General features: G+C 34.9%; 1 protein-coding gene across 2 annotated transcripts; it reads left to right on the plus strand.

The window, feature by feature from the left end:
* The first annotated feature begins 51,225 nt into the window (after positions 1-51,225).
* Bmpr2 (bone morphogenetic protein receptor type 2) lies at positions 51,226-206,613 on the plus strand. 2 transcript variants are annotated; one of them, XM_047543183.1, is made up of 13 exons: positions 51,226-52,523; positions 138,211-138,381; positions 139,105-139,275; positions 173,881-173,991; positions 174,606-174,697; positions 176,082-176,312; positions 177,443-177,557; positions 181,739-181,899; positions 182,554-182,701; positions 188,492-188,628; positions 194,611-194,783; positions 196,548-197,827; positions 199,130-206,613. In XM_047543183.1, the coding sequence occupies exons 1-13, from the start codon at positions 52,448-52,450 to the stop codon at positions 199,375-199,377; spliced, it is 3,114 nt and encodes a 1,037-aa protein (XP_047399139.1). In that variant the 5' UTR covers positions 51,226-52,447; the 3' UTR covers positions 199,378-206,613. The 2 variants fall into 2 exon arrangements, with proteins under 2 accessions (XP_047399139.1, XP_047399138.1); XM_047543182.1 differs by having other exon boundaries at positions 51,228-52,523; positions 199,127-206,613.
* The last annotated feature ends 1,122 nt before the right edge of the window (positions 206,614-207,735 follow it).

Here is a 207,735-nt window from a genome sequence, read left to right on the forward strand (position 1 = left end):
TATTAATTTGTGTCCTTAGACAAGTCAACCTATGTCCTCTCTGAGTTTCAGTTTCCCTACCTATAAAAACGACATAAATTTCTGTTTATCTTGTAGGACTCTAGGAAACTCAGATAATTTATGCAAAAGTTCCTTGTAAACTGAAGTATTATTACCCAACCTCTGTTCTACTTAGAAAACAGGAAAATGCGAAAGTTAAGATTCCAGGGTAGAAGTCAATGGGAGGGTGTTTTAGTCAGTTTTTTATTTATTTTTTTTTTAACTACTGTGATCAAAAGACCTGACAAGAATAATTTTAGAGGAGGAAAATTGTATTTGGAGCTCATGGTTTCAGAGATCTCAGTGCATAAACTGTCAACTCCATTGCTCTGGGCCCAAGGGGAGGCCAAACACATGGTGGAAAGCAGCTCAGGACATGAAACCAGGAAGCAGAGAGAGAATCTTCTCTCCAGAGACAGAATGTATACATCAAAGGCACGTCCCCAAAGACCTCTCTCCTCTAGCCACACCCTACCTGCCTACAGTTACCACACTATTAATCCATTCAAGTGGATTAATGCACCAATTAGGTTAAGGGTCTCATAATCATTTCAATTCTTAACTTTCTTGCATTGTTTCACACATGAGCTTTTGGTGGATACCTAATATCTAAACCATAATAGGAATTAGGAAATTTTTTGCAAGTGTCTAGCAACCAGCTGTTTACTAGACCCATTTTCTCTGTTTCTGGACATACACCTACCCTATATTCCTCAGCCTCTCTTATAGTTAGGTGTGGCCATGCCACTAAATTCTATCCAATAGGATGGTAATGGGCAGCAGTGATATACATCACTTATGGTCTGTTTCATAAGAAAAACAAAACAAACAAAAAAAACACTACACTTCTTCAGCTCTATTCTCTCTTTTTTTTCTTTTTTTTGCGGTACTGGGGATCAAACTCAGGGCCTTGTGCTTGCAAGGCAAGCACTCTACCAGCTGAGCTATCTCCCCAGCCCACGTCTCTATTCTCATGCTGGCTCGTGCAGGCACAGTGACTCTGGGAATACCGTCGAAGATACAAGACAGGGGCTAGGGTTGTGACTCAGTGGTAGAACACTTGCCTAACTGTGTGAAGCACTGGGTTCAATTCTTAGCACCTCATATAAATAAGTAAAGGTTCCTTAACAACTAAAATATATTATTATATATATATATATATGAGATAGAAGCCTGGGATCCTGAATCACGAGTGGTGTGGAGGACAGTCACCCACAGATCAGGAGCATCCAAGTTAGTCTTTTGCCTTGTTTGGTCCATTTATGTTAGGTTGAACCTTGTGAAATTGTCAATATTTGACTATTTTTGACCTACAAAAATGGTAATCTGTATAATTCAACCTAACACATATTTTGGATTGTTTTAGGAGCTATTGTAACTGTAATACACTATCTTAAACTAAATTTTTTTAACACTCACATTTTCAAAGAAAAGAAGGAAAATTAGGGTTCTTGAATTCATGGATCAGACCTTGTAAACTGCCTAATTTGGGTCCAGATTCATGTACAAAAATATTTGATTTGCTCTACAGAATTTTGGCCCACATAGTTTTTAAAAAGACGAATTCATTGTTGAATCAAATATATTTTCCTATCATGCACTCAAAAAAAACTTTTCTTTGTCTTTTTTTGATTGTTTTACACTTAGAATTAATGTAGCAGGGTAGTGGTACAGTACTTGCCTAGCACGCCTGAAGCACTGGGTTCGATTCTTAGCACCACATATAAATAAATATGAATTATTGTAGCAAAGTGGGGTTGGGGTGTAGTTCAGTGATAGAGGGCTTGGCTAGCATGCACAAAGCCGTGGGTTCAATTCATCAGTGCCCCCAAAAGTGTAGCAAAGAAAAAAACTAAAACTAAACAAAGCCCAAGAACAAAGCTTTAATAAGCAAATAATTAAAATGTTATGGTCTTCAGAGAGAGGGAGAGAGAAATTTATAATTATGGGATGAGAAAGCATAACATGAAATTCAGAAAACAGGAAAACATTTGGAGCTGGGACATAATTCAGTGATAGAGTGCTTGCCTAGCATGAGTGAAGTCCTAGGTTTTGATTCCACAAAATAAATAACAAAGAAAGAAGGAAGAAAAAGATAGATACAATTGACTATGTTAAAACTCTGGGATAGCCAGGCATAGCAACACCTGCCACATGGCATATTCTGGCATATTCCACTGTCTAGAGAGGCTGAGACAAGAGAATTGCAAGTTCAAGGCCAACCTCAGCAATTTGGCAAGACCTTGTCTCAAAAAATAAAAGGGCAGGGGTCAGGTGTGGTGGCGCAGTCCTGTAATTCCAGTGGCTGAGGAAGGAGGATCTCAAGTTGAAAGCCAACCTAAGCAATTCAGTGAGGCCATCTCAAAAAAAAAAAAAAAAAAAAGGCTGGGGATGCAGCTCAGTGATAGAATGCTCCGGGTTCAGTCCTTAGTACCACAGACACAAAACAACAACGAAAATCTTGTATACCAAAAATACTTCTTGGTTAGCAAAAATACTGTAAAACAGTCAAAATATAACAAATATTTTCTTTAATATACAAAGAGATTAAGCAAATTAAGATAAAAAAAGTAACAGGCAGTTCTAGAGAAAGAGGTATATAGATGAATGATCAAAGAATGTAAGAAAAGTTATACTTTGTGAAATTGCCAAATAAATAATACACTTTGTTGTCCAGAGCACTGGGAGAATATTGCTTTCTTCCTTTTTTTTTTTTTTTTTTTAGCAATATTGGAACTTGAAGGGAGCATATTTTCCTAATAGCTATGAAAAGTAAAAATACCAACCAAGCAATGCTACTGCTAGTTTTGTATGTATATAATCACACAAGTCATGAAAGCACTTGTTTATAATAGCAAAACAAATGAGAAACAACCATAATATCCATAAATGGGGCTAGTAGGTCATCTGAGGACTAAAAAGTTTAGCATTAAAATACAAATAGATCTCCTAAATAAACTATTATAGTGGGAAAAGTAAAGTGTAGAGACCAATGTAAAACTAGTTTGTAAAATATTTTGAAAGATATATGTACTAATTTGTTTTCTATTACTGCAGCGAAATGCCAGAAGCTGGATACTTATAAAGAAAATAAGTTTATTTAACTCCCAGATCTGGAGACTGAAGTTAAAGTGGATGGTTCTACTTGTTTGGTTTATGATGAGAGCCTCATGGCAGATGGAATCATGGCAGGATACATAGAGAAACAGGAAGCCAGAGGGTGGGGAGGGTCTTACACTTTTACTACAACCCCTCTTGAAGGAACTAACCCAAGAGGACTGCCACAGCCACACTGACCACCAAACTTCCAACATATATGAATCTTCAGGCATACACTCAACCATACCCAAACCAGAGCAACATGTATATACCCCTATCACTGTGGCCCATATACAAGAAGCTATTAACAGTTGCCACCTTTGGAGAGAGGGATTCGAGTTTTGGAAATCAGAGGGTGGGAAAATTTTTGTTCTTTTTTGTTCTTCATTTCCTCTAGAGTTTCATTAAATTAAAAAAAAAAAAAAGTGCCTGCATCATTTTCATTTAAAAAAATATAAACTAGCCAGACACCATGGTATTACACCTATAATCCAAACAATTTGGGAGGCTAAGGCAGGAGGATTGCAGGTTAAAGGCCAGCTCAGGCAATTTAGCAAGATCCTGTCTCAAAACAAAAGTAAAAAAAAAATAAAAAAATTAAAAATATGGGAAGCTCAGTGGTAAAACATCCCTGGGTTCAATTCCCAGTAGCCAAAAAAAAAAAAAAAAAAAAAAAAAAAATCAAAATCAAACAAAGGTATAGGCAAAATATACTGTTTCATGTAAAACAATGATGTTGGCTGTTTGTCTTGTTATTGCTTGTTTGTTTTTTCCCTGCAGAGATCATGAGGGAATTTGTTGTTTTCTTTTTTGGAGAGATGGTACCAGGGATTGATCTCTCTGGTACATCTCCACATCTCCAGCCCATTTTTATTTTTTATTTTGAGACAGAATCTCTCTAAGTTGCACAGGGCCTCACTAAATTGCTGAGCCTGACTTTTAACTCCTGATCCTCCTGCCTCAGCATTCCAAGCTGCTGGGATTAAAGGCCTGTGCTACAGCACCTGATTTTTGTATTTTCAAGATGTGATCTCATGTTGAGTGCGGTGGTGCAAGCCTGTAATGCCAGAAGTTTGGGGGGCTGAGGCAGGAGGATGAAGAGTTCAAAGTCAACCTCAGCAATGGTGAGGCACTAAGCAACTCACTAAATAAAATACAAAAATAAGACTGGGATGTGGCTCAGTGGTTGAGTACCCCTGAGTTCAATCCCCCATAGCCCCCCCCCCAAAAAAAGGTGTGGTCTCACTGGCTGGCCTCAAATTCTTTGGCTCAAGCAATCCTCCTACCTCAGCCTCTTCAGGCTAGACTACAAGCATATGTCACTGAGCCCATCTAAGAAGTATGTGTTTTGTGGTTTCAACTGTGTTACTGTAATGAGACAAGGAAATAATAGAAATTGCTATAGTTGTGTGTTATGCAGTAATAATAAGCTGTATTTGGTATTTGCCTGAACTTTTAAAACTAAAATAAAGGCGCCTGTTGACAAACTTGCTGTGGGGCGGATGACACTCCTGAACAATGCCAATATGAACCTTTATCTACGATTTAGTGGTGCTCCTAGTATAGTCGTGTTCTGGTCTTTATCAATGAAGACCAGAGCATGACTGGGCTGAAAATCACTACTTAAACCCCTGGACTTTTGTAGTACAATGTCAGCAGCACCACAACCAGAGGACTCCACGTCGCTCTTTCTCTTGACTGCCCGGGCTGCTGTTCACTCCATCACTGATTGCTGATCTACCGTTGTCACGGCGACAACTGCCACCTAGCCTCTGGCTTATCCGACACCCAAGGACATCCAAAGACATCCGAGGAGCTGGGAGAGGCTACGGCTGAGAAGAATGCCCTTCATCTAGCTGACTGACTTCCTGGCTAAGAGACGTTGCATTTAGTAAGTCCATGGGATTGGACTCTAGGTGAACAAGGGAGTGAATCTTCAATGTATTTGTGACTTGCTATTATTAGGAATGTTAAGTTGAGTGTGCACTAGATGAATAAAATCCACTTGTTGGAACCAAACTTGATTCCTTTCTTACTCACTGCTCGCAACAGTTATCAGTAAGGTTTTTCCAGTAAGAAACGAAGTGGGAAGCGTGAAGTATAAATGGACAAATTCCTTGAGTTTCATCAGTTCTCTACACATAGTTCTTGAGCTTCCAATTATTATTCTTTATACTTCAGGCTAAAATATCACCCCATGGGTTTGAAGTTATTAATGCCTCATCTTCATTTTATAGCAGAACTATAATCACAGAAGAGTTACGGTGACAGAATTACAACCGCAGCTCCCACCTGCTTAACACATTGAAGAAACATTATGTTATGAAATGCTGATCAGAGTTAATGCAAGTGACCTGATTTGATCTTATGCGATCTGTAATGATTGAAAAGAAAGCACAAATAGATATTAATGACTTTGCTATTCATTCTCTACTTGCTCTAGATGTGCTTTTCTCTTTCTCATAGTGTTCCTCGGAGTTCCCTTCATTTCTCATCAATTCTTGGGATTGGTTTTCTTTCCTCTTTCCAAATCACAGATGTTTTCCCACCCTGTGAAAACCAGGGACTGGCTAGCCAGAGCATTACTGTAATTGTGTTCTGGAGGAAATCCTTTCTTTTACTGCCAGGAATTTCAGGCTCCAAAAAGGGGGAGGAGGGGGTGGGGGCTGGCACACTGCCAGGTAATTGCCTTCTTCTTCTTCTTCCCCTTAGCCATCTGCAGGAGACTGGCTGGAGCCCAAGGGTAAAACCACAGCCTCTGGGGCTGGAAGGGAGCGACTTTCAGGGATCCTGGGGGTTGAATTGATCCTGGGTCATTTCTCTACCACATAAGCAGGACCTCTATTAAATCACAACCTAGCAAATTTTAATGCCGTCTAAAAGTAGAAACCATATAAACTCTGTTGATCACAGATTACCAATGTTAAAAACTCCATCATGGAACCTTTTCATTCATCTAAACTGGATGTTGGGGTTAGGGTATAGCTTAATGGTAGACCACTTGTTTTGCATGTGTGAGGCCTTAGGCTCAATCCCCAGCTCTGCAAGAATAAAATAAAATAAACCAGAGGTTGGTTTTTGCAAAGAACCCGACATATTTTAGGCTTCACAGAACACATAATCTCTACAGGGACTACTTACTTAATTCCACCATTGTAGTGCCAAGGCAGCATTGTGATACCAAAACAAACCAGTGTGGCTATGTTCCAATAAAACTTTATTTATGGACACTGAAATGTAAATTGAATTTAATTTTCACATGCCATACAATATTATTCCTTTTTTTTATAGTCATTAAAAAATGGAACAGCCTTTCTTAGCTCATGGGCCATGTACACTGTGTATAGTTTGCTGATCCCTGATCTAAAAGCAGTGGTTTTCAAAGTGCTTTGGCAACCCAACTGAGGGAGAAAGACTGGCTTCCTTTTTAGATTTTTTTTTTTTTTTTTTTTTTTTTTTCTGTTTTGTAGATTGGCCTCCCAAGTTTTGCTGTATTTAAAGGGTTCCATAGCTAAAAGTTTGAAAATCCCTGATCTAACCAGAATCCCTCCCCTTTTTTTTTTTCAACTTCAGTCCATTTTCTCTTGGTATTCTCTCAGTGGAGATAGAGAATAGTTGGTTATCTAGTTCATTTTAAGGACCTCTTAAGGAAGTCATCATTAAGTAATTGAAAAATCAAGTTTTGTCCTTTCATATACTTTATAAATCTGTTAGATACCCCCCCCCAATCCTCTAATTAATATTGTTACCCTTCTCTCTGAAGTTCTCTCTGAAGTTCAGCTGGGTCTGGTGGCACAACCCTATAATCCCAACTACTTGGGAGGTGGAGGCAGGAAAATTGCAAGTTTCAGGCAGCCTGGGCAATTCAGTGAGATACCCTGTCTCAGAAAGACAGCAGCTTAGGAGGCTGAGGCAGGAGGATCTCGAGTTCAAAGTCAGTCTCAGCAGAAAGCTAGGTGCAAAGCAACTCAGTGAGATCCTGTCTCTCAATTAAGCTGGGGATGTGGCTCAGGGGTTGAGTGCCCCTGAGTTCAATACCCAGTACCACCCCCCACCAAAAAAAGAGTTTAAGTGAGAAAATTAAAATCCTGAGGTCAGAATCCAGGAAATCTCGGGCTGGGGAGATAGCTCAGTCGGTAGAGTGCTTGCCTTGCAAGCACAAGGCCCTGGGTTCAATCCCCAGCACCGCAAAAAAAAAAAAAAAAAAAAAAAAAGAATCCAGGAAATCTTGAATTGACGGGAAGAAAACTCTGGGAAGTAGGTGAAAGCAAGAGGTTTGAGATAGGAGCTCTGAGCAACCCAAGGGTGCCTCCTGATCATCCCCCATATCTCCTTTATGTACAAATAATGCATATGTGTTCATCATAGCAAATAGTTATAGTAAAATCACCCATAATACTCAGAGGTAATTACTGAAAAAAATCACTGGTGTATGTCATTCCAGAATTCCTTTTGTGTAAGCATACATGTGTAAAAAAATTACATACTCTGTATTGTCATCTGGATATCTCATGGGCAATTCAAATTCACCATGTACAAAACAAAACAAAAATTTTCATTTTATCTAAACCTGGTTCATTGAAACTCATTGTCCGCTTCAAAACCAAGTTGACCCTCCATCTCACTCACCAACATCCCAAGGATCACTAACTTTCCTTGTTAGTTCTTCACTTCCAAAAATTATACTAAGTCACGCTCTGACCCATTCCTTCTAAAACTGATCTGATTTTTTTTTTAAATATCAGTGCCAACCCAAGAGGCACTCAACCACTGAGCTAAGTCTCCAGTCCCTTTTTTTTTTTTTTTAGATGTTGATAGACCTTTATTTTATTAATTTATTTATATGTGGTGCTGAGAATCGAACCCAGTGCCTCACACATGCTAGGCAAGTGCTCTACCACTGAGCTACAACCCCAGCCCTTTTCATTTTTTATTTTGAGACAGGGTCTCAATGCTTAGGGCTTCACTAAGTTTCTGAGGCTGCCTTTAGCTTGTGATCCTCCTGCCTCAGCCTCCTGAGTGACTTGGGATTACAGACATGAGCCACTGTGCCCCACCAGTCCTTTTTATTTTATATTTTGAGACAGGGTCTCACTAAGTTTCCCAGGCTGGCCTCAAACTTGTGATCTTTCTGCTTCAGTTATCTATATATAATCCCAGTTGCTGGGATTTTAGGCATGTACCACCATGCCCCAGCAAAGTCTGATTCATAAGCAAATAAAAACCATGTTAATTTCAAAAGAGAATTTTTATATTTGCATAACTTAAAACTAGGTTTCCCAATGAAATGTGCCCAGTGTCCCTACCAGCTGCCTGTTGGACTTGAAAATTGTCATTTTTCAGGGAAATCTGAAAATATGGTATAAGGCCATCTTTAGTTCCTATGAAGTCAGATAAGTCAGATGTCCAGCTTGAAAGTTAATTCCAAAGGCTCCTGAGGCTACTTGAAACAGAAGGGGTGAAGTCTAGCTCTAAAATAAGTTGGATGCAGAGGTGTCAAAATAAAATGATGCTGAATAAGCCTGGTAATTCAGAATCTAAGGAAGGATGATTTCCAAGTGGACAGTTAGTCTCAACTAACACTGGCGCCACTTCCTTTTATAGGCTGAGGAACCTGGACGGAAGAGGTATGCCCAGACGACAGGAACATTCTCAGGCTCTGTTGCACTAGTAGCAGTAGCTTTTTCTGAGCATTTATTGTGAATTAAGCATAGTGCTAAAAGCTTCATTTTTGTTCTCTTGCTCACATACCACTGTCAATAAGGCATATATAAAGGAAGAAGACTTAGAGTAAGTAGTTCATCTAAGACAACATAGCTAGAAAGTGCAAAAGCTGGGATTGGAGACCTGGCCATGCAGTTTCAGAACCTTTTTATTGTTGTTGTAGATGGAAACAATAGCTTTATTTTATTAATTTTTTTTTTTTTTTTTTTTTTTTTTGCGGTACTGGGGATTGAATCCAGGGCCTTGTGCTTGACAGGCAAGCACTCTATGAACTGAGCTATATCCCCAGTCCAATAGCTTTATTTTTTTAAATTTATCTTTATGTGGTACTGAGGATCGAACCCAGTGCCTCACACATGCTAGCTAGGTAAGTGCTCTACCACCCAGTCACAACCCTAGCCCCAGAATCTTAATTCCTATGATGCTTGGTCCTTGCTGTCCATGATGACTAAGATTTCACAGTAAGGGCTACAGTCAGAGAGAAGAAGTGGTTACTTGTAAGGGCCACCCCCATAGACATGTAGGAACTAGGATTTGTACTCCAAAGGGAGCAAAACTCCGCAGGTCAAAGTGTGACCCCAAAGCTTCTGCATTTGAACTAAGACCTGAAATAGACATCCACAACTGTTTGGGCTGTTAAAAAGATTCTGGATAGGGAGTGAGCTATCCTGAAGAAAAAGAACTGAAATTTGTGAGTGACTCAATTTCTTTGTGTCCACGGATATCAGCACCAGGTTTTCACCTGCTGTTCATCTCCTAATTTAGGAATCTATATGTAGAAACCTTTGCTATTCCAAAAATATCAATTGTGTGCCACATATAACACTCTCTTTACATATAGCATTCACTCTGACAACCTCACAAGTTACCAAATGACTGAAGATCATATTCACTCAACAACTGTTTATGGAATACTAACTGTGTTCCAGGCACTGTGTCAGATGCTGGGGATACAATAGTGAGAGAAAAAAAAAAAAAGTCTTGGTTCTTATGAAGTATAAAGGAGAAAGTGACTGGCACTTGAGTAATTTAAAACAACATAGAGTAATGATGTGAGAGAGTTCAGGACTCTATGAAAACACAACAAAGACTTTTTCTGACTCAGAAGCCGGGGCATGTCTCCTTGAGGAAGGAAGTTTTTGTTTTCGTTTTTTCTTTTTATGATGATTGTACTTCATAGACTATTCACTTACAGAAAAAATTCTCCAAAAACTGGAAGTAATTTTAAAAGCAATTTTTCAAATTACAATGTTAAGTTGATCTCTGGTTCTATAAAATTATATGACACAGATCTTTAAAGTTTTACTGCATTTCAAGATTGTTGTTGAAGAGATATTCTGCCAGACATCAACAAGTTCATCCGGTTTAACCTTCCATACTCATTCAGACCATGAGTAAGAGTTGGCATAATGTAGGTCCTTAAGTCGTTTCTCAAGAGAATAACTGAGATTCCAGTAATTCTCTTTTCTTTTCACTTCCTCTAGTTGTTTATGAAGAAGTAAGCTTTAAGTTGAGACCTGAAGAAATAGGTATTAACCAAGCGAAGGGGGGGTAAGAGAAGATGAACAGTCTAGGTAGAGGGAAGGTAACCTCGCAGTAAGGAGGTAGAGAAACTTCCAGACAAGGAGACTGAGGTCAGCAGTTGGAAGGGAAAGTGGGGTCCAGACAAAGGTCTTTTTTATTATTGATGTTTTTATGAGATGTAAGAAGTATGTGTGTGTGCAAGAAGTATGTGTGTGCTCCTGTGCTAATGGGAAGGAGCCAGTTGAGAAGGGGAGAGTGGGAGATAACTTTGTCCATAGCATAAAGTCCAAAGAGGACATGAAAGAAAGGAAGAAGGAAAGAAGGAAATCCCCTTTAACAGTTTCAAAGAAAGGAGGAGTTATGGATTTGGGTGGGTTTGTCCCTTGTCAGTGGGAATTGAGTTGGATTCTGGTTTTGTTTTGTTTTTCTGGAAAGGAGAGAGATCATCTGTTGAAATCAAGTAGTGCGTAAGAAATTGGAGACATGGATGTTCATATATGAGTATACCACTAGAGTAACTCCATATCATGTACACAAGAATGGGAAGTTATGCCCCATGTATGTATAATATGTCAAAATACATCCTACTGTCATGTATAACAGAATGAAATTAAACCCCTATCTCTCACCCTGCACAAAAATCAACTCAAAATGGATCAAGGACCTCGGAGTCAGACCAGAGACCCTGCATCTTATAGAAGAAAAAGTAGGTCCAAATCTTCAACTTGTTGGCTTAGGATCAGACTTCCTTAACAGGACTCCCATAGCACAAGAAATGAAAGCAAGAATCAATAACTGGGATAGATTCAAACTAAAAAGCTTTCTCTCAGCAAAGGAAACTATCAGTAATGTGAAGAGAGAGCCTACAGAGTGGGAGAATATCTTTGCCACTCATACTTCAGATAGAGCGCTAATTTCCAGAATATATAAAGAACTCAAAAAACTCTACACCAAGAATACAAATAATCCAATCAACAAATGGGCTGAGGAAATGAACAGACACTTCACAGAAGAAGATCTACAAGCAATCAACAGATATATGAAAAAATGTTCAACATCTCTAGTAATAAGAGAAATGCAAATCAAAACTACCCTAAGATTCCATCTCACCCCAATTAGAATGGCGATTATCAAGAACACAAGCAACAATAGGTGTTGGCGAGGATGTGGGGAAAAAGGTACACTCATACGTTGTTGGTGGGGTTGCAAATTAGTGCAGCCAATCTGGAAAGCAGTATGGAGATTCCTCAGAAAGCTTGAGGAATGGAACCACCTTTTGACCCAGCTATCCCACTCCTTGGCCTATACCCAAAGGACCTAAAAATCAGCATACTATAGAGATACAGCCACATCAATGTTCATTGCTGCTCAATTCACCATAGCCAGATTGTGGAACCAAACTAGATGTCCTTCAATTGATGAATGGGTAAAAAAACTGTGGCATATATATACAATGGAATATTACTCCACCATGAAGAATGATAAAATTATGGCATTTGCAGGCAAATGGATAAAATTGGAGAATATCATGCTAAGTGAGATAAACCAATCTCAAAAAACCAAAAGACGAATGATCTCGCTGATAAGGGGATGAGGACATATAATGGGAGGTGGGAGGAGTTAGCCTTAGGGTTAGGGTTAGGTTTAGGGTTAGGGTTAAGGAGGGTGGTAAGAATGGAGGAAGGAAGGACTGTATAGAGGAAAAAGAGGGGTGGGAGGGGTGGGGGGAAGGAAAAAAATAACAGAATGAATCAAACAACATTACCCTATGTAAATTTATGATTACACAAATGGTATGCCTTGACTCCATGGACAAATAGAGAAACAACATATATCCCATTTGTTTACAAAAAAAAAAAAGAACTACTCTAAAAAAATTTAAAAAATAAATAAATAAATAAATAAACTGCACCTCTGATGAAAACGGGAAAGGTTGGAAATAGCCACTGTTGAGGGCTGTGTTCATGAATGTAGAAGGGTGCAGTCCTGCCTGGGTGTGCCACATATAACAGCCCAAGTGTGGGGACCTAGAAAGCAAAGTGGAGTCCTCCAGGCCAGGAGTGTTCCAGACAGGGGCACTGAAGAGACAAAGGGGCAGAGGAGTACAGGATTTTGGCGAGAGATGGGGGAAGTCAGAGCCTAAAGAATGTAAGTTGGGGTTGGGGACTAAAAACAAGAAAAGCAAAAGAGAAGAGATAGAGGGGTCCATGGGCCCCTAGGCGAACTAGGGGAGTACAGATAATTGAGCAATTCTGCTCTCAATATACACATATCTGTCCACCTTTAACCATTTCCATATTTAACCATTTCCATTACCTGTGGTAAACTACATTCATCTCTTTCTTGGTCCACTAAAATGACGTCTTCCTTCTTCATTTCTTATCACCCTGTAACCCACTCTCCATTCAAGTTCAAATTATCTTTTTAAGTGTAAATCCATGATACCCGTCAATATTAGGTACTTCCTGATGATTCACTGAGAAGAATCCATCACTTCTATAGATATGCTGATAAAAATGCATAATCTGAATAGAATCATGAGGAAACATCAGCCATACCCAAATGGAAGAACATTCTACAAAATGACTACATTCTTGAAAAATGTCAAGAAAAGACAAAGAAAGACAGGAGCTCTCTAAGTTAAGGTGATGAAAAAGACCTAACAACTAAATACAATGTCTTGTCCTGAATAGGATCTGGGACTAGGACACAAGTAGTCATAAGGAATGTTGATGAGAGTACTGAAATTTGAATATGACCTGCAGATTAGATAGTAGCACTGTTTCAATGTCAGATTTCCTGATTTTGAACTAGTTGTAGTGGTGCTTGCCTGTAACCAGTGACTGTCTCAAAATGAAAAATAAAAGGGCTGGGAATATTGCTCAGTGGTAAAGTGCTCCTGAGTTCAATCCTCAGAACAAAAGGAAAGAAAAGAAAAAAAAAAGAAAGAAAGAAAGAAAAGAAAATGAAAAGCAGGGGTGGTGCCTATAACCCTAGTTACTTGGGAGGCTGAGGCTGAGGCAGGAGGATGGCAAGTTCAAGGTTAGTGTGGGCAATTTAGAGAGAGCCTGTCTCAAAATAAAAAATAAGAAAGTGTGGGATGTAGCTCAGTAGCAGTGCATGCCTTGGATTCAATCCCCAGTAGTAAAATATTTATTCAATATATAAGAACAGAATGAAAGGAGATGAAGCCAGATGAAGCAGGGTCCATATCACAGGAACGCTTAGGTCTTCATGAGGAGTTTTCACTTAACCATCATGGGAAGCCATCACAGAGTTTTAAGTAGGGGACTATCACAGTCAATGACTTTTCTTTGGAAGAGGTAACTTTTTCCATATACGCTTTACTCAAATTCACTAATTGCTTACGCTTTATCCTTATTGATCGAGTTTTTGTGGGTTTCTTTTTTTTTTTTTTTTTTTTTGTCCTTTTCATTCTCTCTCTCTCTCTCTCTCACACAAACACACACACACACACACACACACACACACACACACATACACACACTCGATTTTGTATACAATTTTTTCTTCTCCATTTGAGAGTAAGTTGCAGACAATTATGTCCCTTTACTCCTAAATATGCTTCATGAATTTCCTAAAAACAAGGACATTTCCTCAGATTTAATTGTCAAATGTAATTAAATTACATTTTAATTGTCAAAAATTATAAAAATCTTTCTTTTTCTTCTGCTTCTTTTGCAGTACTAAGGATCAAACTCAGGGGTACTCTACTACTGAGCTATATCCCCAGCCCTTTTTATTTTTTATTTTGAGACAGAGTCTCACTAAATTGCCCAGGCTGGCTTTGAACTTGCCATCCTCCTGCCTCAGTCTCCCGAGTCACTGGGTTTAGAGGAGTGTGCCACACTGCACAGTGTCTGCCATACCTCTTCTATGCTTAGACATAGATACACAAATATTTGCCACAGTGTTAAAATTATCTATAGTCTTTGTTAAAGTAACCTGATGTACAGATTTGTAGTCTGGGAACAATAAGTTATATCATGTAGCCTAAGTCTATAGTATGCTATGCCAATCAGATTTGTGATATTTGTGCAGTGATAAAATTGCTGAATGACTCATTTATTTTATTTCATTTATTTATGCAGTACTGGGAATTGAACCCAGGGACGCTATACCACTGAGCTACAACTTTAGCCCTTTTACTATTTTTTTTTTTTTTTTTTTTTTTTACTCTGAAACAAGGTCTCCCTAAATTGCCAAGGTTGGCCTCAAACTTACAATCCTCCTGTTTCAACCTCCTGAGTAGCTGGGAATGATTAATTTCTCAGAACAGATCCTTATTGGTAATGGACCCATGACTACTCCTCCTCCGATTCATAAAGTTGATTCCTTGTCATTCAGTTTCATTTTCCTGTATCACCTCCTCAAAGGAGGTGATGTTAACTCAATCCCCAACCCCAAACTTTACATTATCCAGTTATTTATTCACTCATTCATTTCTATCTCCTCTAATAGACTGTAAGTCTCTGAAAGTGGGATCAGTTTCATCTTGGGCAACCCCCTATCTCTTGCACCTAATTGGGTATAAGAGGATGTGCTCAGGCTGGGTGCCCAGTTCTGTAATAGAGTACTTGCCTAACATGTGGGTTTGATTTCCAGTATTGTAAGCCCGCACACACCCACCCTCACAAGATGGACTCAATAGCTTTCCAATGAATAAATGAACAAAGGAGGAAGGAGGCTGTGACCAGAGAGCACATTAGCAAAGGAAGTGGACCAGTGATGATGAGGTCCAGCGGGTACAGGAGTGGGTGGGTCCCTGATGTGCAGTAGAGACAACATTCTGTTTCGTTTTTTTGTTATTTCCACAATCCCACAGTGCTGGGGATTCGAACCCGGGCCTCCAGCATGAGAGGCAGGCACTCTACGAGGCGTGCTACATGGCCTGCACTGAGACAACATTCTGAATGAGTGGAGAAAGTAAATACCTATGACATACAGGACAATGATGTGTAAGAAAAACAGATCATTTCTTTTGTTTCCCTATTTCCCTCCCTTCCATGGAAACTGGAAAAGAAGCTGCCAGAGTTCAAGACATTTGCCCCTACTCATCTTAGAAACAAAACTGCATCTGGTTTTTTGCTGCACTCTTAGATGCTGGAAAATTGCCCGAGTGTCAAAATCCTGATTTTGATTCATAAACATGTTTGAGAAAAAAAAAAAAATGAAGAAAGAAAGATTGACTGAATGAAAGAAAGAAAGAATGAATGGATGGATGGAAGAAAGAAAAAATGAATGAATGAATGAAAGAAAAACAGAAGTTGTAGTTATGACCTAACCATAGTAAAAAAATTCTCTGACTTCCATTGGTTTGGTATTAATGGAAGCCTTTATCTCTAAAACTTTGTGCTTGTGCTGCCAAGCGGAGGAAGGGAAAATCAGGCAGAAGGCTCTGTCTGCATAATCACACTCCCGCTGGCCCTCCCTGAACACAGAGCAGAGCTCCGCTGCAAGGCAACCTCCCTGATTCTGGGAGGCCCCAGGCTAGCATGAGAAATCAGTGGGAAAATGTTCTTTTAGATGTCAAATCCCAGCTTCTATCAGAAAACAAGGACAGATGAATAAAGCCGCAGGCAAGGACAGACAGGCCCTTATGTTGCTCATGTGAACATTTAAAAAAATTCTTCGTAATGCTTAGCCTGGAGTTCTTAGACCAAATGCTAATCTGTTCTGCTCTAAAATACAGGGATCCTTAACTTTAGGCCCTAAAGGGCACTGCAGCCTCGTGGTCTCTTTCTCTTTAAGGGAGGAAAAATTCATTTAAAAGTGCATTTTACCACCTGTGGCTCCCTCCAAAGAATTACCTTTTCTCTCATTTCCTTTAAGGATTTTTTTTTTTCCAGTACTGGGGTGCTCTGCCACTGGGATACATCCCCAGCCCTTTTTAATTTTTTATTTCAAGACAAGGTCTTGCTAAGTTGCTGAGGCTGGCCTTGAACTTGTGGTTCTCCACCATAGCCTCTGAAGTCACTGGAATTATAGGCATGTGCCACAGCACCCAGCTCTATGAGGAATTGGGGCTGGGGATAGAGCTCAGTGGAAGAGGGCTTGCTTTGCATGTGTGAGGTCCTGGGTTTGATCTCCGGTACTGGAAAAAAAAAATTAAATAAACTTTATTTTGCATTAATATTAAATTTATGAAAAAGCTGCAAAGATAACGGTTCATATATCCCTTGCCCAGTTTCCCTCATTTTTAACATATTTTGGTACTATGGCACATTTTCACAACTAAGAAGCTAACATTGGTCTGTTAACTATTAACTAAATGCTTTGTTTGAATTTTATTAGTTTTCCCCTAATATTCTTTTCTGTTCCAGATTCCATTCAGGGTACACTACATTTAGTCATTATGTCTGATCAGGTATTTTGTAGAATATCTCTCAATTCTCTAGTGTTTTTCTAACAGATTGTTTATTTTCCCTGATTATTTGCTCATTTCTATCTGTATGGACTCAGATATACTTATTTTACAATTTGGGTTATAGTCCAATACTATGTTATTTATTTTGTTACTCAAATTGTTCCAGCTTTGGTTTTCTAGAGCTCTGGTAGGTTGATCTTTGTGTCCCTTTGACATTCCCATTTTAATAAAAATTTAAAAACATACAAATGAAAGCTAATCACTTATCTTCTGAGGCAATTTATTCTTAGCATTATATACATGGACTTGACCATCCCCCAATGAGTCCAAAAGAGATGTCATTTTAGCTGGGTATGGTGGCACATGCCTGTAATCCCAGCAGCTCAGGAGGTGAAGGAGGAGGATCTTGAGTTCAAAGCCAGCCTTGGCAATTTAGCAAAGCCCTAAGCAACTCAGTGAGACCCTGACTCTAAATAAAATACAAAAAGGGCTGGGGATGTGGCTCAGTGGTAGAGTACCCCTGGGTTCTATCCACAACCCTGAGGGGATAGGGAGGCAATGTTTTCCTAATCTGATTGTGTTACTATTAGAATAGCTCATGGTTTACATTTAACTCCTTCTTCTATTTATTATTATTATTATTGTTGTTATTTAATTAATTTATTCTTTTGGTGGTACTGGGGATGGATCAAACCCATGGCTTCATGAATGCTAAGCAAGTGCTCTACCAAGTAATGTGGTTTTTGTTCTTATTTTTGCAGTGCTGGACATGGAACCCAGAGCCTCACATTTGCTAGGCAAATGCTCTATTATTGAGCCACACCCCCAACTCTACCTTTAACCACTCTGGTTCTTTCACTTGTCTTTTTTTTTTTTTTTTGTGGTGCTGGGGATTGAACTCAGGGCCTTGTGCTTGTGAGGCGAGCACTCTACCAACTGAGCTATTTCCCCAGCCCTCTTTCACTTGTTAAAAAATTTACAGTAGTAATCTGGATTCACTGTAGGAAAATTCAGGTAAGAAAAAGAAATACTCCATTATCTTATTATTATTAATACTTTGTTGTACACTTTTCTCATTTCTGGTGTGTGTGTGACTCACCAGTATATAGTTAGCATCTTTCCCAAGTCAATATACATGCTTAATGGATATTTAACTTGCTTTCTGCTTTTTTACTCTTAGAAACATCCTTCTATATATCTAAATCATTAATTTGTGCCATAGCAACAAAACCAAACAATTGTTTCTAGACTGTGAACGTTCACAAATTCTAGTCTCTTAGGTCTTTATTGAAATCATTTAACACGATTTTTAATTTTTAATTTTTTTAATTTTTAATTTTTTAATAGTGCCTCTATTATAGCCTGTACCATGGCAAATACCAAAGCAATTAAAGAGTGTGATTGCTGCTTATAATATAAAAATAGAATCAGAAGACAAAAATCTAAGACAATCAATAATCAAATATGATGCAACATGATATAGGGGCTATGTAAATACTGAAGGAATTCCAAAGAATTTGACTTAGCAGACATTTGTGTCGTATGTTTCCTTATATGTAGCAACAACTATTGGTGCTCACAGATGATTTTGTTCTTTTCTTCTGACCCAAGGTTAGAGCTCATTTTCCAGCCTCCAGTGCAGTTAGGCCTGGTCATGTGACTGCACTGGTCCATGGAATGTGAACAGGAGTGGTGGATACCACTTCTAGGTTCATTAAAAACCTCTCAAACATGATCCTCACTCCTCTGCCATCCTTCTCCTCTGAATAGAGAGGGTAAAGAGAAGGACACAGGAAAGGGTGGAGCCACAAGTTGGGAAAAGCCTGGGCCCCTGAATCACTATGTAGAGCAGAGACTCTTCTCCTCCTTATTCTGCCTCCTTCCACCCCTTTCCTCTGTCTCTCTTATCTTACCTCTTTCTTTCTCTCTTCATTTCTCTCCCCCTACCCTTCCACCAACCCATATTGGACTTTGAACAAGAGAAATAAACTTTCATTAAATTAAACTGCTAGAACTTCAGAGTTTATCTACTGTAGAAGCTGGGGTTCTTTACTTATATAACACACAAAGGAATATACATTTGAGGGTTTATTTCCTTCACTCAGATGTCCTACTCCCTTGAGAACATTTCCTCTTCTGTACAAATGGAAGTGGTTCTGTACAATGATGAACCTTACCCAAAGAGATGATTGACTTGTTTGCTGCTTGCTACATTTGCTGAGTCTCTGGCCCAGGAATTCTCTTTTATAATGCAACCCACTTCAGATACAAGAGTCATCTGGGTCCATTGCACTGCCCTGCTGGAACTTTGGGGCAAGAGGAACCAATAAACATATGCTGATGCTCATGCTATTTGCTGCGCCATGAGTGAGAAAGTGCTCTGCCTCTGACTCAGGAGTTTCATGTCTACTGCCAGCATCCATGAAATAGCAACAGGCTAGCTTATTAACTTGTAAATAGCCTTCATACTTCTTATGCCCTCTTCACTTGTTCCACTTTTGCCTACCCAATCTCTGCTGCTCTGGGGGATAGGGTTACTAGACTCTTGGCATATGTAGAGAAACGAGGAACTTCAAAGGTCTAGAGCTCTTCGCTCATGATTCATTCCACAAATATTTACCAAGGACCTATGCCAGCTCTATGCAACAATGAACAAAATAAACTAAGTGCCTTTACTCATGGGAGACTGCATTCTAGTGGGAGAGACAAACCCATAAATAAATATATAATGTTCTATAGCAATAAATGATTTGAACAAAACTAATTCAGAGTAAGAGAATGGAGCTCTGTGATGGGGTGGCCAGAGAAGGACCTCCAGGGGGATGTCATTTGAGCAGAGGTTGAAGAAAGTGAGGGGGTGAGACATGGGAAAATTAAAAAGTAGAGAAAGCATTCCAGGCAGAGAGAAGAACAATTGTAAAGGTTCAGAGGTGAGAACATGTTTTGTATAAAGCAAGATGGGAAAGGTTAGGTTGGTGGGTCAGAGTGGAGAAGAAGCTATGGATTTTTCTTTCCTCCCAGTGGTACTAGAGACTAGGGGCTCTCTACCACTGAAACACATCCCTAGCCCTTTTTATATTTTATTTTTGATACTAAGTTTCTGAGACTGATCTTGAACTTGCAATCCTCCTGCTTAAGCCTCCTGAGTCATTAGAATTATAGACATTGCACCTGGCCTAGCTTTGGAATTGATATGAAGGCCTTGTAGGCCTTTTCATTGAACTTGGCACTGAACATTACAAGGAATTAGTATCATAGCAACTGCTTCCCAAAAGACCTCCTTCCTCTCTGATTTTGGCTTCTTGACCATGAACTTCCCTGATCCATTGTCCACATCATATTTCTTCTCTCCTTACTCTGGCTGCAAACTCACTTGTTTACATATTCTTCCTCACTAAACTAACCAAGTTGTGTGTTCAGTGTAATCACAGCAGAATAAGAACTATGCAGTGTGACCAGTAACTACGAGACATACTGCAAGGTAGGAATGACTTGGGAAATAGGGTAAATGATGCAGGGGCTGATGGTAGTAGAACTGTGGATAGTAGAGATGACCCTCATCAGTACCTCTTTATAATGAGGGATGCAAGGTCAAGAGATTAAGCAGTGTCCAAGGTTACAAAGCACAGTGGTAACAGAGATGAATAAGAGACCGATACTAGGGTCTATGTCCCCCCAAATTCATAAGCTGAAACTTAATTGCTAAGATGATAGTATAAAGAGGTGGGACCTTGCGGCTGGGGTTGTAGCCCAGTGAGAATGCCTGCCTCGCATTTGCGAGGCACTGGGTTTGATACTCAGCACCACATAAAAATAAATAAATAAAATAAAGGTATGCAAAATACCCCTTAAAAAAAAAGAGGTGGGGTCTTGAGGCAGTTGTTAGAACGAGGCACAGTGGTATCCCTCTAGTCCCTGATACTTGGGAGGCTGAAACAAGAGGATTATTGGAGCCCAGGAGTTCAAGGTCAACCTGAACAACAGAGCAGTAACCTTTCTCTTTAAAAGAAGAAGAAGAAGGACTGGGGATATAGCTCAGTTGGTTAAAGTGCTTGCCTCACATGCACAAGGCCCTGGGTTCTAATCCCCAGCACCACCAAAAAAAAAAAAAAAGAAAAAGAAGTGTTCCTCCTAGCACATGAAATGAAGGCCTTTATAAACGAGACTTCACATGTCTATCAGACCTGATACCTTTACATCCTTTCCACCATGTGAGGACACGGTATTTGATCCCTGGGGAGGATGCAGCTTCAAGGTGCCATCTTGGAAGTAAAGAGCATGCTTATGTCTGGTAACTCAGACACCAAACAGCCAGCTCCTTGATCTTGGGCCTCCAAGACTGTGGGGAATAATTTCTATTGTTTATAAATTACCCTGTCTCAGGAATTTTTAATAGAGGCACGAATTTTTAATAGAGGCACAAATCAACTAAGATACCTGGTTTTCTCCTGAGTCCCAGGCTGTACCTATGTATGGGGAAGCTTCATGATGGAATTAAGATATAGTAGAACAAGCAGAGGGACTCTGGATTTAACACCAGCTCTGGTCACTTCAATGGTTTACTCATTGAGTGTCATTTTTCTTTTTCCTGTAAATCTCATGCATAGCCATTTGATGGTTTAGCAGGTCCCTCTGTTCACTTGGTTAAAGTGGGAACAATCATGTTTATGTATTATGACTAACCTCATGTATTCACACAAATCTCCACCTAATTAATGAGTTCCAGCAGAGGACAAAATCACTTCCTTGAGGGTTATTCAAATTTCAATTCCAGCATATTCCTGAGATGCATATCATGATACTCAACTAATTATAGTTATTGCTATTATTATCTCTGGGGCTGGGATTTGGGGGAGCTTTACTTTTCCATATTATTTATTTCTTTAGTGTTTGGTTTTCCTTAAAAATGAACACATACTACTTTTTAATTAAAAACATACTTAAGGTGATACAAAAATATAAATGTTGTGTGATGAAATTACATTGCTTTTTAATAAAAAAGAGGAATATCTAGATTTTAATCTAGTCTTTGGTCCTAAACATCCTAATTTTTCTCATGGAGAAGTCAGAGGATCCCAGGCACAGGTGGCATTATATAGGGAAAGTACTCAGCAATGTGGCTTAAAGGACACATTGTTTCTTATCTAAAAATATCTCTTTTACCTGCCTTGTTTCTCTGGCATTAACTTTACCATAAACTCCTATCCTTGTTTTGGTGTAACAGATCTGTCTGGACCCAGTCCCCTCAGGTTCTTGCCTTACAATCCCTCTGCCTTCTTCACCTGCCTTAACAGTTATCATACATGCTACAATGGGAAACATTACATATGGAACAGCTGCCCGAGTACTCCTAGGAGTGACTGGGATTTGAAGGATGGATACATTTTTGCCAGATAAATATAGAGAAGTTTTTTCTAGGTGAAAGGAAAGCATGAACTTCAATTATAAGATACTTCTTTTGAAATAGAAATACTTCACTTAAGGATAACACATAACTAATATCTTAGTATAAATTAGTCTATGGATTCACTTTACACATTGGTTGAAGGCTGTGGGCTAGCACAAGAAATCAGGGTTCCTGGAAAGAGATTAAAGGAAGGTACAAGTGGAAGGGCCAAAGGTAACTCTCCTTATCTTGGGGTAGCTATGGCTTATAGCTCAGAAATTTTCTGGTACTCCTTCAATACGTGATGACAGTGAAACTTAGATTGATATTAATCATAAGGGTAAATAAAGGGTGCTAAGCTATCAAGACTGATTTAATAATGGTGATTCTGGATTAAAAGAATAATAATAGTATTTTACCTTTATATAACATCTTAGAATGTTCAGTGCATTTCTGCAACCACTAATTTGATCCTGACTGAAGCAGTGAGGAATAAAGGACATTAACACTCAGAAAAAATATTTTGATCACTAGTTCAAGGATCACTCTCCTAACTAGCAGAGCTGGACTAGATTGTAGTAGGCATTTTGATGATGTCTGGTATTCTTTTCATTGCACTTCTGGAACAAATCTGACCCTACGAGGACATGATGAGAGACTTTCAAAAGAATCCACAGGAAGGGATATATCTAATAACAGAAAGTTCAAGGCAAAGATTATGAAAATTACAGTGTTCTGAAAAACAAGGGCCCAAACCATGTAATGCTGGATGATTGTTTTTGAATTCCCTTGATTTCCTATCAAGTTGAGTCCTGCTCAGACATTGAGACTCGCCCTTTGTTTATTACTTGGCTTGAGTCACTATAGGCAGTTGATCACACAGCTGTAGTGTGCAGCCCAAACACCTCCGGGCTGATTTCTTCCCACCTCTGCTTTATGAAGAAATTTTCTCAAGTGAGTAGGTGTTATTTGCCAAGAGAGAGCCTCACTTAAAAAGACCGAACTGGGAGTTGAAGAGTCCTTGTTGTCTTTTATTAAGAAAAAAAAAATTTTTTTTAAAGTCAGGGTCTCACTACTTTGCCTACACTGGTCTCAAACTACTGTGCTCAAGACATCCACTTCAACCTCCCCAGCAGCGGAGAAAACAGGCATGCACCACTGTAACCTGCTCACTGAAGAAGCTTTTAATAAATAATTAAGAAATTTAAGTGATTTTTTTCCTTTTTCTTCCTTTCTTATTTATTTATTTATTTATTATGGTACTGGAGATTAAACACAGGGTTGCTCTACCCCTGAGCTACATCCCCAGCCCATTTTATTTTTTATTTTGAAACAAGGTCTACCTAAGTTGGCAAGGCTGCTTTTGAATTTGTGATCCTTCTGCCTCAGCCTCCCAAGTAGCTGAGATTACAGGGGTGCACCACCACTTTGGGCTACTTAGTTGAAATTTTTTATTATAACTCATATAAGTTCTATATTACATCATTGTTCATATCCTTCTATTTTATTACAGCTTTTGTTATTCAAGGGTCTTTGATCATTTTTAGGTCGGCTAGAATACTTCTCAGTGACATCTTTCTGCAAAGTGTACAAAGTATCTTTTGTGGGCCCTTGAATAAATGAAGACTGTATGAGAACATTTCGGGTGCACTGCTTAGGAAAACCAGCCTCTCTTGGTAAAGGATTCTTGGATGGCAATCATTTCCCTCAAAATCTGCAGTATTACTTTCATCATGTTCTGGCACTTGGTAAAACATGGGGAAAGGTGATGATACTGATTTGTTTTCTATGAAGTAGGCTTTGAAATAAACTGTCACCAGACACAGTGGCACATGCCTGTAATCCCAGTGGTTTGGGAGGCTAAGGCAGGAGGATTGCAAGTTCAAAGCCAGCCTTGGCAATTTAGTGAGGCCCTGTCTCAGGATAAAAAACACAAAAAGGGCTGGGGGTGTGACTCATTTAAGGGTAAAGTGTCCCTGGATTCAGTCCCTGGTACCAAACAGACAAACAAACAAAAAAAGATAAATTAAAATGCCTCAATATTTCTTTTGGGTGTCTTTTTTTCTATCTTTAAACTTTTAAAAATGTTGATTACAAAAGTAAGATTGGAGGGTTAGTAGTATAGTAAAATGCTTGCCTAAGGCCCTGGGTTCGATCCTCAGCACCACCAAAAATAAAAATAAATAATAATTATAATATATATAATTATAATTATACAGAGAATAGACAAAATTTTCAAGTTATGTAAATTTGTAAACAATTCTAAGATTTTTTTTGAAAGACAATGGCCCTTGGATTCTTGCAGCTGTGGAAACTCATTGACAATGTGATAAAATATGAACATTCCAGCAAGTATATTATATTCTTATCTCCAAATTCTGCAAACATTTTCAAAGAAAATGAACATATAAAGCTCCTCTGTATATTCCAAACCAAGAAAACTTGATAATAATGAGTAACATTGTTTGGTATGGATATGGAATGTCCCCCAAAGTCTCATGTGTCAAAGTCTTGGTCCCCAATGCAGCAATGTTCCGAGGGGGAGATTTTAGGAAATGATTAGTTAAAAGATTCTAACCCCATAAGTCTAAGTGGCTAATTCGTTTGATGGATTGATAATTTGAAATAATTTGAGTGGATTTGGGAGATGCAGTGGAAACTGTAGGAGATGAGGTCTGGTTGGAGGAAGTAGTTTCTGGGAACATGCCTTGGGAACTATATTTTATTTCTGGCACCTTCCCCCCGCCCCTTCTCTCTCTCTCTCTCTTTCTCTGGCTCTCCTTGGCTGCCATGAACTGAGCATCTTTTTTCTGCCACGCCCTTCTGATAGGATGTTCTTCACCTCAGGCGCAGTCACAAAGTAAAGGAACTGTCCAACCATGGACTGAAAACTGTGGAACCAAGAGCCAAAAGAAATCTTTCTCCCTTTTAAGTTGTTTTTGTCAGGTATTTTAATCGTAGTGATGAAAAACTGACTAAAACATCTATCAAGTTATTTCTGTATGCTATGTGCTCATCTATATGTTTTATATGTATTAACTAATCTAAGATTTATCATCATCCTATGAGGAAGGTAATATTATCTCCAGTTTTCATATCAGGAACTTAAAGCATTGATGGGTATATAAGTCGGCTTTCTATCACTATATCAAAATGTCTATCACTATCAAAATGTTTTATATGTATTAACTAATCTAAGAGTTATCATCATCCTATGAGGAAGGTAATATTATCTCCAGTCTTCATATCAGGAACTTAAAGCACTGATGGGTGTATTAGTCAGCTTTCTATCACTATATCAAAATGTCTGAGATAATTAATATAAAGATAAAAGGTTCATTTTGACTCACATTTTGGAGGTTCCAGTTCATGATCAGTTGGTTTCAGTGCTTTGGGCTTATGTTGAGGCAGTTCACCATGGTGGAGGCACACGGCAGAACAAAACTGCTGACTTAATGACCAGGAAGCAAAAGAAAACAACTAGATAGATCAGAGACCCCCCCAGGCCTCTTCAAGGACATGTGCCTCAATGACCACAGACTCCACTTCCTCAAAGTCCTAAAAACGCCTTCCAATAGCACTGCCATGGGACCAAGTCTTTAACACCAGGACCTTTGGGTGACATTTCACATCTAAAACATAGCAACAGGTTAGTTAATTTACTCAAGGTCACACAATTGAGAAAATGGCAGAACAGGAATTTTATTCCAGGTGATCTAACTTCAAAGCCACTCTTAACCATCAATCTATCTACCTCAACTGAGTTTTTGTGAAAGCTCAGTAGAAACAATTTTTAAACTCAACTGAGAAAGTTCAACAGCATGCTATATCTAGACTGGCCAGGAAACTTAATGTGATTCCCATAGTTTAGAGGTCATTCTTTCGTATAGAGGTCATAAAGGAGCTTTGCTGCTATGTGTATAGCCACCAATTGTTAGTATTCTTAAACATGTTTCTGAATTTTTAAAAACTCCTCCCACCAAGTGACGTCTCTGTCTCCCCTCCTTGAATTTGGAAGGGTCTTTGTGACTTCACTGTGACTATGTGTACAGAGTTGCTAGGCTAGATGATAAAAATGCCATGCTGTTTGCCATGCTTGGCTTTTTGGCATGCTCAGTTATAGAATCTAGTCTTCATAATGTGAGGAAGTCCAAAGAGCCACAAAGAGAAGCCACATGACAACCCCAACTGAGGTCCTATCTGACAGAGTCAACAACCCAGACATTTGAGTGAGGGAGCCTTCAGAAAAGTCTGGTCTCAGCTGCCACGTCAGCCTTTAAGACCCATCAGCTCAGTCTCCACACATCCTGCAGCACGATGAGATGAGCCATGAATCCCTCCCCTAATTACAGATTTGTGAACAAAATGAATTTATTTATTATTTATTTATCTATTTATTTATTTATTTATTTATTTATTTATTTATCTTGCAGTGCTAGGAATCAAACATCCTCAGCCTGTTTTTTTCTTTCTTCTTCTTCTTCTTTTTTTTTTTTTTTTTTGTTATTGTTGTTGTTTGGTACAAGGATTGAACCCAAGGGAGCTCAACCACTGAGCCACATCCCCAGCCTTTTTTATTTTTTATTTTGAGACAGGGTCTTGCTTGCTTATAGCCTGGGTAAATTGCTGAGCCTGGCTTCAAACTTGTGATTCTCCTGCCTCAGCCTTGCGAGTTGCTGGGATCACAGGCATGCTCCACCACACCTGGCTCTCAGCCTGTTGTTATTAAGATACAAAGATTTGGGATTGTTTGTTAAGTAGCAGTGGTAACCAGAAAACCAAGTAGGCACAATCCATGCCTATTTACTTACACACACACACACACACACACACACACACACACACACACACACGGCTCATGGATTCTGTCTGTTGCAGAGTCAGTTGTTTACACAACATGCTTGACCTTTTCTCCCTCAAATTGCTTTCCAACAAACTTCAGGTTAATTTCCAAAGTAAAGACTAAGGCATATAGCAAATTCAAGGCTGCTGGAATGCAGCCTGTTGTCTAAATATCTGTTCTTCAGGGTTCAAACCTTCTCTGGCCATAGAAACCCCATGTGATTTATTTTAGGCCAATGGAATGGATTGAAAAGTTGCCATGAGGATGATTTATATTTGCAAACTTGAAACATAAAAATTCCTCAGTGTGTATGAGGGAGCTGCTTTGGACCTGAGGACATTGCTGATTGGGCAAATTTGACTCAAAAGTTTTGTTGTTTTTTTTTTAGTCGTAGATGCACATATCTTTATTTATTTATTTTTTAATGTGGTGCTGATTGAACCCAGTGCCTCACACGTGCTAGGCAAGCACTCTACCACTGAGCCACAACCCCAGCCCCTCAAAAGGTTTTTTGTTGTTGTCGTTTGTTTTTTTATTGAGGATTGAACCCTGGGCTGCTTTACCATTGAACTACATATATCCCCAGGGTCCCTCTTTTTTTAAAAATATTTTTTGTTTGTAGATGGACACAATACCTTTATATTATTTATTTATTTTATTTTTATATGGTACTGAGAATCGACCCTAGGGCCTCACACATGCTAGGCAAGCACTGTACCACTAAGCCACAACCCCATCCCCATCCCCATCCCCATCCCCATCCCCATCCCCATCCCCATCCCCATCCCCATCCCCAGTCTTTTTAATTTTTTAATTTTGAGACAGGGTCTTGCTAAGTTCCTGAGACTGGCCTCAAACTTGTGATCCTCCTGCCTCAGCTTCTCAAGTCACTGAGATTATAGGCATGCACCACTGTACTCAACTCTAAAAGTTTTAATGATGAATGAGAATAAGAAATCAAAGCCCTGGCCTACCTACTATGAGGAAACTAATAACAGACCTGCTGTACCTGCATAGTGCTATCCTATCAGACTTAGGGTGAACTAGAAGTTGACTGGCTCTGGGGGGATTGGCACATCACCTGGAAGACCGAATTGTGCATTTATTGTAATATAGTCCAGGATGGGTGATGTTCCTTAGTTCTGCATACTCTGGAAGGAAAGATATCTTCATCCTGAACCTTCAATTATTCTTACAAATAACATTTCAAAAAGAATGGAAATAAAGATGAGATGCAGTGTCCATGCCTGTAATTCCAGCAACTCAGAGGGGGAGAGAAGGGGGAGAGGGAGAGATTCTACTCTCTCCAGATAGAAAATACATACCCAAAGCCCCACCCCAATTCCCATGTCCTCCAGTCACACCCTCCCTGCCTCCAGTTACTACTCAGTTAATCCCATCAGGGATTAATTCACTGATTAGGTCGAGACTCTCAAAACCCAATCATTTCTCCTCTGAACCTTCTTATATTGTCTCATGTGAGTTTTGGGGGGACACCTCACATCTTAACCATAACATTTTTTTTTTTTGTAAACAGCTGCCAAAAAATAATCTTTCTGCCTTCACTCTTGGTGCTTTCAATCATTCCTTTTTTCATTAAGCAAGTATTTGAGTGCCCACTATGTTCAGTATTACACTGTTCTAGAGATTCCAATGTCACACAAGTTGAGCAGGGTCCTTGTACTTAGGTAACTTCCAAGTGCATTAGGAATTAGACATTTCACAGATATTTTCCCAATTATATAATTACAATAATTTTTTTTTGGTCCTGGGATTGAACCCTGGGATACTCTATCACTGAGCTACATCCCTCAGTCCTTTTATTTTTATTCTGAGACAGGGTCTTGCTAAGTTGCTGAGGCTGGACTCAAACTTGTGGTCCTTCTGCCTCAGCCTCCTGAGTCATTGGGATGGCAGGTGTGTGCTACCGCACTTGGCTAACAGTGGTGAATTATTAGGCAGTCTAAGGAACTATGGTAGAGTAAGATGGCATTGCAAAGGAAGGGACTTCATCAGATGGGAGGGCTTCCTAATAAAGATGTATGTGAGCTAGTTTTCAAGAATGAGTAGAAATCAACTCATTGAGGGGGAATAGTGTGAGGATAAGGTAGGGAAAACAACCAAAAAAAAAAAAAAAAAAACCCAAAAAAGTCTTCAGTGAATATATGCTATTTTTTCCATTATAAGCTACAAGGAAAGAAGATGCTCTGAAGGAGAAAGTAGATGATTTATGCCTGGAATTAGCTGGGCCACAGGTGAAGAGAGCCTCCTTAAGCATACAGTCAACAGAGTAAAGTGTAGATGTGAGATGGTGTAAAGAGACTTGACTCTAGTGACATCATTTGTGCTTCTGGATCCTACTAAGCCTGAACTCTTTCAGGTTTGCTACTTTGACCTGTTAGCTATTGACAGTTTTATTTAGTTTTTCTTAAGTAAGTTTAATATGGATTTCTATCACTTGCATATGAGAGTCCTGACTTACAAAAAAGGGGAGGGGTGGGACAGAGGTACAGGAAAGAGGCAACTAACAGAACATGAAAACTGTAGGCAACTAAGTACCAACCCTCATACTCCTGGGTTGGTACAGATTTGCCCTGTTTAATCATGTGACAACTTTTGCCTGACAATTAATCGTTGGCCTTGTTTATAAAGTTTATTAGAGATGTTCATTCATGTTGAGTTTCTGACTGGTAAAGAAGCTTATGGCTTGGAAGACAATTTGTATTAAAATATAAGATTGGTTTAGTTTTTAAAATTATTGCTTAGAAAGATACATCACCAATGGTAATAGAAGACTTGCCACTAATGGAGCAGGTAAACATACATGGTAGGATGGTTTACAAAGAAAGGGAAATGATTGTCACAATAAGGTATGGTCATCTCAGCAAATGAAATGAGTATCCAAATATGGATTGACTAGGATCCTAAAGTACTACTTCTATGATGTATTTCAAAGTGTTAATCAAACATTCTAAATATATCCTACATGCATGCATTAAGTATTAATGTATTAGGTGACATAAGGGAGAGTAATTTCAGAATCATAATTTTAGCAAGAACAGTTTAGCATCAAACTAACCAAATCAAATTAAACCAATTAAATCAAATCATAAATTCATTTTATATTATGTTGAGAAATGTTTTATGAAATAATAAGTAGAATTTGCTTGATAACTGAAATGACTTTATTTCTGATTTTACCAAACTATTAGGATCCCATTAGGCAAAAAGAGTATACCACTATGTAAGAATTTAAATCTCAGTCATTTGACAAATGAACTAAATGAGAGGAAAGTTTTCAAGGTAAGAAAAATAAACCAAATAGCATAACATCTGATTCACAATCTGGTTTCTGGATATGGGAATGTGGCTAAGTTACATTTACATTTGATGCTAATGGCTCAGTATAGATAGTAATCAAGTATTGTGATGTTTGGCATCTTTAGACCAACTTGGATAGAGAAGACAAGTATTTAGAAAGCCCCAAAATTCTGTGTCTTTTTTAATTTGTTCTTATTGGTTATATAAATTCTGTATCTTTTAACAGCCTGTTACTAGAACATAAAGTCAGTAAGTAGGTTTGAAAGAGATTTGTTGATAATACTGGCATAGAAATAGTCCTAAAATAAATGAGAAATAAATATATTAATGAAATTTAAGTGGGAGCAATCATAGCTACTTTTTTTGCAGAAATTGATGTTAACCTTAAATTTGATATGAAAATGAAAGAGACCTATTGTAGTCAAAATGACCTTAAGAAAAAATGAAGTAATATGATTCACACTTCTTGATTTCAAAACTTAACTATGGGGCTGGGAGATGTAGCTTACTGGTATGTTTGGCATGTGCAAGGCCCTGAGACTGATACCCAGTACCACAAAAAAACAAAAACTTGACTACAGGTGACAATAATCAAGACAGTGCAATATGGGTCTAATCATGTATATAAAAATCAATGAATAGAATCAAAAGCAGAAGTAAGTACATATATTTAGGGTCAATTAATTTTTAAATTTAACTTAAATTTACTTAAACTGATATAAAAACAAAAAAATTATACATACTAAGGGGGTAACTTCATTAGTCAATGATTTCTGATGTTCATGACAAGATAATTCGGCAAAAGATAGTCTTTTCAACTAATGATGTTACGACACATAGATATCCACATGCAAGAAATAAATTAAAAAATAAGTTTGGGCTCTAGCTCACAGTATATACAAAAACAACTCAAAATGGATGTAAGGTCTAAAAGTAAAAACTAAAACTACAAAACTCTTAGGAGGAAACATAGAAATTATTGTACATGACCTCAGAATGGGGAATAATTTCTTTGATATGACACCAAAAGTATAACAAAATAAAACACAGATAAATGAGACTTCACTAAATTTAAAATTTTTGTGTTTCAAAGAACAACATTAATGAAGAGAAAGGACAATCCACTGAATGAGAAAAAAAATTTGCAAACCATATATCCAATAAAACTTTATATCCCAAATGTCCAAAGAATTCAACAACAGTAACAAAAATAAGCTAGGGATCTGAATAAACATTTTTTCCAAAGAAAATATACAAATGGACATCTAGTACATGAAAAGATGTTCAACATCCTTACCATTAGGGAAATGTAAATAGAAACCACAATGAGAAACCACTTATGTACACACTAGGATGGCTAAAATATAAATGACAAAAATATTTAGATAAATGAATAATATATGTAATTGTGTAAACTGGTACAAACTTTTTAAAAAAACATATATATATATATATATATTAAGATAGTTTCAAAATACACTTATAAAAAAGGGGGTGTTGTGGGTACGTAGCTGAGTAGTAGAGCCTTTGCCTAGCATATGTGAGGCTGTAAGTTTAATCTCCAGTACAGCAAAAAAGTATAAAAATAAATAAATACATAAATAAATAAAAGGAGTTTGATGTGCTATACGTGTTTGAATATTGAATCGAGGGCTTTGTGTGTGGGTGGTTGGTACTACATAGATACTGTGAAGGATGAAATAATGAAAAAAAAGAATATTATATGCTTTTGAAACATGTATTTAAAAAATTGTATAACATCATTCCCTCTGCAAAATTACATTCTTGCCAAGTAGTAAATCAAGTTACACAAGCAAGCGTCAATTTTTAGCTTCTTCTATAGATGCCTTATCTATCGCTCCTAGATAAAGATCAGAGTGTCTTTCATATAGGAATTTCAAAGCAGTTTGAAGACTTTAATTAGTTCTCATAACAACAACTCTGTGAAGCGAGTGTGTTTTATTATGTCTATTATCCACATGAGAAGACTGACAGGCTGAAAGATTTCCCAGTATCCCTTGCTTCCTTATTGTTAGTGAAACTAATAATGTTATTACTTCATTAGCAATTTTTTTTGTGTGGTGTGTGTGTGATAAAGCAACTGTTTGGTGAATAAACCAAACTAAAATAACTGTTCACATGTCAAATATTTAAAAAATACAACTATTTTTAATTTTTGTACTACTAAACAATCTGGAGTTTTTTAAATTATTTTATACCCCAAAGGTTGACTGGAACAATGTTTTCTAAACTGAATTCTATTTGAAAATACATAAATAAATCATCAGAGGTGGAGTTTGATTGTAGTGTCATTTAAAATCTGCTTTGGGTATTTCTTCAATTACAAGAAATATAGCAACTGGTGGGGAGTAACTCTGTGGTGGAGCACTTGTCTCCCATGTCTCTGAGACCCCAGGTTCAATCCCTGGCACACAAAATAAATAACGAAGCACAATAAACAAAACAAGAAATGTACTTACAAATGAAGTAACATGGCTTAATGGGTAGGAGATCACATTGTAGGATAAACGTCGTGGCACATCTTGAGGCTAAGACACAGTGTATGTGTGTGTACATGGTGTTTGTGTGTTACTGGGGTCATTCTAACAGTAGGCAACATCCCAAACCCCCCTTTTTTTTTTTTTTTTTGGGTGCTGGGGATCGAACCCAGGGCCTGGCAAGCACTCTACCGACTGAGCTATTTCCCCAGCCCCCCAAACCCCTTTTTAAAATTTTGTTTTGAGTCAAGGTCTTACCAAGTCACCAAGGCTGACCTCAAGCTTGTGACCCTCCTGCTTTAGCCTTCTAAGCAGCTGGGATTAACATATATTCTTGAAAAAAGGCAGGGTTAAAATGCCTTTCATGGGCTGGGGTTGCAACTCAGTGGTAGAATGCTTGCCTAGCAAGTGTGAGGCACTGGGTTCAAGTCTCAGCACCGCATATAAATAAATAAATAAAATTGTCGGGGTTTCCGGGACCCCCAGCCTTGGGCACGGTCAAGAGGCGCATGGCGCTGAGCCAAAAGCGGCCAGCTATACCGTAAACAACCAGCGAATTCCATGATTGGCTAGTTAACGATGTGGTTAGAGCATGCCCCCCTCGTGTACCTATTCCCTATGCCTGCAGCTGTCGGCGCATTTACCTCGTGTGCTCTCCCCTGATTGGTTGAAGTGTATATAAGCTTGATGGGTGGGGGAGTAGAGCGAGAAGCTGAGAGTAGGAGAAGCTGAGAGTAGGAGAAGCTGAGAGTAGGAGTAGAAGCGGGAAGAAGACGTGCGAGCGAGGGCGAGAGCGAGTGGGAGAAGCGGAGCGGCCGAAGCAGGCGTGAAGCCGAGCGGGAGCCAGAAGCAGGCGTGAGCCGAGCGGGAGGAGACGCGAGCGGCCGAAGCAGGCGAGAGTTAAGCAGAGGGAAAGAGAGCGAGAGAAGAAAAGAGAGAAGGGGATAGAAAAGAGGGAAAGAAAGGAAGACTGTGCACAATAAACATCCAAAGCTTCAGACGTTTGTCGTGTCTCTCTCTGCGGGCAGAGGGAACGCGATATAAAATAAAGGTTCATCAACAACTAAAAAATACTTTAAAAAAAGCCTTTACTTATGCCAGGTATTTTAACGTACAGGATGATGAGGTAGTTCTAACCATTACATTTCTCATTTCACAGATAAAAAGAGAAACTGATAGAATTATTTAACATTACATAGAAGGCTATAAAAGGCAGGATTCTAACTATCAAATCAGTAATGCCATTTGTGGGTGTGTGTGTGTTAGTTACTGAGGATTGAACCCACAAGTGTTCCACCTCTGAGCCAAATCTCCAGTTCTTTTTATTTTTATTTTGAGACAGAGTCTCACTAAATTGCTGAGGCTGGCCTCAAATTTGTGATCCTCCTGACTCAGTCTCTTGAGTAGCTGGGATTACAGGCATTCCTTCTGCCCTTGAGCCTACCTATAATGCCATTTACTTTTTTTATTTTTTATTTTTATTTTTTTGGTACTGGGGATTGAACTCACCACTGAGTCACATCCCCAGCCCTTTTTATTTTTTATTTTGAGACAGATCTCGCTAAGTTGTTTAGGGCCTTGCTAAATTGCTGAGGCTGGCTTTGAACTTGGGGTCCTCATTCCTCAGTCTCCCAAGTTGCTGGAATTACAGGTGTGAGCCACTGCATCTGGCACAATAATGCCATTTAATTTAATTTTTTAAAAGTAGATATATAGTTTTTAAATATATATTTTTAAATATATAGTTTTAGTTGATGGACTTTTATTTTATTCATTTATTTTTATGAGGTGTTGAGAATTGAACCCAGTGCCTCACACGTGCTAGGGAAGTGCTCTACCACTGAACCCAACACCTGCCCACAATAATGCCATTTAATGCTATACTATTTTCCTTTCCTCATGTCCTTCCCTGCACTGGAACACTTGAATCAGTTGTGTGATTTTAATCTGTCATGTTTGTTTGTTTGCTTGTTGGCTTTGCAGTGCTTGGAATAGAACCCAGGGCCTCAGGGCTTCGTGCATGCCAGGCAAGTGCTACCACTTAGCTACATTCCCAGCCTCCTGCTTTTTGAACTCTATATTTATAAATGTATCAATTTAAACTATTGTTATAACCAATTTAATTTTTGATAAAATTTGTATGCATCACTGTGAAACTTTTTTTTCTATCCTTGTTTTTACTTTATTGAAATGTTTATGCTTAAGATTACATTTTTTTATGTACATTTTAAAACGAAATTCATTTCAGGGGCTGAGGTTGTAGCTCAGTGGTAGAGGACTTGCCTAGCACGTGCGAGGCACTGGGTTCCATCCTCAGCACCACATAAAAATAAAATAAAGGTATTATATCTATCTACAACTTAAAAAAAAATTTCATTTCAGTCATTGGGTATTTGTTTGTGTTTGTTCTGTCGTGGTGGGGATGAACGCAGGTCCTTCACATGCTAGGCAAACATTCTAACACTAAGATATGTCCCCATCCCCAGTCATCAGGTTTTTATCTTCATCAAACTATCAATTTTAACAACCGCTATTGTGAGCTTTCTTTTATAGCTATGATTTCCATGAAGCTCGATTTTTCTCTCTGTCAAAACATTCATCGGGTTAAAATGCTAGAGTCCACATATTTTCTTTTTGCCTGGGATTTAAGAACTCTGCAAGGGTCATTTCTTATGATAGAGATGATGAGACAAGTAATACCTGTTCCAGTCCATTCGTGGAGGCGCCAATGCGAATAGATGTGAAAGCGCTTTGTAATCTGCCAAGTTAAATACAGTGCACTTCACTGACTGTTAAAACAAGTCACAGAAACCCATCTTCCTGGAACTGCTCTGGGAGGCAAGCACCTTCTTATTTCTACTCATTAAAAATGCCTGCAGATTTCTGTTGATTTCCTAAGTATGGCCTAGGAAGGCAGTGGCTTTACTCACAGATTGCTTGTCATTTGTTTTCCATTCTGATCTTAATTTTTCTTTCTCTAGCCCTTGTACTGCAATGTGTTGTGAAGTAGAGACCAGCTTTTGCACCGTGATGGATTCCTACCATTAGTTACCAGTTGCATCATCTCTGTTGCTGTAATTGTTGCATGGGATTGAGTGCTCGCATTACTGGCTGGCAGTTCTTTGAGAAAAATTAAAACAAACCTGTCACCGAAAAGATGATATCTCAGAAGGGGTGCAGACACACTAACTATTATTATGAGATAGTCTCCTCTTATCACAGGTCTGTCTCTTGCCTAATACACCACTGAAAGAGTTTGAAGTGGAATAGAAAAGCCACTGGTTATCTAGGCAAAGTTTACAAATTCCAGGATCTATTTTGAGATCTAAAATTTACAGGTTAAGGTTTTTGTTTCTTTGTTGTTGTTTCTCTGTCATACATCTTAAAACAGCGTAAGATCTCAGGTATTATTTTCAACAAGCCAAATTGTTTATAATATAATGATAATATCAGGTAAAGGCCCATGGGAAAGGAGTGATCTAATTTCATCATCTTGATTTTTCTCCTGCTTCTAAGATTAATATAAGGACTCAAAGTCTTTGTGTGTGTGTGTGTGTGTGTGTGTGATGTTTTTATTCCCCATGCTGGGGATCAAATCCAGGCCTTTATGCGTACTAGGTAAATCTTCTTCCACTGAGCTATATCCCTAGTCTGGTTCTTAATAGTTTAATAGTGCTACAAAATGTCTTCCAGTTGTTTGTTTGTTTGTTTGTTTTTGTCTTTTTTTTTTTTTTTTTTTGGTACCAGGGATTGAACCCAGGGTACTTAACCACTGAGTCACATCCCCAGCCCTATTTGTATTTTATTTAGAGACAGGGTTTCGCTGATTTGCTTAGGGCCTTGCTAAGTTGCTGAGACTGGCTTTGAACTTCCTGCCTCACCCACTGGAGCTGCTGGGATTACAGGTGTGAGTCACCACACCTGACTTCCAGTTTTTTTTTTTTTTAATAATTTCCTAAATTTGTTCTTTTTAGATATACATGACAGTAGAGTTCTGCCTTTTAAAACAATTTTGTCAGTGGGGTACAGTGGAGCAAGCCTGTAATCCCTGAGGCAAGAGGATCACAAGTTCAAAGCCAGAATGAGCAAAAGTGAGGCGCCAAGCAATTCAGTGAGACCCTGTCTGTAAATAAGATACAAATAGGGCTGGGATCGTGACTCAGTGGAAGAGCACTTACCTAGCATGTGTGAGGTACTGAGTTTGATTCTCAGCACCATATACAAATAAATAAATAAAGATTCATCAACAACTAATAAAAATCTTTAAAAAAAAAAAAAGATACAAAATAGGACTGGGAATGTAGCTCAGTGGTCAAGTGCCCCTGAGTTTAATCCCCAGTACAAAAAAACAAACAAACAAACAAACAAAAAACACAAAACAATAGATAGATTCACAGGAGAAAAGCATACAAAATTTATTACATGCATAGTGGCATCATAAGAAAGTGCCCAATAACTAATGCGATATAGAAGCTTATATACCTTCTTCCTAAGTGAGAGGGAAGTCCTCAGGAGGATGTTGACAGTTTTAAAAGAGTGAGTAAGTTTTAGAAGAAATAAATGGGACTTACGAAAAGACAATAGCCTGGAATAAAGTTTGGGCTCTGGTGTGTCAACTCTAGTTTTCCTTCCCATGTTATGCATTAGTCTCCCCTGTTGATGAGATATCTGGGGAAGGGAGTCACAAAAAATGACTATATTTTGGAGGAACCAGTCTTTAAATGAGGAAGGGGAACTTCAGAGAAAACCCTCCTCTACATTTGCTGCTTTCCAGGTGCTCGCAATTAAAAGTCCAAAGTAGCATATTTTGGCATGTCATATTCTGAGCCCCAACAACTTTCTATCTCTACATTTGCCTATTCTGGTCTTTTCATATGAAAAGAACCATATACAGAGGGTCCCTGAACTATGAAGTTTTGACTTACCAACTTCATGATGGTGCCAGAGCATATCTGTATAATCATTCTGTTTTTTGCTTTCACTGCAGTATTCAATAAATTACATGAGTTATTCACCACTCTATTATAAAACGGGCTTTGTGTTAGATGATTTTCCCCAGCTGTAGGCTACTGTAAAGTGTTTTCAGCATGTAAAGTAAGCTAGGTTAAGCTTTGATGTCCCGTTGGTTAGGTGTATGAAATGCATTTTTTGACTTACAACATTTTTAGCCTACAATGGATTTGTTAGAATGTTCCCCCCTAGTAAGTTGAGGAGCATCTGTAATTTGTAGTCGTTTGTAACTGGTTTTTTTCGCTTAGCATGTCTTTTTCACTTTGGGGGTGCGGTAACAGGGATTGAACTCAGGCGCACTCAACCACTGAGTCACATTCCCAGTCCTATTTTGTATTTTAGACAGGGTCGCCCTGAGTTACTTAGTGCCTTGCTGTTGCTGAGACTGGCTTTGAACTGGCAATCCTCCTGCCTCAGCTTCCAGAGCCACTGGGATTACAGGCGTGTGCCATGGAGCCTGGTTTGTCTTGTTTTTGAGGTAAGGTCTTGCCATATTACCAGCTGGCCTTGAATGCATGATCCATTTTGCCTCAGCCTCTCACATAGCTGAGATTACAGGCATGTACTACTGTGCCTGGCTAGCATATTTTTAAGTTTCACCCATGTTGTGATGTGTAGCTTATAATTCCCTTCTATAGCTAAATAATCTTTATTGCATGACTGTACCATTTTTATTTATCCATTTATCACTTGATAGATATTTGGGTTGTTTCGACTTTGTAGTTGTCATAAATACCATACAGTTTTCATAGTACTACCATGAACATTTGTGTACAAGTTTTTATGTAGTCATCTATTTTTGGTTTTGTTTTTTGCTTGCAGTCTGGGGATTGAATCCAGGGCCTCATATATACTAGTCAAGTGCTCTACCTCTGAGCTACATCCCCAGCCTTGGGCACCTGATTTCATCTCTTTTGGTTACGTACGTAGAATTGCATCTTTTGAAGAACTGTCAAACTGCTTTCCAAAGATGCTGAATCATTTTGCATTCCTATCAGCAATGTATCAAGTTCCTAATTGATCAACATTATTGTTCTCTTGATTCTGTTGTTTTATGTGTGTGTGTGTGCGCGCGTGTGTTTATTTTAGCCATTTTTGTATATATGAAGTGGTATTCCATTGTAGTTTTAATTCCCCTAATAGCTCATGATGTTGAGCATCAATTTTTTTTTTTTTGGAGGGGTAAGGGAGATTGAACCCAGGGGTGCTTAACCACTGAGCCACATCCCAACCCTTTTATTTATTTATTTTATTTTGAGACAGGGTCTTCCTAAGTTGCTTAGGGCCTTGCTAAATTGCTGAGGCTGGCTTTGAACTTATGATCCTCCTGCCTCAGCCACTTGAGCCACTGGAATTACAGACATGTGCCACAGTGCCTGACGCTGTGTTAAATATCTTTTCATGTGCTTCTTGGGCATTTGTACATTTTCTTCTCCTCCCCCTCCTCCTACCCCCCTCCTCCTCCTCCTCCTTTTAGTACCAGGGATTGAACCTAAGGGCGCTTAACCACTAAGCCACATCCCCAGCCCTTTTTTATATTTTATCTAAAGACAGGGTCTCGCTAAATTGCTAAGTGCCTTGCCAATCTGCTGAGGTTGGCTTTGAACTCTCAATCCTCCTGCCTCAGCCTCCTGAGTTATGGGATTATAGGCATACACCACTGCATCTAGCCATTTGTACATTTTCTTTGGAGAAATGTCTATACAGATGCTTTGCCCCAGTTTTAAATTGGGTTTTCATTTTTGCTTCAGGAAATTGTTCATATCTTCAATTCATTTGAGAATTTTTCCTGATATGTTTTTCTGCTCCCTAGAAAAAGTATGCTTTTCTTGAATCTTTTGGCATCTCTTCCATTAAATTGGAATTGCTTTCTCATAAAAAAAAAAAAAGAAAAAGTATGGTTTATATTCACTTATTTATTCATTCATTCAAACAAGTACTGTTTTAATTTAAGACCCAATATCTGTCAGATTATGCTAAATCTTGGTGTTAACGTCCCAGACCTTAAGGAACCCATAATCTCTATTCCTAAGGAGATAATTTGCAACACAATGCTGTAAATACTATTGTGGATCTTGCAGTATGAGATTAAAACTGCTCAACAGCAACCCACCCCATCCCTCTTCCCCGTAGGGATACAGACAAGGTTTTAACTAATGTTGCAGTAAGTACAATGGAGTTTTTATGTTAAGTGGAAAAAGTCATAGTATACAAAGTATGTCTCTCATCAGTCAAATAGCACAGAAATGCTGATCACATTAAACATGAAGGCAGCTGAGTGAGAGATGCCGGCATCACAGCAGAGTTTGCAGGGTACAACAGAAGAAAGGCCACTTCCTAGGACTAAAAAAAACAGGAATCTTTTGCAAAGCATTGGCCAACCACCTCAAAAATACAACTACAGAATCTTTACTTGATGTCATCATTCAGAAATTATAGGATTAGAAAATATCACTGTCCTTTTCCTCCCCACTCCCCTACCATGCTGGGGATAGAGCCCAGAGCCTCAAACACGTTAGGCAAGGGCTCCAACACGGAGCCACATCCCCTCACTGCTTTCGCAGATAATAAAGGCGTTATCTCGGAAACCACCTTGCATCTTAGTCAGACCTGCATGTGTAAAACTAGGACGCATGAATGAAAATCAGCACTGGACAACACAGAGGATAAATTAATATAGAAAACAGAACTTAGCCATGTCTGCCTAAGGATTTTCACTATTCTATAATTTCGAGGAAATGGAAATAAATATTAGAACCTTCTACCTAACATTTAGAGTTTGTTGCATATAGACATGTTTATGTTGACTACGCAAAAGTTCTTTTATATGGTGAAGTTTAGCCACGTGATTAGTCATTTTTACTATTTTCATAAGGTCTTATTCTAAGGAAGCATTCTTTTTCCAGCTAAATATGGGGTTTATTGGAACCCATCAGAAACAATGAGAATTCTGGTACCTGGAACAACTTAGTCATACCCTTTCTAGTCCACCAAGGGCTTGAGGAGGCTTACTAGAATCATACAATATGAAAAAGTAATCATAATTTTTTTTAAAAAAGAATAAAGTTGTAAACCAGAGTGCTACACAGAATGCTAACATATCCAGAAGGCTTCAATAACTATTAGGATATGGAGCTTATAATAAAGAGTCATCCATGAAGTAATTTAGTTTTGATAATAAACAGAAAATTTATATATATATATGTATATATATATATATATATATTTTTTTTTTTTTTTTTGCACTTCCTTACCTTGAGTATGAATTTTATTCTGGACACCAAAGTCTATTTTGAAATATTTTTAAAAATAAATTGTAGGAAGTTAATACATATAGAAAAACATACAGAAATAAAAAGCCAGGCACTGTGGCACATGCCTGTAATCCCAGCTCCTCAGGAGGCAGAAGCAGGAGGAACATAAATTCAAGACCAGCCTGAGCAATTTAGCAAGACCCTACTGCAAAATGAAAATTAAAAAGGGCTGGGGTGTATATATATATATATATATATATATATATATATATATATACACACACACACACACACACACATACATTCAAGTGCAAGAAATCTACATTTTAAAGCATGGTTAGTTTTGTGTTTGAAAAACAAAGACATCATATTCAGATTGAAATATCTAATCAATTTTAACTATGATAATTCTAGATTAAGAAAAAAAAGTAAGTTTTGATATGGGTATTTCTGTGTTTTAGGAGTCTTTAAAAAAAAGGATGAATATGTACTTATCTTCTCTGGGGTGAAGGTTATGAGTGTGTGTATTACAGTAGCTTCATTATTACACAAATACTGCTCTTGAAATCATTTGTGTAATTTCTGTAAGCAGATAGTCCAGTGTAGTTATTTGGAGGTCATTAGGAAGGGCCAGATAAATATTTATCAAAAGTCAGAAAAACTAGAATGCAAGGTCATAAGACGGTCTTGTTTTTTAATTTCAGAACATTTCAAATGCATGTAGAACAGTCTTAGTCTCTAAGTGAGAAAAATGCAGACATGCTTAATAACTGAAGAAAGTACTGGAAAAGTATTAAACATTTGTAGAATGTGCAATAAATAAAATATTCATTATGATTTTTTCCCTAAGCTTCAAGATACAAATAACCCTTACAGGATCAAATATTTGATTTGGTTTATGTCCTCAATTGGCCAGGTTTTCACTTCAGTGACTATTTATCCAACATTTTCTGGGTATGTAGCAGTGTGTGATTTAGTCATTACTCTGATAAATCTTTCTAGGAAATAAGATTTTCACACATTAAATAATTATATATGAAAAAAATTAGAGAAAATACACTTCTATCAATTCTTGACAACATGACTATTATGCTCATCATACTGAAATAATGAGATTTCAAAGATTAATATTGAACTGGGCATGGTGGCACATACCTGTTACTCTAGTGACTTAGAAGGCTGAGGCAGGAGGATCTTAAGTTCCAGGTCAGTCTCAGCAATTGGAAGGCCTTAAGCAACATAGTGAGACTCTGTCTCAAAATACAAATAAAAAAGGACTGGGGATGTGGCCCAGGGTTAAGTGTCTCTGGGTTCTATCCCTGGTACTAAAACAAACAACAAAAACAACACCCAAGAAAAACCCCAGCAAACCATGCTACTTACTCCTAAGACAAGGGATTAATATCCAGAATATATAAAGAACTAAAAACACTTCACATAAAAAAATTTTAAAAATTAAAAAAAAAACAAAACTAACAACCTGATTAATAAATGGACAAAAGAAATGTACGACATTTCTAGCAAGGAAATGCAAATTAAAAGTACATTGAGATTTCATCACATTCCAGTCAAAAGGCAATTATCATGAATACAAATAATAATAAACACTGGCAAGGATGTGGGGGAAAAGGTACACTCATACATTGTTGATGGGACTGCAAATTAGAACAACCACTCTGGAAAGCAGTATGGAGATTACTCAAAAAACTAGAAGTAGAACAATACCCCCACTCCTCAGTATTTATTCAAAAGAATTAAAATCAGCATACTGTAGTGATACAGTCACATCAATGTTTATAGCAGCACAATTCACAATAACCAAGTTATGGAACCAGCACAGACGCCTTTCAACAAATGAATGGATAAAGAAAATGTGGTATATATTCATAGTGGAAGTTTTACTCAACCATTAAGAAGAATGAAATTATGGCATTGACTGGGTAAATGGGTGGAACTGGAGAATATCATGCTAAGTGAAGTAAGCCAGACTCAGGAAGTCAAGGGTCAAATGTTTTCTCTTCATTGCAGAAACTAGACTCACATAAGGAAAAAAAAAAAAAAAAAAAAGGTGGTGGTGGGAGAGGTCCTGTGAAAATAAGAGAGATCAGTAGAGTGGAGGAATGGATTGAGAGGGAGGGAGAAGGAATGAAGGAATGGGAGTTTCACCTTTATATCTATAAAGCACTAATTAAAAAAAAAACTATAAATAAATAGAAGAAAGCACTAGAGTAGTGGGAAAGTTATGAAGAAGGAAAGAGGGAGGAAAAAGGAAGTACTGAGGAGTGAATTGGAGCAAATTATATTCCATGCTTCTATAATTATGTTGAAAGGAACCCCGATATTACATATAACTATAATGCACTCATAAAAAGCAAATTAAAAATTAAGAAATGGGCTGGGGATATAGTTCAGTTGGTAGAGTGCTTGCCTTGCAGGCACAAGGCCCTAGGTTCAATTCTCAGCACCACAAAAAAAAAAAAAAGAAAAAAAATAGCAAAACACTTTTCTTGTGATTACAAAGCTCTTGTATAAAAGAGAATATCAAAGAGTATAAAAAATAAAAATTATTCATAATTCTACTACACAGCAACAACTGTGTATTGATAGATATTCTTCCAGAATTTTTCTATATATATATTTTGGAAATGTATGTTTCTTTTTTCTTTTTCTTTTTCATGTTGTCTTTTTGTAAGTACTCTACCACTGAACTATGTCCCTAACCCTCTAAGTACATATTTATACACATAATTTAGTATACATACAGTGAGATAATTATTCCCACTTAATCTTCAGATTTTCCAGTTTAACACTCTGTTATTTTTTATAAGTGCCATTTTAATAGTTCTATAATATTCCATTCTATTTATATTTCTAATTGTACATTTAAAAAATTTCTAGACATTTAAATTACCTCAAACTTTTTGAACTATAAGTAATGTTGTGATAGTCATCTTTGTCTACCTTTCTGAATATTTCTTTAGGATCGAATCCCAGAATTTCATAGTTATGCTTAGAGTTATATTTGTCAAGAATGTGAACTCATTTATCCTATAAAAATATAAATCTTTTCTTTAAAATATAAATCTTTATGCCAATTATTTCAGGTTCTAATTATGTAAAATATAAGTGTAAAATACGTACAAATGTATCCAGGGACTGAGTCAGAGTTATCTCTAAAACAATTTTCTTTAGCATTGCAAGTTCTTCAAAAGCATAAATAAAATTACAAGAAGCATTTTTCTTTGAAGTGGATCAATATTTCACTTACATTTATAGACCCATTATTATGTTTACCTCATTATTTTGATGCACTGTTTCTTTAGATCAAATATTTATGTCCTACAGGTTAGGCCTCATTTATTCATTGACTCCCGTGCCCTTTTCCGTGACTTAATCAATGGTAGTGAATGTTTACATATTACCTCCTGCATTTAAGAATTTAAAACCATAGAACTAATATTGTCTGACTAATAGTATAAGTCTTAGTAAGATTCAACATTAGGGATCATAATTTGAAAAAGACTATTTCAGTGTGGAATAAATATCAAAATATCCTTAAAATGTATAGCCAGAGGCAAAAGGACTGTGGTCATGAACATCAATTATTTTACAAACTGTTCACCTCTGAGGTTAAATACCATATTCACAGATTCCAGGAACTCCAGGATCTCAGCATCAATCCTGTTTACGTATCAAAACATCAGTTCTGGAGGGGTGGGGGGCTGAGGTTGTGGCTCAGTGGTAGCACGCTCACCTAGCATGAGGTCCTCAGTTCAATCCTCAGCACCACATTAAAATAATAATAATAATAATAATAATAATAATAATAATAATAATAAAGGTATTGTGTCCACCTACAACCAAAAAAAAAAAAAAAATCAGTCCTAAACAATCCAGTGCAATTCAACTCCACAGTCTTCAAGGATCCATTATGTGTTAGCTACTGAGCTTATTGCTAGTAGTAGAGAGATAAATAAGACATAGTCCCTCTTTTTAAGTTGCTTATAATCTTGTAGGGACAAAATGAAAGCAAGCAATCAAAATACAAGTGACAAGTGCAACATTAGAAGCTTTCAAAGAAGTAATGTAAAAAGAGAATAATTAATTCTTTTGGGAGTTGGGGCTAGTGGAATCTTCTCACAGGTAATACTGACTAAGCTGATTAAATAATGATCAGCAAGAATTCATCAGATAATCAGAGGGGTAAAAACATTCTCCGCAGACAAAATAGCAAGTGAAAGGCACAAAGTCATGTAGGTTTGAGAAACTAAGTTCTTTGGTATCACAGAGCTCCATGAGAGTAAATACTTCATTTTTTCCTTCATATTTAAGGTAGCCTAGTACAGAGCCTGGAACTCTGTACTATTTCTGAACAAAGTAATGAATGCGAGGAAATCTCTAAGGAGACTGAATTTAATCTTGTACCTCCAATTTGTTGAACCTAATTGTAAGCTAGTGGCAAAGGAGCCTTGGCATTTTACACAAAGAAGAAGTAGGACTGGATGTGGTGGCACACACCTGTAATCCCAGTGACTCAGGAAGCTGAGGCATGAGGATTGCAAGTTCAAGGCCAGTCTCAGTAATTTAGTGAGGCCCTATGCAGCGTAGTAAGACCCTGTCTCAAAATAAAAATAGATAAAGGGCGGGGGATATGACTCAATGGTTATGTGCCCCTGGATCTATCCCTGGTACCAAAACAAACAAACAAACAAACACACAAAAAAATACCAAAAGCCCCCCCGACCCAAAAAAAAAAAAAAAAAAAAAAAAGGAAAAAGAAGAAAGGAATGGAACTGAGAGCATATAGGAAACGACCGAGACACTTTTTACGGTCTACTAGCCTTATATGATTTGGCACATGTCTACCTCTCAAACTTCATCTCACACGCTCCAATAATCTGGCCTCCTTTTCATTCCTAAGACACACCAGCTTTGTTTTTACCAGCTCAAGACCTCTGCCTATTTTCCAAGCCAAAAAGACTCTTCTGTTAGATCTCTGCTTAGCCATTGGTTCTTCCCCTTCATTCATGTCTCAGGCCAAGACTCACTTGCTCAAACAAGCCTTCCCTGATGAGTCCTACTAAGGTAGGAAGCTGTCTTCTCAAAGTCTCTTCTTGCTGAAAGACAACATAGGCAACATTCGAATGTGATACTCCCCCTTACCAAGATATTCACATTCTTGTATAATTCTTTCCCCTTGAGTGCGGGTAGTGCCTTATGTCTAACTAGTAGACTATGGCAAAGGTGATGGGAAATCACTTCTACAATTACATTTATGTTGTGTAAGATTCTGTCCTTAGCAGAAGGGAACAAGAGAGACCCCATTTTGTTGACTTTGAAGAAATAAGCTATCATGTTGTGAGAATTCCTATGGAGAGGTCTACATAGCAAGGAACTGTGGGGGCCTCTAGAAGCTGAAAGGAGCGCCAATAAACAACCACCACCTAAATGATTATAGATTCTTCCCAGTTAAGCTTCCAGAAGAGAACACAGTCTGGATGACTATTGATTACAAACAACCTTGTGACCCTGGACAGGGAGCCCAGCTAAACTGTGGACTCCTGCCTCATGGAAACTGAGACAACAAAATATGTTGTTTTGAGCTGCTAAGTTTATGGTAATTTGTCACCCAGTGATAGAAAACGAGCACAAGTCAGCACCATGAGAGAATGAAAGGAACTTTTTTTCTTGTTCATAGCTTTATCTCTAGTACCGGCAACAAAGATTGGTTCACTGTTTAATATAGCCAGACTTTGTCTCAAAACACAAAAACTAAAAACAACAACAAAACAAATACAATAACAAAAATTGTTGGTTACATAAATTGATGGCTGGATGGGGAGGATGGGACTGGATCCTCAGAATGTGGTTGTTAGCTACAGGATAAGAAGGCAGGAAAATATGTGTAACTGAGGACTTCAGAGAGCATTTCTGTTTTAAAATGTCTCCTCCTCCTCCTCCTCTTCTCCTTCTTTTTTTTCTTCTTCTTTCTTCTTCTCCTTCTATAACCACCCTAAAACAAATTAGCCACCCAAAATTTTAACCACAGATGGTACCATGGAGTAGCTTGGATACTAAACGAAAGGCCCTGTATCTGCTCTTTCCAGGAATGTCTGACATCGGCAAGGAGAAACTCTTTCAATATGTCTGTAGAGAAGTCCAGAGCAAATCAAGTATAGGTGTGGTAAATATTAGTTCTGCTTGGGAATTTTTAAAAAATGCTTGGGGAGAAACTAGGGTTTTCTGCTGTCAGTCACTCAGAATGGGAGGCTCATATGAATTTGTTTTGAAGGAAAGGGTGATCCTAGGTTAGCTGGGCTAGTTAAAATTTCAAAAGACATGAAAAGGAAAAGGGAAAAGATAGGACTATAGATTTAGGTTTCAATAGCTCTTCTTATTTATTTTTCTTAAAGGTCTGAGAGAGATTTAAAGTTGTTTTCAGGTCCTGGGATGTCAGGGAGGTAAATCTCAATCTCATTTTCTTTGTATCTCACAACTGGGTTTTCCTATCTCCCCATAACTATACCTTAATCTTCCACAAAGAGACTATACAATGTCCCATTTCTCAGTTTAAGCCTAAAGATTAAATTCTAAAAGTTCAAGGCAGCTTTAAGTTGTCTTCTGTTATTCTCATCTGGAAAGATGTCCCAGTGCTAACCTCAGGCATCCATAGTGTTTTTCTAGTAGTGTTAAAATTTTTTCTTCTACTTTTCTTTGATACTACACCTTTACGATCATAAATTTATTCTTAGAAGTACTCAGTCTTCTGAGCCCAGGTAACTCCTGTGTGTCCTTATTCATTTAACAAGAATTCTACCTGAGTCCTTACTCCAATTTTTTTTTTTTTTTTGCGGTGCTGGGGATTGAACCCAGGGCCTTGTGCTTGCGGGGCAGGCACTCTACCAACTGAACTATATCCCCAGCCCCCAATTCTTATTTTAATAATCTGCTTAGCAACTCTGTCTTTTCCTAAAACTATGGCCATTTGCTTTTTCCAATCCTTCCAATTTAAAGGAAAGATATACTCCATGAAGGGTTACAATATATAGTGAGATTTATCAGTCTTATAGATGATGCTGTTGGTCTCTTTTTGCGAATTTCTGTGTTGCTCCCCTTCAACATCTGGTTGAGGAAAATACCATTCTACTTGTTGGACTTTTGGTGATTAGTGTACTAGGTATTATTTTATCCTTGGATATCATAGTAGTCATTAGAACTATTCACAAGTATCCAGGGTTCTACCTAGTATCATGGTAGAATTACATTTCCTGCTCCCTTAAAGTTAGGTTTGGCCATGGACCTTCAATGACTAATAAAATGTGAATGGAAGTAAAGCACATTGTTTTCTGGGTGAAAACTTTTTAATGGTTAGAGCAAGATGGTTCAGTCTGAGGACTTAAATTTTATGATTCTTACTGTGGCAATCCTAGAAAGCATATATTTCCAGTGAAGCCTCCATCAATCTGGGAATCTCAGTAACTAGAATGAGCAGAGAGAGTCCTTGCAGTGGCTATTATGCTGAACTCCCTAGATCTACCCTGTAGGTATGAAGCATCTTTTTTCTCTAAATACTGGAAATGTTGGTGGCTGAAAGCTGAGTCCTTCTCTGGAGATTGTTCTTGGCTAAGGTTAACTTCCTTCCCTGGGTGCAGCCCATATCCAATAACTGGCTATTGAGAGGGCATAAAGACCTAATCCCTGACTCAATGAAGGACAATGCTGAAATTGGGTGAAGGATCATTTGCAATTGCATTATAGTTCAACTTCTCCCTCTGTTCAATCTTTCCTGATCAGTCCCCATGGAGGTTGTTCTTGGGAGCATTATTCTCAATAACCTCCTGCCTACAAATTTCAGTTTTAGGGTCTGTTTCCTGGTGAACCCAATTCATGATAGGTTCCCTGATGACTTGTATCAAATACGTAATCTGCGAGAAATAAACCTTTGTTGCAATAAGCTGTTGAAATTTGGGGAATGTTATTACCATCTACTATCCTGATTAGTACAGATGCCAGACCTCACTGGTTATATAGGTCCTAAGTTTGACTTGCATTGTCTCTGTGTCTAGTGGTTAAGTTGATGCCAAGTTCTAATTCTTTGATATTCTTTCTCACTGTAGTGAACAACTATGTCCCAACTGAGATATTACAAAGATAACAAAAAGGAAAAGGTTTCATATCTAGCTGTTTACTAATTATTCCTGCAAAGTTGGTGTCATGTATTTTTTTATGTGAATTTTCTAAGACCCTTTTCCTCTTTTCTATACAATTTACCCTCTACATGGATAAGGGTATTTAATGTTGCTTAGGGAAATTTTGTGCAAACAAATATAGAATAGGGCTGGGATGTAGCTCAGGGTTAGAGTACTTCCTTAGCATGCATGAGGCCCTAGTTTGCCTGAAGCCCTGAGTTCCATTCCCAGCAAATAAATATTCAAGTTCTTGATCCCAATTTGAAGAAAAACAGTATACTACCAGTTAGTAAACCTTCTGCACTTCTAACATATGGAAATCCTGTTTCTCTTGAGTGTTAGATCTCATTTCTTGAAAGCCAAATGTTAAAGTAACATCAGTTTCTTATTTTAGACCTTTTAGGCAAAATAAAATATAGTAGGTAAAACTAATGAATCAAAGCATATGCTCCTCTCTTTTTAAAAAGGGATTTTACTATATAGAACAAATTCTCTTTGCCTGAAGGGTAAACAGTACAAAACTATTTCAACTAAAAAGAGTCTTAGAATCACGGGCAGGTATTACTACAACCCCTAATTATAGCTGATATTTATATGATAACAGAAACCAGTTTAAGGAATGTGAAGATTTATTTACATCAAGTTTAGATAAAGAGATAAAAGAAGACTTGAACGAGCAAGCAAAGAGTATGATTTTAGGAGTGCACTTATGAATACCTCTTTGGAACTGCCCCTAGCTACAATGAAAGACCAGCAAAACCAGCCTTCAGAATAACCCTTCTGCCTACTGAGAGAGGGATGGCTAGACTTCAACCCTTAAGATCGCCCTCCCACGCAATTTTTCCACCTTGCAGCTAAGAATTAAACCCAGACTTCCGATCATGGCGCCAGGCACAAACAGCATCTTCACCCCTCTCCTCCTCCCCGCAAATCCCACCCAAGTCGGCTGACACTGCAGGGTGTCGGATGGATCTCCCTCCTGGCTCCTGGTTGCTTGAGTCAAACTAAATTTGCAAATAGGGAAAAAAAAAAAAAAAAAAAAAAAAAAAAAAGGTCTAAACAGGTTCTACGGAACTGCGATTTCAACAGGACCTTCTCAGTTCCATGGGTGTGAAGGCTTGATCTCATTCTCTACCCCGAGGCATTAACTCTACTGCAATTTTCCTTCCATATGCCCTAAAAAGCCCCTAAAGACCTGCAGTCTTTGTGAATAAAAGCCCTCCCTCGGAGATGTGGAAACCGCGTTGCACAGACAGACATGCACGTACAGCAAGACGTTGTGTAGAATTTTCAGAGTTTTCTTTTGGGCTTCGCATCCTTGCAAATGCTCAATTTATTCCAGTCAGCTAAGAAGGACTAAGGGGAAAGGGTGCTTGAGGAAAGCAGGACTCCGATTAGAGCAAACACATCAGTTTAGGGGTGGTCTTTCCCATTCCGGCTTTTGTTTGAACAGTAAGAGGAACTCGAGGAGGCCAGGGTCTCCGGTTCTGGGAAAGGCAGGTCCGACCGGATTCTTTGGGTTACGGAGAAGGAGGCTCCGGCCGCAAGACACAACGGGGGCAGTTCTGCCCCCGAGGCTTTTCTCCAAGAGACTTTGGGCAATAGCGACGCCTCAGTCGGACTGAATCTAGGAGCTCGGAGGAGTTAGCCGAAAGCTGGACAAAAGATGTGGCCTCTCTCTCTTACGTGTACACACGAATGTCAAAGCACCCGCGTACGGAAGGCGTGTGTGTGTGAGGAAGAAGAGACACCGCTGCCCCAGCGGATTGCCAGCCCCACCCTGCTCTCCGCGACTCTGGCGAGAGACGCTGCGCGAGGCCTCGGATTCTCTGCCAGCCCGGGAGCCAGGGGCGGGGCCGGGCGGGGCCGGGCGGGGCCGCGAGCGCGCAGGCGCAGTGCGACTTCGTCGCGCCGCCGCCGCCGCCCGCGCTGCACCACAGGCCCGAGACAGACAGGGCCGGGAAGAGCCGGAGACTGAGAAGGAGGCGGCGGCGGAGGCGGGGCGACTCCGGTGACCCGGAGCGCCGCAGACTGGCAGCTGCGGCGACTCCCCCCTTTGTGTCTGGTCTGCTCCGAGCCACTGGAAGTGCTTCCCGGAGGGGCGCAGGTTGTCTCGCAGGCTTGCTGCCCACCCTCTTCCCCAGCCACCTACATCCGCCCTCCCGCCGCCCCCCGCCCTCGACCCGCGACGCCCGAGCTCCGCCCGGAGCCCAGAGCTTGCGGGGAACGAGGCGGCGGCGGCGGCGGCGGCGGCTTCTTCTTCCTCGGGGGTTTGTGATTCGTTCACAGGAGCCATTGACGGGCGAAGACGAAGCATTCATGGTGGAATTCACGTCAGGCCAGATCGAGCAGCAGGAATAGCCAAGAACGAGAGGGAAGGCGCGCGCTCGGCAGGGCGAGAAGGGGCAGCCCCCCACACTCCCCGCGGCGCGCCGGCTCGGGGCTCGGGCCCTGCCTACCGACCCCCTCCCCCGCCTCGCGCCGCCCGGCAGCCCGCGGCCGGGCCTGCGCGACCCTCCGCGATTGTTCCGCGGGGCGTGAAGGCTGGGGCTTGCCTATGGAGGCAGTCACCGTTTACGATCTCGTCGAAGGAGAGCATTTGTTGTTCTCGAAAACGGAGTGAAGGAAGCATCGAAGCGAAACTTTAGAAGGAATCCTGCTCTCCCCGAGCCGCGGGCGATGCGACTCGGGCCGCCGGGCGCCGCCGCCGCCCGCCGGGCTTCGCCCTTCGCGGCCGTCGGGAACTTGTTCTGATCCTCGGCCCCCATCGAATCCCCGCCCTCCACTCCTCTGCTCCCTGGATATGTTTTCTCGCAGACCTGGGTATTTTTTTGATATCGTGAAACTACGAGGAAAATAACTGCATGGTTTTCTTCTGCGCTCCCTGCTTCTCCCCGCGGACATGCCATCAGTTTGGGGGGCCGAGGCACCCGGTCCTAGGCGAATGAAGCCCCCCAGTCGCAAGGGAGCGAAATGAAGGGAATTTCTGCAGCGGAATGAAAGCTCTGCAGCTAGGTCCTCTCATCTGCCATTTGTCCTTTCAAACTGCATTGTAATACGGGCAGGATAAGTCAGACGAGCGAGAAGACCAGCCTCCCTGCCGGATTTCTCCGCCCGTATTTACTTTCCATATTTCTTTTCTCTGCCCTCCTGCTTCTTGGCTGGTCCAGGGATGACTTCCTCGCTGCAGCGGCCCTGGCGGGTGCCCTGGCTACTCTGGGCCATCCTGCTGGTCAGCACTGCGGCCGGTGAGTAGCCCCGGGTGGCGCGTCCCTGCCACTTACCCAGCGGTGGCGAGGGAGGGAGCCCGCGGAGGCCCAGGCCTGCGCTCGCCCTTCGCGACACGTCCCCTCGGGTCACTATGGAGGGGATCGCTGCCGGGTACCTGCCAGGGAAATCGCCTTTGGTGTTTTCGTATAGTTTCGTATCCTCATTCCCTGTTCCCAGCCCCATCCCCCTCCACGGGGGGGGGGGGGGAAGGACATGTTGGGTGTGGTATCTTGACATTTTTAGCTGTGAGGTAATGCAAGGAATAAAAATAATATTTTAATCACCAGTGAACAGTGTCTATTAGGAGATCTTTGGAGACAGAGCTGTAGTTTTTTTTTTTTTTTTTTCCAACAAAAAAAGAAGCGGATTTGGCTTATAGTAAAAAGAACATCAACTAAACACTTACTTGCATTTATTTTCAGATTTCCACCACTATTTGGGAATGCATGTTACTTTTCATTATTAAAAAAAATTTACGGAATGAATAGGATAAATGTTGAGAAAGCCAGACTGAGGTTCTTGATACACTGTATAATACTATTTATTAGTGTTACCACTAGTATTGTTTTGCTACTAAGTATTCTAGCAGTTACATCTCCATCATTTCTACTTGGACATACTCATTTAATGTACTTCTGGAATTACTGTTGAGCATCAAGTATTTTGATAACTTTTATTGGTCACCTGTCATCTGTTGACTTCCCTGTCATTGAGACAACTTTGACTTCACATCACACTTTACTTCTAGGCGATTTGACTCCTGAAAGTTCTTTGACATTTTATTGAAGTCTAAAAGGAAACCGTCGTCCTTTCCTTTGGCTATTTCCTTTTTAATTCTCAGCCGCCTTGGGAAAAAAGTCCTGTGTTCACATTGCAGTTGTTTTTCAAGCAGTCTTTCGGTGATTTGCTTTTAGAAATTTTCAGAAGTGAATTGGACATCTAATTCTTAAATTTGGCAAATAATAGCCACACGGATTATGCATTTAAAAACAAATGAAGGACGAGATGTTGGCTGTCCAGTTACTTTTTCCTTTTTATAAATGTGTAGTTTTCACATCAAATAAATTTCTTATTGCTTTGTTAGAGAGGTCATAAAAGTCTCCTCTGGGAAAATACTGAAATAAAATTTAAAGTTTTCTTCTGTGCTTTTGGTATTGTTGATTTGTGTCCATTGTTAATTATGGTAAGTGAATTAGGGTCTATATTTTATATTAAACTCATATGAGCTTCTGAATCAAATGTATTTTAACACTGATATTTTAATTTTTTAATCATTGCAATTATATTTCAAGTAAAGATGATCACTTTTTTTTCTCTAAATTTATTTGTGTTATTTTAGCTCTTTAAATTCTCTAGCCACAAGCCATGTGGTTCTTGTAAAATATGAAGAGAGTGAAAAAGGCCTTAAGCTAAGCAGTCATTCTTTGAGCAGAACTCTCAGAATATTTTTGTTCTTTTTTATTCTTGACCTTTTTGGAATGTATATTCTCCTTTATAGTGACATGCTTATCATTTTATGATCAGAACTGATGAAAGCAAGAGAAGAAAACTTTGATTTTAAAATAAACCGTTTCTATCTGGCAAAATAAATATTCTTAGAATAGTGTCCCTTAAAAGGGATAGATTAAAAGAATAACTGCTTAAAAGTAGTATTAGTCTTCTTTTTCTTAGTATTACATAGCAGCACCTGATGACAGTGCCTATGAAGCTGAATTTCAGAACTGTAACAATAATAATAGTAATTATTGAGTGCTTTCTATGCACCAGCATATATTCAAATAACTTTACATTGTTGGTGGTGGGTTTTTTTTTTTTTTTTTTTTATTCTCATGACAATTCTGTACTGCAGCTTATTATTATTCCCTTTTACAGAGAGGGAGAGAAAAGTACAGAGAATTTAAATAGCTCATCACACAGGAAATTATGGAGTCAGGATTATAGCCTGCACCCTTACCTACCACATAATGCTAACAACAGCAACAGAGGCAGCAACAATTTCTCAGTCTAATTGAAACATGAAGATACATTAATGTTTTTACCAGATCAACCTTTGAAAAGCAGTGGGAACACTTACAGAGAATAATGATATAGGCACTGGTTAGGCAGATGTCATGATTCTGAATGTATAAGATGTTGCCTAATATTGGAATGGCTAGTACAGTTTTATTGTTAAGTTCAAGGTGACCAGAATGGTTTGGGATACATGGATGTGATGTAACTGGACAGATGGAAATAGTTCAGCTGGATAGGAAAAAAAAAAAAAAAAAAAAAAGAATACAGAGCGTATTCTTCTTTGGGGTCATGGATATATCATTTCAGAATTCCTCTTTCCCACTTAGTCTGTCTTCTTCTTGGACTCCTTAATTCTTTTTTTTTTTTTTTTTTTTTTTTTTTTTGCAGTGCTGGGGATTGAACCCAGGGTCTTGTGCTTGTGAGGCAAGCACTCTACCAACTGAGCTATCTCCCCAGTCCCTCCTTAATTCTTAAAACAATTGATAAGCAGAAAATTAGAATTTATGAAAAAATAAGATGTATTTGGTTTATAAGTGAATTTTAACAAAATACAACTTCTGTAATGCATTTGAAATAATTCTCAACTAGATTTCAGTTACATACATCTCTTTGGGAGCACATACTGTTTCAAGTGAATCATCTATTTACTTAGTATTGTTGAGCAGTTATTGAATATTGTTGATTAACTGGCAGTTTAGTAATCTTAATCTCAATGTTTCTAGAAATGTGAGCACTTCAACAGAATCATTTGAGGTTTGATAAAGTGCATCATTTTAGTCCTGTCGTCTAGTTCTTCTGAATGAATCTCTGTGGGACATATATGTATATTTTAATTTAAGCCCCAGAGAGTATCAGGTAAATTTGAGAATCAGTGCTTTATATCCTCAGTCCTGATTAGATTTCTTAAACATGGTGATTCAGTCACCTTTTGCTGCATAATAATTTGCAATCACAAAATCTTAGTGGTGTACAACAATAAGCATTTCTTCTGCTCCACTTCTGTCATTATGGAGCCCAGGCTGGAGGGAGAGTAACATCTACCTGGAAAAAGCTTGTTATTAGTGCAGTGGCAGAAGTTCAAGAGGGCAAGCCCAACCCCACCAGCACTTTTACAGACTCTGCTTCTTTAATATGTCATTGGCTGACTAAGTATTACTGCCAAACCCAAAGACAAGGGAGGGTTAGGAGGTGTAGAAGTACATTTTGCCTCTAGTTCCATCGCAGAGGAATGAAGAATTGAAATCTTCAGTCTACCACATAAGATGAGGAAGATGATACAGGAAAGGGGTGTTCCTTACCATTTGAATGGGGCCAATCTCTTAAATAGGTTTTTGCATTAAAATGACACCAGCTTTGGTCTCTACAAAAGCTGTCCTGGAATGTGACCTGCGGTATGCAGCATTGATGTTGGTGTGTCTATGAAATGTGTGGGGAGAGATGTCTGTTCCACAGGAAGACAACACTTTTCTTTCATTGAAGGTGTGTGTGTGTGTGTGTGTGTGCGCGCCCACACACACACGTGTATTTTCTTTCCCACCCTCCCTGCTTGGGATACAACTCAGGGCTTTGCCCTAGCAAGCAATTACTCTACCACTGTGCTACACCCTCAGCCAAAGGCCAACTTTTTAATAGTGAAAGTGAAGAAAAACTGATCTCTGTTGGGTAAGTTCTAACTATTAAAGGTACCGAGTGAAGTCAGAATAAATAAGTTAATTTTATAATTTGCCATACCACTTATTTGGTACCTACTCTTAGATTCTTCATGTTGAGTATCAGTTTTATGTATTTACCTTGTCTTCCCAATTAGTAATTGTTTGTAGAGGACAGGTTTCATGGCATTTTGGGGAGGGAGTGCTGGGACTCAAACCCAGGGCTTCTGGTATGCTAGACAAGCATTCTATCACCGAACCATCCCCCAGTGCTCATATCTTAGCTTGTTTTGTGTCTTCCATATTACTGCACACATAAGAAATGTTTAAGAAATATTTGGTGAATGAATTGTAAAAAGCAATTGGAGCATATAGACTCAGAATATTAGTAACTTATTCTTTCTTTGACCTAGTTTCTTCAACTGTAAAAGAGTGGGAAGACTAGTGTCTTGAGATCTGGATTCTGAGCACACTTAACATAGTTCATGTAGTTCTAATTTTATGGGTTTGAACCAGAACATGTTTCAAAATACAGATTCCTGGACACCACTTTAAGTCTTATTGAATCCAAGTACCTGGACATTAAACCTGAGAATCTGTATTTATGTATTCTTGAGAACTGGATCTAAGATTCCTTCCAATTCTCAGCTTCTTCAACTTTATTAATAATTAATTCATTTTTGGTAGTGGGGATTTAACCCAGGGATACTTTACCACTGAGCTATATCCCCAGACCTTCTTGTTTTTTATTTTAAGACAGCGTCTCACTAAGTTGCTGAGACCGGCCTTGAACTTGAGATCCTCCTGTCTCAAACTCATGAGTTGCTGGGATTATAGGCCTGTGCCACTGTGCCGGCTATTTTTATTTTTACTTTTTGCACTAATTATATCTTATTCTAGAGCTTTGAGTCACCATTGGTACCAAACATTTCTTATTTGTACTTTAAGCAACTACACTGAACCTTTTTCTTTTTACCAATTGTAGTGTTTTTTCTTGCCTTTTCTTGGTCTTAGGGAGATATATTACTTAATGGAAAAGGCTTTGCTGACCCAGTATTATGTATGTTAATTTACCTGATGTTTTTATTTTGATCATTTTATTTTCCTCCTATGTCTGCCTAAAGGAAAAATTACTTATTAGTAGAAGAGTTTTACATTTAGTAAATTTGCATGAGAATTATTGATTAGTGCTAACCTTAATTAGACTAGATAATTTTGTTTTGGTTTTAGTTACAAATTAATATTCAGTTGAGCCCCCTCCAGGTGGATAAATGCCTAAAGTACATTTCTATTGACCAAATAAGAATTATATTCTGACTTGATTGATGTGTACTGGAAAAAAAAATGTGGGTGCTGTAATATCTAGGAATTAATGAATTTTGAGCATTTACATATAAAGAGACTCTCATATTACCAAACTCTTTTCCCTTTCTGGTTAAATGATCTAGTCTTGAGTCTTTTCCCGAAGCAGCAAAGAATACCTTGTTGGAGTTGTAAGTGCACTAGATTTGTTTAAATTTTTTTTCTTTCTTTTTTGTTGGTGAGATGGATATGATAAGAAAACATAATTTATGTATAGTCTGTGTGGAGTTAGAAATAAGCAGGTAAACCGAATGCAGTGGCACACCTGTAATCCTAGTGGTTCAGTAGGCTGAGGCAGGAGGATCAGAAGTTCAGTTTAGTCTCAGAAACTTACTGAGGTCCTAAGCAACTTAGTGAGACCTGTCTTAAAAAATAAGAGTGGGGGGTGTAGCTCAGTGGTAAAGTGTCCCTGGGTTTAATCTCTAGTACCAAAAAAGAAGCATGTAATAAATGATAGGGACATTTTGGAATGCATTGCTTTACCAAAAGTATTAGTACATAGCATTTACTGTTTGCTCCTAATTACATTAATTCATTAAGTGACCAGAAGTGTTTTATATTTTAGACTGTTTCTGTTCAAATATGCATCCACAGGAGTAGCCAGAAGGGCATGGGAGCACTAAGAGAATAGAGTACATGAAGGGAGAACTGAAGTATTCACACAACCAACATTTATTATGTTTTCTGTGTGGAAGATTCTTTTCTAAATGTTGTAGAGTGAAACAAAGAAAAGAAGAAAGTCTGCCTTCCTCCCTACCTTCTCACACCATAAGCATGACACAGAAGTTAAATATACCATTTGAAGCACGTGTGAGTACTTTGCAAACCTTTAGCATTATTTATTTCTTCCTTCTGCCTATCTTTCAGGGTACCCCTGTGTCTTGTTGATCATCTCCACCCTTTTTAAAACTGTTTCTTCTCAGCCATCCTTTTTGAAAGAGCACTGAAAACTTCTGAATTCATATCTTGAACTCCTTTGCTTCCCTCTCCCTACAACGTACATTAGGTCAGCAGTGACTTCTTAATTGCCAAATCTAGTTATTTTTCAATAACTTGTTCTCTAGGACTTTTCTACTGATTTTGACAATTTTGGTTATCCCTTCCTTGATGATTTTGCATTTCCCTAATTCTGCATCTTCTCCCCTTCTTTCTCCTAAATGTTTACAAAGTAAGACTTTGAATGATCTTCTTAAGTAGTTTTTTGTTTTTTTGCAAATGCTGGGGATTGAACCCAAGGCCACTGAGATATGCTTCCAGCCAGTTTAGTTTAGGTTGGGAGAAACTGCGCATTCTAAATTTATAAAAGCACTACTTAAAGAAAAAAAATTTTTTTGTAAATATATTTTATATCTTGATTGTATATGTTGAATTAGCACAACAAAAGTGTAAAGAAAGGCTCTTTAGGGATATGCTTTAATGATATGTAAGAATAGCCAGGTGTGGTAGCAACACATCTGTAATTCCGGGGTTTGGGAGACTGAGACAGGAGAATTGAGAGTTCAAAGCAAGTCTCAACAATTTAGTGAGACCCTGTTTCTAAATAAAATATAAAAGTGGGACTGGAGATGTGGCTCAGTGCTTAAGTGTTCCTGAGTTCAATCCCTTGTACCAAAAAAAAAAAAAAAGAAAAAGAAAAAAGAAAAGAAAAGAAGAAAGAAAATGTAAGAATAATGAATCAAATAATTACATTCTGCCAGGGACCATACCTGTAATCCCAGTGGCTCAGGAGGCAGGCAGCCTCAGCAATTTAGGCCCTAAGAAACTCAGTGAGACCTTGTCTCAAAATAAATTGTAAAAAACAATTGGGGATTGTGGTTTAGCGCCCCTGGGTTCAATCCCCAGTACCCAAAAAGAAAAACAAAAGGGGAGGGATTCCTAGAATTTTAGGGTTAGGAAAGGACCTTATAGTGAACTTTAAATAATTAGAAGTTCAGTTAAAAGGATTAGACTTCTCTACAATCTTGTCTCTCATTTTAATTTTAAAATAAATAATGCCAAGGTCAGTTTCAGCTTAGTATTTGACCCAGTTGTCATACATCTAAATCAGTGCTATCTAATTAATGACATTTAGACTGTAGGTTAAAGTTTTTTTAATTTTTAAGCAACTTTATTGAGATATAATTTACCAATACAATTCAACCATTTAAGGTGTGCAATTCGGTGATTTTTGGTATATTTTTAAATTGTTTTTAAAATATGTGTGTGTGTGTGTGTGTGTGTGTGTATGTAAATTTTTGTGTGTGTGTGATCTTCTTGCCTCAGCCTCCTCTGGGATTACAGGCATGTGCTACAATGCCCAGCAACATTTTAAAGTGTATAGTTCAGTGTCATTAATTATATTCACAACATCACCAAAACCTTTTCATCAAGTAGACATACCCAGAGATTAAACCCAGGGGCACTTTACCACTGAGCCACATCCCTATCCCTTTTTATTTTTTATTTTGAGAGAGGTTTTCACTAAGTTGCTTAGGGCCTTTCTGAGTTGCTGAGGCTGGTCTGGAACTCGTGATCCACCCACCTCAGCATCCTAAGTCCCATGTGCCACTGTGCCCTGATCTAAGTAGAAACTCTGAAATCATTAAACAATAACTTCTCACTGCCTCTTCCTCCTAGACGCTATTAAACTCTAATCTATTGGTCTCTATGAATTTGCCTACTCTAGATATTTCGTGTAAGGGGGATCGTGTATTTGTCTTTTTTGACTGGCTCTCATTACTTAGCATAATGTTTTCAAGGTTTATTTCATGTTGTAGTGTGTACCAGAATTTTATTTCTTCTTAAGGCCAAATACTATTCTATCAAATGTATATACCACATTTTGTTTATCCAGGCACCTGTTGTTAGCCACTTGTTTCTACCTTTTGACTATTGTGAATAATGCTGCAGTGAACATGGGTGTATAAATATCTGAGTCTCTACTTTCAATTCCTTTGGATACATACCTAGAAATGTAATTATTGGATCATATGGTAAGTCTGTGTTTAGAATTTTTAACGAACTTCCTGTTTTCCATAGTGGCTACCATTTTACTTACCCATTAACCATATATGAAGATTCCACTTTCTTCATATCATCACTAAAATTTGTTATGTCCCAATTTTTAAAAAGTTAGTATAGCCACCCTAATGGGTGTGAAGTTATTATTATTCTTTTCTTTTTTTTTTTTTCTCCTTCCTACTTACCCAGCCTGTCAAGTGATATCTCATTGTGAATTTTGATTTGCATTTCCCTAAGTGATAAATGATGTTGAACATCTTTTCCTGTGTTTTCTGGCCATTCACTTACCTTTTTTTTAGAAATATCAATTTAAGTCCTTTGTTCATTTTAAAATTGTGTGTGTGTGTGTGTGTGTGTGTGGTAGTGGTGGTGGGTTTTTTTGTTGTTTTTTGTTTTTGGTCAAGTTGTAGGACTTCTTATTCTAGATATTAACTGCCCAAATATTTTCTCACATTCTTTAGGTATTTTTTTGTTATTATTTTTCTTTCCTGATAATGTTTTTTGATATACTAGTTTTCAGTTTTGATCAAGTCTTAACTGCTCTGTTTTGTCACTTTTGTTGTTCATGTTTTTGGTGTTATATCCAAGAATCCATTGCCTAAACCAAGGCCATGATTTACTTAAGTGTTTTCTTCTAAGCAGTTTATGATTTTTAGCTCTTGTAATTCGGTCATTAATCCATTTTGAGTTAATTAAAAAAAATTTTGTTTTTAGTTGTAGATGGACACAATACCTTGATTTTATTTATTCATGTGGTGCAGAGGATCGAACCCTTTCCTCACGCATGCAAGGCAAGCGCTCTACCACTGAGCTACAACCCCAGTCTCATTTTGAGTTAATTTTTACGTATACCATATGATACAATATGTTAGTCTGTGTTTAACCTACTTGGTTAGATGTTTCCAGGTATTTTATTCTTTAGTTACTAAAGTATTTTTTCTATTTGGCAGATTCTCTTTCTTGTGTATATTGTTAGGGAAAATGATGGAAGAATTCACTTTTGAAATAATTAAGGTATCTTTTAATGTAATCTTTTTTTTCCACATGGAAATCCAGTTGTGTCAGCTCTATTTGTTTGAGACTGTTCTTCCTCCATTGGTGGAATTGGCAGTCTTGTCAAAAATCAACAGGCCAGGGCTGATTTAGTTCAGTGGTAGCATTTGCCTACCATGTATGAGTTCCTGGGCTCAATCCCCAGTACCACAGAAACAAAAACAAAAACAAAAATGACTAAAGTTGTATGAGTTTATTTCTGGACTCTCATTTCAACTCATCTATAGGTATGTCCTTTTGCCAATATTATTACTGTTTTGATTACTATGGATTTGTAGTAAGTTTGAAATTGGGATAGGTGAGTCTTGTGACTTTGTTCTTCTTTTTCAGGATTGTTTTGGCAAATCAGAACCTCTTGCATTTCTGTATAAATTTGAGAGTTGACTTTTATTTCTGCAAAAAAGGCTGTTGGAATTTTGATAGGCGTTTTTTGGGACTGTAGATCACTTTGGGATTGACATCTTAACATTGAGTCTTCCTATCCATAAATAAGGGATGTCTTTCCATTTATTTAGGTCCTCTTTAATTTTTGTCATAATGTTTTATAATTTTCAGTGTACAAGTGTTTAATCTCCTTGGTTAAATACATTCCTAGGTAGTTTATTCTTTGGTTCCTGAAGTATTTTTTTCAATTCGGTGAACTCTTTTTCTTGTGTTTATTTTCTTGATTGATTTATTTTTTTGGTACCAGGAATTGAACTCAGGGACTTAGCCTTTTTTATATTTTATTTAGAGACACAGTCTCACTGAGTTGCTTAGGACCTTGCTAAATTGCTGGATTTGGCTTTGAACTCATGGTCCTCCTGCCTTAGCTTCCTGAGTAGTTGGGATTATAACGTGCACCACTGCACTTGTATTTCTTCTTCTTCTTCTTCTTCTTTTTTTTTTTTTATACTTTTAGTTGTAGATGGATACAATACCTTTATTTTATTTATTTATTTTTATGTAGTGCTGAGAATTGAACCCACTTCTTTATACATGTGAGACAAGCACTTTACCACTGAGTCACAACCCCAGCCCTCTTGTGTTTGTTTGTTTATTTATTTATTTATTTATTTATTTATTGCGGTACCAGGGATTGAACTCAGGGCCTTGTGCTTGGGAGGCAAGCACTCTACCAGCTGAGCCATCTCCCCAGCCCTTTGTGTTTATTCTTAAGTAAATGATAGAATAATTTATTTTTAAATATATTTAGGCACTTAAATTTGTTACTAATGAGATAGTGATTTTTGTTGATTAACTATTTCCATTTTGAAAATCTGAGAGAATAACAGTAGCTAATTACTTAAATTTTCCTTTGTGTTGTTGAAGACGGTTTTGATTGTTGTTTTAGTTTATCATTAGACCTACAAGAATAGCTTGAAGTGTTTTATTACTTCTAATAGGTATTTTATTACTTCTTCATTGAGGTAAACTGAAATAACTTTTGTTAGACATGTGAAATAAAAATAATTTTTATCAATGTACTGTTCTTAAATAAACCACTAGGAATATTTTGGGAATTTCTGTTGTGTACTTATAGATAAGGTTTAGATGGAATTTGGCATGTGGTAATCCCTATTTAATAAATAATGAGTTTGTTTTCTGTGTTTTTATTTCCTGTTTCACAATTGTACTAGTTAATGGGATTAGGCAATCTTGATTTTTTTCTACTTTAATTAAAAAAAGATTTGAAGCATCTAAGAAATATTTGTTATTTACTCCTTGTTATAACATGCTGTTTTTTAAAAAAAGATTTTTTTTGTAGTTGTACATGGACAGCATGCCTTTATTTTATATGTTTATTTTTATGTGGTGCTAAGGATCGAACCCAGTGCCTCACACATGCTAGGCAAGCACTCTGCGTCTGAACTACAGTCCCAGCCCCATAACATGCTCTTTTGGACAGCTGTTTTGAATAAAGATCTGTTGCTGAAAATGAAGAGAATTTACTGCCCTTTAAACTTCGATAACTAAGTTAATTTCTCTTGTCTATTCTTGCTTTTGTAAAATTACTTTTTAGTTTACTGATAGTTTGTTTTCAGTGTTGCTCTTTTCTCTTATGTTTTCATAATTGGAGGTTTTATTATTTTATTACTTCCCTATACTTTTAGACATAGGTACCATAAATATAAATTTACATTAAAACAGAGGATTTTCTTTGAGCAGGACATGTAAGAAAGTATTTAATAACTAAAGAATTATAGGATGTTGCCAAGGGATTTCACAATCTTTATCAGTGAAGATAATATCATCTTGAAAGATATGAGGTAAACATGATTACTTAGCATCTTTCTTGTAAGATGTAATAATTTAGCATCCTTTCATATTCAGTACTGTAACAGGGACAATAAATTATACTTCTGATATTATGAAATGTGAAGCAGAAATGAGTTAAAGAATTCTATAGAATTATCTGAGAAAAATTTGAAACATAATTAAAGGAGTTGAAGAGTTCTGTAGAGTTATTTGAGAAAATTTCCTCTTTTGAGGTATCTATCAAAATGACTAGAGTCTTTGTAGATGACTGAAGCATTTTTCTTTATATGATTCCCTCTTTCTTTCCTTTCTTCATTTTGGCACTTCAAGGAGTCTGCATCATTAAGCTAGTCGTGGTGGCTCATCCCTGTAATCCCTGTAACCCCTGGGAGGCTGAGGCAGGAGGATCCTGAGTTCAAAGCCAGCCTCAGCAATTTAGCAAGGCTAAGCAACTCAGCAAGACCCCGACTCTAAATAAAATATTTAAAAAGAGGGCTGGGGATGTGATTCAGTACTTAAGTGCCCCTGGGATCAATCCCCAGTACCCGCCACCCCACCAAAAAAAAAATAAAATCACGGAGTCTGCATCAGGTAAGATGAACAACTGTGAGTCCCTGCTATATCAATGGTTTTCTATTTATTTATTTATTTATTTTTGGTACCATGGATTGAACACATAGGTACTTAACCACCACGCCACACCCCAGCCCTTTTTTTATGCTTCATTTGGAGACAGGGTCTCGCTAAGTTACTTAGAACCTCACTAAATTGCTGAGGCTGGCTTTGAACTCATGATCCTTCTGCCTTAGCCTCCTGAGCTTCTGGGATTAGAGGTACATGCCCCCGCGACTGACTGCTTTTCTATTTCTTGATTGTACATATTCAACACTTTTCTGAATCAGTAAGCCTTTTTTTTTTCCCCAAAGTACTAATGATAAGAATTGTCTTTGACATAATCTGCCATATTAATTTTTTACCATGCATTTTATTTTTATGTAAGTTATTTGAGGTGTTGAATATTTGGCAGATGAGTAGAGAAATATCCATAGAAGATATGAAAAGTAAGATGTTCAGTCAGCATGTGATTTTATGTGAAAAAACAGTAATGAATGAGATAAAATAAAAATGAAAGACATAGTAAAGATACAGAAAATATAGCAGATGAAATGCATAGTAACAACATAGTAAATTTTACATGTTTATATTGCTGGTCAAGCAAGTAAAAGCCCTATGGCAGCATTTTAAAATGTTTATTATGGGGCTGGGGATATAGCTCAGTTGATAGAGTGCTTGCCTTGCAAGCACAAGGCCCTGGGTTCAATCCCCAGCACCACAAAAAAAAAGTTTATTATGATGGTGTAAATGATAATCAAAAAGCCTTATTAATATTATAGAAATTTTATAATTTCTCACATGAAATCTAACTTTTTCATGTATGTAAAACTCAGACATTTTTTGTGGGATGAGTACTTGAATTGAACTCAGGGCACTCAACCACTGAGCCACATCCCCAGCCCTATTTTGTACTTTATTTAGAGACAGGGTCTCACTGAGTTGCTTAGCACCTCACTTTTGCTGAGGCTGGCTTTGAACTCGAGATTCTCCTGCCTCAGCCTCCTGAGCATCTGGGATTACAAGCATGTGCCACTACACCTGGTTTAGAATATTTTTTAGTTTGGGAATCTTAACCAGGTTATAATTTTTTTTTTTTTTAACATTTTTGATTGTAGTTTCCTTTAGTCTTTAACACTCATGTTTATACTGAATTTTGGAGCTATTTTAGACTATAAATTTAGATGCAAATGGAGATTGAGAAATTTCATATTGTTAAAGTCAGACTTCTTCTTTCTCTTTCTTTAAGGCAGTAGTTTTCCCCTTATAATCTGTGTCAGAAATACACATGATAATTTACTTTCATTCTTTCTCAATAAGTTAAATGCAAAATAGGAAGATTTAGAGCAAAATGTGACTTACGCTAATGATAGACATGTGAAAGGATATTTAAATGTTTGACTAATAATCCAAACTCTCCAATTGTTTCATTTAAATGAGGAAATAAATAGCTAAGACTTTTCTATTACTATTAATCTGTATTCAGTCTTTGCCTTTGTAGGCTTATCTATGAAAAAGCTATGTAACTGTAATATGTGCTCGGTTTTTGTTTTTTCTTTTTTTGCTGTGCTGAGGATGGAACCCAGGGCTTTGCATATACCAGGCAAGATCTCCACCACTGACCTACACAAAACCGCAGGCTAACCTTTAATAGAAAGTTCATTTATGTTTTATTTGAAAAATAGAAAAAAATACTCATAGTCCACAATTCATTATTTCCTTCTAAATAAAAACATGTGTAGTATGGTTGTGATTTTATAATATCTTTTTTTTTTTTTTTTTTTGTGGTGCTGGGGATTGAACTAGGGCCTTGTGCTTGTAAGGCAAGCACTCTACCAGCTGAGCTATCTCCCCAGCCCTTTATAATATCTTTTGATTATATCTTGGATTTTTTATATGCAGTAGTATGTCATAAGCATGTGTTTGAAATCTTAACTATCATTTTAATATTGTATACATTCCATAGAGTGTATTTATTATTTTCTATTGGGAGATGTTTAGGTATTTTCTGATTTTCTTCTCTAATAAATAGTACTTTATTGAATACTTCTGTGCCAACATCCTTTTTGTATTTTATTTCCAAGTTCTCATCTTGACCTATCAGCAGCATTTGATCATTTTTTCTTCCTGAAATATTTGGTTTTTTAGATACTATATTCTTGATTTAGTTATCTACTTTTTTTGATAGTTCGTTTTTATGTACCTGACACCTAAATGTTTTATTGTCACAAGATTCTCTATCTACACTAACTACACTAACTTTTCTCTATCTATATTAACTCTTTTGGTGATCTTATACAGTATCATGGCTTTAAATGGCATCCAGAGGATAAGTTTTAAATGTATTTCCATTCCATATCCCTTTCCTTCCTTGAAATCTAGTCGCAGGTAGCCGACTGTGTATCTACCATTTTCACTTGGGTATCTCCTTAAAGTGTCCAAAACTGAACTCCTGAGCTTCCTCTTCAGACGTGTTCTTCCCATAAATTTAATTCAATTCAGCAAATTCCAATTTTGTTTTTCCTGTTGTTTAGGCCCAGATAGGATATGTCTTTAGTCTCTCTTTTTCACATTCACCTTCAAGTTGATAACAAAATCTTTTGACTCTACCTTCAAAATAATAGAGTCTGATTACTTCTTACCCGCTCCACTGCATCTTACTCTAAAAGTCACTATCTTTTCTCAGTTGTAACTTTTCACTAGCCTGTTTCTCTGAAAATTTGCTTATTATAGTCTTTCAACATAGTAGTCTGGGCAACTGTTTTAAATATAAGTCAGATCATGACATTTCTTTAATTTCTTCAGCACCTCTCCATGTTATTTAGAATAAAAGTCACAATCATTTAAAATATTCTGGGGGCTGGAGAGATAGCTCAGTTGGTAGAGTGCTTGCCTTGCAAGCACAAGGCCCTGGGTTCAATCCCCAGCACCCAAAAAAAAAAAAAAATTCTTCATAATCTGATCTCTACTGTTTATGATCTTATGTGCTAATCTGTCTTATTCAACTTTAATTACGCTTTTCACTTTATATAGAACTAAATTCAGAAAATCAAATGTTTTAAAAGTGGTTAGATTTAAGATGGCTTATTTAAGTAATTTGACAATGACTACAATTAGTGAGTAAATATATATATATATGAGTGATAAGTCTCATGAACATTTCTTGAGCCTTTAGTATATTTACTAAGTTCTTTACACAGTACTATTTACTTTGTTATTACATTGCTCTTTAAGCTCATTTTGTCCCACTGTCCCAGATGTGGAACACCTATAAAAACTTAAATTGAGAAACAATATACCATTATGGTAACTTTGAAATAATTTAACTAAATTAATTGGAAATTTGGGACTTAATGGACTTTAAGGTATAAAATATTTGAAATATTTTATTCATCTACGAATCTTACAGAATTCAGATCATTCAGGAATATTCAGGCTCAACTATGTCTTGGTTTATAGTCTTTTATTTTGCTGTAAATGATAGCAGATGTTTTAGCTTTTAGTTTTGTGTGTAACATTCAAATGTTGGTGGATAATAAATCATTTCATTGAAGATTCAAAACTGCCATTTTGAAAAAGAGCACCACTTAGAGTAGAAAAGAGATGATGACGTATTTAGTGGAGGATAAGGTTTTCATATGTTATTAGTGATTAGAACCCCTAGGGGCCACTCTAGAGTGAAAGAGTAACTATATTTAACTACTACACAAAGGACTGTATTATGGTGATAAGAAAAGCAAGATTAAAAACAGTCAAATGATATCCAGAAATGGATTTATTCATATTAGTTTTTGAAACAAAATTTCACATATGATAAAACTAATTTTTTCCTTTGACTAAAATCCATGTATTAGCTTGATGTAATGTTATCAAGAATGGTAGTCTAGCCTTGGGGCTGGCATCGTGGCTTAGTGGTAGAGCACTTGCCTAGCACATGCGAGGCACTGAGTTCAATCCTCAGCACCACATAAAAATAAATAAAGGCCTTGTGTCCATATATGACTAAAAAAAAATGGTAGTCTATATATAGAGACTGGGGCTGCACTAGGTTCGATCCCTAGCACCACATTAAAATAAATAAATAAATAAATAAATAAATAAAGGCATGGTGTCCATCTACAACTACAAAAAAAAAGTATTATTCTATAAATTCACTTTAACTTTTAGCACCAACTTTTTCCATTTATACAACTCTTTTCTAGGAGCTATTGTTTTATCCACTTAGTCAGGTTTGTGAGAAATTCAGTTTGTTGATTACTTGCTGCTAAGCCCCTCTTTAATTAAAAAAAAAAAAAAAGCAAGATATTGTGCTGGGGCTGTAGCTCAGTAATAGAGTGCTTGCCTCTAATGCAAGACGCTCTGGGTTCAGTACCTAGCACAGGGGAAAAAGTCTTAGACTGGCACTAAGCTCTGCTCTAAGCACGTAATAAGTTATTTTATTTCATACCACCCTATTGATGAAAATAGATCCAATTCTACTGTATTAAGGCATGGTTTATGGAACTGTATCATATAGGCTAGGTTATTCTAAAACAATTTTTTCTGGGGGGGAGTACTGGGGATTGAACTCAGGTGTGCTCTACCACTGAGCTACATCTCCAGCCTTTTTTAAAATTAGAAACATTTTTTAAAATTGTGAGATGGGATCTTGCAAAGTTGCTGAAACTAGTCTCAAACTTGTAGTACTACTGCCTCAGCCTTCTAAATTGCTGGGAAAACAGGCCCACACCTGGCAACAATGGCTATTTTTTGCTTACATTATATATTCATTAAAGATTGCAGGGATATTCTATTTATCATTCAGGGATCTGGGTTGATGAAAACATCTTGAAAGTTGCCGATTGTGCCAGAAGTAAAAGATAATATCTGAGGGTGTTTCATTGGCAATTTTGTTCTGCCTAGAACACAATCACTTCCACCTAACAAATAAATTGATCAATTTCATGCCCTTCCCTAACCTCTAAGAAGTGTGATTTTCTACATGTCCAGAAAGGAAGTCTGAGAAATAGGAGCAATGATAACTGCAAGAAGTAATAAGATAAATTCGTGTTTGCTTTGTATTTTAAAACTTGTTTTTGCTTTCAGACTTTGACTTTAACTTTTTTAAATCCTTAAATTATAGGCTCATTATAAAAAAAAAAATTTTAATGATAATGTAGTATAGAAAATAAAAGCACAAGCCCAAGTCCCCAGCACCGCAAAAAAAAAAGAAAATAAAAGATCCCTTCTCTCTTTTCCTCTAATCCTATTCCCTAGATATAATTATTGTTAACAGTTTGTAGCATAATATTCCATACTTTTTTGTATGCACTATTAAAAAAAATCTGTGTATAATGAGTTTTTAAATAAAGTGGAATCACATTGTATATAAATTTTTTTATTATTTGTTTAGGACAGTTCTAGAAGTAAGATCATTTAGTCAAAATTTGTACGTCAAAAATTTTGGGGGGAGTACTGGAGATTGAACTCGGGGCACTCAACCACTGAGCCACATCCTCAGCCCCATTTTGTATTTTATTTAGAGACAGGGTCTCACTGAGTTGCTTAGCACCCTGAGTTGCTTTTGCTGAGGCTGGCTTTGAACTTGCAATCCTCCTGCCTTGGCCTCCCAAGCCACTGGGGTTATAGTCATGCGCCACCACACTCGGGTACATTTAAAATTTTGGTATGAAGTGCCAAAATTTTCCCAAAAAAGGTTGTACCAGTTTTTATTTCCTCCAGTAGTGTATGAGAATTTCCATTTTCTTACACTTTTTTCTAAGTATAGTATTTTCTCAATCTTCTCATTTTTTTTTTTCCCAAAGCAAAATAGTCATATTCTGACTATTTTTCAGGGCTTTAATTTATACTTTTTGGCTATTTGTATGTATCTGAATTTCCTGTTCATATATCATATTGATTTTTCTGATGATTAGTTTTTCCTAGTTGATGTTATATAAATGATTTTAGACAATTAAAATTGCATTTCTGTTCCTTTGTGACATCTAGTTCTGACTTATCTTAGAAGAACCTTTACCATATCCGTAGTTAACAAAAATTCTATCTTGTATGTGGTTCTATTATTATAAAAAAAGTTTAGATAATTTAATTAATATGAAGGTAATCTTAGTGTTGTACATATGTTAACTTCTAATAAAAGTATGAAGTAGATATTATGATTATTCTCATATACAGATAAAGGATTTGGGACAAAGAGAAAAAAAATGTTTCTTTCCCAGTGAGAGGGATTGAACCCAGGCCTATTCCCTAGCCTCATCTTTCATACTTTTAACTGACTGCCTCTTACTGTAGCAAAGTTGTCTTTGTTTGTTTTTTTTTTTTTTAATTGTAAACAAATGGGATACATGTTGTTTCTCTGTCTGTACATGACGTAAAGGTATACCATTTGTGTAATCATCAATTTACATAGGGTAATGTTGTTTGATTCATTCTGCCATTTTTTCCCTTCTGTTTGTTTGTTTTAATGTACTGGGAATTGAATGCAGGGGCGCTTTACCACTGAGCTACATCCCTGACCCTTTTTATTCTTTTAAAATTTGAGACAGGGTCTCGCTGAGTTGCTTAGGGCCTTGCTAAATTGCTGAGACTGGCCTCAAAACTTGCAATTCCTGCCAGAACCTCCTGGGTTGTTGGGATTATAGCCACTGTGCTGACCAGCCAAATTGTCTTTTCATCGTTGAATTCCGAGAAGAGAAAGTGTATCATTTGGGTTGAAAGCATCATTGAGGGACAATTAATTTGAAATGCATAAAATATACTTATGTCACAATAGATGTTATGTTTTTCATGGTAAACAGGTTAATAATATCAGTTTCTTAAAATGCCTAAGCATTGGAACCCAGACATTTGGCTCTCATTTACATCCTTAGTTTTCCTGATTGGGGATCAAACCCTGGGCCTCACACATGCTAAGCATGTGCTCTACCACTGAGCTAAAGCCCTAGCTCAAGAGCCTTACGTATTTTAATTTAAAAGTTTCTAAGAACCTTGGTTGTTTGGGTTTCTAGTTTATAAAAGTTGAGGGAAGTCAGATGTGGTGGCACAGGCCTATAATCCTAGCAGTTTGAGAGGTAGAGCCTGGAGGTAGTTGCCAGGCTAGCCTCAGCAACTTAGCAAAACTCTGTCTTGAAATAAAAAAATAAAAAGTACTGTGAATGTTAGCTCAGTGGTAGAATGCCGTTGGGCTCAATCCTAATACCAAAAAATAAAAAAAGGAGCATCAAATTAGTAAATATATGACTCATATTAATGATTCACAGCATGTATATTCATTTAATGTATTCAGAACAAATTTTAATTAGACCCTATTCTCTGCAGCTGATGTATGGAAATACATTTTAAATGTAGTTTTGATACTGGAAAGTCTTGGGTCTATTACTTGAAGCAAAGGATTATATTTGAAAAAAGAACTCTGAATAATGAAATAAATGACAATATTAAAAGGAAATTAACAGGTAGTCAGGAGTACTGAAATTACTAAGAGAATGTGCTCTGTGGGCTATATTTATCATTTGTAATTCATTCCTGGTATCTTTTCAGCCCATTTTACTTACTTCAACCACTAATTGTAGAATTTGTTGTTTAGAAGATGGCATTTACTAATGGTGTTGAGAGATTCCTGTGAGATTCATCTGAGTCATGTCCTCTATAATCCTCTTGAGAATTGTGTTGAAGAAGCAGTGAATTTCTGCAGCTAATAAATATTTCATTATTGCTTAAAGGAACCTGTTGTCTGAAAGATTTACCAAAAATGTGATATTTATAAAGTAATACTTGTATATGGAGAAATATATTAGATGCTATTGAGTGTAACAATGAAGAGAAATAGCTGTTGTTTAATAATAGTAATTTCTTTTAATAATAGTAATTTCATCATTTGTGAGTGCCTGCTGTGTCAAGGATAATGCAGAATATTTTTATGTACATTTTTTTTTTCTTTTTTCTTTTGGAGTGGGGTATTAGGGATTGACTCAGGGACACTTGACCACTGAGCCACATCTCCAGCCCTATTTTGTATTTTATTTAGAGACAGGGTCTCACTGAGTTGCTTAGTGCCTCCCTTGAACTGAGGCTGACTTTGAACTCGCGATCCTTCTGCCTCAGCCTCCCAAACTGCTGGGATTACAGGCATGGGCCACCTTACCTGGCTTTAAATACATTTTTTTCCAAATCCTCAGAATAGCTAAAAGGTAGGTGTTTTTCCTATTTTAGAGTTATGAAAGCAACTGACAGAATTAATACTTTGTTCAGTGGTGTATACTCCCCACCCTGCTCTGTGTTGGGGATTGAACCCAGGACCTCACACATTCTAGGCATTACACTCTAACTCAAGTATGGTTTATACTTTTAATAATACCTAATTATTTACCACATTACATATTGATTACCTCCTTGTGACAGGTAGTATGCTAAGTTCTTTACTTTTTTCTTGGTTCTTTCATCACAGTTATTGAAACAGATAGTAAGTAAATTTTTTCATCCATATGGATATACTAAACAGCCTAGAAAATGGCAGAACTGTATTTCAAGCCAAGAGCTTCTTTTTTTCTAAAAATCTCCTCCCTCCCTTCCTTTCTTCTTTTTCCTTTTTTCTTTTTTTCCAGTGGTACTGGAGAGATTGAACCCAGGGTTGGTATGGGCTATATCATCAGCCCTTTTTATTTTTTATTTTGAGACAGGGTCTTGCTAAGTTTCCCAGGATATCTTCAAACTTGCAGTCCTCCTGCCTCAGCTTTCCTTGTTACTGAATTACAGGTGTGCATCACCATACCTGGCTAAAAATCTCTATTCTTAATCACATTTCATGTTTTGAGGCACAGTAGATCACACTGAGGTGCTTTTCAACTTTGAGATTCTGTGAATTGTTCTCTCTGTAAAACAGGTTAGGATAAATTGAGTAATAGCTCCATACCAATTATGTAATATGAATATTTGATTCATTAGTAGAAAGACTACTATGGCTGATTAGTTTTTTCCGGGTTAGCATGTATTCATCAAATATCTACATGTACAGCTGCAGGGTACAGAAGTATGAATTATGGTTCCAGTATCTGAGAAATTTAAGAACATAAACATGATGGTATACTCCACTGCTTAATTGTGGATTAAAAAAAAAAATCCAAATTTGGTCGGGTATATGGTGGCATACGCCTATAGTTCTGGTTACTCCAGAAGCTGAAGTTTGAAGATCACTTGAGCTCTCACGTTTGAGACCAGGCTGGGCAATATAGTGAGACCGTGTCTCAGAAATGAGCAAAACAAAATACAGATGCAACAACAATATATTTCCTTGATTGTGAATGCTGTGTAGTTTTGAGTAAGAACTTTATCGATATCTTAAATCTTTAGTATAAATATATTTAGAGTATGGTCAGTAAATAACTTTTCCCTTATAAACTGTAAAAGTCACCATCAGAAAGAGTACACTACCAGTTAGATTATGAAATTGTAGTGATTATAAGACTAATCTCAGTTTCAGAGATGTTAAAATGTGAAACACATTATAACAGGTTAATTATTAACTGGTATTGAGCTTTTAGAACTTTTGATCTATACTCTTGTTTAGACAGATATCAGTATGAGAAAATAAAATGATTCCTTGGTTTCAATATTTTATGACTGGATTTCTGTAGAGAAAAGCATAGGTAATTTATTAAAATGTACCTTCACATTGCAATCTTCAGAGATGTTTCTTTTGATTTTGGGAAATTTCTTGGTCAGCTTTTTTAAAATTACATGTGGGGGAAAATACTGTAACTGTAAAAAAAGAAAAAAAGGTGGGGTATTTGAAACAAATCGAATGTTTGTAATGCACTCAATATTCCCAAGTACATGCACTTTGTGAAGGAAATGGAAAGCCATTTAGCCTTCAGGGAGGTAACTCAGCTGAGTGCCTCCCATGTAAGGGAAACCATTAAAATAAGTTAGAAGAAATTAGGTATTTAAGAAGGCAAGTGTGTAACACTTCTCAAATAAACTAAATAAAATACTTACCTGCAGCATTCTGAATATTCTTGTGGTTTTCCCATGTTTTCTGGCGTTTAAACATTGTTTAGTAGTATTGTAAAGAAATATAGAGTGTAGGTTGGAGCTATTACATTCTGTTGTATTTTTGAAGATTAGGTTAGGTCAAGAGAACACCATAGTATTGTGTAATCATGAACAAAGCATTTGGATCCCTGCCTTCGGTGGCACTTACATACTTGTTGAGAAGGCAGGTCATAAATAAGTAGATATAGGAATGAACAAGCTTATCAGAGATTAAGATAAATGCCACAGGGCCATATTAGAGGATAATTGGAGAATCCTGCTTTAGGTTAAGGTGGTCAATGAAACCCTCTTATGCGGGTAAGAACTGAAGAATTAAAATGAGCCATATATATATGAATAATTACAGGAAGAACATTCCAGGCAGAGAAACAAGATACATAAACTGGGAGGTAGGAAAAAGCTTAGTATTTTTCAGAATCAGAAAGGATACTGGTGGGACTAGAGCATAGTGAGCTAGGGAGAATTGCATGACAAGGTATGAGACAGGAAAGCAGGAGCCAAGTCATGTGGGGTCTTGTAAGCCATGATAAAGATGAAAAGTTTGAATTGCATTCTGAGAAAATGGGCAATGCTTTTGAAAGATTTTATGCAGGGTAATTTCATGATCTAATTTTCATTTTTCAAATATCACTCTGGCTTTTGGGTAGAGAAGGTTTGGAGAGGAGCTGTAGGAAAAACAGGAAGACTGGCTAGACAGATGTAGTAGTCAAGCTGGACAAGTGTAGCCATACTTGGTGTCCCATGCCTGTAAACACAGCTCCTTGGGAGGCTGAGGCAGAAGGATCACAAGTTTGAGGCCAGACTGAGCAACTTAGTAAGACCCTATCTTAGAATAAACTAAAAAGGACTGGAGTGTAACTCAGTGGTAGAAGGCTGACCAAGTATGCATGACATCGTGGGTGTTCAATCCCTAGTCCTTGGAAAAAAATAAAAGATGGATAGGATGGTGCCTTTTTCACCCTGGTATGACAAAGTGGCATTTTGTTATCTGCACATACCTGCTTCTGTCATACAGTGTCTGGAAGTAGCACAGACAATTTCATGGATTTAGAATATATAGTTAAGTTAGTTTAAAAGTCTTATTTCCCTCGAGTTTATTTTAGATGTTTGGATTATTCAAAGTTGTTATGCACTGCAAATATGTGTTAGTGTTATTTATGTATTAGAGAAAATATAAGCATGGAAAGTATTACCTTGAGTAATAATTCAAAGATTACAGACTATCGTTCTGACTCCCTTTAGTACACAGACACTAATTTCTACTTATATAGTCCTTTGTAGATGAGGACTTTCCTGTTTGTCCTGTTCTTGAAAGACTGTTATTGCTGTATTTGAAGATAGTTTCATATGTATTTTCCTTTTTTTTTTTTTTTTTGGGGTGCCGGGGATCAAACCCAGGGCCTGGCCTTGTGTTTGCAAGGCAAGCACTCTACCAACTGAGCTACATCCCCAGCCCCTCATTTGTATTTTCATTTAAAGAACATGTAATTCTTTTTTTTTTTTTTTAAACTCCAGTGTGGATATATGCTCATTGTATCATTTTGAGATTTTGTTGTTTTGTTGATAGTTTTCTCTTCCTTGCGGTATCATAAGGACATACTTATTCATATATCCCTTGTAGTTCTTTATCAGTTCAACTTTTCCTCATCCTTAATTATTTTCAGATAATATTGGAGTTATTTGGAGCTCTTAGTTTTCATAACTTAGACTCTCAATAGAATTATGACTGCAGAGTGTCTGTCTGTCTGTCTGTCTTTCTCTCTCTTTGAGCCCAGGGTCACTTAACCACTGAGCCACATCCCCAATCCTTTTTATTTTTTTATTTTGAGACAGTCTGGCTGAATTCCTGAGGCTGTCCTTGAACTTGATCCTCCTATCTCAGCCTCCTAAGCCACTGGGACTACAGGTATGCACCAGTGTGCCCTATGACTGCAAAATCTCTTATATCTCATCAAAAAAAAAAAAAAAATCTAACTAGAGCAGTAACAAAGTTTAATCAATGAAAATCTCTTATGATAGAATGGACGTGCCCCCTAAGACAGTGGAATAATGGGGGGGGGGAGGTGGAATTAGGGTACAATTTGAATGAAATACAGATTTTATTGCTAACTGCCAGGCGATCCAGCATAGCTGAAATTCTTGTTTTCCTATCTGATACCTCAGTACCTGCAGTTTACTAATCTTGTCTTGATATGTAGGTCTCTAAACATTCATTAAAATCTGTAACTTTAGTGGTTTTGCTTTTCCCTATCATTTAAAACCTAGTACATGTACATAGAGTACATTTAAAGAAAGGGTTCCCATCATTTTTCTTTTCAGAAGCTTCTCTGCCCTGAAATATCCCAATATATTAAAATTTTTGTTTTTATTTTTGGGGTGCTAGAGATTGAACCCAGGGCCTTGCACATGCTAGGCAAGTACTCTACTACTAAGCCACATCCTGGGCTCTTAAAGTTCTTCTCTTTATCAATTTCTATACAGGGAATTTTCATATATTTTTTTCCTTTTCTTTCTTTTGTGCTGCTGGGTCTTGAACCCAGGGCATGATGCACACTAGGCAAGGACTCTACCACTGAGGTACATTCCCAACTTCCTTTTATTTTTTTCTGCTTAATTATTATCTGAATTGAGGGCATTATTTCTGAATTAGTATTTTTTGGGGGAGAGGATAGCATTGTTTTTCATTTTTCAGAACTTTTATTTAGAAAAATAAGGGCTGTTCAATCTCCAGCACCACAAAAAAAAAAAAAAAAGTAAAAGAAAAATAAGGGCTATCCATATTATTAATTATAGACTCAAAAAGAAAAAAATAAGTCTAAATTGGAGATGAATATGTATGTATGTATGTATGTATTTATTATGGTAGTGGGAAGTGAACCCAGGGGTACTTTATCACTGAGCTATAACCCCAGCTCATTTATTTTATTTTGAGATAGGGCCTTGCTAAATTGTTGAGGCTGGTCTCGAACTTGCAATATTCCTACCTCAACCTCCTCAGTAGTGGGATTACAGGGGTGCGCCACCATGCCCCACTAAGATTAACTTTTTAAAAAAAATTTTTTTTAGTTGTTGATGGATGGTTATTTTATTTATTTTTATGTGGTGGTGAGGATCAAATCCAGTGCCTCACACGTGCTAGGCAAGCGCTCTACCATTCAGCCCCAGCCCCAGCCTGAGGTTAGCTTTTAAGAAACAGATTTTATTCATATTGACTTTTTAAGGTGAGTGCATAAATCCTAATGGCATAGCACAGTACATTTTCATCAGGTTTTATAAGTGAAAGCATTCATGTAACACCCAATCCACTAACAGAACACCAGAAGAAGCCCTATTGCATCTTTGTGTATGTGTGTGTCACCATCCTGACTTCTACTGGTGATTAGTATGGAATATATGAGGCTGACTATCTATTCTTAAATTGGTTTCATTATATTTGGACTTTCCTTATTGAAGTATCACTATGTAGGTTTTTCTCCTAATTTAGTCTAACAGTTAAAATTCTATGAGAATTTGCCTTAGTAGGGAGAAGCAATTACTCAACTCCTTTATTTAGCGTAACATTGACTAGCTATCCAACATATTTTCCTCATAACTCCCTTTCTTTATTTTTATATTAGTTCTACAATTACTGCAGTTATTATTATGCTTACCTAAAGGTTGAATATGTCATTTATCTCTTGGGAAAGATAGACAAATTATGATAGTACAGAAGTTTGAAAGAAAACTAAATGGGAAGAATTGACTATTTTGGTGTTTTTGAAGGTGTAAAGCAAAATATGGGGATCAGTAGGTAATAGAGAACAACTATAAGGGAAAAAAGCCTATTTCTTAAATTTTCCATGGCTTCAGTGTTCCTAGAGATCCATTCTTAGGGATACTTTAGAGGGAAATCAGAGTAAGAGCAAAGATGACACACAGGTAAGCAATTGTTATTGTAACAATAGCAGCTCTTTTACCAGCTATAAAATTTTTACTTTAATCAGATGACTTTTTGTTAATTCTCATTATTAAAAAGACCTCAAATTCCAAGGTAAAAATAATTATTTGCAATCTCAAAATGATTCATTATGGTTTATATAGCTTATTTACTCACCCCACAGTACATAGCCTGAACACCAAACAACCTTTGGATTTCATTCAAGAAGATTCACTGAAATGTGATTGCTGAAAAAGCTACACAAAGTTATTGATGGTTCGCTGGAGAAATGTGTGCAGTATATTTTATAAACAGATTGGTTTCTAATGTTTTCAAAAGCTTGAATTACTTTATAGAGAACTAAAATGTTTGTCAAGTAGAGAAGATTTGCTATAAAATACTATTTTTATCTGTCAACAAGAGGTCTGAAATTATTATCATAGTTTTATCAAACCATACATCTGCATAATATGCATGAAATCTTTGAAGAATGATTGGCACATCAAACTTATTTTCTGATCAACTTTCACTCTGATATATACTCTCTTTGATTGCTTATTGTTCTGTTGGTGATTTAAAAAAAATTTTTTTTTAGTTGTAGATGGACATAGTAACTTTATTTGTATGTGGTGCTGAGGATCGAACCCAGTGACCTCACACGTGCTAGGAGAGTTGCTGTACCACTGAGCCACAACCCCAGCCCATTGGTGATCTTGAATCAGCATATCCTTCTGTTTTTCCCTCCTCCCTATTGTCTTGCTTCCCAACAGCATCATTAACTGTCTTAAAAAAAGAAATCAAAATAGACCAAAATAAATAAATATACCTGTCTTTTTCACATGCACATAGACCTTGTATATAAGTGCGTGTGTATTATATTTCTTAATTTTGCAGTTTAGTGTTCACTCATACAGTTTTACTAAGATTGCGTTCCCAACATTACAAAATACAGTAACCGCTGGTGCTGAGTTGCTCTCAGTTAGTAAGTTAGACTTTTTGCTTGACTTTAAATTTGAAGATATTATAACCTGTGTTTTCTTATGCTCAAAACACAGACAAGAGATACCTATAGAGACTTATAAGGTATCAGATTCTTTGCAAAGTCAAACAAAATAGTTTTCACTTATAATCATTTACCTTATTTTTGTATCTTAATCTGTTCAGGCTGCTAGAATAGAGTGCCATAACTGGAGTGGCTTATAAACAACAGCAATTTATCACAGTTCTGGAGGCTGGGAAATCTAAGATCAAGGCACCTAGTGAGAGCTACCTAGTTCATAGATGACTGTTTTCTCACTGTCCTCATATGGCACAAGGAAAAAAAGGGAGTTCTCAGAAGTCTCTTTGATAAGGACACTAATCCCATTCATGAGGGCCCCACCCTGATGACCTCTTTATCTTTTAGAGGTTCCCTTCTAAAACTTTGACATTGCAGGATTTTTAACATATGAATCTTAGTGAAACATAAACAGTCTTGTTGAGTTGCTTAGGGCCTTGCTATGTTGTTGAGGATCACTTTGAACTTGGAATCCTCCTGCCTCAGCCTCCTGAGTCGCTGTACAGGTGGGGATTACAGGCATGCATCACCACACCCTGCTCCAACTAACTTCTTTGTTAGTAAAAGGTATTACATTTTCAGTTACCACCAAGGTGGTCCTTTTAATTTTGTTCATAGTTCCTATAATTCATAACTACTGCAGCATTTGAAAGTTGGTTGAAAGTATCTATAGGTGTCCTGCACCCTCAACGCTTAATTCTGTTAAGTTGTCATATGCTCTTATTTTTCTTTAGCATACCATGAATGAGTTTCTAGGACACTGCTGACATGACCAGTAGTGTCACTGCACTATTGGTGGAGTTAGCTGTGCTTTTAGACCTAGTGTTAGTGATGTTGGTGATAACCTTTTATTTTTTAGCTTTTTATTTTGAAATTCTTTCAGATTTTTAAAAAGTTGCAAGAATAATACAAAGAATTCTTGTATATCATCACTTAGCTTTCTCAAATGTCAATATTTTACATTTCCTTTATTCATTTTCTCTACATGTACACACTGTCTTTTTTGGGGGACCTTTCGAGAGTAAGTTACTAACATGGTAACTAACTTTCTTAGGAAGCAGAGAGACATTTTCTTAAATAACCACAGTGATTAAAATCAGGAAATCAATATTTTCTAATCTGCAGGCTGACAGACAACATTAATTGTTCTAATAATGTTCTTTATAGAAAAAGAAAAATTTTTTTTCTGGTCCAAGAGACCAATCCAGGATCATGTGTTGCATGTAGTTATGTCTCTCTTTTCCTTTAATCTTTGGCAGTTCCTCACATTTTCTTTGTCTTTCATGACCTTGACATTTTTGAAGAGTACAGATTAATAAGTAGAATGTCCCTCAGTTTGGGTTTATCTGATGTTTCCTCATGATCAGACTCAGGTTAATGTATTGAAATGCCACAGAAGTGATTTTGGGTTCTCAGTGCATCATATCAAGGGGCACATGATATCAGTTTTCCCCATCACTGGTTCCCCATTACTGATCACTTGGTTAAGATGATATTTGCCAGATTAAGCTGCTGTTTTTCCCTTTGTAATTAAAAAGGAACTTGTGAAGAAAGATGTGAATATCCTATTTCTCATCAGACTAGTTTTCAGTAGTCATTGATTGTTACCAAATGATAATTTTCCTAAATCTAATATTCTGTGATCATTGTCATTCAACTATAAGGAAAAACTTTTCCTTTTTCCACATTTATTTTGTTTATATCAGTCTAAATTTTTATTTTATTCATTTGTACGTTTCTTAAGTGAGGGAGACCTTTGTAGGTTCTTGTTAAATGTGTGTGATGCTCATTTAACTCTGTTAAGCACCTACTTCTCAAGGTGTTGCAATGATTAAATCAATTATATATGTGAAAATTATATAGTAGTCAAGTACTAGTTATTATAAGTTTTTAATCTCTTAGTGAATTTTTAAAATTTAAAACTGTGTATCAACAGTATTTTGTAAACTTGCAGCATCCTTATTGGGTGGCAAAAACAGGTCTGAACTGATAAGAACCTTTTTATAGTTTTTATCTAAGTGCAATTATTCATACCTTTTGCTGCAGAAATACTGATAAATTTAATTAGTTGATCCTTACTCAGATCCTTCTGGGAATGTTGTGTAATATTTGGCATGCATGTGGTTCTCTCCTAAAATCTGAAAAATTCGTAATTTGCAACACATTTGGTTATAAGAATCTCATGTGAAGTACTGAGGACCTAATATTTATATCACCTATATTTATATTATATTGAGGATATTTATATCACATCCTATATATTTGTAAGTATATTTTACTATGCATTTATCCGTAGTTGGTAAAATTGATGCTAATAATTACACTATTAACTATGACTGTTATACACTCAAAGAATAGTTTTGTCAGCATTTGTTTAAAGAGCAAAGAAAAGAAATCCAAACTCTATCTTTGCTATCAGGTAGACTTTCTTGTTCTATTTTAAATACAGTTATGGAGATCAAATTCCCTTGTGCTTTTCTAACTCATTTAGTTCTGATCCTGCTGTTCTTCTTTATGTATAGTATTTTTTCTACTTTCTGCTCACTTAACAGATTCAAAGTTTTACTTAATGCAGCACCATAATATAGAACATCCTGCCTTTCCTCAACTGCAGTGGAGTTGTTAATGTAGTATTCTTTATAGAATTAGATTCAAATGGAATGATACAAAGACAGATTTTAATTATGCCTTACTGAAAAGTAAATTCTTTTTAGAAGACTGACAGAGGAAGTGATCTAAGATTTTAGGAGATGATAATAGCACACATTGTTTTTCCATAGTTGATGAGTGTGGAGATTATATGCCAAGTAATAGAAATGTTTAAATTTGTTTTTATTCCTACGTGGTGATTTTCATAACAAATAATACTTAAGCTCAAACCTCAAAATAAGTGATCTAAATAGTGTATAGTTTTTTAAATCTTTAACTTGAGTACTAGTAATTCACTCAGTTTTTATTGATTGTGAAACTCCCCCCACCTCACCGCCTGCCTGGTACTAGGGGTTGAACCCCAGGTCACACGTGTACTAGGCAAGCTTTCTTCCATTGAGCTACAACCCCACCCCTTTTTATTTTCTGTTTTGAAACAGGGTCTTGCTAAGTGACCAGGCTGGCTTTGAACTTGTGATCCCCCTGTCATAGCCTCTTGAGGAGCTAGAATCATATAGGTCTGTACCACTGCATCCAGCATGAGACTTATTTTGGATCAGTATTTTGTGTTCTTTTATTCATGTAAATCAATTTGAACTTTTCTTAGGGAGGGGGGCAAGAATGGAGGAAGGAAGGAAGGACTGTATAGAGGGAAAAGAGGGGTGGGAGGGGTGGGGGGAAGGGAAAAAAATAACAGAATGAATCAAACAACCTCTATGTAATTTTATGATTACACAAATGGTATGCCTTTACTCCATGTACAAACAGAGAAACAACATGTATCCCATTTGTTTACAATAAAAAAAGGTAAAAAAAATTTGAACTTTTCTTATTTAAATTAATTCTACTTCTACAGTCTATTCTGATACTGAATTTTGAACTTCCCTAAATTATACATAAATTAGATAAAAATAATTTTAAGCAATTAAACTATAATTAGTTAAAAATAGTACACATACACGACAGAAAATTGCAAATTGTGTGAAAGGACAGACAAGGAAGTGAGCATTTTATAACATTCTTATCTAAGCCAAGCACAGGTTGGCAGATTTCTTTCCATTAGATGTCATTCACTGTATCCAGTATGCAAATGTCTTTTGTTTGCAGCTCAGTACTAATGAATGAAGGAGAACTGATGAAAATTGCCAATTGAACCTCACATCTCATTTCTCCACTTATTTATTTATTTAATGGCACTATTGGGATTGAACTCCAGGCCTTAGAAATGCTAGAAATTTCTCCCTTTATGATCATAAATTTGGATGGCATGTGGTGATAATACCTGAAAGGAACATAGTTCTAAGAGTAAATTAAAGTTATACATGTTGTACTATAGTGGCTGCAAATTTTTCTGATAGCAGATACAGTATACTAAGAATAGTGCTGAAGTATTTCAAGAGAAAAGTATTGTGAAATGAGGATAGATACAGATGGTTTGTTTTGTTAATGAACTTTGTGGATAATATTTAGCAAGGCCAAATTTACCAAGTTTTGAATGCCAACTAAAATGTCTTCATCTTATCCTTAATCTGTATTATATATTTAGTCTTTTCTTTGGTATAAGTCCATAGGATGATTTCTTCATTATATATTTTACATATGCAGTATTTTTAGATACTTATGTATGTATTTAGTACTAGCTATTTAACCCAGTGTCACTCTACCTCTGAGCTATATCCCCAGCCCTTTTATTTTTGAGACGACGTCTTGATAAATTGCCCATGCTGGCCTGGAATTTGTGATCTTCCTGCTTCAGTCTCCCAAATTGTTGGGATTACAGGTGTGTGCCCCCACACTTGGTTCAGAGTTTTATTTTTAAAGGAAAAGAGTGAACTAGAGTGTTAATCTTTAACAGATATGTGAACAAAAATTTATTTAGATATTCCAGATTAAGGAATCATATACCATCAAGCAACGAGTCTCAACATAATCCAGCTTTCTTAACAAATATATATATATAATTTAATTTTTTGTTATTGAATGAGTTTGGAACTACATTTTTGCGGGGAGGATTGTTCTATGATTGTGATGTGGTAAAATGTTGGAAATCACAGTGGTTGCTTAAAATTGAACATGCTGCAAAAAGAGTTCAAGAGTGCTTTTTGTGAAGAGTTCTATTGTTAGCACAAGTTTGCCTGTGGGTCTTCTTTCTTTGGGGGGAAGGTTGTAATTCCTAAAGGTTGCCAGAATTTCATTAAATCAAAGTTGGAGTGTAGCCAGACATTCAGTTAGTTAAGACCCCAGACTTCTCTGAAACACACCCAAGAGGAGCAGTTGAGAAAAGAAGTCAGGTGGAGTGGGAAAGCAAGGGAGGGGAGGTGGAACAGGCTTTTTTACTCAATAATTTATTTATTTATTGTATCAATGGGTTTAGCAGACTTTTAGAATTAATCTAGTTTTTAAGCTCTGTTTTTCTACAGTCACATTTCTACCATTCTGCTTAGTTTTTTTTAGAAACAATACTGATAGCAAGATTTGCATTGGATTTTCTTGCATAACATTAACAAAGTAATTCCTTTTTTAATTTAAATTAGAAATCAGATAAGAAATAATACCTCTAAAATTATGTTTGGTTCATTTTAAGAAAGCAAAATTAAAAACCAGTGGTGTAACTTAGTGATAGAGCTTTGCCTAGCATGCGTGGGGCCCTAGTTCAATCCCCAGTACCATGGGGGGATAAAGGGGGGGGGGGGAGAAAGTAAGTTTATAACAGAGTAATATTATTTGTTTAGATTCTTTAGATTTTATAATTTTGTTTTTTAAAAAGTTTTAAGCCTACTGCTTATTTTATAATTGTGTGGATGTATCCTCACTTAAGAGTGAGATATGAAGGGCTTTTACCTTTCATTTTTTATACTTCTGTGATAGTTAAATATCATTTCTCCACATCTGTACATCTTATAATTATGGTATTATAAATACAATTTTAAAACATAATAAAATGACTCATTGATAGTCATTTCAGAGTTAAATTTTTGTCTTATACCAGATATCTAGATTTATAGGTGAGGGTCCAGTAGCAATTCATTTTTCATTTAATAAGTGAATAGTTATCAGATATTTGTTATATAGTGATAAGCTAGAAAAATGTATTCCATTTTGGGGTTTATACTTCAGAGGATCAGGGATTCTAATATATAAATATATTTTAAAAGTTTGTACATCTTGGGATGGGAATATAGCTTAGAGTGCTTACCTAGTATATTTGAGAACCTGGGTTCTATCCTTAGCACTGGGGAAAAAAAGTTTGTGCAAGTGAAAATATTTCACTTAAATGCTCGAGTTAAAAAATGCACTTTAAAGAAATCTTTAAAAGTAGATAAAATAATTTGATTAAACACTGCCAAAAAGATGACTTTCCTCATTTGTTTTCTTCTTCCCTCCCTTCCTCCTTCCTTTCCTTCTGAGGTGCTTAGGATTGAATCCAGGACCCTTAAGGATGATACACAAGCATTCTATTACTGTCATATCCCCAGCCCAAATGGTGTTTTCATATACACAATAAATTTACCTCAAAAATGTTTTTACAGTGGACCAATGAGTGTGTGCATATATATGTGTGTGTGTGTATGTAGATGAGCACTTCAAAAAGAAACAGATTTCACATATACAATATCTGCACTGTTAGTACTGAGTAATACATTACAGTGTGCTTCATGGATTACTGAGGTGAACTGGGGTGTCCCTAGGACACTTTCACAGAATTTGAGAGGTTAAATATTTTCTTATTAATTCTTTTTTTTTATTGTAAACAAATGGGATACATGTTGTTTCTCTGTTTGTACATGGAGTAAAGGTGTTTTCTTATTAATTCTAAGATGTCATTTGCCTTTTTCATTATGCTGTTATTTGTACCCATTATGCAAAAGTAACAGCGGATAAAACTTCTGGCTCCTAGATTTTGGAACCAACCTAGATGTCCTTCAATTGATTAATGGATAAAGAAACTGTGGTATATATATATATATATATATATATATATATATATACACAATGGAATATTACTCAGCTATAAAGAATAATAAAATTATGGCATTTGCAGGCAAATGGATGAAATTGGAGAATATCATGCTAAGTGAGATAAGCCAATCTCAAAAAACCAAAGGACGAATGATATAAGCAGATGATGGCACATAATGGGGGGTGGTAAGGGGGCAAGAATGGAGGAAGGAGGGACTGTATGGAGGGAAAAGAGGGGTGGGGGGGTGGGGGGGAGGAAAAAATAACAGAATGAATCAAACATCATTACCCTATGTAAATGTATGATTATGCAAATGGTATGCTGTTACTCCATGTACAAACAGAAACAACATGTATCCCATTTGTTTACAATAAAAATAAATTTTAAAAAAAATCAGAAAGCCTGGGGGTGTGTCTCTGTGGCAGAGTGCTTCTCTAGGATGCACGAGGCCCTGGATTCAATGGAAAGTACCAAAAAAAAAAAAAAGCTTATAAAGCAGAGGGAGCCCTTACCAGAAAAAAAATCTAGCACTCTGACCTTGGATTTCCTAGCCTCTAGAATTGTGAGCAATAAATTCATATTGTTTATATATTTAAAAAAAAAAAAAAACTTCTGACTCCTTAGCACAAGTCAAGGCAGTGGCACCAAATGTAGAAATTTTCCCATTGTGTATTTTGTTGCTAAGAATTATAGTTAGAAAAAAAAAACAAACCAGTTTTACTTAAGAATATCCCTTAAGTGAAACAGTAAAAATCTTTAATTTTATTAAATGTAGTCCTGGTTATTATCTTTTTAATATTTCATGCAGCAAAATGGGAAGTATTTCTGCTGTATACCAAAGAATGATTGTTATGAGCCACAGAACTTGTGTGATTGAATTGAAGGCAGAATCAGTTTTTTCATGCAACATTGTCTTTATTTTAAAGAACAATTGGCAGACAGAATATGGTGATTGAGATTTTAACAGACTTTTTTTTTTTTTTTTTTGTAACACCTGGAATTGAACCCAGGGGCTCTTTTTCATTGAGCACATGCCACATCCTCAGCCCTTCTTATTTTGAGACAGGGTCTAAGTTGATGAGGCCTTGAATTTGAGATGCTCCTGCCCAATAGTTTGGATTATAGGTGTGCATCACCATGCCTGTCTTGACAGACTTTTTCTTCAGTGAGTGGTTTTTGTCATTTCAAGGAAATCAATTCATAGAATTTATTTCCAGTGATAAAAATTTGAACTTTCACATAAAATATTAGAATTCTGGGAAATTTTCGTTTTATAGCAAGAGGTCACTACTTAAAGAGTTTTCTCATGAGACTAGTGGTGTTATTAGCAAGTGTGATTTTTTTTTTATATAATGTATAATGAAATGCGCCCACATTTGGACTAACCGTGTAGCACAATGAACCAGTATTTTCTAAATTACCAATTTGTTATGTTATAAAATTCTGCATGAGTAAAAGATCCTTTAAAAGGGCAGTGGATTTTAGCTGGGGGTGGTGGTGCACACCTGTAATCTCCTGGCTTGGGAAGCTGAGGCAGGAGGATCACAAGTTCAGAGCCAGCCTCAGCAAGACCCTATATCAGAAAATGAAAAATAAAAAAGTCTGGGGGTATGGCTCAGTGGTTAAGCACTGCTGGTCTCAATCCCTGGTACTTAAAAAAGCAGTGGATCAATGGATTTTACAACAGTATGAAAAGTTCATCAGTATGTTTTCAGAATCAACTTTGTAACTGACTTTGAAGAAATCACTTCTTATATATAAAGTTTTGTTGCAGTATTTAAAAAAAAGAATTTTCACAAATATCTGAAAGGCTATTATAATATTCCTTCCTTTTCCAACCACATGTCTTCTGTATGAGACTGGATTTTCTTCTGATACTTCAACCATAATAACATCACAACAGATGGAATATAGAAACAGATATGACAATTCAACTTTTTTTTTACAATTCAGCTTTTTAAGCCAAATGTTAAAGAGATTTGTGAGAATGTTAAGCAGTGAAAATATAGTTTTGAAAATATATTTTTCATAAAATATGGTACTAACAGTTATTAGATATATTATTTTAAAGGAATTTGAACAATTATAAATATTAAAAAACAATCAATTTTAATTTCAATATTTAAAATTGATAAATATGGTCCATATTACAACTCCTTGAAGTTCTCAAAAATGTCCCGAGCAACTCAGGAGGCTGAGGCAGGAAGATCAAGAGTTCAAAGCCAGCCTCAGCAAAAGTGAGGCGCTAAGCAACTCAGCTAGACCCTGTCTCTAAATAAAATACAAAGTAGGACTGGGGATGTGGCTCAGTGGTTGAGTGCTCTGAATTCAATCCCAGGTACCTCCCACCCCCCAAAAAAAAGTCCCGAGACCCAAAAGTTGGAGAATCACTTTAAAGCTTTTATGTCTAGAGAAGATTAAGTCCTCTGCCTTCTCCTCTTGAACTCAAATGTAAAATCCTATATTGTAACTTTGAGTAGTTATGAACCGTGAATGTCCATGTGATTATAATTTGAAATGATTAGATTGAATGACCCAGAGAGTATTTTACTCAGCCTGGATTGATTTCCCTCTTTTTGTTGTACTTTTCTTAAAATAATAATGGTAATAAAACAATTCCTGGTTGTTTGAAAACTTAAAAATTTATAAATTCTTATTTTTCAGTTAAATTACTATGGTATATTGGACAAAAAGGACATTAGAACCCAAAGGTCTGCATTTACATTCTTACCTTGTCACCTTTCTGTATCTCAATCCTCGCCTTCCACCTTTTTTTTTTTTCCTTTTCCAAACCTCGAAGGCCTTGACGTTAAAAGATACTTATTCCTGTCTGACCTGATAAATTATTTGGGTAGTATTTAAAAAAATTTTTTTTTGGTAGTTGTATATGGACAGCATGCCTTTATTTTATTTACTTTTTATTTTTATGTGGTGCCAAGGATCAAATTCAGTGCCTCACACATGCTAGGCAGAGCTCTGCCACAGCTACAACCCCAACCTTTCTTTGGGCAGTATTTTAATTTAGGAATTAATTTGTTTCCAATATTTCTGCTAATGCATGGTTAGACGTTTATTTCTTAAAAAAATTTATTCTCCAGTCCTTTATATTTTTATTTTGAGACATGGTCTCACTAAGTTGCCAAGGTGACCTGAAACTTGTGATCTTCCTGCCTCATTCTCCTGAGTTGCTGGGTTTACAGGAATTTACCACTGTGTCTGGCTTAAAAAAAATTTTTTATTGGACATTGACAAATTATAATTGTATATCTTAATGAAGTACAAGGTAAATCTATGACCTATATGTGTATACATTGTGGAATAATTGAATCAAGCATAATTAACATAGTCATTACTTCAAGCATTTGTTATTTATTCCTCCTGTCTAACCAAAATGTTGTACCCTTTGACCAGCATCTCTCCATTCACTTTACTCCTCTGCCTCTGGTCTCTGTCCCTCTTGTTTCTATGTGTTCAAATATTTTAGATTCCATATGTAGGTGAGAATATGCAGAATTTGTCTTTCTGTGCCTGGCTTATTTCACTTAGCATAATTTTCTCCAGATTCATCCATATGGTCACAAAAGGCACAAGTTCCCTCTTTTTAAAGGCTAAATAGTATTCCTGTGTGTGTGTGTGTGAGACAGAGAGAGAGAGAGAGAAGAAAGAGAAAGTGTATATCACATTTTCTTTATTCATTAATTGATGTTCAGTTATGTTTGGTTCTATAACTTATCTATTAAAAATAATGTTACAGTCAACATGTGAGTGGAGAGATCTCTGATATACTGGTTTTAAATCTGATGGATGTATGCTCAGAAGTGTAACTCTGCTTTTAGTTTTTTGAGGAACTTGAATATTTTTCATAATGGATGTATAAATTAATAAGGCAGATATTTCACAGAACTGCTTGAATAAACTTTTGGTCAAGATTTTTACTGTAATAATTTTAATAAAGTAGAAAAAGACTGTTATGATTCAAGTTCTGTCAAAAGCAGTCTCTTTCCCTTCCTTGTTTTCTTTTACCATTCAAGATTATGTCGAGTCACTTTTTGAATTTTATTTAGAGCATTGGTCCCTAGCTTTTTCTTATTATTTGAACACTAATCAAATTTTGTGGTCCTGAAGCCTGAAAAGAAACTCAGTTAGTACTATATAACTTTTTGTCATTTTCTCTTCTTTCATGTTTTAATTCACTCATTAGAAGTCCAGACAAGGGAAGTTTGAGTGTTGGAGAGGGAAGGGACTTCATGATTTGTGGGGCCTGAGCAAAATGGAAATGCAGGGCCTCTTGTTCAAAAAGTAGGGAAAAAAGTGCCATTAAAGGTTCTAAAATGCACAGCTTTTCCTTTGTTGTCTTTCCTTTCACTTGTTTTTATATATATATATATATATATATATATATATATATATACACACATATATATACATATATATATATACACACACACACACACACATTTTAATTTTTGTTGTAGATGGAAAGAACACTTTTATTTATTTTTTTTATGTGGTGCTGCTGAGGCTCGAACCCAGTTCTCACATGTGCCAGGCAAATGCTATGCCACTGAGCCACAGTTCCAGCTCCTGACTTGTCATATTTTTAAAAATTTATCTTTTAATATCACTTGAAGAAAAATAAAAAATTTTTAGGCATTAGCATAAATTTTACCTTTCATCTTTATATTTATACAGTGCCCATTTAAAATACAAATATAAGAATAATTCGGGACTGGGGAGATAGCTCAGTCGGTAGAGTGCTTGCCTTGTAAGCACAAGGCCCTGGGTTCGATCCCCAGCACCCAAAAAAAAAAAAAAAATTCATTTTTGGAACCATAGGAATTGCACTTTGTAGCTTTGTACTTGCCTGTGTGGTTTGTTCTTACTAGAATAGTGAAAACTGCACAAAACGCTTTTTAAAATATTTTTAATGTGTACATATTCTTCCAACATTCTGCCTTCAGTTTACTGATGAGTAAGGGAGGACTGAGAGGAAGAGGAATTATTGGTTGTCCTTTATCTTTCGTTTTATGTCATCATATTCAGCAAAATTGGTTGGCTAATATAAGCAAGAAAGTACAATAGGATTCCTTGATTGTTGATGTTTCACAGAATACTATTGGCTTGTTTCTCTGTTCTAAGCAAGTTTGGCCTCTCAGGGCTGTGAACAACTCCTTACAATAATATTTGATAAAACTTTCTTTGTACTCTGAGGAAGAGACTGTTATTCTCCTGAGAACCCTTGCTGAACTTTTTGTAGATCCTTGTCAGGAGTCCACATTGTAACCTGGGTTTAAGGAAATTGATTATATGCTGTTAACTATTTGCACAGCAATAAACTGTTTAATAGAAATTTAAGAACCAGGCCAGAACAGAAGTTCCACTGTTCTGTTTTCTGGAAAGTGAACATAGTTTCATGAGTGTGGAATATTTTTAGCAAATTAAAATTGCTCTCTAGGTACAGTTAATTTATCCATTATTGTTTTACCCTCTTTTAAGGGACAAACTTCTTGTGTCATGGTATCCTTCCAAGTTAGGGTTAAGTATTAGCTGGAGGTTGTGACTTAGTAATTCAAGTGTTTCACTTTATCACTGCTGTGTCCTGGCTGCTCTGCAGGAATAGCAAGAATGGCCTAATAAAGCTGTGGTAATGCTGTAATTGTCTGATATCAGTAGTGGTTGAGACCTGGGTTAGTATAACTGAACACTCCTATTCACCCTATTCTACATGCTTATATTTGTTGTATCCAATTGAATTACCTTGTTGGTTACTGTAAATGTTGGTGGGATCCATCTAGTTCAGGTACTTCTCCTCTGTAATACTGTGTTCACATTTTTTTCTACATAAAAATTTTAAACTTAGTATTTTATGAAGAAAACAGATTGAAAAAAAATGTCTATTTACTGTTTGAAACCAATGTATAGTGCTGACTGTAATCTTGTCTGGGGTGATAAGTGAAATACTAAAAAACATGCTTTCTTTTTTTTTTTGGGGGGGGGCGCTGGGGATAAAACCCAGGGCCTTGTGCTTGCAAGGCAAGCACTCTACCAACTGAGCTATCTCCCCAGTCCCAAAACATGCTTTCTATGGAGTGATTTTTACCTTTGCACTTTCAAGTGGCAAAATAATTTCATATTCTCATTTCTTCACAGAAACCGTGCATCTCTTGTTGCTTCTAAGCTCTATTAAGTAGGTTAAATTGTTTCTCTTAAAAGTTTGGCATTGACAAATTTTTGTTGTTTAGCTTTTCATTATCATCAGATGTTGACAATACTGGCACAATGGTGTATAAAGTCTAGGGAGGAAACAAATCAGTGTGAATCATAGCGGAGTCAATGTGTCTTTCCCAAAGTCTTCATTTAGTTGGATAAATATATATAAAGTACTTAGCATTGTGCCTGGTACAAAGGATGCATGCAACAAGTGTTTTTAAAATAAATAAAAATTCAGATTTTTTGTAAGAATTAGTACTAAATATATGAAGACTTTCCAGGCACTGTAATCAGTCTTCTATCTTTGAGATTTGAAAGAAGCAGGAAACAGGGCGTAGGACCTACAAGGGAACAGGAAGATTACCCATGTTTTTATTTCACATTCCACTTAAGCTATCTTGGAAATACAGAGGAAAGCATAAAACAATGGTTGTATATGTGTGTGTGTGTGTGTATCAATGTGTTTATCTACTTTGAATTATATTATCATTGTAGGACACTGGGGATGGGGTGTTCTATGTCTGGAAAGTATTGATGGATTTGTTAATGTCAGGAACCATGTCAGTGTTTGTCAAGGAGACATGAGTTTTCTTTCCATTTCCAATTCATTAACCAAGGAAACAAAACATTCTTAAGTGTTCATTAAAACAATTACATTATCCCCAGAGTAAATAAATCTCCTCATAACCAGGATGTGGGGAGAACCCAAAAAGGTATACAAACAGTAACAAATCAGCCTAATTATATTATAAATGAAGAGAGAGAGAGAGAGAGAGAGAGAGAGAGAGAGGAGAGAGAAGAGAGAAAAAAGAATGTGTGTGCATGTGTGTGTTGGGGGAAAACTAGCCTTGAGAGAGAGAGAGAAGAGAGAAAAAGAATGTATGTGTGTGTATTTTTGGGGGGAAAACTAGCCTTGAGATATTTTGGAAAACTAAGGCAAAAAAAACCCCAAAAAACAAGAAGTATTAAACCCAAACAGTGTGCTCTAGTTAGTTTCTTTCTCATAGGGCTGTGGATTAGCAATTATGAATTTTTGTTGGCAATTTAACTGTATACTTGTATTGAACAAATAAGTAAAAATATTGTGGATAAGGAGATCTAGATTCCTAATTCTCTTTTCTTGGAGAGAGGGTATACCTGGGATTGAACTCAGGATCACTTTATACAAAGAGTCACTTCCTCAGCCCTTTTTATTTTTTATTTTGAGACAAGATCTTGCTAAGTTGGTGAGGGTCTTTCTAAATTGCAGAGACTGACCTTGAACTTGCAATCCTCCTGTCAGCCTCCTGAGTCCCTGGAATTGCAGTTGTGTGCACCACTGAGTCTAGCTCTAATTCTCTCTAGTGAGATGACCAAGTAGTGGTAAATCTACAGTTCTATTCAAGTCTAGGTTTCTAATAACATTCTCAAATTAAACAAAACAGGAACAATAAAATCCTGGAGAAATGGTGATTCCAGGTTAGGTCAGAGAACATCAGAATGAACCTGGAACATTTAACGGTAACAGAAAGTAAGGGAATACTAAAAATGATGGGGCATGTGGAAGGACACAGTCAGCTTTAGGAGGTACTTTCACTGGCCAAAGATAGGACAAGATATATATTGATAGTATTGGGTCAGAATCCAAAGAATAAAAGAAATATCTGTGAGTCCATGCAAGTATAAACAAGGGAGAAGTGATAACTCTCCTTTAAAATTTTTTTTAAAATCAATAAACTTTATCTTTTAGAGGAGTTTTACATTCACAGTGAAATTGAAGGGTGATTCATTTATTCAGGATTCCAGTTAATAAATATAGAAGGAATGACAGAAATAGAAAATTATCATTAGGCAAACACCATAGCACATTGTTTGTTGCAGGCAAAACCCAATGAATGGGTGCAAAAATTAATGGGTGTGGGCTGTGGCTGTAACTCAGTAGTAGAGCACCTGTCTAGTATATGTGAGGCCCTGAGTTTGATCCCCAGTACCACAAAATAAACAAACTAACTAATTAATTAATGGGTAGGTGAAAACATGGTAAAAAACATGGTATGCAAGTAACTCAGTATTTTCCCACAAGACACTTATTAAAGTGGTGAAACCTAAAGACACCACCCTGTGTGAAACATGGACATCTTTGAGAAAACAAACTTTTAAAAAACGGAGTTTAAGAATATGATTGACTTTTATTAGCAATTAATGAATCAGGCAGCATCCCATCTAAAGCTTTACAAAGGCTCTTGGATAACTGAGTATAAAAGGCAGAAAATGACTATAGAAACAAGGAACAAAAAGTGGGTTGGTCATTACAAAGTTACTTTCCTTATAGGGTTAAAACAAAGGACATGTTATGCTATCTTACTAGCTCAGTAAATGACCCCTTCTGATTGGTTGCTGTGGATCTCCTGCTTTTGGGAAAACTGAGGTTCAGTTGGATTCTGTAGCATCTACTAATGAGTTATTCCATTCTGATTTGATTCTGGCGTGGTCTGTTGGGGCTTAGTGCAAGACTTAAACCCAGAACAATTCAGATGCCTCCTGATATAATGCATTGAGAAAGACATGCCATCACCTCTATAGTGTTCTTTCCAGGAAAGCATAATCTCAGTCTAGTCATGAGAAAACAGGAGAACCAAAATTAGGGCACATTTTTTTTAATTGAAAATATTATTTTATTCTGAGTTTTATGAAATGTATGTATATATTGTACAAAAATTCTACATATTAAAGATACACATTTCAAATAATAATTCAATTCTGCATATATTTGACTTGTTGCCAACCCACTGGTTATGATTGTCACTTAAACATAAGACTCACAATAATTTTTCTTACCTTTTTAAAAATATTTAAGCCCTTTTTGTAAATGATTTGAATGGTCTAGCTTCTTTTTTCTAAAGCAAACTGGAAGATTCTGAACTGACATTTCCTTTTTTGCTTCCTATAGCAAGTGAAGGCCCTCTACATTATTTACTTTACCTCAGATTGTGCTCCCAATTGAGATCATTCTTTTCCAAGATTGTCTTTGACCCTCATCTCAAGACTTGAGGGTGTGTAGGGCACATTTTACAGAATCGTTTACCAGAATTTAAACAAATCTTGGTAATGAAAAATTGAGAACTATCCCGTATTGGAGAAGCTTAAAGAAATGTAACAGATTTGTTAACAGGTCTACTATCCTACAGACTTTGAACCAAATAGGATAAATTTTCTTGCCTTTAGCTTAGAATGTATCTCAAGTTTGTTACTATTTGAAGTCATATAAAAATATCTATCTTAAGGAACTTTACTGAGAATAAGATTATTATCTTGAATTTTAGCAGTATTTTCAGTATTCAGTGTTCTCACATGTATTTTCTCATATACTAGAGGTCTTTTCCTGTGGTTGTTAATAGTAGCCCTATCATCACTTAAATTATGTTCTGTTGTTATTTACTTATTTATTTTTTAAAGAAACAGGGTCTTTCTCTGTTGACCAGACTGGCCTCAAGTGACACTCCACAGCCTCCCAAGTAGCTGGGACTATAGTCACATACCACCATGCCCAGCTTCTTTCATACTTTTAAAATATAGCTTAAATTTGCCACCCATTGTTCTCAATAAAAAATACAGGCAAGAATTTTTAATTTTGTTAATTTTATTATCAGGGGATAATAAATCTTAAAGGAAAACTAGAGTTTATGTAATCATTAAACACAAGTTTAGAAATTTTTTGTGGCAACTTATTTTTTTATGTTTATAACATGGTGTGTTCAATATCTTAAGTAATTACAATTTCATTGTTAGTTGTAAGATTATGTAATTGGAAGTAGGAAGTAGAGAAATATTATTTGAATGTCTAATGTTGTGTGTGTATGTGCATACATATACACCACTGCTTCTCATTGTTTATGGATTCCACATTTGCAAATTTACCTTATTTGCTAAATTTCTTTTGTAATCCCTAAATTAATAGAGTGGTTTTGTGGTTATCTGAGGACATGTATAGAACTGAAAAATTTAAGTCATCTGAAGCACATGTTCTCAGCTCAGGTTGAAGAAGGCTTTCTTGTTTCTTTGTTCATACTATAAATGAGTGTCCTTTTCATGGTCTGTTTTAATGCTGTGTTTTTTTTCATTTTTGTCCTTTTTGCTGTGATTTCACTATTCAAAATGGCAAACAAATGTAGTACTGAACTATTATGCTCCCATTGCAAGAAGGCTTTTCACCCACTCCCACTTTACATAACTGGGGATTGAACCCAGGGGGAGAATCCCCAGTGCTGCTCCCCTCCCTGCCCCCCTTTTTTTAAGAGGAGGAGAAGTTCATTTGGCACTTATGGTTTTAGAAGTCTCAGTCCCTAGATGTCTGTGAGGAGCACAAAAGCCCCCCCCCCCTTTTTTTTTCCATTTTTAGACAGGATTTTGCTAAGTTACCCAAGCTGGCCTTGAACTTGGAACCCTTCTGCCTCAGCCTCTTGAGTACCTGGGATTATAACTGTGTGCCACTGGGTTGAGAACAGGCTTTTCTCTTTGTGGAGAAAATATTTGTGTTAAGTAATCTTAATTCAGACATGAGCTATATAGGCGAGTTATGGTACTGTTGGCCATGAGTTCAATGTTAATTAAGAAACAATTTGTATATGTTAAATAAGGTGCCTTTAAACAGAAACACAAAACAATATCATGTACTGATCTGTTGATGGAATGTGACTGAGGCTAATGGGAACCTAACCCTGCATTTCTTCTAGGAGCAGTGATTCAGTGTTTACTAATTCATTGTTTGTAGTGACCTTATAAAATATATAAGAATAAACTGTGTGTGTATGATATATATGTCTAATCCAATATATATTATACATTATATTTTGTTAATTTTATTTTGATATTATTTATTTCATTAAATATATATTACTGTTATATTTATCTAATCTTCCAGAAGCACCCATACCCTTAGAGATAGGGAAAATGAGGAGAATGATTTGTCTGATATAAGAGCCACAGTTCAGAGTCTGGCTCCAAAAAGCATATGTAAATATATCTTGATGTTTACTAGAATTGCAGGGAATAACAAGTTTCCCTCATATATTTCTATTTGAAAATCTAATTGCCTACTTCTGTTTGAAATCAGATTCAACATTATGGGAATTTTGTTTGTTTGTTTTAACAGTTTGCTTTTTTCTTCAGTGATTGATTTATTTAAGTACTCATTAAGGGAACTTTTTCCAGACAGTTTTTATTATTTATCTTTAGTGTCTTTTAAAATTTTTTTTATTTTAAAAATTTTTTAAAAATAGTTTTTTAGTTGTCAATGGACCTTTATTTTTTTTATTTATATGCAGTGCTGAGGATTGAACCCAGGTGGTCACACATGACAGTCAAGTCCTCTACCACTGAGCCACAATCTGAGTCCCATGGGGTCTTTTTTTTTTTTTTTTTTAATTTATATATATATTTTTAGTTGTTGATGGACCTTTATTTTTATTCATTTATTTATATGCGGTGCTGAGAATCAAATCCAGTACCTTACACATGCTAGGCAAGTGCTCCACCACTGAGGCACAACCCCAGCCCCATCTTTAGGGTCTTATTTTTAAGTGCAATTTTGACACTAGTTTCACTTTCCATAAGTAAGATCTTACATGTTTAGAGTTTCTAATGTCTCCAGAAGAGAAGAGTATCCTGTTGATACTTTAGTTTTTCAGTATTACTTTTTTCCTGAAAAAGCAGTATGAGGAATTAGAAAAACCCTTGTTAAAAAAAAAAAAAAAAAAGTAAGGGGCTGGAGGTTAACTCAGTGATAGCACTCTGCATGCTTAATCCTGCAGACTCAATCCCCAGTACCATTAAACAAACAAACAAAAGGAATCAGAAGGAATTAGAAGATTTTCCTAACAATACTTACTTATTCCTCCCATTTTTCCTGGAATTAGAATTGAATAATTAATTGCCTAATGCTTATTATTTGTAATAATAAGAGAAATTAAGATTCATCTAACTAAAATAGACTAAGAAAGAAAATAATAAAAGACTGGGGGGTGTAGATCAGTGGTGGACCTCCTGCTAAGAGCAAGTTCCTGAGCTAGATTCCCCTCACTGCAAAAATTAAAAATTTAAATTTAAAAAATTAAAAGGGAGTCATTGATCATGATCAGAAGTAAGCTGATAATAACTTCTATTCAAAGTACATTCAAAGGAATACTGAGCAACTAGAAACTTGAAGGGAATATTTTTACTAAATTGAATGGCACAACTAATTAAAATAATTTACACAGAGACAGTTAGTAAATTTTATTGTTTTCTCTGACATATTTATACTCCTTTCTCTAATTGCTTCTAGTTCTGGCTTCTGGATTTAAATTGGAGTCTGGGCCTGCTGGCATTCCTGAATATGCATTTTTTTTTTTTGCGGTGCTGGGGATCTAACTCAGGGCTTGAGAGGCAAGCACTCTACCGACTGAGCTATCTCCCCAGCCCTGTGCATTTTTAACTGTATCCCGACTGGAGTGTATAATCCATCTATAGAAGGGGAGGAGTTTTAAAGACAATATTTAGCAAAAAAAAAAAAAAAAAAAAAATTCTTTTTAAAAATGTATACGAAGTCCAACCAATGAAGAAAAAAATGTTATCAAACTTTGTTTAAAAACAAGAAATAGAGGGGTTGGGGCTGTAGTTCAGTGGCAGAGTCCATGCCTAGCATGTGTGAGGCACTGGGTTCCATCCTTAGCACCACATAAAAATAAACAAATACAATATGGCATGCTGTAAATCTATAACTACCATAAACAAACAAACAAAAACCAAACAAGAAATGATGTTACTGTATTTCTTTTTCTTTCTTTCTTTCTTTTTTTTTTTTTTCTGTAATGATGATTGAACCCAGGGCCTCACACCATGCTAGGCAAGCATGGTACCATTGAGCTGTATATCCCCAGCCTCTTAAGTTTCTTTTAAAACCAAGTAAGGATATGTTCGCAGTGTGCAGTTACCTTTACTAAAGGGGTTTTACCCACAATCTTCAGTCTCTATTATTGTAATACTCGTAGCACTTTTTATGATGTTTGGTAGTAAAACTCTCCCCCTTTTAACAAGTTTTACATGATTTGAGACTGAATGGTGCTTCCAGGAGAAGAATTTTAGGAATTTGGAGGTAGAAAGGTGAATGGAACCAGAGTTGTCACCAACAAGAAACTTTTCCTTCTCATAGGACAGGAGCATGAACAAGGGAATGGAGGGAACCTCTTGTTTAAAGTCACTGAAATTTTGAAATTCTGAGCTTGTTATTATATATAATCAGTTTGTTTTTACTAATATAGAGAGAATTAAATGATTTAAGAACTGGGATGATGGGGTGACTTTGGACTGTATGCCTTGGTATGATTGTCTTTTCTTACTATGAGCATGTATTACCTAATTTAAATAGTAAAATTGCTCTGGTTACCACATGTAGACTGGATTAAAGATGATGTGGACAAACTAGTAAAGAGACTGTCAAAGTTGTTCAGGCAAGAGATGATAACAGTTGGGCCTGGTTTAATTGCTCAGTGGTAGAGAGCTTGCCTGGCATGTTTGAGGCACTGGATTCCATCCTCAGCACCACATAACAATCAAATAAAGTAAAGGTATTGTGTTCATCTACAACTAAACACTTTTTTTAAAAAAGGAGATTTTGACAACTAAGACTAGCATTGGAACCTTGGTTAGAGAATGGTATATATAGTTGAGTCTAGAGATACATTAAAGGTAAAATACACCAAAGGAAAAAAGTGGGGAGGGGATGGGGCTATAGCTCAGTTGGTAGAGTACTTGCCTTGCATATACAAGGCCCTGGGTTCAATCCCAGCACCACACACACACACAAAAAAAAAAAAAAAAAAGGAAGGTAAAATATATTGTATTTAGTGATAAATTCATTGTGTCATGTATTTCTGCAATTCAATTTTGTAGCGAATATGCAGTACTTTTGCAGGCTTAAAAATAAGTTACTAACTAAAGAAATTAAAAAGTAGGCTGATGACAAACTCCCAATATCCTCTGAGCCTTAAAAACTTTTTCATTCCTACACTGTCATTTCTTCATTTTTTTCATTCTCCTAGCACTTCTTAAGAATTGTATTATACCTCTACTGCACCATTATAAGAAATAACCTTTATTGTTTCACTTCCCTATCTGTCCCTGCTACAGTTCTGATTTTTCTTACTCCCATTGTATATGCAAGGCATTCAAAGAAGCTAAGGAATTGTGCAAGGACTGATGTTAAATTGTTTTGAATGACTTCAGCCCTGTGCTAATTCCTCTTGGTCCCATAAATATCTCCATAATTCATTTCCTTACTATTTTTCTGTTTCTGCCTTTTTCAGTTCTCCCCCTATACTACTGCAGTAGCTTTGTAACTGGTGTAGTATTCTTCTTCTCTCTCCCCCCAATCTGTTTTTCACACTCTACCAGAGTACTTTTCTAAAGTACAAATCTATTCATTTTATTCCCCTGCTTAAAATTAATCATGGTTCCCTGTAGCCTACAAATGAAGTTCAAACTTCTTATCATGGCACATCCATCATCTGGTTCCTGCTTACATTTTCAGCATCATTTCCTACTACTCTCCCTTTCCCATTCTGCATTCCAGCAGTTCTGAACTGTTTATGGTTACTGGAGCTTAACATAGTCTCTCCAAACTTAAGCTTATGATAGTCCCCTTGCTTGGAATTTCCTCTTCTCCTGTTCTGTTATATGAATCCTTAGTTATCTATCATAATTCAACTCAAGTTATATGTCTATGATATTGTCATTTCTTAGTATTCTTTGATGCTCTGTAGAGGGGTTAAGCAGTGTTAGATTTGTCAAAATTCTTTTTTCCTTCTTAAATTAGAGCACTTAATATATTGTGCTTTGTCTCTCTTCCCTATTAGACAATGGGGTCCTTGAGTGTAGAATTTTTTTCTTTAATTCATGGTGAATATCTTTTTAACTACTATATCTTTTTAACTCCTAGTATAGTGTCTAGCACATTAGGAATTATTAGTCTACTAGAACAGGTGGGCTAAATAACAGAAATTTGTTTTCTCACAGTTCTGAAGTCTGTAGGTCTGAAACAGGGTGTCAGATTCTGGTGAGAACTTCCTCTTCCTGTTTTTATGGCAGCCATGTGGCTGCCAACTCACCATGGCCTTTCCTTAGTGTGTCAGAGTGAAAAGAAAGAAATCTTTCTTGCTCTTCTTATAAGGCTTACAACAACTGTAATTGGAGCTAGGCAGTTAAGGTTAATTGAGGTCATAGGGTAGAAATCTTAATCCTGTAGCATTGGATTAAGGAAGAGAGACCTCATACTGGTACCCTGTCTCAGATTTCTATTTTCCAAAATTGTGAGAAAATAAATTTTTATTGTTTAGGCCATCTATTCTATGGTATTTTCTTATGGCAGCCCAAGTTGACTAATACAAATACCTTTTATGCCTGACATTCTTCTAGGGACTAGAGTTAAAAAGATATTCATTATGAGTTCAATAGATAAATTCTGCTGGACCCCATTGTCTAATAGGTGAGAGAAACAAAATATAACATGGTAAGAGTTCTAATTTGGGAGAGTTTTAGTCTATAACAGCATGCAATATTTGATAGATTTCTTGTGTTTTATGATTCTCGGTTCACATGATTGTTTTTCCCATTAGATATAGAGTTCTTGAGGTAGGGGCAGTTTACTATTTTTATATTCCTTGGAGTTTTAATATGTGGAGTTTTTAATTAATTAATTAATTTTTTTTTAGGAATTATTGAGCTGGGTCTAGTGGTACATGCTTGTAATCCCAGTGGCTTGGAAGGCTGAGGCAAGAGGATCGCAAGTTCAAAGCCAGCCTCAGCAATTTAGTAAGACCCTGTCTCAAAATAAAAAAGGGCTGGGGATGTGTCTCAGTGGTTAAGTGCCCCTGGGTTCAGCCCCTGGTACCAAAAAAAATTTTTTTTTCCTTTTGAATGAGCTAAGTTAATTACAATATAGAATGAAATTGATGATTTATAATTAAGTCAGGCACAGTTTGACATTATTGGTAAAGCAGTTTGATCCATTCTTTTTTTCCCAATTTGTCAAATTGATAGGTCATTTGGTAATATATACAAAGTATTTTATTTTTATTTTTTGTTGTTGTTTTTGTAATTTTTTTAAATTGAAATTTTTTTTTTATTTTTACAGACACATTTTGATTCATTGTACACAAATGGGGTACAACTTTTCATTTCTATGGTTGTACACACTATAGATTCACACCATTCATGTAATCATACATATATATAGGGTAATACTGTCTGTTTCATTCTACTGTTTTTCCATCCCCACCCCCTCCCACCCCTTTTCCCTCTATACCATCCAAAGTTCCTTCATTCTTCTCTTCCCCCCTTTTTATAAGTCATCATGCACTTATCAGAGAAAACATTCGGCCTTTGGTTTTTTGGGCTTGGCCTATTTCACTTAGCATGATATTTTCCAGTTTCATCCATTTACCAGCAAATGCCATAATTTTATTCTTCTTTATGGCTGAGTAATAGTCCATTGTGTATATATACCACCGTTTCTTTATCCATTCATCAATTGAAGGGCATCTAAGTTGGTTCCACAATCTAGCTATTGTGAATTGAACTGCTATGAACCTTGATGTGACTGCATCACTGTAGTAGGCTGATTTTAAGTCCTTTGAGTATAAACCGAGGAGTGAGATAGCTGGGTCAAATGGTGTGTCCATTCCAAGTTTTCTGAGGAATCTCCATACTGCTTTCCAGAATGGCTGCACCAGTTTGCAACTCCACCAGCAATGTACAAGTGTGCCTTTACCCCCACATGCACGCCAACACTTATTATTGCTCAAAGTATTTTATAAAATAACGACTTGACACAATTTATTTCCAGAGTATTCTGATGCTGCTAATGAGTCTACAGAACAACACAAGTCTAACTGGGCACAGTGATGCACACTTGCAATCTCAGTGAATTGAAATGCAGAGGCAGTAGGATTGCAAGTTCAAGGCCAGCCTGGGTAACTTAGCAAGACCCTGTCTCAGAATAGAAAATAAAAAGGGCTGGGAATGTAGCTCACTGGTAAAGTGCTCTTGGGGTCAGTCCTTAGTACCATCAAACAAGAAAAATAGTAATGATACAAGCCTAGAGTTTTGTTTGTATTATTTTTCAGTAACCTTGATCCATTGACTTTAAGCCTCTTTGAGTCTTAGTTTCCTAATCTGTAAAATGTGTGTATTACAATTTGGCTTATTTAAATGCCTTTTAAAAGTGGAACATGTAAAATATTCATTTATTTAAAAATTCTGTGACTACAAAAGAATATACAATGAAAAATCCTTGCAGCCACTTTTATTATTTTCTTATGTCTTTTTAAAAGTATTCTATTTATGTATAAGTACCAGTACTTAACTATAGGTATGTAGAGTATTATTATTATTTATATATATATATGTATATATATATTTTGTTGTAGATGGACACAATACCTTTATATTATTATTATTATTTTTTTATGGAGTGCTAAGGATCAAACTCAGGGCCTCATGTGCTAGGCAAGTGCTCTACCACTGAGCCACAACCCCAGTCTGGGGTATTTGTTATTAAAAACAATAAATTGGGGGCTGGGGATATATCTCAGTTGGTAGAATGCTTGCCTCGCAAGCACAAGGCCTTGGCTTCAATCCCCAGTACTGCCAAAAAACAAAAGACAAAAAACAGAAAAACAATAAATTGTATAAAAGAACTAGCATAGTACAATACTCTTCAGTAGATTTGAAATGGCAAATGTTAGTTTCCTTCCCCGTCCTTAAACATAATTTCTTCTTTTTAAAATTTTTTAAGTTGTAGATGGACATAATACCTTTATTTTATTTATTCATTTTATGTGGTGCTGAGGATCGAACCCAGTGCCTCATATGTGCGAGACAAGCGCTCTACCACTGAGCCAGGATCCCAGCACAATATGATTTCTGAAGAACTCAGGCCGTCAGAAAATTCCGTTGGGATTTATTTTCATTTATAGTTGAAAATACTATTAACTTTTAGATCACAAAAAATTCACATGTAAGTAGAAAAGTCATTAATATTTAACATGAGCCAGGTGCAGTGGTACACACCTGTAATCCCAGTGAGTTGGGAGGCTGAGGCAGGAGGATTGTGAGTTCAAAGCCAGCCTCAGCAACAGCAAGGCACTAAGCACCTAGGTGAGACCCTGTCTTTAATTAAAATACAAAATAGGGCTGGGGATGTGGCTCAGTGGTCGAGTGCCCTTGGGTTCAATCCCTGGTGCCAAATAAATAAATAAATAAATAATAACATGAGTAATGGTTTATTTCTTACCAGTTATTGAGATTATTTTGCATCATGCTGTTTAATTTCATTATCACAGTGGTTTTAACCAGAGGTAATATTGCACTAAAGGAGATGGGCGGTATATGGAGACATTTTTGGTTGTAGTGACTAGAGGTTGCTATTAGCATTTACTGGATAGAAGTGTGGGATGTTGCTAAACATCCTACAGTGTATATGACAACTCCCGTAACAAGGAATTATCTGGCCCTACACGCAAGTAATGCTAAGATTAAAAATCTTGACTTAGCATAAATAATAATGAGTTGAGGATAAGTGATGGCTTCTCTTATTCTGTTTTGAATTATAGTTTGTGTTGATTCTTGATTTTATGAATTTATGATTTTTAAATTTTAATCTTAAAAGATCTTAGTTTAAATGTTATGTAATGTGCACCAGATGTGTACATCTGTTGTTTCTTAGAATTTAATCTTAAAATATTTAAAGTCATCTTATATAGTATTGACATTTGTTTTGCAAGTTTTCAAAGTTTTTAAATTTTCACCTTAGTTAAAAATATACTGAAGACAGCAGATATCTGTTTTTTCTTAAACTAAAATGATAAAGTGGTTCTCAAATGTTCAGTCTAATTTTCAGCTTTGAGGTTTGACCTGGCCCTGTTCCATAGCAGTTTGAGGCTGAAAATCATCTAACCATCTGCCAGCTGGTAAGGTAGCATCTGTCTAGGGTGTTCTAAGAGTGTTGCTTTGCCAGATCGAGAGGCAACAAGTCCCATGTCTAAATTTCAGTATTACTCTTGTATTAGTATTCTCCAGAGAAACAGAACAAACATATATATGTTTAAGAGGAACTTTATTATGGAATTTGGCTTACGTGATAATGGAGACCAGGTTATTCCATGATATATTATAGACAAGCTGAAGAAGGAAAGCTGACAGTGCGATTCAGTCTGAGTGTTAAGGTCTGAAGACCAGAGGAGCCAATGGTATAACACCCAGCCCAAGGCAGGAGACCAAGGAATGGGCATGTGCTGGTATAAGTCCCTGAAGTCCTTGGTTCTGCCATCCAAAGACAGGAGATGACCCCGCTCAAGATGCATGACAGAATTTATCCTTTTCTGCTTTTGAAATTCTATTTAAGTCCTCAACAGATTGGATGATGTCTGCCCACATTGGTGGTTGTGGGGGAATCATCTTTATTCAGTTTGTTGATTCAAATGCTATTCTCTTCTGGAAAAATCTTACAGATACATCAGAAATAATGTTTTGTTAGCAATTTGAGCATCCCTTAGCCCAGTCAATTTGATACAAAAATGATTACAGGACTATTAGTAATATAATTTTTCTTTGGAAATTGGCAGTTAGATGGTGAAGGTAGGATCTGGTGGAAATGAAGTCATGAGGGGTAAGTGAAATGTTCATCTCTGTATTGAGTGATAAAGTTTCAAGAAGATGAGAGTTTCAGGGAGAAGATGACAGATTGGATATAGGTGAAGACTAGTGATATCATATTGTAATATTTGGCTTAACTTTGACTTAGAATCACAAACTTCTAGAAATGCAAAGTCACACAACTAGTAACTAGGAGTGAGATTTAAATAGATATAGTCCAAAGTCCAGACCCTTAACCTTCATGCTGTATTGCCTCTCATTATCATCTTTCCTTTCCCCTCCCATAAAGCTGCCCCCTTACTGCATTTATAAGAGGAAGAACAGGTTGGAGAATGGTGCGAGAGGGAAAATAATGAATTCACTTTTGAGAAATGCCGAGTTGTGTGAGATGACTATGGATTTTCCAAGTTGAAATGTGTAGAAGTTTATTTGATATACAAGTTTGGAGCTCAGGGAAAATGTAAGATTGAGATTTGCAGGTCATTAGAGAACTGTTAGTTTATGAAGCCAGTTCATTGTTCTAGAGATGGAGTATTGAATGAATAAAACAATGTTCAGAATAGAACCCTGGAGATTACCAACACTTAAGAGATCCACGGAGGTGAAGTGGCTTGCAAAATACATGGAAAAATAACTAGAGATGTAAGAAAATCAAGATTCAAAAATCAGGTTCAAAGCCAATGAAGAATGTATGTTTATTAATGCCAAACATGTTAGGGATAATTAATAAAAGGATTAAAAAGTGATGCTGAGTGCAGTAGAGCCTAATTCCAGTCCTCCTACTTGGAAAGCTGAGGCTGGAGAATGCTTGAGCCCAGGAGTTCAAGACCAGCCTGGGCAACATAGCAAGACTCTGTTTCAAAAAAGAAAAAAAAAAAAAAAAAAGTATCCATTGAATTAAAAAGTCATCCTTAAGTTTTGTTGCAGTAGTTTGTTCACATTAAAGATACACAAACAGACCTCTGCTTAGAAATAGTCTCTCTTACAAACATACAGTGGAAAATTACTCAGCTATAAAGAAGAATACAATTATGGCATTTGCTCATAAATGGATGGAAATAGAGACTATCATGCTAAATGAAATAAAGTAGTCCTCCCAAATCAAAGGATAAAAGTTCTCTCTGATATGCAGATGCTAACACACAAGGGGAGGTGAGGGAGAATAGAAGTTCAGGGACTTAGACAAAGGGGAAAGAAGGAAAGGGAGGGGGGATAAGAATAGAAAAGACAGTGGAATGAATTGGACATTCCTTTCCTATGTTCATATGTGAATACACGACCAGTGTAACCCCACATCATGTACAACCACAAGAATGGGCAGTTATACTCCATGTATATATAATATGTCAAAATACATTTTGCTGTCATGTATAACTAAAAAGCAAATGTAAAAAAAAGTTCTTTAAACATTCATTAATTGAAGAACTTTTTAGAAAATAGGGTAATCTTTCCATTTCTATTTTAATTCCTTTCTTGTAAAGGGCATGGTTGTGCTAGGGTTAGGATTATTTTGTATAGCACTATACAATCTTATGCAATAATCCTGGTAGAAAATGGACATATGAATATATAATTACTTACAGAAATAAGCTTGTGGATAACCATTCGTAGATAAATGGTCGTTGTTATAAGTTGAGTTGTGTCCCTCTGAAAAGTATGTTTAAGTCCTAATGCATTGATACTGATACCTGTTAACATGAACTTACTTAGAAATTGAGTCTTTGCAGATGTAGTTAAGATGAAGTTGGAGTTGGTGTTAGTTCAGTATGGTTGAGGTCCTGATAAGATAAGCAGTGGATGCTGAGACATATAGAAGAAACAAAATAGTATGGTAGAGGCAGAGATGTATTTATAAGCTAAGGAACACCAAGATTGTTGTGTTGGCTAAAAGTTAGAAGAACCATGAAAGAATTCTTCCTTCAGGTTTCAGAGTGAACACCTTAATTTTGGACTTCTACCTTCTAGAACTATACAATGCATTTCTGTTGTTGTGAGTCAGCCAATTTATAGTACTTTGTCACAATAGCTGTAGAAAACTAGTACATTTACATTACTATCTTAAATGATAATGAAGAATATTAACAGGATGAAGATAACTCTGAATTGTTAAAAAAAAATGTAGTCTTTTGAACAAAGTTGCCTGATTTTACTGTTTTACCCTTATCCAGTAACATCTATGGGCTTTCCTGAATTCCTCACAAGGGAGAGACACTTTTCTTAGTTAACTGTGGGATTATTAAATCAGACAAATTGCCTGTCAGCTAGTGGGGCATCGAGTTAGTGATCTGAATCATAAACAGTACTTTTGTATTTTGCATTAACTCTCTCTAGCCTGAATTAATGCTTCTTTGTTGTGGTTGTTTCATAGCGAATTTTGTTGATTTTATGTGCTGTATTGTTTTAGTCAGCTTTTTTGCTGCTGTGTCTAAAAGACCCCACCAGAATAATTGTAGAGGAGGAAAAGTTTATTTGAGGACTCATGGTTTCAGAGGTCTCCATCCGTAGAAGGCCAGCTCCATTCCTTCGGCCGAGGTGAGGCAGAACATCATGGCAGAAGAGTATGGCAGAGGGAAGTAGCTCTCATGATGATCAGAAAGCAGAGGTCTCCACTTGTCAGATATATATCTCAAAATCTCGACCCCAGTGTCCCACCTCCTCCAGCCACACGCCACTAATTGGGTTAAAGCTCTCATAACCTAATCATTTCTTCTCTGAACTTTCTTGCATTGTCTCACACATCAGCTTTTAGGGGACAACTCACATCCAAACTTAATAAATGTTCTTTAGGCAAAATGGCAGTGATTTTAATTGGGCTAGAGTCATGGTTCAGTTCTTCAAATAAATGATGTAGTTTTTGGACAGCCAGCAGCTCTGCTCAATGAAAAGATATTCATCAGGTTTCTTTGTTTACAATATCCATCATGCCTTCAGGTTTTCTCCTTTAAGATGAAAGCTGTGATCATTTCCCATTTCCCATGTAGAAAATTCTGAAGCCTTTAGGTTTAGAACCCCTGGAATATGGGTTAAGATAAAGATTAATTCATAACAGGTAGAGTCTCAATTATGGTGGTTGTGGTAGAACAGAAGATAGGTAAACAGCTTTTGGAAGGAAGAGCAAAAATGTTCTTTGTGGTGACATTTCTCCTGATAGGGACCACAGTCTCAGTTTTTTCCTCTAAAGTCTAGAGTCTCCTCTAAATTAATGTCTTGGTATTTTCAGTTATAGTGTTAATTAAAATAGCTTTTTCTGTTAGAAAGGATAGTTCAATTTTCACCAAAGGCTGAATTTTTTTTATTTTCTGAGGAAAAGTAGTGTAGGGTTATGAGATAACCTTGTTGCAAATAGTATGAATATAATTTAAAGGAAATTATTTACAGGTGTACATGTGTTTCCCTAACTGGAAGCTCATTGTGTTTGTTCTCAGAAACATTTGTAAATATTGTTATGCAGAGTTTATAGCTATAATAATAGCAGACACATTGTTAGAAAGAATTATCAATTCTAGGAAATGATTACCCATATATTTTCTGTGTACCTATTCTGTACATGTATGTCAGTATTGTATTATTGTAAGGAATGGAAAATCACTTCCCCAAACCCACCAGCCCCACTAAATAATTTAAAATGAGCTTAGGAATAGGAATAAACTTTAATTTGATCAAAAGTATATTCATTTAACAACCAAGGGTTACTGCAAAATCCATTGCAATCAACAAATCCAGAAGAATTGGGGAATCAGATTGAGCAAGTTATGTTATGTGCATATACAAATATGGCATAATGAATCTCACTATTATGTAAAATTATAATGCACCAATAAAAATAAATAAACTAAAAAAAACCAGTGGCTGTGAACCATGAACCCATGTTTATTTCTGTTTTTATTTTTTTCCCATTCAAAAAGATATAAATTCTTCTCCCTGCAGTACTTGGAATTGAACCCAGGGCCTTGCACATGCTAGGCAGGTGCTTCGCCACTAAACTACATCCCCAGCCTTTTAAAATTTTGAGATCTTGCTAAGTTGCCTAGGCTGACCTTGAACCTGCCATCCTCCCTCTTCAACTTCCTGAGTAGCAGGGATCATAGGCACCACCACACCCCACTGTGTTTGGCTTCTTTTACACTGTACAGTGTCTTCAAGATTCATCCATATCATAGCATGTCTCATAGTTCATTTCTTTTTGTTGCCTAATAATATTTCAGTATGGGTATACTATATTTTATTTCTTCCTTCATCATCAATGGATAGGCATTTTCTTGTTTTTACTATTTGGCTATTATACATAATGCTATTATGGAAATTCATGTAAGAGATTTTGTGTGGACTTGTTTTTATGTCCTGGCTGTATATCTAGAAGTGGAATTGCTGGTCTGTATGTTTGAGGTATAAGAGTTTTTTTTTTTTTTTTTTTTAAATATTCTGTGAGTTATCCTTACCTTCTGGATGGTGTACTCTGAAGCACAGAAATTTTAAAGTTTGATGAAATCCAATTTATCTTTTTTTTCCATTTGTTGCTATACTTTTTGTTGCCATAGCTAAGAAACTACTATCTAATTCGAGGTCACAGAGATATACACCTATATTTTCTTTAAAAGTTTTAAAGTTTTAGCTCTTAAATTTAGGATCTGTGAGTAATTGTAGTTCATTTTTGTATATAATGTGATGTAGGGGATTCGACTTTATTCCTTTGCACATGGATATCCAGTTGTCACACTGCCATTTGATGCAAAGGCTAATTTTTACCCCATGAATTATCTTATTATCCTTGTTGAAATATATGAAATATATATATATTTATATTTCATATAAATTTTTGAATTTTCAAATTCTTTTCCATCGATGTATGTTTTTCTTCATACCAGTGTCACACCATATCACAGTGTCTTGATTTTTTGATTTTTTTTTTTTGAAATCAGGAAATGCAAGTACTCCAACTTGTTCTTTTTCATGATTGTTTTGGCTACTCTGGGACTCTGGCATTTCCATATATTTTAAAAGTAGCTTGCCAGGTTTTGCAAGAAATGTAACTAGTGTTTGGTAGGGATTGCATTGAATATGTAGATCAATTTGGGAAGTACTGCCATCTTAACAATATTGTCCTGAAATCTATGAGAATGGAATGTCTTTCCATTTATTCAAATCTTTTTGACAATGTTTTGTAGTTTTTAGTAAGTCTTACATTTCTTTTGTTAAATTTATTCCTAATTTATTCTTTTGATACTATTATGAGTGGAATCATTTTCTTAATTTCACTTTCAGATGGTTCACTATTGGTGTATAGAAATATAATTGGGTTTTGTATATTTATCTTGTATTCTATAATCTTGCTGAACTCATTAATTAGATCTAGTAGTTTTTGTTGTTGATTCCTTAGGATTTGCTATATATATATGACCATGTCACCTGCAAACAGATGGCTTTACTTCTTCCTTTCTAATCTGAATATTTTTTATTTCATTGTTTTTATTTTTATTTTTTGCCTAATTTCCCAGGACATTATTGATTATTGATTAGAAGTGAGGGTGCCAATATCTTTCTTTGTTCTTGATCTCATGGGAAAAGTTTTTAATTTTTTACCATTAAGTTTTATATTAAGTTGATAAGTTTTATATTTTATATTATTACCTATTTCATAGATGCCTTTCTCAGTTTGGGAGGTTCTCTTCTACTCCTAGTGTAGTGGTTAATTTGAATTGTCAACTTGATTGGATTAATAGATGCCCATGATTAAGAGGATTCTGGATGCGTCAATGAGGGCAGGTCTAGAAATGATTGGAATGTGGGATAATGAACTGATAGTGAACTGCCCTCCCTAAGTGTGGGCAGCACCACTCAATAGGATGGTGGCTGACTAATACACCTAGTTTGGATGGAATAAATGTTGGAAGAACAAGGAAGCAGATGCAGATGCAAGCTCGACTAAGATGCAAGCTTCTTGAATGGGTTCTTGATTGCTGCTTCAGTTGTCTGAGGATATTGGACTCTTGCTTCTTCACTCTTCCAAAGCAGACTCTGCCAGTGATTCTCCAGGTAGTTTCCAGAAACCCTGGTCTTGGACTAGGGTAGCACTGTTGGGACTTGTTCTGGGGCTTCCACCTCTTTGATTGTGCAGCTACTGGTTCTTCCAGCTCTAGCCTGCAGATTGCCATTGTGGAATAACCAGCTTCTGGTCATGTAAGCCAATCTAATAAGTCCTCTTTTTATAATCATACTTCCTGTTGATTCTCTTTCTCTAGAGAACCCTGGCTAATACACATAGTTTGTTGAGTATTTTAGTTACAAAAAATGTTATATATTTCTTTAGATATTAAAACAATATTGATTAGTATTTATCTATTTTCCCACATAGAAAATATTCACTATACTCATCTTTCAGTTTTCAACAATCATAATCTCTCTTCTACTTTAAGAGGAAAACCAGCAAACAAAATTTATTTGTAATACATTATATTTTTTGAAATTCAGACACTCTTGAATAGTCACTGATCTACTTCATTTAAATAGTACAAAATGGACCTGACATGGTAGCGCATGCCTGTAATCACAGCAGCTCCAGAAGCTGAGGCAGGAGGACCTCGAGTTCAAAGCCAGCCTCAGCAAAAGCAAGGTGCTAAGCAACTCAGTAAGACCTGGTCTTTAAATAAAATACAAAATAGGGCTGGGGAATATGGCTCAGTGACCGAGTACCCCTGAGTTCAATCACCGGTAACCGCCCCCCCCACACCAAAAAAAAATTACAGAATGGGCTGGGGATGTAGAGAAAATAGCATGCTTGAGGCCCAGAGTTTGATCTGCAGCACTGCAGAAAAGAAAAAAATCAAAAATGTGTTGAAAATGGAATAATGGAATTGTTTTTTAGGAGATTCACTCATTCTATTAATCCCTTTTAAGTAAAAGAGATGATTCTAAATGAATCTTAAGATTCTTATCCTAGTCAAATTTCAGTGATCTGTGATTTTATAGCTCATATTTATCATAAGATTTTCTAATATGAAAGCTCTTACTCAGCAGTTATTCCTTTTCCCTCCACAGAACCTGTTTCGTTCCAGTTATACACAACTGTTAATCAATTTTCTTGTATTTGTACCTATTTTAGATATTTTATATAAATAGAATCATACAACTTGTGATCTTTTGTGACTAGTTTCATGTTTATTAACATTATAGTGTACATCTGTATTTTCTTCCATTTTTTTCTTTACCGTGGCAAAAAAAAGTATAATATAAAATTTCCCTGCTACAATTTCCAGATATGCAACAATATTATCAACCACACGTTTGTTGCTGTGCAACAGATCCCCAGAATCCCCCATCTGCATGACTGAAATTCTACATTCACCAAACACAACTCCCCATTTCCTCTTTCTCAAGTCCTTAGCAACTACCATTTTACTATCTATTTCTATGAGTTTGACTGTAGGTACTTCATATAAGTAGAATATGCAGTATTTGGTCTTTTGTGACTAGTTTATTTCTCTTATCATAATGTCATGAATGTTCATCCCTGCTGTAGCATATGACAGGACTTATATTTTTTTTGTTGTTACTGTTTGAACCCAGGATCTCACACATGCTAGTTAAGCAAGCACTCTACCATTGAGCCACGCTCCCAGCCCAATTTACTTTTTTTTTTTTTTTAAATTAAAGACCGAATGGTATTCCATCATATGTATATATCACATTTTGTTTATCCATTGATAAACATCTAGGTTGTTTCCACCCCGTGACTAGTACAAATAATGCTGAAGTGAACATGGGTAGTATGGACAGCATTGTACCCTCCTCAAATTTATGTTGAAAGTAAATCCCAGTGTGCTTGTGTTTGGAGAATTGGACCTATGAGGAGGTGATGAAGGTTACATGAGATCATAAATTTAGGGACTAATTAATTCATAAGGACTGATTCCCTTACAAGAAGTACAAGATACCATATCTCTCTTTTCTTTTTATACCATATGAACACACAGAGAGAAAGTGGCTGTCTCTGAGATGGGAGGTGGAGGTTGGTGGGGATGGGGTGGGAGTCCTCACCATGAAATGATGGCCAGCCCTTTGAACTTGGATTTCCGACTTGTCTGTGGTATTTACAGCCCAAGCTGACTGGATATAATGGGTATACAAATGGCTCTTTGAAATTCAGTTTTTAATTTTTTTGGATAAATACCCAGAAATAAAATTGTTGGATCATGTGGTAGTTCTCTTTTTAATTTTTGAGGAACTTCCATACTATTTTACATAGCACCTGTACCATTTTACATTTCCACCAACAATGCACAAGGGCTCCAGTTTGTCCACATCTTTGCCAACACATGTATTTTACATTTCTGATAGTGACCATCTTTTTGGGTATGAGGTAATACCTTAAGGTTTTGTTAAGCCTTTCCATGATAATTAGTGATGGTGAACATTGTTTCATATGCTTTTTTTTGGCCACTTGTATATCTTTGAAGAAATGTCTATGCCAGCCCTTTGCTCATTTTTAATCATATTATTTTGTTGTTACTGAGTTGTAGGAGTTTCTTATATATTCTACATATTAACTCTATCTCATATATATATGTATATATATATGTATATGGCTTATAAGTAATATTTCCCATTTCATAGATTTCTTTTTCACTCTGTTGATTTTTTTTCTTTGCTATGTAGAAGTTTATAAGTTTTGTGTAGTTCCATTTGGTGTTCCATATGTGAAAGCCCTAACAAATCCAATATTACAAAGCTTTTCCTCTAGGAGTTGTATGGTTCTAGGTCTTATATTTATATCTTTAATGTATTTTGACTTAATTTTTGCATGTGATGTAAGGGTCCAACTTCATTCTTCCATCCATCTGTTGAAGAGCCACCCTTTCTCTGTGTAATCCTTGCATGCTTATCAAAGATCATTTGACCATATACAAGGGTTTATTTCTGGACTTTCTGTTCTGTTGGTCTATATAACTCTTTGTGCCAGTATCATACTGTTTCATTTCTGTAGCTTTTATAATATGTTTGGAAATCAGGAAGAGTGAGGCTTCCAGCTTTATACTTCCTTGGGATTTTATCCAGGATCTGTTGAATTTCCATATGAGTGCTTCATTTCTTTTTAATATCAATTAGTACTCAATTGAGTGGATATACACACACATTTTATTTGTTCATTTATCAACTGATAAAGATTTGGGTTGACTCTATAATTTGGCTTTTATGTATAATGGTTCCACGAACATTTCTGTGTAAGTTTTTCTGTGGACATATGTTTTCAGTTCTCTTAGGTATGTATGAAGTGGTTGTACTATTTTATATTTCCAAAAACAATGCTGAGGTTTCCAATTTTTCTATAATCACACCAAAACTTGCTATTGTTGGCTTTCATTTAGCCTTTCTATGCTACTGTAGTTTCCTTTTTTTTTAAATTTTTTAGATGTTGATAGATCTTTATTTTATTCATTTTTTTAAAATATGTGGTGCTGAGAATCGAACCCAGTGCCTCACTTGTGCTAGGCAAGCACTCTGCCACTGAGCCACAACCCCAGCCCTGTAGTTTCCTTGATATAAAAGATAAAAACATTTTTCAAGATTGGTACAAGAGAAAACACTGTTGTGTTTACTCCTATTTCCAAACAGGTGATACTTTTACAGTTGGTAAATCTCTGCCTACCACCTTTGAAGATGTATTACATTGTTATTCCCTTCAGAGTAGCATTTTCTTCCTTTAGCACTATTAATATCTGTTGCCAGATAAATTTTTTGGGGGGGTACTATTTTTTTTTTATTATTGTATACAAATGGGATACATGTTGTTTCTCTATTTGTACATGGAGTCAAGGCATACCATTTGTGTAATCATAAATTTACATAGGGCAATGATGTTTGATTCATTATTTTTTTCCCTCCCCCCCCCACCCCTCCCACCCCTCTTTTCCCTCTATACAGTCCTTCTTTCCTTCATTCTTACCACCCTTCTTATCCCTAACCCTAAACCTAACCCTAACCCTAATGCTAACCCCTCCCACCCCCCATTATATGTCCTCATCCGCTTATCAGCGAGATCATTAGTCCTTTAGTTTTTTGAGATTGGCTTATCTCACTTAGCATGATATTCTCCAATTTCATCCATTTGCCTGCAAATGCCATAATTTTATCATTCTTCATTGCGCAGTAATATTCCATTGTATATATATGCCACAGTTTCTTTATCCATTCATCAACTGAAGGGCATCTTGGTTGGTTCCACAATCTGGCTATGGTGAATTGAGCAGCAATGAACATTGATGTGGCTGTATCTCTGTAGTATGCTGATTTTAAGTCCTTTGGGTATAGGCCAAGGAGTGTGGGGGGGGGTACTATTGAGATATGTGTCTATTGTAAGATTTTTAACAGTTTCCCTGACTTCTATCCCAGATGTCAGTGGCACCACACCTGACAGTTGTGACAACCACAGAATGTCTGCAGATATCTTCAAATGTCTGTTGGGGCATAAAATTGTACCTCGTGGAGAACTTTACTGCTTTAAAGAAAAAGATAGTTTTATTGTTTGTTCATATTGTTTTGTTTGACTAGATTTTGCTTTTTTTTTGTCATTAACAATATTTAACTTTGCTCAGCAAAATTTTAATCTTTGAACTGTGCAAAATGGGTTATTGCCTTAAATTCTTGCCAGGTAATTCTCATGGGAATATTTCCTCAGTGATTTTGAGCATATGTTCATAACACAGGTAGAACATCTTAATTTTACTTATTTACTTTTTCTTAGGAAGTTTATTTTTGAAGTAATAAAGATTTTGGGGGAGCACAGACTTGTAAAGAAAGTGTTAGAGTTTTACAACCAGATGAGTTAGATGAGACATTAAAGACAATTGAGATGAGTTAGATGAGACATTAAAGACTATAGAAGTTATATGTATTTTGTTTCAGGTAAGCTTGTAACCTGATTGGTATCATGAATAAGACCAAAAAATGCATGGTTTGGATTTCTTTGGGAAAGAAAGAGGTTTGTGACTGCCTCCTCCTCTTCCTTTTCCTTCTTCTCATCCTCCTCCTCAGAATAAGTTTATTTAATGCTCAGGTATGGAAAGTTCATTATGGTCACACTTTGCTTCTGAACATGCAAACAAATGTCAGGTGAATTATAATAATTAACAGTTAAAAAAAGATAGTGAGAAAATAAAATAAAATAGAAGTGAACACATACCAGATCTCTGAAAGGAAAAGGCCTTTTTTATATTTAGGGTGATTGAAAAATGAACTTAAAAGGAAATCTTAATATATTGCCCATATAAAAGTTGGACCATTTGCATTTTAACAAAGCAAAACCTCTAATGTTCTATTATGTCATCTGGAAGACTTATTTTTCAGTTTAGTACTTTATCCAATGTACCATGTAAAACATGCTCCCCCCAATTTAATTTTTTAATTATTTTTGGAGTGATTCCTTTTATATGAAATACATATTTGTTCCTACAAATAAATATTCAGGTAGGGATTTTCATGTGAAAGAACAGTTGGATAGAGTAAAAACCTAGGGTTTACTTTTAAGATTAAGGTATCTGGGGATATAAATATTCATGTTTATATTTCAATATAGATATTGTGGATATCCATATTATTTCATTTATGTTTGACCAAATAACGTGGTGTGACTAGGTCTTTTTTTTTTTTTTTTTTTAATGCTGGGAATTGAACTTAGGATGTTGCAAATGTTGGACAAGGGCACTAGTACTGACCTATATCCCTAGGCCTGGGTAGCATTTTACCAGTATGGTCAATAAGAACATTTTTATCATCCCCACAGTTTTCCCTTTGGTCTGTTGTCATTGTTCCTGCTCCCATCCATCACTCCAAAAAAATTAATCAGTGTGTTTTCTCTCTCTCTAGTTTTGTCTTTCAGTTATTTCATATATATGAAATATATTTATTACTATAAAGTAAATAATATAGAATTAATTTAATTTTAAAAGTATATCTTGTGTTTTCATCTTAAAAATCACTTTTGTAGTGAATTTGACTTTTTCATATTTGTCTCGTAGTTCATGTGCACATGGGATCATATTTTTTTGGGAGACAATTCATGTTTCCCATTTTGTCTCAAACTTGGTTTCAAGTAATTCTCCTGCCTCAGTCTCCCAAGTAGCTGGGAGTACAGGCACACCACCTCACCCAGCTCACTGTGCTATCTCTTGTGTTAGTTCATTCTTTTTTATTGCTAAGTATATTCTTTAAAAAAATTTTAGTTGTAGATGGACACAATACCTTTTTTAAATTTTATTTATTTGTTTATGTGGTGCTGAGAATTGAACCCAGTGCCCCACACATTCAAGGCAAACCTTCCACTGAACCACAGCTACAGCCTGCTAAGTAGTATTCTTTAGGCTACTGTGAATAATGCGGCTATGAATGAATATCTTATATATTAGTATATATATGAAAATGTGATTTCATTCTTTAGAGTATTTTGAATGAAATTCCTCAGTTGCATGGTAAATATATATTTACTTTCTAAGAAATTGCTCGAATTTTTTGTAAAGTGGTGGTAATATTTTTGTATTTCCACCTGTAGTAGTGTATGAAATTCCAGTTGTTCCATATGTTGCCTGGGTTTGTTTTTGTATAAAATTTATAAAGATTTAGTAAGTTAGTGTGTTCTCTAAGTGAAACTTTTTTGGGTGGAAATGTTTTATGGAGTTTGCCAGTATTTTTTAGAGAACTACAAATGTGATCTTGTAATTTTGGATTAAATAGTCAACTCTTTTACTTAAACTTCTTTGCCCCTAGAACTAATTCTGCATTTAGAAATGTATCTTGCACTTTTTAATCTTCTAAATAAATTAATAAATCTCTTCAGGAATTAGGCATTTTTAAAAGAATTGTAAATAGTGACAGACTAGCTACATTGAGTCACCATGTATTTCATAATACTATCTAGATCCCTTTTTTATAGAGTAGCCCTAAAGATGTTAATTTTGTACAATAACTTTAAGCTAAAAAATTAGTATATTGTGGAGGGTAATTCTATGTTATTACATATGTAAAATAATTTAAAATTTCTAAAATTTTGTATTTGCTTATCTTTTTTTTTTTTGGTGCTGGGGATCGAACCCAGGGCCTTGTGCTTACAAGGCAGGCACTCTACCGACTAAGCCATCTCCCCAGCCCCTGCTTATCTTTTTTAATTGATAGTATGTGAAAAATAATGATGGGTCTATTAGGACTTCATTTTTTATATAGTATCAATTTAATTAAAAAAAATACATTAGCAGTAATATAATTTTCCTAGAATTTTTTTGTATACATTATACACATAAATTACAAGAATGGCATTATGTTTTTATGCCAGCATTTAATATGGTCTTTCAATTTAAAAACAAATATAGATTTTCCCCCAAGTCAATGAAACAAAACCAATCAATGTTCATGACTGCATAGTATTTTGGGATGTACTATGATTTTGATAACCTAAGTGTTTATTGATAGAAATTTATATATATATGTATATATAATTTTACTATTATAAACAATGCTCCATAAGTGTGCATTTATACACTGTTGCGTATTTGTTCTTTATTTTCTTAGTGTAAAATTTTGAAAGGGAATTAGGGATCTTAAGAGCAGTCACACTTAGAAGTTTTATTTTCTATTGCTTCAGTAAAGTTATAGCAAATTATGCAGGTAAAGAATATTTCTAGCACTGGGTTCGGTGGTGCATGCCTGGCTCTCGAGGCTGAGCCAGGAGGATGGAGAGTTCAAAGCCAGCCTCAGCCACTCAGCAAGACCCTGACTTAAAATAAAAAATAAAAGAACTGGTGATGTGGCTTAATAGTTAAGCGCCTCTGGGTTCAATCCCTGGTACCAAAAAAAAAAAAAAAAAAAAAAAAGTACTTCTAGGATATTCTAAAATTCACTCCTCTTTTAAAGAGTAGCTTGTAGGAATGATCACCTTTTGCAACACGAGTGGAAAAACTGAGTCATCCAAAGTCTACCTATGAAATTCTTATTTACTTATTTGTTTGATTTGCTAATGACATCTATTTACATCACTGAATATAAAAACCTTGAAGGTAGGATACTGTTTATTCCCACTATATCTTCAGATTTAGAAAATTCCCTGTCACATAACAGGCCCTTAATTAATATTTGACTTTTTAATAACTGATCATTATTGCAGGCTCCAAGATATAAGAGCCTCTTATTAGAGACTTGGATCTGGCTTATCTGTTTTTGTGTGATTTAGCTGTTGCTCTGAACTAGGGGAGAAAAGAATATTTTATTTCTGTTTGAAAGAACCAAGATTAACTGACATGTATTGTCATCTTAGAGTTGATATATGTGTGTGTGAAAGAGAGAGAGAGGGAGGGAACATGAGTCACCTTTTGGTTGCCTTTCTTTTTAGGCATCTATGCAGAAAAGAGTTAAAATCATGAACCTGAGACTGGTACCCTTAGAAAGACCCATTTGCAAGGTTGGCCTTTGACTGGCATCTGGGAATTTTAGATTTAGGTAGTTTTCCCATCATTCCTAACTGATGAAAGTAGTTTACTACACCTAAACTGTGCAAAAAAATATGGTTTATGTTGAACATCTCTTTTTCTTTGGGGGGTGTGGCATTTTGGTATGTGCTAGGCTAAGTATCTATATATGACCAACTCTCCAATAAAAATTTTGGACTGTGTCTTTAATAATCTTCCTTAGACAATATTTCACACATTGTTACAATTTAGTGCTAGAGGAATTAAAGTACATCCTGTGTGGCTCCAGGGATGGCTCTTGGAAGCTTGCATATTATTTCCTCCAGACTTTGACTCTTGTGGCTTTTCCCTTTGCTGATTTTGGTTTGTATTGTTTTGCTATAATAAACTATAGCCTGAAGTATGACATTGTGCTGAGCTCTTTATGAAGATTTTAATTATTTTTGAACTGTGGTCTTTCTCTGATATTATGGGAATGCTTAGCAGAATGACAGTTTAATCTGTTATAATCTGGATATAGAAATATATAAATTAAGGAATAATTCATTTTTGAAAGGATTATTTGCTTTACAAAAGGATTTTTTATACTATCAGAAAATCAGGGATTTCTTTACCTGATTTATTATAATACATAAATTTGAGTTTATACCAAATTTAATAGGAATATTTCTGTTAAATTAAGATACTTGGGCTGGGGATATAGCTCAGTTTGTAGAGTGCTTGCCTCACATGCACAAGGCCTTGGGTTCAATCTCCAGCACCACAAAAAAAAAAAAAAAAAAATCAAGATACTTCGTCCTTTGTATATTTCATAACAGAATTGTAGTGATACTCTGAAAGCCCAGTTTTGTTTGTCCTGAGAAATTTGTGTTCTGGGAAAGGGATATTATTGCTTCAGTTATTTGTCCCATTTCTGCAAGGTTCCTGTTTTGTTTATTTTAGATAGTTCATTTCGACATTTAGATAAACAGAAGCCAAACACACGAGCATACCCAGAATTAGTCCCTGAACTTTGTTCCAGGGTAAAGATAAGGCATTTAGACTTTTCCAGTACAGATAAATATATCACAACTACTGGAAAATAAGTGTTATGTGACTCTAGGCTTGTTTAGATATAGAATGATAGTGAATATCTTTAAAAAATTTCTGCCAGCAAAACTTAAGGGAAAATTTATATTCATCCATAGAACCTACTTTTAAGAGGCTTATAGATTAGGTATAAGATTTTCTGACAAAATAAAATGCCTCTTTATTCTTTCTGTATCTCTGGGTTTAACAGATGTTTTAGGTAGATAATGACCACTAGTAATCATTTCTTTCATTTTCACATTTTCTTTATTTTATTAAAGAAATTGACTTCATTTTTATTTGACACATATTTTCCACATTCTCTAAACCAGTTGTCCTTATTAATTGATTCTTCCATTTATATTTGCCTGGAAGTAAACTTTTTTTTTTTTTTTTTGTGGTACTAGGGGTCTAACACAGGGCTTCACACATGCTGGGTAAGTGCTCTACCACTGAGCTATACCCCCAACTCTTTCTAAAAAATAAATAAATTAGTTAATTAATTAATTAAATGTTTGCCTAGACTGGCCTGAAACTTACTATCCTCCTTGCTGCAGCCTCCTGAGTAGCTGGTGTTACAGGTGTACACCACTCCAACCAGCTAAACTGTCATTTACAATTATAGTATTTGTGCCTGCCAAATCTTGCAAGTATATAAATTAGCTAACATCAAGTTCTAAAAAGTTTTTCATAGATTTAATTGAAAAAGTTGTTCTTTAGAATTGTGTAAACTTCCAGAGTTTTAGACTTATGGATCTAGCTTGCTTGCTATTATCTTGAGACAGAAAGTGTAGGTTTCTTGTCAGAAAGTTGGACTGAGTAAGTAAGGTAAATATAAGGTTGTTTTCATACTGTCTCTTTGCTAAATTCCTTCCCTATCCCTTCTTTAATACTTCCTTATTGGGTTGGAGTTGTAGCACAGTGGTAGAAAACCTGCCTAGCTTGGGCAAGGCATTGGGTTCAATCCTCAGCACCACATAAAAAACAAATACATAAAAAATAAAGGTCCAATTCTTAAAAAAAAAAAAAAAATAAAGGACTTCCCTATTGATCAAGCAAACTTTCTTCATTGTCTTCCTAAGGTTATAGTATTTTAGATACTCATTTATCATACTTTTTGCCAGCTGCTGTCCAACAACTTACTTCTACAAGCCTGACCTTGAACCTGTTTTTAGTTGTTTGGCAAACTTATATATATTTTTGTATGACTTTCATAAGCATGAATATCATAGCTCTGCTTTTTTAAAAAAAATTTTCAGTTGTAGACAGACACAATACCTTTGATTTATTTATTTTATAAGTGGTGCTGAGGATCGAACCCAGTGCCTCACAGATGATAGCTGAGTGCTCTACCACTGAGCCACAATCCCAGCCCATCTCTCATCTTATTTCTAATGAATAAAAATAATAAATTTATACATCATGAAAAGTTAAATATTATTTAGATTCTTTTTTTTTTTTTTGGACATGTGTTTCACTCTGCGTTCCTGGGCTAGTCTTGAACTCTTGGGCTCAAGTAAACCTCCATCTTCCCAAGAGGTGCATTTCACCATGCATGGCTAGATTCTTAGGTTGATTGTATATGTGAACATTATTTGAAATTAAACTAAAAACAAAAATTTAGAATCGTTTGGTATTTGGCATTAGAATATTCACATTATTAAGAAAAAACAAAACTAATGTGTGTAGGTATGTGGTGTGTATAAAAATAAATAAATGTTTAGCATTTGTGATTAGTTCAGCCTTCCTAGGTTAGAGAGGAACTAAAATCAAACTTCACCTCTGAAAATCTCCTCAGAATGAGCTGTGCAGTTCAACACAAAACAGTAATTCTGGGATAAAGGAGAAGTTAGAAAACAGAATTTTGAACAAGAAGCAGCAGTTCATTTGACTGAGAAAGGATTGATTAGATTCAGTTGTCTGCCTGTTGATAAGGAAAAGAAAAAGTCAATTCCCTTTTCCATTTTCTTGATTATTCTGTAAACATATCTACGTAATTAGATTAATTATGTATGTTTTATTTTTCCTGTCTTTTTTTTTTGTTGTTGTTGTTGTTGTATGCTTTCAATTTATTTCACAGTAAGAATGGATGTGTCAAAAGCAGTTATTCAGCTGGACATGGTGGCGCATGCCTGTAATCCCAGCGGTTCTGTGAGGCAGGAGGATAGTGAGTTCAAAGCCAGCCTCAGCAACAGCGAGGTGCTAAGCAATTCAGTGAGACCTTGCCTCTAAATAAATACAAAAATAGGGCTGGGAATGTGGACTCTATGGTTGAGTGCCCAGGATTCCAAAATAAAAAGCAGTTATTCAACTCCAGAAGCAGTTATTCACATCTTTTATTTCTTTATCAAAAATGATTTTTTTCTAGATAAATTTTATTGAGTTTTAAATATACCTAACGGGGAATTTGTTTCACACAATGGTAGAAAGTATAGATTGATTTGAAATGATTTGTATCTGATAATATTGAATATTAAAACTTATTTCATATCTTCTCACACCATTGTAGAAAGGATATGTGGTGGGTAAAGTAACTTTTCCAGTCTTGTTAAAGGTCAGAAGTTATAACATAAATTTCCTTTCTTCCTTCCTAGTATGTATGGAGTAGCAGTTTGGAGATGATGGTTCTTACTGCAAAACTCTTTTGCACACTAGAATATTTATCTCCCTGGCTACTGGATTAAAAGCCAATGAAAATCCCCTTTCTTATTTTGACAATCGAAACAAAACAAAATTAACCACTTTTACACATTTCTAGATTACTTCCCCTCCTCTTACACAAATTTTCAAGTTCATTTAATTTTTTATTTATTAAATTGGATTTTAAATTCTTATAGAAGTAATACATGTTCTTCATTAAAGAAAAAGGATCAAAAAGGGCATAAAAATGAAAAGAACATAAAGAACATTCATTTTCTGTCTGCCCAATTTAATCTTTTTTTTTGCTATTGTGAACAATTTATAATATAAAAATCCATTGAAAATAATTAGAAATTCAAAAGAAAAATAATAAAATTAAAATATAAATTTTTCTTGAACAGTTGACCAAAAGTCTAATTGACTGCAAAATCGTTCCATGATGAAATAGTAGATAGGCATCTTGTTTTTGTTTTTGCAGTACTGGGGATTAAACCCAGGGCCTTGTGTATGCTAGGCAAGCACTCTACCACTGAGCCACATCCCTAAGCCTTAGTAGGGATCAGACAAACATGGGTTTGGCTCTTTACCCTGGCACTTAATAGCTGGATGATTTGATATGACTTCCTTATTCTCTATGTGTCTTAGTATCCTTCTCTGTGAAATAGAAATGATAATGTCTATCTCACAGAATTTTGAGGAGATCACCTGGGTAGTAATTGTAATTTCCATTTAGGAGTTTTACTATATAAGATTTCCTATATCAAGGTAACAAATGTCTACTGCAATGTAAAATGGTTAGTTTTTGATGATGTAGAATTTTTTCTTAAAACCAAAGCTATAAGATTTTAAATTATAAATTTAAACAGGTATTTGGAAGTACTTCCAACTTAACAGTGATCTTGATATTTTAGGATAATCATTGACTTGATTTTAAAATTATTTTCCCTTGCCTTGCCAACCTTGATAGCAGTAATTGATTGAAGGTGGTTGACAAATCCTAAATGTTTCATTATAACTGTTAACTGTGGATCCTAGTAAGAGGAATGGTGAGGGGAAATGATAGCTCTTCTAACACTGGAACAAAGCTCCTGTGGTCCATTTGAACAGGTGTTGAAGATTACTTTGGTTGAACTAAGCTAGAGGCTGCTATTCATGGTGGTCTGGTTTTCAACTTCTGACAATAAAGGTGTTTAGTTGGAAATAAATGCTTTATGACTTGACTTCCTTGTAATTATAGTATTACAGGAAAATGAAAATTGTTATCTTGGAAGTCTTGAATATGGGACAGCTAAATTTCAGCTGCTTATTTCAATTGAACTGAAGAGAACATGAAATAATATCTTTAATTTGACATTCATAAATAGATATAAAACACCAAACTCCTAAGTAGAGTCGGATATCCATCCATTAGATTTGTTGTATGGACATAACTTTTGAAGAGTGAACTTGGTTTTGGTTTTGTTTTGTTTTTTTTGTGGTGTTGGAATTGAATCCAGGGACTCATGTTGTGCCATGAGCTATATAACCCCAGCCACAAACCTGGTTCATGTGAGGAAGAATGTTTTATAGGGTATTTTTCCTTACATTCTCTGGGTTTTACTTTTTATAGCCAATTAAATATTTTTTAAAAAATTTTGTAATAGTGTATGGACAGAATGCCTTTGTTTTATTTTTTATTTTTATGTGGTGCTGAGGGTTGAACCCAGTGCCTTATACGTGCTAGGCAAGCACTTAACCACTGAGCTACAGTCCCAGCACCAATTAAATATTTATGTAACTTATTTTACAATATAGTATTTACATAATAAAATATTTTTATGCCTGCATCCAATTATGGAAACTGACTTCTGAATATTTGTGATTGTAAGAAAGAGTTTGATGTGAGAAAGAGGTAACGGAAATAAATAGAATATGAGAAACCTAAAGTAAATGTTGGGTGTTTTGGTCTTCTATACTCATTGCTACTACTCATTATAAAATTAAAGATGATTTTAAATGCATATGATTCTGCATCTAGTAAATGAAACATTCAATATTGATGGCATTTATGCTTTGACTATTCATAAATAATGGGTCAATTAATAAAATTACCAAGATATAAAGTTTTTCCCTTAAGAACTGTTTTCTTTTTTTAATGGTATACTAAGATATAATAAATATTCTTACTTCTGTATGTCAGATCATCCTGTCATCTTCTAGGTATGCATTGAGTGGTATGACTACAGGAACCCTTACCTTCCACAAATTTTCCTAAAAAGCATCCCTATCATTGGAGATTTCTTTTTGAGATAAAGGGGAAAATTCTCAGAAGCTATTTTTAGAGCAGTCTTTGATTTACAGCAAAATTGAATGTATAGAGTTTCCATATACCCCATCTCCACAGACATAACTTTACTCACTATCAACATCCAGGCATCCTGTGTTAACCAACAGTGGTACACTTGTTACAATCTATGAACTTAATTGAAACATCAATGTGATTGAAAGTCCATAGTTTGCATTGTTTTTCACTCTTGGTGTACATTCTGTGGATTTTGACTCCTATAATGGCATTTATCTACCACTGTATATCATATAGAATAGATTTACTGTCCTGCAAATTCTGTGTATTCTGCCCATTCATCTCTCCTTTCTCACAATGCCTGGAAATCACTGATCTTTTACTGCCTCCATAGTTCTGCTTTTAAAGAATATCATATAGTTGGAATTCATTCTATAGGTGGCTTTTTCAGATTGACTTCTTTCACTTAATATGCATTCAGATTTCCTCATTATCTTTCATGGCTTAACAACCCATTTCTTTTTAGTGCTGAATAATTCCCAATTTATTTTTTCATTCACCTACCAAACAACATCTTGGTTGCTTCTAAGACTTGACTACTATGAAGAAAATTGCCACAAACATCTGTGTGCAGGTTTTTGTGTGGATATAAATTTTCAGTTCATTTGGATAGATAGCATGGAATATGATGACTGGAGTATATGGTAAGAATATGTTTAGTTTTATAAGAAATTGCTAAGTAGCCGTTCAAAGTAGCTGTACCAAGTTCCTCTTTTTTCCAGAGGAAAGAATACAATTATTTGGAAGAATAATTATTTCTTCATGAATCATGACTTTCGTATATCTAAACATTATCACAATACTTGAATCAACTAGATTTTCTCTTATGTATTATATAGAAGTTTTATAGTCTTGCATCTTATATTCAGTGGTCCATTTGATTAATATGTGTGAAGGGTGTAAGGTCTGTGTCTATAGTAATTTTTTTGCATTTGGAATTCCAATTTTCTAGCACCATTTGTTGAAAATACTACCATTTCTCCATGGTATTACTTTTGCTTCCTGTCAGAGATCAGTTGGCTGTACTGTATGAGTGTACATTCTATTGATATATTTGTGTATTCTTTTGCCAGTACCACACTGTCCTGATTACTGGTGGCTTATATTAGTCTCAAAGTCAGTATTATCAGGTTCTTTAGTTCTTTTCCTTTAAATGTTGTATATTCTGTGTCTTTAGCTTTTCTACATAATCTTTTTAAAAAAATTTTTTTAGTTGTCAGTGGATCTTTTATTTATTTACTTATATGTGGTGCTGAGTATCGAACCCAGGGTCTCACACATGCCAGGCAAGTGTTCTACCACTGAGCCACAATTCCAGCCCTCCACATACTCTTTGAAACAAATTTGTTAATGTCCATGAACAACCTGCTGGGGTTTTGATTAGGAGTGCACTGAACCTTATATCAAGTTGGAAAGAACTGACACCTTGTCAATATTGAGTTCTTCGGCTGGGTGCAGTAACATATTCCTCTAGACCCAGTAACTTGGAAGGCTGAGGCAGGAGAATTGCAAGTTCAAGGTCACCTTCAGGAATTTAGTGAGACCCTAAGAAACTTAGTGAGATGTTGTCTCAAAAACAAACAAACAAAAACAAAAAATGGGAGTTTGGGGTGTAAATCAGTGGTAAAGCACCTCAGAGTTCAATCCCTAGTACCAGAAAAGGAAAAAAAAGTTTTGAGTTTTTCTATCCACAATCATTTTGTTTAATTCTTTGGTATCTTTCACTAGACTTTTATAATTTTCCTCAAATAGAGGAAAACTATTTTGTCAGATTTATACCTATTTCATTTAGGGAGTACTAATATAAACGATAATGTTTTTAATTTCACATGCCACTTGTTAACTGTGGGAATATAGGAAAGCAACTGACATTTGCATATTAACTTTGTATTCAACAGCCTTCCTATAAGTGCTTATTAGTTCCTAGAATTCGGGAATTTTTTTTTTGTCAATTTGAATTTCTACGTAAGTCATCATGTCTTCTGAGAACAAAAATGGTTTTATTTCTGCCTTTTAAATCAGTATACCTTTATTCCCTGTTCTTGTCTTGTTGCATTAGTTAGGTAGGACTTTCCGTTATGATGTTGAAAAGGAGTGTAAGAGAGAACATGCTTGCCTGATCCTGATCTTAGTAGAAAAGCTTCTCTGCCAGGCATGGTGGAGCACAACTGTAATTCCAGCAACTTGGGAGGCTGAGGCAGGAGGATCACAAGTTCAAAGCCAGTCCTCAGCAACTTAGCAAGGCCCTTGATAACTTAGCAGGGCCCTGTCTCAGAATAAAAAATAAAAAGGGCTAGCGATGTAGCTCAGTGGATCAGAGCCCCTCGGTTCAATCTCTGGTATTAAAAAAAGAAAAAAGAAAAAGAACAAGAAAAGCTTCTGTTTTCTCACCATTAACTATGACATTAACTGTGGATTTCTTGTAGATGTTCTTCATTAAGCTGAGAATGTTCCCTTCTAGTCTTAGTTTGCTGAGAATTTCTATCATGAAAGGGGTGAATTTTTTCATACTTTTTCTGCATCTATTGATATGATCATGAGATTTTTCTTTTTTGTATATTGACATGCTGAGTTACATTAATTTTTAAATGTTGAGTGCATATCTTGGATAAATCTCACTTGAGTGTGGTTTATAATTCTTTGTATACATTGTTTCATTCAGTTTGCTAATATTTTGTTTAGGATGTTTGCATCTGTGTTCATGATAGGTATTGACCTGTAGTTTTCTTATACTGCCTTTGGTTTTGGCACTGGGGTGATGATGGCCTTATAGAGTGAATTTAAAAGTATTCCCTCTGCTTCTATCTTCTGGAGGAGATTATAGAGAATTGTATAATTTCTTCCCTAGATATTTGGTAGAATTCACCATCAAACCCATCTGGGCCTGGTACTTTGTGTTTGGGGAGTATTAATTATTGGTTTAATAGATAATTAGGGTTTAATAGATAAAACCCTATTCAGCTTATCTCTTTCTTCCTATGTGAGTTTTATGTCTTCTGAGAATTGCTCTGTTTCATCTAAGTTATCAGATTTATGAATATAGAATTGTTCATAATATTCCTATATTATCTTTTTAATGTTCATGGGATTTGTAGTGATGTCCCCTCTTTCATTTCATATTAGTAATATGTGTGTGCCTTCTCTTTTTCTTGGTTTACCTGACTAGAGTCTTAATTTTATTAACCTTTTCAAATAACTAGCTTTAGTCTTTGTTAATTTCTCCTTATTAAAGATTTCCTGTTTCCAGTTTCATAGATATCTAATTTTTATTTTCTTCTACTTAGTTTGAATTTAATTTGTTCTTTTTCTAATTTCCTAATATGAGAAGTTCCTCTTAAAAATCCAAACACACATAGAATTGATATACTAATCCTCTAATACATATTCAATAATTATCTGTACCTAATCATTTTAAAATCTACATATTTAAATTGACTCTTTTTGAAAAAAAAATTTTATGTGAATTTTGACAAAGGCATAGCCATCTACCTACCACCCCAATCAATATAAAAAATAGTTCCATACTCTGCAAGTTATCTGTGGTACTGTTTTGTTGTCAACCTTTCAGATTGCCCAAACTCCTGCAGCTGCTAAATAAAACTACTGTCCTTGTAGTTTTATTTTTCCAAATGTTATATAATGAGTCATAGCTTTTTAGCACTGGATTCTTTAGTTTAATGTATTTGAGATTTATCCATGTTGTTGGATATGTCAGTAGTTCCTTCTTTTATGTTGTTTATATTTGTTGAACCATTCTTCACTTGAGGGATATTTGTGGTTTTTCAAGTTTTGAACAACGAATAAAGCCACTATAATTCTCTAATAATTTTTGTGGTGAATGTAGATTTCCATTCCATTGTTCAATACCCATGAGTGGAATTATTGGGTCAAATGATAAGTATATATGTTTAACTTCACAAGAAACTACCAAACTTCTCCATAATGGCTATAATATTTTGCATTTTCATCAGCAGTTATATTCCCCTGCATATCAGCATCGCTATCAGTACTTGGAATTGTGAAATTTTTGTGTTTTGTTTCTAATTTAGTCCTTCTAGTAGGAGGTGTGGAAGCATTTCTTTCTTTCTTTCTTTTTTTGGTCACTGGGTCTTGCTGTGCTGCCCATGCTGGCCTCAAACTCCTGGATTCAAGTGATCCTCCCACCTTGACCTTCTGAGTAGCTAAGATTTACAGCTGTGTGCTACTATGCCTGACTTAGTTTGCATTTTTATTGTAAAATTCACATTTTTCATATGAAAGCTTATTTGCCAAACATCTAATTTTTTTTTCTTTGTGCTAAGGATTGAACCTGGGGACCTTGCATAGGCTAGGCAAATGCTCTACAACTGAGCCGTAGCCCCAGCCCTGATTATTTTTAATTTAGGGAAAAAGAAGAGAGAAAGTTGGATGGGCCAGTCTGATCTTTGGCATGCTTCTATGAATGGATGACCCACACAGAGTGTTTTACATTCAAGGGTCCTGGGTATCTAGGCATCAGAGCAGAAATATGGTGCATTTTGCCCTCTTAACCTTGTTATAAAGAATCAGTCTTTGTTTAAACATCTACAATAACAAAAATTCCCAAATTATAGTATCATCTCAGATATTTAATGCCATAATTATCTGATGTTTTGTCATATTTAACTGCATTTACATACCACCATGAATGATTCTGTAATACAAGATTCATAGTACAAAACAATTTCTTCCAATTCTAGAACTACTTTATTGGAAGAAGTTAGGACTTTGAATGCTTTAGATAAATTTATATACTAGGACATAATGTATTCTGTTGGTAGAATACAAGGGCTTAATGTTAACTTACTTTTGTAGGAACCATATTTTATCTTCAAATTTAAAATTCCTGTTAAAATTGTACTCATATGCAAATGTTCATGGCAGCATTATTTTTAATAGCCAAAAAAAAAAAAAAAAGAAAAAAGCAAGAAGTTACCTAAATAGTCTTCAGGGGGTGAAAAATTGAACAGGCTATCAATAGTTAAGCGAACTGGTACTTCCATAAAAGGAATGAACATGCTGTATTCAACAACTTGGATGAATTTCAAGGAAATTATGCTGACACAGCAAAAGAGCCAATCTCTGGGCTGAGGTTGTGGCTCAGAGGTAGAGCACTTGCCTAGCAAGTGTGAGCTACTGATTCAATTCTCAGCACCACATATTAAAAAAAAAAAGGTCCATTGACAACTAAAAAATTATTTAAAAAAAGAAAAGAAAAAGAACCAATCTCAGAAAGATACATACTGTGCAACAGTTGTGAAGTCACCTGAATTCAGAGATGAGAATTAGTAGTTTCATTGGTGAGGAATGGGGAAAGGAATGGTGTGACTGTAAAGGGTTAACATGGGTCTCTTATGGTAATGGTACAGTTGAGTATCTTGATTGTGATGATATGTGGCAAAAATTGCATAGAGGTATGCTCACACAAATGAGTGCATGCTAACTGGCTGATTTTGAATAAATTTTCTAGGTTGTGCTAATGTCAATTTCCTGGTTGATATTGTATAGTGATTGTATAGGATTGGCATTGAAGAGAGGAGCGTGGGACTTCCCTGAATAATTCTTTCCAGCCTCTTGTGAATCTACAATTTTTAAAAGATTTTTTAATGTTAAAAGTTCAAATGTAGGACTGGATCTATAGCTCAGAGGTAGAGTGCTTTCCTCACTCGAGTGAGGCACTGGGTTCCATCCTGAGCACTACATACAAATAAATAAATAAATAAATATTGTGTCCATTTACAACTAAAAAAGTTTTTTAAAAAGCTCAAATGTAAATGCTATTTAAATTTTTGAAATATATAATACATGATTATCTTTCCTGAAAATTCAAACAATAATGAGAGTATTTGGTTTAAAAAAAGGGGGGGGGGTACAAATAGTTAATATTTTCATAATAGCAATTGTTTTCCTTTCTCTTCTCCTTCCCGAAGGCAAGTAAATTGTATCTTTTACTGTTTGCATAATGATGATGCTGATTTATGTTTATAATGACAGTTAACTGATGCAGAAATAATAAAACAATGCCATACCATTACACCCTTCTTTCGTTGTAGTTTCATGTCACTGGAGTAGAAAATGCAGGATAGCTGCCACATCTGTTCCTGGAAGTAAAATACAGCATATGATTAGCAAGTGTATGTAAACAGTGTGTGTGTGTGTGTGTGTGTGTGTGCGTGTGTGTGTATAAAAAATATATATATATATATATATATATATATATATATATATATATAAAAACAGAAAATGATTGTTTATTCTCAGTAATTTGGCTATATGTGTGGGGGGAAATAATAAAATACTATACTAAAATAATATACCATTTTCAGCTTCATTTATAGTAAAGTGGTAGAAAAGACTATATGGTTACTGCTCAGATTTTGTAATATTTGAATTAGAATATGGTATTGAATACAGTGCATTTAGATAGGAAAACCATCTGCCTTTCACACTGTCAGGGTAGTTACTGTATTAAAATAAATTAAATCAATTTGTTCTTTCTTTCAGAACTATTGAAGTAACCCTATAGCTTGTTAGGGGAGACCGGCATTTAGGCAGATAAAATACTATAATACACTGTGGTATAATGCTAGAACAGACATCAACTTTGGGAGTACAGAGCACATAATTTAACAATTTGGAGACTTCACTGAGGAGTTGATATTAAAACTGGGTCTTGAAGATGAGTCTAAATTTTTCAGAAAATATGGCATTCTGGATACTGGGAACATTATGTAAAGATCATTATGTATAAAGGTCATGAGAGGCCTCACCATATGTGTGGTAGGGAGTGGAATTGAGGAGTGCAGTGGCAAGAGATAAAGACTGGGTCCCAGGCTGACTTACCCATTAATCACAATAGGCCTCCTGCCCACAGTATTTCTGGAAGCTCATGAAATATTTTAATTTCTTCTCAAATTGGAAGGAAAAAAAAAATGAACTTTTAGGTTGAAGAAATGTTTAATATCTAATACTAATATATTATCTTTATAAAATATAATTTTAATGTTTGTTATGGAGGAAGGAGTCCATGAAAACAAAAGCTCCTAAGACCCACAAAACTAATTTTGTGACTCTATTGGGTCTTGAGTAAAGGGTCTTATAGGCTAACCAAGACCCTTAGTTAAGTACAATCAGCATTTTAAGTACAATCAGCATAGTATTTTGTGAAGATGCCTTTATCAGCAGTTTGGATGAGATTATTTCCAGTTTATTGTAGTTCAGCTAAACAAAATTGTTTTAATATTATAACCAAATTTCACCTGTTAAAAATTAGAAGAACATGAGCATGGTGGTATATGCTTATAAACCCAGCTACTACAGAGGCTGAGAGAGGAGCCTCACAAATTTGATGACAGCCTGGGAAACTTAGCGAGACCCCGTCTCATATTGGTCATTCAATCATTTATCAATCAATTGTTTTTAAAGAGCAGGAATGTAGCTTGGTGGTACAGTGCTTGCCTATCATGCACAAAGCCCTGGGTTCAATCCCCAGTACTGCAAAAAACAAAACAAAAAAACCCCAATAATTTCTTTCAAGGCCCATGTTTAAACACTGATTGTTTAAATATGTTCCTTAAAAGAATTAATTGACAATAAATGTCAGATCAAAATTTTTCTAGCTGTTGACAAATTTAGACTACTTACATGTAAATAACCAGTCTCTGTATGTAATCTGTGATGATAAAATTTTGCTAGACTATATGTTTCTAATTGTAGTCTTAATTTCATCCCTACTTTTCATACATTATTTATGAAGAGTTCAAAACCTTATTATAGATATGTTGCTGAGACTATTTCTAACAAATGGCTTTTAAAAACCTACAGACACTGGTTTATAAAATTGATTTTTCTTTGTTTTGATTAGGCTAGTAAGTTTTGCAAGAAAACCTTTATATTGAGTAAGAATCATAATTCGAAAATATTATTTGTAAAATAGCAAATTATAATTGGCCTACATTAATGCCCTCATAACCAAATAATTTCTTAGAAGTAGGCTGAAATTATTTTAAGAAAGCTAGTTTAGGAAATCCGAGAGATGTTAACAGTATGATTCAGTCTTCTCCAGTTGAATCTTTATAGCACACATGGCTTTAATATTCAGTTCAGTTTAGTTTTTTTTTTTGGAGGGGAGATGGGGGGCGGGTGGGGGACAGGAGAGGTTGGATTTTTGTTTGCTTTTTGGTACCAGGGATTAAACCCAGGGGTGCTTAACCACTGAGCCACATCCTCAGGCTGTTTTAGTTTTTATTTTGAGACAGGGTCTCAATAAGTTACCTGGGCCTCACTAAGTTGCTAAAGCTGGCTTTGAACTTGTGATCTTCCTGCCTCAGTCTCCTGAGCCTCTGGGATTACAGGTATCTGCTCCTGTGCTCAGCTGGCTTTGTTTTTTGTTTAGTTGTATAAGAATTTTAGTTTTCTGTCACCAAGTTATATCATAATGGCACTAAAAAATTATATATGTGTCCTGACCTTTAGCTACTTTTCTGCTATAAAGGAAATCCAGGTAAGAAAAAGTTTTGTTTTTCATGTTTTCTTTCACAAAGATATACCTTTTACTTTTATTCTTGAATAGGGTACTTTTTGATCTACCTGCTTCCAGGTACAGTCAGAGCCCTACTTATTCAATAGTCAGTATAAAATCCTAATCAAAAAGAGCAGCAGAAGAGGAAGAGGGGTAAAATTAAGTTTATTTTGGTTGTGGAAAATAGAGTTATTGAATTCATAAATTTATTCTAATCTTCTAACAAAACAAAAAAGAAACAGACTAAATTATAAAACTTTGATGTCTGGTAGGAAGTAAGGAGGGTTTTACGTGGGCAGGATAGGGAGAAGGAATTATATGCCTCATGGATAGATGCCTTTCACATTTATAAGGTTTTTGTTTATAGTTTGAATTTCATAACTATGAATCTTTGTGTCATATGTAGATATGTTTGATATTAATTTTTATAATAGATAACTTGGAAAATTTACCAATTAGGGGATAACCTAAGGAAATGCCATTGTTAAATATAAAAGATAATTAATAAATATGATTAAGTTTGTCATTAAAAGAATTTGAATATGGACCAACATGATAAAAATGTGGTAGATTAATGTCTTAGAATTTGTTTTTATAAATAGGTAGTACTATGAGCTAGGGTTGTGGCTCAGTGGTAGAGCACTTGCCTAGCATGTGTGAGGCACTGGGTTCAATTCTCAACACCATATATAAATAAATGAATAAAAAAAGAGAAATATCCAACAACATCTAAAAAAATATTTAAAAAATAGGTACCACTATATTTTTTAGCTATGTAATTGATACTGGTAAATAACTTCTAGAGAACTATCTAAAGTGATTTTATTTTAAGTTTTTTATTCTTTTTAGTTATACATGACAGTAGAATGTATTTTGACATCTCTTACATACATGGAGTATAACTTCCCATTTTGTGCTTATACTTGATATAGCATTATACTGTTGGTGTATTCACATATTAACATAGGAAAGCTATGTCCAATTCATCCTATTGTCTTTACCATCCCCATCCCTCCTTCCATCCACTCACTCCCCCTATCCTGGTGAACCTCCATGCCTTTACCCCTGCACCACCGCCTATGAGATGTAACATTTGGCCTTTGGTTTTTTGGGGATTGGCTTATCTCACTCAACATGATAATCACTAGTTCCAACCATTTTCTGGCAAATGCCATAGTTTCATTCTTCTTTATGGCTGAGTAATATTTCATTGTGTATATGTACCACATTTCTTTATCCATTCATCTGTTGAAGGACACCTACGTTGGTTCCATAGTTTAGCTATTGTGAATTGAGTTGCTATAAACATTGATGTGGCCTCCTCACTATAGTATGCTGATTTGAAGTCCTTTGGGTATATGCCAAGGAGTGGGATAACTGGGTCAAATGGTGGTTCCATTCCATGTTTTCTGAGGAATCTCCATACCACTTTCTAGAGCAGTTGCACCAATTTGCAGTCCCACCAGCATTGTATTAGTATACCTTTTCTCCCCACATCCTTGCTAGCATTTATTGTTGCTTATATTTTGATAATTGCCATTCTGACTGGAGTGAGATGAAATCTCAGTGTAGCTTTAGTTTGCATTTCTCTAGTTGTTAGAGTTGTTGAACATTTTTCATGTATTCCTTGACCAATCGTATTTCTTTTGTGAAGTGTCTGTTTGGTTCCTTTGTCCATTTATTGATTGGGTTATTTGTTTCTGTGGTGTTTTTGAGTATTTTTTTGGTGTTTTTGAGTTCTTTATATATCCTGTAGATTAATGCTCTATCTGAGGTACCTAAGTGATTTTAAAATATACAAATTAAGTCTTATTTTTGTTTTTCACTAGTTACTGTCTGTGATTCTCTCTATCCAAATAAGATACTTGAGGGCTAGAATTCTATATTGCTTGTGAATACTCTATTGCCTAGCCCAGTTCTTTGGAAGTACTTTCCAATATAGGAAATGTGGCAGTTTTATATATATATAAATTGGCTGAGACACACAGTCGCTGACTCTTTCATTTCTTCTTCAGAGTTTTAGTTTTGTTCAGAAATATTTATTTTAATAAATAGTTTCTATTGCTAAAATTCTTGTGATTATGCCATACCAAGTAGATACACCCAAAATGAAAAAAATGAGTCAGAAGCCCAGGAGGAATATATCTACCAAGTGTATTAGATTAGTCTTCTGGCTGGTCAAACCTATTAGCAAAGTCTACTTTAAGAAAATAAAGGTCAAATGTTGCTTTTGATAACCTTTTACTTCTCTGGTATTCTCAACAGTGTTGATAAATATTTGTTAGCCAGTAAGTTGTGTTGCAAATGTTGTATAGAAATCAGTTAAGTTACATTATGTGTGTGGAGAAAGGTGGATTGGCATTAAAATTACATTAGGTTGTACCTTCAGTAGGAAGAACTATTGAGCAGTTCTTCTTGCTATTGATATTTTAAATAATGGAAAGTAATTATCTTCTTGCCCAACTAGCAGATTTAGTTTTTAAAGACAGATTTAATAGGCTTAATTTTCTATGCCATCAGATTCACTCATTTACATGAACAATTCCATGTTATTCATTTATTTGTTTGGTAAATTTATAGATTTTGTAACCATTACCATTATCTAATTTTGAAACATATGTCATTTCCAAAAGAAACCATGTGCCCATTGGTAGTCATTCTCTGCATCCTTAGTATACCATGCCTAAGAATTTAACTTTCTATAATACACTATAAAATATGATAAAAATGAGTATCGTAGAATTTTCCAAAAATTTTAGACCTGTAAATTTGTTTATTTCAGCACTGTAGATTGAATCTGGACCCTTGTACATGCTGGAGAAGTGCTCTATCACCAGGCTACATTCTCAGCCATATTTTTTGTTTGTTTTAAAGGTTGTTTTAGAGCATGGACATTTTCTTTGATATTTCTTTATTTGAACACCAAAAGTATTTAATAGAAGGAAAGAGCAGTGTGATTTTTTGAGAAATAGGAGATTGCTTTTGGGAAATGAGTTTTCAAATTTTCTTGTTTGGATGTTACAAATTAATTAGCAGAAGGAAGTTATTGAATAAAGTAAAATTTAAAAATCTATGATATGAATATGAAGGACTTAGGGAAATTGATATCATTAAAAATAACACAGATTTTATATAATGTTTTATAAAGATTATAATAAAATTAATTCATCATTGTTATTGTCTTTATTTCAGCTTCCCAAAATCAAGAACGGCTATGTGCATTTAAAGATCCATATCAGCAAGACCTTGGGATAGGTGAGAGTCGAATCTCTCATGAAAATGGAACAATATTATGCTCAAAAGGTAGCACCTGCTATGGCCTTTGGGAAAAATCAAAAGGAGACATAAATCTTGTAAAACAAGGCAAGTCATGCTTTCTTACCTGACATGGTGTTGTGTTTCATACAATTGGAAGTTTATCTAAAAATGACATGAGACTAGATTAAGATCTTCTTCAGAAAAATAATAAATTTAAGAGTATGTTTTATTCTCTGAAAATACTTCTAACCTCTATATGATATTTCATTTTATTAATGTATCACAATTTACTTATACATTAATCTGTTTTTGGACATTGTTTTCAGGCTTTCACTGTAATCTATACTGTTGAAGTGAACAACTTTGAACATAAATCTTGTATCTGTTTCCCTCATGTAGATTTATTAGATTATAAAACATGAGCATTTTAAAGACTATAACAAAAAAAAAAGCCAGGTGGCTTTCTAAAAATGCCATCATTTGCATTCCTTTTAGCATTGTATGAGAGTGTCTGTCTTATTGAATCCTTGCTATGATTGCATATTATTTTTTAAACCTAGAACATTTTAATTAGTTACCTTACTATTGTTTTAAATAATTCCTAAATTAGTGATACAATTAAACTTTTTGTTCATGTTTTTCCCCATGAAATGTCCATTGTTTCCTTTGCCATTTTTCTGTTTGTTTGTATTTTTATTGACTTGCAAGACTGTCTTATAATTTGTGCACTCATTCTTATATTTATTGCAAGTACTTCTTAGCTTGTTGTTTTCCTTTTAGTTTTATCATATTGTTTCCTAACTTGTTTTTATTAATACTGGTTTATAGGATGTTGGTCTCACATTGGAGATCCCCAAGAGTGTCACTACGAAGAATGTGTAGTAACTACCACCCCTCCCTCAATTCAGAATGGAACATACCGTTTTTGCTGCTGTAGCACAGATTTATGTAATGTCAACTTTACTGAGAATTTTCCACCTCCTGACACAACACCAATCAGTAAGTAGTTAAAGTAACTTTTCTTTATAAGTCCTTTCTCCAGAGATTTTGAAAACATAAAATAAACATTCAGGGTTGATAGGAGAGACAGGGAGATGTGCATGACATACAGATTAAAATGACATACAGCTAACACTTGAAATCCAAAAGAGATAAACCAGACTGGCAAGGCATCAGTATATTATCAAATAAGTTTGAATCAAAATATAGTACCTAAGGAGGGGAATTTGACAATACTAAGGAAACTGTAGCTGGGCTCAGTGGCAAGTGCCTGTAGTCACAGCTCCTTGGGAGCCTGAGGCAGGAGGATCACTTGAGCCCTGGAGTTTTAAGGCCAATCTAGAAAGACTCTCCCAAAAAATCCCAGAAAATGACATGGGTGATTACTCTTTCACCCAGCATTCCCATTTCTAGAAATTTATCTGGAAAGATACATTATTAGTAGTGTAAAAATACATAGAGATAGTTATTCATTGCAGTATTATTTGTAACTGATTAATGTTGGAAATTACATAGTTTTTACTTTTGGTATAATGTCATTAACTAAATGTGCAGAAAAAAATAAAATTTTATGTAAAAAATTAAATCATTTTAAAGGAAAAATAACTAATACTAATAACTTACAAATGCATTGACTATATATACTCTTTTGGACAAGATGGTATATGAAGGGTTAAGGGGAGAATTAAACAAATCCTGAACTCTTTTTAGAAGATTTATGTTTTAGTAGTATAGTCAAAGCAATTCTGAAACAGTGTAGGTGTATTGTAGTATTATGAATATATCTGTTAGTGTTCTTGGGAGCCAAGGTTCTTGCTGAAGAAATAGGGATAAACAGTTACCAAATATGGAAAGACAGAAGAGAAGCCTGTGCAAATAGATTGCAATTCAGGGTACTAATGTAGACTTGGGACTTTTAAACTATGCCTGTAATTGTGTTAAATACATGTATACATGGCTGTATAATATATATGCCTATGTGTGTATATTCATTTGTATATACATTTATTTATATACACACACACTAATTTTCCTGTTTTTGTCTACCTTTCTATTTTTGTCTGTCTCTTTTTCTTTCTGCCTTTTTTCCCGTTTTTTTGTTTGTTTGTTTGTTTTTATTTCCTTTTGTTTACCTTCTTTCTTTGAACCCAGGGCCTTACTCATGCTAAGCAAAAACCTTGAGTTATGTTCCCAAACCATATACATAACATTGCTTATAAGGGCAAGAAGCTAAAGTACCCCAGTAGCAGTGAGAATGTTTTCGTTTTGTTTTTTTGTGGTGCTGGGGATTGAACCCAGAGCCTTGTGCTTTCGAGGCAAGCAATGAGCTATCTCCCCAACCCTAGCAGTGAGAATGTTTAATGGCCAGTTTTTTGTCTCTAACCATCCTCCACTAGAGGAAGTAGGACTCCTTGAAAAAATGACTTATTCCAGAATGCAAGCAGGGTAATAAGTTTAAGACAAGTATGAAACATAGACAGTATTGCAAAAAAAAAAAAAAGAGAGAGAGAGAGAGAAGACTTGTCATAGGAACCAGCTCAAAATAACTTCCACAGGCTAAATCTGGATCAACTTGAGTGCTAAAATAATTAAATATAATAATGAATTATAAACCTTGGAAGAAAAATGAATTCAGGAAAATGAGTAGAATGTCAAGTGCTAACTGGTAAATATAGGAGTGCTGGAGTTGGTAAATCATCATTCTGCAACCATCATATTAAGGATTAGATCAGGCAAGAGTCGTCAAAGGATACTAAATCAAGAGTTTCAGTGAGGAACCAGGATATTTGCATGGTTTAAAAGTGCCTCCAACATAATCGTAAGGGAAAAATTCATAATACATAAGTGGAGAAATTGGATGACAACTTGAACATGTTATCAGAATTAACATAATTAGTGAAGGGTAGTTGGACATCCATGATACTCATAGTCTATGACATCATTATTATAGTATATTCTGACCAAGAATGAATAACCTGAATCTTGTGAGATAATATCAGAAAAGCTTCAAATTGGGAATGTTCTGTTACAAAAGGCAAGGGAGGTAATATTTTTTAAAAATGTGTCATATAAGACAAAGAAAAGCAGTGGAAAAGGTATACATTAAAAGAAGCTAAAATGACTTGACAAGTAAGCAGTATACCTAATTGTCCTCTTGAATGGGGAAAATGTGATAAAGGACATTCTTGGGTCAGTTGACAAAAATGAATGATTAGAGAACAATTTATTTAAATGTTAAATTACTGAAGATGATAATAATACTATGGTTTTACAAGAGCACATCCATATTCTTAGAAAATATTCTTCTTCTTCTTTTTCTTTTTTTTGTGGTGCTGGGGATTGAACCCAGGGCCTTGTTGAGCTATCTCCCCAGCCCCTATTCTTCTTTAAAAAAAAAAAAAAAAAAAAAAAAATATATATATATATATATATATATTAATATATATAGTTGTAGATGGACACAATGCCTTTGCTACAACACCAGCCCTTAGAAAATATTCTTAAACAGTATTTAGAATTAAAGGGCCATGATATGTATAACCTACCATCCAATGATTAAAAACAAAAAAGTATGCATGGATGTGTATGTGTAGAAAAAGAGAATAATAAAGCAAATGGGAGTAAATGGTAACAATTAGTAAATCTATGTTAAGAGTCATATTCTTCCAACTATTTCCTAAGTTTTAAGTTTTCTAAATAAAAAGTTTGAATTTAAAACTTTTTAAAATTGAAATATAGCACTTTGTAAGAATTCTCTCAACAACAAATTTTGTGAGTCTATACTCAAGGACCTTCTGTTTGGGATTATTTCCTTTGATTTATTGAAGAAACACTAAACTGAAAGCAGTAGAAAGTTTTCTCTGTGTAGTTTCTATCAACCATTGACTTTTATTAGGAGATTATTCTGAATTGGGTACATTAATTTTCCTCTAATTTTCATTTGTATATCTGTCTAGATGAGGTGAAGTAAATTTGTGCATACATTTTCCTCAAGATCTTTACAGCTACATTACATTTTAGATTATTACCTAGATCTTGGTTTCTGTAATCTTTTGATCTGAAAAATGAGTATTATCAACTAGGAATCAGTAATGCTATCCCAAGAAAAAGACTGTGTTTAAAGTGCTCTAATTTGGGAGTGTTAGGTTATATATTTTATTCTTTAAACAACAATAACAAAACTGAGTTAAAGTGAAGTTAGCACACAATATGAATATTGGCTTTAGCATTAATTTCAAGAATATTAACACTAAAATTAACCACATTTAGATTGCAAGTGGTAATTGTATAATCAAAATAATAAAATGGTTTTAAATGTTGAAATTTAAAGAAAAACATAAAATTAAGAAGCAGAACTTTTTGTTCATGGCCACATAATAAATAAAATGTTTAGTGATAGTGATTTTTTTTTCTTCTTTCAAATTTTATTTTAAAAGCATACATATTTTAAAAGTATTATAAAGTTATCAAAACTAGAAGGGGGCTAATGTGATATGACTGTTGGTAGGAAAGATTACCTATTTCTACACTCGTGAATTGGTCGTCTTTAAAATGGGCATATATTTGTGTATTACTTGTATACTTAAAGTACCACCTGCATGTTAATTTGAAAAAAAAAGAAAAAAAGAAAAATGACCATATGCTTATAAGTATCACCTACTCAGGAGCCCAGGACCCCACCTCGAAAAAAAAAAAAAATGACGTAAGTAGAAAGGAAATACAAATCTCTAATAATCTGTACACCCACATGCAATCATTGTTAATATTTTGAATGTCTTGTTCTAATCTTTTCAGTTTTTATATAGTTATATTAGTAATATGCATGTATTTTTCATCTGCGTTTTTGTTTAACAGAACAAGTGTTTTCCAGATTATGTTTCATTCATAGTTGTTAGCTTTAATAGTTACATAGTATTTCATATCAATTAAATATTTTCCTTGTCCCTTCTCTTGTTTTTGGACATTTAGGCTTATTTCCAGTTTTTTATTCCAATAATATCTTTGTGTGTAGCATTATAATTCCCAGGATTGGAATTTCTGTAGCCAATAGTAACAGTGTTAAAGTTACACATATATCATTAAATTGCTTTTCGAGTAACTGATATAGTCACACACATCAGTGATATATGAAAATTCATGTTTCATCATATCTTTTTTTAGGGGGTGAGTACTGGAGATTGAATTTAGGGGCACTCTGCCACTGAGCCACATCCACAAATACACACATGTATTTTGTATTTGTAAATACAAAAAAATACAAATACAATTTTTTTGTATTTTATTTAGAGAGACAGTGTCTCACTGAGTTGCTTAGCACCTTGTTTTTGCTGAGGCTGACTTCGAACTTGCAATCCTCCTGTATCTTTTTTTTTTTTTTTTTTTTCAGTACTGGGGATTGAACCCAGGGCCTTGTACTTGCAAGGCAAGCACTCTACCAACTGAGCTATATCCCCAACCCCCTGTATCATATTTTTTTTTTATCTTTTTTTTTTTTAATTGTATACAAATGGGATACATGTTGTTTATTTGTACATGGAGTCAAGGCATACCATTTGTGTAATCATACGTTTACATAGGGCAATGATGTTTGATACATTATTTTTTTTCCCTTCCCCCCACCCCTCCCACCCCTCTTTTCCCTCTATACAGTCCTTCTTTCCTTCATTCTTACCACACTCCCTATCCCTAACCCTAAACCTAACCCTAAACCTAATGCTAACCCCTCACACCCCCTATTATATGTCCTCATCCTCTTATCAGCGAGATCATTCGTCCTTTAGTTTTTTGAGATTGGCTTATCTCACTTAGCATGATATTTTCCAATTTCATCCATTTGCCTGCAAATGCCATAATTTTATCATTCTTCATTGCGCAGTAATATTCCATTGTATATATATGCCACAGTTTCTTTATCCATTCATCAACTGAAGGGCATCTTGGTTGGTTCCACAATCTGGCTATGGTGAATTGAGCAGCAATGAACATTGATGTGGCTGTATCTCTGTAGTATGCTGATTTTAAGTCCTTTGAGTATAGGCCAAGGAGTGGGATAGCTGGGTCAAATGGTGGTTCCATTCCAAGCTTTCTGAGGAATCTCCATACTGCTTTCCAGAGTGGCTGCACTAATTTGCAACCCCACCAGCAATGTATGAGTGTTCCTTTTTCACCACATCCTCGCCAACACCTATTGTTGCTTGTGTTCTTGATAATCGCCATTCTAATTGGGGTGAGATGAAATCTTAGGGTAGTTTTGATTTGCATTTCCCTTATTACTAGGAATGTTGAACATTTTTTCATATATCTGTTGATTGCTTGTACATCTTCTTCTGTGAAGTGTCTGTTCATTTCCTTAGCCCATTTGTTGATTGGATTATTTGTATTCTTGGTGTAGAGTTTTTTGAGTTCTTTATAGATTCTGGAGATTAGCGCTCTATCTGAAGTATGGTTGGCAAAGATATTCTCCCACTCTGTAGGCTCTCTCTTCACATTGCTGATAGTTTCCTTTGCTGAGAGAAAGCTTTTTAGTTTGAATCTATCCCAGTTGTTGATTCTTGCTTTTATTTCTTGTGCTATGGGAGTCCTGTTAAGGAAGTCTGATCCTAAGCCAACAAGTTGAAGATTTGGACTACTTTTTCTTCTATAAGATGTAGGGTCTCTGGTCTGATTCCAAGGTCCTTGATCCATTTTGAGTTGAGTTTTGTGCAGGGTGAGAGATAGGGGTTTAATTTCATTCTGTTGCATATGGTTTTCCAGTTTTCCCAGCACCATTTGTTGAAGAGGCTATCTTTTCTCCATTGCATATTTTTGGACCCTTTGTCTAGTATGAGAAAATTGTATTTATTTGGGTTTGTGTCCATGTCCTCTATTCTGTACCATTGATCTACCTGTCTATTTTGGTACCAATACCATGCCGTTTTTGTTACTATTGCTTTGTAGTAGAGTTGAAGATCTGGTATTGCAATACCCCCTGCTTCGCTCTTGCTACTGAGGATTGCTTTAGCTATTCTAGGTTTTTTATTCTTCCAGATGAATTTCATAATTGCTTGCTCTAGTTCTGCAAGGTACATCATTGGGATTTTAATTGGAATTGCATTGAATCCGTATAGCACTTTAGGTAGTATGGCCATTTTGACAATATTAATTCTGCCTATCCAGGAACATGGGAGATCTTTCCATCTTCTAAGGTTTTCTTTAATTTCTTTCTTTAGTGTTCTGTAGTTCTCATTGTAGAGGTCTTTCACCTCTTTTGTGAGATTGATTCCCAAGTATTTTATTTTTTTTGATGCTATTGTGAATGGGGTAGTTTTCCTAATTTCTCTTTCTGAAGATTCATCACTTATGTATAAAAATGCATTGGATTTATGAGCATTGATCTTGTAACCTGCTACTTTACTGAATTCACTTATGAGTTCTAAAAGTTTTCTGGTGGAATTTCCAGGTTCCTCTAAATATATAATCATGTCATCAGCAAACAGGGATAGTTTGAGTTCTTCTTTTCCAATTTGTATCCCTTTAATTTCTTTGGTTTGTCTAATTGCTCTGGCTAGAGTCTCAAGGACGATGTTGAATAGAAGTGGTAAAAGAGGGCATCCCTGCCTTGTTCCAGTTTTTAGGGGGAACGCTTTCAGTTTTTCACCACTTAGAATGATATTGGCCATGGGCTTAGCGTAGATGGCCTTTATAATGTTAAGGAATGTTCCCACTACCCCAATTTATTCTAGTGTTTTGAGCATGAAGGGATGCTGTATTTTATCGAATGCTTTTTCTGCATCTATTGAAATAATCATGTGATTCTTAACTTTAAGTCTATTGATATGGTGAATGACATTTATTGATTTCTGGATGTTGAACCAACCTTGCATCCCTGGGATAAAACCCACTTGATCATGGTGCACTATCTTTTTAATATATATTTGTATGCGATTTGCTAAAATTTTGTTGAGAATTTTTGCATCGATGTTCATTAAGGATATTGGTCTGAAATTTTCTTTCCTCGATGTGTCTCTGTCTGGTTTAGGTATCAGGGTGATATTGGCTTCATAGAACGAGTTTGGGAGGGTTCCCTCCTCTTCTATTTCATGGAATACTTTGAGGAGTATTGGAACGAGCTCTTCTTTAAAGGTTTTGTAGAACTCGGCTGAGAACCCATCTGGTCCCGGACTTTTCTTTGTTGGTAGGCTTTTGATGACCTCTTCTATTTCATTGCTTGAAATTGGTTTATTTAAGTTGTGTATGTCCTCCTCGTTCAGTTTAGGTAATTCATATATCTCTAGAAATATCTCTAGAAATTTGTTGATGTCTTCGAGGTTTTCTGTTTTGTTGGAGTATAGATTTTCAAAATAGCTTCTAATTATGTTTTGTATTTCACTCGTGTCTGTTGTGATGTTTCCTTGTTCATTCCGAATTTTAGTAATTTGAGTTTTCTCCCTCTTTCTCTTTGTTAGTGTGGCTAAGGGTTTATCAATTTTGTTTATTTTTTCAAAGAACCAACTATTTATTTTGTTAATTTTTCCAGTTGTTTCTTTTGTTTCAATTTTGTTGATTTCGGCTCTGATTTTAACTATTTCCTGTCTTCTACTACTTTTGGTATTGGTCTGCTCTTCTTTTTCTAGGGCTTTGAGCTGTAGTGTTATGTCGTTTATTTGTTGATTTCTACTTCTTTTTTTGAATGCGCCCCATGAAATAAATCTTCCTCTAAGTACTGCTTTCATAGTGTCCCAGAGATTTTGATATATTTTTAATGGTAGTATTATTTAAATAAAACTACTGAAAGTATTTTGCAAAATAATTTTCAGTTTTTATTTGAGGTTCATATGTTTATTGTTTTTAGCTGTCTTATATTTAATGTCCATTTGTAGTATTGTTATTTAAGAATTTTTTAATTTAAAAATTTTTTATATTGTCTTGTTATGGGGTACCAGTACATGTATGTTTTGTGTACTGTTTGAATCAGGTTTAATATATCTATTTCCTTAATTATTATTTCTGAATAATGAAACAAACTTAACTTTGAGAAAGATGATTTTTAAAATAGTCTGAAATCTGGTCATCTTACCTCTTTGTCAGTTTCTGTTGAAACCATGGGGAAGGCAGAATCTACATTTTAAATAATAATAATAATAATATTTTAATATGCAAGGTTTTTATTATTTATTGCACATTTTTGAAGTTCAGCTCTTCCTAATGAATGAAACACCCTTAATATCTATGTTCCAAAAAAAGTTTAATGCTCATTTTACAGTGTGAAAATTATACTTTAATTAAGGTATTAAAATATTCATTACTCAGTCTTCTGAGAACAGTATTAATGAAACATTAGCTCCCATACCTCACACATCATTTTTGTGATGGCTGATAAAACCTCATTTTTGTACAATATTTTATACTTTCAGAGTTCTGTCTGTCACATAAATTCTTTTAAGATGTCATCTTATATTTAGATAGTTCAGTCAGAAATAAACCCTTCTGTCCTAATGAATAGGCATGCTTCTCAGGAGAAATGGTCATTGAAGTAGTTGTCTTTCTTAGGCAGAGCTGATTTACAACTTGTTTTTTTCTTTAACTTTTTGCCTGTCATTTTCAAGTGTTCATATTATTAGAACAAAAACTTTTAAAACTTTTTAAAATTTGAAATTATTTCAAGCTTTATAAAGTTACAAAAAATTGTACAAAGGACTATCCTTTATCCAGATTCACCAGTTGACAACATTTTGCTTTATTTTCTTATCATTCTTCTACCCTATAGATACATATGTATTTTATTATTTTTTCTGAACTTTTTCAAGTAAGTTGCTGGCATCACATCTAAATTTTAACATGTTTTGTAATTGTCTCTTTGCCTACCTTTTCTACTAAACTCTAAAATCTGTGGTGATAGGGACTTTTTAAAATGCCCTTTGGTCTTCACGATGACTAGTGCAGTGTTAGGAACATGGAAGGCCATAAATGTTTATGTGATACATTAATATGTAAATTCTGAAATATCGTCAAATGCTGGAAAGGAATGTTTTCTTTTAATCTATTAAGATGAATTAATAGATCCATACATTGGAGAGGTATTTATTGAAAATTGGTTGCTGCCTGGCTCATTGGCACACACCTGTAATCCTATTGGGATGCCAAGGCAGGAGGATTGCAAGTTTGAGACCAGCCTGGGCAAATTAGTGAGACCCTGTCTCAAAATAAAAAAAGAACTGGGCATGGTGGCTCACACCTCTAATCCCAGCAAGTCAGGAGCCTGAAAGAGGAGGATCACAAGTTCCTTAGCAAGATCCTAAGCAACTCATTGAAACCCTGTTTCAAAATAAAATATAAAAAGGACTGGGGATGTAGCTCAGTGGTAAAGCACCCCATATACCAGAGGAAAGAGAAAGGGGTGAGTGGGGAGGGAGGGAAGAAGGTGGGAGGAAGGCAGGCAGGCAGGCTGGCAGGCAAACTGGTTGTTACTTTCAACTAAAAGGGCAAATGAAGCAAAATAGTTTACGGAATAGCAAATGCATACAAAAACAAAGAACTATTAACTCCTTCATTTTGGTTCATATTAAATTTCCTTTTTCCCCACATCAAACATGAAGCATCAGTTTTTAACTTTTAAAGTAAAATGAAATACGGGAAACTTTTCCTAAGAAGTTGCTATTACATGATCTCGTTTCCAAGCAAGCCTACTTGAATAATACACTTGTAGCTTCTTTTATTACTGGTAAATAAAGTGGTTATAACTTTAATGGCTATATGGTGAGGTTGTATTCTAGGGAATAGCAAAGGATACTTATATTCTCTGTTAATTCCAATCATTTCTCTGTTGTTTTCAGCTGAACAGTTTACTTCCTGACTATATGTTGCTATAAGTTGGAATGGCATCTTTCTTATCAAGTATTCACTTACACAGTCACAACCATTTTTAGCTGCCTTCTTACCTCTATAATCTATATGTTGAGCAGTCAGACCAATCAACAGTAAAAGAATATATGGCTCACTGATCATTACAGGTTAGAGCTCTCTTCAGAAAAAAGGCCTTTTTTTCTTTCAATCTCAGTTGACACTGAAGACAATGAGGTACTTAGTAATAGAAACTAAAGCATATAATAGCAGTGATCCTTAAGAATAATGTGACAGGAGTATTTTGGGGAAATATGATAGACAAACCACATGATTATAAATGAATATTTGTAATTGTACTGAACCAGAGTCTCACATTATAATCAATCCTATCTGTAAGCCTCCTATCTTATGTTTTTGTAACTCAATTATAATTTTTCAAAGATCTTTTTCTATTTCTGGTGAGTCTGTTTCAAAGTTGTGTGTCTCTCTTTAAGGGAAATAGGTTTTATATATGACTACTTCCATTATATGAGAACCTTAGAAAAAAGTTTTGTACATAGTTATAAGTAGACCTGGCTTTAGACAAAATTACATAATTAAGGAAAGTTAGGTTCTTTACTTCCCTTGAGATCTTATTCTCTGACTGTCCCCACCCAAACTTTTTTTCTTAGAAAACCCTTTGTTGTGCCCAGTGCCCTAGTTTGAATCTGTTAACTTTTTCAGGCACTGTCTTGCTTTTCCTCCATCAACTCATTCTGTTCTTAGTCTTATTTCCCTGACCTTAAGATATTGATGGTAGATAACCATTTAATGAGTCTTTATTCATAAAATACTTGCATTACACTTAAGATTCTTAAAGAATGTTATTCCAGATGGGCTAAAGCTAGTAGTGAAACTTTAATTCACTCAGATTTTAGATTATGCAGGATTATGGAGTTATTAGACAGACGGAGCAATCTCTTTTCAGTAAACCTTTAAAGGGAATTTAGTGACAATATGAAATCTTATCTAGCTGAACTAGTTTAGTAGCTAACAAGTGAACTCTTACCTTGTTGAATAACATTTTTGAGTATTCAGTATGTCCCAAACACTGTTCTTTTAGTGTTCTATATGAATTAAATTTTTGATTTAAGCCTTATAGAAACATTATAAAATGATTACTGCATACTCTTATTTTGCATTAAGTCCACTGAGGTAAATATGTAAGCCTAATTTACTCAAAATTGTACATTTCATAAGTCATAGAGCCAGGATTCAAACCCAGATGTTCTGGCTGCAGAGTATATGTTATTAACCATTATATTCTGTACATTCCGTATATTTGTTTTGTTTGGCTGGGGAGAATTTTTTGAAAAATTCAAGGACCCTGCCATGATATTCACCATATCTGTATGTTTAAGTATTATAAAATATTTTCTATATTCACATGATGTTACTTTATTATTTAATATTTTCTTCAAATTATCTTATTACAATTTTTATGTGTTTTAAAAGGAAACTTCCCACCATTACTGTAAATGGAAAGCCACCATCATAAGTAGACAACAACTTTAAAAGTTATTTAAAAATAAATGTGATAAACACAAAACTATATTAACTAGCTAGATATTGCTTACTCAAATATCTGAAGTTTGAAACTCTTTCTCTGTGTTAAAAGAAAGAATAGCAAATGTTTGAGAGGTAATAAACTACCACCAGGTTGAAATTTTTTCTTCTCAATAATCTGAAAAGAGAAAAAAGCACTCACTAATACAGGTCCATGTACTACCTAAAACCAGAAGTCTTGACTCTGCAAAGGTAAACTAAATTATTTTGAGGTATCTTCCAATCATGAGTCTTTATTGTACCTACTCTATTTAAAAAGAAAATCAGTCTTTAAGAAATTCATATATATAATATTCTTATTTTCTTATACCATTAAGAATTTGGGGGGGCATGCTGGTAGACTGCTTGCCTAGCATGCGTCAGGCAGTGGGTTCAAATCTCAGCACCACATAAAAATGAATATATAAAATAAAGGTATTGTGTCCATCTACAACCAAAAGGAAAAAAAAAAAAGAATTTTTATATTTATTAATTCCCAGAATTTGAAAGAAATGTATAATTATCGCAAAGTTTAGAAATTTATTAGAACAATTTTGAGATAAGATTTCTGGGATTGATATAATTAATGTTCCCATCTATAAAGTCAGTAGTTTTGTGCATGTGTTTTTAATTAAATAAATCTAATTCATTCTATGGAGTAGTTTTTGGTGAATGTTAGGATACAAGCAGAATATTTTCATTTTCTTTTATTTAGTTACTCATTATTTTGATGGCCAGTAGAAGTTGATGAGAAACAAAGATCCAAGTTGAATCTAAAACTAGGTTTGAGAAATTACATTCTAATTTATTCTGTGCTGTTAAGATTAGAAATTTTAATTTCCAGTGTCTGGCAAGAAATGTCTTAACCTTGTACCAAGCTAGAAAAGAAGGCCTCGGTTCAAAAAAACTGATATTGGTCTAAGACCACTGGTGGGTTAAGAACTATTGTGCATTTAAAGTAATTTTTCAAGGGCTGGGGTTGTGGATCAGTGTAGAGTGCGTGCCTAGCATGTGTGAGGCATGGGGTTCAATTCTCAGCACCACATATTAATAAATGAAAAAATTAAAGTCTATTGACATCTAAAAATTTTTTTTAAATAATAAAGTAAAATTTCAAGTTTTTTTTTGGTTACATTTTGTTGTTATTTGTTTGTTTTTGTGGCACTGACAGTTGAACCCAGGGCCTTGTTCATGCAGGGCGGGCACTCTATGATTATATCCTCAACTTTTTTAGTTTTTACTGCTTCTGTGACAGCATTGAAGTGATTGAATAGACAGAAAATGAGAAATAAGGATGGCTGAAACTCCTGGACTGTTACTTCAAGAGGCAAAACAAGGTGTTGCTTTTATACTTGTTAAAAGTATTGATACAGAAGAAACAGAACAACATAAATACAAAAAAATCCTTTTATAAAATATGAATTCTTTAATGTGGTAGTAACAAGATTATTTTTGCACATTATGTGATGTCGATCTGATAATATTCATTCTGAAGTTTTGCTAGCTGTGCCAACCGCATCTTTATATCTATCTATATGTCTTCTCTCAAAAAGTAATCCTTTTTCATGTTTGTATTTTTTTTTTAATTTATTTTATTTTACAGACAAAGTAAATTAAACATGTTGCCAAACCTGGCTTTGCTAACAAACTCAGTGGAAACTTTTAATCTGCAAAATTTAAGTCCCAAGCATGAATGATGAAATTGAATGGTATTTTAAAATACTGTTTCCTGAAAATTAGATATAGATGAATGTTTTAGTCAGCTATTCCACTGCTGTGACTAAATGACGTGACCAGCACAACTATAAAAGAGGAGGGTTTATTTGAGGGCTCATGGTTTCAGAGGTCTTAGTCCATAGAAGACTGGCTCCATTCCTCCAGTCTCAATGTGAGGCAGGAGAGGGTGGTGGAGGGAAGCAGCTTACATCAACGGTGATCAGGAAGCAGAGAGAAAGACTCCACTCTCCAGATACAAAATATATATCCCATAGCCATGCCCCAATTCACACCTCCTCCAGCCACACCCTACCACTTCAACTAATTCCATCAGGGATTAATTCACTGATGGGGTTAAGACTCCTACAACCCAATCATTTCTCCTCTGAACCTTCCTGCATTGTCTCACATGTGAGCTTTTGGGGGACACCTCACATCCAAACCATAACTTCGAGAAATAATTTCCATGTCTTTATTTCAACAACTGCAATTTTTCTTGTCTTTAAGGATTTCCAGTTATATGCATGTTCCTCTCTTATTGAATTAACTGCAAAATTTTTTTGTAATATGCACTCTGCCTACTGAACATTTTCTGCATATTTTCATATAGAAAAACTAATTATCCATCTAATAAATATTTAATAGTTTCAGATGGAAATATACTAGAGTCCTATGACATGAAAACACTTCAGATACATTCAGAAAAAAGATGAAGTTAGCCATGATTTGAATAGCAGCAGTTGTTAAAATAACATTGAATAGTAATTGAACAGACATGACTTTGGCTGAGAGCATACTGACAACTACAGAAATACTGTTAAAAGTACTTTGTGGACTGGGGCTGTAGCTCAGTGGCAGAGTGCTTGCCTAGTTTGTGTGAGGCACTGGATTTGATCCTTAGCAACACAAAAATAAACAAATAAAATAAAGGCATTGTATCCATCTACAACTACAAAAAAAAATAAGGTATTTCTCACATGGTTTCTTTTAAAAGTGTACATTCAGTACTAGCCACAATATGAATTAGTCCAATCAACTGCTTTAAAAATAGAAGATCATCAAACACAGAGAAGCATAGTCACTTGATTCTTCGGGAAGCTATACTGGATTAAAAGCATAGGCTATCAGTTCAGTGCCAGGGTTTTAACCAAACCTTGCCGTGGTTTTTTCTAAACATAATCTTGAGCAGGTTATTTAATCTCCTGCATCAATTACATTGTGTAAAAATAGTATCTAATTTATATGGCTGCTCTATATAGATTAAATATATGGTAATGCATGGATAGTGTCCGTGTATAAGCATTAAATAAATAAGATTTTTCTAGGAGAGAACTGTCTTTAAATCTTTTTAGAAACTGTTACAAATATCCTCCCTAATTTCATATTACTTTTACCAGAAAGAATGCTTTTTGCTGATTTCTATTTCTTATATATGAGAACTTATATTCTGATCTTTTTTCTTATTTAAAGAAAGTTTTGTCATTCTCCTTCCTATGAAATGTACAGTTTCCTATGCTCTTAGGTGTAGTTGAGAAACAGAACAAAGATACCATCTCCTGTCTCTTTCATACCCAGAAAAAAAAGTGTTTACTCCTGAACAGAGGATATTCTGCTTTATTTTTCTCAAGTGTATACTTTTAAAGGTGTTTAGCAATAAGTGAAATATAATTGACTTCATTATTCCTGGATTCTGTATTTTCCCTTTCTCTTACATGCTAAAATGTATTTGTAACCTCCAAACCAATTCTTATGTTTTCATGGTCATTCAGAAACATGTGCAGTGTGACAAAAATTTTGAGTTGCCCTCAGTACACTTTCCTAGCTGATTTCAAACAAGGCCAGAAATTGATATAATAATTTTTCCCCTAAAGACTTATTTAAAAAAAAAAAAAAAAAAGTTCACAGTAAAATTGAAAGGAAGGTACAGAGATTTCCCATATACTCTCTGCTCCCACACATGCATGACCTTCCCCATTATCAAATATCCCAATCAGAATGGTACAAGATATGGGTTAAATATTTGTATGTACATATTAAGACCTCTAACCATGTGCTTTAGCAGGGTGGACAGTAATAAGCAGTACTGTACTTTACCTGTTGGCACCTTTTATTCTTTTCCCCCAATTTTAATTGTTATTTTCACTTCCTCTTTTTCTTCTTTTTAAGAACCCTTTCTATTTGAAAATAGTGGCCACAGTTGCTTCCTTTTTATTCCTGCTTTTTCACATGAAAAATTCTGAATATGGAAAAAATTTTAAGAATATAAAATTACATCTTATATTTCTGTGTAGGTTCAATAATATATAGGTATACATACATTTGTTTTTGTTGTGGTTGCTGTTGATTTGAAAATAGCTGCAAATAACATGTATTTCTTAGAAATACAAGACACATATCATTGTCAACTTCAAGAAAATTAACAACATTTATATTCTTTCCTGAATCTATTATAATGTTATGGATTATAAAATTGGTGTTTTAAAATTATGTCATTCTGCCTTATTTATTGGTTGTCATTATTGTGTTAAAAATACTTTTTTAAAGTATTACTATGAACTCGTATATTTTTATTTTAATGCTAAAATTACCCTGAATTTGGTTAGAAAAGCCCCTTTAAGCTGGTTCTATATCCATTTTTTTTTTCAGTAACACTTTATTGAGGTATGGCTAACATATATAAGATGTTAATGTATACATTTAATATATGTAATTCAGTGTTTTTTCACAAAACAGAATTGTACAAAATCACCACCTATTTCCAGTATAGTTTCATCACCCCCAAAAAGAAACAATAGGCCATTAGCATGCACTTTCCATAACCTCTTCCCCACAAACCCTAGGAACCTCATCTACTTTTTGTCTCTATGGATTTGCCTGTTTTGGTCATTTCCCGTGAAATATATAGGATATGTGGGATTTTATGCCTGACTTTTTTCACTTACTCTGGTTTGCATCACTGTGACAAAATATCTGAGAAAAACAGGTTAAGAGGAGAAGGAGAAAGTACCACCTCCTAATGGCTCATTCAGTTACGAACTCATCAATGTATGTATACCATTGATGAGATTAATGCCCTCATCATACGGATACTTCCCTAAAGTCTCACCTTTGAACATTGTTGCACTGGGAACCAAGCCTTCAACGCCTGAGCCTTTGGGAAGAAATTTCAGATCCAAACCATAACACATAGTATGTTTAAGGTTCATGTGTGTTTTAGTGTATATCAATATTTATACTTTTTATGGCTAAATATTTCATTGTATGAATATACCACTTTTTGTAATTTGTCTAGCAATTGATAAATGTATAAATTATTTCTGATTTTGACTGTTATGAACATTCATGTACCAATTTTTATGTGGATATATGTTTTGTTTCCCTTGGTCATATATAAGTAGGAATAGAATTGTTAGGTTTTATGGTAACTATATTTAACTTTTGATGAATTGCTATACTATTTTCCAAAGCAGTTATACCATTTTATAACTCCACCAACAATATATAAAGTTTTCAATTTCTCCCTATCTTTGGTAACACCTATTATTGTCTGTATTTTGTATTATACTACCCTAGTGGATGTGAGGTGGCATCTCATGGTTTTGGTTTGCCTTTACCTAATAATTAATAGTGTTGCTGTAATTTGAATCTGGAATGTTTCTCAAAGGCCCATATTTTAAAGAGTTGGTCCTTGCTTGGTACTTTTGGGAGGTGGAGGAAACTTTTGGAGATGAAGTCTAGTGGGAGGTTTTAGGTCCCTGGGGGTATGCCCTCAGGGGGAATTGTGGGACCCCCTATCTCTTCCTCTTCCCTTTTCTTTTCTTTTTTTCTTTTTTAACCATGTCCTGGCTATAAGATGACTAGCTTTGCTGTGCCACATGTACTTGCTATGATAAGCTGCCTCACCACAGGACCAAAAGCAACAGGGCCAGCTGACCATAGATGAAAACTCCAAACCTGTGATGCAAAATAAACTTTTCTCTTTATAAGTTGATTATCTCAGGCATTTGTTACAGTAACAGGAACCTGACTAACACAGGTGTTAAGCATCTTTCCTTGTGCTTTTTTGGACATTATATATTTTCTTTGGTGAAATGTTAATTCAAATGCTGTGCCCATTTTAAAATTGTGTCTTTGTCTTTTTATTGTTTGCAAGAGTTCTTTTTGTATCCTGGATACAAATATATTGTCAGACATATGATTAGAAAATATCCTTTTTCTATTATTTTGCTTATCATTTCATTTTCGTGGTGGTAGGCTTGGAATTACACAAGTTTTAAATTTTGACAAAATTCAATTTATCTGTTTTTTTTCTTTTGTCATTTGTATTTTAGAAGTCCTGTTTTTATTTATGGTACTGGGGATTGAACACAGGGGAACTTTGCCACTTAGTCACATCCCCAGCCCTTTTTACTTTTTATTTTGAGACAGGCTCTCATTAAGTTGCTGAGGCTGGCCTTGAACTTGTGATCTTCCTGCATCAGCCCCCCAAGTCACTGGGATTACAGGTGTGTGCCACCATGCCCTTGATTTACTTCTTAGTGTTTTATAATTTGGGCTCTTATATTTAGATCTGTGATCCATTTTGAGTTTCCATTTGTATATGAGATAAGATACAGGATTCCAACTTCATTCTTTGGTTTGATATCCAATTTCCCAGTACCATATGTTAAAAAGACTATTCTTTCCCCACTGAACTATCTTTGCACTGTTGTTAAAAATCGATTGACTGTGTAGGTGAGGACTTATTTCTGAACTCTCATGAATTAGATGAGTAACAGAGGCCTCTGCTGTTTCCAGCATTTTGTAGACTGGAAAACAGTTCCCCAAAGATATCTGAGATGTTACCTTATTTGGAAAAAACATCTTTGTACATATGATTGATTAAATTAAGGATCCTGGGATGGGCGATTATCCTGGATTATCTGGGAAGCCCCTTAATGCCATCAGAACTGTCCTTATAAGAAAAACAGAGATATTTGGCACACACACAGAAGAGAAGAAGGTGAATGTGACCAGAAAGACAGTTTAGAGTGATGCACCCACGCAAGCCAAGGAATGCTGGCAAACACCAAAGGCTTGTAAGAAGAAAGTAATGAACCTTCCCCTTAGAGCCTCTGAGGGAGCCACAGCTCTGCAGACACTTCAGTTTGGCCCAGGAAACTTATTTCAGATTTCTGTCCTCTAGAACAATGACTTTTATAAATGCATTGAGTTGTTTGCAGCTACATAAAATTTGGAATCCTAGCTGTATGTATATCTAGAAAATGTAGGGTTTATCTTCCTTGCCCCTCTGAAGATTAGGAAGGCACAGTGGAATGAAGGCAGAATGGATGTTAAGGAGCAGTTTACCATATCCCTCAAATTATTTTTCCTCGGTGACACCATGTAAATTTCTGGGAGAATGAACCTTGTAGAGAGGAAAGAAGTAGACCTGTGTCAAAAATGAATGACAAGGGGGTTTCACTCCAGTTTGAATTTTTGAGTCTCTCTCATTATTTGTTTTCCTAAGAACCAGTCACAGTCTAGCTGTTCTACTGCCCTTCAGCTCCCTGAATTTTCTTTTTCACTTGCTCACTGCTCCTTCCTGCAGATACATTTTAGTGATTCTAGTCCCTGAACTCTGATAATATGTCTCTTTAAATACACGTACAAGATGTACCCTATTTGTGTACAGTGAATCAAAATACAGTCTGTAAAAATAAAACAATTTAAAAAATACACATACAAACATCCTTGGGATATTGTCATATATTTCCCTGTTTCCTACCACCCCACTGCACCTTCATGCCTATGATTTAGCCTGGGTATCTGCTCCTACTGTTGGCAGCATAAGGTCTTTAGAAAGTTCTTCAGTAGCTTCAAAATATGTGAACAACATTTCTCAAGTAGTTTTGTTTAACTTTTGGAGGAATAAGTCAACTCCCTTAGCTGTTCTATATAGCATATAATACAGTAGCCTGAATTAACAGCTGCTTAAGTATTTCAGAGTCTAAGCAACCAAAACTTGCAAATAATCATGTTGTTCTAAAATATATAAAATTCTTATCCACTAAAAATTATGCCATGGTAATAAATAATTAGCTATGACACAGGACATGATGCTTATGTGTTTTGACAGGTGTTAAAATTGTTTGGTAATGTTCCATGATCATAATCCATGTGATTACAGATGGCAGAACAAATATTTCGGATAATCATAGAGCCCTTCCAGGAGTGTAGTTGATATTACACATGCTATGATAGTTCTGAGTCATTTATATGTTTTGTGATTAACAACTGTTTGAAAGTGTTGTGATACATTGCATCTTATATTTTCTTTTCCTTGATCCATTCAATGGAAAGAAAAACTGAAAGAATATATCCAACCAATATTAGAACTATATCACATTTTAACTTTTTAATCATTATGTTCTTTTGGAGTTAGGATATCTAAATTCCCAGCCCAGAATTTCCATCTCTGAGATGTGTATGGAGGGGTGTGGGCTAATAGGGGATAGGGGTGAAAAGGAAACTTTTCACTGAATATCTTGAGGTATTCATGTCAATGTATTACTACCCCAACATATTAAAAATGTTTAAACTTCAGAAATATCTTCAGTGCAGAATATATCAATACCTAACATTCTGAATTAATAATATTATACATCAGAGAATGGAATTTATGCCAGAAAGATTCATTTGTAGATAGTAAAGCTAAGAGTCTGAAAGATGTTTTATTGTACTTGAAAGAAATGTGTTATTCCCACAAGTAGATAAATACAAGACATCTTATTAAGACTTACAAAAACTAAAAAGAACCATGTGGGGGCAGGACTTAGAAGAGTATTCCCAACAGGTTGTTTGTGACCCATTGGTCAGTCTTCCAAACCAGTGAGTCACTGATATGACATTCCCTCACTATTCCAGTGTACTCATTTCCAGTATAATCTTATCATCAGTGCTTTCCACCATTCATTCACTGATTCATTCAGTAAGCAGATATTGAATAGTGCTATGCATATAAGTCACTGTGTCAATGTGAGGTATAAGTGATGATAAGCTTTGTTTTCTTATTCTCTTTATTATCCCCATCCATGAACTTCTACCTGTTGGGGGTGGGAATATAGGGAAGGGATACAAAATAGGTAGAAGTCATATTAGTAATTACAATATTATGAAATAAATGCTAACAGTATCTATAAAGCACTTTATAAATGCTGAAAATTATGTTATTGAATTTTATCTTAATGTATACATATATATGCTTAGTGTTTTGTTATTTTTGTGTGTGTGGGGGTTGGTTATCAGGGATTGAATTCAGAGGCACTCAACCCCTGAGCCACATCCCTAGCCCTATTTTGTATTTCATTTAGAGACAGGGTCTTGCTGAGTTGCCTAGCACTTTGCTTTTGCTGAGGCTGGCTTTGAATTTGCAATCATCCTGCCTCAGCTTCCCGAGCTGTTGGGATTATAGGCGTGCGCCACAGCACCCAGGTTAATGTTTAAAAAATTAAAAGTTGTCTTCTGAAAAAAGTAGATCCATTATCTTAGATCATTTTTTAAATTGTGATAAAATACATATAATGTAAAATTTATCATCTTAATCATTTTTAAGTCTACTATTTAGTAGTATTAAGTACATTTACATTGGCGTATAATCTATCTCCAGAAATCTTTTTTATCTTGAAAAACTGAAACTCTGTACCCATTAAACAACTCTCCACTGTTTCCTACCTGCAATCCCTGGCAACCCACTCTTCTACTTTGTCATGAATTTGACTATTCTGTTTACCTCATATAAGTGAAGTCATACAGTGTTTGTGTTTTTGTTACCCTTAGATATTTTGTATATACTATTTTCTTTTACCCTCAGATTTGAAAGTAAGAGAAGTTATTTAAAAATGGATTATTTATAACTAAGGGAACAAAGGCAAGGAATATGATAATTTAAAAAGCAAAACACAATTGTAATTAAGAAATTTAAGTCATGGTAGATGGGATTTCCTAAAAAATCTGGAGGAAAAAATCAGTATATAATTGGGCTAAGAAAAAGATGCTAAAGGGCTGGGGTTGTGGCTCAGTGGTAGAAGCATGTGTGAGGCACTGGGTTCAATTCTCAGCATCATGTATAAATAAATGAATGAAAAATAAAGGTCTACCAACATCTAAAAAAAAGTTTAAAAAATAGAAAAAGGTACTAAAGATAAAGGTAGATCAAAATGACAGTTTAACCTGTGTACCTCACAAAAGGTAAATAAATGATCTTTGGGGATTGTTCTATATCTTATCCCACAGAACAACTGAAGTGTTATGCTTTAAGTAAATAAATGTGATTAATTTTTCGAACGTTAAAAATTTATTCTGGACTGGGGTGTAGCTCAGAGGTAGAGTGTTTGCTGAGCATTATTATTATAATTCTGTAACTAATAGGTTTTTAGGTGGTACTTATAGACTCCTTTTTTTGTATCAATATGTCTGCAATTGTGAGAAATACACTGGTAGGACCAAAAAATTTTATTCTAAGCTATTCCTAAATATATGATTTTAGACAATTGAAAGTTATATGTATTCACATACACCTGTGTCAGATGTTACATGCGTAGTAGTAGATATACTCATTATTTGTCAGCTATTGCCAATAATGCATCATCAACAAGCCAGTCTTAAGCTCAGTCCCTTTAGCAAAAAGCATTTATTCTCATGCTCATTGGTCTGTAGATAAACTATTATTTGTCTGATCCAAGACTAGACTCAACTTCAGGTTATAGGGTCAGTTCACATCTTCTCTGAGTCACAGAATCAAGGGGCAACATCTATTGAGGACCAACTCTTTTTTATTAGTTAATGACCTAATCACAAGAAGTACAAACACAAGCATGTTTTAGATTCCTGCTCACTTTAAATTTACCAACTTCCCATTGGTCTGATCAAGTCATGTGACCAGGTTCAAAGTCAAAGTTCTAGGAAGTATACTCCCTGAGGCCAAAGCAAGACTGTGGATATATTTCTATCACACAAAAGTGAGAATTTTAGGAAGCAGATAGAATTACTATGTGTATACTTAACAGGTATACACATGCACACACATAAATAAGAGGTGGTACTAAACACATAGATGTTAATAGATGTCTTTTAGCAGGTATATATTATCACCTTTTTTATTGTGTATGCTATATGTTCCTCAGTTTTTTTTTAAATAAAAAACATTATGTATAAGAATCGACATGCAAAGTGTTCCCACATGGCATAAATAAAAATATTTCTCCTTCTGGTGGCTTTCACTGTATTTTAATTATATAGTCTTTGTCTGTTTTATTTTAAAACTGAGATAGAGTTGGACTAAAAATAGAACTTCCTGTATATGCCAGAATTTCTCCAGTGCTTCTAAGCAGGACATGTGGGTGCCTGTAATCTTATCTTTCTATCTTCACTATCTAAGGAGTGTGGTTTGTAGGAACTGAGAAAATACTGTGGATAGTTTTGGAGAAAATAAAAATGATCTGGCAGAGACACAGTTCCTTTTAATATCTTTTCATTGAAGATCAGATGTGTGTGTGTAGTAGTAACCTTTTTAAAAATTGTTGGACAGGTTAAAATAGGTGCTTTGGAGATGAGAAAACAGTGTGGGAATTATGTGAGAGATTAAAGATTTCAATGGTTTTAGAAATGAATTAAGGATGGTTTTCTGAGCAGTGTTTATTTCAAAAAACTCTGTATAGTTTACGTTTAAGGCATATTTTCCCCCACTGTCTCTCTCTCTTAATTCCCATATTTTTCTGTCCTCTCTGTTCCTTACTGTAGGCTCATTTCATGTTAACTCTGGCCTACTTTGTTGCTGTCTACTACTTCTGCTGCCAAAACATTAGAAACAGCAAGAGAGTGTACAACCTATTCATTTGTCTGCTTTGTTTAATAGTTTTCTCTTGGCAGCAACCATTGGATACCTTAAAATACTGAATTTATTGAAAAACCAAATGTATGTATTTGTGAAATGTAGTAGGAATTACATAGGATGGTTTAAAATTATTGTTTTAAATCTCCAGATTCATTATAAGGAAAAATTACTACATTTGTTATATAGAAAAACAACTCTGAATAAATTTCAGCCACATCCAACAACATGGTTAAACTGTATTATTGAACAAAATAATCAAGGCATAAAAATTCTTTTTATATATTCAGAAACACGCAAAATTAAACATATAGGATGGTAGTAGGTACTATTAAAAGCAAGGAAATGATTACTACAAATGTCAGGATAGTAACTATTTCTGGGGTTGAGAAAGGCTGTTAAGACTAGGTGGGAGGCTTTTGGGATCTTGGATATTCTATTTCTTGGCCCAGGTATTGGCTACATGATTATTTTCTTTATAATAACTCATTATAAACTATACATTTGTGTTTTGAAATACTTTTGTTTATGTGAGTTATATTTTATAATTAAAAACAGGTTTATAAGGAGGAAATAGTTATGCAAAATGGGAAAGCTAGAACAAGGGGGTAAAACTAGAAAACATCAGAAATTTAAAAGAAAAAAACCAATCTTTTTCTCCAACTAATTATTTTGCTTTCCCTATGAGAATGAGTAAAAGTTACTGTCATAATGAAAAGAACATAAAATGAGGCAGCAGATATTTAAACAATGTGATTTATATTTTGTCGTCCAATGGGTAAATGATAAGGTATAATTTTCAGTTTTTATAATAAAATTATTTCATGGTCATTTTCTGAATGCAGGTCTTCAGTATGAATTCTGGATTTACAAGTATCATAGAGCACATAAGAAAATTGACTAGGGATCTTTTATACTTTGATTCTTATGAATTTTGTGACTTTCCTATAGTGTGAATTTTGCTTTGTTTTATTTTAAATAATGAATAATTACAGTGATTAGATTTTCATTTTCCTAGTGTAAATTTAGACAAATTGACTTTTCTTACTCTGTTAGGTTATTGATGTTCTCTAGAAGTATTAAATAATTATTTTCAGGAGTTGTTTGGTGTAACAAAGTCTTTGTTTTATCACATCAAAAAATAAATAAAATTGAACAGAATAGAAATAATTACGTCCTGGTAGAATTATACCAAAATATTTTGTGACCATATTTAATGTTTTTTGGGTTTTTTTTTCTTTGTACTGGACATTGAACCTAAGGGTGCTTAACCACTGAGCCACATCCCCAGCCTTTTAATTTTTTATTTCAAGACAGGTCTCACAAAGTTGCTCAGAGCCTCACTAAGTTACTGAGGCTGGCTTTGAACTTGTGATCCTCCTGCCTCAGCTTCCCGAGCAGCTGGTATTACAGGCATGTGCCACCGTGCCAGCCTTTAATCGTGTTTTGTTTATACTTCGGTAGATTTTTTTTAATGTAGAATAATCTATTTATTCTCATCTTTTTGTATATGTGCTTAATGAAATTCTTAATCTGTTTAAATGTGCTTTTTGTACTTATTTGATTATTTTGTTCCAGTCAGATATAATTAACCATTTTAATTCATAAAAGAAAATTGTGCTGAAATTTTGTCTCTTCTTATCACAGAACAACTATTTTATGCTATTTTTGCAATTTTGGGTATTGCACCCAAGAGTGCTCTACCACTGAGCTAATCCCTAGCCCTTTTTATTTTTCTTTATTTTGAGGCAGGGTCACCATGCCAGGCATGAAACAGCTATTTTAAATACATTTTGAAGAAATTAAAATTACAGATACATAATGAAACTAAAAGGCAAAGCTAAAAGACATAGTCTCTTTTTTTTAACTTTTTGTTATTGTTGTTCTTTAGCTTCAGACTCTCATTTTCTCCGTTTTTCTACCATTCCTTTTATAAATCAGATATAAAATGCCCAATTCAAAGTATGGTCTGATTTTGTTTACTGTTATTTGCTTGCTTTTTAATAAGCTAAGATCTGTTGAGAATGATTAAGGAGACAAATTTATAACTAGTCTTAAATATTCAGGATTAAATGTGTTAAAAACAAATGAGAAATCTGCCCTTTAACAATTTGTTTTTAGGACATTAAACATAAACATTAATCTTATTACAATTCCTGTATAGTTGCCATTCCAAACATTAATTAAATCAACATTGTTTATTCCGTATAAAAATATTTGTTCAAAACATTGAACTGCACACTATATCTTAGTAGAGAAATGACATTTTAGTAACCTGGATTATTTTGCTAGGGAATTCATTGAACTCTGATCATATTAATTGCTTTAAGATATTTTTCTCTGCTTTTATAAAAAGTACAGTGCTTTAAAAAAATGAAAGAAAGAAAGAAAAAAGAACAACTAATCCTTAATTTGCCTTTCCCCTCTGAGTAGTAAAAGATTAAGGAGCTGACATAACCACTAGTGTGTTTTATTTAAACTTCCCTTTGCCTCTTGCTGCACATGTAACAATGTTGTTCTTTCTTTGACACAGACCCAGACAAAGGCTGAGTGTAGTAAGGAAGCAGACAGCACGCCTCCAGTAGTAGCCCCGGCCTGGCTCCAGAATTTGTAAACAGAAACATCCCAGGCTCCAACCAGGCAGACAGCGGTTCCCTGTCTGTTCTGCATTCAGGAAGTGCTTGCTTGTACAAACCCAGCCATTGCACACAGGCATACATAGCAATGTTTATATTTGGCTGAGTATTTAACTGAGAAAACTAATAAGGAGGAAAAAGAGAGTTTATTAGAGCTAAGGGAACAAGACAATTCAAGTATAGCATATATATAACTACATGATATAAAAAGGATTTTTAAAGAAACAACAACAAAAAGAGTTTTTAGTTAAAGACCTCTTTTATACACACACTTGTGAATACACATACTGAAATATTTTTCCTGGCAGTTTTTCAGTGATATCAAATTTTAAAACCATGTGACATAACCTGGAAAGTTTCTAATTTGAAATATTTAACCATTAGTTTGGCATTTAACATGTTTAAAATCTATCTTAACATTTTTTATCCTCTCCATTATATCAATAATTCATATTTTGGATTTTGAGTTAATGAATTCATTGTAAAAGGTATGGTACATTTTCTTTGTAAATTTGAGAATAAAAGCAAAGAATGCTTCAAAAAATGATAATTCATACAAAATCTGAACCTTAAGTCACTTCATATAACTACTTTACCTTTTTATAGTTTAATGCATTTTAATAGTGCTTATAATAACAGCACAAAAAACAGACATTACAGACATATACTTGCATATAGGACAACTCAGAAAATTATAGTGAATGAATAGAATTCACTGATGATAAAAGCTTCATTTAGTTGTTGTCAATAAGAAATTTACTTTTTAAAAAAACCCAAATGCTGTAATTGTCCAGAAAAATTTAATAAGTTTCTTTTTATAATTGTTGAAGTTGAACTGCTGAACTTATTCACGAAATGTTTTGACTTACAGTAATACTGTATGTCCCCACATTAATATAAAAATTCATACACAAATGAAAGTATAAAAACTGCCAGAAGCTAATTTCTGCACCTATTTATTTTGTTCACAATTAAGTATGTAGGAACCATTGACCCTTTGAGGGGTAATATATAATGTTCAGAACTATAACAACATGAAGAGGAGAGTATTTTTTTTTTATGTTGTGGATTCTCACATACACTGGGCAAATGTTCTACTACTGAGCAATACCCCAACCCTTAAATATTTTGTTGTTGGAAAATGAAATATTTTCCATTACAGCGAATTCTTAAGAATATCCACAAATGTGGTGTGCTAGCTGGATGTCTTTTGGCGTGATTGTTAAATGTTTGGCATTGGGAGCACACAAGTTATTGTTTTCAGACTACCCAAATAAGCCTTACTTGCCTTCTTGCAAAGAATGTACAGATCTGTTCTGAAGTCTTGAATGCCTTCTATCACCAGACCCTGGGGTAGTTTGCAAATCAGAAATTTAGTGGTCTTTAATAAGTTATCATTTCACACTTCCCCGCCTGTTAATGATGAAGTTTTTTTCACCCATCCAGTACAGGGCTCTATCTTAAGAGCAGCTTTTACAGCCCATTGCTTAGTGAGTACTTTACCGCCAGCTTATTTATAGGTATTGTGTTCTGTATGAGCCATGGCATATAGATATCCTTAATTCACCTCTCGAAGACCCCACTTTCAGGCCATGGTTGTGGCTCAGTGGTAGAGCACTTGCCTAGCATGTTTGAGGCACTGGGTTCGATTCTCAGTGCCACATATAAATAAATGAATAAAATAAAGGTCCATAAACATCTAAAAAAAGAAAAAAAAGACCCTACTTTGAGTTACCATCACATTAGAGATTTAAGCTTTAACATATGCATTTGTAAGGGACACATTCATTCCAGCACTAGGTAAAATCTCTTTAAAAATCTCTATAATTTTTTGATGCTGCCCTCTTTTGCTGGTTTTACAGTAGCACAGAATTCTTCTGAAATTTTCAGAAGGTCTCTCCCAGACCTTCTATTTCAAAGGGACACAAAAGCATCAAGGATGACCCTGAGATTTCAAATGTATTTGTAGGGTTTTAGGGAATAATGCAGTACACTGATAGCTTACCTAGACACTTGTATGTGTCTTGTACATAGCCAAGAACAGAGCACATACTCAAATCCTATTAAGTAGCCAAGATAGATGTTACCAAATCTGTTTATGAAAGCACAGATAATTTTTTTTAGGTAAGTCCATTAAGTTTTGATTCTTCTTTCTCACATTTTACATTTGTTTATCAGTTAGGCTGTCAGTTTTTAAAAGCCCATATTAGATTATAAAAAACACTAAGGCAAGCAGATTGACACTATCCAAAAGAGATAACAAAGGATGAGATGGAAAATTTGGAAGCCAGATGAAAATAATTTTTAAAAACCTCAATCCAAGAATTCCCAGTGGGTCCTAAAAGTATGATATGGACTAACTGATATTCACAGTGATGACTCCCATATTGTAGATATTTCCTAAAATATATGTAGTTTAGTAAAGAGGAAAAATGTGCTTTTTATTTTTAAGAACATTTTATAATGAAAAATGGTACAAATTGAGAAACATTTAATTGCTAAGTACTCATTTGCCTCTTCCAATAATTTTCGCTTTCCTGTACTAATCATTTTATATTGGTACTAACAGAGAAGACAAGTTGGTTTAGGAGAGATGAAAAGGAATTTAATTGAGTGTGTTGTTTAGATATCTCTAAAATATTCAATGGGAAATATAAAATCTATTTGTTAAAGAAACTGTGTATCTGCATGAATGCAATTTTAACACAATTATTTAATTCATGTATTACAAAAATCCATCCTCAACATTGCAGGTAAAATCACAGTAGAATTTAAAGTAAAAAATACTTACATTCAGAAAAGAACACACTCCATTTTATCAGAAAGAATGTAGTCATAGCTTAGCTGGTTTAGGGCTTTAATTGCCTTAGTTCAGTTTGGTTCACCAATATTCTAAATGATTTGAGGACATAGTAAACATCCCATTAGCAGGGTTTGGGATCTGAATGCCTGGAGGATTTCTCTCAGTTCTTGCCTTTGCCCTCAGGATTCAGTAAGCCCCATGCCATGGGCACTTCAGAAAAGAGCTCTCAACCTTTCACCCTTTGTCCAACTACAGGTAGATATGATCTAATCTGTAAGGATCTGGAGTGCCTAGAAGATTTGTCTTAGTTCTTCTGCTCTGCCTATAGACATTTTTTTTTCCCCTTAGAGTTTAACAGGCACTATACACCTACACCTTTGGATGTTTTCTCAGCTCTCCTGTCAGTTGCAGTCACACTTGGGGCTACCTTGGTGAATGCCTATTGAAGAGTTGGCAGGTGACTGTTGGTTCTCTTTGCATCTGGGGCCCCTGTATACTCTTAGTTGTCATACTGTCCTGTACTCAGCCTTTAAGGAATTGTTATGTTTGGCTGTTTCTTCCTACTCACATCTATGATGATGTTTTCCACTCAACTGCCTCACTTAGGATAAAAGCAGTTCTGGAGGCTAGAATTCCAAGATGAAGGTGACAGTGTGGTCAGGTTCTGGTGAGGCCTCTCTTCCTGGCTTACAGTGACCACCTTCTCACTTTGTCTTCACATACTGGGGCAAAGAGAGTGGATAGGGAGATAGGGAGAAGGAGAAGAAGACAAGGAGACAAGAAGGGAGAAAGGGCTAGGTACAGTGGCACATGCCTGTAATCCCAGCTGCTTGTGAGACTGGAGTTCAAAACCAGCCTCAGCATTAGCAAGACACTATACAACTCAGTGAGACTGTCTCTAAATAAAATACAAAACAGGACTGGGGGGGTCAGGGCTTGTGACTCAGTGATAGAGCACTTGCCTAGCATGTGTGAGGCACTGGGTTCAATTATCAAGTACACATAAAAATAAAGCTTCATCCACAATTAAAATATATATATATAGGGCTGAGGATGTGGCTCAGTGGCCCCTGAGTTCAATCCCTGGTACCCCTTCCCCCCACAAAAGAAAGAAGGGAGAAAGGGCTCTCTGGTGTCTCTCCTTATAAGGCACTAGTCCCATCATGAGGGCCCCACCCTCATGACCTTCTCTAAACCTAATTAACTCCCAAAGTTTCTGTCTCTAGATTCCATCACATTGGCAGTTAAGACTTAAATATATCAATTTGGGGAAATAGCACAGACTAATGGAAGATATTAATTATAGGAGAACCTGGGACTGTAGGGATAGAGGCAGTATATGAGAACTCTCGGGACTTTCTTAGTAATTTTTCTGTAAACCTAAAACTGCTCTAAAAGATAACAATCTATTAAAAATAACAATAAAGGTAAATCTGAAAATTACTAATTTAAATTTGAGATTTAAAAAATCTCAAAATAAAAAGGGCTGATAAAAAAAGAATGACTTTATGATATTAGCCAGAAAATGGATGGATCTGTAGACTGTTATGCTAAGCAAAATAAGCCAATCCCAAAAAACCAAAGGTCAAATGTTCTCTCTGATATGTGGATGCTAACACACAACAAGGGGGAAAGGGAAGAATAGAAGTTCAGTATATTAAGCAAAAGAGGATAAAGGGAAGAGACAGGGTTCAGGAATAGCAAAGACAATGGAATGATAACTTTCCTATGTATACATAAGAATACATCATAGTGAATCATGTATATCATGTACAACCACAAGACTGGGATCCTAATTAGAATAAGATGTACTCCATGTTCATACAAATAAGTCACATTATACTCTACTGCTGTGTATAACTAAAAGGAACAAAAATAAAAAGGGCTGGGGATGTAGCTCAGTGGTAGAACACCCCTAGGTTCAATCACTAGAAACAAACAAACAAACAAAAACCAAAAATCTTTCTTTACTATCCACAGCCTAACAAAATGCTAAAAATGATAAGATATTCTTTCACATCAGTTTTCACTGTGGAACCTCTTGTGATCTTCTTTCCCTTTCCTCTGCCTTCTTTGAATCTCTACTTTAAATGTCACTATTTTTGTTACTTCCTTGTTTCTTCTTTTTGTCCTCCATTTTTCATCTCCCACCTTTTTTTCTCTTTTGATCCTAATAAAACAAAATATGAGCATTATTTGCCAATGTTTTAAATAAAATATCATGCTTTTTGTTCTTACTTTGAGAAGTACCTAAACATTAATTTTCTTCCTTAAAAATTTGTCATATTAAAAACAAAGTATGGCAATCCCCCTTTGTCCATGGTTTTATTTTGCAAGGTTTTAGTTATCTATGGTCAACCATGGTCCAAAAAATACTAAATGGAAAGTTCCAGAAATAAACAATTCATAAGTTTTAAATTCTGTACCATTCTGAATAGTGTGATGAAATTTAATACCATCTCACTCCATCCCAGGTGAGACATGAATCATCCTTTTGTCTAGCATATTCACACTTTTGTGCTACCTGCCTATAGTGACTTAGTAACCATCTCAGTTTCCAGATTGACTGTTGCAGTAAGTAGCACAGCTCTGGTGTTTTATTAACTCCTATTTTACTTAATAATGGTCCCAAAAAACAAAAGTAGGGATGCTGGCAATTTCATTATGGCATATTATTATAAATTTTTCTATTTTACTATTAGTTATTGTTTATCTCTTACTAATTTATGAATTAAAACTTTACCATAGGTGTATACATATAGGAAACAACATAGCATATACAGTCATTTTCCAGGAAGTCCTCACAGATGCCCCAAAGATGACTATATGTACTATTAAATGGTATAACTATTTGCATATAATCTGCACACAGCCTCCTGTATACTTTAAATTATCTCTAGATTACTTATTCTATGTAATACGTGTAAATGTTATATAAATAGTTCTTATACTGTATTGTTTAGGGAATAATGACAAGAAAAATAGTCTACATGTGTTAATTACAACATCATTGGTCTAACTACAGAGTAAATTAACAAAACTTGATGTGAACAATGCTCAGAGAGGAGCTGAGGAGAGAATGAGTATCTGTGAAATGGTCAGAGACTACTGCAGGATATGTGTACACACTACTTTATGTGAATTTAGTATAGTGGTTGATGTGTAGCAAATAAAAGTTTTACTTTTGGAACTTTCTGGGATCTTGTTTGGATCTGCAGATGCACACCCTATGAATAAGGAGAACCAACTCTATGGTGTTCCGTGCTGTCAGAGATTTTAGGAACCCAGTAGGCATCTTGGAATGTATCCCCCATGGATAAGGGGAGACTACTGTATTTGACAGTTTTAATTATATGATGAACACTAAACACATAAAATAGTTGTGTATACCATATGTTAAAGTATTATTTAGTTGTGTGTGTATGTTTAAGTGCATTGAAAATAAAATTTCTCTTGAGTTAGGCAAATTCTGAAATGAGTTCAGTTTTTGTTGTTATTATTTTGGTACTGGGGATTTAACCCAGGGGCATTTAACCATTGAGCCACATCGCCAACCCTTTTTATTTTATATTTGGAGACAGGATCTCACTAAGTTGCTTAGGGCCTTGCTAAGTTGCTAAGACTGGCTTTGAATTTGAGATTCTCCTGCTTCAGCCTCTTGAGCTGCTAGGGATTACACCTGCCAAGTTGAGTTTTTTAATTGATGTAAATTTCATATAACAGAATTCACAAGAGTAAAATGAGCCATTCAGTACATTCACAATGTTGTGCAACTGTCACCTCTATGTAGTTCCAAAACATTTTCATCTCCTTATAAGGGAAACCCTGTATCTAATAACCAGTCACTTCCTTTTTCTTTCTTCATCACCCCTGGCAACTACTAATCTGCTTTTTATCTCTATAGATTTGCCTTTTCTTAATATTTTATATAAATAGATCATAACATATGCAACTTTTTGAATATCATTTGTGTGGATAATGCCACATTTTGTTTATCCATTCATCAGCATATGAACATTTGTGCCGTTTCTACTTTGGGCTACTGTGAATTGTGATTCTCTGAACATTTGTGTAAAAGTTTTTGTTTCAAGTATATGCCTGGGAGTAGAATTATTAGGTATAATGGAAATTCTGTTTTACATTTTCCCCCCAAAATTGTTTTCTACTGTATCTATCATTTCATATTCCTACCAGCAACACATGATAGTTCTAATTTCTCTTCATCCTTGCCAAATTTTTTTCTTTTTCTTTTTTTAATTGTAGCCAGTCTAGTATCTCATTATGGTAAATTTTTATATGTAGTTTTTCTGCATATAACTCACTATATACATTAAAAATAGTTACAATTATTTTAAATTTTATTAATATCTAATAAACGGCCTACAAATTGAAATATTTCAGTGCTTCAACAGATTCTTTTTAGAAATATTTTTGTGACATTTAAATATGCACCTGTACTTTTTTTTTTTTTTTTGGTGCTGGGGATCGAACCCAGGGCCTTGTGCTTGCAAGGCAAGCACTCGACCAACTGAGCTATCTCCCCAGCCCTGCACCTGTACTTAATTTGATTGAGATAAGTTCATTTAGAACAGGAATACCCATCAGAGGAACTCTTCGACATAGAGGCTTCTTGCTTTGCCATAGAAACTTCTAGTTTGAATACAGCATGTAATTATAATGTCCAAAGCAAGGAAGTTTTAAAATACAGTATGCTTGATTTTTATTGAGTATAGAGAATGATTAAATAAGGAAATTAACAGTTATTAAGCCCAGCCTCTAGTGAGTATTCCAAGCACTACATGAATGCCTCTGGTAAAATAATTAACAGCTATTTCATATGTAACTTATTCTATTTTAGACAACCTTATTTGTAAGTCATAAGGTCTGTATTCTGTGCTACAGACTTGTCTTGAATGCTCATTAATCAAATCTCATTATTCCTCCTAGTTATTCAAAATAATTCCATTTTTCCACAAGACTGCATTCTCTCAAGTTTCTCTCTCTCTCTCTCTCTCTCTCACTATATTGGACACTTTCAGTTTTTTGTACCTCTTACAATTCAGTTGTTTATCTTCACTATTCTACTTGCTCTATATTGGACACACTGCTCTAGTTTGTGGACATCTACCCTAAAGAGTATTTCCTCTAGATATGATCTGACCCACAGAATTAAAGTAACACATAACATGTTTACATTGTAATTATAATCCTGTGGTATAGATATATGTGTCTCCATTCTGCAGATGAGTAAAGTTAGGCTCAGACAGATGAAATTTTCCCAAGGTCTTGCAATAAGTGGAAGAAGTAAGTTTAAGTCTAATTCATATTTAATTGCCTGCATAGCCATATTCTTTTCATGAATATTAATGATATCATATTTATTACTATAGCTAACATTAATTGCATAGATAATATATGCTTGACATTGTAGATTCCCCCATAAGCTTCAACTGACATAAAAGGTATATATTTATAAATGAGGAAATGGAGGCACTAAAAAGTCAAATAATTTTCTGAATCCCACAGAATGAGTGTGATTTTAAAGACTGTACTCTTAAATATTATACTATCAAAAAAATTATGCTCTCCTGTCCATGCTATTCCATAATGTAGATGTATCAATAATTAGAAGCATACCTAACAGATTTTACAGTGTTTCAAGTCTTTGTAAGATAATCTATATCAAGACCAGTCCCGGCAACTTAATAAGATCCTGAATCAACATGAAAAATGTTTAAAAGGGCTGGCTATATAGCTAAGGCATGTGTGAGATTCTGGGTTCAATGCTTAGTACTGGGGGGAAAAGATAATCTTTGTGATTAATTTATTATTTTTCTCTCATTTCCTTTCATGCAAAAACATTACTGATTTGCTTATATATTGATACAGCCTTTCTAAAGAGCAGTCTGTCACTATTTTACAAAGTACTTTTATTAAAAAAAGAATGACCAAAGGGCATGATGGTGCATACCTGTAATTATAGCTACTCTGGATTCTGAAGCATGGTGGTGATCAAAGTTTGAGGCCAGCTTGACAACTCAGAGAAACTGTTTTTAAAATAAAAAATAAAAAGAACTGAGGACATAGCTCAGTGGTAGAGTACCTCTGGGTTCAATCCCCAGTACCTTCAGAAACAAAAAGGATGACATTGTTTTAAAATTTGTTTCTTTTAGGTCCACCTCATTCATTTAACCGAGATGAGACAATAATCATTGCTTTGGCATCTGTCTCTGTCTTAGCTGTTTTGATAGTTGCCTTATGCTTCGGATACAGAATGTTGACAGGTAATGAAATACCACTTTTTGTCCTATCATTTATTAAGCACACTATTAATTTAGAATTTATTTCTTTTTTAAAATCTCTATCCTGAATGTTAAAAAACAAAACAAAATTCTGTGCTATAGAACTCCCATTCTTGTCTTCGGCAAAAAAATTTCCCCCAGTATTTACAAAAAGTTTCAAACTCAAACAGAATACCTGCCACCCAGCTTCAACACTTAATCACGTATGAGCAATATTGTTTCGTATACATCCCCACTCACTACCAATTCCTGTGCCACTGAATTATTTCGAAGTAAATTACAGATACCATTAATAAACTTTAGGCTTGATGGGTTATTTAGGAAATCATCAACCACTCATTCATTTAAATAAAATTAATAAAATCTTGAAAGTTTTCTCAATATTTCTTAGGGTTTTATACTTGAAGTCGTGATGGGAGCATCACTTAGAATTTAGCTTTCATACTGTTCATTATTCGTCTTCATTTATAGATGATTCCTGTTTTAATAAGTAGTTTTACTCCTGCAGCTTTTTAAAAACTGTAATATAGTAAAAAGTGTAATAAAGATCATTTTTAAAAAATTACTTATTTGTAATTTTTTTCCTCTTCCTAAAGGAGACCGTAAACAAGGTCTTCATAGTATGAACATGATGGAGGCGGCAGCATCAGAGCCCTCTCTTGACCTAGATAATCTGAAACTGCTGGAGGTAAGGTTGTTCTTAGATTTGGGGCTGTTATAATTATTGCCAAGTTTTCTAACTATTACTAAATTTCTTTTGGTAATATTTCAGAAGCTGCTTTAAAAGTCTTACTATGATGAGTGGTTTTATGATTTTATTAGAGATGACTTGATAACTATGGTTCCCAAACTAAATAATGGATATGATAGATTTAATTATATGAAAACATTTTAATAATATTCTTTTCGGATAAAAATATAGTAAACCAAGTTAAAAAGCCAAATTTGAAAAAATATTTCAACATATAAGAAAAAATTGATAAATAACTGTTATAAATCAATTTGAAAGAAACAGTCCATAAAAATGGACAGAAGAGATGAACTTACAGTTCAGAAAAATAAATATGGCTAATAACTGGGTAATAAGATGTGCAGTTTACTAGACTGAAAAAAATACCAATTATAACATGGAATATTACCCAGGATTGAGTGAAAAAAGCTACCAAACATTGCTGATTTAATTATATTTTTATACAACCTTTGTAAAGGACAGTCTGCATGTGAAGTTTTAACCTGGAAATAATGATATATAACAAATGTTCTTAAATAAATGATGATAAATTCTCAACCCCTTTCAATAAAAAATGAGAAAAATCCCCAGAAGCCAAAAAAATGAAGAGAATAGGATACATTTTGCTGGTTCTTTGTACATTGAGTAATTTTTTATTGTACCCCAAATATTGTGAATATTTTTTTTTTTAGAGACCTGGACTATATCTATCATGTTCTTCAAAAGCATGCTGATTTTTGTTATTCGTTTTAGTAAACAATACATACTATGAACTTGTCTCTTCGACAGAAACTCAAATCTTGGTTCAGCTATTTTATCTTTAGCTAGAGACTGTCCCATGCATTCATCATTTTCAGAGTTATGTCATCACTTTGCAGAAGCTGTAGTTGCCCCAGATTATGTTCTCTGGTTCTTAGATCTGGAAAGATTATAGATTTTTCCCTCACCATTTTAACTCTACTGCCCAGAGCTGATTTAACCTTACATCAAGCTAAAAATCAAAAACAGGGAGATCACTCTATGCCATTTTTCTCTTTTAAACCTGAGACCTCTTAGAGTCTACCTCCTTTTCTTTTTTCTCCAGTGCCTTTAGATCTTTTGTTTATTTGTTTTTATTTTTGTCCAGAGTTTCCAGTTCTTATCTGTGAGACGGCTAGGTAGGGTAAGGAACTTCTTTCATCATACCAGATATGGACATCAGTAGTTTCTTGATAATGGAGTAAACTATTAGCAATAGAGATGTGTGGCATATTATATGGATTTGTGCTTTATTATTTAGTAAGTTTGATTGTTTAATTTTGATATGAATTAATACTTTGCCTTCTTAAAAACAAATTTGCAGCTGATTGGCCGGGGTCGATATGGAGCAGTATATAAAGGTTCCTTGGATGAGCGTCCAGTTGCTGTAAAAGTGTTTTCTTTTGCAAACCGTCAGAATTTTATCAATGAAAAAAACATTTACAGAGTGCCTTTGATGGAACATGACAACATTGCTCGTTTTATAGTGGGAGATGAGAGAGTCACTGCAGATGGACGCATGGAGTATTTGCTTGTGATGGAGTATTATCCCAATGTAAGTTCTTCAGAAGAAATAAACTGTCATTGATATTAGCTGTCAATCAGACTTTCAGGAAGACCACCATAATAGCATTGCTAGTTTGCAAATTGGTTATTAATGGTCTGCAGTGAGATAGGATCTTGTGCCATAATTTGAATTAAATACATCACTAATTATACTGTTTCTTCACTCTCCCTCTCTAATTCTCTCATTCTCCCTCTCTCCTTTCTTTTTTATTCTTTTCTTTTTCTGTAGCCAGATTTTCTCAATGAAGGAAACAGTGCTTTGATTGTCATTCATTCTGCTGTCAGCTTCTTATCTCATCAGAGACTAGTAGTAGTTTGTAGATAAACATTTTGAGTAATACAGATACAGAGAGTCACCCCTCAGTATCCTGGGGGGATTGGTTCCAGAACCACCTTCCCCCTAAACTGCCCCACACCCCTGCAAACATACCAAAATCTGCAGATGTTCAAGTCCTGATTATAAAATGATGAATAGTTGTTTTTTTTTAACATATAACCCATGCACTTCATTTCTAGATTACTTACACAATAAATACCATGTTAATAGTTGTTTTTCGTATTGTTTAGGGAATAATGACAAGAAAAAATAGTGTGTACATGTTCAGTACAGAGGCAGTTTTTTTTTTAATTTTTCGTTTTTGTAGTGCTGGGGGTCTACTCAAAGCCTCATCATGCATGTTAGGTACAACTGAACTATAACCCCCAGTCCCTGAATATTTTTTTTATCTGGGTTGGTCAAAATTACGAATTTAGAACCTGCACATATAGAGGACACATTATATATATATTTACAAAATTCTTATATTTTCTACTATAAACCATTTATAGTTTGTACTAGTAAAAGATATTTTTTCAAGTTAATTTGATAGAGCAAAGAACTTAAAAGGAAATAATCATTCATAATTAAAATTTTGGAGACATAAAAATTGATGTTTAAATTCTTTCCTCTTCTTTCTTCACATAGAAATGTCTTACTACCTCTTTCAAGATTCTGTAATACAGTTCATTAAATCTGCATAGAATTCTAGCCTATGCAAATCCTTAATAAGGTTGCTGATTTACTCTTAATGTTAAAATAAATTCATTTCAATTTTTTTGTACATTTTTTCCTCTGTATAGGGATCTCTATGCAAGTATTTGTGTCTCCATACAAGTGACTGGGTAAGCTCTTGCCGTCTGGCTCATTCTGTGACTAGAGGACTGGCTTATCTTCACACAGAATTACCACGAGGAGGTAAGATAGTGAATAAAAGATGAATAACACATATGGGTTCCAAATTTTAATCATATCTTCAAAGTATGATTTATAAGGCATTTATTATTAACCAGTTGTTTGAAATATTTAGTATGAGGAACATATTTGAAATGAAAGAATAAGAAAAAGAACTTAAAGACTATTTAGAGTGGTCATGGATTCCATTAAGAATTTGATTAAAGCTCTACAAATGCCCATGTGAGAATACTCACAAAAATCTTCTTTTCGGCTGGTTATAGAGCTTTGTGGTAGAGTGTTTGCCTGGCATGATGGCATAATGTGCTAGGTTTGATTCCCAGCACAGCAGAAAGAGAAAGAGAGAGGAAGGAGGGAAGGGGGTGGGGGAAGAAAGAAGAAAAGGAAAACTTTTTTTTTTTTAATTCTATGGAGTTTTCAGACACCTTAAAGTCTATTTGTGGACCTTAGGTTAAGAATTTCTGGGGGCTGGGGATATAACTCAGTTGGCAGAGTGCTTGCCTTGCAAGCACAAGGCCCTGGGTTCAATCCCCCACACCACCAAAAAAAAAAACTTCTTAACTAGGCTATATTTTCCTTGTATCCTGTTTATTTAAATGAACTAAATGCATAATGACTTCTTTTGTTCTGTTATCCCATAGGTCTCTACTCAGTTGGCTGATGTTTAGTGTACCCAAATGTGTATTTTTATATGTCAGTGCTTCTCTTAATTAGAATGAGGTTTGAATAAATCTGTGAGAATGGGAAGTGGGAATAACAGAGGTTTCAATAAAAGAGAAACTTTTTCTTTCTGATTTAAGAATCTAAAGGGCTAAGGGTGCAGCTCAGTGATAGAGTGCTAGCTTAGCATGCATGAAGCTAAAAAAAAAAAAAAAAAAAAAAAACAATCTAGAGACCATCTAGGATTGGTTTGGTAGCACCATAAGACTATCAGGGCCTGTGGCACCTCTGTTTCTTTACATACAGTGCTTTATAGGTAGCTTTCATTTTCAAAGTTACCTCATTATCTTTCATGCTGTATCCTAGGCAGGGAAAAAAAAAAAAAAAAAAAGGAGAGGAGGTAAATGGAATTGTTCCCTTCTATCTCCATAAGTTCTGCTGTTATGTTTTGTTTCTCAGAACTAGTCCACTCTTAGCTTCAAAAGAAGCTGAAATATTGGTTTTTTTGTTTCTTTGTTTTTTACTGAGTTAGTTGCTGCCTCAGATAATGTTCGCTTCTACTACCAAGTAGGAAAGGGAGAATACATGGCAGATGTCAGTCTTTGCCAGTGTTTCAGAAGTATATTCTATTCCTTGTCACAACTAGCCTTCCTCAGCTTTCATACACATTTTTGCTAGTTGTTGAAAGCATCTCTTTTTAATACATTTTCTTTTTTACTTTTTTTCAATATATATCTCACATCACAGGAACCCCTAAATTAGCCTGGCTGTGATAATTCTGTCTCTGCACTTTCTCATGTTTTCATTCCCTAGCACATTTTCTTGTCAAACTGTAACCCTGACATTGTTTTTCAGTCTCCCTGACCTCTTTAATGAAGAGAACTTTAATGTACCTGTTTCTTAGATCTTTGTTCCATTGTATATTTGCACAGATCATCTTTTCTAGTGGATGCTTCATATATAAATAATTTTCCTTGAATAATTTATTAGTTCATTTATCTAGACATCTCGCTTTTCCTGAGTACAGAATTGACCTATGTTATTGTCTGTGTCAGCAACTTGATGCACTTGCTTTAGTGCTTTAGCACATTAACCATTGGGCTGTGTGTTCCCTTACTCTTAAATATTGCAACCCCTTTTAAAAGCTGGCTTAGCACAGAACTTAAAATATCATCCTAATTCCTCTTTCAAGCTTTGCATGATTCAGCAAGGTTTTAAGTCAAACGTTGGCTGAAATTTTTTAAAGAGCTGTTACTCTCAAACATTAGCTAATATTATAACTAGTTAAATTTTTCAAAACTTCATGTAATATGTGTTACTGCTATTTAAATCTATTGTTTAAAAGTGTTCCCAAGTATACTATAATATTTTAAAACATTTAAAGTGTTCTTTCAGAGAATTCTCTTCTTCCCAGTATCTTTAGATATAATTTTGTTGCTTAGAGTAGAAATTCATTAGTAAGAAATAATAGTTATTATTATTTCAGTTATTTGTTGCTTCAGAATAAAGACTTTAACCTGTTTATTTGTAATAAGTTTTCCCTGTGAATTTTTTCATTATGATAATAGCAATGCATGCTTGTTACCCAACAAAAATCTAACATACAAAAAATATATATAGATTATTCAGACTTCACAAGAAAATTACTAAGCAGTCTATGTTTATCCTTCTGGGTCCTTTGCTCTGTTTATATATATGTGTGTGTGTGTGTGTGTGTGTGTCCACAAGACAATTTTTTGTTCAGGTTTAAAAAATATATGTGATTTTGTAACATTTTATAATGCATGTTTTATAAATTATAAAATTATAAATTATAAAATGTTTTATAAATTATAAATTATAAATATATAAGTATATATAATAGATATAAATACACACATATATATACATATACATATATTTAAAGCAGTATCTTATTACACTTTCCTTTGCCCAGGGCACAAGCATTGTATGTTCTGCCCCTGGCTTACACACTCAAAAAGATTAAAAAGAATACTTAGGGGAACTTAGAAGGGGAAAGTCATCCGAAAAGGATAATCTGTTGTTCTACCCTTTGCTTTGGTGTTGAGTTCTCTCTTCTCTTCTCTCTTTTCTTCTATCTTCCTCACTGCCTTTTTCTCTTACTCCCTTCCCTATCTTTTCTTTTTCCTTTTTAGTAATAGCAGGAAATAACTTGTCGCATATTCTCCCTCATTAACTTAGTTTTCCCTGAAGTATGAAATCCTTATTGATTTGATCTTATTATTGATTTGATACATTTTCCAATGTTTTAATAAATTTTCCTATATAAATATTAGCTCAAGATTATGCCATTATTATAGTTTTATCCAGAGTAAGAGGTGTAGTTATTAGAGGAATTGAGTAGAAGCCAAGTTAAATAGAAGCTGTGGGAAATTGGAACAGAAAGTGGGAAAAGAAAAAATGAGAAAGAAATCAACTCTTAGATGAAGAATTTAACTCCTTTTTTTCTTCCAAATGTTCTGTTGCTTTTTTATATCAAAGAAATCATCCTCTGTAGTTTCACTGTTGATTAAATTGCATTTAAATGCTTACTAATGAGAGTAATATATTTATATACTGAATCTAAATGCAGCTACTCAATAAGCTTGTTATAGACTTGATTCTAATTTCTCTATTTTTTTCTATACTTAGGGAGATATTTAAATTTCAGAAATTGTGCTATAGAGCTATGGTTTTATTTAATATAAGGTTTACATAAGGTATCTTTATTTATAGAGAAAAATGTAATGTTTTAGATGATAGGCTCAGGTTAACTTCATTCTTTCAGTCAGCAAGAATTTACTGTTTACTCTGGGCCAGGCCTTTTAAATTTAGATAATATGTTCTCTTTCTGCTTTCATGGAGCTTATGGCCTAGTGTTAAGGTTTAGAAATAGAATCAGTATAACACTGCTTTGCTTCTGTAAAATCAAAGAACAAGTTTTCATAATTTGTTGGAAGATACCAGCTCCTCTACTTCTTCTCCTGATCTGTTGTAAATTATTTCTAGTTAGATTTGAAGAGCTGAGGTAGGCTCAGAGACATGGCAAAACCTTAGGCAGAACTGGGTTGTGCTGTCACAGGTTGGACCCCTTAAGCTATAGAAAAACACTGTAAAACTTATGTAAAAATTTTAGAACCACATTAGTTTTATACTGATCTTTGTTTTTGTTTTAGACAGGCAGATTTTTTGGTGTTTATGCCAATTTGTATTGCCTCCTTTTGCTAGAAGTGAAGAGAAAAAAAATGTTTTAGAATTAGAAGCAGCAGGTTTATTGTTAGATTAAGCTGAATGTTTAATGCTTAATTACCTATACATGCAACAAGAGTTGTGTTGTAACATATATTAGAAAATAGTGATGAGTGAGTTGAAATTTTGGTTTCTTGTGCCCTTTTTTAATTAGAAAACTAATGGGCAGAAAAATAACATCTTTTATATTTATATAGTTTCTATTACTTGCTTGTTCATTTCATACCCAGTATTTCTATTTAAGTATTAATAAATATTTTAAATTATCCTAACAGATCATTATAAGCCTGCAATTTCCCACCGAGATTTAAACAGCAGAAATGTCCTGGTGAAAAATGATGGAACCTGTGTTATTAGTGACTTTGGGTTGTCCATGAGGCTGACTGGAAATAGACTGGTGCGCCCAGGGGAAGAAGATAATGCAGCCATAAGTGAGGTGAATGTATACAAAAAGCATCACACTAACATACCTTGAAATTATAATGCTCAGGACAATTGTCCTTATAAACTTCCAGTTAGAGAATATTAGGAATTATAAAATTAAGAAATACCAAATAAACATTGCATAAAGACCCTGTTAAAGTTTATCAGTTCATTTTGAAAATCACTGTTATTCCAACTTATTTTGACAAACATTAGGAAGAAGTATGCAAGATTTGATTTTTGAAGCAAGAGTAAAGATACTGATTTTGAGATAAGACAGTTCATCAGTACAATGTTAAACATATCCTTCCTGAACCTTTTCTCTACATTCACATACACACACAAACACACACACACACACACACACACACACACACATACATATACATACGTGTATTTTTGTGAATATTAAAAATGTTAAATGGCATACATAATGTTTTATAATTTTCTCACTACGCCTTAGATTTTTAAAATTGATATACGTGGGAATGTCTAGCTTATTCTTTTTGATTGATGAATAGCATTTGCTAAAATGAATTTACCACAGTTCAATTAATTAGGAAGGGCACAGTAGAGATAAATAAGTTATACAAATTTTTGGTGATGTGCTTAGGGTCAAATAACATACCACATTCTATTTCTGAAAAATGTCACTCTAATTTTTCAGGTTGGCACAATTAGATATATGGCACCAGAAGTGCTAGAAGGAGCTGTGAACCTGAGGGACTGTGAATCAGCTTTGAAACAAGTAGACATGTATGCACTTGGACTAATCTATTGGGAGATATTTATGAGATGTACAGACCTCTTCCCAGGTAAGAACTGCTGTCATAAGTTGATATATATTTTGAAGTGAAATGGTTATATCTCTGTCTCACTTATATTAAATAACTCAGTTTTTATGGAAGAATCTTTTTTACTTTTGTTTAAAGCTTTAGTTCATTGCCATTTAGTATTCAGAGATATTATTAGAAGAAGGATGTGAATTGTGACTTTTTTTTTTAAGACTACAAGTTTTCATCTGAGTACAATTTGAATTAATTGCCAGTAATAGTTTTTCTGTTTTTAGTTTGGTTTATGATTCTTTACATGTCATCTTTTTCCTAATGGACCCTCTGAGCTATATTTGTTTCTTGAATTTACATTTATAAGGAACTACAAGCAATGGGTTATTTGTGAACACATTTTCCTTTTCCTTTCTTCATCTTCCCTTTTTTTCCTATCTTTCACCTCCCTCCCTCCCATCTTAATTTTCTCCTTACCCTATTCTCTTTCCATTTTCCTTTCTCTTTCTGAACTTCTTCTCTTCCTCTTTCTTCTTTCAGTGGAAGACTATTCATTTAATGTGATCGCTTCTTTGAGGTTTACTTGAAATAGTCAAAGGGACTTATATTTTTTCTCCCCTTGTTAGAATTTTACATCACTATTATTATATAAAAACTTTATCAGGGGACTGGGGTTGTGGCTCAGTGGTAGAGCACTTGCCTGGCATGTGTGAGACACTGGGTTTGATTCTCAGCACCACACATAAATTAAAAAATTAAATAAAGGTTCATCAACAACTTAAAACTTTATCAATCTGTATGTTGTATTCTTTTGGATACTGTACAAAAAGTTTTGATATGCAGTCTTATAGGAACAACACAATGAAAAGTATAGAAAAGAGAATAAGCATTGGACAAATTTATGAAGTAGAACTGTTTAATAAAAATAAAATAGGGGCTGGAGTTGTAGCTCAGTGGTAGAGTGCTTGCCTAGCATCTGTGAGGCACTGGGTTCAATTCTTAGCACTGCATATAAATAAATAAATGAAATAAAGGTCCCTCAACAACAAAAAATATTTTGAAAAACAAATTAATAGTAGGGTTGAGTTATTTTTGCTTTAAAAGCATTAAGCATTAAAAATCAATCTAATTCTAAAAGATAGTGAAATGGAATTAATGGTTATTTAACTATAGGTCATTCAGTTACTACCCAAAAGTGTGTGTGTATATATATGTATGTACATATAATATATATATAATATATTATATCTCCAGCACTTAATATTTTTATTTTGAGACAGAGTCTCACTAATTTGCCCAGGCTGATATCGAACTTAAGGATCCTTCTACCTTGGCTTCTTGAGTCACTAGAAGTATATTCCAGACTCATTTGAGGCATTTTTATGAAAATAGCAGTAATTTTCATAATATCATAAGGATTCTGTTATTACAATTTTGGCACAGGTTTTTTTTTTTTTAACATTCTAGTATTTTAGTTTCAAAGAATGACTAAAATGATTCTTTCATCAGCATTAATACACTGTTACCAGCAACATAATTTTTTAAAAAATTACTGTATTCAAAGAATGACTATTGCTTTTGATCTTATAAACAACAAAGAATGCTATCAGGGGCTGAGATTGTAGTTTAATGGTAGAGGGACTTGCCTTGCATGTGCAAGGCCTTGTGTTGAATCTCCAGCACTACACAAACATTAAAAAAAAAAAACAGTATCAGGGACTGGGGCTATAGCTTAGTGGTAGCTATAGCTACCATGTGTGAGGCACTGGGTTCAATCCTTAGCACCACATAAAAATAAACAAATAAAATAAAGGCATTCTGTCCATCTACAACTACAAAAAAAAATGTAAAGAAAAAGCAGTATCCAATGTTTGATGGGGAAAGAATTAGGTCTGGTTGCACAAAATTATTTTAGCAAATATGTAGGATGAGTTAAAATAGAAAGAACTAGAAATGGTTAAAAATTAAAAAAAGAAATGGGGATTATTGTTTAACAGGTATGGAGTTTCAGTTTAGAGAGATGGACATAGTTCTAGAGGTAGATGATGATGTTTGCACAATCATGTGGATGTAATTAATGCCATAGAACTATACATTTTAAAATGGTTCCAGAAAATAGTTCAAATGCTAAATTCTGTGTAAAAATAGTGAAAAGTAAAATTAAAATAATAAGAACAGAATTGCATTAAGATACCCTATTATATGATTTGGGGCTGTAGCTCAGGGTAGTGTTACCTAGCACATGCGAGGCCCTGGGTTTGATCCTCAACACCACATAAAAATAAATAAATAAAATAAAGGTATTGTGTCCATCTATAACTTAAAAAAATTTTTTTTAAAGATACCCTATTAAAATCTCACTATGGAAGTGGTGAAGGAGTAGCACATCTGACAGCAAGTAAAGAGAAAGCTGCATTAGTTATTAGAAAATTGGGAGTCAGAGGAATTGAGAATTATTGAGAGGTCTGAGAAATAGTGAGGGTAGCAGTCAAGAATGTAGGAATAGATCGTGGTTTATATTGGAAGGTTGATTTAATTGTGGAGATGTTTGGATGGGTATTGATAGACAACTGAAGAATTTATTTTTAAAAAACTTAATAAAAAAGATATTGAGAAAATTAAGATTAAAGTAACTCAGTGGTAGAGTGCTTGCCTAGTTAGCATGGGTTTCCTAGCACCAGAGAGAGAAAGAGAGAGAGACAGACAGAATTTATGAGTACATGTACCCACTTAATAAATGAGAAGAGAGAAAAATTGGTTATTAAAGATTGGATAAATGGGGCATTCCCTCACCAATTAGATTAATTAAGAAGATAAATGATCAAAAAATAATTTAAAAACTTAAAAATCATAGTATCTTTTAGAAGTCATTGTTAGAAATCTTTAAAAACTAAGATTTATGACAATAAATGTAATTCAAAGGTCAAGAGGAAATAGAATGGAGGAATGGTCTTTGAAGTTGAATGGGAGGAGATCATAGGCATTCTTAGAGACGTTTCTGTGGAATAAAGAAGACAGCAATCATAGTAGGGACTATAGGAAGAAAACTGTTAAGAAAGCACAGGTAGGTTATACAGGGCACTTTTGAAAAATTTAACAAATGAAATGAAGTGGAAGTTGAAAGAAAAAGGATCACATAAATGTATTCATAAACCTAGAAAATAGCATATAATTATTATAAAATACTAATAAAACATTTAAAATTTTTATACTATACCTCAAAATGTAGTACATACTTTATTAGTAAATGGAAACATTATGTAATGAAGGATGCCTCTATATATAAAATATTAGTAAAATAAATGAATTATGTGTCCTTATTATAAAGGAAGAGTGAAACGCTACAAAATTTAAATAAAGGAGAAGGGGAAGGAAGAAAGAATAAGAGAAAGTAAAAGGAAGAAAGCGAATATGTATCATTTGAGAAGGGAACTAAAAAAATCTGTAACTGGTAGAGATATTAGCAAATGGGTAAAGAAGCAGGGAATGGTATGGTATAGTGTTGAATACTTGATCTGTTTTGGATGCTTTGAGACAACATGAGATTGTAAAACTTCCCTTGAGCAATTCAGTGATTATAAAGTTTTAAGGAAATCCAGTAAGGCTATTACCTCCCACAACAGGTTTGTCATTACATTCATTTTCATGCTTACATTAATTTAGCCCTAAACAACTATCTATTAAACAATTAGATTTAGAACCATGAAGATTTAGTAGATTTTTATTTATTTGCTAATTCTTTCTTTCTTCTTTTTTTTTTTTTTTTTTTTTCTTTCTGGTCTTGGGGCTTGAACCCAGTATTGTATATCTGAGATACATCCCAAACCCTTTTTAATTTTATTTTAAGGCTGGTCTTACCAGGTTGCCCAGGCTAGCCTCCAACTTGCAATCTTCCTGCTTTAACCTACCAAATAACTGGGTTTCACAAGTGTGTACCACCACACCTGATTTCTTTGATAATTTTTAATGTCATTGCATTCATATAAGATTGCACATCAATCTCTTTTAGCAAGTTTTCTAGTTATAATTTGGACCTAATTAAAACAAATAAATAGAATTATGAATTTTTAATTATTTTACTAAACCAGTATTTGAAGAATAGCAACTAATAAATAACACTTGAAATATATTTGTATGTGTTCTGAGTATACCTCAGAGACATATACTAGTAAATATATTATAGTGCACAGATGTCATAGATTAGGTTTTATAATATGAGATTTCAAGGAAAAAAGTGATATGCTAACGGGCATGATTAAACAGATTTATCTCAAGTTGTGTTGATGGTAATTGGTCAGAACTAAATATTGCTTCAAGTTTATAGTATGGAAAAATATTACTTGTATTTATAGGTAGCACCATATTCTAATAACTTGGGCTCTGCTGTATGTATAGATTATAGAAATTATAGAATTAATAGAATTAACCTTGGTAAATCTTTTTTAATACTATTGAAGGAATTTATGGATTGTTTTGAATATTCAAATAAAAACATAAAATAGGTATCTGGGATTGTAGCTCAGTGGTAGACCACTTGCCTATACTAGCATGTGTAAGGCACTGAATTTGATCCTCAGCACTGCATAAAAATAAATTAATTAAATAAAGGTTGTCCACCTACAATTGAAATAGATGTATATATTTAAAAAAAGAAACATAAAACAAATGTTTTATAACATTTTTTTCCATCTAGGTCATTGTAACTACATATTATCTCCTTGCAAGTAAGATAAGGAGGGCAGACATTGCCATTTTGCTGACAGGAAGACTGGAACAGAATAGTTAAATGACTTTTCGGAAGTAGAGATGCAGCCAAGATTAGAACCTAAGTGCCCTAACCCCCATCCTGGCATTCTTCCTTCTTAATTTATTCTGTCATTTCAATAGGGCGGGACAGGGATGAGGAGCCGGGAAAAGTCTAGTTCTCTTGGTTCTTTGCCAAGATTTCCACTAGATCATTGGTTTTCTAAGTGTCAGTCCCGGGGGTCTTTTGTATGGTACAGTATGTTTATTAATAAATTTAATTTTATGAACATTTTCACTAAGTTAGGCGCAGTGGTGTACACTTGTAATCCCCACACTCAGGAGGCTGAGGCAGGAGAATCACCTGAGTCTAGGAGTTCAACATCAACATGGGCAAGTTAGCAAAACCCTGTCTCAAAAAGTAAAAGGAAAGGGCTGGTGTTGTGACTGAGTGGTAGAGCACTTTCCTAGTATGCATGAGGCACTGGGTTCAATTCTCAGCACCATATATAAATAAATGAAATAAAGGTCCATTGACAATTTAAAAAGTATTTAAAAAAAAAAACATGGGCAAGTTAGCAAGACCCTGTCTCAAAAAGAAAAAGGAAAGGGTTAGCATTGTGGCTCAGTGGTAGAGCACTTGCCTGGCGAGTGTGAGACACTAGGTTCAATCCTCAGCACCACATAAAAATAAATAAATAAAACAAATGTATTGTGTCCCTCTATAACTACAAAAATTTTTTTTAAAAACTGTCCAGGGCTAGAGGTATAGAGCAATCATAGGGTTCATGCTTAGTATGTACAAGGGCATTGGTTTGATCCCTAGCACCAATTAAAAAAAATAAAATAAAACCTGCTGTCATTGAAATTATCATTTGATTTATCAAAAATGTTTGAGACTATTCTCAGTATTTATTAGTAAAGCATTAAACCTACAACAGGATCTCCTTAGGATTTCTAAATACCTGAAAGGATTTAACATGCACAATTTCTTTTGCTTATTTGCTATCAAAATACCCCTATTATTTTCACTTACAATAAATGAAAATACTGTCATTCTTTTCTACACACACACAGGCGAATCTGTACCAGAATATCAGATGGCTTTTCAGACAGAAGTTGGAAATCATCCCACTTTTGAAGACATGCAGGTTCTTGTGTCTAGGGAAAAACAGAGACCCAAGTTCCCAGAAGCCTGGAAAGAAAACAGCCTGGTAAGAGAAAACTAATTTTTTTTTTTTTTACTAGATATATTTTAATGGTCTTTGAAGCAAAAATAGACAGTTAATAATGTTAATAGTTTTTAGAGTTTTCTAATACCAGAAATTAAATTTACTTGATTTTTATGATATTCTTTGTTTTCAAAATTTTTTATATCCAAAGAGTCCCCAATTTTGGTTCAGCTTCAGTTTTTTCAAAGTATAAAATACTGTTTAGAGAGACTAATGATGTGTCTGAAGTTCACTAGATTGTGTAACAGGATAATTAATGTTTTAAACATTATTAAAATTATATCTTACTCCCCTCAGAATAAAACCAAAAACGTTAATTAGTGCAGACTTAGAAACTGATAAATGACTAATAAAAATGTAGGTAAGACTTAAAAGAAACCAAAATATAAAAATGCATATTAAAAATGTAGTTCACAGGATGGGGATTTAGCTCAGTGGTAAAGCGTGGGCTTAGCATGCATGAGGCCCTGACTTGGATCCCCAGTACTACCAGCGGGGAATAAAATGTGGTTCACAGCAGTGAAGTTTCTTCAGAGACTCCTGCCATTTGTAAATTGTTGAAACACTGAAAACATCTTACCAACATTTATGTATTCACACACATTCATAAGATTGTGTTATATGAATAGGATCAGCTCATTATCCATGGTCATTTCTGAAGTTTATTTTTTAACCTGTAATTTTTAATGTTATAACCTATAGATCTTGTCTCATTTTCTCCAGTTAGTCCATATTCTATTGTATAGCATGTTATAATTATTGTACCATTTGTTAATGAGAGTGATCTGTTTTTCTCTCTTAAAATAATTAAGATTTTATGGGGTAAACAAAACAAATTAAATAGAAAGTCATAAGAAAGAAAAGGAAAAAGGAAAAAACAACCTTCCCTGCTACCACTCTCCAAGAATAACTCCCCTTAGCAATGTTCTAGAGCCCCTCTTCCTTCTGGAGATTATCATTTTAACTTCAAATACTAAATTTAATCCCATTTTATAAATTATTTCTCATTTACTCTCAGTTTTATAATATTCCATCTACTATTAGATGATTTATGATCTACAGATTGATCTAAAATTTAAATGAAATTAAAACAATTTTGCAGAATTGTGATTATATAAGCATTTATTGCAAATAAAACATTGTATCCTATTTTGGATACTGTAACCCCCCCGCTCCTTTAGGGAGAATGTTTCAGAATTCACCATCTGGTATATTATATTTGATTTCTTGTCATCTTTCTTTTTTCTTTCTTTCTTCTTTCCAAGGTCTCCTTAGAAGTAACATTTAAAAAAATTTTCAAGTATTCTATTTCTTGCAAATTATTATTATTTTTTTTTTTTTGGTTGTTGTTGTTTGCTTGCTGCTAGGGATTAAGCCCAGAGGCACTTAACCACTGAACCACATCCTGATCTTTTTTATTTTATATTTTGAGACAGGTTCTCACTAGGTGACTCATAATGTTTACCACTTAATGCACATACTAACACACATTACTTGAGAAAATTCATGAAAGAAAAAATAATTTGCTAATCCCAATCTTAGGAGGCTGAGATAGGAGGATCACAAGTTTGAGACCAGCCTCAGCAACTTAGCAAGGTCCTGAGCAAAGTAGCAAGACCCTGTCTCAAAATAAAACATAAAAAGGGCTGGGCATATGGCTCAGGGGTTAAGTGCCCCTTGGTTCAATCCCTAGTACCAAGATAGATAGATAGATAGATAGACAGACAGATCAGTTCGATCTGAGGATGTAACTCCGTGACCAAGTGCCCCTGAATTCAATTTCTAGTACCAAAGAAAATAAAATTCAGAATTTTCCTCAATCAGAGGAGTTGTCTAATATTTGTTTAAAAATTTTTTCCATTTCTTCCTTCTGGAATTCTCATTAGGCTAATACTGGACCACCTGATATTCCAGGTTTCAATTTTTTCTTGTACTTACTATTTGTTGTTGTTGTCGTACCTTTCAAACAACCCTTTTATTTTTCACTGTTAAGTTGTATCAGTTATCTGTTTATTAAATTTTTAATTTCCAGTATCATATTTATAGTTCTAGAAATTCATATCACTTTTTTCCTTAGCAATGTGTTCTTATTTTAAGAAGGTAATAATAATTTTAATTACTTCTAAAGGCATTAATTTTTATAATTTATGCAGATTTTATTGACTATAATTAAAGAACAAAAGGTGAAAAATAATTTAGTATTTTAAATTTTGGATTGCCTTAATAAGCTTAGAATATTTTTGTTGTTGTTACGTCAGAGAGAGGCACAACCAAATGAATCAAAATGCAGTCTGTAAAATTAAAAACATAATTAATAAAAAAGAAACAAATTTCTAGGGAAAAAAGATATTTATATATGTACAGATTGTAGATTGAACATTTATCTCTAATGGTCATCTTTGTCAGTAGATTATACTTCAAGATTGGCTTCTGTTTCAAATGAAATTAGTCTTTAAGTATCTGGCAATTGTAGATCCTGTTGTCAAGCACGCAGTGTCAAGATTTCCTAACTGTACCTTCTACCATAGAAACTGGGACAGAGAAGTTCATGATAATAGTTGAGAGGCTAAATACTTTGCCAGGATTCATTAGATGTATCAGCCTCACAATAAAGTGTCTTTAAAAGAAAAATCTGTGAAATTTTATTCTAGTGAAATGCAACTTCATCTTCCTTAAACTGTTTTATTTCACCACAGCAAATAAGTTCTTATTCTTTTTAAGTATCTCTTGGCAACCCTACCATTATGGAATATGCATCATATGCATGTTTACCTGAAAACTTTTTATCTCCTATTTAGACTCAGTTGCTAAGTAAGGAATTTGTAATACTTGGCTCATTTCCAGGAAATCCATTTAAACTTAATATGGTACAGTCAATAAAATGCTTCTCTGAATGACAATCCAGTACTAGAATTAGGTTACAGGTATGTAGTTTATAAAAAGAGAGAAATAGATCTCTAAAAGATGGTTTTGTTTTTTTAGTTGCACTGCAGTTAAAAAACATTTTACACTAAAACAAAACTCAAAATCTTCCAGATATTAATGTGAAAATTTGTATGGATATTTGTGTATATTTGTATTTGTATGTGTGTGTATATATTTATTTATTTTCCTTCAGTATTGGGATTGAAACTGGGGGTCTCTACCACAGAGCTGTTCTATTTATTGGTTTGATTGATTGAGACAGGGTCACACTGAGTTGCTGGCCTTGAACTTATGATCCTCTTGTTTTAGCCTCCTGAGTTGCTGGTATTATGGGCATGAACTACCATGTCCAGCTTGATTATTAATCTTAATGAGGATTTCTGTATACTTCCAATCTGTTGTTGTCAAGATTCTCTTTGCTTTTTGACAGTTTGATCATAACGTATCTCATTATGGAACTTTTTTATTTAATCCTACTTAGTTTGTTAGATTTCTTGGGTGTGTATATAGATACATTCCTTTTATTAAATTTGGGGCGTTTTGAGCCATTATATCTTCAAATATTCTTCCTGTCCCCTTCTTTCTTCTCCACTTCTAAAACTCCCATTTTGTTTATTTGGGTATTGTTGGTGGTGTCTCACCAACAAAAGCTCTTAAAAGCTCTGTTCTTTTTTCCTTATTCTTCTGCTTTCTGCTCCTCAGACTGAATAATTTTATTTTCCCTATCTCCAAATTCACTGATTCTTCTCTCCTGTATCTGCTCATATCTGCTATTGGGCCATTCTAATAAATATTATAATTTGTTTTTGTGCTTTTAACTATTTTATATTGCTATTCCTTTTTATAATTTATTTTTTATTGCTGCTCTCCATTTATTGAAACACTTGTTTTCTTGATTCCTTTAGTTCTTTATCCATGGTTTCCTTACATCTTTGAGCATTTTTAAGATAGTTCATCTAATAACTCCAATGTGTCCTTCCTCAGAGATAATTTCTTTATTTTCTTTTTTTTTTCCCCCTGTGAATGGGCCATATTTTCTTGTTCTTTGTGTGTTTTAATTTTTTGTTTAAAATTGGACAAAAGGACTGGGGTTGTTGCTCAGTGGTAGAGCGCTTGCCTAGCATGTGTGAGACACTGAGTTGGATTCTTAGCACCACATATAAATAAATAAAAATAAAGATCCATCAACAACTAAAAAAAATTCTAAAAATAAATAAATAAAACTGAACAAAAAAAATGATGACCAAAAAAGAATAAAAAAGAAAATACTCTCCAGATCTTTGTAGATTAACTATTTGGGACCCTCCTTTAATGCTTATGCAGATTTTTTACAGTTCTGCTGTATTTTTCACTTCCTCCTAGTGCTGGACCTAAAGATCACCTACTTATTGTCTCCCTGGGTCTCTTCTGCCTAAGACCAAGTAATGTCTTTCTAGGTTCCTCATTATTTAAAAGAGCTTTTCAAAATCTTTATTACTCAAAATGAACCATTATACAATAAGTATATGCCCAGAAAGAATATTATTAATCTTTTTCTTTTCTTTTCTTTTCTGCAGTTACAGCTAGATCACAGAGCTACATTCCCCCATCCCAAGATTCTTCTGTTTTATTTTATTTTATTTCCAGTGCTAGGGATGGAACCTGGGTCCCTGTGTATGCTAGGCAAGCACTCTGCCATTGAACTACACCCCCAGCCCTAATAATTTATTCCATGTTCAGAGTTCAGATTTGTTTGTTGCAGAACACAAATTGTGAGGAGACATTTAAAATGTCACCGAGATTACGTACAAGAATTTTAGCCTAAAATATTTTTCACAGATCAAATACTCAGATCAAGGATTATATGGGATTTACATATACTAAAAATGTGTTGGTTTATCTGACGTTAAGGTTTAAGTTGGTGTCCTATATTTTTGTTAGCTAAATCTAGCAACCCTTAGCCTATAGCCATACTTTTTGAAAGCAAGTGTTTTAAATATCCAGGAAGTATAAATATCAGAGCAAATGAAAAGATCGAAGCTTAATAAAAACAAATCCAGGGCTGGAGTTGTAGCTCAGTGATAGAGCACTTGCCTACCATATGTGAGGCACTGGGTTCAATCCTCAGCACCACATAAAAATAAATAAAATAAAAGATCTACTAACAATTAAAAATAAATAAACAAACAAACAAATCCAAAATCAGGTCTGAAAGAGTTTTCAGTAGTGATCTACCAATGTATCCAAAGTCTGTTTTCTTAAAGGGAGTTAAAACCAACTTTGCTACAATGAATTCCCCATTATGTATAATTATAATGTAACAATTAAAAAAGGGGGAAAAAACTTTCCCAAAGGAAGACTGTTGTTCATTGCAGATATATGGGAATTCTACAAAATGGGACTATTTTAAGTTTTAAGGTTGGAATGAAGCACACTTGACTAGGAATAAAGGTGAGAAGGTTCACCTAGAGACAGAAGATAGCCAAATGGCAAAAGTCCATCAAAATCAAAATTTATTTTTTAAGTGGAATTAGTGGCTATTGATCAAAATAAAACAGTGACATAAACCTGTGGCCTTGAGAAAATATCTACAACAGATTCTTGAGAAAATATCTACAACAGATTATAACTGCTTAGCCTTTGTAGATAATTCTTCAGAGAGTTAAGTTAAAAGCTTCCTTGCCAACTGGGGAAATAGCTCAGTTGGTGTAAGCACAAGGCTCTGGGTTCAATCCCCAGCACTGTAAAAAAAAAAAAAAGAAAGAAAAGCTTGCTTGCTACTGCGTATGGGGCTTAGTGGTTAAGTGCCCCTGAGTTAAACCCAAATATTGGGGGGGTGGGGGGAGGCGTTGTGTACTTCCTTGCTCCTCAGCTTCTGAGAACCTTCCCAAAATTTCACTTTCTGCAAAAAACACCTTTATAAATCTCTGAAGTCTACAATGTACTTTTGTACAATACTGGTTTTAAAGAACCTGGTTTTTCTTTTATCTCATATTGTAAACTAAAAAGCTTAGTACATTTTTTAAAGACACAATGTTTGACATGTCCTTTGTGTTACAGGCAGTGAGGTCACTCAAGGAGACAATCGAAGACTGTTGGGACCAGGATGCAGAGGCTCGGCTTACTGCACAGTGTGCTGAGGAAAGGATGGCTGAACTTATGATGATATGGGAAAGAAACAAATCTGTGAGCCCAACAGTCAATCCCATGTCTACTGCTATGCAGAATGAGCGGTAAGATGCTGAGGGGTTTGGCAACTCAGTATGGAAAACTTAGACCAAACAAAAAATAGGAAGTAAATACTGTTAAACCAGTCTAATAATGCAGTGACTAACTCATGAATTGTAAAGTCCCACTTTTTCTTTTAATATCTACTCAAAAACATTTATTTGGTATGAGTGCAAGATGGAATCTGTATTTTTTACATCTGAAAATAAAGAGATTAGGCTTTATTAATGCTTCAACTTCCCTGCAGTAATGAAGGTAAAATAATTTCATAGTTCAAAGGTTTATAAGTCTTTCTACATATTATCTAATATACCCATTGTAGTTATTATTCTGTCTTCCTCTGATTTTTTTTAAATAGAGGAAACTATAAACCTGCCTATATATCTAACACTGTTTTACTGAACACTAAGGTTTGCAGGCTTTCTATCCAATGCTCTTTCTTAAAAATTTTAGCACTCTTTCTATTCTGCCATGATCATTATTTTATGTGATGTTTTTTTCCTTTGTTAGAACTATGAATTTTAGTTCTAAATTAAAACTTTTAAAAAATTCCTACAACTTGAAACTTTTAGACTGGCTCCTCTCTATTTCTTTGTTCCATATTCAGGGGGGAAAAGACTTTCCTATAAATTTTATCTAATTTTCAGAAAGGCAACCAGGAGTTACCAGAGAAAATTGAGATTAAAAATATACTTCATTATTGAATTATTTTCTTTGCTATTTTCTCTTCTCTTTTCTAAGAGCAATTTGTATTATGATCTATTTGTACTACTTATATATAGATCATTTCAGATATAAACTCTTAAATCAATAAGTCAAAGAAGGTAGAGACTAGTAATTCTAAATATAAATTCTCTCTACCTGAGGAAGGCTTGCTCCCATCTCTTTTCATTCTATATTTTCTAATATGCTATTGATACCTGTCTCAAGAGTCAGCTAAAACTTTTACATTAAATGTTTTTGAACTTTTTTGAATGGTAAGAAGAAACTCTTGATGTTCCACTTTGAACTTTTCCCCCCTCCTGTATTATTTTCAGCTTTACTCTCTGCATGCTACGTCTCATCTCCAGTCTCTACTATAGGTTCCCCTAAATCATAGTCCATTCTATATTCACTCTCATTCTAGGTTTTTATTTTATTGAATCTTAACCTCCCTACCTACTTAGCTTCCTTTTCTTGTGATTCTATAACAGCCTTTTCTTCTCTGCTTTCCTATCATTTCCCTTATAACTTCATCAGTCTTCCATTATAATACCTCTTTTCCTTATGTTGCTAGACTGCATCTCTTAATGGGAACTCTTTAAAACAACCTAATAGCATTATTTTTACCATTTGGCCAATAATTCAATTTATAACATGTTCTTTGAGTAAAGCAGTGGGTCTCAGGTGGGAGAATACAAAAGAAACATTAGCTATGGTTCCTTCTCTTATAAAACATAGTGTTTAGTTGTACAAGTATAGTTTGTAAAGGTATATTTGGTATGTTTTTAAATTATAGGGGATATTTTTAAATTAACTCTCAAACCAAAGTAATGAGCATCTGTAAAAATCTAGATTCACATAGATTTTTCAATAGGCTTAATTAATATAAAATTAGCATTTAGCAAGTTATTAATACTTGATTTTTTGACTAGACCTTTTAAGTAATATAGGTTGGCAGTAAAATGAAATGAAAAACAGCTCAACCTTTAAAATCAGAGGTTGTGCTTGAAGAGACTGTTTGTCATGAATGTACATTCTCAATGTCATACTTTTTTTCTTTCTTTAAGCAACCTATCACATAATAGGCGTGTGCCAAAAATTGGCCCTTATCCAGATTATTCTTCTTCCTCATACATTGAAGATTCTATCCATCACACTGACAGCATTGTGAAGAATATTTCCTCTGAGCACTCAATGTCTAGCACACCTTTGACTATAGGGGAAAAGAACCGAAACTCAATAAATTATGAACGACAGCAAGCACAAGCTCGAATCCCTAGCCCTGAAACAAGTGTCACCAGTCTGTCCACCAACACAACCACCACAAACACCACTGGCCTCACTCCAAGTACTGGTATGACCACTATATCTGAGATGCCATACCCAGATGAAACAAATCTCCATGCCACAAATGTTGCACAGTCAATTGGGCCAACCCCTGTCTGCTTACAGCTGACAGAAGAAGACTTGGAGACGAACAAGCTAGACCCAAAAGAAGTTGATAAGAACCTCAAGGAAAGTTCTGATGAGAATCTGATGGAGCATTCTCTTAAACAGTTCAGTGGGCCAGATCCACTGAGTAGTACCAGCTCTAGCTTGCTTTACCCACTCATAAAGCTTGCAGTAGAAGTGACTGGTCAGCAGGACTACACACAGGCTGCAAATGGCCAAGCATGTTTAATTCCTGACGTTCCACCTGCTCAGATCTACCCTCTCCCTAAACAACAGAACCTTCCTAAGAGACCTACTAGTTTGCCTTTGAACACCAAAAATTCAACAAAGGAGCCCCGGCTAAAATTTGGCAGCAAGCACAAATCTAACTTGAAACAAGTAGAAACTGGAGTTGCCAAGATGAATACAATCAATGCAGCAGAACCTCATGTGGTGACAGTCACCATGAATGGAGTGGCAGGTAGAAACCACAGTGTTAACTCCCATGCTGCCACAACTCAGTATGCCAATGGGGCAATACCATCAGGCCAGACAGCAAATATGGTGACACAAAGGGCCCAAGAAATGCTGCAGAATCAATTTATTGGTGAGGATACCCGACTGAATATTAATTCCAGTCCTGATGAGCATGAACCTTTACTAAGACGGGATCAACAAGCTGGCCATGATGAAGGTGTTCTGGATCGTCTCGTGGACAGGAGGGAACGGCCACTAGAAGGCGGCCGAACTAATTCCAATAACAACAACAGTAATCCATGTTCAGAACAAGATGTTCTTACGCAGGTTGTTTCAAGCACAGTAACAGATCCAGGGCCATCAAAGCCCAGAAGAGCACAGAGGCCCAATTCTTTGGATCTTTCAGCCACAAATGTCCTGGATGGCAGCAGTATACAGAGTAAGTGAAGGAATCATGTAATGTCTCCTATGTATCCTTTGAAGCCGTTTAGATAGCTACATAAAATCAGATTGTGTTCCAACTGGTGACTGTTTTCCTGTACCACTTGCAAAATAAAAATAAGCCATTTAGTTAGGCTTCAAAAGTAATTAGACTATAGGAAAGAAGAAAAAATTTTGTCCTCAATAATTAAAAGGTCAGTGTCACAACAGAAGGATTCCCAATTTAATATATGCTTTATGTGACTGCCGCTCTGTAATACAGTTCATACACTTATTATGAGCAGTTGGGATTAAGTAAATACCAGTTTAGCAGCTCTAAATAACATTATGCCGTTATAACTTTTGATACATTGTTACACATATTAGTGTATTATACCTATATTTTGTCTATTATACCTACATTAGGAAATCTTAAAAGTACATACAAATTTCAGAAAAGTCATTATGAAGAAACTATTAAAGTTATTCTCAATTGCTCAGTGTCATCTTTTTCAAGATTTATGTGTTGAATTCCTTCTATACTTATGGTTATTGTACTATGGGTTCCATGGCAATTTAAATAACAAGTTTATACTTGGCTTTTTGCCCTAAAGGGATTACAAAACAAGCTAGGAAAGCTTACTAAAATTTCTAACAATCATTATACAAAATGGTTTGTTTTTTAAACTGTCAACACATAAGGAAGAAAAAAATCTATCATGTTTTATGGTTGTCACATACTACAAAAAGGACTGTAAGAAAAACACAGGTCTCAAAAAACAACACAGCCCCTTGCTTAAGTGGCATGTATTATAGACCAGTTGACACACCCTTATTGTAGGATATCAATAAAACATTTTGCCAGGTATGGGAAGAGAATTACTGGAAAATTTGTACTATAAAATTTCTATCATTCTTCTGAAAAGTCTTATGTGTTTAGACACCTTTAAAATTTGATCTACTTTGAGCATTAAATGGAATGATTGTGTTTTACCAAATTGGGATCTCTTCCAAAACCAAAGAATTTGAGAATACAGCTAAGTACTTTGAATTTTCTCCATTTATACTTGCATGTTTTCTATATTTCATTCATTTCCCTACAGTTCAATCAGTTACAAAAATATTTGACTTAGAGTTTCAAAATGAGTTGGTTAAATTTTGCATAGAAAAACATTGCCTGGCATTGTGAATTTCAAGAAATGTCCGTTATCACCTTCTGCAGATATTGGCTTAACCTACTCTTGAAATTCAACCCTATCCCTTTACTTCTCAATATTTTCCTTATATATAGTTCATTTTTCCATACTTTTATTTTCAGTAGGTGAGTCAACACAAGATGGCAAATCAGGATCAGGTGAAAAGATCAAGAAGCGAGTGAAAACTCCCTATTCACTTAAGCGATGGCGCCCCTCCACCTGGGTCATCTCTACTGAACCACTGGACTGTGAGGTCAACAACAATGGCAGTGACAGGGCAGTTCATTCCAAATCTAGCACTGCTGTTTACCTTGCAGAAGGAGGCACTGCCACAACTATGGTGTCTAAAGATATAGGAATGAATTGTCTGTGAAATGTTTCGGAGTGAAATTATTTTTTGCATCATTTAAACATGCAGAAGACACTTAAAAAAAACTGCTTTATCCTCCTGTCAGCATCCCCTCCCACTCCTGCAACAAGGACTTGCTTTAAATAGATTTCAGCTATGCAGAAAAATTAGCTTATGCTTCCATATTTTTTAATTTTGTTTTTTTAAGTTTTGCACTTTTGTTTAGTCTCGCTAAAGTTGTATTTGTCTGTTATGACCACAGAATTATATGTGTGTGTGTATCAAAAGTGGTCTCAAAATATTTTTTTAAGAAAAAAAAAGCAAAAACATTGTATTGCTGATAATCAGTTTGGACCATTTTATAAAGGTCATTAAAACAGAAACAATTATGACAGGTTTGCCTGCAGTGGTGTCTGGTATCCATGTTTTATTTCTGGGCACAAGCTAGTTTATATGTTGATATGTTCTTGAACATATTATCTGTTGGACATTCTTTTCTCTTGTATTTTGTCTGAATGTGCAATAGTCTATAGACCACAAATAAGCTTTCTTGTAAGCTCTCTTCCTAATGGGACACACATTCTTCCATAATATGAACATCTTTCTTCTCCCATTCTTCCGTTTTTCTCCCCTATCTCCCATGCTTTTTGTACATCAGTTCTGTGACAGTGAATTTTGCACAGAAGAAAGCAGCTACCTGATTTCTTGCTTTCTCTCTCCTTTTGGAGAATGCAGAAACATTGTCTGAAAGGGCTCTATAGAAGGAACTACCAAAACCCATTTTGAAATGCCATATTCTTTAAACCTTCCAAATCTTAAACGTATCCTTCTGGGCATTTTAACAAGTATATTTGGTTCTGGTTTTGGAAGTTCACAAGAGAGCATAGAACAAAATACAAGAAATCAAATACTAGCCTTTACCTTTTAATTTTATTTTTGTATGCATATGTTCCATATTCATTTATTTAAGAAATACATTTTTATCAGAAAATCTTTAGAGTTAAACTTACATGGAGTTTTTAAATAAGTAGATGGTTAAGACATTATAGTTTTATAACCTTCATTCTCTGAATAGGCCACCTCTGACTCAAAGAAAATTACATTTTTTTTTTTTTACTTTAGCTTCAAAAGTAACTCATAGTTTTGAACCTGTAGTATCTTTTATTCTGTTCCCAAGCAAAGCCTAGTGGCTTTATGTGAAAATGATTCCTTTACCCATGACCTAAAGCACTGTGTAGAAGAACCATTCAACTGGCATGCCAAATCTCTGTGTCAGGAAGGATTATTGCCAAATTTAACCTTTCTTGAGTGGGCTGAGATTTACCCTCTCTCTTTGCAAAACTGTGTATTTCATCATTAATCCCCATTTCATAATTTCTCCTTTTACTAGTTTTTCACATAATCTTTGGTATGTAAGCAGAATTTATTATTTATGTTGCATTAGAGTACATCTTTTAGTGATAATATGCCCTTAAAATCATATCATTTTTAAAGCTTCCTTGCTTTTGTCATTACTGATAATCTTCTCTGAAGTAACAACTTCTGCATATTTTTTTTAATAAAGCACTTTCTTTCAAATAAGGGAATTTTTTTCTAAACAAATTATATTCTGTCAATTTAAAAACAGTTTTTCAGGTTCATGGAGTATTTAGTATAACATTATCTAATTAAGTTCTAAGATTTTTCTGGGAAATAAGAAGTCAAGAGGAAAACATAAATCCCCAAATTTCTGATGTAATTTCTTACCTCCTTAATAATATTTTCTCATTTATACTCCTGTCTTGAGCATTTAGTAAAAGACAGCTTAAATTTCCCAACTTGCTGTCCAAAACACCTGTGACTTACTTGTATATAAACCTTCTTATTGTCATCTGCTGTGATCTTATGAGTTAGAGATTACAACATTTATCATTTATTCAACTGGATTGCTGGATATAGGTCTTGATTCTTAGAATTAAGATTGTTTTTTAGTGCCCAGGATTTCCACCCTTTATGTTTTGTTGGACCTTTCTTGTGATTCAGACCCTTAACATAATTTTTAGTCTTCTGGCATGTAATTTTTTCATAAAGCTGTTATCTTTTATCTGTGTGACAAATTTTTGTTTGCACATGTTCCATATGTTCTTTCCCAGGAAATTTTCACTTAGTTCTCTTATCTTTAGTGTCCTTCAAATGCATTTCAGGATATTCTTTTCAAGCATTTGGGAGACAATTGAATAAAAATAAATTTTATTCCATCTCTAATTTGAAGCATTGAGGATAAATGTCTATTTGAGGTTTTAACTGATCTTTTCCTATCAGAAGAAGAGTTCTTACTATTTGGGCCAGTCCACTTTAAGTTTTTCAACATTTTTTAATGTTTAATAATAAAATGGTTTTAAAAATTAACTTACCTGGATTAAAATAACTCTGCATAGTTGTTCATTTCATGAAACATGTTTAAAACAATTTCTTTCCCCAGTAATTTTAGTCAACTGCTGAAAAAGTAGGAAAGGTAGAAAATGTAGATCATATTAAAATTTTTAGATTAAATTGTACATCAGACTTTTAGAATCTTTGTAATATATAAGAAGCAAAATCACTTTAAGTGACTTAAATTATATAATTGCTAATTTTATTCATGTGACAATAAATGTTTTTTAAAGCTGATATTTAAATGCTATCACAAAATTTTGCATGTAGAAAAGAATTTGGCTCTTTTTAAATCAAGGGCCATTGAATTTGAAAATATGAAAACTTATTTCACTGGATATTAATATAACTTAAAAGCATCATGCTAGGTAATCATAGTCTAATATCAGTTCCCTTAACAAAATTCAGATTGTATACCAGAATTAAATAATTGAAAGAACTTAATTTGGATTATGTTTACACTAAATGATTGAAATGTAAATCCTAAAACCTTTTTCTAAGTGCATAATTGTGAGAAAAAAAAAAAAAAACTTCCTGTAGAAAATATGAGAGGGCACATACAGAATACTGGGAAATAGATATCTATATCTATATATAGATATAGATATAGATATATTACTTTTAATTCTCACAGCAACCCAATGAGCTAACATTCCCACTTTAAAGATGAGGAAATAAAAGTTAAGAGAAACTAGGTAATTTCCCCAAAGTTCACATCTAATAACAAAGATGGGATTTAGCCTGTGTCTTCCTCTCTACATCTCTTATCCATAGCACACTGCCTATACACTGTATGACAGGTTGTGTAATTTACTGACATTTTGTAAGAAATTCAGTTATTATATGCCAGCACAATTGTGGTTTGTATATAAGCCAAACCAGACACCTTAATGATTTTAGCAGTTAGGCAACCATAAAATGTATAGACTTTATGCTTATTTTGCTTAAGATGTAATTACTAATTCAGAACAAAAATCAGTCTTAAATTTGCCATCTTAAAATAATTTCAAAAGAGGGGTGGGAGGGGAAAAATAATAATAATTTCACCTAACTCCTAGCATTCTTATATTGCAGAACTAAAGGTAAAGTAAATTTTAAGGGAAAACTGAAGGTAGCTTTGGGAACATTTTCCTAAAATAATTCTATACTATATTTGGAAAAATTAATTTAGCATAGAACTTCAATCTCATCAATCCTTTGAAGTTTTCAATCTTTGAAATTTCTGCATCTAATGACTTTAGAAAATTTGTTAATCCAGAAAAACTAATTGAATAGGATATGGGAAGGATACAAGGATAATATCTTTCATGGAGTAATCTAGTCCTTATGTGTATTTACTTGTCCTAGAAAATGTACATTGATTCTGAATATGAAAATAACTAGAAGAGAAGAAATTCTCAAGTAAGTATGTGTTTCAGTTAGAATTATCACAAAATTTGGCAAATATTTTTATGTAAATTACAAGTTTGTCTTCTAAGGCCAAATGGAATACAAGTTGGGTCACAACTATTATACTGAATTTTTAGTCTCTGTCAATATGTCTCTTGAAAGTCATTTTAAAAAATTGAAAATTTGAATAAACTTTTTGTTTCCTTTTTTCCATTGGAGATTGTTAATTCCTAGAACTTGATGTTACTTTATATTTCTATACCACGTTTTATAAATTTATGTCGAACTTACTACCAGTTATATGCAGGTTTATTTTACATAACTATTCACAGTTTGCTTTATATATCACCTTATCTTCTTAGCTAACTCCTAAAGTTATAATTTATGTACTCATTAATTTGATTATTTAGACCAGTCATTCTAGAAATTGAGTAATACCCTTCATACATCCCAGAAGTCTCTTTCAGACTGGGATATTTCTAAATATTCATAGCCTTGACTGGTAGTGGGTCCCCCCACCCAGCAATGAAGTTGCATTTTAACTTTGAGATTATGAACTATGCAAAGTTTGCCCCAAACTACCTACATGATCCCTTCCTAGATATATTCATTAAATAAATCTGGCAAATCACTGTTTGAACTAGTTACACAAAAGTTATTATCCAAAGAAGGCTTTTCTACATATTTCTAGATTAACATGAAAAAATACAATCACATAGTGCTCTAGTGTACCTACCCATTACTCTCCTTAAATTGCCACATGGTTTATGTCTGATTTACTCTGTCCCTCTGTTATCTGACTTACAATTTTATGTGTCAGAAAAGTTTTCCGCATGTCTATTCTGTCTCCCTCTTGCTTCATTTTTAATCCATTTCTTTACCCAGTAGGAAAAAAAGAACAGTGGTCATCCTCTCCAACATTGTTACTCTAGTATGCTTCAGATTTCTCAGTTAACACCTAAATCTCAGTTCTTCAAACAAAATTGTTTCTTTAGCCTTTCTTCCTCAGTTCTATTTTAATGACCTTATTTATATTTAAGAGCACATAAAATTATATTTTACATTCTATTCAAATTAATTACTCCGTTTAAGTAATAGTTCAGTAGTTTGATAGAATTGAGTTAGTTGTCATTTGACATTGGATTCAACCATCAGACCACCAGCAAAATCAGCCCTTAATTTTTATATTATCTAACATTTTCCCTTAAATTGCAGTTTTGTGATTTTATATTTTCATTAATTATAACTAAAAAGCCATGCATAGAGAATTGTATGTCATTTTGCCATTAAAATTTTTAACTTATATTGCAGTAAGCATAGTATTATGATTGAACCACGATGTTTTACATTTATTTGTATCAACTCATTGTGTTGAACACTAAACACAAGATTCATTTTTAAAAGCAAACCCTACAAAAATCAGGTAAAATCTATGAACATTTTTGTAGACCACTTTTGAAATACTTATCATTGTTTTGCAACATGGACTGGACTATAACAACTTTCCCTTAACTTCTAAGCGACTGATTAAAGTTGAGTGTTGCTGTATAAAGAAAAATGTAGAGAGTTATCTTATGGCAGTTACATTTGAAAGTAAATATTTAAGGAGAATTTATGCTGTGTATTAAAATTATGCCCCAAATAAGTCTTTCATATTTTTAAAAATTCCAATTCCATTATTAATGTGATGTTTGTAGCCTTATTATTAAACATTGTGAACATACGCATTTTATTTAAAAAACTTAATTTGAAACCCGCATTAAAATTTGTGTAAGAGAAGGAATCTTTAGAAATAAAATTACTTCATTAGGATGTTCAGTTTGTGATTGGATATTTAAGAAAATTACTATATTTAAAATTACAATTTTTTTTCAGTTTTAAAAAATACATGGATTTTCCCATTTTATTTGTACTTTTAGATTTCAAAACATTTTCCTGTTATAAAATCACTCTATAGATATAATATTACTTAAAAACTCAGGGCCCCTTTCATCTCTTCATATACTGAAAAAGTTCTGTTGGTAGCAAACTAGCAATTAGATCCAGTTGAATATTTAAAGTGTTTGTTGCACCGTTCATTTAACATCTCGTGTTATAATTTGACTTAATTCACATAAACGTAAAATCAGATTTCTTTCATCATAAAAATTTGCCCAGTTTGGTAATTACTGAATAAAAGGAATGACTCAACTAATTGGCTATATGTTACAGCAAATTTAGGCCTTAGAGTTGAAGTACTGGTTTAAACCTTTCTGTTCTTTGATTAAATGGCTGTCCATGATGGGACAAATCATTTTGTTTTGTTTTTTGATAACAAAGCAATTCCTCTGAGATATAATTTTCTTAAGAGGCAATTTAACATTATAAATTTTCTTCTAAAAATTAACTATTGAGTTTATAGCTTTAGTAATAGCTTGGATGATTCTGAGAGATAATCTATGGTAATCTATCACATTGTCAAAACCAAATAGAATTTTTCTTTGAATCAGATAAGCTCAAGTTCTAAAATGGTATACTGTGTTTAATTCTAGCAATGAAGTTGTTTTGTAATCAGTTTCTTGTCTCAGGATCCCCACCTTGTTACCAATCCTCTTACGTATGTAAAAGAAAATTATTTTTAAAGAAACTTAACAGTAAGAAAACTCAATTACTAAAAAATACAGTTAAAAGATTGTGAGACTCTGGTTTAACATTGAATTGCTTGACTTCTGTGGCTTTTCTTATTCTGGTCACATTTATTTATTTAAGTAATTTTTGTATGCCTTGTTATTTCATTTCCATAGAGATTATGTTGTATAAGTGTTTGTATAAGCTGGAATCATTCTTAGTTTTCTGTTGATAATTTTTCAAACGAAGATACATGGATAATTGTAAAATACACTAACTCCTAGGGTGTTGTAGTAGCTGAAACATGGAAATGTGTAGCTGCCATGCTTTTTCTGAATGGACAGGAAAGACATAAGCTACAGAGTATTCATTTCTGAGGATGCTTTTCTAGAAAAAGAAAGGCTGAAAAATAATGGCACTTCCTCAGAACCCTCTTTCTTGTTAACGGGTATCTTTTGTTGGTGTGTTTTGCTCTTACATTACAGATAGAATATCATATTATGAATTTATGAATAATTACTTTCAGTTATTTTGCTTTTGTATAAGCTGTCTGAGACCTTGCTATGCTGTATAAGTTGTGTTTGATGGATCAGTGTGAGTATGAAATAAAGCAAATCACTTTTCTTTTATATTATCTATGGATGCCACTATGAAAGCTGACATTAAGCCACTAAAGAGTTTTCTATGAATAAGTGTAAGTAAATGCTTTGATATATATAAACCTAAATAAAAAGATTGTATTGATACAAAGACATTGGAGAAGGAGATTTTAAGACAGTTATTTAGGTTTAAAAAGGCTTGCTGTAAAATGGTGCATTATTCCATTTATTAAAGATCATATTAATGACAACAGTAACTGTACTTTTTTATTTTATGAGGTCTTTAGAAATTATTATTTCTAGTATATTTTAGGTCTTTTGCACTAGAATACTAAATGTTCAACTAAGTGTGATACATTAAAAAACAAAACCTGAAGTTAGAATAATACATAGTAATTTATGGCCACCTACAGTATGCCAGGCACTGTTAGTTATTCTATCTGCATGGTAGATAATTTTCACAACAATCCTACAAAATATTTATTATTATCTCCTTTTTATAAATGAAAGAACCGAAGGTCAGAGAAATTAAATATCTCATCCAAAGCCACAGAGCTGTTAAGTAATGAGATCATTTCCCATTTTGCTGTGAACTATAGCTTTCAAGCTTTGTGAACTATAGCTTTCAAACTTTGTTTGTGGCAAGAAAAAAGTGAAAATGATTCAATAATAAGAGTAGTAAGAAACATACATGGAGTGATTGTAGGGTACTTAAAGCCACTAGGTACTCCATTCTCTCTGTTCATCTAATGTGGCTGTACTTCACATCATTAAGTAATCTTTTTTATTAGATCTTTGTATTTTTGGAAGGCTGCCTTTTTTTAAATTTAATTTTGGTTTTTGAGCAGGGTCTCCCTACATTGTCCAGCCTTGTCCCAAATTCCTGAGCTTAAGCAATCCTTCTGCCTGATCTCCCAAACACATGGGTCTACAGGTGTAGAAGACCTTCTTAAAATGGAATATAAGTAGTGCATTCCTGAAATTCCAGCTACTTGGGAAGCTGAGGCAGGAGGACTGCAACTTGGAGCCTGGGACTTGGCAAGACCCTGTCTCAAAATAAAAAGAGCTGAGGATATATCTCAATGGTAGAGCACCCCTGGGTTCACTCCCCACTATGCCAGACACACAGGGCTGGAGACGTAGTTCAGTGATAGAGTGCTTGCCTGGCATGCGTGAAGCCCTGAGTTATCTTGGCCTCTATTTTATAGTGTTTCTTAAAGGTGAAATTCTACATTTGCAACTTGTATTTTATTGGTATGACTTATTACTTGCTTTTTCAAAATTGAATACTTACTGCTATATTGAGAGATATCAGAAAGTATGTTCTAGTTCCTGCCCTCCAGGAACTTAAACCTCTTACGGAGGAGATAAAGTG

The sequence above is a fragment of the Sciurus carolinensis genome, chromosome 3 (assembly GCF_902686445.1).
Source record: "Sciurus carolinensis chromosome 3, mSciCar1.2, whole genome shotgun sequence".
Classification (NCBI taxonomy): domain Eukaryota; kingdom Metazoa; phylum Chordata; class Mammalia; order Rodentia; family Sciuridae; genus Sciurus; species Sciurus carolinensis.

Coding starts and splice junctions, on each gene's coding strand:
- Bmpr2 (XM_047543182.1), top strand. CDS start 52,448: ATGACTTCCTCGCTGCAGCGGCCCTGGCGGGTGCCCTGGCTACTCTGG. Junction 174,698..176,081: donor ATAATCTGAAACTGCTGGAG/GTAAGGTTGTTC, acceptor ACAAATTTGCAG/CTGATTGGCCGGGGTCGATA. Junction 182,702..188,491: donor ATGTACAGACCTCTTCCCAG/GTAAGAACTGCT, acceptor ACACACACACAG/GCGAATCTGTACCAGAATAT.